This window comes from Leucoraja erinacea, chromosome 21 (genome assembly GCF_028641065.1).
Source record: "Leucoraja erinacea ecotype New England chromosome 21, Leri_hhj_1, whole genome shotgun sequence".
Lineage (NCBI taxonomy): Eukaryota > Metazoa > Chordata > Chondrichthyes > Rajiformes > Rajidae > Leucoraja > Leucoraja erinaceus.
The window spans coordinates 20,894,801-21,183,158 of NC_073397.1; the positions used below are offsets into that span (position 1 = coordinate 20,894,801).

The 288,358-nt window shown below is 42.4% G+C and overlaps 10 protein-coding genes across 12 annotated transcripts in view; 7 read left to right on the forward strand and 3 right to left on the reverse strand.

Moving 5' to 3' along the window:
• Window positions 1–10,369: 10,369 nt before the first annotated feature.
• ppp1r3da (protein phosphatase 1, regulatory subunit 3Da) lies at window positions 10,370–13,430 on the reverse strand. The gene has a single exon (XM_055652363.1). The coding sequence runs from the start codon at window positions 13,385–13,387 to the stop codon at window positions 10,925–10,927; it is 2,463 nt and encodes an 820-aa protein (XP_055508338.1). The 5' UTR covers window positions 13,388–13,430; the 3' UTR covers window positions 10,370–10,924.
• A 20,274-nt stretch (window positions 13,431–33,704) lies between these two features.
• adtrp1 (androgen dependent TFPI regulating protein 1) lies at window positions 33,705–41,416 on the reverse strand. The gene is made up of 6 exons (XM_055652364.1): window positions 41,220–41,416; window positions 40,612–40,761; window positions 40,202–40,303; window positions 38,951–39,066; window positions 37,992–38,143; window positions 33,705–34,566 (listed from the first exon to the last, which is right to left on the reverse strand). The coding sequence occupies exons 1-6, from the start codon at window positions 41,376–41,378 to the stop codon at window positions 34,535–34,537; spliced, it is 711 nt and encodes a 236-aa protein (XP_055508339.1). The 5' UTR covers window positions 41,379–41,416; the 3' UTR covers window positions 33,705–34,534.
• Window positions 41,417–52,239: 10,823 nt separating this feature from the next.
• znf831 (zinc finger protein 831) lies at window positions 52,240–63,610 on the forward strand. Its single transcript, XM_055652366.1, has 2 exons — window positions 52,240–53,056; window positions 57,136–63,610. The coding sequence occupies exon 2, from the start codon at window positions 57,508–57,510 to the stop codon at window positions 60,892–60,894; it is 3,387 nt and encodes a 1,128-aa protein (XP_055508341.1). The 5' UTR covers window positions 52,240–53,056; window positions 57,136–57,507; the 3' UTR covers window positions 60,895–63,610.
• A 1,698-nt stretch (window positions 63,611–65,308) lies between these two features.
• Window positions 65,309–82,532, forward strand: LOC129707380 (endothelin-3-like). The gene is made up of 3 exons (XM_055652367.1): window positions 65,309–66,292; window positions 73,274–73,481; window positions 75,743–82,532. Exons 1-3 carry the CDS (start codon window positions 66,061–66,063, stop codon window positions 75,915–75,917), a joined length of 615 nt encoding a protein of 204 aa, XP_055508342.1. The 5' UTR covers window positions 65,309–66,060; the 3' UTR covers window positions 75,918–82,532.
• A 10,197-nt stretch (window positions 82,533–92,729) lies between these two features.
• Window positions 92,730–108,906, forward strand: LOC129707381 (synaptonemal complex protein 2-like). 2 transcript variants are annotated; one of them, XM_055652368.1, is made up of 3 exons: window positions 92,730–93,283; window positions 105,539–105,676; window positions 107,085–108,906. In XM_055652368.1, exon 3 carries the CDS (start codon window positions 107,488–107,490, stop codon window positions 108,106–108,108), a length of 621 nt encoding a protein of 206 aa, XP_055508343.1. In that variant the 5' UTR covers window positions 92,730–93,283; window positions 105,539–105,676; window positions 107,085–107,487; the 3' UTR covers window positions 108,109–108,906. Both variants share the same exon structure in this region, with proteins under 2 accessions (XP_055508343.1, XP_055508344.1).
• Window positions 108,907–111,398: 2,492 nt separating this feature from the next.
• LOC129707588 (synaptonemal complex protein 2-like) lies at window positions 111,399–144,683 on the forward strand. The gene is made up of 14 exons (XM_055652735.1): window positions 111,399–111,865; window positions 115,583–115,607; window positions 116,639–116,724; window positions 120,680–120,768; window positions 123,667–123,701; window positions 128,332–128,474; window positions 128,953–129,000; window positions 133,090–133,142; window positions 135,694–135,739; window positions 137,339–137,440; window positions 138,114–138,174; window positions 142,209–142,357; window positions 143,598–143,672; window positions 144,488–144,683. The coding sequence occupies exons 1-14, from the start codon at window positions 111,761–111,763 to the stop codon at window positions 144,659–144,661; spliced, it is 1,191 nt and encodes a 396-aa protein (XP_055508710.1). The 5' UTR covers window positions 111,399–111,760; the 3' UTR covers window positions 144,662–144,683.
• Window positions 144,684–146,581: 1,898 nt separating this feature from the next.
• Window positions 146,582–156,166, forward strand: LOC129707382 (uncharacterized). Its single transcript, XM_055652370.1, has 5 exons — window positions 146,582–146,650; window positions 149,182–149,354; window positions 153,216–153,294; window positions 153,373–153,427; window positions 155,391–156,166. The coding sequence occupies exons 1-5, from the start codon at window positions 146,593–146,595 to the stop codon at window positions 155,833–155,835; spliced, it is 810 nt and encodes a 269-aa protein (XP_055508345.1). The 5' UTR covers window positions 146,582–146,592; the 3' UTR covers window positions 155,836–156,166.
• Window positions 156,167–166,311: 10,145 nt separating this feature from the next.
• Window positions 166,312–221,703, forward strand: LOC129707383 (synaptonemal complex protein 2-like). 2 transcript variants are annotated; one of them, XM_055652371.1, is made up of 20 exons: window positions 166,312–166,460; window positions 171,050–171,089; window positions 171,488–171,573; window positions 172,908–172,968; window positions 178,226–178,269; window positions 180,060–180,117; window positions 181,066–181,225; window positions 182,401–182,450; window positions 186,209–186,382; window positions 191,059–191,194; window positions 194,746–194,993; window positions 200,720–200,905; window positions 201,226–201,310; window positions 204,785–204,943; window positions 207,712–207,842; window positions 211,816–211,910; window positions 215,047–215,146; window positions 216,551–216,609; window positions 217,851–217,929; window positions 221,023–221,703. In XM_055652371.1, exons 1-20 carry the CDS (start codon window positions 166,381–166,383, stop codon window positions 221,128–221,130), a joined length of 2,139 nt encoding a protein of 712 aa, XP_055508346.1. In that variant the 5' UTR covers window positions 166,312–166,380; the 3' UTR covers window positions 221,131–221,703. The 2 variants fall into 2 exon arrangements, with proteins under 2 accessions (XP_055508346.1, XP_055508347.1); XM_055652372.1 differs by having other exon boundaries at window positions 207,715–207,842.
• Window positions 221,704–253,501: 31,798 nt separating this feature from the next.
• LOC129707384 (uncharacterized) lies at window positions 253,502–256,227 on the reverse strand. The gene is made up of 2 exons (XM_055652374.1): window positions 254,400–256,227; window positions 253,502–253,724 (listed from the first exon to the last, which is right to left on the reverse strand). The coding sequence occupies exons 1-2, from the start codon at window positions 255,703–255,705 to the stop codon at window positions 253,684–253,686; spliced, it is 1,347 nt and encodes a 448-aa protein (XP_055508349.1). The 5' UTR covers window positions 255,706–256,227; the 3' UTR covers window positions 253,502–253,683.
• Window positions 256,228–283,710: 27,483 nt separating this feature from the next.
• LOC129707385 (uncharacterized) overlaps window positions 283,711–288,358 on the forward strand; it is a 16,626-nt gene continuing 11,978 nt past the window's right edge. Inside the window, exon 1 of the mRNA XM_055652376.1 lies at window positions 283,711–283,911. The gene's annotated coding sequence lies outside the window, so the exon portion shown is untranslated. The remainder of the gene's footprint in view (window positions 283,912–288,358) is intronic.

A 288,358-nucleotide genomic window follows, 5' to 3' on the forward strand; every position in this document is an offset into this window, starting at 1 on the left:
TGTGAACAGCACTATAATGGCTTTGATAGCATGTCCCATGGTCCTGCCTCCACCACCTCCATTACACTGGGGATGGTGGCCAACTTGATTTTGAAAGCGGCTTCTGACCAGGTTTCCAAGTGAAATTTGTGTTATGCAATCAGTTGGTTTAAATGGGGATTGAGTGATTCAAGCTCTCACTGCCCACCATAAGTATTGTTGAGCTGCTGGTTAGAAGACTACAGCACAATGCCCAGGGTTCCTATGGAGCTGTTATACAGGGTATTATAGAAAGAACAGTACAGCACAGGAATGGGCCCTTCGGCCCATAATGTTTGTGCCGAATATGATATCAAGTTAAATCAATCTCATTTGCCTGTGCATGGTCCACAAATCTCTATTCCCTGCACTTCTATGTATTTATCTAAAAGCCTTTTAAATGCTACTGTAGTATCTGCCCCCCCCCCCCCCCACTCCCTAAGCAATACGTTCCTGGCCCCCACTACTCTCTATAAAAAACGTGCCCCACACATTTCCATTAAATCTTCCTCCTCTCACCTGATAACTGTGCCCTCTAATGTTGGACATTTCCACCCTGGGAAAAAGGTTCTAGCTGTCTACCTATTTATGGCACTCATCATTTTATATACTCCTGTCGTCTCCCCTAATCCTCTGACATTCCAGAGATAATATTGCAAGTTTCAACTCCCTGTAGTTGAAACCCTCTAATCCGGGAGTATAATGGTAAACCTTCACTGCACCCTCTACAAAGCCTCAACATCTTTCCTGTACTGGGGCGACCAGATTTGCACGCAATACTCCAAATTTCTTGTGGGGGCAGTTATCCAGAATAGCACACTAAGGTGACTGTTTTTACCTGTGATTATTATCCAGTTCTTTTATGTTGGATATATTGGAGATTGGTTGAGCTCTTAGGATATAGGAAAGGATTTTCTCTGAGCACAGAGGGAACTCCCAGAACAATGGGAAGTGCGATGTTCAGAACACTGCGTGAACTGTTAGGCAGTTCACTAGTAGAGTTGCTGCTAAAGATACATATGAGCAGTGGAAAGATATTGACTGGGTTGTTTAAGACAAGGAGACATTCAAAACTCTAGAAGATTTGCTACCCAGAACAGGTGTGTTTAGTGCACCACAAGAGGTTTGGGCAACAGTTTTTGTCCAGGTATTGAATGGCAATGGTCTGGACAGACAGGTAATAACCAGTTCACTGGTGGAATATCTAGTAATCTGTATTTGGTCAGGAAACCTCATGTAGTATTTAGCATGATTCTGAGCAAGGAACTGGAAAGGATTTCCCAGGCCCCTGAGAAGAGAGTTTGCCAGAGACTGGTAGCCAGCCAGGATGATGGGGTTATTATTATTGTTCAAGATGGGAGGATAGCATTTCCCCAGGACGCTGAGGGAGCTAAACTCTTGGGTACTTTTGTATGTGATTAATTTTTCAGGACGTAAAGATTGTTGGCAAGGTCAACATTGATCGTTCATCCATAATTGCCCTTGAAAAGATGACAGTAAGCTGTGTTCTGCAATCCCAAGGAAGATACTAACACAGCACTGTGGTTAGAGAGTTCCAGGATTTACACAAAGACTAGTGTGAATGACAAAGAAAGGGTAATGAATTTCCAAGTCAGGATGGTTTGCAATTTGGAAGTAGGTTGAGTTTCCACTTCTGCCTTGAGCAACCAAACAGTCTGAAGGTCTTGATTTCGAAAAGGCATTGTGGAGATAACTTCATCAGCTGCTGGATTCAGCATTTCAGAAACCATTAAGCATAATCAAATAGTTTCATCAACAATCCTCACGCGAAATGCTTTGTACAACTCGAACCTGATTGTCATAAACGCATTGTTATCTCTAATGGTCATTGCATAATAGCATTGAGTCTTTGACACTCTCTTCAGTCATAAGTTTCAGCAGATGAGTTATCTACTTATTTGCTGCAATTTGTCTGTTATCAAAGGTCCAGCAAGGTGAAACGTTTTTGTGCTAAACTTTGATCTTAATGTATCAATGTTGTTGCATCGAGCTTTATGTTATATAGAGCAAGTGTTAACATTGTTGATCATCACCATTTCTAAAGGTGGAGGTGATGAGGACTGCAGGGCACAGAGCAACATCGGGCATCCATGATGCTTTCTTTCCGAATGAAGGAATTACCCATGGTCATGTTATTGAATCTTGAAGGTTAAAAAATGGAGGTCCCAGTTGTGTTATCATTAATTTAACTAATTAGAACGCAATGAACACTTTACCGGAAAGACATTGCACAGCTCAGTATATTGCAAGCAAGTACTGTACCTAACCCATCCAATGGTTTCCTCTGTCTGCACACCAGAATGCTTTCATCTGGAATTCCATTAATATGTGAAAGCCTCACTGTTAGCTAAGGTCCACGAGAGGCTCCGCAGAATGTTTCCTCTGAGGACCACTGATATAACTGTTTTTAAAAGACTAAAGGACAAGAAAAATCTGTTGATATAGGATGGTACAATGTGATAAACCAGCAATTTTAAAACTCCTTTAAACACCTGTACAATTTCACATCTACTCACTAATAATTTTTTGTGGGAATACTGAAGTTCAACATATTGTATAGTAGAGTCAAACACTCATTTGCAGGAACGATGCAAAATCATGAAATAATAATAAATGATTTCCAAAGCCACCTTCATCACTCATATAAATAATTATGCTGGAATTAATTGGTGAAAATATTGTGAACAGCATAAACCTAAGCATAACCATAAACCCTTTAATTTATCACTTTTAGGTAATAAAAAGTGGTTTACTTGAATTTTACTTTGATTTTATTTTACCCTGAAAAAAAATCGTACAGGTGTGTTGTATTGTGTATCTTGTAAATAAATCAGAAATGTGTATTTACAATTTCATTCGTTTTGCTTTGACATTACATAATTTGCAGATAGAAGAAATCTGACCAACCCCATTTTGCTGTGTGATGCATCATTCTGTGGCAGTGAACTGTTGGCAGTAAATTTTAATAAATCAAATGACGTGAATATTGTAGTTTTAACTTGTAACATAGTTGTATTTTGTAGAGACTAAATGTTGGTACATCTCTAAACTGATATTTGTGGTAACTAAAATTACCCAACTTTCCCAAAAGTAAAAGACAAAATATTCAACCTACACAGAAAACTTCCAACGTATATAAAGATATCAACTATTATTCATGTAATCTTCCTCATTAACAGCTTGTTGGGTGTTCAAACTAATTCCTTGAGGTGCACCTCCTAGATCATCATGCAAATACACAGATTCATACACAGTGGCTGCAGCCAGGCTAGTGGAAGCCTCTTCCCAGTAGTGGCATTGAGTGCTGTTGTCATTCATGGCTGACTACAAGCAGCTCTACACCTAGATGGTGTGGCTGGTAAGCTTATGATTTTGAACTGAAAATGTAACAGTCTAGTTCTGATGATAGAATTTATGAGGCTGGTGTGGTGACCAATGCTAACATTCTGAGTGACGACAGAATTTACTGGGCCCTTGGTGCCAGTGGTACTCTCACAGGACTAGGCATCGTTCAGCGAAACAGTCGCTGAGACTGCACTTGGTCTCGCCAATGTACCGGAGACCAAACCGGGAACACCGGATGAGGTTAGCGGAGATGCACATAAAGCACTGTTTCACCTGGAAGGACTGTTGGGGTCTCTGGATGAATATGAGGGAGCAAGTACAGGGACAGGTGTTACATCTCTTGCAGTGCAGGGAAAAGTACCTGAGGAGGAGGTAGTTGGGGTGGGAAGATTTGAGTGAACCAAAGAGTTGCAGAGGGTGCTGTCTCTACGGAAGGCAGAAAGGAGTGGGGATGGGAAGATTGTGACCGGTGGTGGGATCACGTTGGAGATGAAGGAAATGCCGAAGAATGATGTGTTGGATGCGTTGGCTGGTGGGTGAAAGGTGAGGACCTATCCTTGATATCTCTTGTGGGAGGAGGAGCGAAAGAAGAACTACAGATAGGTTACAGGAAACTACATATTCCAGCTCTCACTCCCCCTCCTTACTGCTCACCCTCTTTCACTTGCAACACCTCACACTTGCTCAGAACAACATCTCCCATGGCTCAAGACCAGACACAGAACATGGAACAGTACAGCACAAGAACAAGCCTTTTGGCCCACAATGTCTGTGCCAAACATGATGCCAAGATCATTTCTTATCTACCTGCGCATAATCCATATCCCTCCATATCCATATACCTATCCAAAAGCCCCTTAAATGCCACTATCAAATCTGCCTCAAACTGTTACTTTCTCGGGTTGGACTACCCACATACTGTCTCAAGTAACCCTCTTGGATACACCTCACAAATTCTGTAGGCTTTGGCACCGAGCAATTCCTAGTCAATTTTGGGAAAGTTAAAGTTACCCACGTTGCCTTGGCATCTTTTGGAAATGTGCCTACATATCCGTTAGTCTATCTCTCACTTGCTATTGGGCGGCCTATATGAAAGAGTGCTTGTACCTTTCCTATTTCTAAGTTCCATCCATATCTCCTCAGCGAAGAACCCTCCAGTATGCCCTCTCTAAGTGCAGCCGTGATAAGTAGCACAATTCCTCCATCTATTTTGCCTCCCTCTCGATCACATCTGAAATAACGAATTCCCAAAATGTTGAGCTGCCATTCGTGACAATACCTAGATTTCCATCGAGGCTCCAGCCTTGCCTCTCTAAATAATCTGTGATAGATCTTATCAGGCTTTGGAGACTTATCCCCTTTAGGGCATTTGAGGAGACCAAACATCCTAAAAATGCCCTCACATATTAATATACCTCAATTATTTCACTATCGTCCATGCTCTTTGATGAATACCGATGCAAAAATATGATGTACAAAAAAAATATTACCCAAGACAAGAGTAGGCCTAGAGAGAACTGTTTGTCTAGGACATTGGCAGTTTTTATGTCATGCATCTGGACGAGCTGTTGGATAGATCATTGGATAAGGATTTTGTTGACCAGGCCACTGGGGGAGATGTTTTAAAGAGGTCTGAGAGTAATGTTCACCGGATGGTATACGAGTTGCTGGCTAGGATACATATGCTGGCTAAAACAATAAGAGACAAGAGAGTTTTATTGTCATGTGTCCCAGATAGGACAAATAAATTCTTACTTGCTGCAGCACAACAGAATTTGTAAACATAATACAGAATGGGAGATAAAAGTTCAGTGTGTCTATGCACCATAGACCATATATACACACAATAAATAACAGATAAAATGCAATCTATATTACTAAAAGTCTGATTTTGACCGCTTTTGGCTCGCTGTGGTGTGATTTCCGAGAGAACGCCGCCACCTACGGCCGTCATTTTTGGCCACCTCGCTCAGAGCCCCACTCCGCCTTCTGGGACCGGAGGATTTTTCCCATTGATGAAAAATCAGAGAGATATTAATGTTATTACAAAAATTGCCATTCTCTCTGCTGCCCCTGCTGGTGGGAGGGGGAGGGACTATAAAACCCGGAAGTGGTGTGCCTCACTCAGTCTCTGCAAGATGGAGGGTCAGAGGGTCACGTCTCTCTGAGCTCTGAATAACACTGAACACATGTCTACTCAACTGAGTCCTCTTAATGTGGTTTGAAAATGAAAATATGGTTGGTTTGAAGTAAAAAGGCACTGCCTGCAAATGGTTGTTTGGGTGCTTTGGGTTGAAGTTAAAAGCACTACTGCAAATGGTGGTTTGGGTGCTTTGGCTTGAAGCTAAAAGGCACTACTGCGAATGGTAGTTTGGGTGCTTTGGCTTGAAGTTAAAAGGCACTACTACAAATGGTGGTTTGAGTGCTTTGGCTTGAAGTTAAAAGGCACTACTACAAATGGTAGTTTGGGTGCTTTGGCTTGAAGTTAAAAGGCACTACTACAAATGGTGGTTTGGGTGCTTTGGGTAATTTCCTGTTTGCACTGTATATTGATTTTAGATAAAACGCTACCACTTACGGCTGTGATTTTTGGCCATCTTACTCAGTCCCCCGCCGCTCAGCAGGTGCAGAGGATTCTTCCCATCAATGAAAAATAAGAGTTATTAGTGTTTAAAAAATGTTGAGAATCTCTCTTCTGTCAATCACGCCATGAAGGCCACACCTTTTCCGGTGGGAGGGGGAGGGGTTATAAAGCCCGAAAGTGTGGGTGTGGCTCAGTCTCTGCATGATGGGGGAGGGAGAGCTATGCTTGCACAGTAAGTACCATTGTGTACAACAGGCAATCTCTGAGGATATTCAATGGATTATAAATAGCCAGGATTTTGCCATAAATGCCATGTGCCTTGTTTGATGATTTCACCGGGATAATGCCTTTTTCACGCGAGTGCCTAAATCAGCCTTTTTTCATTGTGTTACTAAAAGGTCGTGCTATTTTTTCTAGTTGTACCGTGATTACAATGACGTTTTCTATGTTAATACGTTAAGATTTAAAAGTTATTATTAACGTGTTAACATAGCATAACTTACAAGAAAATTTGGGGCGAAACCAGGGGCGCCACCATCGGTCATTCATTCGTTCATGCCGCTGCCTGCTAGTTCAGTCTTCTCCAAGATCCTTTTAAGAAAGGACTGCAGATGCTCGAAAAATCGAAGGTAGACAAAAATGCTGGAGAAACTCAGCGGGTGAGGCAGCATCTATGGAAAGAAGCAATAGGCGATGTTTCGGGTCGAGACCCTTCTTCAGACTGATATGGGGGGGGAAAGAAAGGAAGAGGCGGAGACAGTAGGACAAAAAGGAGAGCTGGGTAGGGGGGGGGGGGGGAGGGGGGAGAAGACAAGGGTTATCTAAAATTAAAGTCAATGTTGATACCACTGGGATGTAGACTACCCAAGGGAAATACCCAAGCTTGTCTCCTCACTACATTTACTGCTGGCTCCAGTCGCAAATCTGAGTGATCTGTGCAAGGCATTCATTGATGCTGGAATTCCACTGTGGAAATTGGAAAACAAATCTCTCAGAGGTTTTTTATAGAAATACACAGAGGAACATATACCAAGCAAGTAATCATTACTGAAAAATCATGTTGAGAGCAACTTCAACATTGTTCTGCAGAAAATTAGAGATGAGTTGAGTTTCCTTTATTGTCATTCAAAACGTAATAGTTTGAACGAAATTGCGTACCTTGCAGCCATGACAAAAAATAAAGTAACAGAACACACAATGAAGTTTAACATCCATCACAGTGAGGAGCTGCCTGGGGTCACTGTGATGGATGTTAAACTTAATTGTGTGTTCTGTTACTTTATTTTTTGTCATGGCTGCAAGGTACGCAATTTCATTCAAACTATTACGTTTTGAATGACAATAAAAAAGTTGTAAAGTATTCCCTGCTTGTTCTCCCTCTGCGTTGAGGCGATCCAGGCTTTCGATGTTGGGCCCCCCCGGCGGCTGATGGCAAGTCCTGCAACCAAATCCAAGCTTCACGAAAGGGCCGATTCAAACTCCGCGGCCCGGGGCGGACGAAATTGCCACCCTCCAGTCCAGCGGACGAAGCTGTTGTTGCGGGAGCTCTGGCGAATTGGTCACCAACCTGGGAACTGCGAGCTCCCGATGTTGTCGTCCACTGGGCCCACGGCCGAAGCCTCCGAGGCTCTGAAGTTGAGCTGCAGCGCCACCACAACCCCGAAGTCGGCCAACTTCACTATGGTGTCCACAGGCTCTGCCTCCGGAGCCTTGGGGTCGGTTCCAGTTGGAGACCACCAGCTCCACGATTAGGCCTGAGCGCAGACGGAGACAGAGATACGACAAAGAAAAGGTTGCATCCCCTTGAAGAGGTTAAAACAAGTTTCCCCCACCCCCCACTCATACGCAAATAAAAATAAACTAAAACATACATCTAACAAGACAAAAGAAAACAAAAAAAAAGGAAAAGATAGACAGATAGCACCGCCACTTCCGGATGAAGTTGCATGCAACAAAATATGGATCTCAATAGATGAGACAACCAATACTGGAGCCAGGTCAACCATCAAAGGTGTATTTGTTGACATCGGAAGTATTGGAGAAGTCAAACAACTCAACTATTGCCCAGCTGTTTACATCTTCACTTGCTGTTCTTTGGCCAGAAGGTATAAAACACGAGAATGTTATTCTGTTTGCGAGAGTTTTATTCCCCAAAATGTTGCATTTGACATGCTTAGCTCAAGGACTTCATACGTAGCTTGTTTCCAAATGTCGATTGCCTAGTTTCCAATGTCAAGAAAATCTTCCTCAAAACACTGTCATGTGTGGAGTTGTTCAAGGAAATGGCACCTGAGATTCTGCTACCTCCTCAGCCCGTTTTGACTATGTGGGGTAAACGGCTCTATGCTGCAAATTTTGAAAAGATAAAATAAATCGTCAACTGTTATGAAGAAGAATCCGCTGCAGTCAGGATCGTCAGTGAAATCATGCAGAAAAGGTCCCTCAGCCGTGATCTTGTGTTTACTGCTTTGAATTTTGTAAACTTCCCACAAGCTATCACTTCCCTTGAGAAACGTGACAAAACATTAGTGAATAACTTACAGGTTTTCAACAAAGTAACTGACGATATTCGTAAAGTTCCTGGCGATGTAGGTAAAGACATACAAGGAAAAACATACTCCAGAACCAGGGGCCACAGTTTAAGAATAAGGAGTAAGCCATTTAGGACAGAGACGATAAACACTTTTTCTCACATAGTGGTGAGTCTGTGGAATTCTCTGCCTCAGAGGGAGGTGGAGATGGATCCTCTCGATGCTTTCAAGAGAGAGCTTGATAGGGCTCTTAAATATAGCGGAGTCAGGGGATATGGGGAGATGGCAGGAACGGAGTATAGATTGGGGATGATCAGCCATGATCACATTGAATGGCGGTGCTAGCTCGAAGGGCTGAATGGCCTACTCCTACACCTATTGTCTATTGTCTAAAATGTGAGAGTGATTTTAGCTAACAAATATCTTGAAGAAATAGAAAATATAGCTAAAGTTCTCAAAGGTAGTTGTAATGCCACAAGATATCGACATGAATATTGAGTCTGTAACTTGCTTCGGGTATGCACCAGTGACCTCAGTTGAGGTAAAACTAATTTTTTCACAACTGAAGCAGATTCTGCCTGACAGATGACATCGTTTAACATCAGATAATTCGAAAAAAATTCTAGTAATTATGTGCAGCCAGGCAACTTTGCTCATTTAATGTAGTATACCTTTATATTATTTTTAACCATATTTTGGTGGTGGAGATAAATGTATTTTTATGCATATTTCTGCCATTTTATTATGCCTTTTTGCCTACCTAGCTTAGAGTTTTTTAGTGCCTAAAGATCCTGGCTCTAATTATAAGCGTGAATCAGTGAGAATATTTTCCCCAGTAGATTTTAAATATTATTCAAATAAAGTGATGTGTGGATGTTGCCCAGGGTTCCAGGAAGATTACTGAGCACAAAAGCAAGGATGCTGGTTCGAAAACAGGAGCAGCATTGACTCGGACACCAGTTGTATGCAGCCCTGGAAAAACTGTTGGCTAAGACATTATAAGACTTGCAAAGAACATTTTAGGCCACTAACCTGGGTGTTAGTCAAAATATTAAAATACATATCACCTAGGAAACTAGAAACTTTTGACAGGGCTCAAACATGGTCAGTGCATTAGACAAGTTGTTAGCTAGCCTCTAAGGGAGCTGTTACTGAGGAACTGTTATCAAAGACTTTGAGAGAGGGGCAGGTAGTGTTTTAGCCAGGACAATGGGAGCTATTGGCCAGTTGAGTGCCTTGGACAAGGTTTTCCTGTGCAAACAGTCCAATGATTTCTTAAGCTAAAAATAGATTATTTAAGTTCCTTAATGTTATTATAACAAAATAAATGGCTGCATTACCAAGCAGTACAGATTCTCAATATTCTGGTATTTGATGAGTAGTTTGTATTTGTGTGCCGCACAGATCCTGAAAAAATAGCAACGCTGATGGAACATACAGGGAATTCCTCTCCCAACCTCTGGGAGAAATCTGGCACAAGAAAACATTTTACAAAGATGGGCGGCACATTGGAGCTGCTGCCTTATGGTGCCAGAGACCCAAATTTGATCCTGGTCTCAGGTGCGGCCTGTGTGGAACTTGCATGTCATTAGCTGTGATGGTGTGAGTTTCCTCTGGGCACTCCAGTTTCCTCCCATATTCCAAGGATGTGAGGGGTTGTGTATTAAATGGCCTCTGTAAATTGCCACTAGCGTGCAGGGAGTGGATTCAAAAAGTGGGATAACATAGAACTAGTGTGAACAGGTCAGCTATATCTTTTAATCAAAAGGAGAAGATATGTTTGCATATCAGTCTGGATAAAAATCCTCATACTTTGCCTCATCTACTTTACACACTTTTACAGTACAACAATGATCGTGACAGGCCCAAATACCAATAACTGTTTAATCACCAGAATTTGTCCAAGATGGATATTCATGAGATGTTGCTCCAACATAAAACAGGATTTGGAAAATTCTACGTCAAATGCACCTTCCCCCACATTTGGAGTGTTACTTAGAGTGCACAAAGGAACATTTAATTTGTTCCAATACTGATGTTACTAGATGCAACTGTCTATTTTTCGTGTGGCCAAACATTACGGGACGTAAACTGAATTTTCATTATGCAATTAGTTGCTTGAATGGCTTCTTACTTCCTGTAGAAAGTTTGGACAGGTCGTTACTGCTGACTCACAATTCTAGTCAATATTTGCAGTGGATCCTGCTTTTGTCATTCTTGCATTCTTCAATTGAATCATATATTTATCCTCTTGAATTCCACCTGTGAGGAAATAACCCCACCTGATCTCAAGTTATCTTGTGCACTGCAGGTAGCTCCTGATAATCTTCTCTGCAGTTTCTTAGTTCCAGGGTGGTGTGTTTTGCCTGATCATTGCTGCAGCCTTGGTCAACTTGTCTTTGTTTTTGGTGCCAGTTGCTGAAGGTCAATTTAAACCGACCGTCTCATCCTTGTTGTCATCAGGGACAGAGACAGTGACTTGAAGAGACTGGTATGTCATCTTGTAATTGATACCATTGTTGTTGTCCCAGAACTCTACTCCATCAACACTGTACTTGATAGCAAACTGCAGGCAGGTGGCTGCCGGGAGCATGTGTGTAGTAGGATTCAGTGAGAATGTGAAGCGGTCCATTTTGCCATCAACATTGCTTTCAAATAGGGCTGAAACATCAGTGAAGAGACTCCAATCAGTGCAGGTATAACGGACTGTCACCTCCTTATGGTATGCCAGGTTAATGACCAGGATGGTGCCACTGATAACCAGTTCTGACTCTGTCAATGCTTCCAGGCACACCTTCTGGCTATTCAGTCGTTCACTGAAGTTCTCATCGTCCTTGGGATTGGTGAATTCCATTTTGAAACGCTGCACCCATATCACATGTTCTGTGGGATCAGTGGCACTGTAGCTGGCCAGGACATGTGATGGCACTGTTGGCTCTACTGATGAGTCAAAGTTTCGAACTTCTGTTAACTCTAAGCCTAATGAATCTGCAAATCTCACCCTACTACTGCCATCGCTTCTGTTGCTCCCTCGCCTCTCTTCTGGGGAGCCCGGACATGATTTTGCTCGTTTCCGCACTGTCGGCTGTAACAGCCAGTCCCTTTTACCTGGACCAAGATGGGAGCCATCTTGTGCGCTATGCAAGTCATTCTGTGAGCTAAGCCCATCAGCCAAGTGCACACTATCACATAGGCCTGAGATGTAACTCCGATTTTGCGTAAGGGTAATAAAGATCTGCTGTTCGAGTTCTGCTTTCTGAGTGGGGTCCAGGGACTCCACATCTTGGCATTTGAAAAACTTCATCTGTTGTTTGAAAGTCCTGCTGTCACTTGAGGGGACGTGAACACATTGCTCCAATCTCTTGCCCCAAGCTGATTTTGCATCCTGACACACGGTAGGCTTAATCTGCTCCATTGACTTTGTGGTTCTATACATAAATGATGATTTGGGTTGTACAGGTTGAAAACTCATCCCTTCTACATGCGCTTCTTCTTCTGATTCCAGCTTCAATTGCACAGCACTCTCAATACTTGGATCGAATGCCGGTTTCATTCCATTTGTCATGGGGTTGGTCAGCTCTGGCACTATGCCATTAACCTGAGCATGACCAATGTCTTTTTCCGATTCCTGATCGTTAACACTAAATTGGTTCTGCTTTTCTGGTCCTGAACTATCAACTGACTGGTTATCCTGGTTTAACTCACCCTTCTTACCTAGCGTACACTGGTTGACCTTCTCTGACCCACTTTTCTTACCATGTGCACACTGAGGTATCTGCTCTAACCCATTACTCTTACTCAATACCGGCTGCAAAACCTGGTTTAAATCATCAGGCAATGAAAACTGGGTGACTTGCTCCAAACTGCCTCTCTCACCCATTGTGAATTGGGTGAGGTGCTTTGAATTATCAATCTCACTCAGGGTATACTGGATAGATTGGGTGATACATTTTAAACCACCACTTTTACCCATTGCAGTTAGATTGGTGCCCTGCCCTAAACCAACACCCTCACCCTCAGTGGACTGGGTGACCTGCTGTAAACCTACACCCTCACCCTCAGTGGACTGGGTGGACCGTCCTAAACCAACACCCTTTCCCATAGTGGATTGGCTGATCTGTCCTACACCAACACCCTCACCCTTAGTGGACTGGGTGATCTGTCCTAAACCAGCACTCTCGCCCTTGGTGGACTGGGTGATCTGTCCTAAACCAACACCATTACCCATTGTGAACTGAGTGATGTGCCCCACATCAACACCCTCACGAGACTGGGTGTTCTGCCCTACACCAACACCCTTACCCACAACGTGCCTTAAACCAACACTCTCTCTCTTGGTGTACTGGGTGACCTGCCCTGAGCCTCCATCCTTACCCAGGGCGGACTGAGTGACCTGTGTTATTCTTTTGCCCAACTCAAGCACAGAACTGACCTTTTCTAAGGTGGAAACAACTATTTGCTCCTTGCTTGACGGTGAAATCAAATTCAGACCTGCTGGTTTGATTCTTTGTTCTAATTCAGAATTGCCAACAACTACCATCTGGCTCTTCCCAGGTCTCACCACCTTATCCAGGGCTAACTGAATGCCTGACTCCGACCCAACACATTTAACCGGGACAAACTGGGCGCCCTGCTCTAACCTGGTGTTACCTGAACCAGGTTGGGTGCCCAGCTCTGACCCGACGCCCCTGTCCTGCCCGGGCTGCCCAGGCCGTGATTCCCCGGCGGCTGACAGTTGTTTGACCCCCTTCTTCCAGCCCAGGACCTGCTGGATCTGGTTCCTGAATCCCATGCAGCGGTTTCCTGGGCCTGCCCGGGCTTCGGGCGCTTGCGGCGGGCGGCCCTGGACGGCGCCGGCTTCGCCCAGACTCTGGGAAGCTGCTGCCATCGACGGTGCGGGCGGGCGGCGGCCACGGGCGCCGAGGCGGCTCCATCACCGCGTGCTTTGTGACCAACGTCGACACGTCAGCCGCCCAGTGGTCAGCCCGTCCACAGGGGGCGGTAGCGACGCTGTGCCGCCTTGGCCCAGTGGTCAGCCCGTCCACAGGGGGCGGTAGCGACGCTGTGCCGCCTTGGCCCAGTGGTCAGCCCGTCCATAGGGGGCGGTAGCGACGCTGTCCACCAAAAAATCATATATATATGTATTAATATATTTAAAGATATGCATATATTTATATGTACATATTTATAAATATAATTGCCTTCATGGTTTATGTACATCATCTGAGAAATAAAATAAAGAGAGAAATAGAGCATAGCTTTAATCAAAAGTTGCTTCTGATCCATGAGAAGGAACTTTGAGATCTATTTATCTCTATCTTGCCTCTCACACATAGGCACACACACAAACACACATTCATATATATATATATACTAGGCTAAGTGGGACCCGTTGGGTCCCATGTTCACACTGGAGGGCTGGTTCCCCAATGCAATATTCCACCTCTCCATCAATTCCAATATTGGTGGCCAATGGGGTGGGGCTTTCTGGAGTGCTAGTATGGGTGACGTCGGCCGAAGGGACAGGTTTCCAGAGGGCTAGTATGGACATTGTGGGCCGAATGGATTCTTGGGCTGGCAGCTCAGTCACTCGGGCCTGGTGGGCTGGCAGCTCACTCACTCAGGCCTGGTGGGCTGGCAGCTCAGTTACTCAGGTCTGTTGGGCTGGCAGCTCAGTCACTTAGGCCTGGTAGGCTGGCAGCTCAGGGCTGGTGGGCTGGCAGCTCAGTCGTCAGGCCTGATGGGCTGGCAGCTCAGGCCTGGTGGGCTGGCAGCTTAGTCACTCTAGCCTGGTGGGCTGGCAGGTCAGTCACTCAGGCCTGGTGGACTGGCAGCTCAGTCACTCACAGCCTGGTGGGCTGGCAGCTCAGTCACTCACGGCTGGTGGACTGGCAGCAGTCACTCACAGTTGGTGGACTGGCAGCTCAGTCACTCACGGCTGGTGGACTGGCAGCTGATTCATTCATGGCTGGTGGACTGGCAGTTGACTCACTCACGGCTGGTGGGCTGGCACACAAACACACGGCTGGTGCACACACAACACACACTCCATCCCACACTCACACATAGACACACACACTCCATCCCACACACACATACACACACACACTCCATCTCACACACACACACCCTCCATATCTCTCTCTCTCTCACACACACACAAACACACACACACACACACCCTCCATCTCACACACACACACACTCCCTCACACACACGCCCACCATCTCACACACTAACATCCGGTAGGCGGCGCGACTCTGGTCAGCAGCGGCCTCTGCAGCCTGTCCGCGTTTTTATTATTTTTTGTCTGTGTTTTTATGTAGTTTTTGTTATTTTATGTTGGGGTGTGTGTGTGGGGGGGCGGTGGTGGGGTGGGAGAGGGGGGGAAACTTTTGAACCTCTCCCTGCACTGGAGACCCGACCTTTTCTCGTCGGGTCTCAGTTGTCGTTGGGGCCGCAACGAGGAGCGGCCTCCAACGGGAAGAAGCCGGGGACTCTGGTGCCGACTCACCGTCGCCGTCGTGGAGCTGGCCGAGACCGGAGCGGGTGGAGCGGTGGAGGAGCGCTGCCGCTGCCGCTGCCGCTGCTGCTGCTGCTGCTGCCGATGCCGCTGCTGCTGCTGATGCGAAGGCAGGCTGCTACTGCGGGTCTGCGGACGGCGGCACCGGGAGCCCGCGGATCCCTGGAGGGAGACCGCTTTTCGGGGCTCCTGCAACGGCGACTTCTCCCGCCCGAGTTGCGGGGTTGAAGAGCTCCTGGAGCGGGGCCTAACACCACTGCCCCGCGCGGCTGGAATGGCCGCGGGACTCTGCGAGCGCACACCGGGGGCTCCAACACCAAGACCCGGTGTGCGACCTCGCACCACCCGGCGTGGCTTTAATGGCCGCGGGACAATCGCCATCGCCAGCCGGGGGCTTTGACTTTGACTCTGACATCGGGGGGGGGGGGAGTGCAGTGGAGAGATAAGTTTTTTTTGGCCTTCCATCACAGCTATGTGATGGATGTTTATGTAAAATGTAATTATGTTGTGTCTGGGGTCTATTTGTGTGTAATGTATGGCTGCAGAAACGGCATTTCATTTGGACCTCCAGGGGTCCAAATGAAAATTAAATAGACTATTGACTATTGACTATTGACATCACACAAAATATATATGACAGTAAAACTCTTGAATCTACTCACGCGGTTGAGCGCGGCCTCTCTCCTGAGCGGGATTTCTGCAGTGAGCGGGACTTCCTCAGTGAGCGGGTCTTCCGCAGTGAGCGGGACTACCCCAGTGAGCGGACATTGAGTTCAAGCAGCATAGTGCAGACCAACCCTTCAATTGAGTTCAAGCAGGACAGTGCAGACCAACCCCAATTCAGTTCAAGCAGGACAGTGCAGACCAACCCTTCAATTCAGTTCAAGCAGCACAGTGCAGACCAACCCTTCAATTCAGTTCAAGCAGCGCAGTGCAGACCAACCCTTCACTTGAGTTCAAGCACAGTGCAGGCTAACAGGTCACTCACAGTGTGGACTCATAGTTCTGGACTCAACTCTCACTCACGGTCTTCTGGGGTGACTGACTCACGTCTGGCCTCCGGGGCTTTATTCTCCTGGCCCCCCCGGAAGGGGCGTTACCTTCATCATTCTGACTGTCAGGCGAGAAGACCAATCTGCTGATCTCACGATTTTTTAAACATTCATAACTTTTTTATTATTTCCGATCGGAAAAAACTTGGGGTGGTTGGAGGAGAGGAGGATGGTGAGTAAGATGGCGAAAAAGTCATAGCGCAGCGTTTATTTCATAAATTTATTAACAATGTAGACAGGAAGTGGTGAAGATGAGACTTTAAGTAAGAGTATAGATGTTAAATTTGTGCATAGTGTGTGTTAAAGCAATACAAGGGAAACTGCACAAGGGAAGGGGTGGGGGCTGGTGAGGAACGATGGGAGGGAATTGGATAGAAACAGATAGATTAAGCAGGGGGAAAACATGTAAAAAGAAAATTAACTAAAATATGTGAATTGACAGATGAGATATATCACACACATGCTGTTCCACTGCAACACTGATTACACCAAAGATACTAGGGATTACACTGCGAGGGGTATAAAGGAAGTCGTGTTTTGCATTTCAAGATGGCGGCCGTTACGCTCCGTTATGTACTACACCTCAGTGCATTGGATTACGCAGGAGTGGAGTATCTTGCTCCGCTCTATGATCTTTTGCTGTCCACTGCCTACAGGGGCAGCAGTGGAGTGGTGCCACCCTCCCACTGGGCGCCAGCTCTCGGTACCCCTTACACAGCCCCACTTCCTCAAGGCTCGCTCGTTGTGATACCAACTCTTTGCATTTCATTGCGCTTACACCTTCCACTAAATTTTGTTCACGTTCACGATTTTAAGTCTTGCCTTGATTCTCTTAACCAGGACTTATTGGCTCCATTATTATTTTTAAACATTGAGTGTAATGTGGAGGTACAGCGGTTTAGAGAAGATCCAGTGTTTTGTGTTGATGAGCACATCATTCTATCTTGTGTCACTCCTTTAGCACCATGTCATATTTGCAACATCATTCACTCTGCCAATCCTTTTTTACACCTCCAAGCCTTTTCCTAGCTTCTATGTCATCCACTAATGTGGAACCCTTGTAATTCATAAGTAATAGAAGAGGCAGTGATCCCAGTACTGATCCCTGGTAATGCCATTCAACAGATTTGTTCACCAGCATTCTCTGGTTTTTGTCTTCAAGCCAATTTCATTTTCGTGGTGTATTCATATTCATTCAATTACAAAGGAAGCTCACCAACAGCTTGTTTTCCTCAGACGTTTGTGGTGATTCAGCATGTCGTCAAATACTCTATCATACCTCTTCAGACGTATAGTGGAAAGCCTGCAGCTGGTTACATCACTGCCTGGTTCAGAATCCAAACATCCAAGAGTAGCGGAAGCTGAAGAAAATGATGGATATTGCCTGGTCCATCATGTGCACTGACCTTCCCCCTCGATGGGATCTACAAGAAGCACTATCACAGGAAGGCAGCGAATGTCATCAAACACCCACACCACCCTGGCCAAGCTCCCATCTCACTACTACCATCAGAAAGAAGCCTGACACATTACATCAGTTTAAAGAACAACATCTTCCCATCAACCATAAGGCCTTTGAACCACATTGAAAAACCCTAACCCCAACCCTACATCAGCACTGAACTATAATGGGCCTTATACTATTAAGGTTGCACTACATATGATAGCTTGAACTAGTCTAACTTAGTTGATGGGTTGTTGTTGGGTTGTGCCAGTAAAGATGCAGCAAGTAAGAATGTTGTTGTTTCGGTCCTGCTGCATACGGCGATTGAACAGGTATTTGACTCTTGGTGTATGATTCCATGTCACAACTTTACTCACCAACTTTTATTTGGGACTTTGTAATGAACACCTGAAAATTCATGTATATGGTCCCAATGGTATTTAATAATTTATTTTTATTTTACATGATCAAAAAGGAACTCAATCAGATCAATCAAACACTTCTCTCTACTGGCTCTGCTTTGGTGACTTGAAGCTATTCTTGTTTTATCCAGTTATTGTCTTTAAAATCCTTCCCCACAAACGGGGTAAACTGATGCCTTGCAGCTTCCTGGGCATGTGATAGGAGTTATATAGATATCAAGCATGGAAACAAATCCTACAACCCACACATCTATTCCAGCCATTATGTAATTGTCTCTATTAAATCACACTTTCCAGCACTCAGCTGGTGGCTTTCTATGCTTCATGAGCTCAATGGGGCTACAAAAGCTCAACCATGTATTACTAAAATGTTGTGAAACCACCGGCCTCCACGAGCCACTCAGGCAGTGCTTTCCAGATTTCAGCCTTTCTCTGCGAAAAACAAAATCCACATATATTCTTTAAATAACTATTTGCTTTTATATTCTGTCCCATACCCCATCTTAACCATCTCTGCTGCCACCATCAGGGATCCTTGGATATTCCTTTGTTCCTCAGTACTTCCCAAAGGCTGTATAAATGTACATATTGTACGCATCTTATTATGCCTCCCAAAATCAATCACTTTACATTTTCAAGATTAATTTCCAACTGGCATTGCTCTTCCCCTCTTACTAACTCATCCATATTGCTCTGCAGTCAATGTCCAGCCTGCTCATTCTTAATAATACCACCATTTTTATTGTAATCTTTACATATCAGATTTCCTGCTGACATGTCAACCCCAGTATTGATCTATGTGATACACCACTGGTGACAGTTTTCAACCATCAGCCTCTGTCTCTTACCACCAAGCCAATTTTAGTCCCAATTTACCAAATTACTCTGGATCATGTGAGCTTTTATATTCTAGGATTAATTAGAGGTAGTCAGCATGGCTTCATACATACTAACTTGATCGAGTTTTATGATGTGGTAATGAAGGTGATCGATGAGGGCAGGATAAATATATTGTCTACATGGATTTTAATAAGGCATTTTATAAAGTTTCCCCATGGTCGGCTGATGGAGAAGATTAAGATGCATTAAATTAATAGTGACTTGATTGTATAGATTTGGAACTGGCTTACTATAGAAGAGAGAGTTGTGGTGGAAAGACAATATTCAGGCTGGAGGTCTGTAACCAGTTTAGTTTCCATTCATTTCATTTCATGTTGTTTAGATATATAGAGTGGAAACAGGCCCTTCGGTTTACAGAGTCCACATGGACCACAATCACCCATGCACTAGTTCTATCCGACACAAGGGACAATTTACAGGAGCCCGTTAACCTACAAACCTGTATGTCCTAGGGATGTGGAAGGAAACCAAGCACCCGGAGAAAACCCACATGATCACAGCTACCCCCAGTTCTGCAGGGATCTGTGCTGGGACCTCTGCTGTTTGTGATAGATATAAATGACCTAGACATAAATGTAGAAGGGTTGGTGAGTAGGTTTGATGATGACACCAAAATTGGAGCAGATGAAGACAGCGAGGAATTCTGTTCAGAGGATATAGCGGGATAGATCAGTCCCACCTTGGTCACTCCATCTTCCTCCCTCTCCAGCACATTTTGCACAGACATTGTGGGCAGAAGGGCCTGTTTTAGTGCATTACTCTTCTATTTAAACTGGTCTCCCATGTGAACATCACCCATGTAGACTACATCAACCGCTCTACTCTCATTGACACACTTAGTGATATCCTCAAAAATGTAATCAAATTAATCAGACTGAATCTCTCAATAAGAAAGACATGCTTAAACTCCTTGGTTAATCCCGGCCTCTCCAAATGCAGATTAATTTAGTCCCTCAGATATTTTCTGACATTTAATTCACCAGCCTTGCCTGTCCCTGCTGCCCTTGAATAAACATACATTTGCAAATGCACATTCATTTGACACTTCTGTAACCAAAGAGGTTAAACATTCTCTCAGTTCCCCAGCAACCTTCATTTTTGTCTAACTGAGGATTTACATCCTGAGGATCTATCCACCTTTAAGCCTGCTGAGATATATGATACTCCATCATTTCCAATGGGAATTAAAATTCCACTATTCCACTCCCTAAATTCTCCAACTACAATATTGTTCCCCGTTCTGTCAATGGATGAGCGAGTGATATTAATGAAAAAAGATATTGGTAGTGGAATACATTTTATTGATGATTATAAAGATACTATTGATGATGGGTATAATGGGTTGATGGGTTGAAAGGCCTGGATAGAGTGAATGTGGAGAGGATGTTTCCACTAGTGGGAGAATCTAGGACCAGAGGTCATACTGTAGCCTTACAATAAATTGATGTACCGTTAGAAAGGAGATGAGAAGGAATTTCTTTAGTCAGAGGGTGGTTAATCTGTGGAATTCATTGCGCCGAGGGCCAAGTCAATGGATATTTTTAAGGCATAGATTGACAGTTCTTTGATTAGTAAGGGTGTCAGGGGTTATGAGGCGAAGGCAGGAGAATGGGGCTGAGAGGGAAAGATAGATCAGCCATGATTGAATGGTGGAGTAGACTTGATGGGCCGGCTGGCCTTATTCTGCTCCTAGAATTTATGAACTTAAGAACTTATGAAGTATTTCACAAAAATTGGATTTTGTGAATGTTTGGACAGATTGTTTAATTGACATAAATGGATTATGTAAAACATTTATTAGTGAATGGTAGGGTTATACCAATCCATAAAGTTTGTGTAAAAGATTATATCAAATGGTGTATATTAATGGAGATACAAGAAACCCCGGGTGCTGCACTCTTGAGCAAAACACAAAGTGCTAGAGGAACTCAGTGTGTCAGGCAGCAACTGTGAACGGAATCGACTGGCAATGTTTTGGACCAAGGCCCTCCTTCAGTGAGATTAATGATACATTATACAATTTATTATTTCTCTCCCATAAAAGAAAAAAGTAACCCTTTCTGCAACACCTGTTATATTAATGGTGATGCATTATTTTAATGGCTGTGGCCATTATATTGCTGCTGTTATATACAATATGTATGGAGTTATAGAATTCACTGCAATACCCTGGGGGTTTATTAACGAGACGTTATACAAACTGTTGCTTTGCTCCTATAAAAGAAAGAAAAAATTCCCTTGCTGTAAAAACAGTTCATGAGCCAAGTTCTAAAAGTTGGGCCAAATTAAATGTCTTGGCAAGACAGCCTCAGGAGAATGTAATGCTGTTTTCTCAGGAATGTCCTTAGAACCCGCAAATATGCAGATTAGGCACTGGCAGTGAGCCTCAGAGCATCTGCAAAATTTAAGGCTATAAACAATACAGTTCTGACAGACAAACAACAATAAATTGACAAGCTGATAGACATTACAGAGGTCTATACTTGAAGAATGCTACTGCCTGTGATAATGTCTTAGCTGTCCTCAAGCTTCAAACATTGATTCTTTTGGTGGGGAAAAGGGTATAAAGGAAACTGTGCTTGGTGAAGAGAGGAAATGATTAAATACAAATGGACAGCAAAAATTATATCCTTGCCCTAGGTTTCCTTTGGGAAGATAATGACATAGTAATAAACTGAAGAATGGAAAGATGATTATTATATTGAAAAAGTATGGAGGCAAAACAGACTGCAGCAGCTAGTGTGGCTGAGTTCAATGCAGTTATAGAGTCATAGAGTTCTGCAGCATGGAAACAGGCCCTTCTGCCCAACTTGCACATGCCAACCAAAATGCCCCATTTACCATTAGTCCCACCTGCCTACATTTGGCCCATATCTTTCTAAACCTTTTCTATCCATGTATCTGGCCAAATGCCTTTTAAATGCTGGTATAGTACATGCCTACCTACCTCAACTATCTCCTCTGGCAGCTCGATCCATGTACTCACCATTCTCTGTGTGAAAAAGTTGCCCCTCACATTCCTATTAAATCTTTCCCCTCTCACCTTAAACATGTGTTTTTTGGTTTGTGATTCCCCTACTCTGGATAAAAGATGATGTGCATCCACCCTGTATTCCCCTCATAATTGTAAACACTTGTATCAGATCACTCCACATCCTCTTACACTTCAATAAATAAAGTCCTTGCCTGCCCAACCTCTCCCTATAGTTCAGATCTTAAAGTCCTGGCAACATCCTTGTAAATTTTCTCTGGACTTTTTCAGCGTAACAACATCCTTCCTATAGCAGGGTTACCAAAACTGAACATTATACTCCAAATACGGCCTCACCAACATCTTGTACAACTGTAACATAACATTCAAACTTCTATACTCAATGCTCTGCCTGATGGAAGTCAATGTACAAAGAGCCTCCTTGACTACTTTGTGTACCTGTGATACCACTTTCAAGGAACTATGTACCTGCATTCCTAGATCCCTGTATTCTACAACACTCCCGAGGCCCCTGCCATTCACTGCGAAGGTGCTGCAACACCTCCAATTTATCTGCATTCAACTCCATTAATGAATCCTCAGATCATTTGCCTAACAGATCGAAATCCTTGCTACATCTTTGCTATAGTATCGATGATACCACCCACTTTAGTGTCATTTGCAAACTTACTAATTATGCCTTGTACATTATCATCCAAATCATTGATATAAACCACAAACAGCAATGGGCCCATACACCGATCCTCGAGGCACACCACTAGTCACAAGCCTCGTGCGAAAAAACACTTTCCACCATCACCTTGCCATGAAACCAATTCGGCTAGCTCTCTCTGGAGCCCATGTGATCTAACCTTCCAGACCAGCCTACCACGTGGAACCTTATCAAATGTCTTGCTGAAGTCCATATAGACAGCTTCTAGGGCTTTGACCTCATCAGCCTTTTCGATTACTGCTTCAAAAATTTCAAACAGATTCGTAAGACATGATCTCCCATGTACAAAACCATGCCGACTATCCCTAATTACCCTGTCTATCCAAATCTTATATTGTGCATAAATCTTATCCCTCAAAATCCAGGCTTTTCCTTGCATCTCTTCTTAAATAGAAGCACAATATTAGCCACTCTCCAATCTTCTGGCATGTCCCCTGTGTCTAACGGTGGTTCATACATCTCAGCCTAGGTGTCGGCCATTTCTTCTCTAGCTTCCCACTGTATCCTGAAATCTCCTGCTGCTGCTCCAACTGAAATACATTGACTCTAGCAATCTAACTGCTGCCTTTGGAAATCTCCCTGACATTGAAATACACTGACTCTAACAATCCCACTGCTGCCTTTTCATTTGGGAAGATGCCCCTTAAAAGACCCTTATTCCTTAGTCAGGACGTACCCCGAGAGAAGGTGTAGCTTTAGTGCAGTGTGTCCCAGAGTGATGTGATCTTTGCACTCAATAGCCTACAATAGAAAAGGGCAAAGAACATAACCCAGCCCATAAGGAAACTTTTATCAGCTGGAACGGCACTCATCTAATATAGGTTGGGCCATACAAAGTTCTCTCACCTTTTCCTATCTGATAAGAGCGCCTCATCAGAGTATATTCCTGCAACAGTATGAAGTAGAATTTCATCCTCATCTCCACAGGCAACTTTCTCTGTGTTCTCTAATATCAGGCAGTTTCAATGAAAAAACATTGCAATAGATTTTACAAAATGAAATGGACGAGGTTAACTGTGGTTGACAGGGAATCCAGGAATTATAATGGAGAATATGGAAGTGGCAGAAATATTAAATTGATATTTGTCTGCCAAAACAAATAAATAGTTAGGAAAAAATCTAATAAATCATAAACTAGTATTACTAAAGAAAATGTTTACAAAGTTAATGAGACTTAAAGACAAACAAACCTAATGGGCTGAATCCTAGGTGCTAAAAAATGGTGGTTATAGCTATAATCAAGCACTTGTTTGGCTGGGGGCTCGCAGTGAAAGAACTGTTCCATTGCTCTTTGGGAACCAACAGATAGAATATTGTGATTTTTCCAAAGGAGTTCCAAAGTTATAAATCTTGGAAATGGAGTGAGTGATTAGAATGGATTGAGGGTTGGTTAAATAACAGAGAATAAACTAGGAATAAACAGCTTGTTTAACAGGCAGAATGTAACTTGTAAAGTGCTGGAAGGAATGGTACTTTGACTTCAGCGTTTTGCAAATTATGTTGGTGTAATTTATCAACGTTTTAACATACGGCTACATGGGAAGGTAGGTTGTGAGGAAGATGTAAAGAACCTGCAAGAGATGATGGCTGGTTAAATGATCAGCCAGGAAGCTGCCAACTGGAGTATAATATGAAAATAAATCACTTTGGAGGAAGGATTGGAAAAAAGATTGGAAATGTTTTTTTAGAAAGTGAGAAGCAAATAAATATTAATAATCATAAGGATGCAGTATGTGTATGTGCAAGAAACATGGCCTTTTCACCACTGTTGCTTGGTGTTGAGGTCTAAGTATGGGGAGACCACATGTCTTATTCAAAACTGGTCTCATCATTCATGTGATATTCCTGCCATGAAGATGATGGGATTCAGGCTATTTTATTAAGACAGATCTAGTAGGATAGACCTATATTCTCTGAAATGATAGGAATCCTCTACTTCTGAAGGGCATGAATATATGTTAATATTTCCTCTTACATAGTCCCTTGTAATCTAGGATGACCTGCTTCTATTCCCATTCTATTGATTCAGAGGAGGCTGTTGAGGCCAATGTGGAGGCTACAGACTCTTCCGAGATTAGGCATCTGAGGAGGGTGCCTGCTATGACAGATTGTGAGATAGTGTACTCACGGAGTACATTCAAGAATCAGATCCAGAGTTTTGGGGGCAATAAGAACTAAAGGTTTAATGGGATTGCATGCTTACATGAAGGTGATGTGGTTCAGCCATGATGTTACTGGAGGGTAGAGCAGGCTTGGCCAGCCACGTGAGTAGCTCTGGTAAATGTTAGTATTCTTACATGCCATCAGAGGAAAGTACAGTTACAGTGCATTCAGAAAGTATGCAGACCCCTTTACACACAATATCTCAGAATGAAGAAGCGAAAACATGTTTAGAAATTTTTGCAAAGTAATTAAAAAGAAGTAACTGAAATATCACATTTACATACGTATTCAGACCCCTTGCTATGACACTCAAAATTGACCTCAGGTTCATCCTCTTTCCATTGATTATCCTTGAGATGTTTCTACAACTTGATTGGAGTTCACCAGTGGTAAATTAAATTGATTGGGCATGATTTGGAAAGGCACATACCTGTCTATATAAGGCCTCACAGTTGACAGTGCATGTCAGAGCAAAGTCTAATCCATGAAGATGAAGGAATTGTCCGCAGTCCTCCGAGACAGGATTGTGTCGAGGCACAGATCTGGGGACGGGTATAAAACAATGTCTGCAGCATTGCAGGTGTCCCGAAGAGTACAGTGGCTTCCTTCATTCTTAAATGGAAGAACTTTGCAACCACCAGTACTCTTCAGAGAGCTGGCCGCCCGGCCAAACTGAGCAATTAGGGGAGAAGGGCTTTGGTCAGGAAGGTGACCAAGAACCCAATGATCACTCTGACAGAGTTCCAGAGTTCCTCTGTGGAGATGGGAGAACCTTCCAGAAGGACAACTATATCAGCAGCACTCCACCAATCAGGCCTTTATGGTAGAATGACCAGACAAAAGCCGCTCCTCAGTAAAAAGCACATGACAGCCCGCTTGGAGTTTGCCAAAAGACAGCAGAAACAAGATTCTCTGGTCTGATGAAACCAAGATTGAACTCTTTGGCCTGAATGCCAAGCGTCACGTCTGGAGGAAACCAGGCACCGCTCATCACCTGGCCAATACCATGCCTACGGTGAAGCATGGTGGTGGCAGCATCATGCTGTGGGGATGTTTTTCAGCGGCTGGAACTGGGAGACTAGTCAGGATCGAGGGAAAGATGAACGGAGTAAAATACAATGATATCCTTGATGAAATCCTGCTCCAGAGCGTTCTGGACCTCAGACTGGGGTCCACGTTCTGCTTCCAACAGGACAACGACCCAAAGCACACAGCCAAGACAATGCAGGAGTGGCTTGAATGGCCCAGCCAGAGCTCGGACTTGAACTCGATCGAACGTCTCTAGAGGGCCCTGAAAATAGCTGTGCATTGATGCTCCCCATCCAACCTGACAGAGCTTGAGAGGATCTACAGTGAAGAATGGGAGAAATTACCCAAATACAGGTGTGCCGAGCTTGTAGCGTCATACCCAAGAAGACTTGAGGCTGTAATCGCTGCCAAAGGTGCCTCAACAAAGTACTGAGTAAAGCGTCTGAATACTTATGTAAATGTGATACTTCAGTTATTTCTTTTTAATTCCAGTGCAAAATTTTCTAAACACCTGCTTTTGTTTTTTTTATTTTGGGGTATTGTGTGTAGATTGATGATTAAAAAAAAAAAGAATTTAATCAATTTTAGAATAAGGCTGTAACGTAACAAAATGTGGAAAAAGTGAAGGGGTCTGAATAGTTTCTGAATGCACTGTATATTGTATGTCTCCCTCTCATGCGCACACATGCATATGAAGCCACCATCTGGCAGTGACGCTTCTATACTTTCATTTAAATTGTCTAGACAATAGTTGTGACAATTATCTTAAACTCGAGATATCACTGCAGCAGTTCCTCAGGCCTAGCCATGTTCAGGCACAGATAGTACTTATGTTGAACAATCTCACTTTCCTTTGGCCAGATACAATTCCAATTTGTGGAACATTTCCCACTCTCCCTACTTCAGCTGCACCAGGGCTCCTTGATACAGATTTGGCAAAATGCTGCCTTGATTCAAAGGTAGTCATTCTCACTTCAACTCAGTGCATTGTCCTGTTGCCACGTTTTCACATCAGTATAATGATAGTTCTCTGTATCAAACATAACGTGTGCTTATATGTGCTGTGCGATCAGCACCTTATTATATGCACCCACCATTTCAGAACCACAACTGATGCTGGGATAGGGTAAGGAGAAAGGTGCACCCTTTTTGTTCAATCTCATGAATCATTTAGAGCAATTTAATAATTAACAGATGTGCTCACCGTTCACATGTTGCCATGGGCAGTCTAATGTTCTGGGCCAAGTAACTTGAATAATCTTCATAGACCAGACAGAACAAGCTCAGATTTATTATTTTATTTAAAGTCATTAAACAAATGTCGGTGATGTTTCAGTTCCCACAGGGAAGATGATAAAATCTCTCTTCCGATTGGCAGGATGTGATCTGCGATTGGCTGAAGTCTATAAACTACAAGATTGGATAAAGGCAATGGGCAATAATTTAAATAAATACATGGCTTGCAAACATTTCTTTAAGGTATAAAGACGCAACAGGAAAAATGGACCAACTATGGATAACAGGGAAACTTAAAGATAGCATTAAATATAAGACAAGATTTATAAATTTGCCAGAATATCCAGTAAACCTGAGGATTGGGAGCATTTTTGGATCAAACAAACAATTACCAAGAAATTGATAAAGAAATGGAAAACAGAATGTGAGATTGAACTGGTGAGAAGCATAAAAATAGACTGTTGGGGCATCTGAAGGATAGGACCAATGAGGGCAAATGTAGGTTCCTTATTAAAAGAACAAGAATGGTAGAAAAATAATTAAACAAATGCTTTGTGTCTCTTTTCTAAACGCACAAAATCCTCCTGGAAAGGTTTCAATGCAAATGAGTAAATAAAATTAATTAGTATTAGTAAAGAAATACTATGAGAATAGTTAATGAAATGATGAAGTTTTGAAATAGATGGCTTCAGTGGCTTTTCATATCAAGAAATACTGTATTCATAAAAATATTCAGGAATATTTAAACAGAATACTCATTTTCAATAACATTATGTTATTCCACTGAGTTAACATCATTGTCATCATCAGTTGTCATTCATTTACAATGTTAAAACAAATATTCATGGAGTTTTAGATATTTGCTGTGCTCCCTTTCACTGGTACTCTGGTTCCCATGCTCCCTTTTAAACTTAATGAGTTCACTGGAAAATGTTACGTAACATCTAAAAAAGGTGAACCAATGCTGTTGGGATATTAATAGTAATATCATCCAAAGTTAAAAAAATCTGCCAGTTCAGCATCATCAATATCCCAAGCATGCCAGAACAATGGAGTTCACTGTAATGTGATTCTGGTGGGTCAACATATATTTATGAAAGAAGAATCTTATATGACTAATCTATTGGAGTTCCTTGAGTATTTAACGATAGATTGGAAGAAAGGAAAACCAGTGGAAGGAGGATATTTGAAATTTTAGAAGGCGCACCAATGTTGGAGCAAATGAAATTGGGATAATAAAATAGTGTGGACTGAGAGGGGGTTAACAGACAGAAGACAAAGAATATGACTAAAGAGATCCTCTCAAGGTTGCCAAACGGTGGCTTGTGCGATAAAGTGCTTGGATCGTAAGTACTGATGATTTGGCTGAGGGGACCAAATGATACTTTTCCCAAGAAGAACACGAGAATGCAGATGCTAGAATTTTGAATTAAAAACGATGTTCTGCAGGAATTCAGCACGTCGGGCAGCATCTGCGGCAACATAGTCTTAGCGTTCCGCTCCATTATCAGTCATTTAGATGGAGAAATGGGACACCAAAAACCCATGTTTTCAGAAGGGCAGCACAGTGATGCAGCAATAGGGTTGCTGCCTTACAGTGCCGGAGATCTGGTTTAATCCTGGCTCATGTAAATTGTTCCTAGTATTTAGGATAGGACTAGTGTACAGGTGATCGCTGATCGGCACAGACTCGGTGGGCCAAAGGCCTGTTTCCATCTATAAACTAAACTAAAGGCATGTGACACAGTAATATGTGTTGATGCAAGTGGAAAGTTTCAAAAGGGCATTGATAGTCCAAGTGGACAGACAGAGATTAGTGTGGGTAAAGGAACTTTGTTCTGAGGAAGACCTTTTTCTAAGTAGTGACAGGCCAGAAATAACAGAGTAACGTAATTTGCAGCTAAAAAGGGTTAAGAAGCCACACACACCCTACTAAAAACATGAACATTAATTGCTGAACTAATTAACCTATTTAAGATGATTAATGGTTCAATAGGAAAGATTCATAAGAGCCATTTTTTCTTGTGTGTTGGTTCAGTTCTGGGTCAGAGCTGGGATATTTAAATCTAAAAGGTCATGTCTTTAAGAAACCAAAATGCACCTGTTCTTTTTTTTGGCAGATAAAACTAAAAGGTGACTTGGTAAAAACATCGATAGGCAAGAGTCTTAATGGGCAAACCAGGAAGAGACAAGTGACAGACACAGAACAACCACAGTGAGATCACAGAGAAATATGTCAGAAGCAAACTTTTTGGATGAGTTATGACCAAATAAATCATATGACCACACTCCAGCATGGTGAGAGTAACCTTTGCTTTATTTTACGTATCTCATGACCTCACGATCATGATAAGCACTTTATAGTCATGCTTGTAACACAGAGGAAAGTGGCACCCAGTTTGTGTGCAGCAAACTCCACAAGCAGCAAGGTCATAACAATGATGTTACCCATGGTTGATACCTAAAGATGAAAGACAATAAACCATCTGGACACAATGGGAAGCTCCCCAGGATCCTGGGGATAAATTTGATGATAATATGAGTATTGAACGATGTAGTTTTTGTTGGAGAGCAAGAAGGATGTTAAAACAGGCCCATTCATATTAGGGGATTTGGGCATGCGTAATTACAGCTTTTTATAATTCACAATATTTGACGATAATGATAAAATAGTTGTAATTAGATAGCATAATTACAAAAATGCCGATTGTGATTGTATCAGATGGTAAACAAACTCAGTGAGAGTGATAGCCATTTTCCAAAAGCTGTATTGCCATCTGTAAGCTATAAGGAGCCAATATGAGGCAATATGAAACCAATGTGAAAGCAAGCCATGTTCACTGGAGAATATTAAACAACGCAAACCAACAGGAAGAGTTGGAGAGTTCAAAAGGAGTATTATGTCTGGTGCTGCAGTTCCTCAAGTGGGAATCAATGATCCTGTGGGAAAGAATATGACTTCCCACACTATTATCACACACAAGGATATGTCTGGAAACTAGAAGCAGACAGTAGCAGCAGGAAAGTGAACCGAGACTAAGGTCATCAAGTATCACCATCCCACATAGTACAATAATATCCACAAGCAAAACCTCTGCTTGAAGTAAAATGAAGGGGAAATTACAGATCCCTCATTTAAAGAACATTCATTGAAAATTTACCAATTACAGAAATGAGCATTCTAGTTCTGTAACAACAGTCAAAGAGAACGAGTAGATCACAAAGAGTACCCCCAATTATCCATACGATTGAGTTTAAGCAAATGTCCTTATGTTTTGCGCACTTACAATCAAGTAGGTGGCAGTATGATCTGCGAGGAGGATGCTATAAGGCTGCAGGGTGACTAGGATAGGTTGGGTGAGTGGGCATATGCATGGCAGATGCAGTATAATGTGGACAAATGTGAGGTTATCCACTTTGGTGGCAAGAACAGGAAGGCAGATTATTATCTGAATGGTGTCAGATTAGGAAAAGGGGAGGTTCAACGAGACTTGGGTGTGCTTGTACATCAGTCACTGAAAGTAAGCATGGAGGTACAGCATGCAGTGAAGAAAGCTAATACCATGTTGGCCTTCATTTGCAAGAGGATTTGAGTTTAGGAGCAAGGAGATCCCACTGCAGTTGTACAGGGCCCTGGTAAAACCACACTTGGGAGTATTGTGTGCAATTTTGGTCCCCTAATTTGAGGAAGGACAGTATTGCTATTGAGGGAGTGCAGTGTAGGTTCACCACGTTAATTCCCGGGATGGAGGGTCTGACATATGATGAAAGAATGGGTCGACTGGGCTTGTATTCACTTGAATTTAGAAGGATGAGTGGATATCTTTTAGAAACATATAACATTCCTAAAGGATTGGACAGGCTAGATGCAGGAAAAATGTTCCCAATGTTGGGGGAGTCCAGAACCAGGGGTCTCAGTTTAAGAATAAGAGGTAGGCCATTTAGGACTGAGATGCGGAAACACTTTTTCACCCAGAGATGTGAATCTGTGGAATTCTTTGCCACAGAAGGCAGTGGAGGCCAATTCACTGGATGTTTTCAAGAGAGTTCGATTTAGCTCATAGGGCTAAAGGAATCATGGGATACCAGGAAAAAGTATGATCGGGGTACTGATTTTAGATGATCAGCCATAATCATATTGAATGGCGGTGCTGGCTTGAAAGGCCGAATGGCACCTATTTTTCCATTTTCTATGATTTTGTCTTGCTAGAGGTGTCATGGCATTTCCATGACATGATTGTTATTTGCCACTTAGTAGTTCATGCCGGAATGTTGTTTGGTTTTTGGTTTAGTGCTTGGTTTAGTCTTCACTTCTGACTTTATGAAAGGAAAGTCATTGATGAAGCAGCTGAAGATGGCTGGACTAGCACATTGCCCCAAGGAACCCATGCAGTGATGTCCAGCGTCTTGCTACTTACTTTTAAACATTTCAAGAGTTTACCTTGTGATTCTCACCCCAGGGCAACAGAGCGGTGCAGCTGGCAGAGCAGTGCCTCACAGCACCCGAGACCTAGGTTCAAACCTGATCTTGGGTGCTGTCCATGTGGAGTTTGCACGTTCACCCTGTGACTGTGGGTTTCCTCCGGGTGGTGCCAAATCCCAAAGATGCCAGGTTTGTAGATTAATTACTCATAGGGTCATACAGCATGAAAACAGGCCCCTCTGCCCAAACTGACCAACATGCACCATCTACACTCGTCCCATCTACCTGCATTTGGGCCATATCCTTCTAAATCATTCCAATCCAAGTACCATCTAAAAGCCTTTTAAATATTGTGCCACTACCTGCTTCAACTACCTCCACTGGCAGCTTGTTCCATAAACCCACCACCATTTGAGTGGGAAATGCACCAGCACTGAGTGAGAAATATTGTCATCAATAGTCATGGCACCAATGAACACTGTGTACCAGGGTGGTTACACACTCTCAATATCCTGTCACATCATTATACAGTTAACAGAGTTGTGCCAATTTTGAGTGAGTTGGGTGTCACCATGTCTGAAGCTTCATTACCTACTTCAGCCTCAGCTTTCTCCTGTATTGCACAAACAGCTCTCCCCTGCTCTCAGACCAATGTCTTCCGGGAAGTACTGGTTAGGCATTAAAAAAGTAATATTAATCTATAGGTCTCAATATTCCTTCTAGGCACAAGGCAGCACAGAACTCTGGGGAAAGAAAACTGCATTTGCTGGAAATCTGAAATAAAAACTGAAAATGCTAGGAACACTCAGCAAGTGAGCCAGCACCTTTGGAGGCAGAACAAGTTAAAGTTTGAGGTTCTCAACAGTGTTTCTCTTTTCACAGATGCTACTTGACCTACTGAGTATTTCCTGCTTTTATTATATAGCTCTTTGACATTTCTACCCTGGGAAAAATATTCTAATCACCTACCCTATCTTTACAAATTTCTATCAGCCTCCGTGCTCCAGAAAAAAAACAACCCAAGTTTGGCCGACTTTTCTTTTTTAGCTAATACCTTCTAATCCAGGCAGCATTTTGGCTAACCTCTTCCTCATCCTCTCCAAAGCCACCACATCTTTTTTATAATGGGGCAGCCGGAACGGTACACAATATTCCAAATGTGTCCCAACCAAAGTCCTATAAAGCAGCAAAATTACTTCCTGACTCTAATATCAAATGCCAAGACCATTGAAAGCAAGCATACTATACGCCTTCCTTACCACTCTATCTACTTATGTTGCCACTTTTAGAGAGCTGCGGTCTTGAACCCCAAGATTCCTCTGTGCATCAAAATTGTTAAGGGTCTTGTCGTTAACTATATACTATCTCCTTACATTCGACCTCCCATTGAGCAACACCTCACACTCGCTTACATTAAACTGCCACCTGCCATTTCTCCACCCATTTCTGTAGCTGATCTACGTATATCCCACTGTATATTCTGACAACATTCCTCACTGTCACCTGCAAACTTACTAAACAACCCGTACATTTACGTTCAATTTGTGTATATATATAATATAAAACAAACAGCAGAGGTCTCTAACATAGGTTACTGCGGAACTCCACTGGTCATAGCCATCCAGCTGGAATAACACCCTTCCACAAAATCCTGTCTTCCGCGAGTAAACCAGTCCTTAATTAGTCCATATTCTTCCAAATGAGAATAAACCCTATCCCAAAGAACTCTCTCCAGTGGTTCCTAGCCACTAATGTGAAATTTACCGGCCTATAATTTCCTGCACCATCTCTACTTCCCTTTTTAAGCAAAGGAACAACATTGAGTACTCTCCATTTCTTCGGGGCCTCATCTGTGAAAGGGCACGAAGCAAAAAACCTGATTCACAATCCTGACCTCAATTTCAGCAGGATGCAAGATTACACAATCCACTTCCCCAAATGTAAGGAGTCTACTCAATCCTAATATGACTAATCCTCTCCAACGAACATTCTTCTTTCTCAACACGAGGTCAATCCAATCTGTTCAATACGAGGTCCCCTTCAGCACACACTCCTCCCTCAACATGAAAAGTCCCCTCCATCAAAAATTGCTCTCATTCAGTACAAGGAGGCCCCTCCACTCCAAACACACCTCTCACTTGAACATACTTCATGGGTGGATTTTCCAGAATTTAGCCCTCTGGCCCCCTTAAAGTGACTAATCTTGTGCATGATGTTGAACTTATTATGATGACAGAAACTGTATTATTCTCAGCTTTTCACCATCAGTCTGAGCACTTTTCTCATCCGGGTAAATGAGTTGAGCACGTTGTGGAGCAACTAATTACTGTTTATTAACAAAGACTGGGTCATACCCACTTTAAAATTACACGACAAAGATAAGCTGCAGTTTGATGTGGATACTTCATGGCGCATGAGGTCCCCATGTTGATTCAGTACGATATCAACAGGTCAGGAAGAAGCTGTTGAAGTATGCTATAAAGCGGCAACTTGTCCAGGCCTAGGATCAGTGTTCATTGTACAGATGAGTCACTGGGTTGTAAAAAGTACAGAACGCAGGAGTTGTTGGGAGCTCATACTTTAGTTTGATCACGGATACTTCACAAAGTGGATCAGCCTTTGTGAGAATTGGGTTACCTCATTCTCCCGTGGAGTGCAATATATTCTAACATGTCCTTCTCCCCAGAGGTTGGAGGAGTTGGGCTTATGGCATCACTAAACTCAGTGCTCAATTTTTGTGCCCTTTTCCTAATTCTAGTGCATCATGTATCTTTTTGTTTACCTCTAAGTGACTGATGTCGGGAATGAGTCAGTAGTTTGGAAGCCATCACACAGAAAGTTCAGTCTGATGAAGGATCTCAACCCGAAACATCACCCATTCCTTCTCTCCTGAAATGCTGCCTGTCCCGCTGAGTTACTCAGGCATTTTGTGTCTACCTTTGATTTAAACCAGCATCTGGGGTTCCTTCCTACACATAGAACGTTCTAATGGAATTCCATCTTCTCTAGATTAAATAGGAAATATGATAGGGAGAGAAATATCATTGTTATCAAGCCATATCGCAACTCGTCATAGAGATGGCAACAATCATCAAACATTGTACATCTGCCATCTTCATATAATGAATTTCTAGCTGCTCAATCAAGCTTTTTCATCAATTTCGCAGTGCCTGCAATAAAACAAAAAAAAACCCATCAAAGCAACAGAAAATGGTTCATCAAGTCAATAGATTTAATTGTCATGTACTGACAACGGAACAATTAAATTGTTACTTGCAGCAACAAAACAGTCCTAGAAACACATTGCAGTAAACCCTCATTTTAACCAAATCTGTTATAGTCCGAGTTTGTTGTTTCACAGAATGGAGCAAATGGTGTTTTTGAAGCATTTTATCGGTTTAGTTTAGAGATACAGCGTGGGAACATTGAGTCCGTGCTGTACATCGATCACCCAGACACCATGTGGGAGGAAAAATAGAACCACTGTAATAATTCCATCCTACACACCAGGGACAATTCACAGTGTGCAGGATAGAACTACCTCAGTGGTTCTATCTTTCCTCCCACATTGCAAAGACAAAGACTTTGTGACAGTGTGGGTTTCCCTCAGGCTTCTGGTTCGGGAACACTCATATGATTATTTCTGGAAACACACTACTCCACATATTTTTCCTTATAAAATCAGTAACAATTGTGGCGTATTCGTTCAGGCCCATTGCCAAGTCCTTGAACATCGCCCAGTCTACCGACTCCATGCAATCACGGAGTCATTTCTCTGCCTGCCCGATCAGCTCTGTGCAGTCCTCATCACTGGAGCTGCACTCTTCAGTCATTGTATATACGCAAGAAGGAGCACAGCCAGGTGGTCTTAATGCCCAAAGTGAGGGCAAGGGATGGAGCTATAGCAATCATTAATGGTGGAATAGTAGTGGCTTGTGGTGTTTGATCCTTTAGTGCTGCATAACCTGTGTTGGTGGTAGGTAGGAGGTGACTTCTTCAAATTGGCCTTATTGTGGTCCCCAGCTATGATGGGAAAGGCATTGGGGTACGTCGTTTGGTGTTTGTTGACCATGGTGTGCAGCTCCTCCAGTGCTAGATTAATAAATGCCTGGGGCGGGATGTAGACCGTCGTCTTAATGTGGAGGTAAATTCCCTTGGGAGGTAGAAGGGACAGCACTTCACTGCTATATATACAGGTGCGGAGAACAGGAGTGGGACATTACTGTTACATCTGAGCACCATGAAGTGTTTAAGAAGAAGCTGATGCCTCTAGCTCTCCCTTTCCCTAGTACCACCGTTCGGACCATATGATGAATGGAGAAACAGAATAGGCAGCATTCCCTCATCTCTCTTTGGTAAAGCAGCCTTTTCCTCAAGTTCCCAACCTTATTTTCCAGGGACTCATAGTATACTGACTGCAACAAAATCAAGAGCATTGGAAGACTAATATATATAATCTAAGAAATGCTTGTGGTAATTTATCAGTTATCTGTTTGAGGGTGCAAATCACTTTATGATATCCTAGAAATGTTCCTAAGTTAGGCATAATACAAGTCTGATACATATACAGCTTCCCTTAAATTTTAACCCTTCTCAGTCCAGTATCTTGGTCCAGTATCAGTGTCTAAGTATCTACTCTTTTTACTGAATATTACACAGAATCCTTACAGCATAAATCCAGGAATATAGCATGTGGTTGGAGCAGCGAGGGATAAATTGCATCTAAATCAGCTGCCAACAACGGTGAGAAAGTACTCTAGGAAGTGGGTGTAATGCAAATCGAATGAAAGAGTCATACAGCATGGAAATAGTCACTTCAACCCACCACGTCCACACCAACCATTGATCACCCATTCACACTAGTCCTATGATATCCCACTTTTTCATCCACTCTTACACATTAGCGTCAATATACAGAGGCCAATTAATCTACAAACCCGCACCCAGAGGAAGCCCATGTGATCACAGGGAGAACATGCAAACTCCAAATGGGCTGCATCCGAGGTCAGGATCAAACCAGGGTCTCTGGCACCGTGTGGCAGCAGCTCCAACAAGCAGTCAATAAGGACAACAGGCAAGTTGGTACTGTAATATGTGGTTCTAAACAAGGCTAAAGATATAGGACCTTGTTTGCTTTGGGTGATTACATCTGGTGAGCAGGTACTGAAGGACACAGTTGTCCTTCCCCTTCTTTGGCAGGGCAAGATGGGCCAATGAATCGAGTTCATAAGTCATAGGAGCAGCATGAGGCCATTCAGCCCATCAAGTCTAGTCCACCATCCATCATGGCTGATCTATCTTTCACTCTCAACCCCATTCTTCTGCCTTTCCCACATAGCCTTTGACACCATAACTAATCAAGAATCTTTCAATCTCCGCTGCAAAAAACTCAATGACTTGGCCTCCACAGTCATCTGGGGCAATGAAGTTGAGGCGGACTGAGGGGGACACGGGCTGAGGGAGAGGAATTATGGGTGAGGATGTGCCAGGGCGACACAGGCTGTAAAATGAAATTGGAGGTGGCAGGTGTGAGAGGATCAACTAGTCCATGTGACATTTAAGCTGCTTTCTTAGCTCCGCCATGACCCACCGTCCCAGTCTCCTAAAATGTTCCTCTTAAACGCATCTGTACTGTTTACCTCAACCATTTCCAAAGGAATGTTTAAAAGGCATTTCGACATAAAGTTGAATAGAAAAGTAATTGAGGGTTGAGGGCATTAGTGCAGATAGGTATCATGATTGGCTTGAACAGAGTGGGTAACAGAGTCTGTTCTGTGCAGTGTGTTTCTGATTCCATGCAGCACGCTCCACGTTTTCATTGCTCTCTGAGCAAAAACAATTATTCTGAATTTTCCTCAGGTTTTTCTATTAGTTACATCCTTCACTTCAGGTTGAATAATTTTCTCTGTAACGACTCTATCATCATGTTAAAGATGTCTAAGATAATTTCTCTGAGGAAAAAAAAGGCCTAAATCTGTTCATCATTTCTCTGCCTGTTCAAGGTTGTATGCAAGTCTCAACAATCTGACAATCTCAGGCAGTAACACCGTGGAATTGGCAGGGGTGAGCTGAGTGAGGAGAGCAGAGATCACCAAAAGTAGATTGAACAGTCAAGGATAACTGCTTGGGTAGATAGGGTGCTCCCTCCTACTGACGGAAATTTGACAAGGGGTGAGGTTCAGTGTTGGTGCCTGGCCAAGCTGAAGCATTGCAAACTGCACAACCACCAGCTTTTCTAGGGGTCCCATATAAAACATGTCCTTCAAGACATTTTATACAAGACCAAAACAAAGTGGAGTGGACAATCATTAACAATGTCAGTTAACATGGAGCTAAGTAGAAATGTAGAATGACCAATAATTGACTGAGCACACAACTGGATCTCATGAACAATATATGCTCAGAAATGTTATGAAGGGCGAGAGATAAATGAAAAATGAGCAACTACTGAGCATGGCATGGCCCACACACCCAGTTTGATTACAATAAATTAATATAATGTCCTTGTACTGGGATTCTAATGGGAGATCTACTGAATGGACCTCTTCCTAAATCTAAACCTATGCAGAATCGTCCTTTGGTCAGTGTGACTTACCCCATCTCCAGTGATGTAATTTCTCTCCCACAATATACAGTAAGACAGTTATAAGAACAGCTACTGCAAGAAAGATTCCCATGGCAAATGGGCTCAGCACCTCCAGAATGGGGTATACCCAGATGGCTGATATGTAGTGAATCCATAACACCCTGAAAAAGAAGGAAAGACAGGAGGATATACATGTCTAAAATCATTCCTTCGTCTCCTTCATGGTTTGCAGCTGGCAAATGTGCACAGACCGAATCTTGGCAAATACTTCCATAGGACCATCTAAATACACCCAACCTCATTCCCCACCTGTACATGCTCACAGCCTAATTGATCCAAAGGAAGATGACACTGTAGGAAGAGTATAAGACGGGGACAGGAACTGGATTGTGATGATGGGAAGAAAACATGCGGAAGATGGGGAAGGCCACCTAAGGCATGGGGGTCAGGAGGGGGTGACTGCAATGGAGAGTGAGAAGGTAAGTGAAATAAAATGGTGAGAGGGGTTGGGCAAGAACAGATTGAGAAAGAGATGAGCAAGCAAATGAGATGGAGTGATTGAGGGGGAAGCTTAGGGAGAGATGGTAAATGAGGCAGGACAGGATCATATAAAGACAAAGAATGAACAGAGAGGGCAAAGTGGCAAATAAGAGAGGATAAGGCAGTTATTCGAGCGAGAGGAAGGAGGAATAAGAGAGAAAGGTTATCAGAAGAGACACGGAGATAAAGAGAAAGATGAGTCCATTGAAGGAGGAGAGATAGGTGGGATGATTGAGAGAGCAGGAAATCATGATGGGGAGACAGTGTGTGTGATGTATAGAGGGAGAGAAGGGGATGGAGTGATGGTTGGACGGAAGCGGGAGAGTCAAAGGAAAGATTGGACAGTGTGAAACAGAGACAGACAGATACAGAGTATGAATTCAAAACAGTTGTATCATTATACATCATTAAAAATGATTACAACTCACCACAGTAAGTAGCAGCTGCAGAAAGTAACAAGAACTGCAATGCCTCCCTTACGATTGGAACATTGATGTGGCACAATGGTTAGTTCTACCATCAATAGCACCAGAACCAACGTGTGCTGCAAAGAAAAACAGGGACTGAGTGAATGGATCAAGGATGTATTTTCTCAGTTCAGTAAAATTGACATACCTTAATTTATAACCTATTAAATTTAAATTCCTGCTTCATTTTTGTGTTTTCCCATATCTATGGTAAATCTAATTGAATTCTGATAACTAATACCATCAAGTCAAGTCACTTTTATTTATATAGCACATTTAAAAAACAACTCTCGTTGGCCAAAGTGCTTTACATTGGTGGAGGTACTAACGTTACACAACATTGGTTCATAGATTAAGTATATACATAAATACATACATATAGCCCTCACTCAGAGGACGTCAAGAAAGGCGAGAGTAAAGATGAGTTTTAAGTCTCTCCTTTGAGTCGATGGAGGGGGCAGTTCTGATGGGAAGAGGGATGCTGTTCCACAGACTAGGAGCTGCAACCGCAAAGGCGCGGTCACCCCTGAGCTTATGCCTGGACCACGGGATGTTCAGTAACCCCAAGTCGGCTGATCTGAGGGACCTGGAGGTGGTGTGGTGGGTAAGCAGACTTTTGATGTAGGTGGGGGCAAGCCCGTTAAGGGCTTTGTAGACATAAAAGAGGATCTTGAAATTTATTCAGAACCGCACAGGGAGCCATTGGAGAGAGGCCAGGATCGGGGTGATGTGATCCCTTTTTCGGGTGCCCGTCAGGAGTCTCGCTGTGGCGTTTTGGACCAGTTGCAGGCGAGACAGGGAAGATTGGCTGATGCCAGTGTAGAGGGAGTTGCAGTAAATTAGGCGGGAGGCGATAAATGTGTGGATGATCTTTTCGAGATCATCAAACTGGAGGAATTGTTTTATTTTAGCTATTGTCCGAAGCTGGAAGAAGCTAGCTTTTACCACGGCATTGACTTGTTTGTCAAATTTCAATGCTGAGTCAAATATCACGCCAAGGTTTTTGACGTGAGGTTTGGGTAATGGGGTAAGGCTTCCAAGGCTGCCTGCTATCACTTTGATTGAGTCCGAGGGGCCGAGAAGGATGACCTCAGATTTACTCTCGTTTACCATCATATTGATTTTTCACTTGCTAAGCTTTATTTTCTAAAATCAACTTAGGAATTGCCCCCATATTTTTGTAACAAAGGGCTGCAACAGCACATTACTTACCATGGCATGATTCAGCCATGTTGGGATGATCTGGTCAAGAATCTTTGGGTAAACAAGCTCACGGTCATAGGCATAAATCAACCAGAAACTCACAACGACAAACTGAAAGAGAAATAAAAGACTCAGTTCCCCACCTCCTGTTGCAATGTCTTGCTTAGATTAACAGGGATAAGTGCTGATAGCATACAATGGAGTTTTCTACCACAGAAGGCAGTGGAGGCCAATTCACTAGATGTTTTCAAGAGGGAGTCAGTTATAGCACTTGGGGCTAACAGAATCAAGGGATATGGAGAGAAAGCAGGAATGGAATACTGATTTTGGATGATCAGACATGATCATATTGAATGGCGGTGCTGGCTAGAAGGGCCGAATGGCCTACTCCTGCACCTATTTTCTATGTTTCTACTTACAAAGCCCACAGGGAATGCCAGGGCTGTGAAGAACCAGTCCTGTAGAACACCGATACGATAGGTGAAGTGCTGCACTCTTTTATTGGGTTGAGGAAGGAGGTTCAGGAGATCCGTGAGGACACACAATCCAAAAAAGCTGGTCTGCAGAATCTGGAGGGAGAATCATACATATCAAAGAGAAAATCAGAAAACCAAAGGGAATCAAAAATATTCAGAATCAGATATCCTTCATTTTAACACACATTTCCAACAATGCCGTAGTTGCAGACACAACGGTTACAGAAGATGGGAAAGGTGGAAAGGTTGCTGAGAAAAACAGAGGTTTGGATGGACAGGGAATGGAATGCAGGGTGAATCGGTGCAGGCATGTGAGAAAGGACAGTGGGGATATGCAGTGATGGGAGTTGGGTCGAGGGGTGGAGGGAGGTAAGATGACGGAAGTCGTGGGAAACAGGCCAAGAACACTGATGGGAGGATGGGGAGATAGGACGAGTGGAAACAAAAGAGGTTGCGGAGTCAGGCGGAGTGGATGGCAAGAAACCGGCAGGGGGGGGGTTGAGGTGTCAGGGAAAGGTCAGCGGGGAAAGGAGAGTGAGGGACGGGCTCACCATGTTGATGAAGGTGAGGTATTTCCAGCGCCCGCCATAAGAGGCAGCGCCGACGTGCCGGCCGCCGGCGGTGACTGATAAATTTTGTTGCACAGCAACCAAGTACCAAACCAGCACGGCCAAGTGTAGGCCCAAACCGGCAGCGCGGCTGATCGCCATGATCTGGGTGCAACGATTGTCAGGGGATGGGGGCGGGGCTTGGCCGTGGGGGCGGGGCTTGGTCGTAGGGGCGGGGCGTGGTCGTAGGGGCGGGGCTGGACCTGATAGAAAGGGGACGGACTTAGATAAGAGGGCGGGACCTAGAAGAAGGGGCGGGGTCTGTTCGCGCCTGGGGGCGGGGTCTGTCCGCGCCTGGGGGCGGGGTCTGTTCGCGCCTGGGGGCGGGGTCTGTTCGCGCCTGGGGGCGGGGTCAACTCCGATCGCAGCTCCGGTAACTTTAACGTATTGGAACAAAACTTGTTCTTTGCAAACACACTAACACCGAACGACACTCTCACACCCATCGCCCCTTTATATTTATATTCGCCCTGATTGTACTTACACCCAGCACATTGCTGATTATTGAATGCTGGAGGGTATTCCACATGTTGCGGTGCTGGACTTCCTCTCCTTAACTGCTCACTCATGGTTGGAGGTGGCAGAGCCGCAGAGAGGCTTAACCTGAATCTGAATCTGAATCTGAAGAAGGGTTTCGGCCCGAAACGTCGCCTATTTCCTTCGCTCCATAGATGCTGCTGCACCCGCTGAGTTTCTCCAGCAATTTTGTGTACCTTCGATCTTCCAGCATTTGCAGTTCCTTCTTGAACACTTAATCTGCTTGGTAGGATTCTGCTCTGTGTAACAGACTCTTCCACACACTGTTTGTCATTTCGGCACTTGATATCGCCTTTACATTCTTCAAGTACCAAAAATAATCTGGACGATGTAGCAAAGTTTCTTGGTCTCTTCGATAGCCCGCAGCTCCGCTCTTGCTCCCCCTCCCCGCATTCGTAACAAAGACAGAGTCCCCCTTGTCCTCACCTTCCACCCAATTGGCCATCACACGCAGCACATAATCTAACAATTTTTGCCATCTCCAACGGGATCCCACTACTAGCCACATCTTCCCATCTCCACCCCTTTCTGCTTTCCATAGAGACCATTCCCTCCGCAACTCCCTGGTCAACTCGTCCCTTCCCATCCAAACCACCCCCTCCCCAGGTACTTTCCCCTGCAACTGCAGGAGATGCAACACCTGCCCCCCCCCCCCCCCCCCCCCCCCACTCTGTCCAAGGACCCTGACAGTCTGTTCAGGTGAGGCAGAGGTTCACTTGCACCTCCTCCAGCCTCATCTACTGTACCGCTGTTCCAGGTGTGGACTCCTGTATATCGGTGAGTCCAAGCACAGGCTCGGTGATCGTATCGCTGAACACCTCCGCTCACCTTCCTAAACCTACCCGATATCCCGGTTGCTGAACACTTTAACTCCCCCGCCCATTCCCACGCTGACCTTTCTGTCCTGGGCCTCCTCCATTGTCAGAGTGAGGCCCAGCGCAAATTGGAGGAACAGCACCTCATATTTCACTTGGGTAGCTTGCACCCCAGCATGACGAACATTGACTTCTCTAACTTCAAGTAGCCCTCGCTTTCCTTCTCTCTCCATCCCCTCCCCCTTCCCAGTTCTCCTACTAGTTTTACTGTCTCTGACTACATTTTATCTCTACCGCCCACTCCCCTGAAGAAGGGTCTCGACCCGAAACGTCACCCATTCCTTCTCTCCAGAGATGCTGCCTGTCTCGCTGAGTTACTCCAGCATTTTGTGTCCACCTTCGAAATAAATTTACAAGTGATATATGTGTTCTGTGCTGTAGATATCCTGGCATTTAGTTGTCCAATATACATTCAAACACCAGGATTAGAGGATTAGAACAAAATACATTCAGAATCTTGTGCTTTGTACCTCTGGACGGTGGTGGGGGAAAAGGTGAAACAGGTACCTTCATACTTCATCTCCTTGCATGGAAGGTGTCTTGGGAAGAGAGTGATCCAGAACAGAGATGCTAAAAGAAAAGGGAAGGGGAAGCTACTTTTGGTGGTTGTGGGTCATTTGTTGAGTGGGGAGGCTGGTAGTATAGAGTTAAGGGCAAAAGTGATCCTGGCTGTCTTCCCTCAATTCTAGCTACACACATGGGCTGGTGATCAGAAATACTGTATTAGATGGGATCCAGTGCATCTAATCCTGGAGCTCATTAGGAGCAGAAACCTTGACTAATGCCTTATCTCTCGAACCCAAACATTATCAGACAGTGATCAGAAGCAAGAATACGGGTTGATGAAGTATCTCACTCTAAGTTTCTTACCATTGGTCACGGGATGTAATCACTATCAGGACCCAATGGTGATGTAATCTTCTTCATGTTCAGGAATCTTTGGCTTGCAATCAGTTTCATAATTTTTGCCAGCTTTTCCCTTCCTCAAAAAATGAATAAAATTGGGCTTTTAACAGAAGCAGGAACCCTGACTGTGTGCTGTCTGCTTTAAACAGTAAATTTCATTGACCATATCTTTCGTTCCTGAACAAATAGGACAACGTTGTACTTACATGTTTTTTTTAAACTTTAATTATTAAAGTCCATACTTACTAGTAATAAATTACATTAAAAAAAAACAATGCACTGACAACAGAAAAACAAACATGATCTCAACAAACTGCACCTCTGATCTCTTCAATTTGTTGTTGTGAGAAATGTATAATGTGAACTATTATTGCCTTTCAACTGCCCTGAGCCAAAGTACTTGCCCAAAATCAACTGACAGATTAAAGTTTACAATTACTTGCTCACCCAATAGTTGCTTAATTCATGGTGTGAAGGTAGGCTTGGATGGGGGGAGAAGTGGGGAGGATGGGAGTGCGGGAGTTGATGGGAATGTGAGGAGAATAAAATGGGATTAATTATAAGATTAATGTAAATAGTATTTGATGGTTGGCTTTGGCTAGATGGCTGAAGTACCTGTTGCAGTGCAGTATGACTGTAGATCCTTAATTTACAGCAATCCGTGGAATAAATTATTGCTCGATCGGTTTCCCAGCTCTGTAATGCTGATGTCACAGTTTGGGGGAGTAAGTGCAAGGTCTCCGTTTTATTTTCAAAGAGTCATACCCATTCTGTTGCAAATATCACTGTTCAGTGAGTAGGAAGCCGTTGTAACTTGTTCCTCCTTTCACAACCCATGGATAATTGACAAATTGACTGAGAACTGGAAACTGCCAATTTTGGCAGCATTTTTGTAAATCCTTCTGCAGTAACATCTTCACTTCAACATGGATCGGGGGACGGTTTCACCTGTGGTCCAACGGGTCTATCATAACATTTTTCATAACGTATATTCTATGTATCAGCCAAGATAAAATCTATCTAGAATTTCTTACCCACCTTACCTATCTATCGTACCACCAAGGATCTGTAGACTATAGAGAGAAATAGGCCTCTTGGCCCACCAAGTCCACATTATTAAGATTCTACCACTTACCTACACATTAGGAGTAAATTATAGTCATCAATTAACACCCAAACCTGCATGTGGAAGCACCTGGGGAAACCCATGTAGTCAAGGGAGAACTTGCAAACTCTTCACAGACAGCACTGGATGTCAGGATGAATCTGGATTACTGGAACTGTGAGGCTGCGCCATTGTGCCACTTCATGTCGACTACACTTTGGCAAAAGTCTCACTAAAATCTACCTACTGACCTATTACAATTTGCCTATTCCCACAATAGATTAACAGAGAATACGATCTCGCTGGCTCTCCGCTAAGTACTGGATCACATGGACAATAAGAACACATATGTCAGGAAGCTGTTCACTGACCACAGCTGTGTTCAACATCATCATCTCCTCCAAACGTATTATCAGACTCAAAGAACTGTGTCTCTGCTCTTCGCATGTAATTGGGTTCTCGACTTTCTTATTGGCAGACCTCAATCAATACGAATTGGCAACAGCGCTCTCAAAAACCATCAGTACAAGGACACCTCAAAAATCTGTGCTCAGTCCCCTCCTCTATTTTACCAATGCCCATGACTGTGTAGTCAGACACAGTTCCAATGCCATCTTTAAATTCACCAACTATACTATCGTTGTTGGACAAATAATGAATAACGATTTGACAGAGTATATGAGGGATTTTGAAAATCTGATTGAATTGTGCCAGAACTATAATCGTGCTCTCAACGTTAGCAAGACCAAGAAGATGATTGTTGACAAGGATCCACAAACTGGTCTTCATGGACAGGATTGCGGTAGAGAGAGTCAATAGAGATTTTGGGCGTGCATATCTCTGAAGATCTATCCTGGACCCAGCACATTGTGGCAATCACAAAGAAAGTTAATCAATGGCTCTACTTCCTTAGAAGATTGAGATTGAGGAGATGTCAACTAATACTCTCTTGAACTTCTACAGGTGTACAGTAGAGAGCATACTGGTTACATCATGACCTGGTTCAGCAACTCAAATGCATGAGAATAAAATAAATTGTGTGCTTGTGGTAGATGCTGCCCGCTCCTCAGCATCGAAGGAATCTATATGCAATAGGAAGCAAATATCAGAAGGCAGACCCTGTCCATGCTCAAAATATGGTCCTACCATCAGGAGGAAGGTATGGGAGCCTGAAAACTTTGACCACCAGGTTCAAGAAAAGCTTCTTCCCAACAACCATTAGGCTCTTGAACACTAGACAACTAATCTTAATTATATACTTCTATAGACTCTCTTTGGTTGCATGAAGGACAATGGGTTTTTTGTACAAATATTGTGGTTATTCATTGCATTTTGTTTGTTATATATTGTCTGTTTGTATTGTGTTTATGGGCCTGTTAAACTGCTGCAAGTAAGAATTTCACTGTTCATTGTCGGTACATCTGACAATTAACCATTCTTGACTCTTGAGTCCTGTTTGTCTGTAGGGGGTGAGGGGTCTGGTGAAGATCCTCACCTTTTGGACTGTATTGTCAGCACAGTTCCCCAGTGCAGCCAGGGACCTGAGCCCACTGCAGCCTGAGTGATGCTGTGCTTTGTTACAGCCTGTGTCGTGTCGATTTCTTCACCAGGCCTATCATTGTAAACACCCACACAGTGCTGCTAGAGAACAACTCTCCTGTCTGCTCAGCTGGCTCTGAAAACACTTCCCACACGTGTGTGGGCAGCTGAGATGAGGGAATCAAAATAAATGCAGCCGTCAACAACATGAAGCGTGCGATGGAAGCATACCGAGAAGCGACGGTTCCTCACCGTGCCAGCCTCCATCAAAGCCGTCCCTAGCATCAGAAGGTTAGAGTTGTTGTTTCTCAATTTCCCTTCTCTCCTGGTTTAATCTGTTGCTTCCCATCAGCCTTCTTTGACTGATTGTGGGTGCAGCCTTGGTTGCAGAAGAGGAGATCAGTGGGGAGATAGGAGGGGAGGGAGGTCAGATGGGAGGAGAGGTCGGAGGGATGGGAAGGGATGTCAGAGTGGTGGTCAGTAGGGAAAGGGGAGAGAAGGCAGGGGGATGGGAGAGATTGAAGAGCCCAGAAATCCGTCAGAATTCATCAATAGAACTGATTGCAGAAACCTCACGTAGTTTCAAATTGCCACTTCACCAGATTATTTTTTCTCTTGTTCAACTGCCCTCAGACTCATCAATAAATAACCTACTATAAAACAGCTTATAGTTCCTAGATACTGAGAAAGCCGTTAATGTGATAGATCTGAAATAAAGGAGAAAATAAGCAGAGGTGGCGAGATCTACAGGGGGGGCAAAACTCTCAGGGAAAATAATGACAAGACATAAGAGAGAGGTGTATCCTGAAAGAAAAAGAGAGAGGTAGGCACTGAAAGAGATTATGAGTCAAAGGTTAAAGTGGTAAGAATGCAAAGAGAAAAAGGAAAACAAAGACAAATACACAAAGAATGGGCTACAGGAAGCGGGAGAGAGTAGAGACAAATCTGGAGGGGAAAGGGACAGACTATTTAAATATAGACTAATCAGTGTTATTGAATGCTGGCCTTTTTACCTGGAGGATAGTTTCGAAGGATCAAAGGTCATGCTGGCTTTACCTTTAGGCAAGAGGAGCAAGAGGGATTACTAATGTAATGTGGTGGTGGAAGGGGGAGGGAAATAAAGGAAAAGGTGTGAGAGTGTGAGAAAAATGTAAGGGTGTCAGGGGTTTTGAGGAAAAGGCAGGAGATTGCAGTTGAGAGGGAAAGATGGATCAGCCATGATTGAATGGCATAGATTGGATGGACCGAATGGCCTAATTCTGCTCCTAGAACTTATGAAGATAGCCAAGGAGGCAAAGACAAGGGAGAATTTAGCTTGATTACAAGTGTAAGGGATTGACAGAAAAAATGTCAAATTGTAATAAAGGGGCTCACAGTGAAAAACAAGAGTGGAGAGATATAGAGAAAGGGAGAGTGAGAGAAATTTCAAGGAGGTTTCAATGAGGATGAGATAAAAAGACAGCAAGAGAGAGAGATGCATAGATAGAACCAAATGGTACAAAAAGAGAGAGGGACAGAATGGAGAGGAAGAAAGGGGAGAGCACAGCAGAGACCAATGGCAGAGAGGGAGAATAGATGGAAATGCTGTGAGACAGGGAGATTCAGTGAAAAGGCAGAGAGTGTAGAATGCTAGAATGTGACAGAGTGAGTGGGATAATGAGGGGCTCATAAATGGAAATAAATACAGGGAGAGTGTGGGACAGAGAAGGACAGGAATGGATGGTTGGAAAGAAGACGTGACAGAGTGATTTTTCCAGAGGTGTATTACCGATGTATTTAAAAACTAAGGAAGTATTCTCTTAGCACTTGCCCTGTGATGCCAATGCCCCTGTTGATAATAATTAATAATGCTGCCCAACCTTTGCCAGGGATATTTCTTGATGTGTTTATTGCTTCACGGGTGCCAGGGCTAAGGATATCTCTGAGCAGTTGCAGAATATTTTCAATGGGAAGAGTGAGCAGCCAGAGACCATTGTGCACATTGCTACCAATGACATTGGTAGGAAAAGGGATGAGGACCTACAAAACGAATACGAGTTCAGAAAGTGGTAAAAAAAAAAAACAGGACGACAAGGGAAGCAATAAGTTCATGTTCAAAGTCTCTGATTACTCCCCTGTGCCATCTGTTAGTAAGCATAGAGATAGAAGGATAAGTGAAATGTCTATGTGGCTGAGGACCTGGTGCAGGAGGCAGGGATTCAGGTTCTTCGATCATTGGGGTCTCTTCTGGGGCAAAGGTGACCAGCATTTCCTTTCTACGCATTTTACATGCTCTTTTAGCCCTTCTCGTTATCCAGTAACCCAAACATTCCTTCCAGATGAAGAGTGAATTATTTGTGTCACTTCCAATTTGGTGTATTGCATTCAGCCCTCACGATGTGGTCTCCTCTAAATTAGAGAGAAACCAAAAATGGATTGGATGAGTGATTTGCAGAAAACCTCCCTTCAGTCCAAACTGGTGATCCCGAGCTTTCAGCTGCCTAGCACTTTAATTCTCCTTCTCACTTTCTCTCTCCCCTTTTCTGTTCTTATCATATTTTATTTCCATCCCCTTCAGACAGCACAGCTGTGATTAACATATCTTCCCCACCCTCCCTCAGCCAGCACCACCTTCCCTTTTATTACTCTAGCTCTCTTGGTCTCGGTCCTGTCACACACACTCCATTGTCCACCGCACTCCTATCTCTTTCTGCAACTTAAAACACTTTTCCAATTCAGATGAAGGATCATCAACCTGAAATATGAATTCATTTTTTTCCCTCCTCAAGAGCTACCCGACTGCCTGAGCACTTCCAGCATTCTCTGTTCTTACTTCACTGGATGAGTGTGGTTTCAACAACCACTGAGAAGCTCCATACCAACCAAGTGAAAGTGCCGCACTTAACTGGCATCTCACCCAGTATGCTACTTCTGTACACTACTGTTACATAGTGGTTACCATCTACAAAATACACCTACCCAAGACATTGTGAGTAATAATCAAGGATATTGGTGAGTAAATGATCCAGGTGACCAGTGAATGTATTAAGCAAGAGTATTGGGTGTTTTATCGAAGAGATCTGTGTGAATGGTTCTCAGCTATTAGGTTTCTTGCCAATATAAACACCTCAAGTGCACCTTAATGGCTATATAGCACGTTGGCATATCCTGACACTGTGAAAGAATCTAGAATTGGAATCTTCTATATCCCAGGAATAATTGACGAGGTCACTATGAAATCTCATGGTGTCAGGTAACACACAGATCGAGGAAAGCTCTTCCTGAAGCTACCCACTGATGAATTGGAAGTCCTTAATTTAGAGAAACACTTGGAAGAACAGAAAATAACAAGGCAACAGAATGGACTCTGGGTGTTGACCAATGTCTATCACGAAGGGTGGCTTGGAAATGCCAGCACTCACTGAGGTGGTCAGAGAAATAACTATCTGCATCAGGTAGAGAGTGAACTAACATGAGGGCTAAACTGGGGTGGGAGATTGCAACCTTCATGTAGTCCGCCCTGTTTCGACTAATGCAATCAACCCGGCGTGCACCATCAAATAAGACCAAAGAGAACAAGTTGTACTACAACTTTAGGCTGTGCACGCCAAATGCAAGAAGAAGAAGGGCTAAACGTACCTGTGGTAGGTACATCTACCCATTATAACTGGCAGAAGAGTCCACCAGAAGAGTCCACAGTCCTTGAAGAAGCAAAAAGCCCACCTTCATAGCGATGAGCCTTTTCAGGGTCCACAACTGGAACCTCAGAAGTGGGCTTCCATGAAGTAACAGGAAATTAGCAGCAGCAGAAATAGGCACTGCTACGACGTGGCATATCCTTCACTCTACCACTATTACCAGGAAGGGAGAATTGAAGGGAGTTAATGAGCATGCAAGAGTAAATAGGTTGCATGGAAATAAGTAGGGGAGTGGGGATGCTGGCGATTGCTCAGAAAGTCAGCATCAATGTGACTACTGCCTCCTTTTATTGCCACAAGAAATAATGAGAAAAAGTACAACTCACCGCACCTTCACAGTGCATGGCAGGACCCTGGGGAGTGTTGTAGAGTAGAAGAATCTAAGAGTACAGGTACACAGTTTCCTGAACGTGGTGTCGCACGTAGATAGGTTGGTAGAGAAGGCTTTTGGTACATTGGGCTTCATCAGCCAGGGTATTGAGTATAGTAATTGGGGTGTTAATCTTACAGTTTTACAAGATGTTGGCGAGGCTCCATTTGGAATATTGTGTTCAGTTTTGGTCACCCTACTACAGGAAGGATGTAATCAAGGTAGAAATAATGCAGAAAAAAATTACCATGACATTGCCAGGACTCAAAGGCCTGAGCTATAGGAGTGATTGGGCAAGCGCTAGGCAGGCGATTTTTCCTTGGAACACAGCTCTGGGCGGAGCTCCAACGCGGGCGGGTGATATTAGTCAAGATGTGCAGAGGGTCAGTCTCCACCCCCGGCGCGGCCTGGGGAAGCCGCCGAATAGGAGGGGTGAATGCGCAGAGTATTTTATCCGTCGGATAGCGGGACATCAAGCCGCCCCAGAGCAACTGCGGAGGGGTTTAAGGTGAGACGGGGAACAGTGGAGGAAGAGACTGACTTTTTAAGTGGGAAACCTGATGTGTGGGGAACTCTTTCACCCTCAGTGTGTTGTGTCCTGTTGATTTTTATTTATGGGTATGGAGCTGCCAGAGGACAAGTAAAATTGAGACATGTAGCATAATCAAGATGCATTTGAGGGGAAAATAAGGTGAATTAGTATTTTAATGGTACATGGATAGGTGAAAAGATTTAAAAGGAACCAGGGGATCATGGGGCAATTTAGGGAATGAGCTGCCAGAACTTGAGACATGTAGCATAACATCATTTTATTTGGCATGGAGTTTCGAAATGGGGCTGGGAGTTCCATGCTGTTTATGACTCTATGCTAATACAGTCCAAATATACTTCAACTACTCCAAAGTGTGTGTGGTAGAACACAGAACAATACAGTATGGGAACAGGCCCTTAGGCCCACAATATTTGTGCCAAATACGATGCCAAGTTAAACTGATTTCATCTGCTTTACATAATCCATATCTCTATTCCTCACACTTCCACGTGCCTATCCAAAAGCATCTTAAATTGCATTATCATATCTACCTCCACCACCACCCCTGGCAGAGCAATTGAAGCCCCCACCACTCCCTGTGTAATAAACTTGCCCCGCACATCTCCATTAAACCTTACCCCTCTCACCTTATAGTCAAGCCTTCAAGTGTTGGCCATTTCTATCCTGGGACAAATGTTCTGATTGTCTACCCTATCTATGCCTCTCATAATTTTATATACTTCTATCAAGTCTCCCTTAACTACCGATGTACCAGAGAAAACAATCCAAATCTATCCAACCTCTTCCTGTAGCTGAAACCCTCTAATCCTGGCAGCATTCTGGTAAGCCTCCCAATGTTGTGATATAAATGCAATAAAAATTGAATTCTCCCCTTTAAATTATTGATGACTGACAAATGTTGATGGCAATGATTGTTGAGGACATGAATGAGTGGATGAGTGAGTAGGTTCAAGGTTGAATGGTTTTCAGAAGTGACAATGAATGGCTGAGTGAGAACAGCCAGCATCAGTCATGACTCTCAGCAGCTGTCTTACTCTACCCTGAAGATTGGCTGAGAGTTCAAGTTGCTGGAACAAGCCCAAAAGTTTCAGTTGTCAGTTGACTCATAGTCAGGAACAGTCGCTCATTTGGAAATGCCACCTTTTGGATGAGACAATGAACTCAGATTGCTGTGAGCATGGGCAAAATGATCATAAGACAATGAAGATAATGGGAGAAGTGCGGTATGGTGTACCTTGGTGATTGCCAGTCACCCCCCCCCCCACCCCCCCCCCCCAGACACTCCTTCCCCCAGAAAAATTGCACTACTACGACTGTATGTACACATATATATATATTGCTCATTATTCTATGTTTGCTATTCTGGGGAGATGCTAACTGCATTTCGTTGTCTCTGTACTGTACACTGCACAATGACAATAAAGTTTGAATCTGAATCTGAATCTGAATGGCTGGTGGTGGGTAAATTTTGAATTTGTACACAGCTGGAGATCTGATGCAGCCTTCCAGCAGCATGAGGCAGCTGGTGTTTACACTAGACTGTATACAATCCAATGCTAGCAATGCCTCAACAGCATCTTGCATTTCTGGGCATCAAGGTTATTTGTGGTTTTATTTACTTGGCCGTTGTGTGTGTGGCTTACAGTTGTCCCATTGCTGTCGACTCTGTTGGTTTTGAGAAATTATAATAACTTTTTTAATGATGAGGATGGGATGTTGGCTGAATGGGTCATGTAGATATCCAGGATCTTTAAGTGTAAAACTTGGTTTGAGAAACATGCCTTCTGATACATCCGCAATTTTGGTAACAGCTTACATTCAACCAGGCTGAGGTTAGCTCACTTCCTCCATATCTCATGTCACTTCTGCTCACCGCCCACACAGTACTGTTTCACTGTTTTGCAGCAAACGCTTTTCAGAAATAATATTGCTGCTAAAATTTGCAAAGGACCTTTGGAGACTCTGCTTGCAGCTCAGCAGTCCCTCTGTACTTCCCCTTCACCATGTCTGTGAAAATACAAAAAGCAACCTTGCCGAAGATTACTCTTCCTGAGGCTGGGATTATTAGTATTTCACTATGTCAGGAATAGCAAGCAAAGGTTTGTGCTGCTCTGATATTACCTGGTTGCCTTATAGGGTAAACTCTCTCCCATGCTGGCTCGTTCTGTACAGGGGATAGGAGCTGGGAGTGCCAGATTCAGCAACACAACTTGTTAAGGTAAGTAACAATTAAAGATAACAAGGGAATATGGGGAAAAAATCATGGAGAACAATTTGTGTGGACTTGTATTGGGAATGTCACGTATCTATTATGATCAAGCTGTGTGTTTGATGTATAGCAGTTAATACGTTTCATGTCCTTTAGGAATCAGGCATATGTTTTGATATAACTCATTGGGTGGTTTATGGATTCATTAGATATTGGGTCCACACGGTGATTGTCAAAATAAATACTGAAGCTGCAAGGAGTGTATAATAATAACTGTAGAAAATCACCCCATTTTAGACGAGAAAATAAGTCAAAGCAGCCCTTCCTCCATTATTTATCATTCACACCTCAATTGGCATCCATTATACACAGGCCTCAAGATAAGATGAACACAGATGAGAAAAAGATGTATGACACCAAATAGACACTTATTGTACTACTGCATATAAGAACAATTAAAAACAAATACGCTCAGCTAATGATATCCATTACATACAAGAAATTGATTTTATTTTTCAGCTGAGGAAATGGCCACATACAGTATTTGACTGTTTGTCATGCATAAAATATATGTAAAAATTATTCTGTGTAAATTTTAAGGCATTTACACTGGCTGGAAGACATGCCCATCAGGGCCAGTGTTATTGATTCAGAACCATTCATACACGTGAAGACGTGATCAATGTGTGTAACATTCATTTCCCATTTAACATTTGAAATTGATACACATTTTGTAAGTTGCAGTATGATCTCTGTTTTGTGCAGATATAAACTAATAGTTCTCCCATTTGGTTCTGGAAAATCAATGCTTTGTACTGTCCTTGTGTCGGCCTGATTGTGCGATAGTACAGCTCTAGGTTTTGAGTGACTCAAACTGCGTTTCACTGCAGATGCACACCTGCAATATGATCACAATGATCACATTATACAAAAACACATGGGAATGATTGCAGAGGTGTAAGGAGCTAGGCAAAGGGGTGCAGCCAAACAGTGTAGATATGTCGCCCTCCTCCCACGAGCCTTTGTTCACTATCGCCATGTTTGCACGATTACAGTAGCTGCCATAGAGGGCCACTTCCCATGATTCTTAGTGGCAATAAACCACCACTGGAATCTCCGCAAGCAGCTGCCATTGGAAATTTAGATGGTCACAGATAAAGACACCAAAGTAGGAGAAAGCTACTCCAACAATTTCTTGAAGATAAACTATACGAGTTGAGAAAATTGTAGCAAGTTGCCAATTAATCACAGGAGTGTGTGTGTGTGTGTGTGTGTGTGTGTGTGTGTGTGTGTGTGTGTGTGTGTGTGTGTGTGTGTGTGTGTGTGTGTGTGTGTGTGTGTGTGTGTGTGTGTGTGTGTGTGTGTGTGTGTGTGTGTGTGTGTGTGTGTGTGTGTGTGGTTACCTAAAATTGGAGAATTCAATATCCATGCCATTGGCTTGTAAGCTATCCAAGTGGAATATGAGGTGCTATTCTCAAATGGAAGAGGAGGTGCTGTTTATGTATTCTGGTTTGTGGAATTTATTCTGGTCTTGCAGTGGGGTACCCCAACACATTGTGCTTACATCATCTATACATACAATGACATAATTGCTGCCATTATTGCCTTCTATGAATACTTTATTTAATTCTTAAACAAAAATGCACCACAGCACTACTTTTCAGCTCTTTCATTGTGGCTCGTAGTTCTGATTGATAAAGTGGCTAGATGTTGTTTCACTTCTATGTATACCTGTTCCTGCTACCCGATTGCTCTCCTATGCTTCTGTTGAACTAGAAAAGCAATAAACACCAGAGCACAAGGTTGTTAGATTATGGCAGTGTATAATTCTGCTTATATTGATGGTCCAGATGAATGCCCAGTTTTGTGCTTACATCTATTCTGAGCCTATAATTGTAGTGCAACCCAACACAACAGAGGGTGTCTCAGCAAGATGGGACCTTGTTATCTCTGAGAGGCGGCACAGTGGCACAACGGTAGAGCTGCTGCCTCACAGTGCCAGACACCCAGGTTCAATCCTGACCTTGCGTGCTGTCCAAGTGGAGTTTGTACATTCTCCCTGTGACCACGTGGGTTACCTACCGGTACTCCGGTCTCCTCCCACATCCCAAAGATGTGCATGTTTGAGTGATTCGGATGCGAAAGTGGGATGACATAGAACTAATGCCCAGGTGATTGATGGTTGGTGTGGACTCAGTGGGCCGAAGGGCCTGTTTCCACACTGTATCTCTAAACCAAATTAAACTAAGATGAATTGGTGTGGTCAAGGCCTGTAGCGTGTATCCAAGAGCAGCCACGGCAAATTGCTACCTTAAGGATAAGCTGCTGCTCTCCTGTCACTAAATCCTTTGATTTAGTTTCATATAGTCAACATCTGAAAGATTTTAGTTTGGCAAGACCGTTCGTTGTTCTACTACTCATATTTTGTGATTAAGCTCAACTTGCAATTTTTTTAACCAATGTTTCATGGTGTTATTTGTCTTGTTAATTGAACAAGCGAGGAGAGTGTGCATAATATCTTACCTTCCCTCATGGTAGATTTTACTGACAGAAATGCATTTCAATAAGGCTCGGGGATCCACAGGATTTTGGAGAAGAGGTGGCGGGGCAAGCCCTCCCTCCCCTGGGTGATTGCAGAATGTTAATCTTTACTACGCGGGTGAGGAAAATTAACAAGTTACATGGATAACTAAAAACATTTGCCCCTAGTGCACTTCTTCAGCAGCTCCGCAACGGTTCCTAGTAATTGCCAAAGGACAAGGAGGTCTTGCTGCTTCAGCACCAGTATGAGGTTGCAAACCTCCGTGATTATTTCAAGGAGGTCTGAGTTGATGAAGATCTGGGAGGGTTTGAAGCGGTCTCCCCCTATTAGAAAGGAGAACTCCTGAAGGGGAATGAAATCTATAGAATCTGAAGGAAGCAGTTATATCGCTGAAAGATGCAGGAGGACTTTCCACAAATGTAAGACTAAAGGAGAGATTATTAGAGGTATAAGATTTTTTTTTAAATGATAAAACAAAATGGGGTTGAGAGAAACAAGGTGCAGTTTTTATATACTGGCAGGATCGTGGAGGGTATATGAGTGGGTGTTTCCTCTCTTCTACTTCAGTGTCAGTGCATCACCCAGGGTATAATATGGTAAAGTTACTGAATATATCAGATAATTGATTTTTGTTGACACAGAAGGAAGCCAGTCAGCCCATTAGGACAATGCCACTCTCAGAAGAGCAATCCCATAAGAACCATTTCCCGTCTCCTGCATCATATTCTAGAAACATAGAAACCTAGAAAATAGGTGCAGGAGTAGGCCATTCGGTCCTTCGAGCCTGCACCGCCATTCAATATGATCATGGCTGATCACCCAACTCAGTATCCCTGCCTTCTCTCCATACCCCCTGATCCCTTTAGCCACAAGGGCCACATCTAACTCCCTCATAAATATAGCCAATGAACTGGCCTCAACTACCTTCTGTGGCAGAGAATTCCACAGATTCACCACTCTCTGTATAAAAAATGATTTTCTCATCTCGGTCCTAAAAGACTTCCCTCTTATCCTTAAACTGTGACCCCCTAGTTCTGGACTTCCCCAACATCGGGAATAATCTTCCTGCATCTAGCCTGTCCAACCCCTTAAGAATTTTGTAAGTTTCTATAAGAACCCCCCTCAATCTTCTGAATTCTAGCATGTACAAGCCAAGTCTATCCAGTCTTTCTTCATATGAAAGCCTGCCATCCCAGGAATCAGTCTGGTGAACCTTCTCTGTACTCCCTCTATGGCACTCCCTCCTTCTCACTTGCCTGTTAACACCTCCTTCAGTCATTTTTTCTACTTACCTACATTACAGGTTAATTTACTGTGGCCAGTTAACTTGGTGGTACATATTTGGGATGTGGGAGGAATCCCATGTGATAACAGGGAAATCATTCAAACTCCACACAAACAGCACCTGCGGTCAGGATTGAACTTGGGTCCCTGGGATTGTGAGGCTGAAAGGTAGAGACTATGGGGACTGTATCTGTGATATTGTCAGTTTCTCCGATGAAAGTACAGATTAACTACTAATGATTAATGTTTATATCCTACACAGAGACTCAGAATAATTCCAGAGATCGGAACGCCCACGAAGGAGACATCAAACATGACTGCTCCATCTGAGGACAATAAAGCAGACATGAATACTGAGAGATAACCAAGAATCAGCAACTCAGAGCTTCTTTCTACAGTCCCATAGACTTGGCCAGTCGGGTTTAAATGATACACCACCCACCTCTACGGTTATTGTTCAACTGAAGGTTTATCCCCTTCTCAACCGAGCTCCCCTCGGACAATTTGTTCTCTTTTATCTGTCCAACAAGGACTTCATCAGAACTCTTCAACCAGCCAGCAGGGATCTTCTAAGGCCTGTAATTTTTCTCTGCCTGACTCTACATTAGGTCTCCAAACATCGCAATCAAAGAGAATGGGCAAAGCTCAACTCCAGAATGTAAAGGATCCATCTCTACCACATCCATGTCAAACTGGATCCAGACTAAAACCTACCCATAAAACCACTGGAGACCACTCTCCTCTCTGTGCACCCGGGTTACAGCCTTTCCCCAATTCACCTGGACTTCACGTTACCTCTCCAGTCACTCGACCTCAAACTGCTCCTGAAACCACCAGTTCCCAATCTACCCCTTCAGTTCCCAAGCTGAAACCAACTCTCTGTACTACTGGACTTGAACTACCACTCCAAACCTCATCATTCCAACCTCTTTCCCATACCTTTGGGCTCTATCCTTTGCCTCAAACCGCCAGGATCCACCCTGCCTCAAAGTCTCTTGGTCTACAAACTTCTCTTCATGACCCCAGTCTCCAATCTTACCTCCATCCCTCAAAATTCGACCATCTCCCTCTAACCCCAGGGCTCCAAACTCCCTTCTTTACTCTCAGGCTCCAACTTCCCACCCAAACCTTAGAGCTCCAATGTCCCCCGCATATCCCAGAGCTCCAAACTTCCCCCTGTACCCCCAGATTCCAATCTTCCCCACAAACTGCTGGACTTCCAACAACCTGTATCTCTGGGGTCCAACATCCCTACCAGAGCCCAGAGCTCCAAATGCCATCGTTTACGAAAGAGCTCCATATAGTCCAGCTTCCAGAGAATGTTCAGCAAAACAAAGCAAATGGGCAGAGAAAATTTGTGTGCAATGAATGTGGGAGGGACTGTGCAAAGCGCAGTGCTCTTGAGAAGCATATCCGGTCTCACACTGGAGAGCGTCCCTTTCCATGTATAACCTGCGGGATTTCTTTCAAAACGCAGAGTAACCTGTATAAACATAATAGGACACAAAGTCATTTGCACAACTGCCAGCTTTCTGCTGAATTGGTGAGAAGCAACAGGCTAGAGTTGAGTCAGGTGAAGGACAATTTTCCTTGTGAAAATACAGATCAGGAAACAAAAGGAAATTGTCACATTGACCTGCTTGTGGCTAACTCCAGCAGTGTTGGTCATACAAAGAAGCAAGATTTCACAAATATTGTGCAACGGGATACGTGTTGGAGGAGGGTCCATGCTACTGACAAAAGGGAGGATGGCTCACTGGATGGAGAGAAACAGGGCAATGTCCAGCAGCAACTTGGCCAAATGGGAAACAGGCATTTGGTTCTACAGAGACAGCAGGCCACTTATTTTGCCAAACAGTGGGTACACAAGTCTTCGAATTCCAGTGTACAAACCAATGAAAGCACAGACTCAGGGTACTTTTCCCATTCAGACAGTCCTGACCAGCCACAACAGAGTCTACAACACCAGAGCACTGACACAGAGTCAGAGAGGTGCTCTCAGTCCAGTCAGCAGTGGTCAAGTGTCGGGCAAAGTGTACTGGAGTCAGCCGTGGATGACAAAGCCCTGCAAGGCATGCACCATCCTCCACGTGGTATACAAGAGCTGGAGGAGAGGATCTCAAAGCTCATCTCTGACAACAAGGCCGTGGTTGACGACAAACATTTGGAAACTGTGCGGCCAAGAAAGACACTTAATTCAAAGCAAGGGAGCATTGATTTACCAATGCCATACACGTTTAAGGACTCCTTTCACTTTGACATGAAACCTGTTCAAGTCAACAAGAAATCAAGAGTTCCCTCCAGTTTACCAGCATTCACTTACCAACTAACACACAAGTTCCCCTCCTTGCCGGATCAGGTTTCCTCTACTGTTGCTTGTTTGCCCATTATAAGGAGCAACTCTGCGCCAGTTAGTAAGAGATGTCTGATAAGTAATGAAACCGGCAATAGTTCAAGCTCTCACCATCAAGTGATACAAAGGAAATCCACCACCATGTCGCTTGTCACAGACTTGCAATCACACTCATTGGACTTCCATCCCCAACAGCATCGAACCCTGGTCAGGCAAACCGCTCTTGAGAGTTTGCCAGCAGGTGGTCTCACCACAGAAGGGCCCAACCCCATTGTTAAAAATAAGATGTGTAATTCCAAGGTTGAACAAGTTTCAAAGCACAAGTGCAGGTCTTTAGTTAAGAACAATGACCAGAAAAAGCTGAAGAGGTTTTCACATGAGAAGTGGTTGATATATGGAGAGGAAACCTTCCGAAAAAAATACCAGGAGCCAAAGGGAGCTACCCACTCTGCTGAGCCACCCGCCTCACACACAAAGCGCCCTCACAATGTCAAAATGCCAGACAAAGGCATTTCAGTACTCTCTGAGAATCCACACATCAACCCCCTGGCATCATCTTCTGCACAAAAAGTTCCCGTTCCAAAACACCTTTCAGATGCACTTCCCTTAGCGTCAGTGAAGGTCACAACTTTCAACACCCCAATGTGCCAGGTACAATTTTCACAAAAAAATGTGGACCAACATTCACCACAACATGAATATCCAGTTCCCTACCATAATGCTAAAGAGACAAAGGCTCCACTAATCCCAGACCGTTCATGGGAAGTACCTGCAATTAAATCAGCAGAGAAGCCCAATAGAGGTGAAGGAACGGGCAAGATAACTGCATCACACAATGCTCAAGAAACTGTTGGGGACATGGGGAAGGAACTTACTCTCCATCAACGATCACCTACAGTGAGTGGCCAAACATGGAATGATGCTACAAGACCAATGCAAACGCATTTAACACATCCAAAGTTGGTGAGGCAGCTCAGCATTCTTGTTCCAGAAGGCAAACAAGAAGGAAGAAGTCAAGAAGAGCATAAGCTTCATGAATTTAGGTTGCAGAAAGGTGAAGATGGTAAGTTAGAGTTTCCGTCAGGAATACCACCCAGGAAGAAGCAACGGCTGAAAGTAGCTGGCACTGGACAGTCAGCAAAGACGCTACAAACTGGTTGTGGTTTGCCAGTTGGGGCTGTTCTATGTGAGTCACCTCAGTCAAACTGTGACTTCATCCCAGACACCACCCATGAGTCATATCAAGTAATCAAGTGCATGAAGTGGAAGGAGGAAGGAAACTCTGTTGAACAGCCTTTGACATCAACAGTGTTCAGTAGTTTTACTGCCGCTGGCTCCTCTCCTTATGACTGTTCTAGTTCTTTGCCAGAGCAAGAGGCAACACTTTCTATATTCCCCTCCCTTCATTTACAGTCATTTTCAGTGGGCAAAAGTAAAAAGAAAGAAGCAATTAGTCAAGGGGGGTTTCCAACACTATTGCAAACAGCTGGAAATCATATAAACAATGTTGGCAAAAACTTACATGTGGGAGTAAGCATGGACCAATGGGAAGCTATTGCATCTCCCCAAGCTGTGGCTCACCCCTTGCTGAAGCAAGATTTTCTTCCAAAATATCAACTCAAATGGACAAAGAAAGAACCGACTTCACCAAGCCACTCACCGTCATGACTAGGGAATATGTTGGCAGTCCTCATTCCTGGAACTCGCTCCCTAACAGCACTGTGGAATTGCCTTCATTGGAAGGACTACAGCAGTTTAAGAAGTCAACTCACCAGTACACTAGGCAATTAGGGAAGGCAATGAATGCTGGCCCTGCTAGTGATGCCAGATCTCAACAATGAATAAATGAAAAATAATTGTTCTTCATTGACTGCACATGCTGCAGTCGATGAAGGGGCAACCAACTTCCTAAAGCCCAGTGTTCAAGATGTCCAGAATGATTAGCAACATCAAAACCAGTAACAGTATTGTTTGTTTCTCACATATCAATCAATAGGACGTGGTGAACTGAAGACTGTAGAATACTTCAATGTTAGTTACCATTAGGCAATCAAGCAACAACAATTTCCAACAAATAGTCAACCTCGGCAGCCTTTTGGAACCTAATCTGTATACAATCTTGACATCAGAGTGGCAGATTGGCTCCAGTTTGTAATATTATTAATTCAATGGTGCGGAAATGCCAACAAGGTGATGGAGTCTGAGTATGAGCAGAGAGTCCAAGCTCCTGTAGTGTTATCTAGTATAGACTATGCTCCTATATTCTTTGGAGAAAGGCGAGATCACTGCAATCCAGAATCTAATACATACACGACAAAACATCTGACCTATCACACCTGACACTGAGGGTTCTTTTGCTATATAGAGATTACAACAGAAGAGCTGTGGAACTTGTGCTCAATCAGTGAGTATACCTATGAACTATTCCTTGTACATTTGTGTTGCTAAACTTCCCTCCTTTTTGTCAGTCCCAAGCACCAATTAAAATGTGCATGCTGCTGATGCCTCTCAAGATTCCATGTGCTGACGGTCCCTAATTTTGCTCTGTTTCCCGGTTACTATGAATGGCAGAGAGAGAATGAGATGGCTCACACAGTCAATTGACAGCACTGGGCACTGCAAGGATCCAAGAGCATTGAAGTACATGTTCAACTTGTATGTGTACTTCCAACAAAGCAATGTGTCAATTAGTGAAGATAACAGTTCCATTGCTAGTTTAGTGGAAATAGAGTCAAGGGCACAGAACATGGATCTCATTAAATAAATGGGTTCTAGAGGGCACAAGAGATGATCGGAGAGGAGTGGGAAAGATGTGAACATGGTCTGGGGGCCTCACAAGTTTAGCCAAATGAATGAGTGAACAGAATGAAAGTGGCATGAAATACACACCAAATTATTTCAATCTGCAAAGATATTCATGAAACGGATCTTGATCATAGAGGTGGGGAGAGAGGTACCAGAACCCAGTGTACAGTAGGAGAAGAAGTACGGCAACTATGTCAATCAGAGAAGATAACAGTTCCATTGGTAGTGATCTCCACATCCTGTGAATGAATGAGGAATGGTGGCGACAGAGCCCAATGGAACTTTATATGGTTAAACCTGATCTGTCAACAAATGTCGAACAAATTCTGCACCAAATGCCTTCCATGTTGCATTAAGGGGACATAATGATGCAGAAATGAGGATTGTATTGTAAGAGTGCAATTCATTTAAGGGAACTAAAGGGGTCAATGGGAGTGTAGTTTAGTGGATCAATAATTGCAGAATTGTGCAGATCAGTGAAGGCTGTTCAACAGAGATTTTGAATTGGCGATGTAACTGAGTTTAGTGGGGCCTTTACCTCGAGGTGGCAGCAAAAGGATGGATCGTAAGATGTGAGAGGCAATTGATATAAGGAAGTTCACAGTTGGTCCTGTGACAATGACAATGGGATTAAGGAGGCTACATGAGATGGCTAGTGCAAGGAGTTGCCTGTGAATATAGACCGGATTTTTCACCTGGGAAGTCATGAAGGAAGGAAACGTAGAGGTGATGGAGAGCATAATGAATTAAGATGGTTGAATTCAACGAGCATGAGACATTGTTTGGTGCAGAGGCAGGAAAGCAGTGAAGGTTTTGTGGTTACACAGAACTATGAGTGAATGCTAAGGATGGGAGAGCCGAGGATCAATGAACTGGACATTGATGGGTTTGGTGGTGGAGAGAATCAACAACAGGAGTGTCCCTGCGTGTACACATCTCTGAATATCTGTCTTGGGCCCAGCACATGGATGCAATCACAAAGAAAACCCATCAATACCTCTACTTCCTTAGAAGATTGAAGTGTTTATGTAGATGAATACTCTCTTCAACCTCTACAGAAGTACGATGGTGTACACTGACCGGTTGCATCATGGCCTGTTTCGTCAACTTGAACGCCTAGAAATGAAGGAGGTTAGAGAGAGTCTAACGCACCTCTCCATCTATCACAGGTACTGAGCTCCCCACCATCGAAAGAAGGGATCTAAATAAGATAGCTGCAAAAAGGCACAAATATCATCAAAGACCCACATCATCCTGTCCACGCTGTCATTTCACCTGGAACAGGTTATCTCTGATTCTCATTCCATAGTATTTCCAGCATTTCCTAGTTCATAAACGTGGAATATTGCTTTCAAAAATCTCTGAATTTGTGACAGATCCTTCAAATTAATCTGTGGGCCAGTATTGTGGTGTTTCCTGTGGTCCACATGCCACAAGTGTGCACAAATTCACTCTGTTCAGAGCAGCAATTTATTTTTCCAGCCTTAAGAGGGTGCTATTGCAATTCTCTCTCTGTAATGAACAGCTGGAGTGAATAATAAAGAATGTTTATTTGTCATATACACTGACTGTGAATTGGAAAAATTGAAGTCTAATGGGCCTGTCCCACTTAGGGGATCTTTTAGGCGACTGCCGGCGACTGTCAAGTCATAGCAGGTCACTGAAAAACCAATGACTGGGACGGCGACTGTCAGAGTGGAAACACACACACTCACACACACACACACACACATTGCTTCCTTCACCAGCCAGTTATGCAGGCTGGGGACAGGGCAAGGGGGGGGGGGGGGGGGGGGGAGTGCAGTTTGAGTGAAATTCACACGGTGCAATGCCAATGTGATACAGACACCACCACGATGAACAGGAAGGTTGGCGTTGTAATTAAGACGGTGAAAGTACAGTGTACGGGAAGCGTCACTTAAGTCCGTTAAAAGGGGGGGGGGGGGATTTGGGGGGGGAGAAGGGGGAGACGGGGTGGGGAGAAGGAGTGGAGACAACTTTTAAGAAGCCAGAAATACACGGCTGTGAAGCTCGGTGGACATTAACATGGTTATCCTTGAAAACTGCTGTTTATGTTTTTTTTCCCCAATGAGCCAATGAAGTTCACCAGTCAGCAACAGCGACAACCTACGACAACCTACTTCCTCCTGGTGACCCACTACCACTGCACCTGCATCACGAGAATTCTCACTACTCTCCATGGCGTCAAAATTCTGGTCGCCGCTAATTTTTCAACACGTTGCAGACAGATAGGAACTGGGAAGGTGTGGGGGATCTTGGGTGTAGTTCTTTGAACAAGTTGAAAGAACAGTTCGCAAAGCTTCATAAATAGAGGAATTGAGTGCAAAATAATGGAAGATATGCTATTGATTGAATTGATTGAAAGAAAGCATGGAAACAGATCTTTCAGATGACTGAGTCCAAGCTGACCACCGGTTCACTCTCTTTCCATGTTCTCCCATTTAAAATCTGCTGCCTAAATGGCAAATTAAATAGGTCAATTAACCAACAAACCCACATGTCTTTGGGATGAGAGGAAACCAGACTATGCAGAGGAAACCCACATAGTCACATGGCAAATGTGCAAACTCCACACAGACAGCAGCCAACATCAGGATCGATCCTGACTCTAGCACTGTGGGGCAGCAGCTCTACTAGCTGCACCACTGTACAACACAATGTTGAACCATTATAAAGCTCTGGCTGGAACGGAAGATTTTGGATTCAACTCTAGTCACCACACTTTAGGCAGCATATGAAGAGGATTGAGAAGATAGAGGGGAGATGTCATTGAATCGTTCCATGGACAAAGGACTTCAGCTACAAGGTGAAGCTGGAATTGAGGTGAGACTTGATATATGACAGATAGAAAAAAGTTGCTCCCAATAGCAGATGGTTCAAGGACTGGGATAATATCTCTGCATTATTGTGTGTTTGCATATTAGGAGGATTTGGGGAGGGGGTGGAATGCAGTTGGAGTACAGACTTTGTTTTGGGCAAAAGATACACAGGGGTAAGGGGAGAATCTTTTCTTTATTCCACAGATTGTCGCCGGAAGCTTGCGTCCTTTTCAGGACGGACGATGACAATGAGGCCAACATTTGTAACAAGATGGACACGAAAATAAGAAGATAGGGTAAATAAAGAGGGTAAACATTTGGATCTCTCTGGCAATGATGGTGGAATCAGTAGGAATCAATAGATCATTAAATGAATTGTAATAGCATGAGGTAAATAATTAGCAGGGGCACAGGGAGAGCACAAGGGGATGGAACTGATTGCATACTTCATAGAGCTGGCAAACAGTTGTAGAAACAAAGAACTGCAGATGCTGACAAAGTCGATGGCATGATGGCAATAATGGTCATAATGACCTCATTACCTGTGAAATCCTAACAATCTCCTACTATGTCTCCACTGGATATATGGGGACTATTGTAAGGTGGGCTTATTCCTGGGGGTCAGGACAACCCACATGGTTCGACTTCTTTGCATCAGCGTTGAAAGGTGTCATCCCGAAAATACGGACTATCCAAAATGTTCTTCACATGGTTGCTCGGATGATAATTCCTGGGGGAAAGCTGCTATCACGACTCTTTCACCTACTTCAGCAGAGGGTGCCTCTCCCACAGGCTCGTCGTCTCCGTTCCCTTCGTCTTGCGTGGAGCGGATTTATCTGCAAACTTCGTCCATTTCTTCCTCGCTGTTCGAGGTCTCATCCGCCTCTCCCACCATTCTGCTTTGCCCGGGGTCTTGCCCCAGGCGTGTGGGCGGGTTCTCAGTTCTGGGAGGCGCATTCCCAGCCAAACACGGCATAGAGGGCAAGGAGCGGCCGTCCGCAAGGAAAGAAACTGGACGGCGAGATTGAGTTCGGGATATGTGTTCGGGAGTTCAGGAAGACAGACTCGGGGTACAGGCATCGCGATCTCGAAGGCAATTGCCGGGATAAAGTAACCGATAGAATCCGCGGTAAAAACTCCGGGTAATCTCACCGTACAGATACGGGGAGACTCCTGGTTCAGACAGTCCATGATACAGATTTCGGAACATAGTGTCCGGGTTGCATCTGGTTTAGTTAACCCTGAATACTCAGCGTTAGAAAGATCGGGATACAAGCGGGATAGTCCGTTGCAGACTGGGACATTCTGGGATAAAACGCGGGACAGTCCAGGAAAGAGACACCGTGGTACAGAGAAGCGAAACACTGGAACGATGTGGGTCCTGGCAACTGTGCTCCTAGTCGGGATTCTCCCGGGTGCAGGTAAGGACAACCCAGGGCGAGTGAGGCCGGGGCAGGCTGGGGGTGATTGGATGGGGCAGCGTGGTGGCAGCCCCACTGGCTGGCGGGCGAACACAAGGTCTTGAGAAGCGCTGTGCAAAGGTAGATTGAAAAAGATCTGAAAAATAATAGTGCTAGTGACAAATAGTAATGGAAAGTGGGTTAGAGCGGGAGACTGCGAGATAGAAAGGAAACTTAGATAGATAACGAAAGAGCAAAATTGATTAATTTTGAGATAAGTATACGGAGAGAACTTTGCGATAAGTATACGGGAATGTGAAATAAATATGATTTCGAGAGGAGCCAGAGGAAATGAGAGCGAATAAGGAATACAAGGAAAAGAGAAAAGGAAAACAAAATAAAGGAAAATCGGGGTGCGATTCTACGAGGAACCGATTGATGGTGAGAGGGAAAGTGGAGTGAAAGAGAAAGACATGGACCCCCCGCTCCCTGAGGTTCTAATGAATAAGGAGGACCCCACTGAGGTGTGTACAATATACAATAGGTGCAGAAGTAGGCCATTCGGCCCTTCGAGCCATTCAATGTGATCATGGTTGATCATCCCCAATCAGTACCCCGTTCCTGCCTTCTCCCCATATCCCCTGACTCCACTATCTTTAAGAGCCCTACCCAGCTCTCTCTTGAAATCAATCAATCAATCAGTTTTATTCGTCACATTGCACATAAAGTGCAAGTGAAATGAATTTGTCAGCAGCGGTACAATAATAAAGCATCCAGAGAACCTGCCTCCACCGTCCTCTGAGGCAGAGAATTCCACCCATTTATAAAGAGAGATTTATATAGAGAAGAAAGACATTTTTTTCTATAGCGGGGGCATATTTAGAGAAAGTAACGGGAGTTTTAGTGGATCTGATTTTCCTTTCACCGAGAGGGTGGTGGTAATTTGGAATGGATTGCCCGAGGGAAGTCGTAGTTACATTTAGAAACTGTCCTCATGAGCACTGGAAGGTAGACAAAAATGCTGGAGAAACTCAGCGGGTGAGGCAGCATTTACGGAGCGAAGGAAATAGGCGACGTTTCGGGTCGAGATCCTTCTTCAGACTGATGAGCATTGGAGTCATCAAATGAAAGAGTGGAAGTGAAACAGACAAGGGACAGCGAGTGAGCGCCAGACAGAAATGGAATTGCGAGGTTATGAAGCAGGGGAAGGTAATATAGCGTGAAGCAAGAAGTTTGAGAGGCTGTGATTAGAGGGGGATAAAGGAAAGTGACTGAGTTTAAACCGAAGATAGACACAAAAAGCTGGAGTAACTCAGCAGGTCAGACAACATCTCTGGAGAAAAGGAATAGGTGACATTTCGGGTAAAGACCCTTCTTCAGACTGAGATTCAGGGGAAAGGGAAACAAGAGATATAGATGGTGACGTGGAGAGATGTAGAACAAATGAATGAAAGATATGCAGAAAAGTAACAATGATAAGGGAAACAGGCCATTATTAGCTGTGTGTTAGGTGAAAACGAGTGCAATGAGACTCAACAAGATGGCCGAAGCTGGTATGACTTAGGCGGGGGAGTGATGGAGTGAGACGGGGATGCAAGGGTTACTTGGTTAGAAAAATCAGATTCATACCACTGGCATGTAAGGTGCCCAAGCGAAGTAAGAAATGCTGTTCGTCCAATATGCATTTGGCCTCACCCTGACAATGGAGATCAGTGTGGGAATGGGGAGGGGAATTAAAGTGTTTGGCAACCGGGAGATGCATAACAATTCAAAATATAGCGATTGCTGGGGATGCATGTTGTGAATCAATGTATAGGGTGGGTATCAATAGACAGGATGAAGTTGTACATAATGAATTGATGAAAAGATATGGGTGGGTTTGTGTATAGTGATTCAACGTAGAGGTCTGTGGTGGGATTGTATAAAGTGGATCAATGCGGAGAGATAGGGCGGGCTCTATACAGTGAAATGTATAGAGATGAGGAGGGCTATATGAATTGATATGTAGAGATGCTTTGCACCTTGCTATTTGGCCCACTTCTTCCCTCTTTGCATTGGGTATCCCTCACAATTTCCTTTTCTGGGTCTCTGCTCTCTCTCACCACACCTTCCAAAACCCTCAAAGCATCCAAGTGCAGGTGCAATCTCCAGAAGGCCATTAAAAATGCAACCAAACTGGAGGCTCACATGAATGCTGGCAACAGTGTTAGGGCTTGCATGCCATCACTCCAAATGCTTTCTATGCTCACTCCCAAAGGAGAATAATGGTATACCTTCAGTGGTCCCCCCAGCCCTTGATGAACCTGTGATCTCAGACTCCGAACCCTATATCAGAACAATCCTATATCTAGGGTGAACCCTCGGCAAGGTCCGGCTCCAATGGCCACATTCACAAAATCTATGCTGACCAATTGGCTGGAGATTTTGCAGACAACTTTACCTTTTACTTATGATCCAATGTGTTCCCACTTGCTGCAAGAGGACATCCATAACACTGGTACCCAGGAAGATCAGGATGACGTCCCTCAACCATTACTGACTGCTGGCTCTTACTGTACATCCATTACAATAAAATGCTGCTATAGGTTGGTTGACACACAACAACTCCTGCCTCAGCAATAACATGGAGCCACTTCAATTAGCTGACTGCCAGAACAGATTGACAATGGGTGTGATTTTGCTGGCTCTCCATACAGCGATGGACCACTTAGACATCAAGAACTAGAGCTGTGGTTTTTCAACTACAGCTTCGTGTTCAACACAAGCATAGACTCATGCAGCACAGACTTCAACCTAACTCGTCCAGGTTGACCAAGATGCCCCATCTAAGCTGGTGCCATTTGCTTGTATTTGGCCAATATCCCTCTATACCTTTGCTTTTCATGTACCTGTCCAAATATCTAAATGCTATCACCCCTTCCAAACTCATGGTCAAGTACAGGGAACTAAATCTCTGCTCCTCCCCATGTAGCTGGATCCTCAACTTCCTCATCAGCAGATATCAATCAGTATGTACTTGCACCAACACCTCCTCCTCACTGACCATCAGCACAGGGGCACCACAGAACTATGTGCGCAGTCTGTCTATACCCTATTCTCTCTACACCTATGACTGTGTACCCATACAGCTTCAGAACCATTGTTAAATATGCTGATAATATCAGCATCATTGGGCGAATAACGGGTAACAATGAATCAGAGTACAGAGGAAAATTTTTAATCTGGTTAAGTGGTGTCAAAACAACAATCTTGCTCTCAACATAAGCAAAATCAAGGAGATGATTGTTGACATCAGGAAGGTAAAGTTGATACACCTGTCTTCGCTGGCAGATCGGTGGTGGAGAGAATCAACGGTTTCAAGTTTTTGGGTGTGCATATCTTTGATGTTTGTCCTGGGCCCAGGATATTGATGCGATCACAAATAAAGCTCATCAAACCATCTACCTCCTCACAGGGGAAGAGGTTTGAGGAGATTGGTGAAGACACTCTGTCAAACTTCTACAAATGTGCAGTGGAGAGCATACTGACTGGTTGCATTCAGGTCTGGTTCAGCAGTTTACACACTGAAGAATGAGGGTGGCTGCAGATGTGGCGTTCAATAGCCAGACCATCACTGGTACTCAGCGCCCCACCATTGATGGGCTTTACAGGAAATGGTGTCACATGAAAGCCGCTAGAAGAGCACAACCACCCTGGGCAGGTTCCCATCTCACTGCTACCATCAGGAATAAGGCACTGGAACCTGAGAAATGTTGCTTCCAGGTTCAAGAACAGCTTCTTCCTATCAAAGATCAGGTTTTTGAACCACCTTGTCTTCAATCCTAACTGCAACCTTACCCGAATACACAAAACTGCGATGGACTTTGCACTACTATACTCTACGAGCATTGATTTTTGCATCTCTTGGCCTAGTCCACTTGGATTAACTGATAATTTATTGGGCATTTACTGTCGTTGCATCTAATGTGCCTATAAAACCGCACCAAGTAAGAATGTAATTGTTACAGTTCATATCCGGTGCATAGGAAAAATAAACACGCTTACTCTTGATCATATTGTGGTCAACGAGAACTTTTAATCTAACTTTGAAAAAACCTTGGCTTGCATTTTCAAAAAGGACAAATTCATTTATTTGGGAAATCTTAATTCAGGGTCAGAACAGACACAATTCTTTGGCAAGGCATAATTGGAAAGGAGGAAATGGGAAAGTTAACCAACTGAATCCTCCTCCTGACAAAATGTTTGAAGGACAGTCAGCAGCTTGTTTTTGCCTGAGAGAAAAGCACAAGACATCATAGCTGTGGCACCTATTGTACAAGTGCAAATTCACAAGTATATTTGTGTTGCCCACATCATGACAGGTATCAATGAATGTACCTGACCAGCACTTAATCTGTTCTGTAATCACCATCAATCTAACCCCATGACAATGCAAACAACGGAAATGTAGCTGTCAGAAAATCAATGTCGGCAGTTTCATGAACCATGCAATTGCAACTCTTCTTAGATAGCGCCTCAGACAACCTGTCAAGTCTCATTCACATCCAGCAAGTGTCCACAGTTCACAGGCAGTCCTGAAGATTATTGTGAATTAGTCCCTGTGAAGAAACACCTGGCTCTGCTGTTCAGAACCTGTTTAGTTTGATGAGAATGCCCAGCAGATCCTGGAGCTAATAAGCCACACATGCAAGGTGTTCTTCATTTGGAAACTCCATCATGCCTCAAGGGAAAAGAAACACCTGTTTAGGCACTTCAATGTTGAAAATCAAAAATCTAACAAACAGTTGGTGGGTGAAAAGGTGCAGAAGCTCCAGCAACCTGCCGATGACCTCCCCTTCCCCACCCTCCAGCACATGCAAGTCTGCTTCAGTTCTATGAAGATAATCTATGGAACAAACACTCAGGCCCCACCTTACTGACATCTAAGAATGGAGATGAACCAAGTTTGGATGGAGGGATGGGGCTTTAGGTGTATGTGTCCAGGCAGCATTGACGTAAATGAACGCACATGCTTGTCATGGGATCTGTAGGTTGCTGGAGCCCCTGTGCTTTTTCACCCATCGTCCATTTGACTTCATTCAAACCTGTCTTGCCAAGCTTTGTTACCACTCTTGTTCTAAGAAGTTGAATGGTCATATGTCAACAGAAATACTGTATAACAAGGCCTTGGGAACAGGTTATTTTTGCTGAGTTTTTTAAACTTGGCAGAGATGAACCTCGGTGAAAAATTCAAATATCTCCCACAGCTGGTAAGCCAGCATCTTCAAGAAAGGAGAAAAATCCTAATCCAGTAACGGCAATGGGGTCTTCCTGGAAGTTGCCGCAAGGAAAATAATCATCAGGGTCTTACTCAACTACCACCTCCCTGTGGCTAATGAGCTGCTACCTGAAATCTAGTGCAGAATCGCCTCACCAAGAGGCAGAGTGGACATTACTTTCACATGCATCATTGCCAAGAGAAATGCAGGAAGTAGCACCACCAGTATACATGATTTTTTACCTCTAAATACACCTTTGGCTTCAACAGTCGAGAAAGTCTGTGTAATATACTCTCAAATTGGCAGTTCACAGAAATCTTATGGAGTCACCAAAGACTACAGATACTGGAATCTGGAACAAAAAATAAACCACTGGGGAAACATAGCAGGTTGGACAACATTTAAGGAGGGAAATGGACAGTTAATGTTTTGGGTTGAGACCCTTCTTGTGGACTGAAAAAGTGCAAAGGAGATAGCTAAGAAACGGGTGAAAGGGCAAGGAAAGAGCAGACACATGATATGTAAATCTCGGTGAGGAGGAGTAAGTGGAGTCAGGTGGGGAAGAGATATAAACTGAGGCTGGGATGTGATGAGGGATTTGGACCAAATGCAAGGAAATAGGATAAGCCTAAATGGAGTATCTTAGGACGAATTGGACCAAAGGGTCTATTTCCAGGCTGCAAGCATATGACTAGGTAACTAGGGGTCGCAGATAGCATCTTATGGGCACCAAATAAGGGAGGTGGGCTGATGGAGTTAGTGGGCAGGTGCTGGGTAAGAGGGGAGTCATGATGTGGGATAGAAGGAGGCATCTCAATAGATCGAAGGACCATGGTGGAGGAGGTTACCTGATATTAAGAGAATTTATATTCATACAGTTGGGTTGTAGACTACTAATGGAGCACATGAGGTACTGTTCCTCCCATCTGCTTCTGTATTATGCAATACATGTAAGATGTATTATGTTTAGTTTAGAGATACAACGAGGAAACAGGTCCTTCGGCCCGCCGAGTCTGCACCGACCAGTGATCCCCGCACATTAACACTATCCTCCACATATAGTCATGTCGTTGTAATTCCCACAACATCATACTCGCCAATTTCTAACTGAGCCTCAAGCTCATCGACTTTATTTCTTATACTTCGCGCATTCATCTACAACACTTGAAATTCGGTATTCACCCCTCTCACACCAGTTCATGTCAGGCCTCGAACTAAGCGTTGCACCTGTTTCTTGCACAAGGACAAGGAGTGTGTGTACTACTGTCACCTGGATGTGATCTGGATGAATACTCCAGATACTATTGCCATTGACCTTACTCTCTTATCTCTTCTCAAACTTTTCTTTCCATTAATTCGGGAGTCTTTTGTAACTTTTCCTGTACACACTTCTCCTTTAACTCCATCTTTATATTCCCAATTTGTCAACCCCTCCCCCTGAGCTGTAGTAACAAGGAAATGTAGATGTGCTTTACACAAAAGGACATAAAGTGTTGTAGTAACTTGGCGGGTCAGGCAGCATCTCTGGAGAACATGGATAGGTAACGTTTCGGGTTCGGACCCTTCTTCAGACTACTAGAGCTCTATTGTCAGGGTGTACATACTAAATCAATATAGAGATGTAATGTCATGTACTAAATAAATGAGCAGGTATGTTGCTGTCTTAAACGCCGTTGCCTAGAAATCCAGGAACTGCTGCTGATTGCTTTTGTGATTGACACCATGCCCCGTGGTTTATCTCTAGGTGATCCTGGACCGCTGCCTTTGCCTGGTGCTGCGACCGGGGAGGTGGAGCTGTTAATTCCTGATGGTTTGGGGGTAACTGCAATGGAGGTGGCTCCTGTGGAGGTTCATTTCAGGCCTCGAACTAAGCGTTGCACCTGTTTCTCGTACAAGGACAAGGAGTGTGTGTACTACTGTCACCTGGATGTGATCTGGATGAATACTCCAGAGTAAGTGGCCTTCAGGCAAAGCTGAACTGGTTTACACTATGATTAACCACAGATTTTAAATTCATGTTTAGTGATTATACTTCAACCATGGAAGAGCTGGATTCTAAAAATCCATTTGAATGATAACGCCGTCCAGATTCCTTCCATATTCATCTATTATCTACTCATGTCTTTCCAACCATACACAGCATGAATCAATTCCACAATTCACAGATTCTTAGAGTGGAAGTGGCTATAGTGAAAGCACCTACATGCTTCATGCAGATGAAGCAGTAAAATCTTTCCATTTCCTGTGCTTTACACGAACCATGTGCAAACTACACTTGTCAATGGAAAACCCTTTTTGCTGGTTTTGGAATTATTTGCACCAATACAATATTGAGAATGTTAAACGTCATCATAAAGCTACCCTTTGATATATATGTGCCATTTAAATAAGCTGTCACTAACAAATTAACCAGTTTGTGCACTGCCTTAACTGTTTCTAAGTCAGACAGCAATACATTTATTTTTATTGAACAGTAATGTTTTTTTTATTTCAGAATTTATTAGGGTAGCTTTTCAGTGTCTTTACTTGGGAAAGAGGAGCAGCTTAACTATAAGAGCTTGTTTGAAGACCCATAAAAACTAAATACATAGTAAATCTCAAGGATCTTTCACTAGTAGCAGGGCCACCTTCCAGCACTTTATATCCAGTATATTGTAAAAATAATAGTGAAATGCCCAGCACCTAATTTGCACTTAACATTTTGGGATTGATTGTCCAAAACAACTGAAACATTATTCATTTCTAAAACCATTATTAGTATTCAGTAAAACCTCATGGAACCATCACCTAAATAGCACCAACACTTAATAATCCATATTATGTCCCAACCAATAACTTTTATTTAATTCAGACCACTGGCTTTTTTGAAGAGAAATGTTCTCTTTTAAGGCATCTGAAAAAAAATCTGTGGTGCCTATACAATAATTAGGGAATCCTACCCTAATAGTAAATACTCAGAGTGAATCTCTCACCTTTGCACCCAAAAGCCTTCTGCTTTTCTTTCCTCTCCCCCTATGTCTCCTTCTATTCCCCTAACCCTGATCAATTTACCGATTAATGCTGACCAGTACCTATTACTGTGCCTTGTCTACATCAGTGATTAACAAGTCTCAAACAAAGTAAGGGATCTGGGCAACATAAATATCATAACAGTCAGAAGAAGGGTCTCAACCCGAAACATCACCCACTCCTTCTATCCAGAGATGCTGCCAGTCCCGCTGAGTTACTCCAGCATTTTGTCTCTGTCTTCAATATCATAACAGATATCCATAATGACTTAAACATGGATGGGTAGCGCAAAATTTCCAGATTTGCAGGTGATTGCAGAATTTAGAAATGTAAAGAAAACAGAGGCTGTCAAAATGGGCCAGATGTGGCTGATAAAATAAATGAATCCTCGTTAATTTTAATTAGTCCATCATTGGGCATTGAGATATCAAATGTCAATGTCCAAACTCTGGAAATCCTTCTTTAATTTTGCTGCTTGCTAAAATGAATCCCTTAAAATATATATTTTCCTTCTATCCTCGCATGGTTGGCTCTTGATAACCATCAAATAACCATCAAATCTTGATTTGATAAATCTCTTATGCAATTTGAAAATCTTTATGGTGCTATTGTTCCACTGTGACAAAAATAAATTATAGAAGAGATTTCTCGGCTTTGTTTAAATAACTGATATCTGATGAGTTAAATGGGGAGTGGGAAAGGGAAGAAAAACATGAAGCGGGGGAAAAAGGAGGGGAAAGGAGGGGAGAAGTAAGATGGGGAAAAGAGTGGAGGAAGGGAGAGGAAGGACCAAAGTCAATTGCAAAGTATAAAGAAGGGAACAGGAGTAGGGAATAAAATGGGATAGGAACTCGGGGAGGTTAGGAGAAGTGATGGGAAGAATGAACAGGAAAGATGACTGGAGATATAGCTGGGTTAAATGAAGTTGTGAAGAGGTTGGGAAGAAGGAGCATAGGATAGCAGGGGAAGACACTGGATTGGAGCAAAGCAGGTGGGGAGAGTGGGGTAGAAAGGAATTGGGATGGGAGAGGAGGAGGAGTTCATAGTTTAATTGTGGGTCAGGAATCATAAAACATTTTCCTCTGTGGTATGTCCACATCTTCCAACAAACAATCTTTAGGATGGTACCTCATTGCATTTGGATGAACTTTAGTTTCCATACTATTTATATTCCTCAATATTAATATTGATTTCTTAATTCCAGGAGGACTGTGCCCTATGGACTATCCAATGTGCGACGACATAAACGCTCTGACAGGGATACGAGTTGGCTTGTGAGGTCTCAAAAACCTCGATGTTTCTGCACAGAGGATGATGATGAACTGTGTGGCCTGTTCTGCAGGCCGAAGCAAAGTGACAGTGAAATAGTAACCCATTGAGGTATCATTGGTTTGTGAGGGCAGAGGGGGGAAACAAGACAGCCAAAGATGTTGCTTGTTTGATCAAATGTTGGCCAGTTGCTAAACTGTATTGGCAAAGATCGATTCCTGATATTTCCGAGCAGTATATCAGTCCTAGGCAGATCAAAAGTAACGTGGGGACAACAATCTGCAGTAAATTCAATATCTAGGCTTATTGTCCATGTAATCCACCTCTCCCAGATGCATCACAATGGAGCTCCTCAGACTGCAGCTCAACAACGGACCAAATATCCTCAAGCTGCTTCCCTCTCTGCAGTCATAGTTCCTGGGGATCTGCAGGTTTCAGCGACTCCCACTTATTGTAGCCAGAGCACTTCACCTCTGCCATTTCCATCAAATCTTGTTTTATATATTCAATGAGGTGAGATTCTATTTGCATGCTATTTGGTTTGTTTTTAACCAGTTTATCCATCAAAAAAACATTTGTTACTTTTTGTTAAAGTGGAAGGAGATGGGCATTTGGCCCAATTATTTTTTGTACATTAGACCACATTGTCTATCATTCTTTCAGTCACATCACCTAACATTTCTCAGCTTTAAATTTTATTGGCCATTTATTTATCATTCTGCCAGACCTCTGTGGTCTATAAGCGTTCTTTCCATAGTTTACCACACTTCCCAGCTTTGCATCATCTCCAATTATGGACATTTTACACTGCACTGTAGTGCACAAGTTATGACTATACATATAAAACAAGCAGAACACTACTCTTTTTGCATCGTCAATTTCAACACTGTTCGATAGTTTTTGCCAGTTTCCAACCCATGCTGACCCTGAAATTGCTATTTGTTTATTATTTTTACGTGTACTGAGATATAGTGAAGAACTTCAGTAATATCCAGGCAAATCATGCCATACATGAGTACATTAGGTAATACAAAAGAAAAAATAAACAAAATTTAGTATTACAGCAAAAAAGAATGTCCAGATATTTCATGGGCCCTGAGTTTGCTAATTGGTCTTTTAAGCAGGATTTTTGATCATACATTTTCTGATCCCATAATATGACATTCAATGTATTCTCTTTATCAACCTTTGATTCAGATCAGCCAGTTCTTCGAGCCTCTTCTTCCCTGGTGACTTATTTACTTTAAACAAAGCCAGGCTTTGTTCTATATTCTCTGCCTCAGTTTTCACTCCACCCATTATCTCTCTGATTTCTTCTACTTAGATTTTGGCATCATCATCTTCCTTAGTAAACATCAATACCAAGTACTCTCTTTTTATTCCAGCTCTGCTTCTTGCCTCAAATACAAATATCACCTTCTTTATCCTCAATCGGCCCCATTACTCTGACTAACATGTATATATCCAGGGAAGACTTCTGAAATCCTTTTCATACTATATGCCATTCTCTTCTCATACTCCCTCTTTAATTATTTTATCTTTCTTTTTTATCTTCTTCCCAGCTATTTATATTCAGCCTGATTCTATTCATCAAGCATGTCATACACTTATTTTCTTATTTTGTCTACTCTATCTTCTTTGTGGTTCAGAAAGCTTTGATTTGGTTCCTCAACCACCTGAAAATGGACTGTCAGCACTTGAATAATTCCCTCAATCAAAGGTTTTATTTTAATTGATCTACTACAGATTGAACAACTGTTATGGGAGATATTTCACCCTCCAAGCCCATGTGTCAGTAAAGACAAGTTATATTGTTTAACAGTTTATTCCAGCATATGCAAGAAAGCCATCTTGAAACAGTGCCTGAAATTATTTAAATATTAAAACATATTAAAACATAGAGTGATCATAATACCCCAAGCATAGTTACACATGACTTGCATCATTCTGTACTATGGTTAAATATCACAGATGAGTATTTTCTTAACCAATGCAGTAATTTAGTTATCACTTATTGACTAACATGAGATGCAATTCATTCTGAATCATAACGAATTAATTAAGCCAATCAACGGCATAACCTTCGAAGAATTAAAGAGTTTCAATGTATATATAAACAGGAAGAAGACATCTAGGTTAGGTATAGGCTTCTAAAGAACAGGGCTGCTGCATTAATAACAGGAAATAAAGAATCAAGATCATTTTTTGTATCCATCTTCACCAGCGAGGATGCTACAAATATCGTTAAGATAACAGATGTGCTAATCTCAAATAACTGGAAGGAACTTGTACAAATCGCAATCAAGGGGATAAAGTATTTGAGAAACACCCATGGCAACAGGTGAACAAATCACCAGAACCCATTGCCCCGCACCCCTTGGTCTTCCTTTATTTTGAAAATGTTCAAATCACACTAAATTCCTAGAGTATCAGAAGACTGGAAAAAATCAAAAGTAACTCCTTTGGCCAGAAAGGAAGGAAATCAGAAGGTGGGAACTATTGGCCAGTTAATTTAACATTAATTGTTGGCAGGATGATAGAGTCAATAATCAAGATGAATATAATTAGACATAGTGAATATCATTTTATAAAAGATAATTTAAAATTTGCTTGAATTCATTGTGGATATTAAAGGCAGAGTTGAGAGAGAGGGGCACTGGTAGATGTAGTGTATTTATATCCAAAAAGTATTTGATAAGATATCACATAAGGGTCTAGTGCATAAATAAAGAACCCAAGGTTTTGGAGAAAGTGTGTTAGCGCAGATTGAAAAATAGAGTTGGAATAGATTGATCCTTTTTAGGCTGGAAGGGTGTAATGAGTGAAGTATCTCAGGGATCGTTTCTTGCCCCTCACTTGTTTGCATGTAGCGATGAGGACTTTATGAAAGTTAATGGGATATAGATACTGAGCAATTGGGTTAAAATCTGGCTAATTACATTTTTATGTGGTGAAGTGTGAAGTTTTGCACTTTAGCAAAAGGAATTAAAAGGTGGATGCAGAATGGAGAGAGATTGCAGATAAGAGAAGTTCACATGGATCTCTGTGTTCTAGAGCATGAGTTAGTAAAGGTTAGCTGGGTGGTCCAACAAGTAGTTTAAGGCAAACAGCATGTTGATCTTTATTGCAAAGAAGTTGGAGTTGAAGTGAAGGTTTTTGTATCATTCTATACGTAGTACATAGTGTATAGCAAATTTCTGGAATTTGATCTGGTGGTGGACACCAGATCATTAGATATATTTGGAGTGGAGACAGACACATATTTGAGAGATCAAAGAATTGAACATTATGGGAAACTTGCTCAGAACAAGAACCAACTGACAAAGCAACCAAGAAAGCCCTCTTATTATTTAATCACTTTAGTCTAACATTGTTTCAATTGCATTGGGGTAACTGAAATCCTCAATATTCCACAATTTGTGCATCACCTTATTATATCCCTGCAGATTTGGTTTTCTACCTCTGTCTCACTATTTGATGGCCTGTAAAGTAACTCTAGCAGCCTTAAACCAGATGGATTCCACTCTTGATCTTTAAACTTTGCAGATGACACTAAAGTAGGTGGTATCATAGAAACATAGAAAATAGGTCCGTTCGGCCTTCAAGCAGCACCACCATTCTATATGATCATGGCTGATCATCCAAAAACAGTACCCAATTTCAGCTTTCTCCCCTTTCCCTTGATTCGGTTAGCCCCAAGAGCTATATCTAAAAGTCCTGTCCCACGGTACGAGTTCATTCCGAGAGTTCTCCCGCATTTGCCCTGATTCGAACTCGGAGATTTATGGTAATGGCCACTCGTCGGTACTCGGGGCACTCGTGGACATTTTTCAACGTGTTGAAAAATCTTCATGAGTTTTCCCGTGCTTACCTGCCGTTAGCAAGTCTTCCTGAGTACCTACCGTTAGCGTTATGAGCCACTAAGAGACGTTCCCAAGCTCCAACGTACCCGCTACGTTCATTCTCCGTGCTTACCATGAGTTTGATTTATTTTAAACTCGGGAGAGCTCTTGGAATGAACTCGTACCGGGGGACAGGGCTTTTACTCTCTCTTGAAAACATCCAGTGAATTGGCCTCCAATGCTTTCTGTGGCAGAGAATTCCACAGATCCACAACTCTCTGGGTGAAAAAGTCTTTCCTCATCTCAGTCCTAAATGACCTACCCATTATTCTTAAACTGTGACCCCTGGTTCTGGACTACCCCAACATCGGGAACATTTTTCCTGTATCTAGCCTGTCCAATCCCTTAAGAATTTTATGTTTCTGTAAGATATCCTTTCATCCTAAATTCCAGTGAATATAAACCCAGTCGATCCATTCTTTCATCATATGTCAGTCCCGCCATCCCTGGAATTAACCTGGTGAACCTACACTGCACTCCTTCAATAGCAAGAATGTCCTTCCTCAAATTAGGAGACAAAAACTGCACACAATACTCCAGCTGCGGTCTCACCAGGACCCTGTACAACTGCAGTGGGACCTCCTTGCTCCTAAACGCAAGTCCTCTTGCTATGAAGGCCAACATGCCATTTGCTTTCTTCACTGCCTGCTGTACCTGCATGCTTACTTTTAGTAACTGATGTACAAGGACACCCAGGTCTCATTGCACCTCCCCTTTTCCTAATCTGACACAATTCAGATAATAATATGCCTTCCTGTTCTTGCGAACAAAGTGGATAACCTCCCATTTATCCACATAATACTGCATCTGCCCACTCACCCAACCTATCCAAGTCACCCTGCAGCCTCATAGCATCCTCGTCACAGCTCATACTGCCACCCAGCTTTGTGGTTAGGCAAGCTACGTCTTTATTGCTTGGAGCACAGAAGGGTGATCTTACAGAGGTGTATAAAATCAAGAGGGGAATAGATAGGGTGAATGCAGTCTTTTACCCAGGGTAGGGGAATCACGAACCAGCGAAGATTTGGTTATAGGGATAAAATTTAATTGGAACCCGAGGGGTAACCTTTTCACTCGGAGGGTGATGGACAGATGGGACAAGCTGCCAGAGGAGGTCGTTGATGCAGGTACTAGAGCAGCATTTAAAGGTCACTCATACAGATACATGGCTAGGAAAGGTTCAGAGGGATATGGGCCAAAAGCAGGCAATTGGGACAAGCTTAAATGTGACATCTTGGTCTGTGTTCAAGTTGGGCCGAAGCATCTGTTCAAATGCTCTATGACTATCCCCTTCCTCTAATACTGGGATATCTTCCCTAATCAGAACAGCTAATCCTTCTCCTTTTTACTTCCTAATACTTTTGATGTATTGTGTTAAACTTGGTGAGTGTTAGATACAAATAGGGGTGATAATGAAGTGGTATTAACTGAATGTCTCACAAGAGGACAGGACTAAGCATTGATACATCTGTGTACAAGATCCAAAGCATACCACCTCGTCTGTGAAACACTGTGGTGGGGGTGTTATGGCCTGGGTATGTATGGCTGCTGAAGATACTGGCTCACTTATCTTCATTGATGATACAACTGCTGATGGTAGTAGCACAATGAATTCTGAAGTGTATAGGCACATCCTATCTGCTCCAGTTCAAACAGATGCCTCAAAACCTATTGGCTGGCAGTTCATTCTACAGCAAGATAATGATCCCAAACATACTGCTAAAGCAAGTTTTTCAAAGCTAAAAATAGTCAATTCTTGAATGGCCACGTCAGTCACCCGATCTGAACCCAATTGAGCATGCCTTTTATATGCTGAAGAGAAAACTGAAGGGGACTAGCTCCCAAAACAAGCATAAGCTATATATGGCTGCAATACAGGCCTGGCAGAGCATCACCAGAGAAGACGCCCAGCAACTGGTGATATCCATGTATCGCAGACTTCAAGCAGTCATTGCATGCAAAGGATATGCAACAAAATACTAAACATGACTACTTTCATTTACATGGCATTGCTGTGTCCCAAACATTATGGTGCCTTGAAATGGGGGGACTCTCTATAATCACTGCTGTAATTTCTACATGGTGAAACCAAAATGTACAAAAATGGCCTTTATTAAAATTTGACAATGTGCACTTTAATCACATGTGACTTGTTTTTCTATTACAAATATCAAATTGTGGAGTACAGAGGCAAATAAATAAATAATGGGTCTTTGTCCCAAACATTATGGAGGGCACTGTATATAAAATCCTAGGGGCATACATAAGGTGAATGGTCAGTTGTTTTCCAAGAATAGGGGATTTTAAAACTAGAGTGCAAAGATTTAAGGTGAGCGAGGAAAGATTTAAAGGGGACATGAGGGGAAACGTTTTCACAGACGGTAGTGCATATGAGAAACAAACTGCCAGAGAAAGTGGTAAAGGCGATATGATTTCAATGTAAAAATACATTTGGACATGATAGTCATGAAGTGTGGAAACTGGCCCTTTGGCCCAACTGGCCCACGCTGACCAACATGCCCTGTCTACACTAGTCCCACCTGCTTGTGTCTGGTCTATATCCCTCTAAACCTACCCTAACCCTGTACTTGAACACATGTTGTTTACATGTGTGACAGTACCTGCCTCAACTACCTCCTCCGGCAGCTCAATCCATTTACCTCACACCATTTGCCTAGAAAAGCTGCCACTCAGATTCCTATTAAATCTTTCCTCCTCGCCTTAAACCTATATCCTCTGGTTCTTCATTCCCCTACTCTGGGCAAAAACTCTGCACATTTATCCTATCTATTCCTCTCATGATCATATACACATCTAGAAGATCAACCCACATCCTCCTGCGCTCCAAGGAATAAAGTCCTAGCGAGCTCAGCCTTTCCCATAAGCTCAGGCCTTCGAGTCCTGGCAACATCCTCGTACATCTGCTCTGTACCCTTTCCCGCTTAACAAGATCTTTCCTATACAGGGTGATCAAAACTGAACACAATAGTCTAAATATGGCCTCAGCAATTTCTTGTACAACAGTAACCTGGCCTCCCAACCTTTCTACTCAATACTCTTGACTGATCAAGGGCAATGTTCCGAAAGTCTTCTTGACCAATGCAGCACAGAGGAGCAGCCGTGGAGTTGCTTTTTTACAGCGCCAGAGACCCGGGTTCGATCCTGACTATGGGTGCTGTCTGTACGGAGTTTATACATTCTCCCTGGAACCATGTGGGTTTCCTCCGGGTGCTTGTTTCCTCCCACATTCTAAAGAGGTGCAGGATTGTAGGTTAATTGTCTTCTGCACTATCAAGGAATTAGATCCCTCTGCTCTATAACAGTCCCCAGGCCCCAACCATTCACTGTGTAGATCCTGCCCTGGCTGGACTTCCCAAAAGGCAACACCTTGCACTTCTCTGTATTAAACTGTATTAAACACCATCAACCATCCTCAGCACACCTGTCCAACCGATCAAGATCCTGCTGCAATTTTTGACAACCATCTTCACTATCTACAATACCACCCACATCTGCAAACTTACTAATTAGGCCTAGTACGTTCTCATCCCAATCAGTAACCGCAGAGTTACTCCAACACTTTGTGTCGATAGAATATCCGGACAAGCTGAATAGTGTGATAGCTGTCTTACTTAACTCTAACCAGATGGATTCTGCACTTGATCTCCTAAAGGCATTTTATGTTTATGTGTATGTGTGAGAAGGTTGATAGGTGAGAGATTTTGGCAGAGTATGTGGGCGTGCTATGTGGCTTCCTCAGATTGGAGTGTTTGTTATGCATGCCATAAACTCTCATTCCTGGATGACAGAGTGCGCCAAGGGCCACTGTTAGGACGTGTGTGTTTTTGTTGCTGTTATTGCACGCCTCGAGATATTGGCTTCAGAATGTGTGCATATCAGAAATCCTTTATTATGCGTGTGCTTGTCCATTTGCTTTTGTGTGTGCTGGTTCATGTTTGTATTCATGAATGTCCTTTTCTGTATGCCAAGTAACATAGGTGTGTGTGTGTGTGTGTGTGTGTGTGTGTGTGTGTGTGTGTGTGTGTGTACGTGCATGCATTTGTCGCTCTTAGTCGAGTATATGTTTTTCTTTGTTCGCTCGTGGGACATATAAGATGGAAAGGGTGCAAATAAGATTTACGAGGATGTTGCCAAGACTCAAGGCCCTGGATCATAAGGAGAGGTTGAGCAGCCTAGGACTTTATTCCTTGGAGCGCAGGAGGATGAGAGGTGATCTTAGTAGGTAGATTTCTGCTGTTGAGACTTTTTATTTCCAGATTTATTTAAGTAAATTTAAATTCCCCAGCTGCCATGGTGGACTCATGTTTCTGAATCCAGAACTCTGATTGTTAGTTCAGTTACTTATCCACTAAGGCGTGTGCACATGCATGAGCACGTGCATGTACATACTGTATATACGATACTACATATCAATGCCATTGAGATGAGAGACAGTAGAATAGAATAGAATGCCTTTTATTGTCATTCAAACAGCTTGGATTGAACGAAATTGCATTTTCTACAGTCTTAACAATTACAAAAAAAAACAAGACCCACACTTAACACAGACATCCATCACAGTGAATCTCCAACACCTCCTCACTGTGATGGAAGGCAAAAGTCTTATCTCTTCCCTTGTTCTTCCCCCGGGGTCCAGCAGTCCAACTGCAACGTCGCGACGAACTTTGGCTCCCGATGTTAAAGCCCCCGGCGGGCGATGGCAAGTTCCGGGCGATGTTAGGCCCCGTTCTGAGTCCTTTAAACCCCACGATTCCAGTGGGGGAAGTTGCCGTTGTGGGAGCTCCGAAAAGCGGTCTCCCACCAGGGACCTGCGAGCTCCCGATGTTACCGTCCACCGGGCCTGCGGTCAGAGCCACCGAAGCTCCAAAGTTGGGTCGTAGCCGCGCGCCACCACAGCTCCTCCCGCTCCGAAGACAGCCAGCTCCGCAGGCTCCACGACTGGAGCCCCTAGGTTAGTTCCGGCCGGAGGCAGCCGCCAGCTCCACGATGTTTGGCCCATCGACATCAGGGCCTAACATAAACAATCATGTCTTCTCCTGACAAAGCTGTATTCTCTGGAATCCATTCAATGTGATCATGACTGATCATCCACAATCAGTACCTTGTTTCTGCCCTCTCCCTATATCCCTTGATTACGCTAGCCCTAAGAGCTCTAACTCTCTTTTGAATGCATCCAGTGAATCGGCCTCCGCTGCCTTTGAGGCAGAGAATTCCACAAATTCACAACTCTCTGTGTGAAAAAGTTTACCCTCATCTTAGTTCTAAATGGCCTACCCCTTATTCTTAATTTGTAGCCCCTGGTTCTGGAGTCCCCCAACATCAGGAACATGTTGCCTGCATCTAGCTTGTCTAATCCCTTAATAATTTTATATGTTTCAGATGGGTTTCTGATGTTAGGATCAGAAGGCTAAGTTGGAAATGGATGTTTGGGGTTCAGGTGAACAGAAAGGCAATGAGAAAGGAGATGGCACGAGTGTCGAATAAGAGCAAGGTAATGATAACTAGAGTATCAGGAAAGGATAGAATATACAGGATAAGAGCGGACTAGTAAATTGAAACAGGGCAAGAGAAAAAATAGGTAAAATTAAAGACATTATCTATTCATAAAAAGATTGATGTTGATGACACAAACATAAATAAATAGATATGATTTGATAACCATTATGGAGATGTGGTTGCAAGGTGATTAAGGCTGGGAACGGAATATTTGAAAGAATTTTACATCTTGGAAGAAAAGAAAATAAATAAAGGAAAATAAGTAATGGAAAAGTAGTCTATTTCAGTGTTGGAGCAGCATTGGGGGAATTCAAAAGCTAGCTGTTGCATTGGTTGAATAATCAATTGGGACTGATTGAGCAGTCAATAAAATGAAAGCAATTGGGAGAGAGGCCGTGCGGTGGGTAAATGTGTGGAGCGTAATTGCTGTGTGAAGATAAATGTGAGGCTTTAGCAAGAAGGATAAGCAGAGAGGGACGAGATGTTTTTCTTGTGTGTGATTGTTTTTCTCATCTTTGACTTTAGTGCACCAGAGATGGCAAGTAGACTGGTGCAATGTTCCTCCTGCAGGATATAGGAAGTAAGGGAAACTGCTGGTATCCCTGATGACTACACCTGTGCGAATTGCGTCCAGCTGCAGCTCCTTGCAAACTGTGATCGGGAATTAATTGGGGCTGGATCATCTGGGGGAAATTAGAGCTTCATAGATATGAGTTATAGTGAAGTGACTGAATGCGTCCCGCCAGCAGCAGCAACCCGACAAATGTGCTGTTGCCAGAACTCTCAAGTTTGCCACAAATGGCATCTAAAAATACATTTGAAGAATCACTAGTTTTTTATGAGAATAACATGATCAGAAGTTAATTGATTGCAAACAATAAATGTTCATGGGTTGGAAGCTCCACCTGTCCTCAGGGAAAAGAAGCAATTTTATAAGAGCCTGAAGACAAGGATCCAGTAGAAAACCTAGGACCCAAAGAACAGGTGGTGGACAGAAGGAGTTCAGATAGTTCAACAATGCACAGACAGACATTATATACAAAGATTCTTCATTGCTGCAAGAGATTTTGATAGTGCCAACAATCAAGCCCCAATAATTAGTCCCAACACCTTATCTCCACTTTGGTAGCAAAAACAGGAAGGCAGATTACTATCTAAATGGCGTCAAGTTGGGAAAAGGGGAAGTACAACGGGATCTGGGGGTTCTTGTACATCAGTCTATGAAAGTAAGCATGCAGGTACAACAGGCAGTGAAGAAAGCGAATGGCATGTTGGCCTTTAGACCAAGAGGAATCGAATATAGGAGCAAAGAGGTCCTTCTGAAGTTGTACAGAGCCCTTGTGAGACCACACCTGGAGTATTGTGTGCAGTTTTGGTCCCCTAATTTGAGGAAGGACATTCTTGCTATTGAGGGAGTGCAGCGTAAGTTTACAAGGTTAATTCTCGGGATGGCAGGACTGTCATATGCTGAGAGAATGGAGCAGCTGGGCTTGTACACTTTGGAGTTTAGAAGGATGAGAGGGGATCTCATTGAAACATATAAGATTGTTAAGGGCTTGGACACACTAGAGGCAGGAAACATGTTCCCGATGTTGGGGGAGTCCAGAACCAGGGGCCACAGTTTAAGAATAAGGAGTAAGCCATTTAGAACGGAAACGCGGAAACACTTTTTCTAACAGAGAGTGGTGAGTCTGTGAAATTCTCTGCCTCAGAGGGCAGTGAAGGCAGGTTCTCTGGATGCTTTCAAGAGAGACCTAGATAGGGCTCTTAAAAATAGCGGAGTCAGGAGATATGGGGAGAAGGCAGGAACGGGGTACTGATTGGGGATGATCAGCCATGAACACATTGAATGGCAGTACTGGCTCGAAGGGCCAAATGTCCTGCTCCTGCACGTATTGTTTATCTCACTGAGAGCCAGGAATGGGGGTAAACTAATCAGGCAGTCATTACCCACTGAAAGGAACATTTTGAAGACCACCCCAACTGTGAATCTGTCCTTGAAGTGTGCACAGTTGACTTCATTCCACAGTAGCTTATTCAGGCCTGCTTTACCAGCATTCCTGACTGTACAAAGGTTGAGTAGGCCACTTCCTGACTTAAAACTAATGGTTTCATGAACAGACAGTATCCCCATTAAAATACTAAAATTTGGCAGCAAAGTACATCAATCACAAATCCATGGCCTCATTTTACATCTCTTGGGTAAAAGGATATTCTAGGGGATCGCAGAGATGCTGTAATCATCTTGAAAAAGGAGATGTCTGGCGGTAACTTGAGGAGTCTCCACACTGCCTGCCACAGAAAAAGTAATGGCCAAGCCCCTCCCCAATAACCTCGTTCCATTGCCAAAGTGTTGCTCACTCAAATCACAGTGTGGATTCTGTCCATCCCAAGATAAAGTGGACAATTCCAAAATGCAGGGACTGTCACCAATTATCATGTTTTTTTATGATCTGACTAAATCAGCCTTCTCAAATTTGGCTGTCTACAGAAATTCATTTCCACATTATACTTGCTTCACAATGGCATACAAACCATGATATTAACTAATAGGCCCACAACAGAATCATTCTCCTCTCCCACTTTCGCAACCCCTTTTTCTCACTTGTCATCATCCCACCTCCTCATACACATTTTCTTCCGCTGTACTTCCCGCTGTGTTACATTTCAACTCCCCTGCCCTCTTCTTTGCCATTCTACTGCCTCACATCACCCACTCCTTTTATCCCTTCCTGCACTCTCACCACACTCCTTCACTGTCTTCCTCTCCTGCACTGTATCTCACTGTCCATCTGTTCTCCCTCAAAGTCGGCATGGTGGCGGAGCAGTGAAGTTGCCTCACAGCGCCGGAGATCCCGACTATGGGTGCTTGTCTGTATGGAGTTTATACGTTCTCCCCATGACCTGTGTGGGTTTTCTCCGAGATCTTCGGTTTCCTCCCACATTCCAAAGACATACATGTTTGTAGATTAATTGGCTTGGTAAATGTAAATTGTCCCTAGTGTGCGTAGGATAGTGTTAATATGGGGGAATCGCCGTGCAGACTCGATGTGCTGAAGGGCCTGATTCCGTGCTGTATCTCTAAACTAAACTAAAGTCCCTTCCCCTTCTCTGTCTCTTACTTTTGTCCCTGCCCTCTTTCCCTCTACCAGCTCTCTTCCCATCATTTATTGCCCCCTCACCAGCCGCCCATTGCCTCTCTTCCTCAGAAACCTTTCTCTTTCCTCTCCCTTTAACACCCCCTCCCCAACATTCACTCTTCCCTCTTCTTTCTTCTCACTTCCATCTCTTAGTTGCCTTTGTTTCCTGAAACTCTCATCTCTGTCATCTCCTTTCATTGTCTTTGCTTACACAATACTAAATATCAGGGTGTAGCAGTATCCCTGACACCACACACACCTCCTTTTCATGGGCATGTTCACACGCTTATCGTGCTCTGCTTGTCTCTGTATATTTTCCAGATTCTTGTTTTGCCAATGCCAATGCAAAACAAGGTTGAGACGTGCGATCTGAACATTCCATTCTGCCCTCAAATAAAGCTGTCAGAAACTGCCTGCTGGCTGCTTCATCCATCATTACCAAACTTCTCCCTTTATCACTCCTGTAGCTTTCAGAATGTTTCTGCAGCAATCTGCTCTCATACTTAACATCTCTGGGGCAGGCTACACTGGTGCATGAGAGCTAACAGTGAACAGACATGTTCAAAGATATTGCATAATAAAGTTGCACCATTCAAAGTATATTACTCAATTAAACCATCAGATGTGCCTCAAACAGGTCCGAATTACTAAAGATTATATTTTTGTAAGTGGTTGATGTTGGACAATGATCAATGTGTCATTTAAAATAACCAGCTGCAGCTGAGAGAAGGCCTGAAGCCAATACATAGTAATGTCTCTGGAAATTTGACAGATGCTGATTGGCACTTCTTCAAAATATTTGCAATTCAATTGAAATGATTTTCAATCATGCAGGTTGAAACCAGTCAGATTTCTGATTGTTCTATTATCTGTTAAATCTATTCTGGTTCACTTATGTTTTCCATGTATTATTTCCTCATTTAATCCCGACTAATTAAATAATAATAATTAAGACACTTATGACCGTTGCGAGGAATAGGCTGGATTAAAAGGAGCGAATCCACAAAAGTGATATAATACCACGTTCCAAAAGAAGGTTCTCTGTAGTATTTTATTCTTGTTCCAGTCACTGTTCATCCAACTGAATGTGACTACTAACAAATACTAAATTATTAATTGCCTAATAAACCCTGGCATATTCATGAAAGAATGGAAGGACTCATCATTCCCACTGAATAGCTCTGAATTTAAATTAAGGTAGAAAGGTGGAAAAGGTCAATAAATTACTTACAAGGCTATTCCATTGGTTGATCCGCTCAAAGATCATTGCCTGATGTTGGCGCAGTTTCGTTGTTTGTCCAATAATGGCACCTTTTGAATGTACTCCCAGGTGAATTATTTAAGAACGAACTGCAGATGCTGGAAAAATCGAAGGTAGACAAAAATGCGTGAGCAACTCAGTGGGTGAGGCAGCATCTGTGGTGCGAAGGAATAGGTGACGTTTCGGGTCGAGATCCTTCTTCAGTTCCGACTGAGGTGGGGCTGGCGGAAAGAAAGGAAGAGGAAGAGACAGTGGGCTGTTGGAGAGCTGGGAAGGGGAGGGGAAGGAGGGAGAAAGCAAGGACTACCTGAAATTGGAGGTCAAAGTTCATACCGCTGGGGCATAAACTACCCAAACAAAATATGAGGTGCCGCTCCTCCAATTAGCGGTGGGACTCACTCTGGCCATGGAGGAGGCCCAGGACAGAAAGGTCGGATTCGGAATGGGAGGGGGCGTTGAAGTGCGGAGCCACTGAGAGATCAGGTTGGTTTATGCGAACTGAGCGAAGATGTTGGACGAAGTGATCGCCAAGGGTGGAAGGTATGTGACAGCTGGTAGGGTGGTAGGTTCCACCCTACCAGCCTTCACATTCAACAGATAATCCTCCAACATTTTTCGCCACCTCCAACAGGATCCCACCACTGGCCACATCTTCCCATCTCCTCCCCTTTCGGCTTTCTGCAGAGACCACTCATTCCGTAACTTCCTGGTCAATTAGTTCCTTCCCACCCAAATCACCCCCTCCCCTGGTACTTTCCCTTGCAACCGCAGGAAATGCTACACTTGTAGCTTTATCTCCCCCCCTTGACTCCATCCAAGGACCCAAGCAGCCTTTCCAGGTGAGGCAGAGGTTCACCTGCATCTCCTTCAACCTCATCTATTGTATCAGCTGTTCTAGGTGCCAACTACTCTACATCGGTGAGACCAAGCGCAGGCTTGGCAATCACTTCGCCCAACACCTCCACTCAGTTCGCATTAACCAACCTGACTCCTGGTGGCTCTGCACTTTAACTCCCCCTCCCATTCTGAATCCGACCTTTCTGTACTGGGCCTTCTCCATGGCCAGAGTGAGTCCCACCGCAAATTGGAGGAGCAGCACATCATATTTGCCTTGGGTAGTTTACACCCCAGCGGTATGAACATTGACTTCTCCAATTTCAGGTAGTCCTTGTTTCCTCCCTCCTTCCTCTCTCCTGTCCAGCTCTCTTACAGCCCACTGTCTCCGCCTCTTCCTTTCTTCTTCCCGCCCCTCACCCCACATCAGTCTGAAGAAGGGTCTCAACCTGAAACGTCACCTATTCCTTCGCTCCATAGATGCTGTCTCACCCGTTGAGTTTCTCCAGCATTTTTGTCTACCCCAGATGAATTACCTCTGTCACATCGGTGTGCAGATCCAAAATATGTCCTCTTTTAGAGAGCAGTACATACTGTTGGCCACAGATCCACATTCCTTTGACAGTTCAAGTGTTTACATTTTCTTTGAGGGTTTGTTTGCTTTGGGTGTATGTTCATTTTCATGCTTTCTGAAGTTACACAAATGGGCACCAGTGTGTAGTTCCTTGGGTCACATCCTACCTATTAGGTAGTATAGGCAGGAATATTGGGTACCATTCCCAGAGTCTGTTAACTCTTGGGACTGAGAATATCATCGGTTGAAACAAGAGGATTATTTGCTGACACAAAATCATTGGCAAGGGAGAGTGAGTCATGGAATGGCACTGAAAGAATCAACTTGATGTTAAGATGTCATGTGCTGGGGTGAAGAATTGTGGGCTAGGAGTGCTGAACGTGTAGGGGGTAGATTTAAGGAGGTCGATTTAAGGATTGGGTTTGATAGGGTCATGGAGTAAATCCGAAAGGACCCAGGGATGCAATGTTAAGTGAAATAGGTTAAAAAAAAAGGAGGAATTCGGCTGTCCAGGTAGCATCTATAGAGGGAAAAGGAAACGACATTTCTAGTAGATACCTTCTTCAAAGCGATAAACTAGTATTGGAGTCGAGGTGGTGAATGGATGTGTCGGCGTTGAAAGAGTCAAGAATTGAGACTGAGAGGGCGATCAGCTGGGGCGAACATTAACATGGGTTTAGGAAGGCATAACAGAATTAACAAGGGAACACAAACAAAGTATCTTTGATCAAAAGTGAGCTTCGCCGGAGCAGGTTAAAGACAAGTTGTAGACAACCGCGCAGCACGGCAGCCCTCACCGCGCCTGACTGGCTCGCCTTCGATGATTGGATAGAATCGGCACCCCAACGCGCAGCTGAATATCACGTGCGCTCGGAGGTCGTCAACGGTTGGAATGGCGGGAGGTGAGCGAGCATACGCACATACATACATACATACATACATACATACACACACACATACACACATACACACACACGGAAGAGGAGAGAGTGTGATATAAATACATAAATGATGGTAATAGAAGGCCGTGGCGGGGATGAAATAAGTGAGAGAACAAGATACGGAGATGAAATAGACGAGGGGAACGGGAGGGCGAGGGGAGAGAGATGGGCGGGGATCGGGAGGACAAAAAGAGAGGGAGATGTGGAGGCCTGGAACGGGAGGGTGAGTGGAGAGGTGGGGGTGGGGGGGGGTGAGGGTGAGGCTGAGAGTATGAATAGGTGAGGGGAAACAGGAAGGAGCCGCTGGGAGGATTAATCGGTGTTGGGAAAAGGATGGAGAGGGTACATAGTCGGAGTGCACGAGGGTTCAGCCAATAGAATAAGTGGGTATGGGGAACAGGAGAGTACGGGCAAGAGAATAAATGGGTATGGGGAACAGGAGGGAGCGACAGAGAGGAAGGAGCGGCTGAGAGAGTAAATAGGTGAGGGGTACAGGAGGGAGAGGATAAATAGATGATGAGCACAGGAGAGTGCGACCTAGATAATAAATATGTGAGGGGAACAGGGGGATGTGGCCGAGAGAATAAAGAGGTGTTGGGAGCGGAAGGGAGGGGAAAAAGAAGGAGAGGTGGAGAGAATAAATAGCTGGGGGGTGGTGGGAAGAAGATGGAGTAAAAGAGAATAAATGGGTAAGGGGAACTAGGGAGGCGGGGCGATTAATGGTGTGAGGGGAACAGGAGAGAGACAGATAATAAACAGGTGAAGGAAAATAGAAAATAAATAGATGAGGGAAAGTAGAAGGCAGGTAGAGAGAATAAATAGCTAATAGGGAGAGCGAATAAATGGGTGAAGGGGAATGGGTGGATCAAGGAAACAATGGCGGGAGACCAGATTGAGGCGGAGAGGATAAATAGGTGAAGGGGAATAGGATACATTGGTGAGGGGTAAGGGAGCAGGGTCAGAGAAGATAACTAGGTGAGGAGAAATAGGCAGAGAGAGTAAATGGGTGTGAGATGGGTGGGGCAGAGGCATGGAGGGTGAGTAGGGCAGAGGTGGAGACTGATGGCTTGGGAGATGAGGAGAAGGAAAGTGAATGAGTGTGCTGAAAGTTGGAGAGAGAAGGCAATATCTCCAATTTTGCTTTTCAAATTATGTGGTTTATGATTTTCCATGAGATCCAGTAGAACAAAATGTTGTCATTGTGGGCTTCAATACTTTTTAAACTAAAGATTCTCTTTAAATTTTCAGCGTTTATTCAAATCTGATGACGGGGGAATACAAGAATGAATTCTGGAAAAGAACTGCAGGTATCAAATGTTTTTATTTTGCAAAACCCGATGAGTACACTTTTTGAAATAATGTGAAGTTTTTTTTAAAGCAAACGGAAGCAACTTTTTACATGCAGCAATATTGCCTATTGATCTTATAGTCACACTAGTTTTCATGTCATAGAAACATTATGCCATTTGGCCCATCGAGTCTACTCTGCCATTCAATCATGGCTGATCTATCTTTCCCTCCCAACCCCATTCTCCTGCTTTTTCCCTGTAACCTTTGACACCCTTACTAATTAAGAACCTGTCAATCTCCACTTTAAAAATACTCTATGACTTGGTCTCCACAACCGTCTTTGTGAAAAACTGTAGTTATTTATTCGGAGGCTGTGAGGGAAAACAGCCTTGAATGTGGCATCTTATCAAAGGCCTTCTGAAAATACTAGTAAACACCATCCACTGTCTCTGCAGTATCCATCCTGCTATTTCCTGTTTCAAAGATTTCCAACAGATTCATTGGGCAAGATCTCCCCTTATTTTAGCAAGTGCTTCTAAGTACACAGAAATCTCATCTGCGCAACCGTTGAGGGGACGGGACCCAATGGGTCCCCCTTGGTCTGGTGGACTCTAAAATCTTACCAACCAGTGAAGAGAGGTTAACTGGCCTATAATAGACACAAAAAGCTGGAGTAACAGCGGGACATGCAGCATCTCTGGAGAGAAGGAAAGGGTGATGTTTTGGCTCGAGACCCTTCTTCAGACAACATCCACGCCGGAAGAAGAGTCTCGAACCGAAATGTCACTCTGTCCAACTGAGTTACTCCAGCTTTTTGTGTCTATCTTCGGTTTAAACCAACATCTGCAGTTCCTCCTTACACATAACTGGCCTATAGTTTCCCCTCTTTTGCCTTGCTCCCTTCTTGAAAAGTGGAGTAACATTTACACTTCTCTAGTCCTCTGGGACCACTCCTGACACTGGAATGATCAATACTAATGTCTCCACGATCTCTAAATCCACCTCTTTTTGAACCCTGTAGTGTAGACCATCTGGTGCAGGTGACCTATCCACCTTCAGACTTTTCAGCTTCCCAAGCACCTTCTCCTTAGTTAAAGCAACTCCACTAACCTCTGCACCCTGACTCCCTTGAATTTCAGGCACATTGTTAGTGCCTTCTGCGGTGAAGACTGTTGCAAAAAATGTTTTCAATTCAGCTGCTTTTTCTTTATTCCCCATTACTACTTCTCCAGTATAATTTTCCAGCAGTCCAACGTCCACTCTTGCCTTTCTTTTACTCTTATATATCTAAAGAAACTTTTGGTATCCTCTTTTATATTATTGGCTAGCTTGCCTTTATATTTCATCTTTTCTCCTCTTATTGTCTTTTTAGTTGTCCTCACTAGTCTCACCTACCCTCACTTGGCGCATAACCCTCTAAACCTATCCTATGTATGCACCTGTGCAAATGTCTCTTAATGTTATGCTGGGACCTGTCTCAACACTCCTCCTGCAGCTCGTTCCATATACCCACTACGCTGCCTAAAAATGTTACGCCTTGGGTTCCGATTAAATCTTTCCCCTCCCTCACCATGGAACTATGTCCTTTGGTTCTCTATTCCCCTACTCTGGGCAAAAAACTGCATTTACCCGATCTATTCCTCTCATGATCTTGTACACCTCTATAAGATCACCCCTCATCCTCTTGTGCTCCAAGGAATATAGCCTGCTCAACCGCTTCCTATTACTCAGGCTCTTGTGTCCTGGCAATATCCTCGTAAATCTCTGCACCCTTTCCAGGTTCACACCATCTTTCCTATAACATGGTGACCAAAACTGAACACTATACTCTAAACGTGACCTCACCAATGTCTTATACAACTGTAACATGACCTCCCAAATTCTATACTCAATACTCAGACTGAAGAAGGCCAATGTGCCTAAGTCCTTTTGACCATCCTGAACCATGTACCTTGTCTTATCGATCAATCTGCTCAACAACACTCTGTGGAGCACTGCCCTTCACCTTGCTCATCCCCTGCGGCTCCATACAGAGTTGACCACTTTGATTCCTGAGGGATCCTAGTCTCTGTCTGATTTCCCGTTTTCCCTTTATGTACTTTATCTAATATGTCTTTTATGTAAAATCTCTGGGGATTATCTACCAGAGCTCTCCTGTCCCCTTTTTGCCCACCTGATTTACCTTTTTTAGCTTGCTCCTCAGTGCCTGAAACTTCCAAAGATACACTTGATCCCATTTGCCTATACCTAACACACACCTCCTTATTCTTGATCAGAGCCTCGATTTCCTTCGTCATCCAATCTTTCTTATGGCCATCTGCCTTGTCCTTCACTCTTAACAGGAACATGCCTGTCCTGGACTCTTGTCGGCACACCTTTAAAAACAACCCACTTTCCTGACGTTATTTTTCCTTCAAACAACCTGTTCTAATCACCTTGAGCAAGTTCGTCTATAATATTCATTGTTTCAGATCTGGTAGAAATAGTGGTATCTTAGGCAAATTTAAAAAGTTGTTGTTATGTAAGTTATCGATGTGCAGAGAGTTGAGCAAGGGACACTGTGGAACACTGGTGTTGAAAGTCAGGTTGGAGAAAATGTTATGAATCTTTCTAACCTATTGAAATCTGCCGGTCAAGAAATCTAGACGGCAATTGTGGATTAAGGTCCAATGCCTAGGTCCAGAAGTTTAGGGATTAATTTATTCAGTATTATGGCTGAGCAGTCAATCAATAGCATCCTGATATGGACACCAAATACTGGAGTAACTCTGTGGGTGAGGCAGCATCTCTGGAGAAAATGGATAGATGATGTCAGATCGAAGGAGGGTCCTGACCCAAACTGTCACCTATCCATTTCCTTCAGAGATGCTGCCTCAGTTACTCCAGCATTTTGTGTTTATATTAGGTATAAACCTGCAGTTCCTTTTTATTACTTTATAGCATCCTGATATAATTGTTCTCATTGTCAAGGTGATCGCAAGCTGAATGTAATGCAAGACAGATGGCATTTTCCATAGACTTACTGTATATTCCTGTATGCAAATTGCAAGGGATCGCGATTGTCTGGAAGACTGGTGTGGATGTGGGTCATCTCTCAAAGCGCTTCATTATGGGTAATGTTAGAACTACAGCACGATAGTCATTGAGACATGACACTTTATTTTTCCTTGGGACTAGAATGGTGAAGGTTTCCTTGAAGCATATGGGGACAATCCAGGGATTTCATTTGGCCTGGCTGCTTTCTGAGAGTTTACGGTTGTGAAATCAAATCTGACCTACACCAAGAAGTATGGTACAAAGCCAGTGGGATGATGTATGCGCTTAGATGGAACTTTGTTCGCCTGTTCAAAATGGGTGAAAAGGGCATTCTGTTCATTTTTTTAGATATGCGTCATTGCCAGTGATTACCCCCTGATTTTGGCTTGTAGCCCGCGATGGACCTTGCTACAGTACCTGATAGCTTTGAATTCAGCTTCGAATTTGAACTAGATTTTTATTAGCATTCCAGGTAGCGTTGCAGAGATCATACTTGGTCTTCTTTTTCAGGGGGTTATCCTTCTTGAGAGCTTTGAATCTGGACTTCAACAGAGAATTAATTTCCCTGTTCATTCAAGATTTCTAGTTAAGGCAGATTCTGATTTTCTTTCTCAGAATGCAGTTGCCATTGGATTTCTTGATGAATCCAACATTTTGTGTCTACCTCCCATTTCTTGATGAAAAGGGTGCTAGAGCCATAGTCATACAGAAACCCTTTGACCCAATTTGTCTATGCTGATCAAGGTGCCAGATCTACACTAGTCCCATTTGCCTGCTGCCCATATCAGTCTAAATATTTACTGTCCATCTACTTGCCCAAATGACTATTGTACCTTCTTCAATTACTACTCGTGGCAGCTTGTTCCATGTCCCCAGCATATTTTGTGTGAAAAATGTTTTCACCTTAAACCCATGCCTTCTAGTTCTTGATTTTCCAACCCTGGGGAAAAAAAAAATGTGCATTCACCCTATCCATGTCCTTCATGATTGTATACACCTCTGAGGTCACCCCTCAGTCTCCTACACTTCAAAGAATAACATCCTAGCTTGCAGGTAGACAAAAATCCTGGAGGAATTCAGCGGGTGAGGTAGCATCTAAGGAGGTACACAAAAATGCTGGAGAAACTCAGCGGGTGCAGCAGCATCTATGGAGCGAAGGAAATAGGCAAAGTTTCGGGCTGAAGAAGGGTTTCGGCCTGAAACGTTGCCTATTTCCTTCGCTCCATAGATGCTGCTGCACCTGCTGAGTTTCTCCAGCATTTTTGTGTACCTTTGATTTTCCAGCATCTGCAGTTCCTTCTTAAACACTAGCATCTAAGGAGAGAAGGAATAGGCAACTTTTTGGGTCGAGACCCTTCTCCAGACCCGAAACATCGCCTACTCCTTCTCTCTATTCATTGATGCCAAGAGCAGTACTGACTGATGATCAGACTGACCAAATGAGTGTCAGGGATTAAGAAATAAGTGTACTTGATGGTGGTGTAGAATGGTCAGAGTGTTGGGGCAGAGAACATGCTAGTGGTATTTGAAGAGTATGTTCCTGAAGTGACTCAATGGTGTAATATCCTGAAATCAGATGATGGTGGATTCCGAGAAGTGCAATACTTTTAAAACTGCAGGAAAGAGATAAAAGAAAGGAAAAGGGAAACAAGTTCTGAACAGCAGAAAATGTGACAAAATGGTATTTTTCTCTGAACTACCTCAATTGAAACTGCCTGATCAGTGTATTTCTATTTTATTTTTCTTATTTCGGACCAGCATCTGGTTCATTTTCGTTTGGAACTGCTGGACAGCCTTGGGTTGATACAAATCTGTACAAAAGAATTGGCGGAGAAAATTCAATTTTGACCAAAATCCCAATTTCACACTGGAAACCTTCTGTTCCAGAAACATTTAATGTAATTGAACCACACCCAAATTGTCCGCTATGACTCAAATGTACTCTCCTCAGAAAACAGACATAACTGATTAGATGTTATCTCATTATTAACAATTTATGGGGGAATTGGGTAAATATTTGAAAGCAATGAACCCTGCAGATAAAAAGAGCTGGACGAGGCACAGTTGCTGAAGATCCTGTTGCAGAGTGTAAATGGACTAACTGGATTACAACCTGTACTACTTGCAAGTGAGCATAGAAGTGGGAGGTCAGGGTAAATGAAAGCCTGGCTATAGGGATGTGCAGGAGATATGGTTTTAGAAACTTGGATCTTTTGGACCACTTCTAGGAAAGGTGTGACTTGCACAACAGGATGGGTTGCACCTGAACTGGAAGGGGACCAATATTCTTGCAGGGAGAGACACAAAATTCTGGAGTAACTCCGCAGGTGAGGCTGCATCTCGAGAAAATGGATAGGTGACTTTTTGGGCCGGGACCCTTCTTCAGACTGATTGTAGTAGGGAGAGTGGGGGGAAAAACTGGGTGAAGAAAAAAACAGGACAAATCGGGACCGGCAACAGAAGATTTCAGGCAAGGAGATTCTCTGATAGGCTAGTGACAGATATGAGCCCAAGAGGGATATATAGTTGCGAACTAAGGAATTAGTTAACCACATTTTAGTGGATGAAAGGGGGGGGGGGGGGGGGGGGGGGGGGGGGGAGGGGGGGAAGGGGAGATGAAGAGAGAGAGAGAGGGAGGGGACGAGGGGAGAGAGGTACTTTGTAGAATTGCCTAAAATTGGTGAATTCAATGTTCATACCTTTGAGTTGTAAGCTCCCAAAGTGAAATATGAGGTTGTTCCTCCAATTTGCAAGCGGCCTCATTCTGGCAGTGGAGGAGGCCCAGGATACAAATGTCAGAATGGGAAGGGGACTTAAAGTGGTTAGCAATCGAGAGATGCAGTAGGCCATGGCAGACCAAGCGCAAGTGTTTAGGAAAAGGCCACCTAATATCCGCTTGGTCTTACTGGTGTTCAGGAGCCCACATTGGGAACACCAGGTGCATTAGATGAGGTTAGAGGGGGTGCATGTGAACCTGTCTCACCTGGAAGGTCTGCTGGGGTCCCTGGATGAAGATGACGGAGGAGGTATAAGGGCAGGTGTTGTGGTTGCTGGGATGGTACCTGGAGAGGGAGGGGATGAATGAATCAAGGAGTTGCGGAGGGAGCGGTCTCTGCAGAAGGCGGAAAGGGGTGGAGATTGGAAGATGTGATTAGTGGTGAGATCACCTTGGAGGTGACAGAAATGTTGGAGGATAATGTGTTGGATGAAAGATGGGGGTGAAAGATGAGGTCCAGAGGAACTCTGTCCTTGTTATGTCTAGGGGGAGCAAGAATAGAACTATGGGATACAGGAAATGTGTGTGAGGAACCACATTCACTAAAGAATGTGGACACCTTGGATGTCCTTGAACTGAAAACCTCATCTTGGGAGCAAATGTGGCTGAGATGGAGGAATTGCAAGTAGGGAAAAGTATCTTTGCAAGAGGCAGGATCGGAAGAAGTGCAGCCTAGAAATTGGTAGGTTTGTGGTAGACACGAGTCATAGAGTGATACAGTGCGGAAACATGACCTTCGGCCCAACTTGTCCACACTGGCCAACAATGTCCCAGCTACACTAGTCCCACTTGCCTGCCTGTACTTGCTGCCCTGTGATGGAGACTGAAAGATCAAGAAAGAGGTGCGAGGTGTACAGGTGCATTTGAGGGCAGGGTGAAAGTTAGTTCTTGCAGGGGGTTTGCTTATGTTCTTCGGGAGGGTTTAAACTAACTTGGCAGGAGATGGGATGAAAAACAGTAGTAGCTGGGGAGTTGGAGTCAAGGATAAATCGTCCAATAGAATGAGTAGATGGGGGCATGATGAGGTTGGATTAAACTGCAATTATTTTCAAGCAAGGAGCCTGGCAGGTAGGACTAATGAATTTAGAAACGTAATCAGCACATGGAATTATGATATTATTGTTACAAGAAAGGTAGAGCTGGCAGCTCGATGTTTCAGGATATAAAGGTTTCAGATGTGAAAGGTAGGGAGGTAAAGGATGAGAGGGCATTTAAGTATTGATTGGTGAAAACATCACTGCAATGTTTGGAGGAAGTCTTGAAAGACTTCCAATCAGGCTATAAGGGTAGCATGTAGAAATAAGCAGTGGTTTCACTGCTGTTTTTATTATCACAGGCCATCCACATGCTGTAGTAAATGGAAGAGCAAATATGTAGAAATCACAGGGTGTAAAAGTAATGGGGTTATAGTTATGGGATTTTTATTTTTCCCAATAACGACTTGGAGTCTTTTAGTGTGAGGAGCTGAAATGAGAAGGAATTTGTAAAAAGTGCAGTCCGGTCGCCACCTCGCCGCGACCATTGAAAACCAACGCAGAATCACTCCCTGGAGTAACGCCCTGAAGTAACTTGCTTCTTGATTTCCTGGTCCTCCAAAAATATTCCAAATTGAATTTAAACTGGAGTGGACCCTCCATCACAAACTCCAAACTCTGAAAAATAACAGCCTATTGCACTTGATCTGTTTAACTATGGTAGGGTGAAGACTATTCCATGCGTTAATTGTGCGGGGAACTCCATGGAGCATCCAGCATCTCTGGATAGAAGAAATTGGGTGACGTTTCGGCCACAGACCCTTTAGATTGCCTCTGGTTTTAGAGACACACACACACACACACACACACACACACACACACACACACACACACACACACACACACACACACACACACACACACACACACACACACACACACACACACACACACACACACACACACACACACACACACACACACACACACACACACACACACACACACACTATTGTATAGTATCGTGTGTGTAGGAAGGAACTGCAGATACTGGTTTAAACTGAAGATAGACACAAAAAGCTCGAGTAACTCAACAGGTCAGAGAGAATCTGGACAAAAGGAAAATATGATGTTTTGGGTTGGATCTGAAAAAGCTTCCTGCACACCTTTGGAATGTGGAAGGAAGCAAGAGCACCCGGAGAAAACCCATGCGATCAGAGGGAAAAGGAGCAAACTCCATTCTGACAGCACCCATATTCAGGAACAATTCCGGGTCTCTGGCACTTTTAGGCAGCAACTTTATGGCCAATGTACTGCCCCATAGTCTTGAACTGAATTAAAACAACATAGCGTCACTTAGAGATTTAAGACTGAAAATGGATAGTTTATTTTTTTTTTAGTAACCAAAGTTATCAACGTATATTGTTTTGTGTGTTGGAAAACAAAATATAGTGGCACAGCTGGTGGGCTTGCTGCCTCGTACGCCAGAGATCTGTGTTCGATCCTGTCCTTGGGCACTATCTGTGATGAATTTGCACATTCTCCCTGCAAGCGTGTGGGTTTCCTCCCACATCCCAAAGATGCATTGGCTTTGTAGGTTAACTTGTCTCTGTAAAATTGCCCCTAATGTGTATGGAGTGGGTGAGGAAAGTGGGATAACAGTACTTGTGCGAATGGGTAGACAAAAATTCTGGAGAAACTCAGCGGGTGAGGCAGCATCTATTGAGCGAAGGAAATAGGCGATGTTTCGGGTCGAGACCCTTCTTCAGACTGATGTGAGGGTGGGGGGGAGAAGAAAGGAAGAGGCGGAGACAGTGGGCTGAGGGAGAGCTGGGAAGGGGAGGAGAAAGCAGGGACTACCTGAAATTGGAGAAGTCAATGTTCATACCGCTGGGGTGTAAACTGCCCAAGCGAAATATGAGATGCTGCACCTACAATTTACAGTGGCCCTCACTCTGGCCATGGAGGAGGCCCAGGACAGAAAGGTCGGATCTGGAATGGGAGGGGGAGTTGAAGTGCTGAACCACCGGGAGATCAGGTTGGTTATTGCGAACTGATGTAGAGCAGCTGACAAGTAGAACAGCGGATGCAATAGATGACGTTGGAGGAGGTTCAGGTGAACCTCTGCCGCACCTGGAAAGACTGCGTGGGTCCTTGAATGGAGTCAAGGGGGGAGGTAAAGCTACAAGTGTAGCATTTCCTGCGGTTGCAAGGGAAAGTGCCAGGAGAGGGGATGGTTTCCGTGGGAAGGGCCGAATTGACCAGAGAATTACGGAGGGAGCGGTCTCAGCGGAAAACCGACAGGGAAGGAGATGGGAAGATGTGGCCAGTTGTGGAATCCCGTTGGTAGACAAAAAAGCTGGAGAAAATCAGCGGGTGTGGTAGCATCTATGGAGCGAAGGAAAAGGCAACGTTTCAGGTCGAGACCCTTCTTCAGACTGATGTTGGGGGGGTGGGGGGGGGGCTTTGTGCGGGAAAAAGAAAGGAAGAGGCGGGGACAGTAGGCTGTGGGAGAGCTGGGAATGGGAGGGGAAGGAGGGGGAGAAAGCAAGGACTACATGAAATTGGAGAAGCCAATGTTCATACCGCTGGGGTGTAAACTAACCAAGGCCCAGGACAGAAAGGTCGGATTTGGAATGGGAGGGAGAGATGAAGTGCTGAGCCACCGGGAGATCAGGTTGGTTATTGCTAACTGAGTGGAGGTGTTGTGCGAAGCGATCGCCAAGCTTGCGCTTAGTCTCACCGAGGTTGATCATACGCTGAGTAATCCAACCACAGTTTTGTTTGAAAGTGGAAGAAATAATAGAAATTGCATTCATTGCAACGTGTAAAAAGAGTTGAGATACTGTATTTACTGTATTATTTTGCTGCATGCCATTGTGGTATATATCATGTCTTGATTGGTGAATATGTTTAGTTTGTGACTTTATTTGAAGCAGAAATAATATGTGAATGCTTCATTGAGCATAATTCCAACTGGTACCTACGCACTTCGTCCGAGCACATTATCGCACGCGTCATGCAAGCTGTCTTAAATGACCACCTAAACTGTCATTTGGCAACCTAAAAAGCTGTCTAGGTTGTCCAGCTGGAAACAGAGAAAATTTTTTATGTGAGAGCCCTGATTAGTCAGGAAAATATTGGAAAACATTTTAAGTGACAAGATTTATTGGCAGTGATCAGTCAGGGAGTAGTCAGCATAGATTTGTTTGAGAAAACGTGCCTCGTAAATTTCATTGTTTTTGTTTAAGGTAATAAATGCATATTAATGAGGGATATGTGAGAGAAGTTGGCTACAGGCTTTTGACCTAATCTCGGTAGGCTGGTCCAAACATTAGCACTTGTGGATCCCAGGGCTGATCAGCAAATTCAATCAAAAATTGTCTTGGTAATAGGAGGCAAGGGGTGGTGAGAAAAGTTTGCTTTTGCATTAAGGAGTCAATTTGTTCCCAACATTGGGGAAGTCCAGTTTAAGGATAAGGTCACAGTTTAATGATAAGGGGAAGTCTTTTAGGACCGGGATGAGAATTTTTTTTTTCACACAGAGTGGTGAGTCTGTGGAATTCTCTGCCACAGAAAGTAGTTGAGGCCAGTTCATTGACTATATTTAAGAGGGAGTTGGATGTGGCCCTTGTGGCTAAAGGGATCAGGGGGTATGGAGAGAAGGCAGGTACAGGATACCGAGTTGGATGATCAGCCATGATCATATTGAATGGCGATGCAGGCTCGAAGGGCCGAATGGCCTACTCCTGCACCTATTTTCTATTTTTCTATTATCAGCGGAGTACCACAAGGATCTATTCAGGGATCCATGATATTTGTGACATGTTGATGATTTGGATGCGAATGTACAAGGTGTGACAAGCAAGTTTGCAGAATGTTTGAGGCGTTGCAGATTGTGAGGAATTTTATTTAAACTACAGCATGATATAAATCATCTGGAAAGTTGTGCGGAGCAATGGGAAATTGAATTTTATCCTGACTAATGTAAGGTAGTGCAATTTGGTATGCAAACTAGGTTAGGGCATTCAATAAATGAATAGGGCCTCGAGAGTGTTGATGAATCAGGGGACCTTGAATAGTTCTAAAGTGACAGCATAGTTTAAGGTGATGAATAAGACACATGGCATGAGAAAGCGACAGCACGTGGATAAGGTGATGAACGAGACAAATGGCATGCCTGCATAGAATTACCCCCACCCTCTTGCTCCTGCCTCCTTTCACCTATATCTCTTCCTCTGGCTTTACACTTACTGCTCTTTACTTATCTGACACAATTTTGTCTCTATTTCATCTCTTGTTGTCACTTACTCCAGTATCTGCCAATCAAACCCTATCCACCTATCACTCGCCAGCCTTTGTACTGCCCCTCTTCTCTTTTCCAGCTTATTCCCCGACAATAATCAGCCTGAAGGAGAGTCCTGAACTGAAACATTGTCGATCCATACCCTCCACAGATGCTGCCTGACCTACTGAGTTACTCCAGTACTTTGTCTTTGGATAGAATATAATAGCTGGGATGTCATGTTACAGTTTTATAAAACATTGGGTAGACCTTACCTGGAGTATTATATGCTGTTAAGATCATCATATTATAAGCAGGAAATGATTGTGCTTTAGAAGGTGCAGGTCAGGTCAGGCCGTGCCGTCAGTGTAGGCAAGGTAGGCAGTGCCTACTCTGACTAAAATTATAAAATATAAATATTAAAGATTTCCAATTCATTTCCTAAATTCAGTATTTATTATTAAATGGATATTATTTTAATAATCGATCTTAGGTAGGCGTAATTCTCCCATGCCTTTAATCCGCAGTATGTGTAATACGCATAAATATATTAAACTCGTATGTCATGGATGCTGCTTCAAACCTTCACTTGCAATGGGCAATAATGGCAGCTGAAATCCTGCCTTAGCACAGTGGACTGCGCGCAAGGTGCTACGCATGCCCACAGGAGAGGAGACCAATCTGCGCATGCATGTTTTTTAAAGATTTTTTTTAAGTCAACTGACTGCCTACAGGACCGATGTGCGCATGCGCGGTTTTACGATTTTCTGCGGGGTTTATAAGATTTTTAAAGGTTGACTGACTGCCCAGTGCCTACCATGAGTAATTACTCACGGCACGTGCCTTGTGCAGGTATATTCGCCAGGATATTGCATTGGCTGAACCTTTATAAAGAGATTCTGTATAGTTTGGGTGGAGGAGTTTGTAGGGTGATTGTAGTCTGGAATGCACTGCCTGAGGTGGAAGCAGATGCATTCACCATTTAAGAAGCAACGAGGCAAGTACTTGAATGGCCAGTGTATGGACCTCACGCAGATAAATGGGATCGTTAAAGACAGATACTATGGGTGCCAAGATCGTGATGTCAAGGGCCAGATTCTGTGCTGTACCACCATGATATACAACTAAATATTATTGTTTTAAATCTCTAATTGAATTAAATGAAATTATTAATCTTGTATTTTAAATCTTTATTTTTCAGTTGGAAAAATTAATAGATGATGCCATTAAAGGAAATATTTTTAAGGGACTGGAAGAATTACAAGAAGAAAATGATGAGAATATATCTTGCAAATGTAGCAGACAGATTACAAACAAACTGAACAGACTAATACTGAGGGTGAGGAATACTTCATAATTCATCAACACTCCTGAGGGCCCATTCATTTACTTCTTAATTCTTGTATTAGTATTCTGAATTTGGAGTTTTTGATTGAAATGTTTTGGGGATTAATCGTGTTCTCTTTCATCTGTAAATTTAACTCCCATTGGTGTATCTCAGTATGGATATTTACATCAGTAGCTTGAGTAATAATGGATTTTGTGTTCTGACATAAAAACCCTGTTTATCCATGTAAATACCATACGAGATCTTAATAACATTTTTCAATCATCTGGAATCTACATCTTTTGTAATCTTAAATGCTGATGTAAGTAATGCATTACAACACAAGAATACCATTTTGGTTGGTTCTTTGTTAAGTTGTCTCTTGGTATAGATGATGATTGGCTTTGAATCCAATTCCTTAGAATTTGACATGTTTGAAGAGGTTTATGTTGGAACAACAAACTATTCCACAGATGGAGCAGGAGCTACATGATTGGATGGGCAGTTTGTGAAGAGGGATGCTCATAGAGTCATAGACATACAGCGTGTAAACAGGCCCTTAGGCACAACTTACCCACACCAGGCAACATGGCCTATCTACATCTGACAGCTTATTCCATATATCCCTCCCCCACCCTTTGTGTAAAAAAAGTTGCCCCTTAGGTTCCTATGAAACTTTGCCCCTCACCTTAAACCTGTGTCCTCTGGTTCCTAATTCCCCTACTCTGGGTAAAAGATTCTGTGCATTTACCCTATCTATTTGTCTCATGCTCATATGCTCCTTTCAACATTTATGATGCTGACAGGAGCCCCGCCGACTCGCGTTTTGACGCATCTGTGGAACATGTGGTAGACTATGGGAACATATTTGGCAGCTTGGGCTGAGTTGGAGTTCCAGAGACCCGGCCGCAGGGGGCAAATTTGACATGCTGATCGGCCGTGGAAGTCTAGATGAGGTCAAGTTCCGCCATCTCACCCAGCCTAAGTGCCACATTTTCGGGGGGAGTTTCGGGGGATATTTCATTTGCGTTCTCGTAATGTCTCGTAATTAAAGAAGGTGCCAGAACACCAGTGGGAAAATAAGTTGCTCCCTGTTGGAATAAAATTCAGATTGAAGCTGGTTTTAATGTCAGAAGCTTGACCTTGTTACAAATAAGCCCTGGAAATGAGAAGTGGACCAAACATCTTGTTGGATAGCATCAGCATTCCAGGGAGGAACTGTATCCAGCTAGAACATCTGGGTATTTTTTTTTTACAATTTTCAGACAATTGTATTCTATGTGAAAAAGAATAAGTGGGGGGAGGGAAAGGGAAATTAATAACTTGGTGTGCATAGTTCCTTTTTTTTCATTTGTCAGTCATCATCTGCAAATATTCCTTGTTTCTATCAGTTACTGTAACATTTATTTTTCTCTTTCAGGAACTAAATAAAAGGGAAGTTAAAAATGTTACTTTGCTGTTAGGTTGCATTCACAAATATGGTAAGCATATGACCATACAAGGTGAGGATGGCTTGGCAGCAATGATAAAGGATGGACTTATTCAGAAGATAAGTAATAGTTATTCATATTTCCATTTAATTCCGAGTACATTTAATGACATTGAGTTTGGGCTATTGCAAATATTTGCTGTGATTCAAATAACAAACAGCATTTAGAAATGTATGCGTAGAATGTGTTTTATTTCTTAAAAGTTAAAAAATTTATTTTCTGTTGGGACACATATTTCAATTATGTATCTGAATGGTGAAATGATTTTAAGCATAATTTTAATGATTTTTAACGTTTATATCGTTGATAGAGCTGCTTTAAAAATTTGTTAAAATGTTAAGAGCGTTTCCTAATCAGAAGCCTTGGATGAACCATGAGATCTGCATTTTTCTGAAGACCAGATCCCGGGCATTCAGGTCTGGAGATGCAGAAGTCTACAAGAAGTCCAGATACGACCTTGGCAAGGCCATTAAAAAGGCCAAAAGGGACTTCTGCTCCAAGCTGGAGGACGTGACGGATGTTCGGCAACTGTGGCGGGGCTTGAATGCCATCACCTCCTACAAGGCAAAATCAGGATGCAGCTTAAATGTCAGCGAAGCATCATTCCCTGACGAGCTCAATGCGTTCTACGCACGCTTTGATAGGGAGAACACAGATGTGCCTTCCCGAGCCCCCATTTGCCGTGATGGTATTTCAGTCACAGTCACAGAGGCCGACGTCAGAAGATCCTTCAGAGGGCTGAACCCTCGGAAAGCGCCTGGACCTGATGGTATACCTGGTCGTGTGTTCTCAAAATCTGTGCAGACCAACTGGCTGAAGTTTTTAACGGACATTTTCAACCTCTCACTTCTGAGGTCTGAGGTTCCCACCTGCTTTAAAAGGACATCAATAATACCGGTGCCCAAGAAGAGCAAGGTGACGTGGCTCAATGACTTATCAACGAGGATTGGGTAATGTTTAAAGAGCAACAGAAGATAACTAAAAAGACAATACGGGGAGAAAAGATGAGGTACGAAGGTAAGCTAGCCAAGAATATAAAGGAGGATAGTAAAAGCTTCTTTAGGTATGTGAAGGGGAAAAAATTAGTTAAGACCAAAGTTGGACCCTTGAAGACCGAAAAAGGTGAATTTATTATGGGGAACAAGGAAATGGCAGATGAGTTGAACAGGTACTTTGGATCCGTCTTCACTAAGGAGGACACAAACAATCTTCCTGATATAGTAGTGGCCAGAGGATCTGGGGTGACGGAGGAACTGAAGGAAATCCATGTTAGGCAGGAAATGGTGTTGGGTAGACTGATGGGCCTGAAGGTTGATAAATCCCCAGGGCCTGATGGTCTGCATCCCAGGGTACTTAAGGAATTGGCTCTAGAAATCGTGGATGCATTGGTGATAATTTTCCAATGTTCTATAGCCTCAGGATCAGTTCCTGTGGATTGGAGGGTAGCTAATGTTATCCCACTTTTTATGAAAGGCAGGAGAGAGAAAACGGAATTATAGACCAATTCGCCTGACATCGGTGGTGGGTGCAGATCAGTGTCACTCATGTTATGAGTCATGCTTTTGTAGTTACGCCCACTTGTTTTTACAGTAATCCTTCCTGCCTGTTTCCCTTAGAATTAGAGACACGTGCAAGTATGAAGTTATCTATGCTATTGTCGTTAATAAAGTCTTTGGACCTTTATCATGGTGTAGGCTTCAGTTATTAACACAGCCCTAACACAACGTGGTGTCAGAAGTGGGAAACAAACCCACGCCTCCAGTTGGAGGCCACGTTGTGTTAGGGCTGTGATAATAACTGAAGCCTTACACCATGATAAAGGTCCAAGCTATGATCACATTGAATGGCGGTGCTGGCTCGAAGGGCCGAATGGCCTACGCCTACACCCTATTGACCAGTGGCACTAACGTATGTGGTGATGAAGTGCTTTGAGAGGTTGATTATGGCGCATATCAACTCCTACCTCGACCCACTGCAGTTCGCTTACCGCCACAACAGGTCAACGGTGGATGCGATCTCACTGGCTCTCCACTCCGCTCTGGACCACTTGGAGAACAAAACCTCATATGTCAGGCTGTTGTTCATAGACTACAGCTCGGCATTTAATACCATCATCACCTCCAAGCTGGTTACCAAGCTCATGGATCTGGGTCTCTGCACATCCCTCTGCAATTGAATCCTCGACTTCCTCATCCACAGACCACAGTCTGTCTGTACTGGTGGAAATGTGTCATCATCGATAACAATCAGCATGGGAGCACCTCAAGGCTGCGTGCTCAGCCCCCTGCTGTACTCACTCTATACTCTTGACTGTGTAGCCAGACATAATGCAAACTCCATCATCAAGTTCGCCGAAGACACCACTGTTGTGGGACGAATGACTGATGGTGATGAGTCACAGTATAGAAGTGAGAGATCGACCAAATGGTGCCAGCACAACAACCTGGCACTCAACACCGGCAAAAGCAAGGAACTGATTGTGGACTTTGTAAGGGGTAGGATAGGGACCTACAATCCCATTTATATCAATGGTGGAAATGGTCAAAAACGTCAAATTTCTGGGCATGCATTTTTCTGAAAATCTTTCCTTGTCCCAGCACACTGATGCAATTATAAAGAAGGCACATCAGTGCCTCTACTTCTTGAGAAGATTACGGAGAGTCGTTGTGTCAAGGAGGACTCTCTCAAACTTCTACAGGTGCACAGTAGAGAGCAGTCTGAAGAAGGGGTTCGGCCCGAAACGTTGCCTATTTCCTTCGCTCCATAGATGCTGCTGCACCCGCTGAGTTTCTCCAGCTTTTTTGTGTACCTTCGATTCTCCAGCATCTGCAGTTCCTTCTTAAACACAGTAGAGAGCATACTGACTGGCTGCATTGTGGCTTGGTTCGGCAACTTGAACGCCCAGGAGCGGAAAAGAATGCAGAAAGCTGTGACCACTGCCCACTTCATCATTGGCTCTGACCTCCCCACCATCTGAAATGGGAAGAAGGTACAGATGCTTGAAATCTGGAACATCCAGGTACATGAACAGCTACTTCCACACAGCCATCAAGCTATTAAACATGACCAAACAAGCTCTGAACAATAACAGCCTATTGCATTGTATCTGTTTATTTATTGTGTATGTATATGGTCTATGGTATAGAGACACACTGAACTTTTATCTCCTGTTCTGTATTATGTATACATATTCTGTTGTGCTGCAGCTAGCAAGAATTTCATTGTCCTACCTGGGACACATGACAATAAAACTCTGACTAAAAAATTGTTACAAGCAGACCCGATATCAATAGAATTTTGAGATGTATTAGCTTTTATTGTACTAAATCCTGGTTATAATATCTCACCGTATAATACCTCATCGTATAATACCTCATCATAGTCTCAAAGTTTTCAAAACTTCAAAAGAAAAATGGTTTCATTGATTTGGTTTGTAGATTCATTGGCCTCTTTAAACTTACTAGTTCGTAGTGAGTGGATGAGAAAGTTGGGTAACAGAACTAGTGTGATCAATGGTAAACGTGGACAAAGGGCCTGTTTCCATTATCTATTTCCAAACTCAATTAAAATTACATGGTGTTGTTAAAATAAATGATCTGTGGTAGTTCTTATGTACTAAATTATAAAATTGTATTAGTAATATGACTAAGTGGAATTGGTATTTTGCACAAGCAAAATGCTTCCATGAATTGTAATGTATTCTTTGCACCATGTTCGGAGGACACCAGAGAAACGTCTGTCCATGTCAATCAGTATGCAATGCACAATTTACATAAATTACAGGATTTTCTTCACTGATATTTTCACTGTTTAGAAAGTGCAGTAGAAATAAGTTTTAGCTGGAGAATTAGGGTGTGGTCCTGCATTACGTAAAGGGATTAATGCAGGGACCTGCATTACATAAAGGAATATCTGCACATGACACCTGGTGAGCCCAACAGTAAGTAATCTTCCAGGATATGTCATTTTTCTTTGGTAAATTCTTTATTTAAGATCCTTCATGATAACCCCTCTCCAACTTAACCGTGATCAGACTCTATCCACTTCCAATGTCTTGCATGGCCTCTTGGAACTCGGCCTGTGACCCCCACCAAAATCCATGTAATGCATTGATTACCTCTCCAGTGCTTACAATCTTTTTGCTGAACCCTGAATGATTTTTCTTGTTTGTTCCCCATTTCTGTTTAATGCCTTCAACTAAAAATAGGTTTTTATAATTTACTTTGTTGCACACATTGGCAGCATCCATGGGATAGCCAACCAGAATATTTAGTGCCTTCTAAATGTACTGTTGCTGTACTTTGATGATGTGTGCACCAAAGCACAGGTTTTCAGTGGCCATATCGTTTGAAACGTTATGTCCTGGTCTTTTGGAGCTTGCAATATGTGACATGCTCATAATGATCACACACAGTATGAAAACACATAGAAGGTCTCGGTGGTTAAAGGAAATGAGCATGCATAAGGTTATGGTAATATTTGAAGAAAGCTTTTTGAAAAATAGATGGAATTTTGATGTGAATTATTTAAAATATCAATACAGAACAATCAATAGAAACGTAACGTTTTAAATAAATAATTTATTTGTCTTCTGCATTTTCTTTACATGGTTCCATGGTTTGAAAAGGCCAAAAAGATCTGGGCAGATAGTGGAAGAGGAAAGAATGATACACTGACAAACTTTGCTGAAGACTTTTATGATGCTTTAATGGTACAGTCATACAATCATTTTTGATTATTCTGTTTCAAATATAATTTAAAACAAAGTCTAGGAACAAAATATTAATGAGGCCACACTAGCTATTTGGGTAATTCTAGCGGCTTGTCAGAAACTCCACGTAGTAGAGTTAAATGGCTTGGGTCACATCTATCTATATTACTAAATCTCTGATCTTGACCGCTTTTGGCCTACTGTGCTGCGATTTCCGACAGAACGCCGCCACCTACAGCCGTCATTTTTGGCCACCTCGCCCAGAGCCCCCCTCCGCCTTACGGGTGCGGAGGATTTTTCCCATCGATGACATCAGAGAGATATTAATGTTTTAAAAAAAATTCACCATTCTCTCTGCTGCCCCTGCTGGAGGGAGGGGGAGGGACTATAAAACCAGGAAGTGGTGTGCCTCACTCAGTCTCTGCAAGATAGATGAAGCCAAGGGTCACGCCTCTCTGAGCTCTGAATAACACTGAACAAATGTCTACACAACTGTGAGTACCCTTAATGTGGTTTGAAAATGAAAATATGGTTTGTTTGAAGTAAAAAGGCACTGCCTGCAAATAGTTGTTTGGATGCTTTGGCTTGAAGTTGGAAGGCACTACTTACTGCAAATGGTGGCATGAAATTGAAAGGCACTACTTACTGCAAATGGTGGCTTGGGTGCTTTGGCTTGAAGTTGAAATGCACTATTTACTGCAAATAGTGGCTTGGGAGCTTTGGTTTAAAGTTCAAAATGCACTACTTACTGCAAATGGTGGCTTGGGAGCTTTGGCTTGAAGTTTTAAAAAAAAATCACCATTCTCTCTGCTGCACCTGCTGGAGGTAGGGGGAGGGACTATAAACCAGGAAGTGGTGTGCCTCACTCAATCACACTCTGCACGATGGATGAAGCCAAGGGTCACGTCTCTCTGAGCTGAATGACACTGAACAAATGTCTACACAACTGTGAGTACCCTTAATGTGGTTTGAAAATGAAAATATGGTTTGTTTGAAGTAAAAAGGCACTGCCTGCAAATGTTTGTTTGGGTGCTTTGGCTTGAAGTTGAAAGACATTACTTACTGCAAATGGTGGCTTGGGTGCTTTGCTTGAAGTTGAAAGGCACTACCTACTGCACATGGTGGCTTGGGTGCTTTGGCTTGGAGTTGAAAGGCACTACTTGCTGCAAATGATGGCTTGGGTGCTTTGCTTGAAGTTGAAAGGCACTACTTACTGCAAATGGTGGCTTGGGTGCTTTGGCTTGAGGTTGAAAGGCACTACTTGTTGCAAATGGCATGAGGTTGAAAGACACTACTTACTGCAAATGGTGGCTTGGGTGATTTGCTTGAAGTTGAAATGCACTATTTACTGCAAATGGTGGCTTGGGAGCTTTGGTTTAAAGTTGAAAGGAACTACTTACTGCAAATTACGGCTTGGGTGCTTTGGCTTGAGGTTGAAAGGCACTACTGCAAATGCACTTACTTCCTGTTTGCACTGTATATTGATTTTAGATAAAACGCTACACTTACGGCTGTGATTTTTGGCCATCTTACTCAGTCCCCCCCCCCCTCCGCTGAGCAGGTGCAGAGAATTCTTCCATTCAATGAAAAATAAAAGTGTTATTAGTGTTTAAAAAATGTTGAAAATCTCTCTCCCGTCAATCACGCCCTGAAAGCCACACCTTTTCCGGTGGGAGGGGGAGAGGTTATAAAACCCGGAAGTGTGGGTGTGGCTCAGTCTCTGCATGATGGGGGAGGGAGAGGTCATGACTCTGTCTGAGCTGTGAATCAACTGAACACACTGAATGGCTACTGAACTGTGAGTTTGGTGTTTCATGTGGTTTTATGGTGGTTTCACCCTGCATGAAATGGTATGAAGCTACATTTGAATTTGGTGGCCTTGGACCTTGCTTGAAGTGAAATATAACTGCACTGAATTTGGTGGCCTTGCACCCTGCTGAAAGTGGTATGAAACTGTACGTATTTGGTGGCCTTGGATCCAGCTTGAAGTGGTATGAAACTGCACTTGAATTCGGTGGCGTTGCACCCTGCTTGAAGTGATTGGAAACTGCACTTGAATTCGGTGGCCTTGCACCCTGCTCATAGTGGTAAGAAACTGTACTTGAATTTGGTGGTCTTGAACCCTGCTTGAAATGGTAGGAACATGGATTTGAATTTGGTGGACTTGCACCCTGCTTGAAATGGTAAGAACATCGATTTGAATTTGGTGGACTTGCACCCTGCTTGAAATGGAATTTCAAGGAATAGTCATGAGTCAACTGCCAGCCCACCAGCCGTGAGTGAGCTGCCAGCAGATCAGGCTTGAGGGACTGAGCTGCCACCCCAAGAACCCATACCAGCATTCCAGAAAGCCCCCCCCCCCCCACTGGCCACCAATATTGGAATTGGTGGAGATGTGGAATATTGCGTCGGGGGACCAGCCCTCCCGTGTGAACATGGGACCCAACGGGTCCCACTTAGTCTAGTAGATACTAACAGCAAGGAATGATATGTGTATAGGCACCTTTTTGTCTAAAAAGAAACCCATTGAGGTTGGGTATTCTGTGATGAGTGAATAGGTGATTGATGGTCAGTGTGGGCCAAAGGGCCTGTTTCCATTGCAGTTTGCAGCAGGTCAACATTGCAATGGGACACTCTTCAATGGATGGGTGCTGTTGGGGCAATGCTCTTGACAAGATGGTGGATGTAATCCAGGGCATCATGGTCCATGCACCAGTTTAAGTATCTAAGTAACTGTTTACTCTGTGCCCATTAACAGAATGCTGCTGTGTTGAAACGAAGTGCCAGGTTGGCCTTCATTGTCATTTGGAAATACATATCAACATTATATTCTGAAAAGTTTTCTTCTAAATTTTCTTGCCTTTTTAGGCTGTGATACATGCAGTGAACGACACAAGAAGGGCCGGGCCGGGGGTTGGAGCAACGTTTACAAACCTTGGCCTCGGCTCATACCCGTCCACCCGGACCCCGGCATCCGCTCCCGCCGCAGGCCCTCTCCCTCCCTTCTCTCCTTCCCTTCCCTCCCTCCTTCCTCTCTCACTTTTCCCTTTGCTCCATCCCTTCTTTCTCTCCTTCTCTCCCTCTTTTCTCTACTTCCCTCCCTCCCTCCCTTCTCTCCTTCGCATGCGCGCGCACACACACACACACACACACACACACACACACACACACACACACACACACACACACACACACACACACACACACTTCACCAATGGTTATTGGTTTTTCTGCATCTATTTAATTAAATGAATTTTTTATTCTTCACAGTCACTAAAACAAGTAGTATTGTAAATGTGTACTTTTCAGAGGTGGTCTACACATTTTGTTTGCTACTTGTAGGCTTACATGTATGCAATTTTATATTAAAATGGTGCTTAGATCTGTTTGGTCCATTAACTCGCAGGCACTTTTTAAGCGCACATTCTACCATAGAGATATAAAGTCTATAATAGACTTTAATTACACAGACCTTGGCTGGGAACCTGGAGCTCACCAAAATGATTCCCAATTGGGCCCCGCACCTCCTAAGGCCGGCCCTGTGCAGAGCTGAAGTTTCAAATTACCTAACTTTATTATTTTAGATTTGTGCAGATTGATGGGCAATTGTTTGTAATAGTGGATAGTATTCTAACAAATGAAGTATGTTTGTCTGATGCAGTCATGTTACAGAATTTTAATGGAAAGAAATATTGATCAATGTTCCTCTTTTTTTAGGTTGTTTTCAACAAGAACAGAGAAGGTATGAAAATAGAATAGGATTTCTCAAAATGAACAACCATATATTGGAAGGTCAATTTATTTTTGTTAAAGTGAAAAATTAACATAACTGCAAGTTGATAAGCCAGCTTTTTTTGAGATGTGATTTCAAAATTTTTTTTTTCAGCGACTACCGGCGTCATATCGGGGTCGCCAAAAGATTTTGAACATTTCAAAATCCAGCGGCGACAAAAATGTTGCTACACTTGAAAAAATTCTGCGTGTCAATACGTCATCATGCCACATCATACCGCCGCATCATGCCACAAATTTTTCAGTGACCTGATATGTCAGTCAACGAAAAAATCACCAATAGGGACAGGCCATTTACTGTGCCCTATATCCTATGTAATCAGCTTTTCATCCCCTTCAAATGCCATCTTCTCACTCGTTCAGGCGAAGCAGCTTCTGCAATTTACCTCCTTCCCTATTCATCATTCCTGACACTCTCATTTTTTAGCCTTGCACACAGTTGTAAATAACCTCCATAGAACCTCAGCAAGCAACATTTATCTTTCAGTTATGCACTTTACAAATCTCTGGACTTAAATTCTAGAATTTCAAGCCATAATCACTACTTTTATTTTCTTTATACACCAGTTATCAAAAATGAATATTTGATTTTCATTTACACGTTGTTTCTTTACTTGTCCCATCAATGTCGCAGTCATTTCATTACTATAAAAGCATATTTATTGTGATAATATAGGATAAACATCAATTAAATTGTGCACAATAATTCACTCACAAACTGCTATGTAAAAATGATGTAATCCTTTTCAGAAATGTTGGTTGAGAGATAAATATTGGCCTGGACACTGGGGATAACTCCCCTGATCTATGAATAGTAATTTGGAGAGCTGACTGCAACTCGCTTTACTCGCAAACTCGTTTTTTGTAAAACACTGCCTGTAACAGCCCATACACAGTAAAACATCAAGAGTATCACATTTGCTTTTATGTTCAAATCTTTGGAGATGACAGGATGTGGATCTAATATAATTTTTCCAATAGGGAGATGTCAGGTGCTTGATTTGTTCCTCCATCGCATGGGCTCTGTAGTCACTGATGACCGTGTTAATGTTTACATTCAAGAAGAGGTAAGACAATATACACACATGGTTACATCAATAGTTTACTAGCTAAAGGTTCTCCTGCAATAAAAACAATGCATTGATAGGACTGCGTGCTACTGTGGTGATCGGGGGACAGCACATTTGAGCTCCTCAACAGGAATATTGGGCAAAGGCCCACCTTTGGGTGGAATGCAGTGAGCTGGAACCCGCTGCATTGAGAGTCATAAGACTTTCAAAAGAGCCATTGGCAGAATAAAGTACCCAGTGAAGGTAGCTATGGGACTAACTATGGAATTCGACAAAGGAGAGGAATGGTTAAGAAAGGTCAAATGATCTTCTGTGCACTAACAATTTCACATTTCCCTAACTGTCTGGTTTAAGTCCTGTTTCAGTGCAAATATGGAGATGCAAGGAACTTCAGATGCTGGTATCTTGAGCACAACACCATGTGCTGGAGTGTGGGTCAGAAGCATCTATGGAGGAAATAGATAGGCAATGTTTGTGTTTGGTCGCTTCTTCGGACTGATTGTAGTCAAGGGGAGAAAGCTGAAAAAGAGGTGGGGACGGGGCATTACTTAACAAGTCAGGTGGAAATAGACACAAAATGCTGGAGTAACTTAGCGGGACAGGCAGCATCTCCGGATAGAAGGAATGGGTGACGTTTCAGGTCGAGATCTTTCTTCATATTGAATCGGAAAGTGGGAGATACAGAGATAAGGAAATGTAAAAATAAGGCGATGGAGATCAAAGAAAATGTAGAATGGATCATTATTAGCTTGAGAAGGTAACAACAAAGCAAACAGATAAAATGGAAACGAGGACAGTCAGACTAAAGAGAGAACTGGAAAGGGAGGAGGGATGGAGCGAGAGAGGCAAGGCAAAGATTATTTGAAGTTAGAGAAGTCAATATACTGCTGAGATGTAAGCTGAGGTGTTCTTGCTCCGATTTGTGCTGGACCTCACTCTGACAATGGAGGATGTGGGTGAAGGGGGCTGATTGCCAGATGGGGGGAAGTAAGTGACAAATGTGTATATGAAAAGTAGACAAAAAGCTGTCATAATGAGGGGAGTGAGGGGAATGGTATGTTAGCATTCATAGCAAAAGGATTTGAGTATAGGAGCAGGGAGGTTCTACTGCAGTTGTACAGGGTCTTAGTGAGACCACACCTGGAGTATTGCGTACAGTTTTGGTCTCCTAATCTGAGGAAAGACATTCTTGCCATAGAGGGAGTACAGAGAACCAGACTGATTCCTGGGGTGTCAGGACTTTCATATGAAGAAAGACTGGATAGACTCGGTTTGTACTCGCTAGAATTTAGAAGATTAAGGGGGGATCTTATAGAAACTTACAAAATTCTTAAGGTGTTGGACAGGCTCGATGCAGGAAGATTGTTCCCGATGTTGGGGAAGTCCAGAACAAAGGGGTTATAATTTAAGGATAAGGGGGAAATCTTTTAGGACCGAGATGAGGAAAACTTTTTTCACACAGAGAGTGGTGAATCTCTGGAAATCTCTGCCGCAGAAGGTAGTTGAGGCACAGTTCATTGGCTATATTTAAGAGGGAGTTAGATGTGGCCCTTGTGGCTAAGGGGATCAGGGGGTATGGAGAGAAGGCAGGGACGGGATACCGAGTTGGGTGATCAGCCATGATCATATTGAATGGCGGTGCAGGCTCGAAGGGCCGAATGGCATACTCCTGCACCTATTTTCTATGTTTCTATAAAAGCAGAGGGAGGGATATTGGTGGAAGGGGACGAGGTGAGGGAGTTGGGAATGAACCGGCGGGATAGTGGGAGAAATGTAGACATGTTGCTGTGCCAATGTAGGGGCCCAGAACAGAATGGTTGGTACGGCAATGGGAAGCAGAGTTAAAAATGGTGAGCATCCAAGAAATCCAGCAGACCATGGTGGACTGAGTGCAAGTGTTTAGCGAAACAGTGGCCTAGTCTACGCTTGGTCTTGCCGATGTAAAGTCCACATCGGGAGCACCGAATGTAGGGGCCAAAATTTGAAGAGGTGCATATGAACCTCTGTCTCACCTGGAAAGCGCTGCTGGAGTCCATGGATGGAGACGAGAGAAGAGATATAGGGGCCAGTGTATCTACTGTGGTTGCAAGGGAAAGTATCTGAGGAGGGGATGGTTTAGGTGGGAAGGGATGACTGAACTAAGGTGATGCTGATGGAGTGGCTTCTGCGGAAAGCTAAAAATGGTGGAGATGAGAAGGTATGAAGAGTGGTGGGATCTTATTGAAGGTGGCGGAAATAGAGGAAAATTATGTTTTGAATGTGGAAGCTGATGGGATGTGAGGGTGCGACTTGGAGAACTGTTCTTGTTCCATCTCGGGGAGGGGGGTGGGGGGAGGAGGAATGAAAGCATAACTGCGGGACACAGAGGACACTCGAATGAGGGATCTATCCATAACTGCAAGGGGAGTGCCATGTTTACTTAAAGAGGACATCTTTAATGTTCTAGAATGGAAAGTCCCATTTTAGGAGCAGGTGCAGTGGAGAAATTGAGAGTAAGGGATGATGCCCTTTCAAGAGGCCAGCTGTGTAGTTACAGTCACTGTGGGAGTCGGTGAGTTTGTTGCAGCGGTCAGTCGATTATTCCCTGTGATGGAGACAGATAAATCGAAAAAGGTGGAAGGTGTCAGAGACAATCCACATTAATTTGAGGGCAGAGTGGAAGTTAGTAAAGTTGATGAAATTAATGAGTTTTCCACGAATGCATTAGGCAGTGCCGATGCAGTCACCCATGTAGCAGAGAAAGATTTCGGAAAGGTACTGGGGTGCACTTGGAACAAGGACTGTTCCAAGTACACATAACTACCAATAAGGCAGGCAAGCTTGGGACCCATGGCTACTCTTTTGACTTGAAGAAAATCAGTGGAGTCAAAAAAGAAATTCGTTGAGGGTGAGGACAAGATCCACCAAGTGGAGGAGAATGTTAGTTGAGGGGAACTGATTGGGTCTCTGTTCAACGAAGACCTTCCAGTAGGGGAAGTGAGGTGCAAAGGCACTGGACTTCCTTGGTAAAGATGAGGAGCCAAGAAATTGAAAGTGTTGAAGAGTGTGTGAAGTGTCCTGGATGTAGGTAGGAACGGACTTGACAAGGGGGGACAAGATGGAATCAAGGTATTTAGATAAACTCTGTGGGGAAAAACAGCAGGACAGCCCTGCCTACGGTTTTTGTGAAGGAGATAAAAATTGACAGTACAGGGTTGGGAAACTGTAAGGTTGAAGCTTGTGGAGAGGAAATCGCCAAAGGTGATGAAATTGATAACGGTCTGGGGGATGGTGGCCAGATGTTTGGCCTTAGCGTTATGGCCAAAGGGTAGGTCTGAGGAGGTGGCCGAGAGCTGACATCTAGCCTTGGCATGATAGAGGACAGCCTACAATGGGGCTTGAAGACTGAATTTCAAAATTCTGTGGTATTGCTGGACCAGAACCTGATTACCAAGCATGGAGGCACATGAATGAATGAATTGATGTTCATTAGGGTACAGGTTGCATAGATTTGTATTATAGAACGTCGTCGATGGTAGGCTGCTCAGGAGGATGTTACAATATTCTAGATGACTTAAAATGCATGGATGTGAGTTCTAGAAGCAGGTTCATTGAGCTAGATGAGGAGATACATGATTATACTGAAGAGGTGATTTGTAGTTTTGTGATTGAAGATATGGGGTGGATGTGTATTTCCTGAAATACAACTCCAAGGTCGCAAACTTTCTGGGTTTAGCTGCCGGAAAGGCTAGGTGTAAGGCAGGAGAATTGAATTTATTTTGGGATCGATAATGATTGTTTCAGTCTTCCAATACATAATTTAAAAAAAAATTCACATCTAAGTGAAATATCTTAAAAGTAAGCATTCCCACAGAAAGACTAAATTGCCCTTTACATCTTTAATTTAACCAAAGGAGCTTCTGAAGTTAACAAATGTCCCTGCTGTTAAATCTGAGTTTGTTTCTAAAAACAGGCCATTAGGAAGATGAACACGGTGCTTAATCAAATGTCACGTGATGACAGAAAAAGAGTCTTATTATCTTCAGAAATGCAGCTTCTAATGTAAGTAATTAAGCATGCTGTGCTTTCTAATTTATCAATTTCTGGTTAGCACTACCTTGTTTGCATGAAATGTAAATCATTTGTTTTTGAAAACGCTGATTGTATACTTCACGTGCCACGGAACTGCAAATTTAACTTTTGTACCATTTAATTTCAGTTGTATTTTATTCCTTGTTAAATCATTTGAAATTATACCGTCTGTATTGTAGTCCGAATCCTTATAAACATGCACAAATCCTTATAAATGTGCATCACACGCAATGGAATGTTTTGGACACAGAGCACATCTTCTTAAGTTTTAAGATCATTTTGAATTGGGATAAGGCTGGACCTTGTGGGAAGGTACTGAATTAGAGTAAGGCAAATTACAATGTTAATAGGCAGGAGTTCAGTAGAGTGCACAGGTAACAGTTGTTGCTGGGTTAGTCCATATCTGACATGGCAATCATTTAAAGGCCAGTCAATCACAGTTGGCATGTTCCAGCGGGGGGGGAGGGGGGTAAAAAAGACAAAGTAAGGGAACCTTGAATGATCAAGAGGTTGTAAATTTGGTCTCAAAGAAAAAGAAAGCACATGCAAGGTTGAAAGGGATAAAATCAAACCGGGCCATTGAGGAATATAACATGAGGAGGAAAGAAATCAAGCAAACAATTAGAAGGGTCAAAAGGGGCCATAAAATGGGTTGGCAAGTCGGATTAAAGAAAATCCCAAGACATTTATGCCTACATTAAACCAAGAGGCTAACCAGGGAGAAGGTAGGACCACACGAGGATAAAGGACAAAATTATGTTTGGAGTCAGACGATATAAGCGAGGTACTAAATGAGTACTTTGCATCTGTTTTCGCCAAGGTGGAGGGAAAGGAGGAGAGTGAGATGAGTGCAGAGAATACTAATATCCAAGGTTTTGTGGTAGACATCAGACGATAGTCCCTCTCCTGTGATGGAGATGAAGAGATCAAGAAAAGGGAGAGAAGTGATGGAGATAATCCAGGTAAATCTGAGGGCAGGTGGAAGTTAGTAATGAAGTTAATAAAGTCCACGAGTTCTGCATGGGTGCAGGTGGTAGCCTTGATGCAGTCGTCGATGTAGTGGAGAAAGAGTTGGGAGATAGGGTCATTGTATGCCTGGAACAAGAACTGTTCAACATAACCAACAAAAAAGCAGGCATAGCTGGGACCCATGACGTTTAAAAGGAGATGCGAGTGGCAAGTATTTTTACAGAGGGTGGTGGGTGCCTGGAATGTGCTGCTGATGATGGTGGTGGTGGAGGCAGGTACAATATTGGCATTTAAGAGAGTTTTGATAGGCACACGGATGTACAGGGAATGGAGGGGTATAGATTATTTGTAGGCAGATAAAGCCTTGTTAGTATGTTCACACAGACATTGTGGGCCGAAGGGCCTGTTCCTGTGCTGTATTGTTCTATGTTCATATGGTGAGTGGTTTTGTACCTTTTAAGCTGCTTGCCGTATTTTAGATGAATGTTATTCCTGTGTTCAGATAACAGTCCACAATAAAGATGTGAGTGTTCAGCAGGTGAGGATAAGGCCAAAAATTAATCTGCTTATAATTAGCAGTACTAAATCTGATATGCAGGGAACCCATGGCCATTTGTGCTGGTGCATGTGATCAATCCATTTAATCATGTACCTAGCATACAAAAAATTGCATTTTGGGTGTGCAATGCTTCATTTAAAAAACGCATAGTTACATGCACATTCCATCTAATATTTTGGAAAATTATTTTAGGGCTCCACCCATTAAAGGACCAGTAAGCCCACATCATTGCAGAAATTGTCTGGGGAAATTGCTCTGTGGATTCACAATCTAAGAAGGAAACAGACACCCTGCTTCATAGATCGAAATATCCCGATATTTCGATCTATGAAGCAGGGTGTCTGATAAATATTTATCAGACACTGGTGCATTGATAAATATTTAGTATTTCATACGATGCTATGAAGGCCCTGCACAGGGGATAGGTTGGGGAGGTCGTGGTGATGCATAAAACAAAAGGAATGTCTCAGATAGGAAATAGAAATGGCTTAATGGCTTAATGGAAACTAAACGACTTAGTCCATTTGATGTGTTGTAAGTGGCCGGTTGGTGGGACCAACAAGCAAACTAGACTTGTACAAGTTGGGTAAAAAATACTAAGCCAACCTAATATAAAAAATCAAATGAAAAATGCTGTAGGCATTGAGAGAAAATGAAACAAACTTGTCAAGGTAGCAGTGAAAGGTGGTGGGAAAAAAAAGGGATTTCTCTGCTACATGTGGTTGGTGGGATCCAATAAACTACTAGGGACGTGTTGCAAATATAGTTCAAGCATATTCGGACAGTTCAGATAATACGTAGAGAAGAAAGGATGAAAGGATGGCAGGTAGAAATGTTTTTTATGAAAATCAGAAGAAAAAGCATGTTATCCAACGTTAGAGAATTGGATGAAGGCTTCAGAAGGCTGTAGTGTGCCCAGAAGATGAGGTGTTGTTACTTGAGCTGGCGTTGGGTTTCATGGTAACAGTGCAACTGGCCACAGACATAGAGATCAGAATCAAAGTGGGATGATGGGTATTAATGTGGAAAACATACGCTGCCTTGAAGAGTACATATTTTGTCTGCAAGTTTTAACCCATGAAAAATCACAGCGTACAATGGAAGCTGGCACAAGTCCCTTAGACATTATCACAAGTCCACTTCCTAACATGCATTCCCTAGATTCTCACCACTTGGGAGGACTGCACATCCTCACTGCAACACAATTTGACCTGAAGTTTTCTGTTTGTTTATTCAACAAGGTTTCTGGTGCTTTTTAACCTGTCACGTTAAGACAGCCAATGAAGGAAATTTGGTTTTGAGATTTCAATATATACTAAATAAATGTAATTATTTTACAGGAGTGATTTTGGGAAAAGGATATTAGATGCTGGTGGTAAGACAAATTTTTTACTTTAACCAGCAATTGAAATATAGTGATGGAGAAATAATACAGTACTTATGGATCTAGTATCCTCTACATATTGTTGAAATTGAATGGTTTCCAGGAATCTTTTTTTCTTATATATACTAATGTGCTGTTTGATGACTTTTACAGATGGTTATTAGATTCATAAATCAGATCAAGAGCTAAATAAGTGTTTACATCCTATCATTTGAAATTTTAAGTTCACATAATTAGATAAATCAGGGGAAAAGCTAATGGTTTAGACATTCAAAAATAAAGTTTGTTTTCATCTTGAGAAAATAAAAATAGATTTTTGCTGGTAATTTTAGATCGGTCTGTAAGTATGGCTGTGCACTCTCGAGATGGACTCTAATTGAGGACACATTCCTAGCTCTGGATACATACATGTGGATTTGTCCTATAATATTGATGACCTAACTGCCAAATGCTCATGAAAAGTTATCTGGCTCGCATTTGCTTTCATTTCCTGCTCGTGGCCTTTATGTGAATCCAAGCCCACAGTAAATTGGTTGACTCTTAAATGTCCTCTGAAATAGCCTGCCTAACCATTCAATTATATAGACAATAGGTGCAGGTGTAGGCCATCCGGCCCTTCGAGCCATCACCGCCATTCAACGTGATCATGGCTGATCATCCCCAATCAGTACCCCGTTCTACCTTCTCCCCATATCCCCTGTCTCCGCTATCTTTAAGAATTCCATATACTAACTGCAGCATCAGTACAAAAGTGGAGTCAACAAGCTGAACTACTGAATTACATGTGACATCATAGGTGCTCAATTCTTACATGGCAACCTTCCAGCAAATTTCACAAAAACTAAGGAGCTGATTGTGGACTTTAGAAGGGCACAACAACCAAGGATGTATACGCCACTGTGGGTTAATGGGACTGCTGTGGATAGGGTGAGCAGCTTTAAATACCTGGGAGTCCACATCACAAAGGATCTGACATGGACAACACACATTGACACACTGGTGAGAAAGGCAAGGCAGTGCCTTTACCACCTCAGGCAGCTGAGGAAATTCAGAGTCTCCCTGAGGATCCTTCTGAGCTGTATAGAGCATCCTGACAGGAAACATCACTGCCAGGTTTGGCAACAGCTCTGCCCAGGACAGGAGGGCTCTGCAGAGAGTAGTGCGTTCGGCCCCTGCAGGACCTATACACCAGGAGGTGCAGAGCCAGAGTCTGTAGGATCATGAAGGACCCCCAACAACGGACTGTTCCAGCTGCTGCGGTCAAGCAAACGCCTCCGCAGTCACGCAGCAAAACGAGAAAGACTGAGACTGAGGACCCGGCGTGGGATGACCGCCGTGAGGAGTGGGTTGGGGGGGAGAACAAAGGGGGACCTGGCGTGGATACTTGTAACTTTGTAAGTGTCCTTTATGGGTGACTATTTGTTTACCTTGGGCACGCAAGCAATGAATGTCACTGTGACTCATCCATTCATTCATTGCTCTTGCCAGAGTCCTTCTCACAAACATTTCGGGACTAATGTCCAGTTTTGGAGACCAGTCTTAAGTGAATAAAATAAACCAATGCTATCATGCATAATGGATCACTGAAGAATAGGTAAAGTAGGATGTTTCTTGTATTGGCTCGCAAATCCATCAAGAAAACAGCCTTACATAGTTGTGGTCAGAACAGGTCAGACCTCTCCATCATAATCCCTGGATGCATCCTATTTCACCAGTTGGGTACACCCACGAGAAGTGATAGTACGGCCAGGAAGGATTTGCCCTGTGCGCCCCAACATTTACTCCAGACTCTATGAAGATGCATGCATTTGTTCAAAAATGCACAAGGAATTAAACACCTGAGAACTTTTCTCCCTCTTAGCTGCTGGATCTCATCTTCTCCATGTTGAAAAATACTTGGAAGAAGTACTGAAAGTCGGTGTGTAGGACATAGCAGTCAAATCAGTTCCCATTGAACATCTGACAAGCTAACACACAGAATAACTGACCTGACCTAGTTTTCAGTGATGAGCCAACATTTAGTTGCCCATGTGTAGGAAAGATCTGCAGATGCTGGTTTAAATCAAAGGTAGCCACAAAATGCTAGAGTAACTCAGCGGGACAGGCAGCATCTCTGGAGAGAAGGAATGGGTGATGTTTCGGGTCGAGACCCTTCTTCAGACTGTTGTTATCCCCAAGTTGCCCATCCCTAATTGCCCTTAAGAAGGTGGGGTGATTTAGCTTTTATGACTGTTGCTGTCCGTGAGGTGTAGATATATCCACAATACTGTCGGGGAGGGTGTCCTCGGAGTTTGACCCAATGACAGTGAAATAATACGTTTCCAAGTTAGGACGATGTGTGACATGGAGGGAAACTTCCAGACAATGGTGTTCAATGCTGCAATGCATCCTGTAGATAGTACAAACTGCTACAACTGGTTGTTGGTGGTGGAGTGAGTGGATGGCAGTGGGCTGCTATGCCCTGTGCATTGTTGAGCACCTTAAATGTAGTTGAAGCTGCACAGGCAAATGGAGAATATTCCATTACACTCCTATCATGAACCTTGTAGATTGTGGACAGGCCCTGGAGAGTTAGGAGATGAATTACTTACCATATGCCTCTAACCGGTTTCATTCCATGGTAACCCAGCTTATTGATAATGGGAGATTTGATGATGATAATGCCATTATATGTCATGGGGTGATAGCTGGATTTTCTCCTGTTGGATATTAACATTGTTTGGTAGTTATGTGGCATGAATGTCACTGGCCACCTATCAGCCAAGGCCTGGATTTTGTCCAAGTCTTGCGGCATTCGGAAGAGGGCTGCTTCATTATCCAAGGAGTCATGAATGGTGCTGAACGTTATCCAATCATCTGTGAGCATCTCTACTTCTGGCCTTATGATTGAAAGAAGATTATTGATAAAGCAGCTGATGATAGTTGGACCTGGGGCACGACCCTGAGGAGATGATTGATTTCTCACCACCACATTCATCAGTTGTGTTCACTACACAGTTCATGTAAAGTCAAAGATCTTCATTTGCTTTGAGAACACCTTACATTGTTGAATGGCACTGAGACTGTTAAATATTCTGTGCTCTGTAGCATGTCAATGTTCTCTCATGCCTCCTGTAATCTGCCTACCAATGCTTGTAACAATATGAACTACACGCTCTGGATGTGCAACTAGGAAGCAACATAACATTTAGGAATCATATTTTTGCTGCAAAAACACCTCACTGTTCCTTAAGTATTATTCATTTGTCTCATAACCTTAGCCTAGCAAATGCATGGTCATGACTTCAGAAATTTCTGGTTGAGGGTATTTCCTGCATATATGATTGTCCAGTGTCAGATGCATCCTGGTTTTTGCACTTGCAACAGTATATGCATTTTATGGGACAAACTCCGAACCTGTTGACCAGTTTAATGAATTAACTACATTTTCAAAAATGAAAGTAGCATCTCCCGGTTTGATTTACTGAATTTGCTTGCTCATCAAGTTTCTGTTCACATGAAACTACCAATACTAGTTGACAGAAAACAGGATGAGCGTCACCAATTCTAAGAAAGTTTTTTTTAAAAATCATGTAAATTGTGTTGGAATATATATTTAGCTGGTCTATAAGTTTCAGATGATGAATTAGAAAAATATTGACTTGCTACCCTATCAAGCTTTAAATATTTTACTTGTTATGGACAGGTTCATGGATAGGAAAGGTTTAGAGGGATATGGGTCAGACGTGGGTAGATGAACACGTCTAGATGGAGCATCTTGGTCGGCCTGAGGAAGTTTTGCCGAAAGGCCCGTTTCCATACTGCATTACTTTTATGACTGAAAATAGTGTAGCATTTATGAAGCATCTGTAATGTTTCATATCAGATTAACCTCTGTGTGATTTATAACTATCTTTGCTTAGTTTTTTATTTACCTAGTTGCACAATGTTGGTTCCACAAGCAAGGCCACCATTTATTATTAATACTTGCTAGCCTCTCAGAAGCCTGCAGCCTCAGTAGTCCTGCTGAAGTGATTCCCACAACATGGCTGAGTGGCAAGATTTTGATCGAGTGACAATCAATATAGAACAATATATTTCCAGATCAGAATCTGGAGGGGAAAATCCAAGTAAAGCATATCAGCTGTCAGAGATTCTGTCTGGTAGCCATATCTTTCCGCAGTTTACTGGCTGTTAATCAGTGGTGGTTTCTTCTTGGTGCTTTTCGACATGAAGTACTGATTAATGAGCTAGTGGAAGATGATAAGTTGGAGTTCAGAGGAGGGATACCTTACCCAAGTTTGATCAAATATGGAAAACATTTTTCAACAATTAATATACTCCATTTGATATGATACAGTGATGCATTATTTAATGATGTCCTCTCACAATTGAGTGACCTCAGTTTCTTCTTGACCTTGAATACTGTTAGTGTCGAGTTTGCATGTTCTCACTATAATTAGCTGAGGTATACATATTGTCCAGTTATGACCTGTTCATGGAAAAGCAGGATAAATTCGGTCCCACTGATTACTGCCAAAGTGATTGAAGGCGCATAAAAAGTAAACTAGGCATTTTGGAATCTTGTATTCTGTATTACTGTGACTTAATCAGTATTAATGGGTTTAATTCTGTATTATAGATTATAATTTGCAGGTGGCTATAACAGAAAGTCTGTGTAGAATGACATCTGAGACTCGGAGACGAGAATTGGCTTCTGATTGGTTTCCATTGGAATTCGTTGTTGATGCATTTAAGAGAATTAAGGATTCAGAATTTGAAACGGTACGAACATATATTTGATTTAAATCTATTGTCATAAACTGCAACCTGAGAACAATTAAACAAGAATATATAGAATCTCTGATGTCAGAATATGGTTAGCTTGTATATGAACCCTGCTGGGCATTCAACTCCAGTCTTTCCATTGAATGTTGATCTAATGGCTCATTTAAGCCACAGGAAATGATGTTAGCATGGCTGGTCTTATAACTACCACTTTCTTACAATTTATCTGCACCAATGATGTTATTATACTGATTTTAAACATAACAGTTGATTCTCCAATAACTTGTTTCTCAGACCAGTACATTGCATGTCATAACCGCATATAAATTAAACTGGCCTTGACTACAATAGAAAAGAAAATCCAGTAAACCTGGCTCACTTGATGAAAATTATATCAGTTTTCCAGCATTCTTGTTTTTTTGTCTCAATTTTTCTATCCACTAGTTAACACATATACTCCATTTGATATGATAAGAGAAATAAGAGAATTGATAAGAGAATTAAGGATTCAGAATTTGAAACGGTACGAACATATATTTGATTTAAATCTATTGTCATAAACTGCAACCTGAGAACAATTAAACAAGAATATATAGAATCTCTGATGTCAGAATATGGTTAGCTTGTATATGAACCCTGCTGGGCATTCAACTCCAGTCTTTCCATTGAATGTTGATCTAATGGCGGCGCTGTTAACAGCTGCGGCTCGCCTGCAGTCCGTCTGTCTTTACTTTTTTCTGTTGTTTTTTTTGTCTTGTTTTGGTTAAGTTTTGGTTTGTTGGGTTGTGTTAGAGGGGGTGGAACATGTTCTCTGTCTCTTCCTTCGGGGGAATGCGACTTTTTCATGTCGTATCCCCCTTCTCTGCCTCCGTCTGCGCTGAGGCCTAATGGCGGAGCTGGCGGCCTCCAGCCTGCGACTGACCCCGAGGCTCCGGAGGCAGAGCCAGCCAGGACTTACCAACGAGAGGCTGGCCATCTTCGGGGCTGAGCAGCGGTGGCCCGACTTGCTGGTGCGGCGTTCTGGCTTTCGGCGGCGGCCTGGGGCTGATGCAGCGGGGCTCGGAGCTGAGACTGCGGGGCCTGGAGCTGGGGCAGCGGCCTGGAGCTGGGGCAGCGGCCCGGAGCGGAGACGGCGGGACCTGGAGCAGCGACTGCGGGACCAGAAGCTGGGGCGGCGGCCTGGAGCTGGGGCAGCGGCCCAGAGCGGAGACTGCAGGACCCGGAGCTGGGGCGGCGACCAGCGACCCTGGAGCTGGGGCAGCGGCCTGGAGCTGGGGCATCGGCCTGGAGCTGGGGCAGCGGCCCGGAGCGGAGACTGCAGGACCTGGAGCTGGGGCGGCGACCTGGAGCTGGGGCAGCGGCCCGGTGCGGAGACTGCAGGACCCGGAGCTGGGGCGGCGACCTGGAGCTGGGGCATCGGCCTGGAGCTGGGGCAGCGGCCCGGTGCGGAGACTGCGGGACCTGGAGCTGGGGCGGCGACCTGGAGCTGGGGCGGCAGCCCGGAGCTGATGCTGTGGCGGGCCGTCTCGGAGCGGGGATGGCGTTCCGGCTATCGGCAGCGGCGACATCACCACGGAGGTCCGCTGGACTGGAGAGCGGCATCTCCGGCCTGGATCGACCGCCTCAGCGCAGAGGGAGAACAAGGAGGGAAGAGATGGAAACTAAGACTTTGCCTCCATCACAGTGAGGATGTGCTTGGTGAACTCACTGTGGTGGATGTTTAATTGGTGTTTATTGTATGTTTTGTTATTATTGATTCTGTGTATGACTGCAGGCAACATAGTTTCGTTCAGACCGTAAGGTCTGAATGACAATAAAGGATCTATCTATCTATCTATCTAAGTTTACCCAGCATTTTTTTTGTCAGGGGTATTGCTTTTCATCCTGCTGTCTAGCATGTTGCACTTAAATTAATTAAAAAATCAAATGCGATGAGATTGGGGGAGTGAATTGAAAAATCTCTAATTCTCTCTCTCTGTTTCTCTGCCTGTCTGTCTGTCTCTTTTCTCTTTCTCTGTCTGTCTCTTTTCTCTTTCTCTCTTACTCCCTCCTCTCTCTTTTTCTCTCTCTTTCTCGCTCTCTCTCTTTCTCTCATTCTCATTGAATTTTGTAGTCCAAATTCACATGTTTTAAAAATCATGTGGGACTTTTAGGTTTTGTTGAGAAAATGGGTTTCTGTTATCTCAGCTTACCGGAAATCACAACTTAGGTGTTATGGTGTTAATGTCAGAAAAGGCATACGTGTGAAATCGGGTCTTTATTATAGCATTACAGTAAACCCTCACTACAACGGACCACGGGGTGGGGGGGTGGATATTGTTCGTTATTGCCGATTATCTGTTGTAACAGTGAGGGGGTAAAGTTTAACCCAAGGCCCGGAGAGAAGAAATGTGACTGCGGAGATTGACAGGCTGGGGAGGCACAGAGTCTCCAGTCCCACACGCGATGCACCAAGGACGGGTTTGGTACTTATGCTGTCTTCATGCTGCTCGCTCTCTCAGTTCCTGCAACCAGAAGCATACCATGTGGCACCAGCTCCTTGGGTAACTGGCAGTGCAACAGGAGCTTGGGTTGGCTCTAATCCAAATCTGCTATATCGAGTGCCATTATTGAGAGGGTTCACTGTATTCTCATGATTCCCATTGATAAAATAGGGACTCAATAACCTTTTTAGTTTTTGCAACATTCCATGTGTGAAAGATATATTCTAGGGACATAAAGATACAGGTGTAATATATTTAAATGACAGCACAGTAATGGACTATGTTGTGCACATAGCCTTGCATGCAGATGTTGTCTTGTTACTCTTATAACGTTGACATTTTATACATTTTCATACCATCAATGCAAGTAAAGGGTTTGATATATTCCAGGCCTATTGTGACTTGACTGAGGAACCTTCTCAAGTTGCACCAGCATTTATATCTATTCTAATATTTTAGCTTTAAATTTCAATTATCGAGTAATTGGTTTCAATCCCGTGCTCAACAGCAAGCTTTGTAATCAATGTGCACTGATTTCAGTGCCATAAGGCTTTGAGATACAGATACAGTGGCTTGCAAAAGTATTCATACCCCTTGAACTTTTCCACATTTTGTCATGTTACAACCACAAACGTAAATGTATTTTATTGGGATTTTATGTGATAGACCAACACAAAGTGGCGCATAATTGTGAAGTGGAAGGAAAATGATACATGGTTTTCAATTTTTTTTACAAATAAAAAACTGAAAAGTGTGGTGTGCAAAAGTATTCAGCCCCCTTTACTCTGATACCCCTAAATAAAATCCAGTGCAACCAATTGCTTTCAGAAGTCACCTAATTAGTAAATATATTCCACTTGTGTGTAATCTAATCTCAGTGTAAATACAGCTGTTCTGTGAAGGCCTCGGAGGTTTGTTAGAGAACATTAGTGAACAAACAGCATCATGAAGCCCAAGGAACACACCAGACAGGTCAGGGATAAGGTTGTGGAGAAGTTTAAAGCAGGGTTCGGTTATAAACAAATATCCCAAGCTTTGAACATCTCACGGAGCACTGTTCAATCCATCATCCAAAAATGGAAAGAGTACGGCACAACAGCAAACCTACCAAGACATGGCCATCCACATAAACTGACAGGCCAGGCAAGGAGAGCATTGATCAGAGAAGCAGCCAAGAGGCCCATGGTAACTCTAGAGGAGCTGCAGAAATCCACAGCTCGGGTGGGAGAATCTGTCCACAGGACAACTATTAGTCGTGCACTCCACAAATCGGGCCTTTATGGCAGAGTGGCAAGAAGAAAGCCATTGTTGAAAAAAAGCCATAAGAAGTCCCGTTTGCAGTTTGCCATAAGGCATGTGGGGGACACAGCAAACATGTGGAGGAAGGTGCTCTGGTCAGATGAGACCAAAATTGAAGTTTTTGGCCTAAATGCAAAACGCTATGTGTGGCGGAAAACTAACACTGCACATCACCCTGAACACACCAACCCCACTGTGAAACGTGGTGGCAGCATCATGCTGTGGGGATGCTTTTCTTCAGCAGGGACAGGGAAGCTGGTCAGAGTTGATGGGAAGATGAATGGAGCCAAATACAGGGCAATCTTGGAAGAAAACCTGTTAGAGTCTGCAAAAGACTTGAGACTGGGGCGGAGGTTCACCTTCCAGCAGGACAACGACCCTAAACATACAGCCAGAGCCACAATGGAATGGTTTAGATCAAAGCATATTCATGTGTTAGAATGGCCCAGTCAAAGTCCAGACCTAAATCCAATTGAGAATCTCTGGCAAGACTTGGGGGGGGGGGGGGGGGCTGAATACTTTTGCATGCCACACTTTTCAGTTTTTTAATTGTAAAAAAATTTGAAAACCATGTATCATTTTCCTTCCGCTTCACAATTATGCGCCACTTTGTGTTGGTCTATCACATACAATCCCAATAAAAAACATTTACGTTTGTGGTTGTAACGTGACAAAATGTGGAAAAGTTCAAAGGGTATGAATACTTTTGCAAGCCACTGTATCCCATCTCTGCAATGCTTTATGAATATCTGGTTCTGGATGGGGAAAGTCTTTCAGCTGTATCCTTTTTGGATGAGGGAAGTAACACCAATTTAATAATTTTTTTCCAGGATTGTAGAAGATTCCTCAATCAGGTGAATGGAATGCTTGGAGAAAAAACAAGGTGAAATATTTACTTTGTATTCTTTTGAAATTGTTTGTAAAACCTGTATATGTTTGGTTATACCTGACATATGTATCTTTTTTTCCTGACCAGAGCCTCAATATCATTTGCCATCCAGGATTTCCTACTCTTGCTAGACTTGTCCTTCACTCTAACAGGAACAATGTGGCCCTGAATTCTTCCTATCTCATGTTTAAAAGCCTCCTACTTATCAGATGTCCCTAATCCTATAAACAGCCTCCCAATCAACTTCTGAAAGTTCCTGCCCAAAACCATCAAAATTGTCTGTGTCCCAATATAGGACTTCAATATTTGGACCTGTTATGTCCTTTTGCATAACAAATAGAATGATGGGTTCTAAAGTGCCCATCCACCAACATTCCAGACTTCCACCCTGTCTTAATTCCCAAGAGGATGTTGAATTTTGTCCCTTTAGTAGGATCATCTGCATATTAATTTGGAATTTTTTTCACAACAGACTAAAATTCCACCTAATCCAAGTTCTTGAAACCATGACAGACCCAGTCTGGAATGTTAAAACCCCCCATTATTACAACCCTATTATTCTGGCAGCTACCTGTCATCTCCCTATATATTTCCTCCTCTGACTCCTGCTGACTATTGGCATACCTCTATTGGCCAGCCTCTTCTCGTAGGAGTATTGCCAAAATATTCACCCTAATCAAAAACGCAATTTTGTCTCCTCTCTTACCTCCACCTCTTATTCCTCCTGTAGCAATGGTACAAAGGAATATTTGAGCCATGATTCCCACAGCCATGTCTCTGTAATAGATATAATATTCCAGTTTATTGTACCAATCCGTGCCTTGACTTCATCCTGCCATGCCTCTTGCATGTAAATGCGATTTAATCAGTCTTCCTTTGCACCCTGGCATTGAATTTGTTCTCTTAACCTGCATTTGCCCAAACCTCATTCGCCTAGAGCTGCTTTAGGTTCCATTCTCCTGCAAACCACTTTACATTTCCCACAATAGCTCTGGTAATTCACTCTGCCAGTTTACAACTCCCGCTCCCCAACCCTCCCCTCTCCAGTTCAGGAGCATCTCATCCCTCTTGTACAGATCATCTCTGCCCACAAAAGATCCCAACAATCCAAAAACCTGAGCTCTCCCTGTGCCAGCTCCTCCGCTGTGCATTCATCTGCCATAACCCCCTATTCTTATTCTCACCAGCAGGTGGCACCAGAGATAATCCAGAGATTACTGTACGAGGTTCTGCTTTTTAATCTCGAGCCTACCTCCCTTAATTCACTATGCAAGGCTTCATCCTTTTTTGTACTCTTTTGTTGGCGTGAATATATAACGCGACCTCCAGTTGCTCACACTCCTCAAATTTTTCATGACTCATAGACATTGTTGACCCTGGTATTTGAAAGGCTAATATACCATTCTCATTCTTATTTTGCAGTCACAGAATCTCCTGTCTGTCCCTCTAATTATCAACTCTCATATCACTATCACTTTCCCTGTTTCCACCCTTCCCTGTTGGGCATTGAAGCCAATCATGGTACCACAGACCTAGCTGCTGCTCTCCTCTGGGAGGCCACCATCTCTCAATCCCCAACAGTATCCGGGATGGTTTACTTGTTAGTGAGGGAATTGGCCACACCTTCAGCCTGTTCCCTTTGTCTTTCCTGATGGCCTCCCAACTGCTGGCCTACCACCTGTGATCACCTCGCTGAAACTCCTATCTATGATGCTCTCAGCATTACAGATGTTCCTGAGTGAGTCCAACTTCAGATCCAGCTGCTCAATGCGGTCATTTAGCAGCTACAGCTGGATGCTCTTCCCATAAGTATAGTCATCAAAGACACTGGAAGTTTCCCTGATCTACATCTGATGACTGCCCTAACTATTGTCTTGACTACAATAAGAGGAAAGTTAGAAATATATTTTATTTTCTAACCTTTCCACTGCTTAGCTCCTCTTCAAAACCTCTTGCGACAATGTCTCATCACTTATCAGTTAAGCACTGCACTTCGAACTCAAATACTCCCACTCAAAATGGCTGCTCCAATGTGGCTACTTTGCTAAAGCCAATCTCCCTTTTTACTCAATTCTATTTGTGTCTTAATGGATGTAAATCCCCCATATACAGTTCCGCAATCAGATGTGAAACTAACAAGCACTTCCCTTATCAGCTACTGTGTAAATCTCCTGTGCTTCTCCTCCTTTTACTGTTTAACAGTAATTTGTGAAGAAATTGCCTGAAAATATCAAATTTTTCATGTTGTGCTGTTATTACTTCTTTATGATTTAGTTCATCTTACTTTTGTGAAGTCAAACCATTCTAGAGTGGAATACTAGATGAAACTAATGTTTAGATGAATTACTCATGAAATACTTTTAATGTTAGTTTCAAAAAATAATTGAAAAAAGTTTAAGTGGTGGAAATAGATGATAAAGCTGGTGGAATTTCTCATTCAGAGTGTCAGAAGAGAAAGTATAGAATCACCTCATCCGCCAGAGGAAACTGAACTTAGTAAATCTGTCATAATTTCTAACTTGAACATTCTCATTTTCATCTGCAGTGTTTCTACTTTCCCATGTTTGGAAGTGTTTCTTGATAATTGTGAGGTAAGCTGTGCAAATTGCATAGTGTAATATTTTTATTCATAGAATGTGAAAGAGGCTAAATGAAGTCCGTGGTCCTTGCCTGCTTCAAAAGATCCATCATTGTACCTGTACCAAGAAATGCCTCCCCAGCTTGTCTGAATGACTACCATCCTCACCTCAGTAGTCATGAAATGCTTTGATTTGAGAGGCTGGTCAAGAAACACATCTGCGCCTTCTTCCCTTACAACATGGATCCACTACAATTCGCATATCATCCGAGCAGATCCACGGACAATGCAGCTTCCCAGGTTCTGTACACCGCTCTCTCTCATCTTGACATCCAGAAGGGGGGCTATGTGAGGATGCTGTTCATAGACTTCAGTTCAGCCGTTCCCCATAATAAATTTGCCCTTTTCAGTCTTCAAGGGTCCAATTTTGATCTTAACTGATTTTTTCCTCTTCACATACCTAAAAAAGCTTTTACTATCCTCCTTTATATTCTTGTCTAGCCCCGTCTTTTTAGTTATCTTCTGTTGCTCTTTAAAAGTTACCCAATCCTCTGGCTTCCCGCTCATATTTGCTATGTTATACTTCTCTTTTATTTTTATCCTGTCCCTGACTTCCCTTTCAGCCATGGTCACCCCTTACTCCTCTTGGAATCTTTCTTCCTCGTTGTAATGAACTGATCCTGCACCTTCTGTATTATTCCTAGAAATACGTGCCATTGTTTTTCCATTCCTCCTAGGGTATCTTTCCAGTCAACTTTGGCCAGCTCCTCCCTCATGGCTCCATATTTCCCTTTGTTCAACTGTAATACTGACACCTCCGATTTACCCTTCTCCCTCAAATTTTAGATGAAAACTTATCATATTATGGTCACTGCCTCCTAATGGCTACTTTACCTCGAGCTCCCTCATCAAATCCGGTTCATTACACAACACTAAATCCAAAATTTGCCTTCTCCCTGGTAGGCTACAGTACAAGCTGCTCTAAGAATTAATCACAGAGGCACACCACAAACCCCCGCGGCCTCTCCAAGGCGTTCAGCGCCCAGCTCGCCTATTTCACCACCTCCACCCGGCAGGTCTCCGGTGCCGTCCCTGGTCACAGCCCCGGTCCCCTCTCCAGCCACTTCACCGGTGAAAGGAGGAGATGCAGGTTCATACCGCACACGCGCCGGACGGGTCAGCAGGCCACCCATTAGACACGCGATTTTGTGTAACCATCTATACTTCCCCATATGCGTTATTAACGTTTCGGCTACTGTATTGTTTAGCCACTATGTATCCACATATCTATGCTTTATTTTGTTTCTACAAGGAAAGATGTAGATTGGTAATTTCCTACTAACCAATTGTGCTTGTTAGTAGTAGTTCTGCCTAATATGCGATTTATATTACCAAGAGTTTGCTTACGTAATTCAGTCTGAGTAGCTGCTAGTTACTGTAACGTCCTGCAGACCTATGCTGTAAGTGGACTTCAATGTATGTACGATTCGACTCATTACACATATGTAATTGAAATGTTGAAGTTTATTTTGCATATTTTTAACAAAGGTGCAATGGCATTTGTTAAATAATTACATGTGTTGTTCAGTTTTGTCAATGTTTTAATTTTTAGCTGCAGATGCCATCTGATGATAAACTGGAAGATTCCTGGATTGATTTCAATGTTGGCAGTCAAAGCATCTCTTTTTATGTCATAACTGAGGAAGATGAAAATGTGAGGAGGAATAGTTCAAGTATTCCATTTCGAGTACAATAATTTATCTGTATCAAGAGAATGAAAAGTGTCCTCTTAAAATATAAAGACATAAAGTGCTGGAGTAACTCAGCGGGCTAGGCAGATTTTCGGGAGAACATGGAGAGGTGACATTGCTGAGTTACTCCAGTACTTTTTTTTTTTTTTTTGTAAACCAGCATCTGCAATTCCCTGTTTCTAAAAAATATCCTCTAAATCTAGCATCCTGTTTTATTAAGTAAATGAGGTACACAGGGCTACATTATAATGTTTGTGACATCTGAGCTGTAGGTAAAGAAAAAACCTTGTACATAATTGGTTGTTAATGGTTGTTTCAGAGTGCTCAGTACATGTACGTGGCCAAGTCTCCACCATTTTCTGTTTTTAATTTAAATTTTCTGTTGTTTGAGCTATTTTGCTATTGATGTTGGACAACAAAAGTACTGATGTGTTTGATGGAGATGAGTTTTATACAATTTGATCTAACCCAGCAGATTAGAAATTGGGTTTTTAAGGCCCGCTTAGATTTTATAGGGCTACATAAATGTTTTAAACAAATAGTGTGGTTTGGGGGTGTCATTGTTTGTTTATATTCCAGTGAATTTTGAATGTGTTTGAAAGGGACATGAATGGAGAATTTTCTCCCTTAATTCAGGAACCAATGTGGGAGACAATCTGTTTGCCTGAAGAAGATGTGGAGAGTTATACTGTTGAAGGTAAAACTAATCAAAGATTGGTAAATCATTTGGATGGATTCCTATGGTATTCACAATATTGATGGTTACAATAACCACATTGTACCCTTGAACCACTTTAGGTTTGCCATTAACTTGATAACTTAATTCCCAATTGAATGGTATTCTATTATACAGACTTTAGAGATACGGTGTTGAAATGCCCTTCGGTCCACCGAGTCCGCGCCGACAGGTGACCGTACTCGTACTATCCTTTGCACTGGGGACAATTTATTATTTTATAGGAGTCAATTCTCATCGTATAATTGTGAGGAACCAAGATACAATTGTTGGAGAATAAATGCGAGATAGATGAAATGAATACAATCCTCCAGTGTTTTAGCTGATAGAACCATGTCTTGAGCCACTTTAATTTCATCATCTTCATTCTTTAAAATGTCGTCTTCTCCAACTTTCAACAAAAATTGAGAATAGTCGCCATCTCCCTCTCTCAATCGCATATTTGTGTGCAATTGAAACTTGGTGAAAAGTGTCCACAAGTAGAATTTCTTGATGCAGGATTTTTCAACCTCAGCATCATTTCCCCTTTTCACTACAGGAAGTTGTCGAAAATCGCCACAACAAATGGTAAGAATGCCGCCAAAAGGCTTAGTGTTGCTGCGTACATCTTGAAGAGTTCTGTCCACCGGAATCAAATTGGTGATAAATGTTTTTCCCGTTCCTCCTGGTGAATCAATGAAAAACATTGAAGGAAGCTTCCTTTTCAAGCAGTTGCACACCTGGTCATACATTGCTCTCTGCTCAGCATTCAGAGAGGCTTCATTCTCCTCAACAAATTGCTGTTGTTCAGTTCTATCCTATTGCAATTCCTGCAGCTATTGTGGATTGTCATCATCAAGGTGCATCCTTCCATTTCTTGATCATGGCAAATGAAAGCATTCCATTGTTTTGTTGTAATTCTCAAGCTTGTCTTGAATATACAAGCGAGCCTGATCATGATGCTTCTTTTCAATCATGATATTCAGACCACTCATTGTCCACCCTTCTTTTTCAAGGTAATAGACAATAGACAACAGGTGCAGAAGTAGGCCATTCGGCCCTTCGAGCCAGCACCGCCATTCAATGTGATCATGGCTGATCATCCCCAATCCCCTAACTCCGCTATCTTTATGATTCCTATCCAGCTCTCTCTTGAGAGTATCCAGAGAACTGGCCTCCACCGCCCTCTCAGGCAGAGAATTCCACAGACACACAACTCTCTGTGTTGAAAAGTGTTTCCTCATCTCCGTTCGAATGACTTGCCCCTTATTCTTAAACAGTGGCCCCTGGTTCTGGACTCCCCCAACATCGGGAACATGTTTCCTGCCTCTAGTGTGTCCAAACCCTTAATAATCTTATATGTTTCAATAAGGTTGCCTCTCATCCTTCTGAACTCCAGAGTACACAAGCCCAGCCGCCCCATTCTCTCAGCATATGACAGTCCCGCCATAACGGGAATTAACCTCGTAAACCTGCACTACATTCCCTCAATAGCAAAAATGTCCTTCCTCAAATTTGGAGACCAAAACCGCACACAATACTCCGGGTGTGGTCACTGCAGAAGGACCTCTTTGCTCCTATACTCAACTCTTCTTGTTATAAAGGCCAACATGCCATTCGCTTTCTTCACTGCCTGCTGAACCTGCATGCTTACTTTCATTGACTGATGAACAAGGACCCCCAGGTCCTGTTGTACTTCCCCTTTTCCCAACTTGACACAATTTAGAGAGTAATCTGCCTTCCTGTTTTTGCTTCCACTGAGCATCTGGCCATTATGAGACAGACACTGACCTAATTTCCTTGGGAAAACTTCTCTCTGTGGCTTCTAGCTTATTCATTTCCAGCCTTGCTCATTCCACTTACACCTATCAAAGATCTATACTGTCTGAACCAATTATTTTTGTGCCATAGATTTTATTTCTTCCTACTTTCATTCTGTTCTTTCTCCATTTGCCCAGTATTTTCCCACTTGCATCCATAACACCTCTACCCTCCATCACTTTCACTGTTTGCGTACCAAATTCCTTTTTCCTTTCCTCAATCTCTCTGACTCCATATTATAGTTTATATATCCTTAAAATATGTGAGAATATCTTTCAATCCATTGAGCATGCCAGCTGACAGATCAATTGTAACCCCGCCCCCTACCCTTTTATTTTCCGGTTACACACTTTCTCGCTCACATGGCAAGAAGCTTCCCTACTGATTCTCTTTCTACTTACCAGCATTAAGGATAATCTATCTTGGTAACCAGTCAACTTACCAATTGGGCTCTTGGAGGAAATTAGTGCAGTGAATTGAAACCTAGATAGTCACAATGAGAACCTGCAAACTGCATACAGACTTCAGTGGAGGTCAGAATCAAATCTAGACTGCTGGAGCTACATTAGCTGCTGCACCATTTTTAGTTTAGAGATACAGCACGGAAGCAGGCCCTTCGACCCACTGTGTCCGCGCTGACCAGCGATCCCTGCACATTCGCACTATATTACACCCACTTGGGACAATTTTTACATTTACCTAGCCAATTAACCTACAAACCTGTACGTCTTTGGAATGTGGGAGGAAACCAAAGATCTTGGAGAAAACCCACCCAGGTCACCGGGAGAACGTACAAACTCTGTAGAGACAGCATCCGTAATCAGGATCGAACCCGGGTCTCTGGCACTGCATTCGCTGTAAGGCAACAACTCTACCGCTGCACCATTGTGATTGCCCTGTTGAAGGTTGCATACCCACAGCTAAATTGACTGTACCTCCTCTTGAAGGATTCCATTCTAGTCTCCAATTTTTTTCTGGGCCTGTTATATCTGTTCTGGTGTTGAGACTTTCCACAACATTGCTCTGATACTTTATTTTTTGCTCTATTGTGTCATCATTTATATCCTGACACTGTGTCTCAGTTTTCTACAATTTGCTTTAACCTCCTTTCTCCTCTCCTTCCATGGAAACTAAATGCAGGATGAGTTCCTCCATACCAACTGCAAGTGTGATCCTTTCTTGACAGCTCAATTCTTTATTTAACCGTCACTCTGACCTCTTTGGCTGTGTACATTGCAATGAAGCCCAAAATAAACTTAAGGAACTTTTATTTATGCACGTTATAGCCCTTAGGATATTATATTCAACAATTTCAGATAGTCGGATTCCTTGTGTCAGAACTAGCTAGTCTTTATGCAAAATCATCCAGCTGTGATATAAACTGTCCACAGACGCTACCTATTCTGCTAAGATCTTCCAGAATTCTGCTTTCTTTCAGATTTCTAGCAACTGCAGTCATTTGCAATCCACTGTTCAATTACTTTTTTCTCTCTCTTCCCTTATTAATTTCCCTCTATTTTCAGTTACTCCAGTTAAATCAATAATGATTAACAGGTATTTACTACCCTAACCATTTACCACCCCTCTTAAGCAGTATAACATCTGCGTTCTCTTGGTGAGACATACTAAGGGACTGTGGTACACTGTGAAATCGACAGAAGGATGGAGGGTTGGGTGTTTATGCGTGCTATTTTCGTGATATTTATTTTAGTTGTTTATCTTTTAATATTTTACCTTGTATGTATCGTTAGCTTTTAGAAATGTTTGAATGGTGCACTGACTGGCTGACATTTTTTAATTTTGTTGTACATGGTTCATGTTACAATGACAATAAAGAAACTATTCTATTCTTCATCCCAATACAAACATTTCCTTTTGTTTTCTTTGCCTCTCTCCTTCTGTCACTTGAAATACAATTGTTATTTTCACTTTTCCAATTCCAATGAACAACCACCAACCTGAAAGGTGAACAGTTTATCTCCATAGATATTGCCTGACCTGCTATTTCCAGCCTTTTGTGTATTACTTCATATTTACACTTTGTGCATTTTTTTTTTTTTTCCGATTACATTTGGAGAGAGCTATCTGTTAATAATATACTATTCTGAAATGAGGGTAAGATTAAAATATATGACTGAATGTTCTATACCCTCACACTTCTTTTTTTTTTTCTCTTTTTTGTTTAATGTAACCAGTAAAGAATGAGAAGAAGTTGCTTGCCGTTGACATGAATATCCAAATTAGAATTGGAAATAGTGAAGGGAACCAAATACAGATATATTTTGATTTGACTTTGGACATCTTCAACATTGTCAAGAAAGTTTATCGTTCCACTAAATGTAAGGTATGTCCACTCTGATCAACATCAATTTTAAAAGTAAGAAATATTTTAGCTGGATATGTTCTCCAACATTTGCAAAGAGATTTTTATACCTGCTCATTGAAGTACCTATCCTCTTAAATTATGTTACTGTTCCTGCCTCCACCAATCCCACTTAGCTCAAATTTTTTTTTGTTTGACCAATTTATCTCTCCAATCGCCTTTAAACCTTCTACCTCTCAGTTTAAATCTGTCCTTTAGCTTTAGACTCCTTTGGCATGGGCAACAGATATTGGCAATCTATCCCATCCCTGGCTCTCAATATTTTTTATGCATCTAACATGTTACCTCTCAAGATCTCCCATCCATTTATCCTCCCATGTCTTTGCTTCTCAAATCTTATGATGAAGCCCAACACACCTTTTGGCTCTCTATGCCTGTGCCCTACAGTCATAGAGCATTGAAACAGGCCAACTCACCCATGCAGATCAAGTTGCCCCATATAAGATAGTCCAGTTTCCCTATAAACCTTTCCTTTCCATGTACTTGTCCAAGTTACTTTCAAATGTTATTATTGTACCTGCCTCAGCTTCTCTTCTGACAGCTCATTCCATATATGCACCACCCTCTGTGTGTCTAGCAGAAATATGTGTGGGAACAGAAGTATAATCAAACATGTGTATGGGAGGGATTGGGGAAGTATTAATGTTTGTGTATGGGTGTGGAAGAGTATTTGTGTGCAGGACTTGTGATAAATGCATGTGTGATGTGATGGCACTGTGGCGAAGTGGTGGAGTTGCTGCCTCACAGCTTCAGAGACCTGGGTTTGATCCTGACTACGGGTGCTGACGATGGAGTTTGTACATTCTCCCTGTGACCGCGTGGGTTTTCTATGAGTGCTCTGGATTCCACCCACTCCAAGGATGTGTAAGTTTGTAGGTTAATTGGATTTGGTAAAAATTGTAAATTGTCCCAAGTGTGTAGGACAGTGCTAGTGTATGGGGGTGATCGCTGGTTGGTGTGGCTGAAGGGCCTGTTTCCATGCTGTATCTCTAAAGAAAGTACAGTAAAGAGTGGAAACGGGTGGAGTGCATGTCGAGGCGACTAGGAGCAGGAAGTGAAGTCTGTGGGCGGAGAAGATTGGTGTGTGTGCATATATATTAAAATTGGAAAGGTCTAAATTAAAATCGTATTATTAATGAGTTGAATGCAGATAGTAAATAGGAATGGTAAGTGATTGGTTTTGTCCTTTGTTCTTTTTCAGAAACCATCAGTGAGAGATAGGATTTCTGAGGTGAAAACAGCGGTTCATGTGATCTTTGATGGGAGTAGTTCACAGGTAGGCATCATTCACATGAATTTTCAGTGTAGGGATAATAAACAGAATGTCATTTTTAAAATTATGCATGTAAGATTTAAGAAGAAAATTATCTTTTAATGGTTGTACGTATAAACCACAGGAGAGTCTGTGGCAGCCTGGATTCTCTTTTGAAACTGAATTCTATTATCTATCCTATCTATCTATTTCTATTTCTACTATTATATAAAAGTCTGTGGCTTCCGTCTGTCGGGCTGCCGGTTGCCTTTCTTCCTTTTGATTCGCTGCTCCTTCCTATCAGCTTCCAACACACTTCAAAACAAAGTTGCAAGACAGGAACACTCTGAACTTTTCACCTCAATGGGATATCACAGCAAGTGCTTCAACAGGAGGGGGAGGGCCAATTGGTATTGCAATTGCAACTGCTGCAGCAGGCAGGGGAGGTGAAATTGGATTTTTTTTTAAATCCACTGCTGAGGGAGGCAGGGGAGTGCTGGAATCTTACATTTGGGAACGGGTTCAGTTCCGTTGGAGGAGACGGGTGCATGGTGGAATATTGGGTTGGGGGATCACACCATTGGGGGAGCACTTGGTCTAGTTTATACTAAAAACAAAGAAAATAGTTCTTCCTGCAATAAGAAATTATTTTTTTTAAATAAATGTGTTTTATTTACATTTATTTTATTTGTTATTTTATTTGCAATAATATCTATTTGAAATGCCTTTGATTGTCGATCTGCTTTTAAACATCCATCATGGCATTCTGAGGGTAGAGCCAAAAGTTGTTTATATATGTGTGTGTGTGTGTGTAATTTTATTCATTCTGAAAATGATAGGTATTGGTTGCTGAGAGCCAACTTTCATCACCAATTAATAAAGAAGCAGGAAGTGAAAAAAAATCCCCCAGGAAAACAGCATGGAAAGACAACGAACTTGAGCAGGTCACTGTGCATCCACCAAAGGCAGGCTTTGCTTATTTTGTTAATAGTTTATTCCTGCATACTCATTAACATTTTGTGAAGTGGAGGTGTTGTATATCATATATAGTATATTTTTAAAACTTAATAGGGATACACCACAAAATAAATGTTTGCTTGATTTTGACTTCACCACTTGCTGAATTGTCTGCATGTTTGTGTTATTAATTCAATGATTTTGTTGTGAATGTTACATACATTTAGGTGCATGAAACATTAAAACGCCAATAAACTACTGTCAAATTGTTCATTATAGAAAATAGGTGCTGGAGGGGACCATTCGGCCCTTCGAGCTAGCACCGCCATTCATTGCGATCATGGCTGATCATCTACAATCAGTAACCCGTGCCTGCCTCGTCCCTTGATTCCGCCAGCCCCAAGATAGAGTTCACAAGAGTTAGATAAACTCTTTTAAATGCATCCAGTGAATTGGCCTTCACTGCCTTCTGTAGCAGTGAATTCCACAAATTCACAACTCTCTGGGTGAAAATGTTTTTTCTCATTTCAGTTTTCAATGGCCTCCCCTTTATTCTTAGACTGTGGCCCTGGTTCTGCACTCCCTCAACATTGGAAAAAATGTTCCTGCATCTAGCATGTCCAGTCCTTTTATATGTTTCTATAAGATCCCCTCTCAACCTTCTAAATTTCAGTGAATACAAGCCCAGTCTTTCCAATCTTTCTTCATATGGCAGTCCTGCCATCCCGGGGATTAACCTTGTGAACCTGCGCTGTACTGCCTCAATAGCAAGGATGTCCTTCCTCAAATTAGGAGACCAAAACTGCACACAATACTCCAGATGTGGTCTCACCAGGGCCCTGTACAACTGCAGAAAGACCTATACTCAAATCTGGCTCACCAAATGTATGTTCCTATACTTCCATTAACATACTGAAGCCCTGATTCCTGAGTACTCTTAAAATCCACTGGGGCTCTAGTCTCCACATTCCTTTAGCCGGTCCCACTCCTCACACTCCCTTTAAACTTGCTTGGAACTGTTGGCCTCTCATCTTTTAAACTCTCCAGGGTCCCAGTATACAACATGCTTTTAAGCTCTTCAGGTTTACTGGAAAATGTATACTACATTACTGTGCAACAGTAACGAAAAGTGAATTAAAAATATGTTCAATATTAACTGGAATAACATCCTATAAAATCTGTGAGTCTGGTGGAACCAAAGTCCTGGCGATGTGCAGGATTTAAGAGTTTTTTCTATATCTGTAGTGACATTTTCGCTATAGGCATTGCATTTCAGCCTGAGACCATAATTGTGATAGGACCTCGGGCAAAGGCAGTAGGAACACAAGGAATAAGATCATGAGTGAACCTTACTGCTCCTTGATTTTGCTCCACTAGTCATTAAAATCTTTTACTTTGATGTTTATTATCCCTCTGATCTCCATTAAATTAAACTATTTAAGTTTTGTTGTCTCAGCTTGCAACTGTTATCTGGTGTAATGAAGTCCAAAAACCTTTGACCCTCTCATGATATTTCCTGCTCCTATATTTTAAATCGCCAGACCTTCATCCCGAGGTTGCACCCCCTAGTTCCTCATAACGTTTATCACAAGTTCATAAGTATTAGGAACAGGAATAGGCCAATCAGCCCATCGAGGTTACTCCGCCATTCAATCATGGCTGATCTATCTTTCCTTCACAACCTCTTTTCCTGCCTTCTCCCCATAATCTCTTGACATCATTACTAATCAAGAATCTGTTAATCTCGGCCTTAAAAATTAACATTGACTTGGTCTCTACAGCCGTCTCTGACAATGATATCCACAGATTCACTAACCTTTCCGCATCCACTCTATCTAGGCCTTTACATTATTCAATAAGTTTCAATGAGGTCCCTCCCTCATCCTCCTAAACTCAAGCATTTGTGCCACCTCTCTAGCTTTTATAAATTAAATATTTGGAAATTAATTTGACTAAACTTTCTTTATTTTAGCCATTTGCTGCACGCATGCAGAAGACATCAGAGGTATCAATGGTAGTGACAAATATGACATCTGCAGTAACTTGTAAGTTCATAGCAGCATTTACATTACGGAAATATATCTGCAAATATATCTTAGACATGTAATCAAATCGCAACAGTGCAGCAAAGGATTTTAAAGTTGATTAATTACGTCCAGAATTTTAGGAAATGGATCAATTTACTCCAATGGGCTCCATGAATTATCTTTTTTTTTTTAAAATAAACTAATCTAGTTAACTAAGATCTTTCATCAGTAAAATCTGTAATTCATACCTGCTCTGGCCCATATGTGCTTTGATATCTGCAGTAACGTAGAAAATTGAAAAGGGACTTTCTTACATTGAAACAGGAGTCTCGTAGAAACAAGGAGCTGCAGATGCTCATTTACAAAAAACAGACGCAAAGTGTTGGAGCAACACAGCAGTTATTCTAACATTCTAACAAGAGTCCCAGTCTGAGAAATCGCCAATCCATGTTCTCCAGAGATACTGCCTGACCCGCTGAGTTACTCTAGCACTTAGTGTCTTTTGTTGAGGAGTCTTAATAGGGTGGATGTGGAGAGGTAATTTCCTCTTATGGGAGAATCTAGAATGAGTGGCTATTTTTATTTTAAACGAGTCAACCATTTAAGGCAGATGTAAGGTGAAATATTTTCTCTCAGGAAATTGTGAGTCTCTGGAATACTCGTCATTAAAGGATGGTAGAAGCAGACCTTTTAAGGAAGAGGTTCTTGAAAAATAAGAGGATATTGTAGATAGACATGCATATGGAATTGAGGTTATAATCATGTCAGCTTGAACATTTTAAATGCCTCTGAAATGGCAGTTGGGTCAAGGAATGCTTAAAATTGACCATTGACTTAAATACAATTTGGCTCACAATAAAGCCAATAAAACCTTGTCAAAGTTATAGAATTGTCTTAGAATCATACAGTACTGAACCTGACCGTTTGGCCTGACGTCCATGCTCACCACAATGCCCTATGTAAACTAGTCCAATTTGCCTGCATTTGGCCTTTGTCCCTCTAAATCTTGCCCCTGCCCAAATGTCTTTTAAATGTTGTTATTATACTTTAGACTTTACTTTAGAGATACAGCATGGAAACGGGCCCTTCAGCCCACCGAGTCCATGCCAACCAACGATCAGCCCAAACACTCGTACTGTGATGCGCCTTAGGGATAGTTTACATAAGCCGTATGGAGAGAAGGCAGGTACAGGATACTGAGTTGGATGATCAGCCATGATCATATTTAATGGCGGTGCAGGTTCGAAGGGTCGAATGGCCTACTCCTGCACCTATTAGAACGTAAGAGTCGTCACATTTTAGGTGCCAGCTTGTACACTTCAAGTCCAATTTTTTAAAAAGTTGTTAGACTCTTAACGTGGCCATAAAGGACTGATGACCTGGAAGCGGCACTGAGTTGGAGTTTCAGGGGTTGTCCTAGCCAGGCAACATGTCCTCTACCTCTGCTCCGCCGCTCCATGCCGCAGGCCCCGTCCGTGCCGCGTGCCTGACCACTTAGAGCGGTGCCTGATCTAATTGAGCCCCAAGCTGCTTCAGGGCCTCCAGCAACCCACTCAAAAATTCCAATGCCTCTTCGACATCGGTCGGCGAACACACCAACCTAAGCCTCACATTGCCATGCTCAGCCTCTGTGCCCCTGGGTGCTTCCTGCAGCCAACCCACCAAGATTGTGCGAGGTAAGCCCCATGCTCGCTCGCTCGCTGGCAGTGTTCTTTTCCTCTGTCCGCTGCCGCCATCTTGAAGGGAAAAACATAGAAACATAGAAAATAGGTGCAGGAGTAGGCCATTCGACCCTTCGAACCTGCACCGCCATTAAATATGGTCATGGCTGATCATCTGACTCAGTATCCTGTACCTGCCTTCTCTCCATACCCCCTGATACCTTTAACCACAAGGGCCACATCTAACTCCCTCTTAGATATAGCCAATGAACTGGCCTCAACTACCTTCTGTGGCAGAGAATTCCAGAGATTCACCACTCTGGGTGAAAAGACTGCATTGACCCTGGCTTAGGATGGTGTGTTCGCTGACCCTATCTATTCCTCTCATGATTACAGACACACTAATTTCAGCCTCCTGCGCTCAAAGAATTAAAGCCGTAGCCTGCCCAATCTCTTCCTATAGAACAGCACTCGAGTCCTGGCAAAATCCTTGCGAATCTTCTCTGCACTCTTTCCAACAATGGCATCTTTCCTCAAGCAGGGTGACCAAAAATAATCACAATATCCCTAGGGTGGTAGTTTAGGTAGGTATTAACGCAACGTTTAAGAAACATTTGGACAGGACAGGTTAAGAGGGATATGGGCCAAATGCAGGCAGGTTGGACTAGTGTAGATGGGATAAATTGGCCTGTGTGGGCAAGTTGGGTCGAAGGGCCTGTTTCCACGCTGTAAGACTCTGGCAGTTAGTATTCGTATCACCACACAGCTGCATTTGAAGTGTTTTTTCTTTATACTCTAGGACTTAAATGCTCAATTTTAATGTACAACAATGACATTTGTACGTTATTTGTACATTGCATGATGCAGACCAACTTTTCTGTTAATTAGCAACACCAGCGAGGAAAAGCAGAATTAAACCACCTTTAGAAATGAAGAATTCATCAGGGCAAAATAATGAATTAAAAGTTGGATTGGATGTAGCGGAACCAGGAAACTCCGTTTACCTAGACCTCCTTGAAGAGCGGGCAGCTCACAAGCCTGTAGAAGAAAAGAACATTAAGGTGCACGAAGAAAGTAGAACAAATATTCACTTCCATTATAACAAGCGGGATTGAATTGTGGCATGTGGGGCAAATAAGTGGCAATGCCTGCTCTATCTTTTGTAAAGAAATCAGTGTGGACGGGTACACCTGACTGTTTATGAGTACTAAATGCATTTTTCCTTATTATCTCAATCCCTATATTTTTGAATATTGTCTATCAGGTGAACTTGTACAAAACAATGATTTTAGTCCAGCTAAAATATCACGAATTCCAAGTTATCTAAATTTAAAACTTTTCTTGACAAGGTGCAGAAAATAGATACTAGTTTGATTCCAGACTTGAAGGAGTTTAGTTATATGGAGCGGCTGGGATTATTTTATCCAGCACAAAACATGACAATACGAGATTAATTCAAAAGTGTATTGAAAGTAAATTAATTGACAACATTAAAAAAGAATTGGGCAAATACCAGAAGGAGAAACAGTTGTTGGGCTGCAAGGTAAAGCTTCGGGAATGGGAGTAATTGTATTGACCCTACTTAATGATGGCACAGTATTTTTTTTTTTTTCTGAATAGCCTCTTGCGCTGCAGTGCTACCAGTCATTGCAGGAAATATGATTGCAGCTTGTGAAACTGCCCAACACAAGAGAGAACAAAACACAGAAGCAGAGTCCTGCTGTTTATTTAGCCTCATTATCTGAAAATCTCTGGAAGTATGGCCATCAATTTAGCGAGTGACAATAATTGACTGCGAAAAGAAATGTTTTAGAGGAGGAATCCCAGGAGAAAAGACATGACATTTTATGAGCTTCACAAAAGATGGGATCATCCACCTTTTATGTCATGAAGGACTTGGGTGTTATCCACTGTAGGGTAATCAATAAGCCAAAGACATACACTTTGAGATCCTTAGGATATTGTCAGGACTGACAGTAAAATTGCACGAAATGGCCAGAAACATGGGGGAACCCATGAGGATGGCAAAGTAAGGCAAGTTGGATCAAAAGGGTTGAAGATAAGAAAAAGGAAGCACATATACAGTTTAAGAGGATGAAATCAGACAGGGTATTTGAGGAATATAAAGCAAGGAGAAAAGAACAAGTAGCCAATTAAAAGGGCAAACATTTTTATATTTAAATTATAAACAAGAGTGTAATCAAGGAGAAGGTAAGACCGCTCAGAAAAAAGGTTTGAATTTGTGGTTGGAGTCGGGGGATGTGGGCAAGGTACTAAATAAGTGCTTTGTATCTGTATTCACCAATGAGAAAGACATGGAGGACAGTGAGATCAGTGTGGAGAATAATAATATGCAAGATCGGAGGAGGAGGTGTTGGGGTTCTTGAAGAGCATTAAGGTGGATATATCCCCAGGGTGTGGTGGGATCTATCCCAGGTTATTAAGAGAGGCAAGGGAGGAGATAGCGGAAGTTTTGACGAGGATCTGTGCATCTTCTCTAACCGCAGATTGGTTCCAGGAGGACTGGGGAGTAGCTCCAATGTTGTTCCTTTGTTTAAGAAGGGAAGTAAAGGGAATCCAAGGTATTATTGGCCGGCGAGCCACACGTCAGTGGAAGGGAAGCTATTGGAGAGGATTCTTTAGAATATAATTTACTCCCATTTGGAATTTAATGGGTTAATTAATGATAGTCAACATGGTTGTTTACGTGGCAGGTCACATCTTACTAACTTGATTAAAATTTTCAATGAAGATGATCATTGAGGGTAGGGCAGTGGATGTTGTTTGTATGGATTTTGGTACGGCATTTGATAAAAGTCACCCACAGCAGGCTGATCCAGAAGACTAAAATGCACAGGATTAACAGTGACTTGATCGTATGTATTCAGAACTTGCTTACTGATGAAGACAGAGTTGTGGTGAAATAACAATATTCAGGCTGGAGTTCTATGACCAGTGGTGTTACACAGGGATCAGTGCTGGGTCCTTTATTATTTGTGATATATCGAAATGTCTTAATTGTAAATGTAGTCAGGTTGATTATTACATTTACAGATTACTGGGGTCACGGACTGTGAGGAAAGCAGTCAATGTATACAGCAGGATATACATCAGCTGCAGAAATTGGTGGAGAAATGGCAGATGGTGTTGAATCCGAGCAAGAGTGAGGTATTGCATTTTGGGAGGTCGAATGCAAGGCGAAAATACGCAATTAATGGCATGACCTTTAACATCTTGGGGTGCGTTCATAATTCCCAGAAATTGGCAATACAAATAGATAGTAGAGTGGTAAAGAATGCATATGGTATGCTTGCTTTCATTGTTCGGAGCGTTGTATAAGACTCAAGAAGTCTTGATGCAGCTTTTTAGGCTTTGGTTAGGCACCATTTGTGGCAGTTTTGTGGCAGTTCTGGGCTCCCCATTAAAGGAAAGGAATGGAGGCTTTGGAAAGGGTGCAGAGGAGGTTTACCAGAATGATGCCTGGATTAGGTGGTGTTAGCTTTGTGTTATCTGCAAATTTGCCTGGAGAGAACACAAAAGGATTTTTACTGTATCTTGGTACCCATGACAATAATAAATCAATATCTATTCAACCAGCCTGCTGCATTTCAAATTGCAGGCTATAAGCTTACTCTGTACGCTGCTTCCTCTGAAGATGAGCTTTCCTTGAATCTTCAGCCACTTTCCTGCAAAACTGACTTAGTCATAACTGACTTAGTTGCTTCAGCCCAACTTGCCCATGCCGACCAACATGTCCCATCTACTCTTGTCCCACCTGCCTGTGTTTGGCCCATATCCATGTAAATCTTTCCTATCCTGTACCTGTCCAAATGTTTCTGAAACGTTGCGATAGCACCTGCCTCAACTACCTCCTCGGGCAGATCATTCCATACACCCACCACCATTTATGCGAAAAAGGTTACAACTCAGTTTCCTATTAAATCTTTCTCCCCTCACCTTAAACCTCTGGTTCTTGATTCCCCTACTCTGGGCAAGAGACTCTATGCATCTACCCAATCTATTCCTCTCATGATTTTGTGCATTTCTATAAGATCATCCCTCATCCTCCTGCGCCCCTAGCCTTCTCAACCTCTCCCTCTAGCTTAGGCCCTCGAGTCCTGGCAACATCCTCGTAAATTTTCTCTGCACCCTTGCTAGCTTGACAACATCTTTCCTGTAACATGGTCCCCAGAACTGAACACAATACTATAAATGCGGCCTCACCAATGTCTTGTATAACTGCAACATGACCTACCATCTTCTCTACTTAATACTCTGACTGATAGCTAAAGTGCCAATAGTCTTTTTGACCACCCTATCTACACCACTTCAACGAACTATGTACCTGCATTCATAGATCCCTCTGCTCTACAACAGAGCCCTACCATTCACCATGTCGGTTTTGCCCATATTAGATCTCCCAAAATGCAACATCTCTATTAAATTCTATCAACCATTCCACTGTCCAAATGATCAAGGTTCTGCTGCAATTGTTGACAATCATCTTCACTATCTATAATACCATTTTAGTGTCAAACCTGGTAATCATGCCATGTACGTTCTTATCAAATCAGTGATATTGATGATAAACAGTAATGTGCCCAACACCGAACCCTGAGGCACACCACCAGTCACAGGCCTCCAGTCTGAAAAGCAATCTTCCACCATCACCCTCTGCTTCCTTCCATGAAGTCAATTTTCTATCCATTCAGCTATCTCTCTGTGGATCCCATGGGATTGAACCTTCCAGTGCAGCCTACCTGGCCTGAATGTTTTTGTAAATGCATGATTTGGCAGTATATTCTATTAATATCCCACTGATTCACATAGCGTCAACAGAAGTGTTCCTCATTTCCTAAAATGAATAATAACATTTTTTTTCTTAAGACAATGATGTTCTATTAGCATCTTATCTGTTGCAGAAGATAACTGCCAGCAAAGTTGTTGAAATACTGCAGCAGGAAGATGAAAAAAATGAAATTTCACAAACAACACTGCAAGGTAAAGAGGTTTTCTTTATTTATGTCACTAGACATGATCCTGATGACTTGTCCTTAATTGTAATTTTTTTTATTTTAGGAAGATTGGATGATATTATTCCAGACTCTCAGCCTGTGATGAAACAAAAACCATTGTAAGTTATTTTCTTTAAGCTGAGTTCTTTATATTCGTCTTTAATGCGTATGTTGTAAAATGTATAGTGATACTGAGATTTACAGTATATTCTCCACATGGTGCTCTTGTACGTAATGAAAATATGAAACAGAAGTAGCCATTGGCGATTTGGTCCTGCTTGCCTGCCCTGCTTGATGTAGTGAATTAGTTGCTCTGCTCACAATCAGATAAGAAACATGAGTTGCACTTTCTGTCTATCTTCGTTATAATCAGTTCAGTTCCGTTTTTGTCAAAGCAAGGAATTTGTCATGGAATTAAGTTTGTGGTGGGATGAAGATCAGTGCCACACCTGTGTGTAATTTAAAACATTTTCCTATACATCCAGTGGCAGTATCCAGTACTTAATTCCCAACATTACTTTGACAAACTTGAGCCAGTAGATGATTTACAGAGAGGCTGAGTGTTTATGTGGAATCAGTTTTGTTTTGGAAGAGCATTGCCCAGACGGCACCATGTAGATGGAAGACAGATGAATGCAGATTAATGAAGCAGGTTAATGCTAAGCACTGAAAGGTTGCTTCCCTACACACAGTGCTTTCAACGCACTATTGTAAATAGTTAAAAGATTTGTATGGAATTACAAGGTTATTGGACAAGGCAAAATAATCGACAAAAAAGTAGTATTTTTGCAATAGATTGAGAGGTTATTAAGTACAATCAATTACAACGTCAGTTTTAAGTCCGTTTCCAGCCCAGAAGAAGAGCAGAGCAGCTGCGGGACAGTTAAAAAAGAACCATTCAATTGGCTCATTGAATAATAAAATACGAAGGTAGAGCTGAGCAACCAATTGGGAGCAGCCTGTGTTGTGGTGAATTGCAATGTATGTGGGTAGCTGCTGAGGCTTAGGCTTGGGCTTGGGAGGCTTCACAACAAGGCTGAGGGTTAAATAAGGTGCGGTCTTCTTTCACAAGTTCCTCTCCTAGAAAACCTCTGCAGTGAAAATGGCAGTAAGGTGATGTATGCTCTTCCTGCAGGATGTGGGAAGTCAGGGAGAATTCCACTGTCCCTGAGGACTACACCTGTGGGAAGTGCATCCAGATGCAGCTCCTGACTGACCACATGAGGGAACTGGAGCTGCGCCTGGACAACCTAAGGATCATCCGGCATGAGAGCATAATAGATAGTTATAGTGATGTGTCCACACCTAAGGGATCAGAAAGTGTAGGTAGTGAGTGCAGAGTACCCTGTTGCCGTTGTGCTCCAAAACAAGTAAGTATTGGATAATATTGGGTGGAATGACTGTTCAGAGGAGAGTATGAGCAGCAGTCGGGTCTGTGGCACCAGGCCAAGCTCTGAAGCACAGCAGGGAAGGCTGAAGATAGACAGGGCAATTGTGACAGGGCAACAGTTAGTTGGTGGGACAGACCAGAAATGCTGTAGCCACAAATAGATCTCCAGGCTGGTTTGATGCAGCTGAAGGGCATTCTCAAGCAGGAGAGTGAGCAGCCAGAAGTCATTGTCAAATGTTGGCACAAATGACATGGGTAGGAAAAGGGAAGAGGTCCTTCAGGGTGAATAGGGAATTAGGCAAATGTTTAAAAAAACAGGACCTTGAGGATAGTACTATCCTCGGATTACTCCGGTGCCATGTGTTTGAGGGTAGGAATAGACAGATGAATGCGTGGCTTACAGTTGGTACAGGTGGCGGTGTTTCACAATTTTGGACCATTGGGATATCTTCTGGGGTAGAGGTGATTTGTATAAAAGGGATATGTTGCATCTGCACTAGAGATGAACCAATATTCTTGCAGGAGGTTTACTGTTGCTATTCACGGTTTAAACCCGAGTGTCAGGGGGTGCAATCCAGAGCAGAAGGCTGGCAAAAGGAAGGTTTGCTCAGGTCATGTTGATACATTGTCTGATCGCTAAATAAGATAATGCCTTGTTTAACAAGGGAAATCTATGTTTTTAATATTTCTAGATTACCTGGTCTTTTAGACAATATTCACAAGAATGGGAAGTGTTTCCCCAAGAAGAGATGCTGGGTTTCTGATAGTCCTGCATCAAGTTGTAGTACTGTGGAAAGACAAACTACATGTACAAAATATATATTTCAGCAAGGTAATCCAATTTGGCTGCTAAATTACGTTGTGGGTATCTCACATTCTCATCTTGTATTTCTCACATTTATTTATGACATGGAAGGAGGCATAGAGTCATTGAGCTATACAGCACAGAAACGGGCCTTTAGTCTGTGCAGACCATGTTGCCTAAATGAGCTAGTCCCACTTATCTGCAGCTGGTCCACATTTCTCCAAACCTTTCCTATTCAAGTACCTGTCCAATTGTCTTTTAAAGGTCGCAGTTGTACCCAGATCTACCACTTCCTCTGGCAGCTTGTTCCACATATACACCATCCACTGTGAAAAAGCCATTTTGTCCAACTGTGTATACCTTCACATCAATCCCCGGCCCCCAATTATTTCACTATGCATAATATACAATAGCCAAATAGCCTACCAAACAGTTTGACTTTGGTGCATGGGGGGGGCGGACAGGAGTAGAGGAAACCCACCCAGTCACAAGGAGAACATACAAACTCCAGCATCAGAGGTCAGGGTAGAACTAGGTCGCTGGAGCTATGATGAAGCGACACCTACCTACTGTGTCGCTCAGCCATCCATATCTAATTTGTAACTTATTTTACTATGACTAACCTCTTGCTCAGCAAATGTAGATTTTTTCCTTAGACAGTTGAAGTAAAAACAGGAATTTAGTTTGTTCCCAGTATCACATATCAACTTTCATTTGAATTTGCTGAGTTGAAAATGTTACTATATTTAAAGTGTCTAAATAAATAATGCTCTTTGGTTAGATCAATGACACTTGGAATTCTTAATAGCTTCACGATGAAAGTAATTGTGAGAAATAGTAAAGTTATATACAAATTGTCAAGGCCTGATCTGCTGTCTAGGTGAACATAAAATATTGCATGTTGGTTTTAAAGAAGACTAGACTAAGTGGGACCCGTTGGGTCCCAGTCACACGGGAGGCCTGGTCCCCCCCCAATGCAACCCATTCCCCCAACGGAATATTCCACCACTCACCTGTCTCCCCAACGCAACCCGTTCCCCCAAAGCAATATTCCGCCACTCAGGGGGGTGTGGGGGAAGGAGGGTGTGTGGGGGAAGGAGGGGTTGGGGGAGGGGGTGTGGGGGAGAGGGTGTGTGTGGGGGAGGGGGGGGTTTGGGAGGGGGGTGGTGAGGAGGTGTGTGTGTGAGGGAGGGGGGATGGAGGAGAAGGGGGTGTGTGGGGAAACATAGAAATTAGGTGCAGGAGTAAGCCATTCGGCCCTTCGAGCCTGCACCGCCATTCAATATGATCATGGCTGATCATCCAACTCAGTATCCCGTACCTGCCTTCTCTCCATACCCCCTGATCCCCTTAGCCACAAGAGCCACATCTAACTCCCTCTTAAATATAGCCAATGAACTGGCCTCAACTACCCTCTGTGGCAGAGAGTTCCAGAGATTCACCACTCTCTGCGTGAAAAAAGTTCTTCTCATCTCGGTTTTAAAGGATTTCCCCTTTATCCTTAAGCTGTGACCCCTTGTCCTGGACTTCCCTAACATCGGGAACAATCTTCCTGCATCTAGCCTGTCCAACCCCTTAAGAATTTTGTAAGTTTCTATAAGATCCCCTCTCAATCTTCTAAATTCTAGAGAGTATAAACCAAGTCTATCCAGTCTTTCTTCATAAGACAGTCCTGACATCCCAGGAATCAGTCTGGAGAACCGTCTCCGCACTCCCTCTATGGCAATAATGTCCTTCCTCAGATTTGGAGACCAAAACTGTACGCAATACTCCAGGTGTGGTCTCACCAAGACCCTGTACAACTGCAGTAGAACCTCCCTGCTCCTATACTCAAATCCTTTTGCAATGAAAGCTAACATACCATTCGAAAGGGAAGGGGGGGGGTCGCACTCTATTCCTCCCGCACCTTCAGCTTTCAGCCTCTTGCAGCAGATCCCGGTCTCTCTCCGGCTTCCAGTTCAACTTTGCAGCTTCCGGCTGGTCGTGCTGGTCGCCGCAGAAGCAGTAGGCAGGCTGCTCACTCTGTGCATGCTCCCTGCAGGCTGCGCTGACTCCCCGTGGGCTGTGCTTCCCATAGATAGACACAAAATGCTGAGTAACTCAGCGGGTCAGGGTGCATCACTGGAGAAAATGGATGTTGTCTTATCATATGTTTGGACAAATTTTATCACATGATAAGAAACTAGAGTGGCAGGGGAATGGGAACCAGAGTAGAAGGTTAGCAAATGGAAGGACTAATGGGAAGGTAGAGATTAATACTTATAATTCTTAAAGGAATAACAGGAGGGAACGGTTAAGGAATATAGTGAAGCTGATGAGTGTTTATTTCAATGCAAAAAGTATAATGGGTGAAGCAGATGAACTTACAGCCTGGATTGGTGCGTGGGACTATCATGTTGTGGCCATCATGGAGACAAGGTTGCGAGAGGAATACGACTGGCAGCTCCCAGGGATTCCAGGGTTTTAATATTTCAGATGTGATAGAGAGGGAGGTAAGAAAGGTGGAGAATGTCACGGTGACACTCGGAGCACATCTTGAGGGTATGTCTGCTATGGTTAGCAAGCGATATGATTCAGAGCTCAAAAATCAAAAAGGTCCGATCACTCCATAGGCCCCACAATAGCCAGAGGGAGAGGTAGAATAATATACGAAGGAAGAAATGTATGACCAAAACTTCACGATAGTATAGGGTAGTGTGCTGGATAAGCTCAGCATGTCGGGCAACATTTCAGTTTAGAGATACAGCGTGGGAACAGGCCCTTCGGCTCATGGCATCTACACCGACTATTGATCACCCATACACTAGTTCAATATTATCCTACTTTCACATCCTACACACTAGGGGGAATTTACAGAAGTCAATTAACCTACAAACCTTCACATCTTTGGAATGCGAGGGGAAACTGGAGCACCTGGAGAAAACCAATGTGGTCACAGGGAGGATGTACAAACTCAGCACAGATAACACCTGCAGTCAGTATCAAACCGGGTCTCTGGCGCTGTGAGGCAGCAGCTCGACTGCTGCACCACTTGCCAGGCCATATTTTATGTAGACTTCATAACATTAACAACACATTACATAGACAAAAGCACTTAACTGTGAACTTACTGGGTACATTATTTCATCATATCATAGAAACATTCTGTTTGTTCCTTCCTTTGCTCTCCCATCCTTCCTCCGCTACCTTCCTCATGGCAGCCTCGCCCCTTTCTTATTTTGTTGTTTTTAGTCTGTTTTTACTTGTATGTTTTAGTGTATCTTTAGTTTTTGTATTACTTTGGGGGGAAGGGGGTTGGGGGGAACTTTTTTATCTTTTCCCTCGACGGAGGTACGACTTGCATCGTGGAGCTGGCAGTCCCTTGCTTAGGGATTGACTTCGGTAGCTCCAACCGCAGGTGCTCCGACCGCCCCGATCGCGGGAGCCTTGATCGCCCCGATGCGGGAGCTTCGATCGCCGACTGGGAGCTTCGAGCATCCCGACTGGATATTTCGATTGCCCCGACCATGCGAGAAAAGGAAGAAAGAAGGTATACGTTATTTGCCTTCCATCACAGTGGGTAATGTGAGGCTGCCGAAAATAAGATGGACGTGCTGCCTGCATTGGTAAGGATTCGGAGGGAGTGCATTGATCTCGGTGTTTGCGGGGACATCGCTCCATGAGGACATCCCGGAGTCTTGTGCGAGTGTGGACGGCTTTCTGACTTTTCGGGCGGACAGGAACTGCAGAGTGACAGTGGTCAGTACAACTCTGGTCACATTACAGTGAAGAAACGTGTGTGTGGCCCGGACATTGAATTGATGGCTGTGGGTCTCCGCGTATGCAGTGTGCCTTGGGGATTCTCACATGCTGCTGTGGTGGCTGTTTAAGTCTATGTTTAATCTTTATAGAGTTATGCATCTTGTTGCTTTTTTTGTATGACTGGTAAATCAAATTTCACTGTACCTCAAGGTAGACGTGACAATAAAGGACCATTGAACCATACCAAGACTGACTTGTTTCTACTCTGCTCAGTTCTGTTGAAAGGTCTTTGACCTGAAACATTAGCCCTTTAAAAATTTAATTTGGATATTTTGGATTTTTTTTTTGATGTAGCTGGTTTATTTGAAATGATTTTCTCCTTCTTATAAAACAGATGATCGTATTAATAAGCATCAAACATTTTGCTCAATATTTGATGGAAAATCACTAAGAGATGATCATCAGAATAAATTTCAAAACCCAAAAGATGAAGCAGTGGGCATGCAATTGGAAGACAAGTTGGAGAAAGTGACTTCCGCAAATAAATATGAAAGAAGTGGAACGTACATAAAGGACAACCACATAAAAGTACAACATACTGTGTATAGAAAATTTACTCCATCAAGTTCAACGAAGGAAGTCTCTGAAACTGAAGGCTTTGTTTGCATTCTGTTTGTCAGGAAAAATTCACAGAAAATATGGCTTCCGAAATGGATAACTTTAAATTGGATGAGATCAACCACAACATTGAATGTGAAGAGCAGAATAATCCAAAGAACAGCAATAATTCCAAAAGACACAAAACAGACTTGACATGTAGGAGTCAACCGGGAAAGGTAATGTGTGAATGAAACAATACAGGATCATTATTATTATTAGCATGAGTCCATTTTCCCTCACCTCTTTATCTAATTGTTTGCACTCAAAATTCTCAGAGCCGAAGTTGGAGCCGCAACAGGATGGCATTTTATGCAAAAGTGTTATCAGGTCCAGGCTCATTTAGAAATCCTGGATTATGTGAATGATTTTGTTTAAATATGGTGCTTTCCCAACACCAATTGATCTCTGGCAGTTGTGATTTATCACTCAATAAATCGGGATTTCTGGATTTTGCACTTCATTGAAAAACTTTTGAAAATTGAAAAACCAAAAAGGAAGAAAGATTCTAAGGGGAGTAGGAGGCAACTGTGGCTGACAAGAGAAGTTAGGGATAGAATAAAATTTAAAGAAAAGATGTATAACAGGGGCATTAGAATAAAGGGGAGGCCATTTAAGACAGAGGTGAGAAAACTCTTTTTCACCCAGAGAGTTGTGAATTTGTGGAATTCCCTGCCACAGAGGGCAGCGGAGGCCAAATCATTGGATGGATTTAAGAGAGAGTTAGATAGAGCTCTAGGGGCTGGTGGAATCAAGGAATATGGGGAGAAGGCAGGCACGGGTTAATGATTAGGGACGATCAGCCATGATCACAATTAATGGCGGTGCTGGCTCGAAGGGCCGAATGGCCTCCTCCTGCACCTATTTTCTATGTTTCTATCTTGTTCGGGATTTATTCAGTCTCCATAGGCCTGGGAGTAACTAAATGAAAACCGATATGATTTCTGACAGATCACGTATTTCTTCAATGACATCTACACTGATAGGATGGAAGCATGCAAAATAAGTCCTGTCCTTTCAGTAAAACTTCAATAATTCTGTTTCGGTATCTGTGTCATTCATTAGTATACTACGTCCTAATAATATACAGACCTATTCACAGAAGATCTGCACTCTCACAGGGTCAGCTATGTATTACCGGGAATTCATGTTAGGTGACCGGAGTGAGTGCCATTTAGAGTCATAAAGCATGGAAACGAGCCCTACAGCTTAATTTGTCCATGCCAACCAAGATGTCCTATCTACTCTAGACCCATTTGCCCGCATTTGGCTCATATCCCGCTTAACCTTTCCTTTCCAGGTATCTGCCCGTGACTAAGTGCTGTTGTAATACCTGCTTCAGCTACATCATCAGGCAGTTTGTCCAATGTACTCACTATCAGTCTGGAAAGCAGGTTGTTTGTGTGGCAGAAGTTGGGAGGTTCAAAAAGTAGGCTGAATGTGCGCAGGAGTTTAGGTCTGAAGAGTGGGTGGAGTATGTAACTCGGGCTGGGGTTGGGAATCGGGACCTGGGTCTGAAATGCCTATATTTAAGCTTGCTTGATAAACTGAAGTAAGTAAGCTGAAACTCACCAATTCAATTTCACGTGTTCCCCTTAACACGTTCTGTTTTTCACTACTTTTAAACTCCCCGGGCACACCGAGAAAACAAACAAGAAATAAAAGTATGTTCAATTAATATAACTAGCATCCAAAATCTACTCCAGAATATTTATTAATCTATCACCACTAGTTTCCCAAGCGTGACAATTATTGGAGTTATACTGTACATGCCAAAATTAAATGGCAAGTTTTCTGGACCTAGTTCACTGTCTGTGGTCCTCAAAAAAATTTCTCACACCTGCTCTAGATGTGGAGGGCTATTTTCACTGGGCCTCCATACCTTTGAAAGCAAGGTCTCGACGGTAACCAACTTTAAGGTAAACATAAAAGAGTAAATCACAGGAAAGAGCCCTTTGGCCCATAATGTTTATGCTGAATATGATGCAATGTTAAACTGATCACATCTGCCTGTACATGATCCATATCCCTCTATTCCCTGCACTTCCATGTACCTATCTAAAAGCCTCAAAAACGCCACTATCGAATCTGCCTCCACCACCAATCCTAGTAATGCGTTCTAAGTCCCCACTACTATTGGTGTAAAAAAATACCCGCTCCCACATATCCAATAAAATTTTCCCCCCCACCTTACAGCCATGTCCTCTAGTGTTGGACATTTCCACCCTGGGATAAGGTTCTGACTGTCTACACTATCTATGCCTCCCATAATTGTATATACATGTATCATGTCTCCCCTCAACTTCTGACATTCCAGATAAAACAATCCAAGTCTATCCAACCTCTCCCCATAGCTTAAACCCTCTAATTCATGCAGGATTCCGGTAAACCACCTGCACTCTCTCCAAAGACTTCACATCTCTCTTGTAATGGGGAGGATCAGAACTGCTCGCAAAACTCCAAATAATGCCTAACCAAAATCCTTTAGAGCTGCATCATGACTTCCTGACACTTATATTCAATGCTATAGCCATGACGGCAAGCATACCTTTTTTACCACCCTATCTACTTGGACTCCAAAATCCCTCTCCCTCAAAATACTGTTAAGGGTCTTGTCCTTAACTATATACATTCCCCTTACATTCAACCTGCCAAACTGCAACAATCCGCACTTGCTCAGGTTAAATTCCAGCTGCTATTTGTGGAATAATAATGCCATTACTAAACTTTTCATAGAGCAATACAGCATGGAAAACAAGCCCTTTGGTCCAACTTTTCCACGCTGTACATGATGCCAATCTAAGCTAGTCCCATTTGCCATGCTTGGCCCATATTTCTCTTAATATTTCCTATCCTGGTACCACACCAAATGTCTACTTTGTTATTGTAGCTGCCCCATCTGGCAGCTTCTTCCATATACCCCAAAATCCACTGAAATCTGTTAAATCTTTCTCCCTCATTTTAAACCACTGCCCTGTAGTTCTTGATTTCTCCGGCAAAAAGACTGTTCATTCACCGTATCTATTCCTCTCGTGATTACAGACACATCCAAATTGTCCTTCAACCTCCTACTCTTCAAGGAATAAAGCTATAGCCTGCCCAACCTCTTCCCACAGTTCCCTCTTCCCAGTCCCTCAAGTCCTGCCAACATCTTCGTTAATTTTACTTGCACACTTTCCCACTTAATGGCAATTTTACTACAACAGGATGTCCAAAACTAAATAATACTCCAACTGAGTCTCACCACCATTGTGCATACTGTAACATAATGTTCCAGCTTCTATCTTGACTGATGTATGCCAAAGGCCTTCTTCACCACCCAATTTGATGCTACTTTCAGGGAACGATGCACTTGTACCAAATACTAATGAAAAACTTGGATGATTGTGCAAGAGTATGCAAAAGTATGGTAATGTTGTTGAGTGTGGGAGGTCATCTGCTTTAGAACCAAGAAAATATATTCAAGTATTTGCGAAATGCTGAGAAAATTATTTAAAGAACATGGAACAATACAGCAAAGGAACCGGCCCATCGGCCCGCGATTGCTCTGCTGAACATGATGCCAGGTTAAACTATTCACCCCTGCCTGCACGTGATGCATACCTCTCTAATCCCTGCATTTCCATCATTTTATGAGAAAGCCAGTGTCTGTTTCCCATGGTAGGGATGTCTAAAACTAGAGAGCATAGATTTAAGGTGAAAGAGAGGAGGTTTAAAGAGGATCTGAGGGACAGCCTTTTCACACAAAGAGTAGTTTGTTTCTGGAATGAGATGCGAAAGAAGATCTTTGAAGCACAACATTTAAGAGGCATTTGGACAGGTGCTTGAATTACAGAGTGCTATAAATAATTAGAGTAGGTAAGCACAGATTTGATAATAGACAATAGGTGCAGAAGTAGGCCATTTGGCCCTTTGAGCCAGCACCGCCATTCAATGTGATCATGGCAGATCATCCCCAATCAGTCCCCCGTTCCTGCCTTCTCACCATATCCCCTGACTATCTTTAAGAGCCCTATCACCTTAAACAGTGGCCCCTGGTTCTGGATTCCCCCAACATCGGGAACAGGTTTCCTGCCTCTGGCGTGTCCAAACCTCTTATATGTTTCAATAAGATATCCTCTCATCCTTCTAAACTCCAGAATATCCAAGCCCAGCCGCTTCATTATCTCAGCATATGACAATCCCGCCATCCCGGGAATTAACCTTGTAAATCTACGCCGCACTCCCTCAATTTGATGGACTGAAGGGCGTGTTTCCACACTGTACAATTTGATGATTATAAAATAGCTAATGGCGAAAAATACACTTGGTTATACTTGGATATATTATAAAAGCCAGTTGAAAGGTATAAAAATAATCAAATAAATTTGTTCCTTTATTTTGGGTGGAGAAATGCAAAAGGGAAAGTGACAGGTGAATGCCTAATGGCCTATGGAGACTTTTCAGTCCATTATTAAGATCATGATTGATTGTCTATTTCACTTTCCAGCAATTATACTAAAATCCCTCGATTCCCTTAATGTCAAAACTCCTAATTGAAGTCAAAGATGGAAAAGCCAGGTGCACTCAGTAGGATATGCAACACTAGAGAAAGAAACATGGTTCAGGTCAGTGATCCTTCATTGACTGTTGAACTCGGCCATGAATATACTCAATTGTTGATCAACCATAACTTTCTGGTATAAATAATTATAAATCAGAATACCCTCTTTTGTCCAAACTTAATTTTCTCTTAGGTTTTCCTGCAGCATTCTACTTTTCCCAATTGGTTTCCTTCAGAGAACTTTACCTAATCACACTCAACAACTATCATAACGAGTAGTGAAAAGGTGATCTCAGATAATTTTGCTTTGTTCTGTACCTGCATTCGTTTTGGCATGCAAATCACCTTTCATCATTTGCTGTTTGAAAAAGTTTATTTCAAATCCCTTACTAAGCTGCTTTCGAATCTCCACATAGCTAACTTTTGCATTTAAATCATGTACAGTGCATTCAAAAGAGAGTTAGATAGAGCTCTTAGAGCTAGCGGAATCAAGGGGTATGGGGAGAAGGCAGGAACAGGGTGCTGATTGTGAATCGGCCATGATCACATTGAATGGCGGTGTTGGCTCGAAGGGCCGAATGGCCTATTCCTGCACCTATTGTCTATGTATCAGTCCAATACTTTAATGCCCTTGTTCCTGTTAAAAAATATACTCCATGTCATCCAAGTCACTCTTCATTGAGAGATGATCAGAGAAGTCTTGCACTGATCCCCTTCCCCCCCATGGCTGACTTCTTAATTGTGGTCCTGATCCACCCCCACTCCCCTCATCAAATAGGAATGATCTCTCGCTAGCCACCACTACCAACATCAACAGCATCTCAGAACCCACAAAATTAGACAGGCAGCAAGTCATCCTCAATCTGAGGGATTGTTTATTAAGGTCAGTAGAAATAGGAATGATAGAAAAGGAAATTGGTCTTTTCATAAAATATTATCTCTATCAAATCAAGAAAACTGCACACATTGGAAATGTAAAACAAATTCAAAAAAAGAATAGTACTGAGCAGGTCAGGGCACATCTGAGGGATGAGAAAGAGTCAGCGTTTCAGGACAAAGACACCATCTGAACTGGAAAGGAGACAAATAAGCTTTGTAAGCTCTAGTGAAAGAGAATGGTTCTGATAGGAAAAGCCAGGATGACTATGGGATTAGGCTATGAACAAGAATATATAGTCAATGAGTGAACACGAGCAATTAGAAGTGAGAACACAGTGAGAATGTAAAAGTTGTGAAATTGTGGGCAGGATAACATGCTCAGCAGGTCAGGCTGGGCATGTCTTCCACTTTGACGGGGGAAAAAAAATCAGTTATACAGCATGGAAACGGCCTTCAGACCAATATGCCCATGCTAAGATGCCCATCAAATATGAATTAAATTGTCTTCACTGTGATATATAAATGTTGCTCTATGTGCCTCGCCGCCTGACAGATCACTGCATTGCTAGTGCTGCGAGAGTGTGTTATGGCCATAAACAGTGTAGATATGCTCCTCCTTCTCCCTGTGGCCATCTTTTACACAGTTACTGAGTTTGCCATGAAGAATGTACTTTAAGGTGGAGACTATTCCTAGAAATTTTAAGTAATGTGGCAGCTGCAATCTTAGCCACCAGCTGCCAATAGAAATTGTGCAGGTTGTGGTTTTGCACACTTAATTGGGAGTAAATTGCCCTTATAGTTTTTTAAAGGTAAATGTTACCAATTCATTGATTTTAGTTGGTCTCCCAATGAGGCATTAGAAATAAATGCAGCTCATATTTAGCACATCAATAATGAAATCTAATTTCCATGCAGCTGTATATGCAATATTATTCTGTTTGTAATCATATTCATATTTTCTTGCTACTCTTAACATAAATGTATTAATAGGTAAATAACATACACTGTGCTTTTACAGAGGGAATATTGCCTTAAGGTGAATACAGTTACTGAAACAATGTTCAGTGCAATTGCTGCAAATTATACAGATGAGACAAAAGGGAAATACTTGAATAAAGACAAACCTCTTTCCATTAGGTAAGGTCTATAAGAAATGTTGACAAATAAATAATTTGAGGTTGTTGAGAGAGGCATGAGAGGACTGGTTCTGTAAAATCCCAAATTGGCCACTGGTGAGCAAATCATTAGTAGGTCAATGACAGCTGTTATCACTGTAGTGACACAGTCTATTCGTTTACTGATGATTAAATTGCTGTTGGCAATGGCTGAACCTGCATTCACGCCAGTTATATTGAGTGACATTATCCATTGCAAAATCAGAGAACCTCTTAATATTTTTATCATGAGCATCTCTGGTTCTGTACAAGGCATAGAATTACTGGTTCTGGTCACCATTGCAAGCTGACTGGAGATTTATGTTGCCATGGCTCATGTTTTATGCCCTCAGCTGCTGTTCTGTGAGGATGGAGGGATGTTATTAGCTTTATCACTAACAAGATATTCATGTGTTCCAGCAGCTGGATCTTCTGGGTTAGCTTAGTAAGAAATTAAGTGAGAATTAGGGGATGCAAAAGAGTGAACAAGGAAGATGCAGAAAGATTAGTTGAAAGAAGGGAACAAGTCTGGTGGTGGCATCACACTAGATTTTCGAAATTTACTGAGGAAGATATATTCAATGTGGAAGCTGATGTGAAATATGAAGACCAAAGTAACCCAATCCCTGAATTGTGGGAGGAGAGGAATTGAAAGCTGAAGTTTGGGAAATGAGGATCCTGCCAATTATGACTGAGGAAAAACATGATTGAAGAAAACTGTAAATATCTCTGAAGCACTGATATAAAAAATTGTATTATCAGAGCCAATGGCTTACAGCAGGCATAGCTGCAGCTATCTAGACTGCACTTGACTCAACTTTATGTTAGGACCTCACTCCATTCCCCTACTCGATTACTCTCAAATTTAAAACATCCTCGGATATCTTCTGTGCATTCTTTCCAGCTTAACAATATCCTTCCTATAGTAGGGTGATTAAAACTGAACACAGTACTCCAAATGCGGCCTTGACAACATCTTGCACAGCAGTAACGTAACATCCCAACTTCTAAACTCAGTACCCTGACTGATGAAGGGCACAGTACCAAAAGCCTTCTTGACTACCCTAATTACGTGTGACACCACTTTCAGGGAACCAGGCACCTGCACTCCCACTGCTCTGCAACACTCCCCAGGACCCTGCCATTCACATTGAAGGTCCTGTGCTGGTTAGACTTCCCAAAATGCAACATCTTGCACTTACCTTGTGCAAACTCCATTGACCATCTGATCAAGATCCTGTTAGAATTTTTGATAACCATCTTCACTGTCTACATTACCAACTTTAGTGTCATATGCAAACTTATTAATCATGACTTGTACATTCTCATTCAAATTGTTGATATAAACCACAAACACAATGGGCCCCATCATTGATCCCTGTGGCACCACTGGTCACTGTCCTCCAATCCAAACAACAACCTTTTACTATCATCCTCTGCTTCCATCTATGAAGCCAATTATCTGTCCAGTTGGCCAGCTCTCTCTGGATACCAGGGAATCTAACCTTCCAGAGCAGCCTAAATGTGGAACTTATCAAATACATTGCTTGAAGTCCATATAGATGATGTTGTCAATCTTTTTGGTTACTTCTTCAAAAAAAGTAATCAGTTCGTCAGACACAATCTCCCATGTACAAAGCATGCTGATCATCCCTAATCAGCCCTTATGTAGACACAAGAAACTGCAGATGCTGGTTTACAATAAAAGACACAGACTGATCTTTCCCCAGGTATTTCCTTGAAACTCTTGCGGTTCCACACGGAGATGATCGCTTTGGTTTATAAGGGGGGAGTATTATCTCTCGGGTTACCCTCCTTACCTTAATGTAATTACAAAATCTCTTTGGATTTTCCTTAATAGGAGCTATCTCCTGGACCCTTTTTTACCTTCCCGATTTCCTTCTTAAGTATGCTCATCACTTGCCTAAACTCCTCCATGGATACATTTGATCCCAGATGTCCATACCTATCCCATGCTTCCTTTTGCTTGACCAAACCCTCAATCTCTTGTCAACCAGGTTTCCTTACTCCCATCGCCCTTGCCCTTCACTCTTAATAGGAATATGTATGCCCTGAACTTCCTTCATCACACTTTTAAAAGCATTCCACTTTTTCGGATGTTCCTTTGCCTGCAAACAACCCACTTTAATCAACAATATTAAGTTTTGGTCTAACACCATCAAAGCTTGCTTGCCCCAATTCAGAATGTTAACTTGTGGGCCCACTGTCTTTCAATGCAAAGAAAACTGAGGTCACTGGTCCCAAAGGGCTCACCCACGGGCAGTTCAGAATAGAATAGAATAGTTTCTTTATTGTCATTGTAACATGGACCATGTACAACGAAATTTAAAATGTCAGCCAGTCAGTGCAGCATTCAAACATTTCTAAAAGCTAACGATACATACACGGTAAAATAATAAAGATAAACAACTAAATAAATATCACGAACACAGCACGCATACACACCCAACCCTCCATCCTTCTGTCGATTTCACAGTTACCACAGTCCCTTAGTCTGTACTGGCGGCTACATTTAGTGCTTTTATAGTGGGGTAAAAACTGTTTTTTAGTCTGTTACTTGTCCTTGTAGAGATTTAGAACAGTTCAAACAGGAGTGTCCGGGGTGGGAAATGTCCTTTATGATATTCTGGGTTTTTTTTGGTGCAGCGGGAAAACTTACAAGGTAAGGAGAGGGCAGCCGACAATCCTCTGGGCGTTGTCAATGGCCCTCTGGAGCGCTTTCCTCTGAGCCGCTGTGCAGCTGGTGTACCACACGCATACACAGTATGTTAGTATGCTCTCAATGGAGCACCGATAAAAGGACAGCAGCAGTCTCTGAGTGATGTTGTTCTTCCTGAGCACCCTCAGGAAGTGCAGTCTCTGCTGGACCTTTTTCAGCAGCGCAGTGGTGGCTCGTCAGGTCCTCCTAATGGATTCCCAGGAAGCGGGGCCACCCTCTCTACACAGTCCCCTCTGATAGTCAATGGTACCATGTCCGTTTTGTTCTTCCGAGATGAGGAGCAGGTTATTTTCTTCGCACCACACTGAGAGCTGGTCCACCTCATCTCGGTAGGCGTAACTTTCCCCCCCGGAGATGTCCCACACTGTAGGTCATCCGCAAATTTTGATGGTGTTGCTGTGGTGGGCGGGGGTGCAGTTCATGTGGCTATAGAGCATTTCAGTACGCAAGGGGGAGTTGGCTGTGGCCCTTGATGGGCTACAGGAAGCTATTTATCCACGTCAGGGGAGTGTGGAGAGTCCCAAGGCAGGTACAGTTTGTGGGGGGATGGTACTGAGTTGGATGATCAGCCATCCGCACGTAGCTCCCCTGCTGCTCCATGAGACAGTGAATGGGAGCTGTGGCTACAGCGCTCGAAGCTCTGTACGCGAATGGGGTCAAAGCTCCTGACCCCGGCACCAGTTTTAATTTCTCACCACTGGTGTGAGTGCGACTGGCCGGTAGTCGTTGAGGCTGGAGATGTTGGTTTTTTTGGGCAAGGGGACTATGGTGGAGGACTTCAGACAGGGTGGGACAGTGGACTGGGCCAGAGACTGGTTAAAAATCCTTGTAAAGACTCCAGCCAGCTGGTCTGCGCAGTCCTTCAACACGCGTCCAGAGACGCCGTCAGGACCAGTAGCCTTCCTTGGATTGATGGCCCGCAGAGTGCGCCTCACCTCATGCTCCTCAGTCACCTGATATTCCCAATTTCCAAAGAGTAGATGAAGCTTTGCCTTCTCCCTTGTAGGTTCCTTCACATATTGCCTGAGGAAACTTTCCTGAATACATTTGACAAATGTCTGCAATATTAAGATCTCTCGGGCATAAGTTTCCCTTTTTGGCATTAAACTACAATCGTAGAGCAGAGGGATCTAGGACTATATAGTTCCCTGAAAGTGGTGTCAAAGGTGGATAGGGTAGTAAAGAAGGCTGTACAGGCCTTCATCCGTTAGGGTATTGATTAGAGAAAAGGAACATTCTTATTGAATGTTGGAGCAGGCTCAAAGGATTGGTTGCCCATTCCAGCTCCTTTTTCTTATGCTTTTACCTATTTTTGTAAAATATCCCACAAAGAGTTCAAGACTTCTACAAGTTCACCTTGTAATAGTTCTGGCAGAGCGTCCATTACTTTCTCAGCCATTAATAGGATGTTCAACAAGGTTATATTCAAATCAGTATGGTGAATAGGGTTGTTTGACAAAGATATTATCTAACCTTCACTTGGAGAGAAAGCTATAAATATATGTAATGAAAATATGAGGGCTGGTGAATAACCAAATATTATATCCAAGCAATCGAGTAACCATGACTGTATCCTTCTTGGTCTTCTGTCTAATTATTAATGCGTCACAACAATGAATGGCATCAAATTTGTGTGCTCTATTTTGCCAGCAATGTCATTTCATATTCCTTCTGGAAATTGTTAATTTAATCTGATATAGCCTTTACATGTTGACATTCATTGATTAGCTCATATCTTTGCTTGCTATTGACTGTAGGAGATCTGGATTTTTGAATTGGCTCTTTATGTAGTCTAAACTGAGTGGTTATATTGTTTCCTTTTGATGTTCTAGGTATCAACTGGATCAATTACATCACCAAAAGCAGCAAAAGGTTAGTGTATTAAAAAAATATATATACATTTTACAAATATTTTGCTACTTTCAAGATTTTCGCAGTTTTTGTTTTCATTTTGAAGAGGCCTTTCCATGGAAAGTGGAACAATCAAAACAAAGCTTTTTCAAGAGAAAATTGCCTTTTCTTTAAAGTATTATTTAATTTTAATGTGTAAAGAAAATAATGTGTGTGTGTAGACAACTTGTAATCATTAAGAATTTTTTTAATATGGCAGTACATTCCAGGGCATTTAATAGGACCTTTACCAAATAAAATATAACTGGTATTAAGCAAATACTAGTTTTACTGATGCTTAAACAAACCTTACAAGCTATTAGTCACATGACATCAGATTTAAATGTTTAAATTCTTCTTATATAAATCGTGTTTTTAAGCAAAAATTGGAAAACGAAAAACGAACATGGATAGGGCAAAAGGGAGTAGCCTGCACTGCGAATTTGAAGAACAAAATGGAAGATAGGTATGTATTAAAATAACTGGTGATCTGTTACCAGTTACAACTGTTACCCATCCACCCACCACCTATTTCAGACTCCTATACGTTTTTCCCAGTGGCAGGAGTGAAATGAGAGCATTGCCAGGGTGGTGTGGGTCATTGATGATGTTGGCTGCCTTTTTACGACAGCGCCTCTAATAGATCTCTTCAATGGTGGGGAGGTCAGTACCTGCTATAGACTTTGTTCTTCATTCCTGAGCATTTGAGTTGCTGAACCATACTGTGATGCAACCAATCAATATCCCCTCTACCATACACTTGTGGAAGATCAAGGAACACACCAAATCTCAATTTTTTAAGGAAGTAGCAGTGTTGATGGACTTCCTTTATGATTGCATCAAAGTGCTGGGTCCAAGACAGATCTTTTGTACTAGTGGTTTGTTGCTGAGGTAGGGTTGTGCAGTGTGGTTTAACAGCCTGATTGTTAATGGAAAGAAGCTGTTCTTGAACCTAGAGGATCCTTTACCACCTTCCCGATGATAACAATGAGATAAGAACATGGCCAAGGGTCTTCGATTATATTAGCTGTCGCCTTCGCTAAGGATCTTGGTGACTTTTACTAGTCATGATCATTTATGTTTGCAGTATGTGATAAAGTTTACTTACAACCTCATTGGTGAAATAAACAAATCTCAAATCGTTTTTAATGAACAGTAGCAGAAATTGAAGTGTGCTCTGTTGCATGCCTCAGTTCTCCAGCATGTTACCTCCTCCCCCACATCCTTAAAAGTGTCAACCATGGTATTATTGAATGGTGAAACAGGCATACAGGGCTGAATAGCCTTTGTTTCAATGTCTTATGGTACCATAACAAAACGGCTAAATGATTATCTTAGGATATGAGTGAATTTAATTTAAAGATATTAAATAAATCTGGAATAACATAGATGGTATCAGGGATGGTAACCACAAAACTGCCGAAGTGCAGTTTAAAAACACAGCCAATTAAGGGAAATAAATATCTGATTTATCCTTTCTGGCCTATCTATGCCTCCAGACCTATCAACAGAATTGTCTCTGCTAGAATGACCCAGCAAGCCATTTATTTCAAGGCCAATTAGTGATGGACATGAATGTTATTTTCTCCAGCAACATCCACATCGTATTGATAATTGAATTTCCATTGCCATTCACATGATATAAAATAAACTAAATTTAGTAGGTCTGTGACAGATCATTGGCATTCTTTTTAAGAGGTGCAACAAAAGTAAAGTGATTTTTTTTTTAAGGGTATGTATAATTTGAATATAGCTTCTATAATGTAACTGCCCAATAAATCAGTTGTTTTCTGCCATCAGCACACATGATGTCTACAGTTTTGATGGCAGCTCAACAACTGAACCCACTATATCACTGGGGGTAAGTCTGCATATTTCTATTTCACTGAGTAGTTTACATAGTCACATGTTTCTGACATTCTTTAATCAAGAATTCTGGTTAATTGACGATTTCATTATAATGGATAATAATATGGAGCAAACCAAAAATGATAACTGCTTCACACCAGAGTAAATATTGCTTTCATCACCTGTTTTCCATTACATCATTAATTCCTCAGAATGTGGGATATTTGTTATACTGATTGTATTGGGAAGGGTGATGGGTTGTATATATGATTAAGAGATACTAGGTGTTTATAGCTGCTAAATTTGTATAAGATAATTATAAGCAGTTGAATAAGGGGTGGGAATTAATAAGCTTTGGCTTCTTCCTGTTCCTTTTCGGACGCATACGATTCATTTATTTATAAATATTGTTTATGACACTTTATAAATATTCTTGTTTTGTTTTTTTGTATGCTGTTTCATACTTGCTTTTTATTTTTTATTCTGTTTAAAATAAAGAATTAAATAAAAATAAAAAATAAAATAAAACCACATCTTTGCATGGCTTGAACAGAACATGTTTCTGAGTTGCTTATCTGTATAAATATAATACATTTATTTGTGCCTCCACATGGATTCAACAGAATCATTGAAACAGTTTCAGTTAAAATTCTGAAACAAGATAACTTAAAAAGAATAAGTTAAAAGAGTGTCGGTGATTAACATAGGTTATATAGGCTATTCCCATGTTCTGAGGACATGACATGTATGAAACAGCTCTCAAAATACTATAAAATTCAGGTGCAATATACAACAAAATGTCCTTTCCTATGAGTGGAAGAACTAGTTTCCTCTCTCTCCGCATTGAGTATGTTCTTTCTTATCAGGATCGTACGCTTTTGTACAAATTTTTGGTAATCTTCCCTACATCTTGCTAGAGACCAGTGGGTGCAGAAAACACATTACTTTACTCGGCTTTTACTCTTCCCCATTGTGCAAGGTATAATGCTATCCATATGGCTTCATGCATCTTCTCAGATCCTAGTGAGATTACATCTGTTTTAATGTCTGTCTGGGATCATGCAGGCTGATGGCCTATTATGATACCTTCAGTCTGAAGCTGCTTGCAATGACAGGTGGATTTGAGCCATCAGGCCAAGCAAAAGGGGCATCAAGAATTATCAATTGTGCAGGAAAGAACGGCAGATGCTGGTTTAAATCGAAGATAAACACAAAATGCTGGAGTAACTCAGCCGTGGAGGTAAATGGACATTTGATGTTCTGTCAAAACACTTAATTTAGATTTCATGAAGAGTCTCGACCTGAAAAGTCAGCTATCGATTTCCCTCTACAGATTCTACCTGGCCCGTTGATCCAGTTAATCCAGTAGTTCTTTTTTACAGCTGGTGGGCCATGTTGCACCCTCCTATTAGTGAGATTGTCATGGATCTTCACTGTTGGGTACTACATGACTCTGCCAGTGATTCATGCAGTGAAAACATTGCTGCAGTATCCCAATCGTCTACTTTACCATAAAAAGACACAAAATGCTGGAATAAATCAGCCGGCCAGGCAGCATCTCTGGAGAACATGGATAGGTGACTATTCAGGTCGGGCCCCGAAGGACATCAGTCCGAAAGAAGGGTCTCGACCTGAAACGCCACCCATTCCTTCTCTACAGAGACGCTGTCTGTCCCACTGAGTTACTCCAGCATTTTGTGTCTATCAAGAATTATCTATTGATGGCTGTGACTCTATTATGCATCTAACTCGCATGTGGACTACAATGTACCATGAAAGCTATTCTGCCACGCAAAATATGGCAATGTAGGTTTGAAAATATGTTCTGTAGCGGCCCGACCTGAATAGTCACCTGTCCATGTTCTCCAGAGATGCTGCCTGACCCGCTAGTTTATTCCAGCACTTTGTGTCTTTTACGGTAAAATAGATGATTGGTATACTGCCCTACTTTGACAAATGGAAGCGACTGACAATTTTGTCAAAATTGAGTTATTGCTTGTTTTAGGGTATTTGAGATATGCTCTACACAATGGTGAACAAAATAAGTTACATGACCCTCCATTTCTGCGATATTAACATGTCAAAAGGAAGCAACTGCACAAATATACCAATTTGACGAAAGGAAGCAACTGACCATGTTTATAATGTACTGTTACACATATTCATTTTTTCGTAATATCACCTTTATGTCTTTATCATACAAATTGATTTGCGTAATTGCAATTCAGAAAGTTATTTATTATACATACATGGTTTATGACAGTGCAATAACAGTATTCTCACCACTCTGGTATTTAACTATGTTAGGTATTATGTTTTGTACTGTCATAGTTATTATATATATTAAGGGACGACAGATGGCACAATGAGCTAAGTGTTCGGCTGGTGACTGGAAGGTAGCCGGTTCGAATCCTGCTTGGAGTGCATACTGTCGTTGACACGGGCAAGACACTTCACCCACCTTTGCCTGTATGTAAATGTAATGTAATTATGTGAAGCACTTTGGGGTCAATGCAAGTTGACTAAAAATGTGCTATATAAATAAGATTATTATTATTATTATATTATAATAACAGTGTAATTGTGTTGAAGGAAGTTCTTAGAAAAGTCATTGATTAGATTTTTCATTGCTTAAGAAATTTTACCCAATGCTCTCTCCTTTCTCTTATCTATAATCTTTTAGCATGTAAACTTAATTTTCATAATAAGATTGTAGAAATGTTTGATGTATGTCCCTGGATTTTAGCTTTTGAATTATAGACATGTATGATTTCATGGTATGTCATGATTATCACATTATCCAATTTTGATTTCATTAAGCAGCAATACTTTATTTTTAATCATCACAGTTATCTCAAATTACTGTTACGAATTATTAATGTGTGCCATTTCACTGTAAACATGTACAATCCGCCATTGGCTGGCATACATGATTTTAATAAAACATGAATTGATTTTTTATTGGGGAATGATAAATTGTGTTATTTTGTATTCTGATAAATTATTTCAAATCAGTAGCATTGCAGTTTAACAATTATTAGTGGTGCTTTCCAGTTGGTAGTTAGTGCACATTTAAGCAGTAAATTTGAAACTCCCTGAAAACCAGTTTCAGTTGGTGTACATGGTCACAGTTATTACAATTACCATGTACAGTGTACTATCCTAATTTGGCTTGAATAGTAATTTAGCACTTCATTTAACATTAATCTCCTGCATGTATGTATTTTGACATGATTAATTATAAATCAATGTGGAGGCTTCCAAATGAAAAATAGGACTGTCATATGTATAATTTATTTTTTGTGTACCATTTTTGTGTAAAGCTAACAATTGCAGCCATACTATTTACATGTAAATGAATAATAATAATAATGATTATTATTACTATCATCACCATCATAATAATTTTTCTCATTGTTATAGAAATCATAATCAGAGACACAAAGAAGAAAAAAGTGAATGAAATATCTGGTAAAATGGGAACATGCCCATGCAAGAGATATTGTGTATGTGTGAACTGTGAGTATATGTGTGTGTGTGTGCATATGTGTCTGGTTGTGTGCATATGTGTTTGTGTAAGTTTGTTGTGCTTCTTTTTGCTTTTGTGTGTTTGTGGGTGTTTGCAAGTGTTTGTGCTTGTACACTAGTTTGTGTGTGATTGATTGTGCGTGTGTGTGCGCGTGTGAAAGGATAATAACTATGACAGTACAAAACATAATACCTAACATAGTTAAATACCAGAGTGGTGAGAACATAGAACAGTTGCTTCCTTTTGTCAAAATATTAGGCAGGAAACCATTCCAATAATCAGATTCAGATTCAGATTCAATTTTAATTGTCATTGTCAGTGTACAGTACAGAGACAACGAAATGCATTTAGCATCTCCCTTGAAGAGCGACATAGCAAACGATTTGAATAAAAAATAAATAATAAGTGTCCGGGGGGGGGGGGGGGGTGATTGGCAGTCACCGAGGTACGTTGTTTAGTAGAGTGACAGCCGCCGGAAAGAAGCTGTTCCTCGACCTGCTGGTTCGGCAACGGAGAGACCTGTAGCGCCTCCCGGATGGTAGGAGGGTAAATAGTCCATGGTTGGGGTGAGAGCAGTCCTTGGCGATGCTGAGCGCCCTCCGCTGACAGCGCTTGCTTTGGACAGACTCAATGGAGGGGAGCGTGGAGCCGGTGATGCGTTGGGCAATTTTCACCACCCTCTGCAGTGCCAATAATACTATGACAAAAGGAAGCAAATGACATAATCCTCATAAAAAAATATGAATTCATATCTTCAAACACATATGCCTAAAATGTCTTCTCTGAGTACGATTATTTGAAAATATTCATACCAGAAGTAAGAAATTCCTTCACAGAGAGCTGAAAGAAAAACACGTTTTCCTCATTTACAAGAAAACTCCTTTCAGTCAGTTGCTTCCTTTTATCAAAGTACGGCAGTATACTGCAGCAATGTTTTCACTGCATGAATCACTGGCAGAGCCATGTAGTACGCAACAGTGAAGGTTCATGATGATCTCACCAGTAGGAGGGTATAACATGTCCCACCATCTGCAAAAAAGAAGAACTACTGGACTAACTGGATCAGCAGGTCAGGTAGCATCTGTAAAGGGAAATGGATAGCTGATTTTTGGGTCTAGACACTTCATGAAATCTAGATTAATTGTTTTGACTCCAAACATCAAATGCCCATTTACCTCCACAGATGATGCCTGACCCAGAGTTTCCCCAGCGGATCCCTTTTTTTAATACTGGTTCCAGCATCTGCTGTTCGTAAGTCTCTGAAATCCCAACAGCTACCTGGTAAACAGCTGTGGATGGGAGGAATATGTGAAGAAGAAATGAATACGCATCTTATTTTCTTGAAAGGCTGTAGAGAGGAAGATATCCAAGTGCTTTTACAGTAATTTATAAATTAAATCTTGCCAGATTCAATGCAAATGTCAATTGACAATTTTAATGCTTTCCTATAGTCCCCGTTTTCCATATCCCCGTGCCGGTCCTCATGCTCCAATGTCATACCCGTTTGGTGGCTGCATCATGGCTATTGATGCTAATTTCTCACTGGAGGAAACTTTGCTTGACTTTGGATCTAATCCTAGGCTTTGTGCCTTGAAGCCTAGGCATGAATTGCACCACCTTAGTAGGTGTGGAAAATGTCTGGGTTGGCACAGTTATATGATGCATAATAAGAGTGAGCAGGCAGAAGGAAAAAGCCACAGGTAATCTTTTAATGTGTGATTGTGTACTTTGCTTTTCGCAGGTGAAGTATAAGACGATTCTTCAGCAAACCTGGTCAAATAAAAGGTGTGTATTCTTTAGAGACCTTGTAAAACATACAAAGTAATCTTTGTGCTGAACATGATAATTAATGTCTAATTATGTATCTTCAATGAAAAAGATAATGAAATGAAAAAGACAATGAAAAATACTGAGTGTCTGAGAAGAAAATATTATTTAATTGGACTTACATAAGGTCCTTGGAGGTGGGAAAACCAGGGTAAGGTTACAATGTTGTGAGATGATGAAATTCTCATATGTCGGCAATCCATAGAAACACCAATTTTACCAATTCACCAAAGTAGTTTTATAACCTGGAAGTTGAGGATGCAGGGATCCATTATGGAGTTATTAACTTAGAACTTGGGTCACATCGAATGAAGTACAAACATTAAAATACATCTGAAAAATGGAATGTACTTGAGAAAAGGATATAATATTTTTGTGCATAGAGAAATTTCAAATTTGCAACAAAATCCTAATAAAAGAGGGTTAATGGTAGCCCTACAAAAGGAAAGAAGGTACGCGAGGAAATATCAGGAGAATCATACAAAATGGAATTGTGGACAGTCACTAAACATTGTTAAAAAATGTAGGATGAGAAGCAGTCAGTTTTGAATTATTAATAGTAGAAAGTAGGTAAAGCAAGCAAGTGATTTGTGATAAATCTTTTCATTATCTACTGTAATATCATAATTTTTTTTCCTCCCTTACAAAGGAGTGATCAACAAATTCAGTCATGGTAAATTGGACTAGAGAACTACTGACTAGAAATTATGGACATTTTATAATAAAGAAAAGAAGATATTTATAAAGCGTTTGGTCAAACCATATAGACAGCACCCGTGGCCAGGATCAAACCCGGATCACTGGCACTGTAAGGCAGCAACTCTACTGCTGCGCCACTGTGCCGCCCTTTAGATATACAGTGCGAAAACGGGCCCTTTGGCCCACCAAGTCCACGCAGACCATCGAGTAAAGTTGTGAGACATAGAAGTTTTTTTTTAAATAAGTTATAATTAAATTAAAGTAAAAACATTTTAATTTGGAGCACAAAGTTAAGAATAGAGAAGAACTTGAGTAGACAAATATATGATTCATATGCCTTGACAAGAATCTCCCAATCTCCCACCGTACTTGAAATCTGATTTTTTTTTTTTGTCCAAATAGTGAAACCTTTCAAGTAGGTTAGGTCAATAAGCAATGATGAAGACTATTATTGTGACTCAATTTCCCTCTTCTCCTCCCCAAACTAGAGCAGTTGCCCCAAGAATTGGCGCAGTGCCCATTGCTGTTTGTGGATTATATCAACGATTTGGATGTTGCCAGGGGTTGAGGGCCTGAGCTATAGTGAGAGGTTGGGCAGGCTAGGATTAAATTTGTTAGAGTGCAGGAGGATAGGAGGTGATCTTATTTTGGTGTATAATATCATGAGAGGACTAGATAAGGAGAATGCAGTCTTTTATCCAGAGTAGGTAATCGAGAACGAGAGTGTTTAGGTCAGAGGGGAAAGATTTAATCTTTGCACGCAGAAGATGATGGGTATATGGAACGAGTTGCCCGAGGAGGTAGTTGACGCAGGTACAATAATATAATTTAAAATACATATGACAGATACTGTACGTGGATAGGAAAGGTTTAGAGTGATATGGGCCAAATGCAGGCAGGTTGGACTAGTGTAGATGGGGCACCTTTGTTTGCATGGACACGTTGGGCCGAAGGGCCTGTTTCCATGTTGTATAATTCTAATCCTTGTTGGACAAGTTATTCCGACAATGGCTATTATTAACAAAAATATTAAAATCATGGTCTTCCAGAAAACCTGAGAAAAAGAATATGAAACGTGGACAAAAAAATAAAGAGGAAATGCACAAGGTAAGCTTACTTCCTCTCAATTCACAAGGTGGTAGTTTGGCAGTGTAGCAATGTTACATAATCTCTATCCCGCAGGCTGAGATCTGACCATTTTCTAGCTAATCATGTTTCTGCCAAATTTCAGACTCTCAATCTGAAGAAGGGTCTCGAGCTGTAGCATCACCAATTCCTTTTCTTCAGAGATGCTGTATGGCCCGCTGATTTACTCAAGCTTTTTGTGTCTATCTTCTACAATGGATTGGTTTTACCTTCTCTTGGTCTACATACTTCTCATTTATTGTCCTAAATCCTACGATATTATGATTGCATTTTTCAAAATATTCCTTCATTTATGCGTGCTCCAATTGACATGGTTCATTTCCAGAACCATATGCAGCATGGTTACCTTTCCTTTTCAGTAAGTAACACTGAAAAGTGTTACCTACCTTTCTTTCCTTTTGTCACCTACTTTTCCGTTTCAGCAAGTAATTCTGGTGCCCTGAAATGGGGGGACTAGAGTATGTATAAACACTGCTGTAATTTCTACATGGTGAAACCAAAATGTATAAAAATGGCCTTTAATAAAATCTGACAATATGCACTTTAATCACATGTGATATTTTCTATTACAAATCTCAAATTATGGAGTACAGAGGCAAATAAATAAATGATGGGCCTTTGTCCCAAACGTTATGGAGGCCACTGTAGCACCTTAGTGCGTATAAATGGAGAAAGGCAAACAAAGGGACAAAGGAAACACCATCAAGTGAACCTGATGCCAAACCATTGGGATTTTTAATAGTAGGACAGTAGATTATTGTTAAATTACTAATATGATTTTTATACTTTCAAATTCTACTTCTTTGTCTACCTTGGTGAAGCAAAGCAACTGAATTTTACTGGTTGGATGAGCTTGCTGATATTGAAAGAAAGTAAATTAATTTCACTCCTTTATGTGTTCTTTTATAGTCTATGGGTAATGTAAATAAAAAACACTTCTTCACTGACACCGACACAGATGGGAAAACGGAAGTCAGTTGGATAAAAGAATCTAATAAAAAGACCAAGCCCAAACTAGTGGCCTACAGCAGACAAAGGAAGCAAAGCATGGCTGATAACTTGAGCAAAGGTAATGTAAAAGTTTCAGTCACTAAGATGTCTCTTCCTTTCATGTTCTCTTTTTCCCTCTCTGGCTCTCACGTGTATTTCCTCACACAATTATTGGCAGCCAGAAAATGTGTTATAATCAAGGCAACGGTACCGGGGCACAACAAAAATAATTAAATCTAGTGTTTGATAAATTTGTTAATTTTTGAGGTTGTAAATAAAGTAGAATCAGTAGCTGGTGTGCATTTAGACTATTAGGAGGTCTTTAATAAGACAAAGTCACTAAAACAAGAGTTTATAGAATTGTGGGTAATGGGAATTTGTAAAGGGCAGAAAGCAGAGAATAGGAATAAACTAGTTTTACAGAAGTAGGGCTAGTAACTATTGAAGTGTACATAACTTTAAAAAGTGTATTTTAAAAAGTCATAAACACTCTTACAGGGTGGCACAACTGGTTGAGCTGCTGCCTCACAGCGCCAAAAACGTGGGTTTGATCTTTACCTCGGGTGCTGTCCGTGCGAAGATTGTATGTTCTCCCTGTGACCGCATGGGTTCCCTCTGAGTCATCTAGCTTCCACCCACAAGGCCCTCTAGTTTCGAACACGCAGCCTCCAGTATATACTACATTTGGCCCACAAGATCTTTCATTCTAGCCCACCTGGAAGCTTTCATCAAGATTGTGAAGACTCAGTAGCTGGGAGGTTCAATTGGTTCACTCTGTTCCTTTCCATATGAATTCCAAACTTATAATATTCCAAGCTAACTACTTAAACACTGTACTTTTATTTGATTTATTCATCATCCATAATAAAGACACATCTTGTAATTCAGATGCCAGATTTAGATAATTGCATGATCAATGCTAGTTGGCAGCACAGTATTTAAGACCATTCCAATTTTTGATCTTTCAAGAATTTTGTAGGTATACAACAAAGTACACTTGAATTAGATTTAAAGTAACTGTAGTTTTGGCTCAGTTGGCATTTTGACCTATTGCTGTTACAATTTTATATGTTGCAAGACCAAAACTCTTTACCAGAACTTTATTCTTTGTGTTGAATGGAGAGATTCTCCTTTTTGGATTCTGTAAGTTAATGCAGGTATTAATTTTAATTTTGTGATATGCTGGGAATTATGCAACAGTATAAAAGTAACCTAATTTTATTTCTAAATTATATTACATATTTTTTCGAAAAGTTATCACATCGGTCGGGGGCCACTGTGGGAAGAAGTCAAAAGATAAAAAGGTAGGTAATTGCATTGCTGAAATTCAAAATGAAGAAATATTAGTCTAAACATTGCCTTGCATAGTGTCACAATTTGGTATGACTTCAATTTTATATGCAAGGTCTATTTATTGTAGTAAATTATGGTTTATTGTGATTTTCATTCAGAATCCCCCTCACCTGATCCTTTCACATATTGCAGAATAAAGTATTGATGTGCAATGCATACTTGGATGATACCTCCAGGACTTGTGATTCTGCATACTTGGTCCATGGACCTAATTTGGAACTGTGTCACTCTAGGCACAGTCAGTGATGTTAAAACCAAGCCACTCTTGATAATAAACACTGAACTCCTCACCCAAAATATATTCAATGTCCTTGCTAATTCTAGCGCACCTGTATATTGTTCAACCTATTCATCAGCTGAGAAAAGACAGTAGGTCTTCTTCCTCGTGTCCAGCCATCTTCTACATCGCGTCTTTCCAGTGGTTGGCACAGGCGAACGCAGCGGCATTTGGTTCGGCCAGGTCATCTTCGGTACATTGTGGAGCTTGGCTACATCTCATGATGTGTTCCATGGTTTGGGATTTGCCACACACATGCATCGGAAGTTGTTATTTTCCATTTCTTCATGGACACCTTGCAGCGTCCTTCACCGACCCGCAGGTGGTTCAGTGTTTTCCAGACAGCCCAAGGTTGATCGTGGCCGGTAGCGAGGCATTCGTCTGGGGTGATGCCTCTCTCCATCCATTGGGTTGTCTGGCTGCCAAGGCTGTTCCACTGGTTCTGCCATTCAGTAATACTGGCATCAGTTGGGGTAGTCTCCAGTACTTCAGTGGTGTCTAGGAAGCTGCTCTGGGAGCTGAGCCGTTTCTGGGCAGCAGAGTGCTCATGGAGTGCGTGCCGGTTGTCATTGGCCTGCTTTGTGCGCTCGGCTTTTGTGATGACTGCTCTGCGGATGTCAGGGGGAACGATGCCAGAGAGGGCATAAAGGCAGTATACGGGGGTTGTTTTGATGCATCCAGTCACTATCCTGCAGGTCTCGTTGAGGATAGGGTCTATTTTACGTGCATGGCATGATCTGCTCCATGCTGGGCAGGCATATTCAGCGGGTGGAGAAGCACAAGGCTAGTGCCGATGTACGCAGTGTACTTGGATGAGTCCCCCACTTTGAGTTTGTTAGTTGTCGTAGAAGGCTGTTCCTGGTGGAGACCTTGGCTCTCGTCTTTGGGTGTGTGCCTTGTAACTGAGGGTACGATCTAAAGTTACTCCCAGATAGACTGGGTGCTGGTGGTTTTCAAGCTTAATACCGTCCCAGGTTATGTCGAGCTCCCGTTTAACCTCTACGTTTTTTAAATGGAAGCTGCAGATTTGGGTTTTCCCAGGGTTTGAGCAGTAGGTAATAATCAGACGGTAGGTAATAATCAGAAGAATGTTTTTGGGTGCTTTTATGGACATAATGCCATAAGATTTCAATGGGCCTGGTATCAAAGTATGATTCTTGAGAATATTTTTTGTCTTGCTGTTACCTGTTGGACAGTTGCTCCAAACAATAATTTTGGGATGTTTATTTGGAAGACTTTACAAGGTTAAGTGGGTTGGGGTAGTTTTGCCAGATTGAAATAAAATTGGGGTGTCTATTTGAACAAAAGAACATATGAAAATAGAATTAGGAGGAGGCTACTAGGGCATCTCAAACCTACCCTGCCATTCACTACGATCATGGCCGATCTATGTTGGCCTCAACCCATCTTCTCTGCCATTTCCCCATAACCACCAATTCCTCGAAATTTCAAATATTTATCTATTTCAATCTTAAATATATCTACTGAACTGGCCTCCACAGCTGCCAATGGCAGTATCATTTCAGAGTTACTGCCCTCTGAACATTAGGGCAGTAACCATATATTAACCTCAATTTTAATTTACCTCAGTTATCATACATTATATTATATCATATCTATCTATCTATCTATCTATTAATATATAAAACTCTCGTGCCATCCGACCGGCTGCCTTTCTGCCTTTTGATTCGTTGACGGCTGCTCCTTCCTAATATCAGCTTCCAACACACTTCGAAACAAAGTTGCAAGACAGGAACACTCTGAACTTTTCACTGCTGCAGCAGGCAGGGGAGGTGCAATTGGATTTTTTTTTTAAATCCACTGCTGAGGGAGGCAGGGGAGTGCTGGAATCTTACATTTGGGAACGGCTTCAGTTCCATTGGAGGAGACGGGTGCATGGTGGAATATTGGGTTGGGGGATCACACCATTGGGGGAGCAGACCCAACGGGTCTGCACTTGGTCTAGTATACTTTTAAAACTGTGGATGTGCGTGTGTGTTATTTTGCATGTGAAACTTATCTCTCGAAAACCAGACGCAAAAACACGGAGATTTTTACAATTTCGGTAGGGATTTAACTTATGAGTTCGGTAATCCACTCCTTTGTCAATTATTTCCCCAGATTTTCAATAAAATTTATTACAAAACTCAATTTTTTAAATATAAACATCGCTTGCCAGCTGCTGACGTCACAATGCCCACATGCCCACCAATCTAGGCCCCGCCCCCCCGCCACTGTGAATTAAAGGCGCAGAAAGATTGAGAAAGTTCTGCCGAACAAACATTCTACAGCTCCGTTCCGCTATAGCTGCTTTGTTCTACAGATCTCGGGGCAGCGACTCCTCACGCACTGAATCTACTCCTCATTAGTTCTGCAGAATAAACTTTCTACAGCTCCGTTCCGCTATAGGATCACGTGCTGAACCTTCTCATCATTGTTGGCGCAGCTCGTGAAGCCCTGCGTGCTCATTCCAGCTGTGGGTTTCCAGAGTCAGAAGCCGCTTCTCTCTCTCTCTCTTCATTTCGCAGACCGGTTTTCCTCCACCCCCATCCCCACTCCTCTTCTAACGTCCTCCCCTCTCCTCTCTACCAAAGATTCTATACACGATCATCTGTATACACTTGTGTAGCGCTAACGAACCTGCCTGCCAGGATATTGATACCCCTCTAGTTAAGGTGCAACCCATCCGTTTTATGTAGGTCACCGCTGCCGCAGAAGAGATCCCACTGATCTAGAAATCTGTATTCGTACACCCTCCTCAAACCCTTCAGCCACCCATTCATCTCGCCTAGCTTCCTGTTGTTACCCTCACCAGCAGGTGGCACTGGAAGTAATCACTACCCTGTGCTTTTCCGTCTTTTACCTAACCCCCTATACTCATTCTGCTTAACTTCCTTCCTATTTCTACCTATATGGTTTGTGCCAGCATGCGCAACAACTTCTGGCTGCTCTACCCCACCATCATCTTGAGGATATCATGCAGCCGCTCGTATATCCTGGACCCTGGCACCAGGGAGGCAGCACACCATCCTAGAGTCTCGACTGCTGCCGCAGATTCTCATGTCTGCACCCTGTGAACTTGATTGACCATCATTTATGTGCCTTTACAGCAACAAATACATTCCATAAATTTTGGGGGAAATTATAGCCTTAAATTTGAACAAAATATTATCAGCATGGTTTGGTAATTATATTGATCACACAAATCAAGATTATAGATGCATTTAAGGTACTGTGAAAAGGAGTACAGTACAAAGATTGAACAGCAGAATCTTGCTGCATTTTGCCCACGTGATAACTGAGCTTCACTAAATGGGAAATAACTTAATTGAAGAGTTTGAAATACCTGAGTAGGTCTGAAGTTTTTGTCTTTCTGCAATTTGATATATTTTTTAAGATAAACTATAAATGATATTTTGTTTATATTGACAGAAGCCCATTGAAAATATCAATTCAATCGAAGTGCCAGTTGAAAAGAGGCAGAGAAATTGTCCACGAAGGACAGCTGCAGCACAGCCACGTTACAAAGAAGTTTCGGAGTCTGAATCTGATACCTGTGAAGAATCCTTAAGTTCACCTCATCAGAGAGACTGGGATGTAATCATGGTGAAAAATATAATTTATTTTGTTAATCTACAGAATAATTAACTCTACATGTTATTAATGATAATTTGCAGTATGGATAGAGATTGACTTGAATACAGAATGTGGTGCTAAATTCTTTTTCAAATGAGACATTCCCCAGGGATCAGTTTAGAGATACAGCATAGAAACATGCCCTTTGGCCCACCGAGTCTGTGGCGACCAATGATCACCCATAATCTCAGTGTTGAGACCACATTGGTTACATATGTTCCTAACGTAGACATGGTTTGTAGGATAAATTTTCCAGATTTGCAGATGGTACAGGGCTGGAAAGTGGTAAGAATTAGGAGAATAGTTTAGACTGTAGATGATCATGTATAGCCTTGCAGAGACAAATTGAAATCTAACACAGAATCACGATGATACACTGGCAGAAATAATAAGAAACAATCTTGACAGAATAGCAGAGCACCAAAAGGACTGCAGGGGCACAAGGACACAACAAATAGGAGTTAGACCATTTGACCCCTTGTGCTTGCTCTGCCATTCCATAAAGTTAGTGGTGACCTTCTTCCTCAGCCTCATTTCTTTCCTCCATATCTTGTAATAATTAAAACGTATGTCTTGAAAACATGTGTCTTGAGTAATTGAAATTCTACACTCTTCCAGAGTAGAGAATTCCAGTAATTTACTCCCTTCTGAATGAAGTTTTTTTTTTCTCAACTCAATCCCATAGCTGGCTCTTGATGGCACCTATTTCTAGATTCTGTAGGTTGATCAGCCTTTACTCAATATTATAGTTGTCTGCAACTTAATTCCAGTAAGATACCTGTAAATTAGTACTCAAATATTCTTTCAATAAAAGGCAACCATAACATTTGCTTTTCAATTGCTTGCTGTTTCTGCACATGAAACTTTGGTGATCTGACTACAAGGACACCTACTGTATGTCTTCCTTCACACAGGTAACTTCAACTCTCACTAGTTAAAAAAATAATACATTATAATATTCATTTTTTTTACTAAAGTGGATAACCTTGCCATTTTCCACAATATATTCCATCTACCGTTCTTCTCCATTCACTTAGCCCATTTATACCCCCCAGAAGTCCCTCTACATCTTCTTCACAATTCTCCTCTGACCCAGCTTCAGGAGCATAAGAAATCTAACCAGGAGTAGGGTATTGAGCCCCACAAACCTACTTTGCCATTTGTCAAGGGCATAGGTGAGCTTCTTTCTCACACCATTTTCCCGCTCCATCCATGTATCTCTTGATTCCTGAAGTATCTAGAAATTAATCTATCTCTGTTTAAAATCAACATAATGACTATACCTCTGCAGCTGTCCAAGGTACAGAATTCCAATGATCGCGTATCATGTGTGAGGAAATAAAATTTCACCTTTGTTCTAAAGAGCTGACCCCAAAGCCAGGGCAAACATTCTCCCTGGATCCAGCTTGCCAAATCGGAAAGAATTCTGTATATTTCAATGAGAATTCTGTGAATTCTTATCAACACTACACATTACAAGGCTAACCTGCTCAATCCTCATTTGAAATCCTGCCATCCCAAGAAAATGTCTGGTGAATCGTTTATATTGGATGGGTCGATTGTAATCATGTATTCTTTCCGCTGCCTGGTTAACACGCAAAAAAAGCTTTTCACTGTACCTCAGTACACATAACCAAACTAAGCATTGTGATAAACCTCTTTGTCACAGTCTCCAAAGCCTCCACATCCTTCCTGTAATAGGTTGACTAGAACAGCCCATAATACTTCAAATGTGGCCTAACTAAAACTGCTATATGACATCCTTACTCAAGGACCCAAATGAATACAAACATACCATACACCTTCTTTATGACTCCATCTACTAGTATTGCACTTTCACGGACCTGGATCCCAGGATTACCTCTATATATTAATGGTATTAATATTCATGTCAATTACTATACTTTCCCATTACATTTGACCTCCCAGAGTGCAACACCTCACACTTCCTTGGATTAAACTATGTCTACCATTTGTATACCCATTTCTGGAGCTGATCTATATCCCGGTGTATACTTTGACAATTTTTTTGTACCTACAGTACAACCTCCCCTACCACTTCTTCACCTACTCTGCTTTCTTCCCCCATCTCATTTCCCCTGTCCCCCACCTGAACCTGGTCTATTTTTCCCCACCCCCCTGCTCCTCTCCTTCCTCCTACGTTCCTTCCTCTAGCTTCATAATTCGCAACTCATCAATTCTTTTGTCTCACATCCTCTGTCTTTTCATCTCTGGCTTTTGTCCAACCATCGGCCTATCAAAAATCTCCCTTGCCTGCATCCACCTATTTACCTACCAGGCTTTGTCCCACCCCTCTCTTACACATTTTCCGTTGCACCTCCCACCCCACAATCAGTCTGAAGAAGGGAGATGTCACCTATTCATGTTCTCCAGAGATGCTGCCTGATCTGCTCGTTTACTCCAGCACTTTGTCCTTTTAATAAACCAGCAACTGCAGTTCCTTCTTTCTACCACTGGTAGAATCTCATTAAATTCTCTGCAGGGTCGGGTGTAAATCTTTTACTTTTGTGCAGTGGTAGTCACCTAATTGTCAGTTGGCATTGCTCTCTAGGCACAAAAGTTAACGAAACAGATTCCTTCATCCAACTCAAGTACACAAGCCATTACAATCAGAGTCCCGTTTGCTGTTATTTAATCTGTGTTGATTATGTATGAAGGTGTAGATCTAGAGGCGCTGACGAAGGCTGTACGATCTGGTCACTCAATATGCACATCACATTGAATTTCTGGTACTCGGATGAGTGCCATGAGGTGTATAGGAAGTACAGTAGAGGACTGAGAATGCATCCATGCAGTGGACAGGTACCGAGAATTATTGTGGAAGATGTGTTGTCACTGATCCTCACTGACTGGTTTATGGGTCAAAGTCGAGGATCCAAAAGCAAGGGCGGACCGTTTCTGTCTCCTCGGTCCAGAAGTTTGGGGATAGGTTTGGATGAGATTATGGTGTTGAGGGCAAAGCTACAGTCAATAAATCTGTCTAATAAATGAGTCTGACATAAATGTCCGGTTGTCTAGGTGGTCCAGAGCTTAGTGTAGGGCCAAAGAGATGGTTCTGCTCTGAACCTGTTGAGAAGGTAGGTTAAAAACTGTCTCTCAAAGCAATTTGTGATGGTGAATGTCAGAGTCTCTGGACAGTAGTCATTAAGGCACGCTGCTTTACTTGGCTTTGGCATTGGGATGATACTGGTTTTCGTAAAGCAGTTGGGAACCTCAGAATGGAACATTGAGAGATTAAAATTGTCTGCGAATACCTGTCAGCTGGTCCGTAGAGGTCCTGAGGACATGGCCGGGGACCATCCAGGCCAGTTGCTTTCTGCGGATTCACACTCAGAAAGGTCTATCTTGAATATATATAACTACTTAAAGGAAAAAGGTAGTAAAGGAAGAATGCGCTGATCAGCGACCAGAAAGGCGATCTACTCATGAAGGTAGAGGGTATGGTTGAAGTACGAATTGAATTATTTACTTCAATAGAATCCAGCTATCCAAGAGGAATGTGAGGTGCTGTTCCTCCAGTTTGCGTGTGGCCTTGACTGTATCGCCAAACGCTTACGCTTGATTCACAAGGCCTGCTGGATTTCCCGGCTGCTAATCATTTTAACTCCTCATATTGACCTCCTTGTCCTGGGCCTCTTGCATGCCAGTGAGGGCACTATCAACCTGGAACAGCACCTCGTATTCCTCTTGGATAGTTTACAGTATGAAAAGTGAATTCTCCAATTTTCATGTAATTTTACCTACCAATAAACCTTCCTTCCTCCCCCCTCCCCCGCCTCCTCCTCTTTTTCCCTGTGCCCCACCTTGACTTTCACCCATTTCTCCTCTATCTATATTCCTTCCTCTCACAGTTTACACCTCTCCCATCCTTCTCATGATTTTGTCTGTTCATCTCTGGCCTTTGACCAACCATCTGCCTAACAAAAGCCACTTTCAGCTTTATCCACCTATCACTCACAAGGTTTTGTCCTACTCCTCCCCCTTGCCAGCTTTCTCCCCGCTCCTCCACCACAATCAGTCTGAAGAAATGTTACTTATCCATGTTCTCCAGAAATGCAACCTGACCTGCTGAGTTACTCCAGCACTTTGTGTTTTATTTTGACAGAATTAAGTATTTGTACAGGGACAGCTGAAGCTGCCATTACCCAAAGAGCAATTTTATTAGTGCTCAAAATGATCTGATGGTGAGATATGTGAATTAGGAGCATCTTTCTATTGACATATATTGAAATAATTGGCAGAAGAATCAGAAGTGGGATGAGGAGAAATATATTTACATACGCCTCACATTTTCCCAAATGCACAGCTGGGATGGTGACAAAGCAATTACAATAACATTTTTCATTGGGAATTTCATAAATAATTTAGAAAAATCACATTGGAGCACAGTGAAGAAAGGCCATGTGAGTAGTGTGAACTAAATAGCTCTTAAAATAGATAGACCTTTTCAGACACAATGATAGATTTCTTCTGAACTATAGCATTTAATAATTCTCCAATTGTCTGACTGAATGTGCAAAAATCTAAAGGGTCAGTGAGTCTCAGGGTGAGAATCCTGATTGTTCTGTGAACTATTATCCACAGTAAAAATAGCACTTAATTTTGATTGCTTTCTTTTGTTTCAGCCAGTGCCCACAAAGAAGATTTGTAGGAACTCAAAGAAGAAAGCAAACATGTCAGCTGATTATGAGCAAGAAAATCAAATATTAGAAGTTTCAACAGTACAATCATATGAAAATACATCAGTTGAGAAGATCAGATGTAAGAGTTTTGCTCTTAAGTATAGAGGATGGGCATGTATATCAGAAAATGTTTCCTGCGAAATATCACTGTAAAATATTCAGAGTCCTTGCACAGATTAACTCAATTTAAAAACAAATTCCCTCCTTGTGCTCAGTTCTAAGTCTTCTACTCCCTATGTTTGTACATTACCTATCTACCATTATAATCCAGAAGATTAAGATGTACAGCATACATAGAAGACAGAGGGATGTAGTGGAAGGTAGATATTCTGACTGGAGGTCTGGAGGTCTGTAAGGATCTGTGTGGGACCTCTGTTGTTTGTGATTTATATATCAATGACCTAGATGTAAATATAGATGGGTTGGTGAGTAGGTTTTCTGACGGCACCAAAATTAGAGGAGTTCCAGAGAGGGAGGAAGGCTGTTTGAAGATACAGCGGAATATAGATCAGCTGCAGAAATGGCAGATGAATTTTAACCAGAGCAAGTGCGAGGTGTTGCACTCGGGGAGGGTGTTGAGTGATGACCATACAATAACAGAAGCCTTACACCAAGATAAAGATCCAAAGACTTTATTAACCACATTACAAGCACGATTGCACACTTGCACGACTTCACACTCATGACATGTGACACTAATCTACAGAGGGTGAATGCAAAGAGAGAGTATACATTTAATGGCACGAGCTTTAACAGATTTGAAGTACAGAGGAATTTTGGAGTCCAAGTTCATAGCTCACTAAACATAGCAACACAAGTAGATAGGGTGGTAAAGAAGGCACAGAAACATAGAAATTAGGTGCAGGAGTAGGCCATTCGGCCCTTCGAGCCTGCACCGCCATTCAATATGATCATGGCTGATCATCCGACTCAGTATCCCGTACCTGCCTTCTCTCCATACCCTCTGATCCCCTTGGCCACAAGGGCCACATCTAACTCCCTCTTAAATATAGCCAATGAACTGGCCTCCACTACCCTCTGTGGCAGAGAGTTCCAGAGATTCACCACTCTCTGTGTGAAAAAAGTTCTTCTCATCTCGGTTTTAAAGGATTTCCCCCTTATCCCTTAAGCTGTGACCCCTTGTCCTGGACTTCCCTAACATCGGGAACAATCTTCCTGCATCTAGCCTGTCCAACCCCTTAAGAATTTTGTAAGTTTCTATAAGATCCCCTCTCAATCTCCTAAATTCTAGAGAGTATAAACCAAGTCTATCCAGTCTTTCTTCATTAGACAGTCCTGACATCACAGGAATCAGTCAGGTGAACCGTCTCTGCACTCCCTCTATGGCAATAATGTCCTTCCTCAGATTTGGAGACCAAAACTGTACGCAATACTCCAGGTGTGGTCTCACCAAGACCCTGTACAACTGCAGTAGAACCTCCCTGCTCCTATACTCAAATCCTTTTGCAATAAAAGCTAACATACCATTCGCAAACATACCATATGCTTGCCTTCATTGCTCAGGGCATTGAGTGCCAGTCAGGAAATCATGATGCAGCTCCACAGGATTTTGGTTGAGCTATATTTGGAATATTACGTGTAGTTCTGGTCTCTCCATTGCAGGAGAGATTTGGAAGCTGCGGTGAGGGTGCAGAGGTTTACCAGCATGCTGGCTGGATTAGATAGTTTCAGCTACAAGGAGAGGTTAGATAGACTCAAATTGTTTTTTTCTGGAATATCGAAGGTTATGGGGAGATTTGATCAAATATATAAAATTCTGAGAGGCATGCATACATTGGGTAGACCGTCAGAAGCTTTTTGCCAGGGTGGAAATGTCCTACACTGGAGGGCATAGCTGTAAGGTGAGAGGGGGAATGTTTAATGGAGATGTGCGAGGCAAGTTTTTTTACACAGAGGGTGGTGGATACCCGGAATGCTTTGCCTGGGGTGGCGGTGGAGGCAAATACGATAGTGGCGTTTAAGAGGCTTTTGGATAGGAATATGGAAATGCAGGGAATAGAAGGATATGGTTCACGTGCAGGCAGATAAGATCAAGCATCATGTTTAGCACAAACATTGTGGACAAAGGGCCCGCTCCTATGCTAGACTGTTCTATGCTGTATTTTCCATTTAGTTCACAAGAGTGATTCTGAGCTTCTAATTGCCTGTCACTGTAATTATTTGACCTACTCCCACATTAGTCTTTGTCCACCCGCACTGTTCCAATGAATCGGAGCCCAAAGTAAGCTTTCAGAATAGGGTATCATTTTTTTGGAAACTCCAAGGACCACATATTTGGGATCAGGAGCAACAAACAATCTGGCACTTTACTTCCATTGGGACTTAACAATGAATTCATCAATTTCAAGCAACCATCTTTTCTAGTTAGTATCAGAACTGGACGGTCATATTGAAAGATTATTATCAGCCTGAAACTTTAAATTGTTTCTCTCTCTCTCTATAGATTCTGTCCAAGTGTGGAAATCTAAAATAAAGAGTGAATGTCAGAAGTGTAGAACATACACTTCTGACATTCACTCTTTATTTTAGATTTCCAATATCAGCCGTTTTTACTTCTGACACTTTCAGGTGTGCCTGAAAGGAATGGAGGTATTAATTTGTGGCAAAACCATGTCTTGGTCATGGTCACATCACAAGAAAATTCAGTTTGGCTCTAGGCATACTACTCTGTAAGGTCTGTGGCAAGGGGGTGGGATTGTGAGAGTGAAGATATAAGGGTCAGGGGCTATATTAGCACAATTCTTGAGAAGGGATATGTGCCATTGATGAGAGCAGTAGTGTCATAGTTGTACTAGTGAGGTGCGGAGTGGATGTTAACCCAAGAATATCCACCATGAGTGCTGCCACAACCATGAGAGGAGCCTTGCTCAGGGAATTACATCATCCTATGTATTTCTCACACAAAAATCCAGCAGGATCATGGAGTTATTCATATCAGGAAGTATGAATTGCCTTCCTAGACGAATGGTCTGGATGTTGCAAATCAACCTGGAAATGTTTCACTCTTGGGAAAACTGGATTTCCAAGTGCATTAAGGTGAAAGAAAAAGAGTAATGCAATTAAATCCCCAGGCATTAGTGACTGTAGATTTTAAATATTGATTAATTTGCCAGTAAATGTCCCAGTAGCAAGTTTGTAATCAGAACATGAAAGGGGAAGAGTGGAATGTGAGGGTTTCAACTAGTTTCTGACTTTGCACATTTTTCGAAGGTCTCAGAAATAACTGTCACTATAACAGCAAGGGCTGACCATGCATACAATCATTTTGTGTGCCATGTAGGATTAAAGCATATGTATCTGCCCTCTGATAATGTGAATCTGTTTTACCTTAAGGTGATGTTTAGTTCAATCTGTTCAATAAAACATTTAAAGGATTTTATGTCATTTTCAACAGTTATGAGACAAGATAGTCTTTAAAAGTGCTTAACACTCCTTAATTTTAATGTATAAACATAGAACTTGTTCATGGAAAGGAAATATATCTGAACCTAAATGCAACTGCTTTTAGCTGGCTCAAGCTGTTTAGAAGTAGTTGATATTTCATGCTTTTCATTTCACACAATTATAAATTGTGATTTTGTATTTTTATCTTAATATACTTGATAATAGATGAAAGAATGTGCAAATCGGCAGCTTTAACTAGATTTTCATCTCCACTGGAATCTGAGGGATCCATTCGGTCTGAGAATTCATCAGAATCATTACAATCTCCCAATCTTTCAACGATCGTCACAAAATCCTGTAAATCTACCAGAAGCATTCTGAAAACAGCAACTCCGCTATCATCACCAGTCTATTCAGCAGCAAAGGCAACGTTCACCTCTGATTTCTCACCTGTTGTGAGCCCAATCTCTCTGGTAAGAAAATATTTCAATTTTTTAATAATGGGTTTCAATTTGAAATATGTGATGCATATCTGTATGTTCTCACGGGATACAATTATGGCTCATTGAAAGAGAGGAATGTTAAGTGTGAAAATGCAGTTTTGGTAAAACAGTAATAAATATTGTTTTACATGGAAAAAATCAAAATTTTGTCAGCAAATTCCACCGTCAGAATCAGAATTTGTTCTATAAATGATTGCAATATTGCAATGATTGTTTTCAAAGATACAATTTATATAATGATGTAGATAAAAGCTTATCAGTGCCAGGAGGCAGGTGGATCCTGCAGGGTTTGGAGAAACTGATTGGATGGGCAAGAATGAGGTTTAAGCCAGCAAAATCAAGGTCACTGGTCCTGAAGAAGGGCAAAGTCATGGACAGGTTTCACTTCAGCATCGAAGGGACACCAATCCCAACTGTCTCTGAAAGGCCAGTGAAGAGTCTTGGCAAGGTGTATACATAGAAACATAGAAATTAGGTGCAGGAGTAGGCCATTCGGCCCTTCGAGCCTGCACCGCCATTCAATATGATCATGGCTGATCATCCAACTCAGTATCCCGTACCTGCCTTCTCTCCATACCCCCTGATCCCCTTAGCCACAAGGGCCACATCTAACTCCCTCTTAAATATAGCCAATGAACTGGCCTCAACTACCCTCTGTGGCAGAGAGTTCCAGAGATTCACCACTCTCTGTGTGAAAAAAGTTCTTCTCATCTCGGTTTTAAAGGATTTCCCCCTTATCCTTCCTTGAGCTGTGACCCCTTGTCCTGGACTTCCCTAACATCGGGAACAATCTTCCTCCATCTAGCCTGTCCAACCCCTTAAGAATTTTGTAAGTTTCTATAAGATCCCCTCTCAATCTCCTAAATTCTAGAGAGTATAAACCAAGTCTATCCAGTCTTTCTTCATAAGACAGTCCTGACATCCCAGGAATCAGTCTGGTGAACCGTCTCTGCACTCCCTCTATGGCAATAATGTCCTTCCTCAGATTTGGAGACCAAAACTGTACGCAATACTCCAGGTGTGGTCTCACCAAGACCCTGTACAACTGCAGTAGAACCTCCCTGCTCCTATACTCAAATCCTTTTGCAATGAAAGCTAACATACCATTCGCTTTCTTTACTGCCTGCTGCACCTGCATGCCTACCTTCAATGACTGGTGTACCATGACACCCAGGTCTCGCTGCATCTCCCCCTTTCCCAATCGGCCACCATTTAGATAATAGTCTGCTTTCCCGTTTTTGCCACCAAAATGGATAACCTCACATTTATCCACATTATACTGCATCTGCCAAACATTTGCCCACTCACCCAGCCTATCCAAGTCACCTTGCAGTCTCCTAGCATCCTCCTCACAGCTAACACTACCCCCCAGCTTAGTGTCATCCGCAAACTTGGAGATAATGCCTTCAATTCCCTCATCAGATCATTAATATATATTGTAAATAGCTGGGGTTCCAGCACTGAGCCTTGCGGTACCCCACTAGTCACTGCCTGCCATTGTGAAAAGGACCCGTTTACTCCTACTCTTTGCTTCCTGTTTGCCAGCCAGTTCTCTATCCACATCAATACTGAACCCCCAATGCCGTGTGCTTTAAGTTTGTATACTAATCTCTTATGTGGGACCTTGTTGAAAGCCTTCTGGAAGTCCAGATACACCACATCCACTGGTTCTCCCCTATCCACGCTACTAGTTACATCCTCGAAAAATTCTATAAGATTCGTCAGACATGATTTACCTTTCGTAAATCCATGCTGACTTTGTCCAATGATTTCACCACTTTCCAAATGTGCTGCTATTCCATCTTTAATAACTGACTCTAGCAGTTTCCCCACTACCGATGTTAGACTAACTGGTCTGTAATTCCCCAGTTTCTCTCTCCCTGCCTTCTTAAAAAGTGGGGTTACGTTTGCTACCCGCCAATCTTCAGGAACTACTCCAGAATCTAAATTAGAGGAACTGCAGATGCTGGTTTACATTGAATATAGACACAAAATGTACCAAAACTGTACGCAATACTCCAGGTGTGGTCTCACCAAGACCCTGTACAACTGCAGTAGAACCTCTCTGCTCCTATACTCAAATCCTTTTGCAAGTATAACAGCAGTCTGAAGGATACAGCATCAGTCCAGGCAACCTGTCCGGAGCTGGAGAGCTGGTAGAGAGCGATGGACTGGTCGGAGCTTCCCGGCAAGTTCAAGGCATGGATTTACCAGCATGGTATCCTGCCAAGGATATTCCATGACACTGGATTCTGACACAGATCTGTCGAAGACCGTGTGGTGGCTGTCTCTGCACCAGTCTCCCCACATTAAAAAAAAAAGTCATGCACAGGCGTCCTCCATGAGCGGACAGTCGTACTCGTTTCATGTGACCGCCGATGATGATGAAGTACTGGAAAGAGATTGAGAACCATGTTTCCTGGAGTCTAGCCTTTAACATCAGCAAGATGAAAGAGTTGGTTGTTGACCTGTGGAACCCGGGAGGTGAACATAAAGGGCCTGCCCCACTTTCACAACAATTCTTTCATCCCAACCATTTTTTTTACTCGTGGACATTTTCTATCGGGCTGGAAAAAACGTCCCGACTTACCTGATGCCACGAGTACCTACGGCTAGCATAACGAGCCGCTACGATATATCTATGAACTCCTACGACCTCCTACGGACTTGTTACGAACATTCTACGAGTTTGAATCCGGGGGGGGGGGGGGGGAACTCGGGAGAATTTGTGAATTACTTCGTGAAAGTGGGACAGACCCTCAACCCTGCCCTCATCTATGGAATTGCTCCAGAGATTTAGGACAACTTCAAGTTTCTTGGCATGCATATCACCAGCAACCTAACTTGTTCTTGTCATGCTAATGTGATGACCAAGGAAGGGCATCAGCTATTTAGTTTATTCGGCATCTGAGATGCAACATGTTCATCAGGATTTCCTCAAACTTCCACAGATGCACTGTGGAAAGTCTTTTGATAGGATTCATCTCAGCCTGTACATAGCATCGGCTCAGTTTATGACCGCCTGACAGTGGTGAACACAGCTCAGTCCATCATAGGCTTGTCATTTCCCTGCATGTGGTCCATCTTGATGGTGCGTTGCATCAGGAAGGCTAGAAATATCTTCAAGGATGCCTGCCACCCTTACCATTCCCTTTCCTCTCTGCTACCTTCTGAGGGAAGATATAGGACCTTGAAAACCAGGACGTACTGACGTAAGACCAGCTTCTTCCCCTATTAGACACCTGAACCAATCATGCAAACTAGGAATTTCATTGGACCCTTGTGTATATGGCAATACACTAATCTGAATCTAAATCTGAATCATCTATGTTTGGCTCTGAGTTAGGTAGTTATGTATGTGGATTATTTAAAGTAGATTTAGGCTGCTCAGTTACAGTCATAAAGACATACAGCATGGAAACAGTATCTTCGGCCCAGACTAAGATGCCCCATCTACATTAGCTCCACCTGCTCATATTTGGCCTATATCCCTCCAAACCTTTGCTATCCATGTATTTGTCCAAGTATCTTTTCAATGTTGTTATAGTACCTGCCTCAACCACCTCCTCTGGCAGAGCGTTACATATACCCATCACCCACTGTGTGAAAAAGTTGCCCATCAGGTTCCTATTAAATCTTTCCCCTCTCACCTTAAACCTATGTCCTTTGGTTCATGATTCCTTTACTCTGGATAAAAGACCTATGAGAAAGTACCAATCCTATCTAATCCCCTTGTGATTTTATATACCTCTATAAGATGTCCACAGCCTAGTGCACTTCAAGGAATAAAGTCCTCGATTAACCAACCTCTCTCTATAGCTCAGGGCCTCTAGACCTGGCAAAATAAATCTCATAGCTGGGTGATCAGAATTGTACTCCAAATGTGACCATCAATGTTTTGTATTAATGTATATTACCATACAATTGTATTAATGTATATTAACATAACATTCCAACTTCTATACTCAATATGATGAAGTTTGTGGCCAATATTTCAATATCTCAAACTGTTGTCCTGCTAAACCTATTACATCATATGGGTAAGACAACAACCTGCTTATTGAACCTATTTCCTGCGTGTTCCATTGGTAACAAACCATCCTTTGTTGATGCATGTTATTAGAGTCATATACAGTGGCATGGAAACGGGTCATAGGACCATCATATATACGCCGACCAAAATGCCCTATCTTTAAATGTTGTTATAGTATCTGCCTCAACTACAATGATGCCCCTTATGTCTTCTGGTAATATGTCCTCTGGTTCTTGAATTCCCCTACTCTGGGTAAAAGAGTCTGTGCCTATTCCCCTCATGATGTTATACACGTGTATAAGATCACCCTCAGCCTTATATGCTCCAAGGAATAAAATCATAGCCTCCCCAACCTCTTCCTATAGCTCGGGCCCTTAAGTCCTGGCAACATCCTCGTAAATCTTCTATGCACTCTTTTCAACTCAATGACATCATTCCTACAACAGGGTAACCACAACTGAACATACTATTCCAAATGCGGCCTCACAAACATGTTGTACAACTGTACTATAGCATCCTGACTGATGAAGGCCAATATACAGAGAGTCTTCTTGACTGCCCTATCTATGCCACTTTCAGGGGACAATGTACTTGCACTCCTAGATCCCTCTTCTCTAAAACTCTCCTCGGAGCCCTGCCATTTACCGTGAAGATCCTGCCTTGATTTGACTTCCCAAAATGCAACACCTCGCACTATCTGCATTAAACTCCATTAACTATTCCTCAGCCCACTTGCCCAGCTGATCAAAATCCTGTCTCAATTTTTGTTAACCATTTTCACTATCTACAATCCCACCCACTTTAATGTCATCTGCAAACTTACTAATGTCAATGTGATTATTAATTGGCTTCACAGTGCCAGAGACCCTGTTTGATCCTGATCTCGGGTGCTGTCTGTGTGAAGTTTGCACATATTGGCCTCTGTAAATTGTCCCTCATGTGCAGCGAGTGGATAAGAAAGTGGGATGAAGTTGAACTAGTTAAATGGGTGATGGATGGTCGGCATGGACACAGGTGGTTGAAGCAACTTTCCATGCTGTATCTTTATACATAAACTAATCATGCCTTGTATATTCTCATCCAAATCATTGATGTAAATCCCAAACACCAATGGGCTCAGCACCGATCCTTGAAGCACACCACTAGTCACAGGCTTCCAGTCTGAAAAACCATCTTCCATGACCCTCTGCTTCCTTCCTTGAAGCCAATTCTCTGGCCAGTTGGCTAGCTCTCCCTGAATCCCATGTGACCCAACCTTCCAGGTAGCATACCATGTGGAACCTTATCAAAACCACACACAAATCGACAACCTCCATGGCTTTGTCCTCAACCCTTTTGGTTACTTCAAAATACTCTATCATATTCGTAAGACTCAATCTCCCATGTACAAAACCATACTGACGATCCCTAATCAGCCCCTGTCTATCCAAAAGTTTATATATCTTATCCCTCAGAATCCTATCCAGTAACTTGCCTACCACAGATGTTAGATTCACTGGTCTATAGTTCACAAGCTTTTCCTTGCAGTCCTTCTTGAATAGAGGCAGAACATTAGCCACCCTCCAGTCTTCCGGCACCTAACAAATGTTTTCGTTCCGAAGATACTCATGGTTCTTAATTATTTGACTTCTTTCTTCACTTCTTCACCTCTATCTGTCCACAGGTGACTCCATTGTGTCTGGAAATTAATGAAAAGGATGTTGTTCATCAAGAATCTGTCAAACTGAAGAATGCAGATGAAGAAATCATTGCAAATAAGAGTATCTCTTCTGAAAACTCAATTGTCACTACTAGGTCATCAAATAACTTCACGCTAAGTTCTATATCTGGCAAGAAGACGACTGCTGAGGTGTGCACAATAATATATTCTCTTGAGCAAAAAACAAAATGCTGGAGGAACTCAGTCAGTCATGCAGAATCTGTGGACGGGATGAACATATGATGTTTTGGTCCCAGACCCTTACACAGACCCAACCCGAAACGTTGTCTGTTCATTCCCTCTACAGATACTGCCTGACTCTCTGAATTTTTCCAGCACTTTTTTTTCCATTTTGTGTTTACTAATTTCTTTGGATATTTCATTGGATAAGTAGCTCCGACATTCAGTTATTCAAGTTGTGTTTTTATTTATTCAATTTGTGTTATTATTGATTGTTTTGTTGTTATCAGGAAACTCATTCAAGATCAGTTATACTTGAAAAGAGTAGAAGAGTAGAGAAGGATAGAGTTCCTTCATCTGAAGTATACTCGTCAGGTTAGTAATTTAACAATGTGGATCAACTGTGACCAGGAAATTTTATAAATTAATTCTCTGGTTCATATTGACTAACTTCCTTCAGACAAGTTGCTGTACTTACTTTGTCCAACTACGTGGGTGCAAATAAATGTTTTTTATTGTTTATTTTTAATCATTTTGTGGGGAGTTTTGGGTGCTGCTGGCAAGTCTAGCATTTATTGCCCATTACTAATTGGCTTTGAAAAGGTGGTGATGAACTGCCCTTTTGAACTGTTGCAGAAGTCCCACAGTGCTGATGGATAGGGAGTTCCAGAATTTAAATTCAGTGAAGATGATGGACCTGCAATATATTGACAGAGGAAAGAAGATGAGACTTTATTGCCTTCCATCACAGTGCGGAATGTGGAGGAGCCGCTGCGGTGGATGTTTATGTCAGATTTTTATGTAGTTGTGTGTTGTTGGTTTTTTTGGTATGACTGTATGGCAAACCAAATTCCTGGTATGTTGCAAAACATACTTGGCTAATAAATTATGATTATTATTATGATTATGATCAGTATGATGTGTGACTTGGGGTGACCTCATAAAGGTATTGTTTCCATGCACCTGCTGGCCTTCTTGGTGCCTGAAGTCGCATGTTTGGAAGCCACTGTCAAAGTGGTCTAGGCATACATCTATGGTATAATTTATAGATGTTATTACTACATATTCTATATGCCAAGGGTGCAGGGAATTAATGCTCAGGGTTGTGAATGGAATGCCATTTAAGCAGGTGGTTTTGTCCTGAATAGTGTGTTGAGCATCAGTTGGTGGAAGTCCAATCATCAAGACAAGGGAAGAGAGTATTCTATCATAGTTTTGATTTGTATTTTGTGGATGATGGAAGACCTTGGGTGTGAGAAGGATGCTGTCGTAGTTAATTTTGGGGAGTCTTCAGTACGACAGCAGGGATGCTTTCATCCTGTAGCCTTTGTGGTCTGTCATTTCTTAATATAATGCAGAGTGAATCAAATTAGCTTAAGTGACTAACGGAAGGATCTCAGGAAGAAACCAAGATGGCACTATGTTTGACACTTCTGTCTGAACAAGTTATCAATGCTTCAGTTTTACATTTAACACACACAACATAGAAAAGTACAGCACAAGATCAGGGGCTTCGGCCCACAATGTGCATGCTGAACATGATACCAGATTAAAGTAATCTCCTCTATCTGAACATGATCCACAACCCTCCATTTCCTGCATATCTGTGTGCCTAAAAGAAATCTCTTAAATGCCACTTGTATCTGCCTCCACCACCACCAACACGTTCCAGGTACCTACCATTGTCTGTGCAAAAAACGTGCTGCGCACATCTTCTTTAAATCTCTACCTTTGCAAAAACATCCTGAATGTTTATCTCACAATTTTATTTACTTCTATCAGGCCTTCCCTTACCTCTGATACTCCAGAGAAAACAATCCAAGTTTGTCCAACCTCTCTTTATATCTAATACCCTCTAATCCAGGCAGCATTCTGGTAAACCTCTTCTGAACCCTCAAGAAAGCCTCCATCCCCTTCCTGTATTGGGACAACCAGAACTGCACACAGTACTCCTAATGCACTATCTGGCTAACAATAAACAAATTCCTCATCTCTATAGTAGAGGTACATCCCTTTATTCTGAGGCTGTGCCTTCTGGTTCTAGACTTTCCCGCTACTAAAAACATCCTCTCCACATCCACTCTATCTAGGCATTTCAATATTCGGTAGGTTTAAATAAGATCCCCTCCTCATCCTTCTAAACTTTAGTGAATACAGGCCCAGTGCCATCAAACAGTCTACATATATTAACTCAATCAGCCCCTGGAACATTCTTGAAATCCTTTTTTCATCCTCTCCAATGCCAGCACATCCTTCCTCAAATATGGGGCCCATATTCCAAATGTGGCCTGACCAGCACTTTATTAAGCACTACGTTCTTGCTTTTTTATTCTAGTCCCCACAAAATGAATCTTAACATTGCATTTGCCTTCCTCACTACCAATTCAACCTGCAAATTAACCTTTTGGGAATCCTGCACCAGCACTCCCAAATCCCTTGCACTTCTGATTTCTGAAAATAACCTATGCCTTTATTCTTTCTACTGAGGTGCATGACCGTACACTTTGCTACGCTGTATTCTATATGGCACTTCTTTACCCACTCACCCATCTTGTCCTGGTCCTTCTGCAGACTCCCTGCTACCACAACACTACCTTCCCCTCTATCTATCTTCATATAATTTGCAAACTTGGTCACATAGCCATCAATTCCATCATCCAGATCATTAACATATAACATGAAAAGTAGCGGACCCAACACCGACAGCTGCGGAACACCACTTGTCACCGGCAGCCAAACAGAAAAAGTCCCCTTTATTCCCACTCTTTGCCTTCTGCCAGTCACCTAATCAATTATCCATGCTAGTACCTTGCTTCTAATACCATGGGGTCTTATCTTAATTTAGCAACCTCATGTGGCACCTCATCAAAGGTCAAGTAAACAACCTCCTATGCACCAGAAAAAGGGTTGCTTTATAGAGCCTGTGGACTTGAAGAAGTATCCCACAGAAAGACAAGTAGCTTGGCCCATGCAAGCTCCCATCCTATATCTTTGACCTACAGAAAGTGAGTGGTAGGTGAAGTTGGTAAATGCAGGGACAATTTTTGCTGGGCGAATGCCTGGTGATGGGGGGAAGCTGATTAAGACTCTGTTCAGGGAAAAGGTAGGGGACTCTAGGACCCTGTGTGATGCAGGCGTTGAGGGATTATACATCTATGTTAAAGATGAGCCAGTTGGCACAGGGAATTGGAAACTGTCGAAGTGATGGAGGTTATCTGAGTTTTAAAAAAGGATTGCCCATCTAAAACCAAAATGAGGTAAAGTGTTTTCTCTGATTATTGAAAATCAAATAACTGCAAAGGTTGTAAATCTGAAATAACAACAAACTGCTGGAAATACTCAGGAAGTCATGCAGCATATCTGGAGTGAAGCACTTGATTTTTTTTTAAATCAATGGTTTCCTGAATCTCTTTTCTATAAGCTATTTTAACTATTGCCTAGTTTAAAGTGAAGAGATAAAAAAATAGGAAAATATTTGCCTTTTTTATTTTGAGGAGGTTCAACCCCTATATTCCAGGACAAGGGGTCACAGCTTAAGGATAAGGGGGAAATCCTTTAAAACCGAGATGCGAAGAACTTTTTTCACACAGAGAGTGGTGAATCTCTGGAACTCTCTGCCACAGAGGGTAGTTGAGGCCAGTTCATTGGCTATATTTAAGAGGGTGTTAGATGTGGCCCTTGTGGCTAAGGGGATCAGGGGGTATGGAGAGAAGGCAGGTACGGGATACTGAGTTGGATGATCAGCCATGATCATATTGAATGGCGGTGCAGGCTCGAAGGGCCGAATGGCCTACTCCTGCACCTAATTTCTATGTTTCTATTCAAATGCTTTCCTTGTTAAATGTCTAGGTCCAACTCATTCCTCTGTACTCAAAAGCATCTATGGGAAGAATCTTCAAAGCAATTTTGATGATGATGAGGAAGAAGAGGGAACAACAGAGCAAAGAACAAGACTAAAACCCAGAAAACTGTTCACTTGTGATTTTGGAAACCAGAACTGTAACAGAGGTATTTGACATAATTACCGTTACTTTCAGTCATTCCCAGGTACCTTAAGTAGTACACGCTGATCATCTCCAACCAGTCCTGCAACAGTTCACAATCTTTTCCTCAACATTTTCTTTCTTATCTTACCTGCTCATTCTTCATCTCGATAAATAGATCATTCAGGAAAGTCTGAACGTGCAATTTTGCCATACTTGCACAAAATAATGCAATTACAATTTTACTACGCATAATGCTTTGGTGTCAGTTAGGACAGAGTATTGAATATTCATGGCCTTTTATTAAATTATCATGGGTCCTTTTGCAGAATAAGCCTTCATTTTTGTTAAATAACTGCTAAACCTCCAATCTCTGCATGACATATTTCACACTTCTCATAAAGTGTATTTGTAATATGTTGCTCCATTTATAAAATCACTGATTGGTTTTTTTTTCTGAAAGCATCAACAGGTGTGACCAGTTTAAAAGATTTATGTACCTGTATCCCTAAATCTCTGTACCTCCTTGAAATTCCTCATTGGATCATTTTAACTTCCCTACAAAATAGAGTGCATGTCCAGGAATTGTTAGTGTTGGAGAGTAGAGAAAAGATTGGAGATATCACAGGTATTGTAGAAGGAGAAATGATTTGAAATTACTGCTGACCTTCAGGACGAAGAAGTGACCAGATAGATCGTGTAGATGCACAAAGTCTCTTGATCAGAGTTGGGGAATCGAGGACCAGAGGACATAGGTTCAAGGTGAAGGGGAAAAGATTTAATAGGAATCCAAGGGGTAATTTTTTTTAGGGTGATAGGTGTATGGAACAAGCTGCTAGAGGTAGTTGAGGCCGCGACTATCCCATCGTTTAAGAAACGGTTACACAGGTACATGGATAGGACAGGTTTGGTGGGATATAGACCAAGCGCTGGCAGAGGGACTAGTGTAGCTGGGACATTGTTGGCCGGTGTGGGCGTTGGGCCGAGAGCCCTGTTTCCACACTATATCACTCTATGACTCTTGCTTTATGCATTGCTGCATAAGGAAGGGAGTAGGTTGGTGTTGGAGATGGCAAAGATATAGGAGTCACTATTAACTTTGTAGATTTGAGATCTTTTGGATTGGAAAATGGAGATCAGATGGCAGTTTTTTGTGGTGTTTGGAATAAGCAAAGGATTAGATACACTGCTACTTGAGGAAGGGAGAAGGGATCCCTGACGTTGTGGTAAGGGAGGAGAGATTATTGACCTGGAGACTAAAAGTTGTGACCCAAAACATTGCGTATCCAGTCCCTCCACAGATGCTGCCTAATCCGGTATAGTATATTGACCCGTTTGGACAAGTGATGCAGAATTGGGTTACTGCTGCTAATGGATTGGGAAAAGTGATCAATAACCCTGTGGCTTGTATATTGAAAAGGGTGGAATTCCAGAGTGTCGCGGCACATGCGCCCTGATGATGAGGGGCAGTGCCCTCATGCGATTCTGGACTTTTTGTTACTGTAAATAAAGCATATCATGCAAGTTTACCCTAATGCGAGAGTCAGTGTGGTCGCTGCCCAACCCGGCGTCATCCGGGTTGGGCATTATTATCTGAATGGTGGCCGATTAGGAAAAGGGGAGATGCAACGAGACCTGGGTGTCATGGTACACCAGTCATTGAAAGTAGACATGCAGGTGCAGCAGGCAGTGAAGAAAGCGAATGGTATGTTAGCATTCAAGGATTTGAGTATAGGAGCAGAGAGGTTCTACTGCAGTTGTACAGGGTCTTGGTGGGACCACACCTGGAGTATTGTGTACAGTTTTGGTCTCCTAATCTGAGGAAGGACATTCTTGCCATAGAGGGAGTACAGAGAAGGTTCACCAGACTGATTCCTGGGATGTCAGGACTTTCATACGAAGAAAGACTGGATAGACTCGGCTTGTACTCGCTAGAATTTAGAAGATTGAGAGGGGATCATAGAAACTTACAAAATTCTTAAGGGGTTGGAGAGGCTAGATGCAGGAAGATTGTTCCCGATGTTGGGGAAGTCCAGGACAAGGGGTCACAGCTTAAGGATAAGGGGGAAATCCTTTAAAACCGAGATGAGAAAAACTTTTTTCACACAGAGAGTGGTGAATCTCTGGAACTCTCTGCCACAGAGGGTAGTTGAGGCCAGTTCATTGGCTATATTTAAAAGGGAGTTAAATATGTGGCCCTTGTGGCTAAAGGAATCAGGGAGTATGCAGAGAAGGCAGGTACAGGATACTCAGCCATGATCATATTGAATGGTGGTGCAGGCTCGAAGGGCCGAATGGCCTACACCTGCACCTATTTTCTATGTTTCTATCCCTGTTGCCACAGTACGAGAAGAGTTTGAAGGCTCTGGGCCTGTACTTGCTGTTTAGGAGTTTAGAAGGATTAGGGGAGGATCTCATTGAAACCTACTGATTAATGAAATCTAGTGGATGTGGAGAGGATGTTTCCAGTAGTTGGAGAGTCAAGGACCAGAGGGTACTGCCTCGGAATAAAAGGACATACCTTTAGTATGGAGATGAGGAGGAATTTTTTTAGACAGTGAGTGGTGAATCTGTGGAATTCATTGCCGCAAATGGCAGTGGAAGCCAAGTCATTGGGTGTTTTTAAAGTGGAGATTGGTAGCTTCTTGGTTAGTAAGGGCATTAAAGGCTAATGGGAGAAGGCAAGAAAATGAGATTGAAAAATAGATCAGCTATGATCAAATGGCCTAATTCTGTTCCTTTGTCTTATGGATGCCCCCATTTATAATTGTTTGATTATTTGTGTTCTTTAAGCAGATTCAGAGCTTCTGTCTACTGTTAATAGAGGTTCTTCAATCAAACAAATGGACTACTGGGGACAGAGTGAGCCAAATATGGGAGAAATTTGTCAGCAGTTTAGTAAAGAACTCAAAGTTAAATTCCAGGTAAAATTTCACAATTCTCCAGTGAAAATAATTCACTTCAAGAAATAATCAGATTGCCGAAGCTTAATATGAAAACTTTGTTAACAAAGCTTCTCCTAGAATGTTTATTTGTAAAATTTATTATAATTTTCTCTAAAGTGGACGTCACATAATGGAATAAGAAGTAGGAATTTGTTCATGTAAGATCAAAACGAGACTTCTCTTCCATTCTTCTTCCTCTTCCTCCTTCACCTTCTCTTGAACAAGCGTTATGCCCAATAGCGGGTGAATTGTAGAAGACACCGTGGCAACAAAGCCTTCTCCGGTCAGAAGCCTTCTTCAGTCTGAAGAAGGGTCTCGACCCGAAACGTTGCCTATTTCCTTTGCTCCATAGATGCTCCCTCACCCGCTGTGTTTTTCCAGCATTGTCTGCCGTGGCAACAAAGATACAAGAGGCCTCCTTTTGTGTAGTGGAATGCAAAACATTCACTCAAGTTTTCACATCCTGTACTTTCAATCTCCACTCACTGCCAATTTGATCTCTAATAACCACTCTTTTCTTATTACTTATTTTTACCTATACAAATTCATAGAACACATTATGGTTTTCCTTGACTTTGTTTGTCAATATTTTTTCATTCACCCATGAAAAAATGTTGGCAAACTAAGTATTAGTTTGTCAAGGAAAGGTCATACCTGATTGGGGTAAAGGAATGTTTTGAAGCAGCAATAGAATGGTCAAAGAGGGCAAAGCATTTATATTTCAATTTATGTGTTCATATTTGATGTAGTTTACATGGAATTTAGCAAGGAGCTTGACAAAACCCAATGTTACAGATTGATGAAGAAAACAAAAGGGTATGAGATTCAAATTTGATTTAAAAATTAGTTTAGTGCATAAAAGGAATAGATAATGGTTGATATGAATTTTAATGATTGGGAGCTGAATACTGTGGAATTCCACAAGGCTCAGTACTAGGTCCGGTGCTTTTTGAAATATACATAAAGTGTAAGAGCCACAATAGGTCTGCAGATGATTCCAGAAAATCTAGACCTCGTGAAGATATCAATAGATTATTGAAATAGATACATGTTGCAAGTAGAATTCAATCCAGAGTAGTTTTATGGGCCTGTCCCACTTACGCGACTTTTTAGGCGAGTGCAGGAGACTATGCAGTCGCCACATGTTTGTGGGTGGTTGCCGGGGAGTCTCCTTCATCGTTGTGAGGAGTTCCCGCATTCTGGGAACTAATTGCGGCCTCATTATGGTCGCCGCAAATTTTTCAACATGTTGAAAAATTAGTGGTGACTGGAATGAAGCCGCCATGGAGAGTAGCGACAATTCTCGTGCCGTAGGTGGGTCGCCAGGAGGTCCTAGTGGGTTGCCAGGAGGTCGATGGTTCTCTTAGGATCTCGTAGGTTGTAGCCAGTGCTGACCGGTGAATTTCATTAGCTCATTGGGGGAAAAAAACGTAAGCAGTAGTTGTCAGATCGAAGGATAATGACCGGTAATGTTAATGTCTGCCGAGCTTCACAGCAGTGCATCTCTGGCTTCTTAAAAGTTGTCTCCACTCCATCTCTCCCCCCCCCCCCCCTCCATGGACACATACACTTCATCCGTTTTGGACTATATAAAATTCTACACTGACAACGTCACTACCCATAAACAAATAAAGACCTTCCCTAATCAGAAGCCGTGGATGAGCAGAGAAGTCTTGCTGAAGGCTCGCGATGCCGCTTTTAGATCTGGCGCCGCTGAGGGATACAGCTCATCCAGGGTCAACCTGAAAAAGGTAATCGGGAGCGCTAAACTTAAACACAAACGGCAGATCGAGGAGCATTTTCAAAACAACTCCGACCCCAGACGCATGCGGTAAGTCCATTGCCGACTACCATAAAGTTAACACCCCCCCCCAGACAACGCCTCCCTTCCTGACGAGCTAAACTACTTCTATGCTCGTTTTGACCGGGACAACAAAACACCAGCCATCAAAGCTGCCCCACCCCCGAACGAACAACCCCTCAGTCTCTCCACCTCTGCTGTACAAGGCGCACTGAGCAAGGTGAATGAACACAAAGCCGCCGGCCCCGATGGCATCCCCGGGCGTGTGCTCAGGGCATGTGCTGGACAACTATCCCTGGTCTTCACCGACATTTTCAATCTGTCACTGGCCCAGGGTGTCCTCCCTACTTGCCTCAAGACCTCAACCATTGTGCCAGTGCCCAAACAGTCAGCTTCAGGGAGTATCAATGACTTCCGCCCAGTGGCACACACTCCTGCCATCGCAAAGTGCTTTGAGCGTCTGATCTTGGCTCACCTCAAAGCCAGCCTCCCCCCCCACACTGGACCCCCATCAGTTTGCCTACCGGACCAACAGGTCTACAGAGGACGCCATATCTGCGGCCCTACACTCTGCCCTGACCCACCTGGACAACAACAACTCCTACATCAGGTTGTTGTTCATCGACTTCAGCTCCGCCTTTAACACTGTCATCCCCGCCAGCTTGATCACCAAACTCAGCGGACTTGGCATCACCACCTCCCTCTGCAATTGGACACTGGATTTCCTCACCAACAGACCACAGTCTGTTAGGATCAACAACTTCACTTCCTCCACTCTAACACTGAACACCGGCGTGCCACAGGGCTGTGTGCTCAGCCCTCTCCTCTACTCCCTCTTCACCCATGACTGCGTCCCTAAGTATGGCTCCAACGCCATCATAAAATTTGCTGATGACACCACGGTGGTAGGACTGATCAGCGACAACAACGAATCAGCCTATTGGGAGGAGGTCCAGAACCTGGCAGCCTGGTGTGCGAACAATAACCTCATCCTCAACTCCAAGAAGACGAAGGAAATCATTGTTGACTTCAGGAAGACCAGAGGTGGCAGACATACCCCCATCCACATAAACGGGACTGAGGTGGAGCGCGTCCCCAACTACAAATTCCTCGGGGTACACATCTCAGAGGATCTGTCCTGGCCCCTCAATACCACCAAATTGATCAAAAAGGCGCAGTAGCGCCTTTACTTTCTGAGGAGGCTCAAGAAAGCTCACCTGTCCCCCCAGATCCTGACCAACTTCTACCGCTGTACCATCGAAAGCATCCTGACCACCTGCTTCACGGTATAGTACAGCAGCTGCACCGCAGCTGACAGGAAGGCACTGCAACGGGTGGTGAAAACCGCTCAGCACATCATCGGTGCCCCGCTCCCTGCCATGGATGCCCTCCACCGAAAACGGTGTCTGAGACGGGCCGGGAAAATCATCAAGGACCCCTCTCACCCTAACCATGGACTGTTTGCCCTCCTCCCATCAGGGAGGCGGTACAGGAGCCTCAGGTCTCGCACAAGCAGGCTGAGGAACAGCTTTTTCAACAACACCATTACACTGCTGAGTTCAGATTTCTGTCGCTAGCTATCTTGAGACTGTCCCATTTGTATACAGTTAATTGCCAATGTACCAGTTTTAATTCACCCACAATCCACACATTGTTAACCAGTATTTTTTATTTTTATTGTATGCTTATTTTGTATTTTTATTTTTACTTCTACTATCTTGCACTATGACTATGACCAGATGCTAAACTGCATTTTGTTGTACCTATACTCGTATTTGTGCAATGACAATAAAGTTGAGTTGAATTGAATAAATAAAGGGCCTTATTTACTTACGCAATTTTTCCGGCGACTTGCCGGCAGTCACAGCAGGTCGCCGAAAATTTTCAAAATGTTGAAAATCCAGCGGTAACTACAAAAAGGTACTACTCTTTGGGCGACTACTCACGACCATACAGGCATCACCCAAGAAGTCGTTGATTAGTCGCCCAAAGAGTCGTTCGTACCTTTTTCTGGTCGCCGCTAGATTTTCAACATTTTGAACATTTTCGGTGACCTGCTGCGACTGCGACGGGTGCCGGCAAGTTGCTGAAACAATTGCAAAAATATGTGTTAGAATTGCAATGGTGACATAATATTTATTTTCTTTTTAGAAACACTCTCAAAGGATTGACAGTTACACCAAGTTTTCTCTCAAATCTGCTCAGCAAAGGATGTCATCAACGAACATTCAAATCAACTGCTACAGGTGTGCACATGTCCTCGGAGTGAAATGAGTGGTTTGGTGCAAAATCAGATTTTTGGATTGCTATTGGAATTGGCATTGTACCATGTGTCCTGTGTCAAAGTTGTGCAATCTTTGTAGTTTATTCTTATTAGTTTGCAAATTGTCTGCCATTCTTACAGCCAGCTATTTCAGAATCATAGTGCCCTACAACATAGAAATAGTCCCTTCAGCCCAACTTACTCATGCTGACTAAGCTACTCCCACATGCCCACATTTTACCTAGTTTGCTCTAAACCTTTCCTATTCGTGTACCTGTCTAAATGTTTTTCAAATGTTATTTTGGTACCCGCATCACCTCCTCTGGCAGCTCATTACATACACCCACCACCCTCTGTGTGAAAAGGTTGCCCCTCAGTTCCTATTAAATCTTTCCCCTCTTACCTTAAACCTATGTCCTTTGGTTCATAATCCCCCTACTTTAGGTAAAAACTCTGTGCATTTACCTTATCTTTTTCTCTCAGAATCTTGTATCCTTTATATGATCAGCCTCCCGCACCATGGAATAAAATCCTTGCCTGCCCACTGCTCTCTATAGCGTAGGCCCTCATGTCCTGGCACCATCCTTGTGAAAATCTTTGCACTGTTTTCACCTGAACGACATGCTTCCTATAGCAGGGTGGTCAAAACTGAACATAGTACTCCAAATGCGGCCTCTTCAACATCTTGTACGACTATAACGTGACATCGCAACTTCTCTACTCAATACCCTGATTAATGAAGATCAATGTACCGATATGACGTCTTGATCACCCGATCTACCTGTGATGCCACTTACAGCGAATTTTGCACCTGCACTCTTATATCCCTCTGCTCTATAACATTCCCCAGGTACCTGCCATTGACTATGAGGATACTTCCCTGGTTTGACTTCCCAAAATGCAACACGTTACAGCTATCTGCATTAAACACCATTAACCATTCCTCATTCCACTTGCCCTGTTTATCAAGCTGGGCAAGTGGACTTTTCATTAATCTTTCATCACTTAAATTGCATCCTCCCATGTTACAGCCAAAATAGCTTGTTGAAATCTAGTTTCCACAAAAAAATTGAATAAAATTCACAGGCAGGTTTTATGCAGCCAGAAAATATATATTTGCAAATGATGTCAAGTAGGACCGTGTAGAAACCAAGGAAAGGACCAAGGATAGATCTGTAGAGACATTTGAAAATCATGGTGTAAGAATCCACCAGGGAAAATGCTCCAGGTTTAATGAAATAGACAACAGTAGAATCAATTTTACCAGCAACAAAGAGCTATGTGGGCTAATCGCACTTTCCTGCCCGGTTAGCCCTACAGGTTTTGACACTTAAAGTGCCCATCCAATTACTACTTAAATATGATGAATGTTCCTACCTCCAGTGCCCTTTCAGGCAATGATTCCAAACCTTGGTCAGGGGATGTGTAGAGGAAAGGAAATTGTAAATGTAATATTGCTATTCAGTAAGGACATGTCAGGCAACTACAAAACCTGCCATTCTAACTTCATTTGTGAGCAAACATTTAGAAATTATAATCAGCAAGCATTAATAGGATCTAGCAAACGCCTAAATTAATAAAGGAGGAGCTAACATCCAAGAGGTAGCATGGATGTCAATAAAAGGCAATGTAAAGATGTAATCTGTTTGGATTTTCACACGGCGTTTCAAAAAATCCTTTACAAACACTGATTAGCAGAATTGAGGCCATTCGGGTTAAAAGTTCATTAACAATACAGGTTCGAAATAGGCTTAACCTGTTCAGTGTCACCGTATACAAGTGAAAACAATCTTGGCAGTGAACAGGTTAAAGGTCAAAAGGAGTGGGAAAGGATTGTATTTCTTTGTTTTGGAGAACTGTAGATAGTAACATTGTTAGGTTTTGTGCTGAGTATTCAGCATTTTTTGTTATATCACTTAGAAATGGGTTGCTGGATTAAATTTCCAATTACAGTCAATTTTGATAATCAGCTACTGGACTGTTAGGAATCTCAAATCTGGGATCAAGGACACAGAAACAGGCTCTTTGAACATGATGCCAAATTACACCAAATCTCTTCTGCCTGCACATGATTACTACTCCTCCATTGCCAGCATATTCATATCCATTGTATCTGCTTCCACCGCCATCCCTGTGTTCCAGGTTCCTACCACTCTCTGGAAAAAGAACTAGCCTAGACACATATCATTTAAACTTTTTCCCCACTATTCATCTTAAATCTTGGCCCTCTAGTTTGTGACATTTCTATTTTGGGGGTTCATAAAAGGAGACAAAGGGGAAAATTTTACTTTTCCAAATCATGTCACTTTCTTTTCATTATTTACTTGTTTTACGTGGTTAGGCTAACTTAATTTTTTTAATTATTAATTATTTTTCATTTCTGGTGATTTTAATAGCTCTTAGCTGTCCCTGAAATGCAGAAACATTTAAAAAACTAAAATGCCTCGCAACTTCAGGTGGTACAGTGGTACAGCTGGTAGAGCTGCTGCCTCACAGCGCCTAAGACCCAGCACGATCTTGACCATGGCTGCTGTCAATGTGGAGTTTGTATGTTCTTCCTGTGTCCAAGAGTTTTCTCTGGGTGCTCCAGTTTCCTCCCACAACCCAGAGATGTGCAGGTTTGTAGGCTAATTGGCCTCTATTTTTAAAAATGCCCTTAATGTGCAGGGAAAGGATGAGAAAGTGAAATAACACAGAACTAGTGTTTACAGGTGACTGATAGTCTATGTGGACTCTGTGGGCCGAAGAACAACTAAACTAAAAACGTTTACAGCCAGCAAAGCTTAAAAAAAAGGTGATCTGCTGACTTTCAAAGTATGCAGCAATTTTGGGAGTGCGGGTGGGGGGCTACAAGAGGCCATGCTTCTGCTTCAGCCATATTTCTGGATTAAGAAATAATGACATCCGCCATGATGCAGGCCGGTAATCTCTTACATTTGACTGGTTACCAAAGCAAATTGTTCATGTGTTTTATCCATTACAGAATGCTGTTTTGTTTAAATAAGATTGTCTCATAATAGATGTTTGCAAAATACAGAAATTGTTGATGTTAACATAAAATTAAAACTAAAAACTAATCTTTAATGCAAGATTTTAATATATTATCTTGTTTATGCAAGGTTAAAGAGGCTGGACAAGTTTCAAGCGATTGTCATGCAGGAACTGCAGCATTTTGAAAAGGACTCTCAGTCTCTAAAGTGTATGGAAAAAGAACTATCAGTACGTACATTGAAAGAGCCTTATATAGCCAATCATAATCACAACCAATTTAAGTCCCTTTATCACCGAGGTACAGTGTTGAGTAATGTAACAGCCGCAGGGAAGAAGCTGTTCCTGGACCTGCTGGTCCGGCAACAGAGAGACCTGTAGCGCCTCCCGGATGGAGGTGGTTTTAAGGCACGTGGGGACAACTGCTTGGGCAAGTGACAGGTTGAAGTTGTCAGTCCAGACGTCTGTCAGCTGCGCAGCACAGGCCCTGAGGACGCGCCGGGGAATGCTGTCAGGGCCAGCAGCCTTACGTGCATTAATCCTACTCAGTACCACGTACACGTCGTGTGGGGTGAGTGTGAGGGGCTGGTGATTGGCAGGGAGCACAGCCTTGATGGCCATCTCTAGATTGTCCCTGTCAAAGCCGCCATAGAAGTGGTTAAGCTCCTCAAGGAAGGAGGCGTTGCTGGATGTGGGGGTGGTGTTGGCAGTGTTGGTGTTGGTGTTTTCACACAGAGAGTGGTGAGTCTCTGGAACTCTCTGCCGCAGAGGGTAGTCGAGGCCAGTTCATTGGCTATATTTAAGAGGGAGTTAGATGTGGCCCTTGTGGCTAAGGGGATCAGAGGGTATGGAGAGAAGGCAGGTACGGGATACTGAGTTGGATGATCAGCCATGATCATATTGAATGGCGGTGCAGGCTCGAAGGGCCGAATGGCCTACGCCTGCACCTAATTTCTATGTTTCTATGTTGGTGGGTCTATAGTCTGTGATGGCCTGGATGCCTTGCCACATGCATCGGGGGTCAGAGTTGTTGTTGAAGTGCTCCTCAATCCTGAGTGGCAGTGCTTGGCCTTCTTGATGCCCCTCTTCAGGTTAGCCTGAATGAACTGTAGGCTCGGGCATTGCCTGACCTGAAAGCGGTGTCCCGTGCTTTCAGCAGTAGCCTGACCTCGCTGTTCATCCATGGCTTCTGATTCGGGAATATGGTCACCCGTTTGAGGGAGGTGACACTGTTGATGGTGGAGTTTATAAAGTCCAGAACAAAGGATGTATAGGAATCAATGTCCGTGTGGGAGTCAAGGATGGCCTGGGCTGCAAACCACTGCTGAAGTGTTGAAATTATGACATAATCCAATATGGTAGAATAAACAGAAAGAGAGCATATTATAAATGGTAACTTATTCAAGGATAGTGTCCTATACACAAATCACTGGAAGCAAAGATGAGAGTATAGCAAGTAACCAGGAAGGCAATTGATATATCGCCCATGTTGGAAATCATAAGACTTGCTCCAATTAAATAGTCTTAGTTGGACTATATTGAGAAAATTGTGTCATATCTTCCATGCATGTCTGCCTCTTTCTTCCATGCATGTATTCTACAACTAAAGTATTTTAATATTTTTCTTTCTTGCAGAATTTATGGAAGCAACATTCAAAAACATTCAGTGAACTGAAAGAAAACGAAGAGGATAGGTTAGTAAGTCAATGGTTTTTTTGTTTGAGATAAAATTAAATACAAATTATTTTACTAAACAGTAATTCATGAAAAGTACCTTTGTGTCAATGAATTCCATGAACTATTTTAATATTTAAAAATCCCAACGAGTTTTAATGAAGTAAAAGAAAATTAAATGACATTATGAATTAGTAAAAGGGATTGACTATAACATTTTACATCATGGATGAGATTTTTGAATGGGGGCACAGGGTTCAACTAGAGACGATCTGAGAGTTACGACACATGATCAGTATCTGGTGAATTAAAGCAAAATTCAACAGTTGACTGTCACAATAACTTACAGATGTGGACATTGTTTGCAATTCAAGCATTTGTAGACCATCCTTAATTGCTCTTCAGAAGTAAATAGTGAGGGTTTTTTTGATCAACTGCATTCCTACATGTGAAGGAATGAACTTTCCTTGGAGCAGATGAGGCTGAGGAGTGACCTGATCAAGAGATATATAAAATTATGATATGAATGGATAGGGTAGAGGGTACAATTATTTTTCCAATGGTGGGGGTGTCACAAGATTTAAAAATAGTAATTTCCATCAAATCTGAATGGAACAAAATCGCTCCCAGTTAGAAATTGGAAAAGCCATGACAGATTAATTAAGCAACAATTCTGACATAGTCAACCTCACAGCTCAAATTTCACAATCTCTTTGAGCATCTTAATCCACTGACAGGACACACTTACCAGAGGGGAAAGACATACTGTTGTACTGGCAGAAGAGGAGCCCTGGAAGTCTTCAACGCTGAACGCAAACTCCACAATATCTCACTGCAACAGGTCAAACGTGGAAAAGGGAACTTCCATCTGACTAACATCTAGTTTCCTCTCTAAACTGATGAATGAATACCATTCCAAGTTGAATAACCACTTGCAAGAAGGATTGAAAGTGCCAAGAGTATAGAATATATTTTGGGTAGAGACTCCTAACTCAATCACCAAGAATGGCTCAGTTAGCAATATGACTGTGTCAAAAGGCACATGAATGCCAGACTGGGTCCCAGGGGATTTATTATTCTCCCTTTCTTCATATTTTGCCAGTGAAATTAGCTCTTTATGGAACTTTCACAAATGGCATTAAGGTGACATATGATGCTGTTTTCTGTCAAAAAGTTGGGTCTAGCCAATGTGCTTAACATTGAAATAACCATTGAAATAACTATTAATTTATCTTTACAGTGTAATAATTTATAATTTCAGAATTCAACACCTGAGATCATCCTTTGAAAATAATGTGTGTCACAGTGTGGAATTTGAAGAGAGGATATTTAACACTGAGGTTGGTACGAGTTTGATATTTTCAGTTAATGTAGCAGCAATTGATAATTACATAAAGCCTCACAATTCCTGTTCAGGGGCATATGTTTTTCCTTTAAGGTTGTTCATTTGGCCATGTCATGGGAGACCTGAACAGCAAGAGTTGTCAGTTTTAAAGGAGAGATATTAATTTACCACATCTGTTTGACTCGATTATGTAATTCTTTCCAATCTTCTACCTCCCTAATTCATAGAAACAGGAAAATAGGAGTAGAGAACGACCATTTGACTCTTAGAGCCAATCACAAGCTGATCATCTATTGTAATACCATTCCCACTCTCATCCCCAAAGCTCTCCATGCATAGAAGAGTACATTCACTTCAATATGCTGGTACTGACTCTGATTCACCATCTCATTGACTGATTCACCATCCAACACAGATCCACATTGCTATTTTCTTTAACCATACCCATGTAAATTCCCAGAAAGATCAGGCCAACTCTCTTTTAAAACTAAATATGGAATCAATTTCATCATTGCTTCAGGTAGAATTCCCACTATTACTCCTCCCAAGATGTCTCCCTCATCCCTTGTCTGTAATCAGTTCTCTTGAACCTGCTGCTGCCCATTTTAACATCCTAGCATTGTTGTCCTGAAGCATTGAACTCTATTTAGTTTTATTTACTAATATTTCAAATTCCACATTTCTATACACATTTTTGATCTGTTGAATGTGGAGGCTGGTGGGGTGGAAGGTGAAGACCAGGGAACTCTATCCTTGTTTGGCTCTGCAGAAGAGGGAATAAGAGCAGATACAGGAAATGTATGAAACGCATTAAAGGGCTTTGTTAACAATGGTAGACGGAAGCCATAGTTCAGGAAGAAGGAAGATATTTAATTTGAGGGACCAGGCCGAGGTAGAACTGAAAGAAAATTTGTTTCACATATCTTACAAAAATTAGACATACCTTGGCTACACCATGGAGCAGGAGAAAGTGAGTTGAGTTCAAGGATAAGGTGTTCAGTGTGAGAACAAGTTCAGTGAATGTGTATGATGAGTGAGAGTAAATGGTGAGGGGCCGGCCCTTAAACCATCCTGATATGTGATGGTGATTACAAGTCCATGGTAAGTATGAGTCTTTCGGGACATTGGAAATGGTTAAAATGGAAGAGGACATCAGAAGTGTCATGGATATAGGTAGAGGGGACTGGACCAGTGGAGAAAGGATAGAGTTAAGGTTTGAAGAAGTAACTTTGATTGGACAAGAACAGGTTAACAAAGTGAGCTTCCTCGGGCAATCCTATTTGTCTATTTTGGGCAGAAGACAGAGTGGGTTAAGCCACCTTCATGCTGCTTGCTCTCTCCACTCCCGCATCTGGAAACACGCCATGTGGCGGAGCAGGGGGCAGTGTAACGGGAGCCTCAGGCCGTTACTAAACAATCAAGGCACGCACTGCCCGGGTGATGCAGGTGCAGTGCTGCAAAGGTGTGTGCATCCAACACACCGGGACCTTGCTCTGTGACACCCACTGTAAATCTGTGCCCAATGCAACGCCCTTTGAGTGTTTTATCGCCCGCCCTCTTTCCGCTGAGCGCCACCAGCCATCTTCCAGCATGAACGAATACCTCGATCCACTGTCACCAAAATCCACTATTTACATGTAGAGGTCCGTAATTGCGAGGGTTTACTATACATAAATTGAAGGTAAATAATAATATGGAAAAGTCTAGATAAAATACGTCCATATTATTGATAGCTTAATAGGACTGTGGTTAGGGTGCATTTGCAGTATTGCGTACAATTCTGGTCGCCCTATTACAGGAAGGTTGTGGAGACTTTGAGGAGGTGCACAAGAGGTTTACCGAAAGCTGCCAGGATTAGAGGGTATTAGGTATAAAAAGGCCGAACAAACTTGGATTGTTTTCTCTGGAGCGTTGGATGCTGAGGGAAGACCTAATTCACACCTACCCACGTACCGCTCTCCAATCGCCACTTGACACCCACTTACAGCCGGGTTTCGCCCCGGTGGTGTAAATTTTCTTGTAGGTTACGTTAAAACGGCAAAAAAAGGCTGATTTAGGCACTCAATCGTGAAAAAGCCATTCTTCCTGAAATCATCAAAAAAAGGCCAATGCCATTTATGGCAAAATCCTGGCTCTAGTCATTAGAAATAGTAGAATGAGGCTATTCGGCCCATCAAGTCTATTCCGCCATTCAATCATGGCTGATCTATCTCTCCCTCCTAACCCTATTCTCCTGCCTTCTCCCCATAACCTCTGACACCTGAACTCATCAAGAATCTATCTATCTCTGCCTTAAACATATCCACTGACTTGGCCTATACAGCTTTCTGTGGCAAAGAATTCCACCGATTTACATACACCCTTTGACCAAATACATTTCTCCTTGTCTTCCTAAAAGAGCGTCCTTTAATTCTGAGGCTTTGATCTCTAGACTCTCCCAATAATGGAAACATCCACTCCACATCCACTCTATCCAAGCCTTTCACTATTCTGTATGTTTCAATGAGGTCCTCCCTCATTCTTCTGAACTCCAGCGAGTACAGGCCCAGTGCCGACAAACACTCATCATAGGTTAACCTACACATTCCTGGTATAAACTGGTTGCAGAATGAATAAGGATGTTTTTGAGCCAAATTATGTTCTGATGTTCAAATGATTAGTCGGGAGAAATAACTGTTTTTGTATATACCACTATTTTTATTATATACCACTTAGTTGAGAGCAATTTGACGAGAATGAAAGCAATTAGTCAACAGAATAGGTTCACACAAGGTGCTGCATGTGCATGAATCTTGAGTAAAACATAAAATGCTAGGTCCAGCACTATCTGTGGAGGAAATGGATGGGCGACGTTTTGGGTCTGTGAAGAAGGGATTCTGATCCAAGTGTCACCTATCCAATTCCTCCACCGATGCTAGCTTACCCGCCAAGTTACCCAGCACTTTGTTTTTTTACCAGTGAATGAGGTTATTGGATGATGGATCCACAGAATCTATAGCGACTGCAATTTAATTGGTCATTGATTAAATTGCTTGCTGATTATGATGAGCATTGATTAATAGGAAAACTTCATATTATATTTCCATAGATGCATTTGATGAGGAAAGACATGAAAATAGTCCAAGACAGGCTTCTAAAGGAAATGGCAAGTATAGTTTTATCTGTATATCCTGTGTTCCTGCAGACGTTTGAATAATACCACTGGTGCTATTTCACTTATTTAATTCTAACACTGCTCGTTGATCAAATTATGTGACAAATGAGCAGGAATAAACATTTTGTCATTGTGCCCACATGTTAACAAATGAATGTTTATTTATCGTGGAAAAGACCCAGGTTCCAAGATAATTATTGCCTCCTAGGTTTGTGAGTTGAGAAAATATTTGACATTACTGAAGTATTTGATTGTTTGGTAAGTGTAACAACAGCGGTCAGATGGAGGGAGAGAGGGAGAGAGAGATAAAGACCTCAGAACAAGATTGCACATAGGCCGCATCTTCCCAATTAACAACAACTTTCTGGCCTGACTCCGAGGCGCTGACGAGGCAACTGAGGCTGGATTTATAAACTTAGGAGATTCTTATTTTCTCAGCAGCATATTTTGATAACTAGCAGATGATGGTGTTGTCATTGTGATCAGATAGCCAAAGGGTTCAAAATAAACAAAAGGAAACAAATACCATGTGCACGGTTGTGGGGGACACCAGTTGATAAGAGTCATAGTGGTATTCAGCATAGTGAGTCACTTAAGCTCAACTCGTGCAGATCGACCAAACTGCTTCAACATTTTAGTCCCATTTACCTGTGTTTGGCCCATATCCCTCTAAGCCTTTCCTATCCACGTACCTGTCCAAATGTATTTTAAACCATAATTGTACCCACCTCTACCATTGCCACTGGCAGCTCATTCTGCATACCCACCTTTCTTGAAAAACAGATCCTCTTTAAATGTTTCTCCTCTAGATTTACACTCCTTCCTTGGGGAATAAGATTGTGACCATTCACCTTATATCCCTCATGATCTTATATACTTCTTCAAAGTCACCCTTCAGCTTCCTCCATTGGAGGAAAATTGCCCCAGTATATCCAGTCTTGCCTTGTAACTCAAGCCATCCCGTAATGGTGACTTCCTTGAGAATCTTTTCTGCACTATTCAGTTTAATCACATTCTTCTGATTGGCAAGAAACAATGAACGGTGTTTCAAAGGGATTGTGCTGGAGCCTGTACTATTATGTAAATTACTTGGATGAACACACCAAAGGTATTGTTGATAAATTTGCTAATGATATAGTTAAGTTGGAAAGTAAGTTGTGAAGGGATATTGATAAGTGAAGTGAATGGACAAAGATCTGGCAAATGGGGTATGTTGTGGGAAAACTGTCCTTTGTGGAAGGAAGAATAAAATAGCATAATATCGCAACTGCTAGAGATTGTAGAGCTCTGAGATACTGCTACATAATTCACAAAAGACTCGTTAATGGGTACAATTAATAATTAGGAAAGCTTACAAAATGTTTTTTTAATGGCCAAAGGAGTTTTATGCATAAATATGAAGTTAGAATTCAATAATACAGGACTTTAGTGAGACTACCTCTGGAGTAATGTGAACAGCATTAGTCTCCTTATTTATGATAGAATGTAAATGATTCAGAATAAATTCAGAGAAAGATAACCAGATTAATACTTGGAATGAATAGGTTGCCTAATGTGGAAAGGTGGGCTGGCGAGGCTTGTATCTGTAGGAATTCCAAACAGAGAAACGTGAATTGACTAAAACATACAAAATCCCACAGGGTCTTGATCTAGAGCAGTGGTTCTTAACCTGGGGTGGTGACCCCCTTGGGGGTCGTTTGTTTTTTTTCTGGGGGCCATGAAGGGGTTGTAAATAACATCAATTTGATGACCCCATTTTTAGGAACCTAACAAAGGTACATACCACACACAGTATTTTGTTTGCGTATTTGTGTACTTATACACAGGGCCTATGAGAGGGGGGTGCAGGGGGGTACATCGTTACCCGGCCCAGAGTCCAAAAGGGGGCCTGGAGCCGAAGGAGGGGGGGCAGGAATTTCCTATATGGGTCTTCCCTGTAGGAGGGGGGGCACTAGGGCCCAGCAAAGTTGGGCCACGTGTTGTCTGCATGGTGGATCTCTGTTGAGGTGATGGCTCTGGCCCGCTGGTGGCCGGTGGAGAGGTGAGGGTCGGTGGAGGCCCGCGGGGAGCTGGAATAGAGATATGGGCAGCTGTATCGGTGGCTTTCTGAAGACAGTGCAGTTCTGCAACAGTGGCTGCCGTGGCCCCTCCTGGGGAGGAGGTGAGAGTCGGCAGTGGCGGCAGTTTCAGTGGTCGGGGCCTGGGTTTAGGTGTGGGTGGTGGGTATGAGTGTGAGTGTGTGGGTGTGAGTGTGTGGGTGTGGATGAGTGGGTGTGTGGTGGGTGTATGTGAGTGGGTGTATGTGAGTGGGTGAGTGAGTGTGTGTCTGAGTGAGTGTGTTAGTGGGAGGGTGAATTTTGTAAATGCAGTTAAAACTATTTGATCTGTTGAACGTTAACAGAGTGTAGACTTGTTGGTGACCTGTTTCCAAATGTTTGTGTTAGCTTAAGAATACTATTAACAATTCTAGCAACAGTAGCTTCTGTAGAAAGGCCATTTAGCAAACTCAATCTGATTAAGAATTATTTAAGGTCTACAATGTCTCAGGACGTCTTGTGGATTTGGCCAGGTTAAGTATTCAAAGTCAAAGTCAATTTTATTCGTCACATGCACCCGAAGGTGCAGTGAAATGAATTTGCCAGCAGCAATGCACTTAAAAAGAACACACAATACACAATAAAATGTAACACAAACATCCAACACAGCATTCGTCACTGTGGTGGAAGGCAACAAGGTTCAGCCAGTCCTCCTCCTTTAAAAAAAATGCGCAGCTCAAGAGTGATTTCATGGAACAAGAAAGAGCTCACCACGCTGAAAGTGAAGGACTGTCCTGTTCTTTCGAAGAGGGCCCTGACCCTATTGGTCCAGTCCCCCTCAACTTATCGCTGTGAGGCTGGATTCTCAGCCATGGTAACTCTGAAAACGAAGGTAGGCAATAGGCTTGTGATCGAAGCTGACATGAGGTGTCGATCATTCGTCCTCGTTTTGATTGCTTGATGGCTGCAATGCAATTTCAGCCATCCCATTGATTGAGCATTGGCAGACATGTTTTAATAAATCGGGCTGGGTTTTTTTTTTCAAGTTTTGTTTCGGGGGTCACAGTACTGACCAAGAATTTCTGAAGGAGTTTCTTTGGACCAAAAAGGTTAAGAACCACTGATCTAGAAGGTATGGAGAGGATCTGTCTTTTGTGGGAAAACATAGAATGAGAAGTGACTGTTTACAATTAAGGTTTAAGAAAGAACTGCAGATGCTGGAAAGTCGAAGGAAGACAAAAATGCGGGAGAAACTCAGCGGATGAGGCAGCATCTATGGAGCGTAGGAATAGGCGACGTTTCGGGTCGAGACCCTTCAGATTGATGTTGGGCGGTTGGGAAAAAGAAAGGAAGAGTACCCTACAAAGAGGCAGGCATAGCTGGGGCCCATGTGCAGTAGTCTACTAATACTCTCCTCCGCCTAGCAGAGCTGGTCCTTACCCTCAACAACTGTTCCTTTGACTCCTCCCATTTCCTCCAAATCCAATGCGTAGCTATGGGCACGCACATGGGCCCCAGTTATGCCTGGTTCTTTGTAGGGTACGTCGAACAATCCTTGTTCGAGGTGTACCGTGGCCCTATCCCCGAACTCTACCTCTGTTACATTGACGACTGCATTGGTGCTACCTGCACCCATGCAGAACTCACTGACTTCATCCATTTCACCACTAACTTCCATCCGGCATTCAAATTCACCTGGACCACTTCCAACATCTCCCTACCATTTCTAGACCTCACCGTCTCTATCGCAGGTAACTGACTACTGACCGACATCTACTACAAAACCACTGACTCCCATGGCTATCTGGACTACACTTCTTCCCACTCTGCTTCCTGTAAGGACTCTATGTCCTACTCCCAATTCCTCCGTCTATGCCCAGGATGAGGTGTTCCAAACCTAGGCATCGGAGATGTCCTCATGCTTTCGGGAACAGGGGTTCCCCTCTTTGACTATAGATGAGGCTCTCACCAGGATCTCCTCTATATCCCGTAGCTCCACTCTCACTCCTCATCCCCCCCACTCGTAACAGGGGCAGAGTCCCCCTTGTCCTCACCTTCCACCCTATCAGCCATCACATACAACAGATAATCCTCCGACATTTTCACCACCTCCAACGGGATCCTACCACTGGCCACATCTTCCCATCTCCCCTTTCGGCTTTTTGTGGAGACCATTCTCTCCGTAATTCCCTGGTCAATTCATCCCTTCCCATCCAAACCACCCCCTCCCCTGGTACGTTCCCTTGCAACCGCAGGAAATGTTACACTTGTCGCTTTACCTTCCCCCTCGACTCCATCCAAGGACCCAAGCAGTTTTTCTAGATGAGGCAGAGGTAAACCTGCACCTCCAACCTCATCCATTGCATCCGCTGTTCCAGGTGCCAACTGCTCTACATTGTTGAGACCAAGCACAGGCTTGGCGATCGCTTCGCCAACACCTCTGCTCAGTTTGCAATAACCAACCTGATCGCCCGGTGGCTCAGCACTTCAACTCCCCCTCCCATTCCGAATCTGACCATGGGCCTCCTCCATGGCCAGAGTGAGTCCCACCCCAGCCAAAGTGAGTCCCACCACAAATTGGAGGAGCAGCACCTCATATTTCGCTTGGATAGTTTACACCCCAGCGGTATGAACATTGACCTCAAATTTCAGGTAGTCCTTGCTTTCTCCCTCTTTCCCCGTCTCTTCCCAGCTCTCCCACTGCCTACTGTCTCAGCCTCTTCCTTTCTTTTTCCCGCCCACCCCCACCCACATCAATCTGAAGAAGGGTCGCGACCCGAAACGTCGCCTATTCCTTCGCTCCATAGATGCTACCTCACCCGCTGAGTTTCTCCAGCATTTTTGTTTACAATTAAGGGGTAGATTTCAAATAGCTTAAGTGATTTTTTTCCCCCTCCCAGTAGGCAAGTCTTTGAAACACTTGTACTCCACTATTGGTGAAAATGTGGTCTGAATATTTCTGAGGCAGAGATGGATCTGTTCTTGTCTGGGAACATTACCATCTGGTTCGGGAATTGCTCTGCCAAGGACAAGAAGGCTCTGCAGAGAGTAGTGCGTTCGGCCGAACGCACTATGGGAACTTCACTCACCCCCCTGCAGGAACTATACAACAGGAGGTGCAACTCCAGAGCAAACAAAATCATGAGAGACCTCTTCCACCCCTGCAACAGACTGTTCCAGCCGCTACGGTCAGGCAAACGCCTCCGTTGCCATGCAGTGAGAACGGAGAGGTTGAGAAGGAGTTTCTTCCCAGAGGCAATTAGGACTGTAAACGGCTTTCTCACCAGGGACTAACTGTACAGAACGTTTTTCCTTCTATTATTTATTATGTAAAATAATATGTGTGTTATGATTGTGTTTATAATTTGTTTGGTTATTTTGTTGTTCCGCGAGCATTGCCACTTTCATTTCACTGCACATCTCGTATGTGTATGTGACAAATAAACTTGACTTGACTTGACTTGACTTGGATAGATTGTTGACAGGCAGGCAAGAGGTGAAAGGTCTGCGATGGTGGAGGTGCTAAGTTTAGATTACAGGCAGATCAGTCGTGATCTTACTGAATGGCCAAAAAGGCTTTAATAAGCAGGTGTTCTCCAACTCCTAATTCGTATGTTGCTATTCAGGTTCACCATTCAATGATTCCATTACAACCAATGCAAACAGAAACAATCTTCAATTTCTTTGGCACTCAGAGAAAATAATCAATGGTTTCACTTTCAGCAAGAAGAGGAGCTGGTGACAGTGCGCAGGGGACTACAGTCCTTCTTTCTATCTGAAGCAACACCTTTCTGAAGAAGATAAATCTGTATCACAAGCACAGTTTTTAATATGTTTTGAAATTTATGTGGTTATTATGTTCAATGTTCCTGTTTGTTCAAGTTTTAATTAAATGATCATAGATTATTGCCCCCATTCAGGCATTCCTGTCAGTGTTTGGGCTGGGCTGTTAAATCATTTTGGGGTCTACCCTTTCTGGAGTTTTTACATCCTTATTTACAGATGTTTACTATTGAAAAAAGTGTTCTTTCTTATATGGAAGTCTTATTACCTCTTTCAATGTATAGCACAGGGTTCTATCTATATGCTTTTTTTTAAATTTACACTTATTTCAGGAAAAACAGACAAAGAAAGTTAAATATTATTACATGCCCAGTGGGAGTTGAATATAGTTATTGGGAGTAGGTTTACACAATTTCACCATTTCCATGAACAAGTCAAATATGTGTAGGTTATATAACCGGTGCTTGGTATTGTGTTCACTAATGTTCTTCATTGGGCAACGTCAATGAACTGTTCACTTTACCATCCAAAAATTATCACTCAATTTTTTGCTAACTGTCAGAAATAATTCCAGTACTGTTGTTCTAATCTTTGCTTGCATTGCTGTTCACTTTTGAAATTAAAATTTTGATGGTACAATTTACTGATTGAAAATACTACTTTGAACTGATTTAGGTCGTGAACATTTTCTGTTGCGTCAGATGTCTTGATTGCTCCAAGTAAATCTTGTCCTTATATTAATATTTGAAGGAAAGGAAACAAAGCTGGGGGGGAGGGGGGAATATTGGACTATATCCTCTCTGCCCAATAAATGTATTGGCTTTCTATATGAAAAAAAACTCGTGGCTTTCTGTATGGAAAAAAACTCGTGGCCCACAAAATGGGGTCCTTGGCCTTTTGTTTCAACGTTATGCATGCCAATTTGATTCTAATTTGGTGTGTGAATCTCAAGTGCATTGTTTGCGCATTATAACACAATGCACTCTACTCAGCACATTGTGCAGTGCAACAGAATGTGACAAATCATCCTCTATGATAATCTTCATCACTGGTGCCCCACAGGGGTGCCTTCTCAGCCCCCTTCTATACTCATTATACACTCATGACTGCAGACAAATACCAATCCAACTCAATTTACAAATTCACAGACGACAACACCACAGTGGGCCGGATATAAAATAATAACAATTCAATTCAATTCAACTTTAATGTCATCGCACAAATACAAGTATGAGTACAACGAAATGCAGTTTTGCGTCAGTCCGTAGTAGTTGTACATAAGGAAAAAAAAATAGAAAGAGAGAAGATACAGAATAATCAAGAAATACAGAATAATTAAACAATGGGGACGGAGGGACCAGAGAAATCTATCGGCGGGACTCCGAGTTCAGCAATGTGATTGTGTTGTAGAAGCTGTTCCTCATCCTACTAGTACGTGACCTGGTACAAAGACGGAGTACAGGAAGGAGAAAGAACCTGGTAACCTGATACCATGATAACAACCTCTTCCTCAATGTCAGCAAGACAAAGGAGATTGTGATTGACTTCAGAGTTGTGGATGCAGCCCTGTCCATCCAGTCAGCAAATCAACCTCTCTTTCATTGACTCCATCTACACTTCACACTGCCTCGATAAGGGAGCATAATCAAGGTCCAGCCTCATCCTGGCCATTCTCTTCTCCCCAATCTTATCAGGTAAGAGGTACAGAAGTTTGAAAACACATACCTCCAGATTCAGGGACAGTTTCTTCAAAGGCTGTTATCGGGCAACTGAACCGTTGTCTCACCAACTAGAGAGCGGTCCTGACCTCCTGTCTATCTCATTGGAGACCTTCGAACTATTCTTAATTGGACTTTACTGGACTTTATCTTACGTTAAATGTTATAGCCTTTATTTGTGCACTGGGCGGCTTGATTGTAATCATGTATAGTCTTCACTGACTGGATATCATACAACCAAAAATCTTTTCACTGTACCTTGATACATGTGACAATAATAAACTAAACTAACAAAAATCTATGTTACCCCAAGCATGGAGATGATGGGTTCATTCATTATGCAGTGATGCTCTGATACACATCCCACCAAATTAAGCTGAGCTGGTGCACCAAATGCTACAAGCTTAAAAACCTTTGGGAAACTTACCAGTTAGCTTGTGCTATTTAACGGGATTCTCAATGCCTTATAGGTTTGTCGTAAGCTTGTTAGGAATAGAGTTGGCAGCACATATTTATTTGGTATTGGAAATTACTGTAGTTTCAAAAAATCATGACTGTGCTGAGGCTTAAATTCGTACTTTGTTTGTACCTAAACCAATTTGTTCACTGCGCCATTTTAGTGGCCAAAACATGAGGCCTTCAAGGATGAATGGGGCCAAAGCCAGACCGACATGCCAGATGTCGGCAGGAGGCAGGCTCGGGTTATTGATTGGGGACGATTAGCCATGATCACAATGAATGGCGGTGCTGGCTCGAATGGCCTCCTCCTGCACCTATTTTCTATGTTTCTCGGTGATAGGATGGACAGGGATTGAAAGGTGTTTAGCAGAAGGGGCCTATCACACAAGTTTTGAAGCTGAACCCTCAAAATCTAAGCACATTGACAGATACAAGATACATTTATTTGTTACATGTGCCAGATGGCACAGTGAAATGAGATTACCATACAGCCATACAATAAAAATAAAGAACACAACACACGATAGAATTCAACATAAAACATCCCCACACAGCAGAGTCAAATTTTCCCATTGTGACGGAAGGCACCAAAGTCAGTCTCTTCCTCTAATGTTCCCCAATGTTCACCCGTGGTCGGGGCCTCCCCGAGCCCCCCGCAGTCGCCGCTTTGGTCGGCCCGATGTTCAAGCCTGCTCGATGGGGTGATGTAAGTCCGACGTCGGGGCTGGGGGACATCCTCAGGGGCCTGGACATCAGAATTGCTCTTGAGTGTTCTGGCAGCTCCACCATGATTTGATAATTTGTGGACCCAAGTGTATGGTTTGCTGAGAGTTTCAGATGGCACGGAACCTGCTCTATCTGGGGAAAGTCAACATTTCTCTGGCCTGATAAAATTGATGGGACTTGGGTGTGGGCACCCATGTGACAGACAAGTAGAAGCAGATTGGGAAGATGCCATCATATTGGTTGGGTAGATTATCAAGGAAAATGGCAAGGAGAGGTGTTAAGGGCCTACACTGCCCTGTCAAAGCACGGTGAAGTGAAACTTTCCTTGTCATAATTAGAGATATGGTGTGATGTCAATTCACAGAACTATTCCAGAACCCTTTACGCTAAAGCATGCTTGTAAATCTCTGCTTTCCCTCTTTCCAAATTCTACCCCCAAGATTACACTATCTTTTGGAGGAAAGCTAGCAGTTTGTGTAGATTGACTATAGCATGTGAGCCAATTAGAATGCTTTGTAATTATAAACCCACCTAATTGTAACATTCATAGTGTAAGATCCTACCCACTGTCTACCAGTTAGAGTAGCAGTGTGAACGTGTGATGACCTGCTTAGTAGTTAATGACCTGAACAATAAAGATGCTTGTGTTTCAACCTGTGTGAGTGAGCTCTTTACAGTTTGTTTTTTGCTCAAGATTCCAGCATCTGCAATCTTTTGTATATTAACTAATCTTTTGTTGTTGTGTAGCTCCCAACTATCTCTGCTCATTCTTAGAGCAGCCGTCAAGTGAAATGCGGCATGAGTGACTTGGCCTCCTGAAGCCCACTCCAGCAATGCTAAATTGCCTTTGACTGGGTGCTTTGTAATTATTTTAAATGTCTCTGTTATCTCCGATAATCAATGAAAATGACAAATTATTTAAATATAAGAAATTAACAAATTATATTTATTTAAAAACCATAAATACATTTCTATTCATTTATATCAACTTTCCGCAGCCCATTAAGTTGGGTTGATAGCACAAGTTGTTAACAATTTCAGTTACTATTGATGATCAATTTCTAAAAATTAAAAGTGAGAATCACAAAATTCAAAAACTCATTTTTATTTGTCGAGCGTGGGGGCCAAACTTAGTCGTCCACTCCATTTTCTATCATATACATAAAACCAAACATTGTAAGACCAAACATTTCAAAACCTAAGAAATTGGTAATCTATGTTTCAACTTCTTTGTAATATAGTGATTTCCTGTTGTCACAAGCGTGTTGGAAACAAAATTCTAATTTTGTGTAGAGTGTAACATTTCTATTGTCTTCTGTGATGTCACATGAAAATTCTTTAACATTGTTGTCATCAACTTCCAACAAAATTGCAGGCATGAAACAATTTTGTATTATTGTATGTCATTTTACCTTCCCATTCCCACACAGATTGAGTCGTTGAAAATGGGATGTACGAAAAATAAAAGTGAGTTTGCTAATTTTTTTATTCACAGTTTTAATGTTTTGAAATTGATAATGTGGTTCTATTCATCCTTTCTTATCAGTAATCCTTTGTTGTTTCCACTTATCGCCTTGGTTTCTTCTATCCAACCTGGCTCCATCTGCCCATCAACCACTCCTTCCCCCTCACCTTGTAATATAGTCTATCTTCATTTTCTGACATCTTAGGCCTTATCTATTGCTCTGGAAAGACATTTGTAAAATAGGGAACTTTCATCTGAGTTAAAGGATATCAGTAGGATGTCAATTCTTGAATAAATTATTTAATACCGTATGACTGTCATCCAGATTTGAGTGTCTGCGGATAAACCTTCCCCGCAAAGTTATTTGTTGTTGAGATTATGTTGCCGTTTAAAGCAAAAAAATAAACTGTTGCTGGGACTAAAGTTGTGGACATCAACTTTCTCCACAAAATCATCTATTGTTGAAGCTATGCTTGGGTTGACTTAAACTGTATTGATACAGAAAGTGAAAAATGACTTCTCCAGTCCCAGTTATTTTTGTGCTGTTTGTTTTTATTGTTAGTATCCCATTCTGCATTCTTGCATTCCTCCGAGAAGCATTCAGCACTTTTTGCCCAACCATTCATAGTACACATCGCACCTCTTCTATTCTTATCTCACACTTACTGGCACTGTGCTGCCCATTAATAAATAGATTGACTAATATCCGCCACCACCAAAGTACACCAGAGCTTTTATGGTCTAGACTCTGCTGAACCATTTGTCTCTGGCATTTGTCCAACCCACTTGCCTTTCAAAAATTCCCCTCACCTGTATCCACCAACCACAACCAGAAATGGCTTCGACCCAAAGCATCACTATCCACGTTCCCCAGAGATGCTGCATGATCCGCTGAATTATTCCAGCACTTTGTGTCTTTGTTTGTAAAAAGATATCTGCAGTTCCTTGCGTCTACATTATGTGTATTCTGTGATGTCACATGGAAATTCTTTATCATTGTTGTCATCAATGTGTATTATGTTTCACATCAAATTCAGTTTGTGTCTCTGTATTATTTCTTCATTGAAGGCCTTCGTTGGTTGCCAGTTTCCAGTTTGATGTGAAAAGCGATATTTATCACGATTAGGCACTTATGTTCCATATTTTCAGTCCATCTTGTTATGACCACTGCGACAACAACAATCAAAACACATGCTTCTAAACCAAAGGGGCATTCAAAGAAATATTAAATGCTAAAGATGTTGCAATAGGTGGGTTATTCTAAATGGAGCATAGGCAGGAGAAAAGATTGCCATGTTAATATTGAGTTAGCTAGGTGCAAATTACGGACTAAGAGTAGGTATGTTACAAAACCTACCTGAATCGTCATTGGGAATCTGCCCTCAGCCATGGCCGCGATTTTGGCGCTGTTTGGAGGGGGCGGGTTTAAAACGCGATTTTTACTAGGCTGTACTAATCGCACATGTTCAGCCTAGTAAATCATTAACGAAAAATCGCTGCAAGACCCGGTCGCAAAAGGTATTATTAGTTTTATAGGCCTCGATAATATAGTTATAATAGTTTTAAAATTACTCTCTGATTTCGCAACCTCTCGCAGCCCCAGGGTTTTATAAAGCAAACAATTAAAGGTATGTACCTTATTTTTACATTAAATGGGGCATATATATAACCCTGTATATCAAGTTATCTATAGCGAGTGGTTCATTTTGGGCTTTTTATATCCCGCAGTATTTTTCTCGGCATTTGAGGGCACTAATCCAGCGCTATGTCAACGTTCTAAACCAGCGCGTTCCACATGAACCCACTAGAAAGCCGATTTAAATGGGCATTTATTTACAGCAATTGAACACTAAATTCCTTCCATTTGGCCTATAAATTAATGTAAATTAGATATAAAAATCATGTTATATTGTGAATTATTTGTGAATAATCTTTGGACACTTAGGCTATTTAAAAATGTTAATCTTTCCTTAAGAAATGGGCGTTTGACTATCCAAGATCACAGCTTTTTTGTAATGTCCATTGAAAATCAATAGGGAACAAGATGCTAATTTCCGAGTATGAAAATGGTCATAACTTTTTTAATACTTGAGATATGAAAGTGAATTTGGTGTCAAATTAAACTTATTGTTATGCTTTATCTGATGGGATAAATTGCAGACTTGATTTTTTAAATCTCAAAATTTTGTAACATTGCTACTAAGAGAGCAATGGATCTGACTTCATCTTGTGGAAAACAAAGGTTGGATGTTGACTTATTTGAGGTTGAAATAAATGAGAAGTAGTGAATGTTTTTGGAATATAAAATATAACAGTGGAACTGTAGAATAGAAATTAATGTTTAATAAAGTTGAGTAACCCAATTTAAATAAATGTTAAATGTATCAGCTTTGGCTGGAGTAAAGTTGAGGGGCCTGTCCATAATGTTTACAAACTCAAGGATCGAGAGGCAAAATGAGAGGTCAGATAAATCTGCATCTCCAGCAGATTCTAGACCATAAAAGCTCTGGTGTTCCTTGGTGGTGGCAGATATTGGTCAATATATTTATTAATGGGCAGCACAGTGGCATAGCGGTAGAGTTGTTGCTGCCTTACAGCAACCTCGGGTGCTGTCTGTATGGAGTTTGCACGTTCTCCCTGTGACTGCGTGGATTTTCTCGGGATATCCGGTTTCCTCCCACATTCCAAAGACGTGCGGGTTCGTAGGTTTATTAGCCTCTGTAAATTGTTTCCAGTGTGCAGGATAGAGCTAGTGCATGGGTGATCACTGGTGGGCCGAAGGGTCTGTTTCCACGTTGTATCTCCAAACTGAACTAATCCCTCAACACACTTTTAATAAGTTTCTTACCAAATCACACTTTTATAATAAATTCTCTCTTGAACTTTGACACGCTTCAGGAGAGTGCAGGAACGGGGTATCTGATGAATCTTAGAGAACCGTGACCCGTTGTCTTCGTGGAATAGTCCAAGGGAACTAAGGATGCATTGACTCCTAGGGAATTGGGGGGAATTGGCGAGACTCGGTGCAGTGGGGACCAGTGAGATTTGTGGAGGAAGGGAGGATGTAGAGACCAGTGAGAATCCAGGGAGGTGGGTCGGTGCGGAGACTTGTGAGACTCAGCGGAGCAGAGACGAGTAAATCTTGGGAGTGTGGCGACCATCAAGCACCAGGGAATTGCAAGGATAGGTGACACTCAGGAAGCCGTGGAGATTGGTAAGTTTAATGTGAATGCAGAAACAATTTCTGGTGTACCAGTTGCCAAATCATTAGGGATTTACAAATGATCGAATCGTTGATCATCAGAATTTTTTTATTATATTTCCAGGCTACATCGAAGTCGGGAAATTTTCAATGCATGCACTGCTGCTTGCCAATAGTTATCTATTAGCCATCTGGGCAACCTGGCCTATTAGGTAGTACAAAATTTGCCATATTGTGCATTCTTATTCCATTTTTGGAATTAAAGGCCAAACACACACAAAGCACCATTGTACTTCCTTGGTACCTTTAGAACATTTGAAAGATCGATCCTCTTCCCACTTTCTCAAAAATATTTCTTAATACACAGTTAACCCAACCCAATTAACATGATGTCTGTTATTCATGACATCATAATCATATATAATTAATTTATGCCACCAACTCATCAACCTTGCACTGTAAGCAAATTTATTCTGTTGTTTTCTCTCTCCAATCCTTTTTGGACCTTCTTTCTGCTATGTATGCCCAGCACTCTACCAGATTAATTTAACCTCTCCCCCGAGCACCTAAAAAACGTTGGTCTCAGCTCTAATGAGATTCAATCCATCCAGTTTGTAAAAGTACCTTTTTTTTCAAAATCTGTTTTCAATAGGATACTAAGACCCCCCCCCCCCAAATAATGATACAATCAGGACCCATGAGTTAGACATTTTACTGTGACTAAAATGGGTAATCAACAGAGAAGGCATTTGCTGTACATTAGCTTCTTGTGGATTTTCTTAGCACCTTCTTCCTTCCCTCCTTGGGGCAACAGCTCCTGCTATGTGCTACCTTTACTGCTGCACCTATGTCCTCCCTCCTGTGCCTGCATTGAAACTGATTAGAGGGCCACCAAAATCAGTTTTCCAGTTATATAACAAATCAATGTGCAATGCAACTAGCAAGATGAGGCCTAGTGCAAATTGGAGGAACAGCACCTCATATTTCGCTTAGGTAGTTTACACCCTAGCAGTATGAACATTGATTTCTCTAATTTTAGATAGCCCTTGCTTTTCCCTCCTTCCCTCTTCCTTCCCAACTATCCCACAAAGCCTACTGTCTCCGTCTCTTCCTTTCTTTTTCCCGCCCCCACACCCCCTCCCGACATCAGTCTGAAGAAGGGTCTCGACCCGAAATGTCGCCTATTCCTCCTCTCCATGGATGCTGCCTCCCACTGAGTTTTGCCAACATATTTTGTCTACCTTTGATTTTTCCAGCATCTGCAGTTCTTTCTTAAACAGATGAAATAAAAAATCAGCATTTAACTTGTAGGAAATGCATAATTCTTTTTAAAGGGTTGGTAAAGAGTCATTCATGTCTATTAGTGTTATTAGTTGCTCGACGAGTTTGAAACAGCGACGTACCAGTATCAGGTCAAAGCCTGTCAACCAGTGCAGGACCATAATTTGAATGAATTTTTCACGGTTTTCCAAACTCTGGCCTGAACCTGAGACATCTACAGAAATGTCCAATCCATTATGCTTCATGTGGCACGTCTGGCTTGTAATCCATATGTTTAGCATCTGTAAAATGAGCATCATGTGATCAGATTTCTAAGCTATTAGTTTTACAGTTCTGCACAAATATAACTTGTCTCCCTTATAAGCTACTGTATGTTTATCTCCAAAACTGTCCTCACATTTATGTGTGCATTACGCATTCACATTTCATCATTTGAGAAAAGTAACATTTATATTTTTTTCTCCTTTAACTGGTTATTCATTGCTTTCATGGTTTTTCCCTTTCCAACAATTCCTGTAGATTCTATTTTATTTCCTGCTGCCTTAGGTCTTTTCCTGTTTCCATTGTATTCACAGCATGTTACAAGTATATTATTCCCAACCCTGTTGAATTGAAACTCGTCTATCCTGTACATTCTTGTCCCAGAACCAAACTCATAGTGTCACTAAGAACCAATCCCTCCCCCACCCAAGTCGTACTAGCTTCTCATTTTCACCCTAATAGCTTACAAGGGGCTGTTTTGTTTATCATTGTTACTTTTTTGCATATCTTTCATTCATTGTTCTTTAACTCTTCACAGCACTGTCTATATCTCTCATTTCCCTTATCCCTAACCAGTCTAAAGAAGGGTTTTGAAACGTCACCCATTCCTTCTCTCCAGAGATGCTGCCTGTCCTGCTGAGTTACTCCAGCTTTTTGTGTCTATCTTCGGTTTAAACCAGCATCTGCAGTTCCTTCTTACACAAATCCCAAAGTGTCACTGCCCTAACATTTCTTTCCAGCATTATCCATACGCCATGTGTTTACTTTCCTATCTTGGCTATTCTAATGCTTTATATGCCTCTATGCATTTCATGTAATCTTGACATATTACTCAAGAAGAAATTGCTTGACTCTTTATATGCCGTTTTCCTCTTTAATTGAATAAATCTACATCTTAATACTAAATCAAAAATTCTGGCTATTCTTCTAATTCTTAGATCTTTTACAGCCACTTTTAAAATTATTTTAACTGATAATAAACCATTTTGGCTCTGTTCATGGCTGGAACCCCAAAAAGCTGAACTCCACTCTTCTGACTAATTCCAGATATAACAAATTTGAGTTTACCAGAAATAAAAGAGGTTACTAACACAACAATTATTACGTGGTCTTTTTTTAACAAATTTTGATATTAAGCTGCACAGAGAATTTAAGATTGGCAAGTCACCTGGACATGGATCTTATTAAAGAGTAAGAAAGATTCAGGTAATTTCGGAGAGAAGGATATTGGGAACTGGAATAGGATCATCTGATTAGAAGCCTGCTTCACTATTCAATACAAATGTGGCTGATTCAGTCTTGACCTAAACTCTTCATTCCTGTTCGTTCCTCATACCCCTTGACTTCTTTTTTTGTATGAATGTCTCCACTATATACTCAATTACTCCACCTCCACAACTGCCTGAGGTTGAAAATTTCGCAACCCCCTAAAAGAAGAAATTCTTCATCATTACTATCTTAAAAAAGCAAATCATTATTCTGAACACATTCCCTTGTTTCAGGTACCTTTACCAAGAGGATATTCTTTTAGCATTCACCCTGTCAATCCTCCTCAGAATCTTACATGTTCCAGTAAGATCATGTCTTATTTTGTTAAACTCCAATGATTTTATTTAACCTTTCTTCGTACCTCAACATCTTCATATCTGGAATCAACCTAATGAACCTTCTCTTTAATATCTCCAATGAAAGTATATCATTTAAGTTTGGAGACCAAAATTACACAAAGTGTTCCTGCTGTGGTCTCACCAGTAGTTCTAAAAGTCTTTTCTACATCTATACTCAATACTCCTTGCAATATAAACATTACTAACTTTTTGTGCTTTACATACTAGGGCCCTATTCCCTTTGTACTGCGACATTTTGCAGTCTTCCTTTATTTAATTACTTTATTTCCATCCTTCCAAAATTAATAATCTTACATTTTCCCATACTGGTAAATCCACCTGGTAATTTATTGTCCAATTAACCTATCCACGTCCTTTTGCTGACTATTTGCTTCCACCTTACAAAGTGGTTTTGTTTTGCTACTATATGAATGCAAATTTAATAAATGTGAATTTGAAAAACATAAAGCACTGGAAATACACATCAGTCTCAGCAGACATAATCCTTCCTGCTCATTATTTCCAACTTTTCCATTTTTATGTGATTTTAAATGCAGAAATAGAGAATGGGACATCCTGTAAAAGTTAAATCTTAGTGCCAAGCGATTGTTTGAAAGTAGTGAGGACGTAAAAAGATGCTTAGTTAAAATGGGCAAAATTTCTGGAGAGTCAACATGTTTTGCACCAATGAGACAGCATCTCTTGCTAATCCATCAGTTTTCAATGCCAAATGCCTGGGCCAGACTGTATTCCAAGTCTCTAGGGGATCAGACTACTGGTGAGATTCTGAAGTTTTTAAAGTTAGTGAGCTCTTTACATAGTCATAGAGATAAACAGCACAGACTTGTTCACGTCACCCAAGTTGCTTAACCGAGTTAGCCCCACAAGGTCCATATCTCTCCAAACCATTCCTATGCATGTACCGATGCAAGTGCCTTTTGAATGTCATAATTGTACCAGAAAATCCTGCACTTCTCCCTTGATCAGGCGCATCAATCTACCCAAATTGCTTTCTCCAAAGTATTCTCTTGCAGCTCATTCCATATTCGTAACATCCTCTGTGTGAAAAGGTTGTCCCTCAGGTCCCTTTTAAATCTTTCTACTCTGACCTTAAACCTATATCATCTGGCTTTAGACTTCCTTGCATAAAGAAAAGATTGTAGCTATACACCTTCTCTGGGTGCCTCTTGATTTTCTATACCTAGATTAGGCCACCCCTCAGGGTCCTACACTACATTGAAAAAAGACCCAGTCCATCTAGCCTCTCCTTACAACTCAGACCATCCAGATCTGGTAACATCCGTGTAAATCAGTTTGCACTCTTTCTAATATAGTGTCATCTTCCAATAGCAGGTCAACAAGAATTGTAGACAGTACTCCAAATTGGTCTTACCAACATCTTGTACAGCTGTAATCTGTACTCAGTACCCTGACTGATGAAGGCAAGTGTGCCTGATGTCTTCCTCAGCAACCTGCCCATCCGTGTTGCCACCTTCATGGAACTACCTTCATGGAAATACTGTTTGTATCTTCACCGCCAGGTCTCTCTGTTCTATAATACTCATCAGGGTCCAACTGTTTACTGTGTAAATCCTGCCATGCTGTCCTACCAAAATGCAACGCCTCCCATTTATCTTTAAACATCACGATTATTTCCACAAGACCAAAGGGCCCAAGATCCCTGGTTTCAAACTCAATGAACAGCAATAATTATCTTTAAAATATTTTGAAACTTGCTTTAAAATATACCTCTCAACATTGAAGTCCTTCAAAAGCTGGCCGAAGAAAACATTTATTCCAACGGATATCCAAAACCAAATAGTTTAATCGTTTAGTAAAGCGTGCATCTTCAGATAAATCTATGCGTGAGATGTAAATGGATTTGAACAACTGCAACAAATGTCCAGGCTTAATTTTATTGAACAGTTGTTTCTTCTAGGCAATCGTTTCCAGTCCAAAAGAATGAAAATCCTGCACTTCTCCCTTGATCAGGCGCATCAATCTACCAAAATTGCTTTCTCCGAAGCCAGTTAAAAACATGGCACTTGGTTGGCTCCTTAGCTAAAAGACTGAAACTTTCAGAAACTTATATTTTCTTGGACGCATTTAAATTGCATCGGGAAACAACGTTTCATACCTGCAAAGATGATTTGGGCTCTGCTGGGCTCGGTTTTGTTTTACACAACGTTTCATAGTCACTATTCCAGAGAGGGGACAATATCCCTGCTGTATGATGAATTATGACTTTTGTGCTACTTCGGCTATGTGATCGGACAGAAATCCTATTCTAAGTCGTGCGAGCCAGTCTACGGGTCTTGATTACTCGAATGACATTGAACATGATTCATTTCTATAAAAGAAGACGGCCGGTTCATCTTGTGTGGGTGGAACATGACGAACGGGTGTCACGGATGCCACTGGGATGGAGGATACTTTTCTGTGGTTTGCTGACTCTGATATGTTGTGTACTTTTTTAGTTTTAGCTTCCCTGTTAGTTTTGCCGGTTGACTGGTGTGCAATCCTTGATGCTCCGGGTTTTAAATCAGCTTCAGGCCAGTTCAAAGGGAGTGTTTCTTGGGAAACTTCAGCCCAAGTGGAAATAAATACATTCCTATCATCACAAGTATCTTCCGACCTGGGAAGGGGAATGCCGCGGTAGGCAACTTCTACAGCCAGAGTATACCCATCGACTGTAGAGAGTTTCAGAGTGTTTGGATCTGCTCCTTCAGGAAGGCTAACTGGCTTAGTGAATCCATGATAGTTGCATCTTATCATGCCGTCGCATTCTTCAGTAATCTCAGCCCTATTTCCGGTGATTGTGATAACATTGTCCTTCACACGAGCTTTCACACTTTCCAATGAAACGTCGCCCAAGTCTACGTATAAGGTAAGCTTTCCCAATGCTTTTCCATGGCAGCTCATGCCGCTTTTTTCACAAATGCGGCCAGAAATGTAGCCGGCCACATAACCTTCCGGAAACGGCAGCGTGGGCACGGGTGAACAAACGTCTTTCCTTACGCCACTGTTTGTAAGCATGAGATCATACACGCTAGTACACCTTTGTGCTGGAAACTATAGTGCAGCAAACTGCGTCAAATAAAATATATTTTCTAGCATTTGTATTTTGTGTAAAGTAATAGAAAAAAAAGAGGTTCGTCAGATTTCTGACTTTAAAATATTTTGAAAATTATACCAATTATATTATTTGAAGGTGCATCTTTTTGTATCACCTGACATGTTCAAAAGAAGATGGAACAGACCAGGCTGGCTGGTGGAGTTACCACAACTGCGCAAATGCCTTAACGGAACAGCTCTGTTTTAAATTCAGGATGCTGCATACACCTTATTGGAAACTTGACGATGGTGGGGAGCATAATGTGGAGATGATCAGGCATTTCTTTAGCCAAAGGGTGGTGAATTTATGTAATTCATTGCCGCAGACAGCAGTGGAGGCTAAGTCATTGGGTATTTTTAAAGCAGAGATTGGCAGGTTCTTGATTAGCAATGGCATCAAAGGTTATGTAGAGAAGGCACGAGAGTAGGGTTGAGAAGGAAAGATAGACCAGCCATGGGTCGAATGGCCTAATTCTGCTCCTAGAACTTATGAACTATGAAGACAGAACAATAGGGTCAAAGGGAAAAAATAGATCAACCATGATCGAATAGCGGAGCAGATTTAATGGGCTGAATGGCCTAATTCTGCTCCAATGTTTTGTGGTCTTATCCTTATGGATTATTGGGATTATATGATGGAAAATGACTGATCGCTGAAGTAGCCTTGGTTGTGGATACATCCTGGTTTTGTATGACCGGGAATGAAAGAGTGACTATCTAGAATGGGTTGTTTGGAGAGGAGGATGCTACTTTGTCTTGAATCGTATGGAATTTTGTAAAATATGTTGAAGCTGCATTTATCCAGATAAATGGGCTGTACTACAATATTATTTTATTTAACTTTCAGATGGTAGAATATTTTGGGAAGTTGTGAGTTTGGACGCTTTCCAGAAAAAGCACAGTGACTAAACTGCCTTTGTAACCTGTTTATGTGACTGGTCCAGTTAGGTTTCTGGTCAGTGATAAATAACTAACACTTCCCCGCTACCCAGCCTGGGTGACTCAACAATAGAACGTTAAAGGTAGACACAGACAGCATACAAGGTCAGCATCGAACTAGGGTCTCTGGTGCTGTGAGGCAGCAGCTCTACCAATATTCACACCACAGTGTGCTATGCAATGTTCATCTCCTCTACCTTTGACTTTCCATTATTGAGTCCAACAACCCCTCTCAAACCCATGACCTCAACTACCAAGAAGAATAGGGACAGCAGGTGCAAGGGAATCTGGAGGGGTAGGACTTTAATTAGCCAATTTGTATTTCCCATGGGTTTTTTTGTGGTCAAGACAAAGCTGAACATTTGTTCACATTGCCATGTAGATACCAATGTTATAGCTTGACAAGGTGTAGCTAATTCTGGAGCACATTTTCTATTCTACAGCTAGGATGTTTATGTTTATTATCATCATGTGTACCAAGGTACAGTGAAAAGCTTTGTTTACATGCTATCCAAACAGATCAAATATACCATACATAAGTACAATCAAATCAAATTCAAGTACAATAGATAGAGCAAAGGGGAAGATACAGAGTGCAGAATATAGTTCTCAGTATTGTCGCACGTCACTCCCATAGACAAAGTCCAATGTCCACAAAGGGGTAGAGGTGGAACAGCTTAAGACAGAGGTGAATTGGATGTTACCCTAACATGGTAGGACCGTTCAGAAATCTGATAGTTTCTGATCTTCAAGATATCACCAGAGCTAGGTGATACTTTGCATGCTGGTCCAAGAAGAGTATCTGCTATCATTCATTACAATTTACAAGGGGGGGGGGAGAGAGAAGGGGGGGGGGGGGGAGGGGGGGGGGGGGGGGGGGGAGGAGGGGGGGGGGGGGGGGGGGGGGGGGGGGGGGGGGGGGGGGGGGGGGGGGAAGGGGGGGGGGGGGGGGGGGGGGGGGGGGGGGGGGGGGGGGGGGGGGGGAGAAGGGGGTGTTTGTATAAGTTAACTAAAATTGGAGAATTCAATATTCATCGTGTAAGCAACCCAAGCGGAATATGAAGTGCTGTTCCTCCATTTTGCAAGGGAAGGGGAGTTAAAATGGTTAACAACCAGAAGATCCAGTAGGCCTTGGCGAATCAAGCTTAAATGTTTAGCAAAGCAGTCGTTGAGCCTTTGCTTAAAGTTTGAGAAAGACAACTACATTAGACTCCTATTCATAATCTACAGCTCTGCCTATAACACCCTTATACCATCAAAGCTCATCACCAAACTCTCGGGACTTGAAGTCAGTACTCGCCTCTACAACTGGATCCTCGACTTCCTGACGAACAGACCCTAATCAGTGAAGATAGGGAGAGATCATCCTCTACGACAATTCTCGATGGTGTTGCTCCACAAGGATGCGTTCCCAGCCCCCTTCTTTACTTCTTGTACACCCATGATTATGCAGCCATGTATAAATTTAATTCAAATTTGCAGATGACACCAGAATTGTGGGCCAGATATCAAATAAAGATGAGATGGAGTGCAGAAAGGAGATTGGGCTGCTTGTGACCTCGTGTCGAGACAGGAACCTTGCCCTCAATGTCAGCAAGACAAAGGAGATAGTGTTTGGCTTCAGGAAATGAAGCGATACATATACCCCGGTTTGCATTGATGGAGTCAAAGTAAAGATGGTTGAAAGCTTCAAATTCCAAGGAGTAAATATCACCAATAACTTCTGGACCACCAATATTGAAGCAATGGCCAAGAAATCACACCAATGACTCTACTTCCTTCAAAGGCTTAGATCATTTAGCATGTCCCCAACAACTCTCACTAATTTCTACAGATGCGCCATAAAAAGCATTTCATCGGGATGTATCATAGCATAGTTTGGGAACCGCTCCATCCAAGGCTGCAAGAAATTGCAGAGAATTGTGGTCGCAGCCCAGACCATCACACAAACCAACCTCCCTTCCATTGACTCCATTTATACCTCCCATTATCTGGACAAGGCTACCAGTATAACCAAGGACACACCCTGGCCACTTCCCCTTCTCCCCTCTCCCATTGAGCAAAAGGTATTGAAGTGTGAAAACGCACACCTCACGATTCAGGGAGTAAACCACCCTACCACAGCTAGAGAGAAGTCCTGAACTACTATCTACCTCATTGGAGACCCTCGGTCTATCTTTGATCAGACTGAACTAGCTTTATCTTGCACTAAACATTATTCACATTATTCCCTTTATCATGTATCCATACACTGTGAACGGCTTGATTGTAATCATGTATTGTCTTTCTGCTAACTGGTTAACACACAACAAAAGCTTTTCACACTGCCTCGGCACACGTGACAATAAACTAAACTCAACCTCAACCTTGTCTAATCTTATTATTTTCTAAGGTATCCAGGTAGCACTTGCTGTAGTAGTACACAATGGTTGAAGAGGCAGAGAAATATTCACATATTGTTAATGAATGTTGAAAAACACATTATTACCTCTAAAAACCTTAAAGCCAGTGAATTTAGCTTCATGCTTGAGCAACAGAAGAACAAAACATTCTTTGTCAGTAAAAACTAGGAAGAAATCATTATTTTCTTACCTCAGATAGGATTCTCTTCTTGAGGCAGTTTGTCAGTCCAGATGGTTCATCAATAATGGAAGAGTCATAGTGATAGCTTCAGCACCAGAGCACTATATGTGTAGAGCGCTCAGCATACCTAGAGAATACCAGTTTAGTCAAGATGTTTCATCGATTTGTCAAGAAATACAGAGCGATCCTTAAACATTGCTTACCTCTCTTGGCAGTTTATGCTGAAGGTGGTAGTGCAAGGGCAGTAGAGTTGCATTGCTGAGAATGGTGGATGCCTATTCCTGCCAATTGTGATAGTTCAAAGTTAATAAAAGTCACCACAGGTAGCTTCATAAGCAGAATCAGTGCACATGCTGTGTTCTCAGCAGACCCAGAGGAATTCAGTTCAATCAGACTGATGTGAGGGGGGCGGGTGCGGGAAGAAGAAAGGAAGAGGCGGAGAAAGTGGGCTGAGGGAGAGCTGGGAAGGGGAGGAGAAAGCAGGGACTACCTAAAATTGGAGAAGTCAATGTTCATTCCACTGGTGTGTAAACTACCCAAGTGAAATATGAGATGCTGCTCCTCCAATTTACGGTGGGCCTCACTCTGGCCATGGAGGAGGCCCAGGGCAGAAAGGTCAGATTCGGAATGGGACGGGGAGAGTTTAAGTGCTGAGCCACCGGGAGATCAGGTTCGTTATTGCGAACGGAGCAGAGGTGTTGGGCGAAGCGATCGCCAAGCCTACTCTTGGTCTCATCGACTGCAGAACCAAACCCCGTCTACTGATACTCGCCTCCCCCTAGTGGAGCTGGTCCTTACCCTTAAGAACTTTTTGTTTGACTCTTCCCATTTCCTCCAAATACAAGGCGTAGCTATGGGCATGCGCATGGGCCCAAGCTATGCCTGCTTCTTTGTAGGGTACGTTGAACAATCTTTGTTCGAGACGTACCATGACCCTATCCCCGAACTCTACCTCTACTACACCGACAACTGCATTGGTGCTACCTCCTGCACCCACACACAACTCACTCACTTCATCCATTTCACCACAAACTTCCATCTGGCACTGAAATACACCTGGACCATTTCCGACATTTCCCTACCATTTCTAGACCTCACTATCTCCATCGCAGGTGATAGACTACTGACCGACATCTACTATAAACCCACTAACTCCCATGGCTATCTGGACTACACTTCTTCCCACCCCGCTTCTTGTAAGGACTCCATCCTCTACTCCCAATTCCACCGTCTGCGCCGCATCTGCACCCAGGATGAGGTGTTCCAAACCAGGGCATCGGAGATGTCCTCATTCTTCAAGGAATGGGAATTCCCCTCTTCTACTATAGATGAGGCTCTCACCAGGGTCTGTGCTATACCCTGTAATTCTGCTCTCACTCCCCCCCCCCCCCCCCCCCCCGACTCGCAACAAGGGCAGAGTCCCCCTTGTCCTCACCATCCACCCTACCAGCCATCACATACAACAAATAATCCTCCGACATTTTCGCCACCTCCAACAGGATCCCATCACTGGCCACATCTTCCCATCTCTTCCCCTGTCTGCTTTCCGCAGAGATCGCTCCCTCCGTACGTAACTCCCTGGTCCATTCATCCCCTCCTACCCAAACCACCCCCTCTCCTGGCACTTTCCCTTCCATCCACAGGAAATGCTACACTTGTCGCTTGACCACCCCTCTTGACATTCCTTGCTCCATAGATGCTGCCTCACCTGCTGAGTTTCGCCAGCATTTTTGTCTACCTTTGATTTTCCAGCATCTGCAGTTCTTTCTTAAACATTCAGTTCAATCAGATAGTTTCCTTACGGATTTTTTAAGAGAATCTCACTGGGACAGAAATACTAATTTTCTAATTAATAATTACATTAATTATGAATTTAGTGGATAAGCATGTATTTTGCAGTGGATACAATGTTGAGGTGGTTCATGTGAAGTTCCCCTCTACAGAAACATGAAACAACAATGCCAAAGGGATGCCACTGAGAGAATCTGCTGTGTTTTTTTCAAGATTTTGGCTGAAGGATACCAGGAGGTAGGCAATTTATACCTGCACAGTCAAAACCAGTGAAGAATTCCTGAAACTTATGCTATTAAAAAGAAAACAAAATATTTTGCTTTATGCTTCATTCCATGAGTACATTTTTATCTCAATATAATTCAAAATTCCTGATACTTTCAGCAAGAAAAAAGTTGATAACAAAAATTCAATTCCATTTGCATTTGTGCTGGTTGAAGATTTATGACACAGCAAAATAGATGATATGTCTATTGCAAAATAAAAGATTAGGCGAGAGTGTGGAAACAATCAGTATATGGAAGGGGGGGGGGGGCTGAATTTTGGAAAGACATGTTTAATAAGAATATATTAAATATATGCCTTCACTTAATTATATTTAACATGTGAAAGACGTTATGTAATAAAAGTGCTGCAATCTGAACTATAAATTGCTTTTATCAGCATTCAACCATCACCACTTTAAAATATATATAATTTATCAATAGAAGTAGATATTTTATAATATATATAATTTATCAATAGAAGTAGAAAGAGGAGCAAGACAGACACACTTAAATCAAGTTGAAATTTCTTCACATAGAATGTAGAACAAATTATGAATTCAGGCAAATAACATTAGTGCATTTAAAGGGAAGCTTGGATGCATTTTAGGGTAATGAACACAAACAAAAGAAAACAATTTAATATATTGATGGAGTTAGATAAGAGTTGAGAAGATTTTGAACTGAAGTAGATTGTGGGGCCAATTGGTCTGTTACAGTACAGTAAGTACTTGGCTATGTGGTCTGAATATTTACTTTTATGAAGGACCAACCCCACATTAAATAATACTAGACCAAGTGCAGACCCGTTGGGTCTGCTCCCCCAACGCAGCTGTTCCCTACGCGTAGCCCCCACGGGAGACGTGGTCCTCCAACTCAAGCGGCTCAGGAATCAGCAGTGCGGCTGCTTTTAAATGGCGTCTTTGAGGCGAGATGTGGGCGCCAGCAGCCGTTATGGTCGCTGGCCAGCAGGAGGCGACAAAATGAGTGAGTGTGGGAGAAGGATTTGATTTAAAATGTGTACATAAACACGACAAAATTTAATGAGATACTTGGAATGAAAAGTGAAATCTCTACCAAAATGGAAAAAATCAGGGCGTTTGTGGGTCGGGTGTTGTCGTGGCAACGAATCAAAAGCTGGCAGCCACGTCAGAAACATACACAGCCACACAGCCAGACACACACAGTTTTAATATTATATAGAGATAGATAGATAGATAGATAGATAGATAGATAGATAGATAGATAGATAGATAGATAGATAGATAGATAGATAGATAGATGTAGCGGCGGCACCTTGGCACAGTGGTAGAGTTGCTGCCTTACAGCGCCAGAGACTTGGGTTCCAACTATGGGTACTGTCTGTACGGAGTTTGTATGTTCTCCCTGTGACCGCCTGGGTTTTCTCTGGGTGCTCCGCTTTCCTCCCACATTCCAGAGGCATACAAATTTGTAGACTAATTGGCTTCGGTAAAATTGTAAATTATCCCTAGTGTATAGGATAGTAGTAGTGTACGAGGATCGCTAGTCAGTGTGGACCCGGTGAGCAGAAGGGCCTATTTTCATGCTGTATCTCTAAACTAAACTAATAATAAGAAATAGCAGATGTTGGTTTATGTCAAAGATAGACAAAAAATGCTAGAGTAACTCAACGGATTAGACAGCACCTCTGGATAAAATGACCCAACCCGAAACATCACCTATCCGCGTTCTCCAGAGATGCTGCCTGACCCGCCAGCATTGTGCGTCCATCTCTCACATTTAATGATTTGTGTTCTATTGATCTAATTGTGCAACAAAATGTTTAGATTCTAACTTTTTTCTCCCTCTCATATTATTTTCTAAGTTTTCTATCCTTTAATCATAATGTAAACCATTTACTTAAATATTAGATTATATAGTGTAACTATGGTGTATAGCGATTCTCTTTAAAATAAAGTCTCTATGTACTGATTTTCTTTACTCCGCTGTTACAACCAGTTTGTTCCTCATCTTCATAAAACCTGATCTGTATGAGACTGAAACTTTGAAATGGGTCTGAAACTTTGAAATGGTGTAGCTAACCTATGTTACAGCTATGGATTTATTCTACACATCCTGGATATGACTGACCAAAGGTGTGGCTATACCACAGAGAATTATCAAAATGGGAGAATTAGTATGTTTTCGTTATAAGAGAAGACAAGAGAATCAAACTGAAGAAAGGAGGAATGGTTGAGCAAAGCAAGTGAAACACGATGGAAATGCGAAGACCATAAGCTAAGGTTTAGAGTTTGGTGCTTTACTTATGCAACTTGGAGAAGAGTTTGTTTCCAAGACCAGGTGAAGAAGGAAGTGGAGGTAAAAAAGAAACCCTTAAGAGGAAGGTACTAGAGAATGCCAATTGTTTTCTTGTTGACCACCAAGGCATTAACGTAGAGTCCTTGAAAGGTAGGAATCCTGGTGGCACTAAACAACATAAGTAATCAGCATAGGTGTCAGTTGTTTTCAAATATACCAGATGTACCAAACTCTACGTCGAGTAAATTTGAACTGTACCAGATGTAAGATAAAATCTTATTGTTGCCTGATTGTTACTTTGATGTCAGAGAAAGTATTGTTTCACGTTTGTGTATAAAGAGCTTGGAATAATTGCGGATTGGTGAAACAAGATCTCTAGAGGGGGTATCATGGACAAGAACTGCAGAACAGTAATTGGCCTTCCAGTAATTATATCATATAGGGACCTTGGAAACTAGTAGAAACTACAGATGAAAAATATTATTCAAAAATCAGGGAAAAAATATACCCAGGTACAGCAAGAATTATGAATATGTATGTATATAAATTTGGACTGAAGCAAGTAGTTCTAGCAAATCTTACAATTTATTGCTCACACAGCTGGCATTTCTGCTTGGAAACCCCATGCTCCAGATGAAATTTATACCAAAACTGAAGTGCCAATCTTTAATACTCCTTTAATACTTTAATGGAGTTCCTCCACTATGATGCTGAATACTTCATAGAGTTTAGAATTACAGCACTAACCTCTTCTTTGCACCATAATCTGCCCTGTGAATGCACTATTCTTAATATTTGGCTTAAAACAAGAATACTTATGCCCTAGTCCTTGGCGTGGCTGCACTTTCCATGGGGGATCTCTGGTGAACATTCTGTCAGAAACATTGTGGATCTTCTTTTCAAATTTTTGGAGCTTTGAGATTATTTGAATAGAACCTCTGGAGGGGCATGAAAATGTTTTGGGTTAATTACAGTAGGAGGGGAAAGTCCAGCAAGTGATAGATGGATTTAGGTGAGTGTAGTTTTGTTTGGCAGATGGGTGGACAAAGACTAGAGATGGAAAGGAGACAAAAGAGTAACAAAAGGAGACAGAGGTAAGGGGAGGGATATAGGTGGAAGGGGGGGGGGGGGGGGGGGGGGGGGATTGGGGTGAAATGGCCAGGATAATGTGAGAAATGGGTGCACACTGGGATGGAGGAGCACAGGAGAGAGGGGAGAGAAAAGCGGGTGGGGGTGTTACCTAAAATTGGAGAATTCAATGTTTATATTGTTGCATTATAAGCTAAAGTGGAATATGTGGTGCTGTTCCTCTAGTTTACATTTTTCCTCACTTTGGCAATGGAGAAGTCCCAGGACAGAAATGTTGGTATGGCAAATTTAACACCCTTCCCATTTCCACAATAACCTTTCTGTCCTGGGCCTCCACCTTTACCAGAGTGAGGCCACACCCAAATCTCTAAAAAAACAATGCTATGAACTCTCCAATATTAGGTAACACCCTTCCCTCTTTTCTTGTGCCCTCAACCACCATAGTGCGCACCTCTTTCTCCTACTATCCTGCCCAACTTCTCCCACCACCTGTCCACTTACACATATCCCTCCCTCTGGCTTTACAGTTCACTCCTCTTCTCTCCTTATCTGACAGCTATTGTCTCTTTTTCATCCTTAGCCTTTGTTCACACATTTGCCAATGTTGATTGGGAGCACAAAGCAATATTTTGTCTTCGGGAAGTACGCCATGCAGACAAGGCTCAAAGCTACCTTTTCTGGATCATTTCTTCATGGATAAATACAATCCAGTTAGCTGTTCCTTCTGGTGTTGAAAGACATTGTGTTTATTTGGATGCAATCCTGGTAAATAAACTTCAAATATCATTGATATCCCATCGTGCACCTTTATAAAGGTGTCATAATGTGAATATTAAGATCCACAATCATCTGAAGAATCATAACGAGCACTTCAATAATCTGGTGTAGGGCTTAGCTTGAACATAGGGAGGATGACAAAACCATAATACTGTAAAACAAAATTATTCAAATATTTCTTCTCCATATATTGGAAGTGTTCCTGGAGTATTCAGTCTTCTGTGCAATTTTCTTATCTTTCTCCTTCTGCATTGCAAGTGATTCTGTTGCCACATATCTTCTGTTTCACTTGAACATCACAATGACGTGTAAAGGCTACCTTTAAAAGAAGGCACAATAAACATAGAGGTCTGTGTGAGAAATAACTGCAGATGCTGGATAAAATTGAAGGTAGACCCAAAATTGGGGCTGAGACGCTCCCGTGAGGGCGGCCCAGCTCGAGGGTAACGGCGCTCCTGTCGGGGTGGCCCAGCTCGAGGGTGGAACGGCGGTGGCCCAGCTCGAGGGTAACGGCGCTCCTGTGAGGGTGGCCTGGCGCAGGGCTGAGACGCTCACATGAGGGCGACCCGGCTCGGGGCTGGAACGGTGCTCCGGTGGCTGAGACGGCGTTCTGGCGGCGGCGGCCTGAGTCCGGGGTTCGGCCGCGGGCCAGTGGACGACGTCGTCAACAGCTGTGTCCGCTGGACTGAAGGGCGGCAGCTTCGACCACCCCGGGCCGCGGTGTTTGAACCGGCCCGTTCGCGGAGCTCGGTGAGCCGCGGGACTGATTTACCATCGCCCGGTGGGGTATTGCCTCAGCGCAGAGGGAGAAGAGGAGGGAAGAGACTGCAGCCCTAAGATTTTTGCCTCCATCACAGTGAGGAGGTGCTTGGTGGACTCACTGTGGTGGATGTTAATTTGTGTTTACTGTCTGTTCTGTTGTCTATCATTGTATTATTGTATGTATGACTGCAGGCACAAAATTTCGTTCAGACTGAAAGGTCTGAATGATAAAGGAAATTCAATTCAAGTCAATTCAAATGCTGGAGTAACTCAGTGGGTGAGGCAGCACCTATGGAGAGAAGGAATGGGTGACGTTTTTTGGTCGAGACCCTTCTTCAGACTGATGTCGTGGGGGGGTGGGGGTGGGGAGACAGTGGGACGTAGGAGTACTGGGAGGGGGAAGGGGGCGAGGAAGGAGAAGAAGGGAGAAAAAGGGAGAAAACAAGGGCTATCTGAAATTAGAGAAGTCAATGTTCATACCGTTGGGGTGTAAACTACCCAAGGGAAATATGAGGTGCTGTTCCTCCAATTTGCGCTGGGCCTCACTCTGACAATGGAGGAGGTCCAGGACAGAAATGTCAGATTGGGAATGGGAGGGGGAGTTGAGGTGCTGAGCAACCGGGAGATCAGATTTGTTACGACGGACTGAGCGGAGGTGTTCAGCCAGTTAGAGGTCTGCCACGTAACTAGCGACAAATCTGTTAAAAGGAGCTTTATCTTAAGCAGCACCATTGAAATAACCTAATAGAATGTAAAAGAAGGGTTACACAATGTTAAAGAAGGCTATAGATGAGGCTCTCACCAGGGTATCCTCAATATCCCGCAGCTACGCATTCACTCCTCATCCCCTACTCCCCTACTCCCCTACTCGTAACAAGGACAGAGTCCCCCTTGTCCTCACCTTCCACCCCATCAAGGACAAAGGACATTTATTGCCACATACACCAATTGGTGCAGTGCAATTTGAGTTACCATGCAGCATACAAATAAGATAAACATCTTGTTCATCTGTGGTCGGGGCCTATTGAGGTCACCGCAGTCGCCGCTACGGATGGGCCGATGTTTCAGGCCCTCTCGCTGGATGATGGTACTCCGGCGTCTGAAGAACACTCTCAGTTTCCGAATCGGCCGCTTCCTCCCGAAGTCCACAGGCTGAGCTGGGCAATCCTCGGCGAAAGGTCCCAGGACTCCGCAATGTTAAAGTCAGCGCCGCCCGCGCCTGGAAGCTCCACAAACCACAGCTCCACAGTGTTAAAGTTGGCAGTCCCAGCACTCTGGAACTTCCAACACGGCGACCCTAGTAAGACATCGGTCGCTCCGCCATGCTGCGCTGCCGCTGAAGCTGAAGTTCTGGCAGGTCTCCGGCAAGAAAGGCCGCGAGGAGGGGGGCGAAGATGCGTCTCGGAGGAAAGAAGCATCCTCGACCCGGACAGTGACTGTGAAAAACAGTTTCCTCCTCCCCCCACATAAAAAAACTAAAAGACCTCCAAAACAAAACTTTTTGACGGACTAAAAATTTAAAAAAGGATGAAAGTGCGAACAGCTGCAGGCTAGGCTGCCACACTCAATGGCGCCACCACATACGAACCGTCGCTTACAACATCCTCCAACATTTTTGCCACCACTGGCCACATCTTCCCATCTCCTCCCCTTTCTGCTTTCTGCAGAGACCGTTCCTTCCGTAACTCCCTGGTCAATTCGTCCCTTTCCACCCAAACCACCCCCTCCACTGGTACTTTCCGTTGCAAAAGCAGGAAATGCTACACTTGTCACTTTACCTCCCCCCTCGACTCCATCCAAGGACCAAAGCAGTCTTTCCAGGTGAGGCAGAGGTTCACCTGCACCTCCTCCAACCTCATGAACTGTATTCGCTGTTCCAGGTGTCAACTGCTCTACATCGGTGAGACCAAGTGTAGGCTTGGCGTTCGCTTCACCTAACACCTCCGCTCAGTTTGCAATAATCAACCTGATCTCCCGGTGGCTCTGCACTTCAACTCCCCCTCCCATTCCAAATCTGACCTTTCTGTCCTTGGACTCCTCCATGGCCAGAGTGAGGACCACCGCAAATTAGAGGAACAACACCTCATATTTTGCTTGGGTAGTTTACACCCCTGCGGTATGAACATTGACTTCTCCAATTTCAGGTAGTCCTTGCTTTCTCCCTCCTTCCCCTACCCGTCCCAGCCTCGCCCGCTGAGTTTCTCCAGCTTTTTTGTCTACCTTATGGAATGTTAATTTTACAGGTTACTCAGCAAATTTGTCACGGTGAATCAGGTATTAGGATCGCCAAATGATAGTTGGTGGTGAAAATTGATGTTTTATTGAATCTGAATTTTACACACTGGCCCCCTAGATGCCTCCAGAGAAGTTTCATCCTAAATGCTGTCTTTCTGGTTCATGATGAGCATACTCTTTCTCGCATATTTTGCTTGAAAAAGATGCACGCTGCCTTTGAGTTCCTAGGCCTGTATGTGTCCATTGAAGTCGGAGAGGTGAAAAGCTATAGGTATAAGTAGAAAGACATATGTAAAACACTTTTATTTTACTTTACATTGTTCTATGCTTGGTGGCTCAATTAAAAAAAAATCTATTAAGTCTATTAATTGCAATGCTATATCACTGATTTTATGAGAAGAGCACGTGTAAATTCCAACTAAATTTATGAAAATAACATGTATAATTGTAAAGCTGCTTATGTATCCTATATAAGCAATTTCAATTTTTATGTGAATATAAACAGCTAAATAAATTGGACAATGAAAAAATGTGAAGCCTGAACTTTATTCAGCAGCTGAAGATTTGGAAATTTGTTTCCAGTTCCAAGTTAACATAAGGACAGATCTCCAATCTGATAATGCCAAAAGACCGGTCTAGGAAACATTTGACATAAATGGTTGGAGAATGTGGGAATGGTTGTCACCTTTAGAAGGGATGGGGAGTGAAGTAGCAAATTGATCCAGATATTTAAAGAATTCCTTCTGCCAGTATGTTTTCGTTCCCAACTCTGATCATAGAAGTTTTAGTTGGTGTTGATTTAGTCGTTGGTTTTATGATGGCTTATTTACGTACGCATGAGTGCTTGCATTCTTAGAGACGCTTACATTGTGAAAGGATTGTGACCTGCTTTCCAGTTTAGCTTCATTTCGGTTCTGGGAGAAATTAGGACGGCGTGTACCTGGTATCTTGTAGTCATGTTTTGAAGAGCCACCGGAAGGATATGTCTCGCAGCGTGTCCCAGGTTTCAGGTAAGAACGATTTGCCAGGCAGGGCACGTCTAATGTTTTGTGGACATTGTTTGAAGGTATTTCCATGCTGCTACGTTTTCCTATGTAGTTCGATGTAGGCATGATGACAGGAGCAGTCTCTTCCCTATAACAATTCTCGACGACACTTGGTTGGGTGCTTCGTTGTGTCTTTTTCTGAGAAGGACTGGCGGAACCATTTCGTCGGTGGAATGCCCCGTTATTGCTTTCTACCGGGGCGTTTTGGGCGTTTTGAAAGGCTTTTAGTTGACTTGGGGTGAGTTGGGAGAACACAGAATTCCTATCTGGGGTGGTACTGATAGGTGTTTGTCTAGCCTGATTTGGTGGAACTGAATAATTAAATCTACATGCCATGTCAGCGCTGGCATCTTCAACGGACTGCGCACTGCTTTGTAGATTCTGTCTCATTGTGTAAGAAGTATTGAATTGGGGAAAATTCCCACCGTTGTTTTCAGGGAAAGGTGGAACTGTATTTCGCAGAAGCTTCATCTCACTAGTACTGAATTGGGGAGGCTGCGCGAATAAATTATTCTCAGTGTACAAGGTATTAGGCAGGTTGTTCGCCTGACTTTGATTGAATGAGTTAATTGGTTCATTAAACGAGGGAGGCGCTTGGGATGCCATAATTGGGCAGGGCAGTTGAGATTGCATCGGACCTGGGGCGAATGCAGGAGGCACATTGAAGGTACTGGGAACAAGAGAGGGGCGCCTAGGAGAGCTTGGAGGGGTGAGAGGAAGACTGTTAGAGGGAGAGGTAAAAAGGGGGATATCATGGTGACTTATAATCTGGTCCCGCTGTGAATGGGCAGATGGTGCCGACGATGGTCTCCCCGTTATAGGGCAAACGATTTCTTCCTCTTGACGATCATACGAAACGTAATAGTCGGCTTCGATCGTTATACTTTGATCATGATTATCGTTGACTCTTACGGTGGCCGGGTCCAAACCTTCTGGGAGACCGAATTCGTTGGAAAATCCGTGGAAGGTTTCTCTAATCATTCCATCATCGTCTTCAACAATTTCTTTGAGATATCCGGAGACGGTTATCACTCTGTCTGTAATGGACAACTTTACATTTTCTGGTGGGATATCCCCCAGGTTTAAACACAGGGAAAATTTCGACATGTCACGCCCTTCCAATTGTGCTTGTAATCTCCGTGCTTTATCCCAATTGTCAAAATCTCGGCCGTAAAATACCTTGGGTTCATCATTGCTCATTATTGATCTGCTTTGTATAGGTCACGAGTTCATGGTTTTTTTGGTTCAAAGAGGGCGGAGGTGAGCCAGTGCACTTCCTTACGCCACGGATTTGTAAGCATGAGATCACACAAGCTTACACACCTCTGTGATGAAACTAACCCCCGTGTAATGATTATATTAACTATCACTTTTTATGAATGTAAAAATGAGTGAAAGGCTAAAAGGCAATACGCATGTGAAAAATCTTAACCAGTTTATGATAGAAATTACCATGCCACTTTTAACTGGTTCTGGTTGATATTAAAACTAAAATTAAAACCACTTTTGTTGGCTAAATAGTATTAAAAGTGACAATAAATTAAACGTCATTCAAAGGCCTAAATGTGAGATTAATATCTGAGATGCTGGAAATCTTAAACAGAAAATATTTCCACAGACGCTGCCTGACCCGCTGCAATATGCCAGCGATTTCTGTTTTCATTCTGTTTTGGACACCACTGAATTTTAACCCGACGTTAGAGGTACTTTCCTAATGCTCGTCGTTCGTTGTGGTGGGACAACGAAGAGCAGCAGCAGCAGTTCTTCATCATCTCCTGGCGCTTGCAGCCCACACATTGCACAGTTGTCAAGCAACAGCTTCACGGCTTCATCGGCCTTTGTCGAGACACTTGATGGCCGTTTGTGCGCGGCAGAGCCCCTGGTCCCGGCCCGGACCCCGGTCCCGGCGCAGTCCCTGGTCCCGGCGCTGACCCCGGTCCCGGCGCTGTCGCGGCGGCCCGTTAGGTTTGACAGTGGGAAACGTTGATTCCGCAGTGTGGGGATGCTCATGCTAAATTATATCGCGTGTTGTGTTTTTATTTGTATGGCAACCCAAATCTCGCTGTACCAATTGGTACAGTGACAATAAATGTGAACTTGAACTTGAACTGTGGATGGCTCAATTGTAATGGATGAATGAATAGGTTTATTGGTCAAGTATTCACATACAAATAATTAGCCATGGTGCTCCGCATGCAAGTGACATGACATAGTGACAAGTTAGGAATGACACATAAAACATCAAACATGCGTTGTCTTTCCGCTGCCTGGTTTGCTCGCAACAAAAGCTTTTCACTGTACCTCGGTACTCTAGACAATAGACATTAGACAATAGGCGCAGGAGTAGGCCATTCAGCCCTTCAAGCCAGCACCTCCGTTCAATGTGATCCTGGCTGATCATCCCCAATCAGTACCTCGTTCCTGCCTTCTCCCCATATCCCCTGACTCTTTAAGAAGCGTCAGAGGATATCTTGAAAGTACTCTCTCTTGAAAGTATCCAGAGAACCGGCCTCCACTGCCCTCTGAGGCAGAGAATTCCACAGACTCACAACTCTTCTGTGTGAAAAAGTGTGTTTCCTCATCTCTGTTCTAAATGGCTTGCCCTTATTCTTAAAGTGTGGCCCCTGGTTCTGGACTCCCCCAACATCAAGAAACACGTTTCCTACCTCTAGCGTGCAAACCCTTAGTAATCTTATAAGTTTCAATAAGATATCCTCTCATCCTTCTAAACGCCAGAGTGTACAAGTCCAGCCGCTCCATTCTCTCAGCATATGACAGTTCTGCCATCCAGGGAATTAACCTTGTAAACCTCAGTTAAATTAGTTAAATTTCATCTGCCAATCCTTGGACCACTTCCACAGTTGATCTTTTTCTAACCTTAGTGTTCTTCACTTTACCACCAATTTTAATGTCCTCCACCACGATAACAAAATGTTTGTACAAATTATTAATATAGATGAAAAAACAGTAATGGACTCAGCAAAGGTTCAAGCAGAGGTAACAGCTCAAAAATTCATCAATTTTATGAGACATGATTTGCTTTATGCAAAACCATGCTATCTTTACCTAACCAGTCCTTGCTTATCCAAATGTTGGTAGATCCTATTCCCTCAGAATCCTCTTCAGTAACTTATCCACTAATGTCAGGCTCAATAGCTTGAAATTCCCTGGCATCTCCCTGCAGCCCTTAATTAAAGGTATAACATTAGTCAACCACCTACCTTCCAGTACACCTCTGCTTTGGCTAATGATACCAATATCAATTTTAGGGCCCCATCAATTCCTACCTATAATATTCGAGGCTATACTTGGTCTGTCAGTGGAGATATTCCACTTCAATATTCTTTCAGACTGCTAGCATCTTCTCGTAGACCAATGCAGCACAGGAACAGGCTCTTCGGCCCACAGTGTGTGCTCCGAATGAGCTTAGTTCCGCCCCCACTTTTTCAATTTTCACCCCACATTACAATCAATCTGAAGAAGAGTCCAGACCCAAAATCTTTGCAAATCCATGTTTTCTAGATATGATACCTGACCCACTGAGTTACTCCAGCACTTTGTGTTATTTTAAGAAGAAATATGTGTTCTACACTCCCTGGAATATCTTTGTAAAATTATTTATAACAATGTTAAGCTTTGGTAGATACTTGGGCATGACTTATAAACAACAACATTATTTTAGTGTTTAAGAAGGAACTGCAGATGCTGGAAAATCGAAGGTAGACAAAAGTGCTGGAGAAACTCAGCGAATGCAGCAGCATCTATGGAGCGAAGGAAATAGGCAACGTTTCGGGCCGAAACCCTTCTTCTATTTCCTTTGCTCCATAGATGCTGCTGCATCCGCTGAATTTCTCCAACATTTTTGTCAACATTATTTTAGTGCATGTTTAGAATATGACCAGGGAGAATATTTCATTTTTCATTAACCAAAAATATGGAAATAAGTTTACAAATAACCAGAAATAAAATCAGATGTAATAGCCGCCAGCAATGCAACTAAGATGCAATCATGAATGGAAGATTTGCCATTTATAGCCGATATAATTCAATTGTTTATTTTACGTTTTCTATTACTGAATTTTAAGCTATGAAAATGTTTTTTCAATATGCGTTTAAAGAAAAAGATGATAAATTTGCACAAATAAAACTTCAATGACTGCACAAAGCTTCAATTTACTACAAGGAATTGATTCATTGTATTTCAGTTCCAAATTAATGTTGTCATTTTATTCTGTATTGTGAAACACCAGAAATTTGACACTATTTGCTTGACTACATTTCAAGGACATTTCTCAGTTAAAATCACACAAAATATCACATTTTTGTGGGTTGGATTTTGCTTTAGCTTGAGCTTCTGAAGTCCAAGTGCAGCCCTGTCTGGGAAATATGTCTGATCAAAATTCTCTGGGTTTTTCCGCCCATTTATCTTTACCACTGGTACAAGATGTTGAGGGGCAGTCCTGTGTACCAGTGAAGGTTAACTGTTTAACCCTCCATTTCTCAGAGGTCTGATTTAGAAAATTGTCCGTGATAGAATTTGGAAAGATGCAGACTGTTTCTGCAACTGGCTTTGGTAACGTGACGGACGAACCTATTGTGGATTTCAATAAATGAAAGAATGTTGTTCTCATACCATTGGGTGAGATGAAGAATGCTTTTCCAATGGGTTTTGCTGAAGTGAAAAGGGTCTTGGGGATAATTTTTTGGAAAGTACGTGATATCTTTGCAGTGGATTTTGGAGAGGTACCAAATATTTTCGGAATGGATTTTGTTGATGTGAAGCACTTCTCAGTGGCAAAATTCATGGAATTGTATCTTATATCATGAAGACATGAGGGTATACTGTATTTTACAGTGCTGGGTCTTGGAGTTATACTGCATGTCACCATACATGGCCACAATGATATGTGGTGTGTTATTTGACATAGACTTGGAGATGTCCTGCATATCGTTGTACATGGCCTCGAAGAGATATGGTACGGAATCTGGTAAAGACTTGAATGTTGGCTCTGTGTCACTAAATCGGTAACTGGAGCCATATAGGGTGTGTCTGCTATCAACTTTGTATCTTTGCAGTAGACTTCAGAATTGCTCCATTTGGTGGGGGGATGTTTTGAGGTAGGATTTGGATTTACCACAAAGAATTTTGCATAAGAATTATTTTTTCCTTCAAAAGTGTTGCTTGTTGAAGGGGTGTAGTGTTTCTTGTGAATGGGATTTGTGATGGTGAAACATGGCTCTAGAGGCAATGTTGGAGAAAAGTAACTTGGACTTTGGATTGAGTTTGGAGGATTGGAAAATTCCTGCAAGGCACCATTTATATATGTGCATAATTCCAAAGCAGGATTCAGAGATAGGTGACTGATATCAGGAAGAGAATTTCTGGAAATATAACATAACTCGAGCGCACGATTTAGACACACATAGTATGTTTCTGAAACGGAGGTCATGAATAGACAGTAGAATTCTGAGGCAGAATTCATAGAGTTATAACAAGAACTAAAATAAGTACAGCTTTTGTCCTCGGTAGGCTCTGGAGAGAAGTAGCACGGCAGCAGTGTAGAGTTTGGAGAAAGGCAACGTCCGCCTTTGGGACGATTTAAAGTTAAGGAAGTTAGTTCTGGGCCATGGACTAGAGAGCGGTAGCTTGGTTCCGGGGTTATACCATGAGAGAAGCAGCGTGACCCAGGTGAGGGATCCAGAGAGAAGCAGTATGGATCAAGGGCAGGGTTTGGAGACGGGCAGCAAGATCCCCGGTCATGATCTGGAAAGTGGCAGCGAGGCTGCACGGTAAGATCAGGAAGGAAACAACACAGTTCCAGGGTAGGGACTGTCGGAGCACGTAATGTTTTCCCACAGGCTTTCGGGTTTCTTTTATAATGCCTTCGAATTGACTTCACTGATAGGATTGTCTCTGGCCTTCTAGTATTACGTTGAAACTCGGTGATGTGTTCGGCGAGTTGCTTCCGCTTTTTTGAATTGTAAGATGCTGAGGCTCGAGTCCTTCCAAAGTTACACCATGTCTCCATCATGGGTTTGGGGGTTCTTTTCCGTTTCCTTGGAGTGGATTTCAGGGAGCTGATAACTGGCTCTGTGAATGAGTCCATGTTGGTACAATGTACATCCGTTGCCGGTTTTACCGAGCTGTTGTATCTTCTTAGTTTAGATTTCGCAAATAAATCGCAAGTCCCTTGTGTAGCGTTTACTTTAACATGGTCTTTCATAGCGACGGGTTTTAGTGCTTCCTCATCTTCGCTGGCAACAGGTGTAGAGTTGAAAGGTAAGACAGACATTTTAGCATTGAAATTCGCAGATGTTAATGAGTAGTATTTCCTCGGCGTGTCTTTGTACCTCGGCAGGTCTACGTGTGTTACAAGGTTTGTAGCAACACGGCATATCTCCGTTACTGGTTTCGAGGACCTTTTGCGTTTCCTTGAATTCGATTTTTCGTCCTCGGATGCGGAGTTAGGCAAACAGTATGTTTTCGACGTGGATTTTGCAGCTGTTGTTTTGGAATGGCTGCCCGTCTCAAATGGATTTGTGGTTATGCAACATGTTTCCATGCTGACGTCTTGGTCACTTTCTTCTAACGTGGAACAAGTAGTGGGCTCCGAGCGCGATTTCCGGCTTCTTTTCCGATTCATTGAGGTCCATTTCTTGGAGGAATTGTGCGACTCCATGGAGTTGGGGGAGATTTTTCGATGGCAGATATCGGGGAAGTGTGGGTTCTCTGCGAGTATTATGCGAAATAAGTTTAGTGCAAGAAGGTGTTGAACGGCTGATGTCACAGCGATTTCCGCTGGCGTCTGATCTGGTTCATCTAACCGATGAAGTTCGATATGTATTTACTCCTTAAGACGTACAGATGTTATACGAAGCGTACCGCAGTTAGTTTCAAATGTAACACTTTGACAATTCCAATAATGACGACCATCGTAGCGTCTGCACTTGTTTATAAGCAGAAGCCGATTACTTAGCCTGTTCATGAATTATTCCATCCTAAACCAATTCCCCGAGATATTCAAAGTCGTTCTCGTTTCCAGTCTTCACTGCCACTTCGAGAAATTGAGAAAGGAAAATAGAAGATCAGATAACTCTCCACAAATGTCGCGGGTTGCCTTCGGGTTCTTTATGTTTTTCCCAGAAATGCAAATATTGTTAACAGCACTGGCTTCAACGCCGGACCGGGGCAAAGCTGTGGGAGAATCAGTCACAATACTGAACAAAACTTCCCACAATTCACGCTCATTATTTAATCAAAATGACATCACGTGAAATCAGTGTATTTGTTACGTCAATATTTGTAAGCATGAGATCATGCGTATTATAAATCTCCGATGAAAGTCATTGAATAAAATCAAAGTATTTTACCCTCAAAATCGATCATGTGAAAGTGGTGTCAAATCTAATCCCTTCACTTGCCGTCATTTTTTATACGTTTTTAGATTGCCAACCTTAAGAAAGAAATTGAGATTGTTTAACTTTTTGTTTATTAAATATTAAAATATTGAGTTACTATTGACGTTACATTGACATAAATTATTCACAAAGTGCTGAAGTAACTCAATAGGTCATGCAGCGTATCTGGAGAACATGGATAGGTGACTTTTGGGTCGGGATCCTTCTTCAGACTGGTTGTTGTGGTGGGGGAAGGGGGGGGGGGAGTGGATACAGATGAGGGAGTTTTGATCAGCAGGTGGTTGAACAAGGCCACCTGAAAAGACAAAAGGTGTGAGATAAGGATAGGTGAGGTAGGAAATCAGAGGAAGGAATAGAGGAAGAAGGGGGAAAATGAGTGCAAATCAAGGTGGGTCACATGAGAGAGGAGGGTGAATAAATTGGGGTTCTTCGTGGGTTAGCTACCTAAAGTTGCAGAGTTGAATGTTCCTACTGTTAGGGCATAAGGTCATAAGTGATAAGAGCAGAATGAGGCCATTCAGCCCATCAAGTCTACTCCATCATTCAATCGTGGCTGATCTATCCCTCCAAACCTCATTATCCTACCTTCTCCCCATAACCCCTGCCCCCCATACTAATCAAGAATGTATCTATCTCTGCTTTAAAAATATCCACTGACATGGCCTCCACAGCCTTCTGTGGCAAATAATTCCACAGATTCACCACCCTCTGACTAAAGAAGTCCCTTCTCATTCCCTTCCTAAATGAACATACTTTAATTCTGAGGCTATGACATCTGTTCATAGACTCCTACTGGTGGTAACATCCTCTCTACATCCACTCTATCCAAGCTTTTCACTATTTGGTACATTTCAATGAGGTCTCCACTCATTCTAAATTCCAGCAAGTACAGGCCCAGTGCCGTAAAAACACTCATCATATGTTAACCCACTCATTCCTGAGATAGTTCTTGTAAACCTCTGGACCCTCTCCAGGGCCAGCACATCCTTCCTCGGATATGGTACCCAAAACTTCTCACAATATTCCAAATGCAGCCTGACTACCACCTTATAAAGCCTCAGCATTACATCCCTGTGTTTGTATTCTAGCCCTCTTGAAATAAATGCTAGCATTGCATTTGTCTTCTTTACTACTGCTTAGACTGTTTCCGTGCTGTAATTGTTATATGGTTATATGATTATATGGTTAGACATGCAGATTTACTTTTTGGGAATCCTGTTTCAACACAACCAAATTCCACTGCATCTTTAATTTCTGGATTCTCTCACCATTTAGAAAATAGTGTACACCTTTATTCCTATTACCAAAATGCATGACTCCACACTGCTACATTATATTCCATTTGCCGCTTCTCTGCCCACTCTCCCAACCTGTCCAAGTCCTTCTGCGAAGTCCGTGCTTTTTTTGTATCTATTTTCGTATTTGCGCCTATTTTTGTATCATCTGCAAACTTGCCCACAAAGCCTTCAATCCCTACATCCAAATCATTCTTATGACGTGAAGAGTAGCGACACCAGCACTGACCCCTGCGGAACTCCGCTAGTCAGTGACAGCCAACCAGAAAATGCCCCCTTTATTGCCACTCTTTGCTTTCTGCCATCCAGCCAACCTGCTATCCATGCTAGTACCTGCCCTTTGATACCTCTCACCTTCCTAAGCAGCCTCATGTGTGGGACCTTATCAAAGACATTCTGAAAATCTTGGGTAAACAATGTACACTGACTCCTTTGTCTGTCCTACCATTTACTTCAAAGAATTCCAGCTGATTCATCAGGCAAGATCTCCCCTTCACAAAACCATGCTGACTTTGGCCCATTTTATCATTAACCTGTAAGTATTGCATAACCTCATCCTTTATAAAGGGCTCTAAAATCTTACTAATCACTGAAGTCAGGCAAACCAGCCTATAGTTCCCACCATTCTGCTTTGCTCCCTTCTTGTACAGTGGGGTAATATTGTCAATTTTTCAATCATTTAGAACCACTCCTGACTCTAGTGATTCTTGAAATATCACATTAATGGTTCCACAATCTCTTAATCCACCTCTTTCAGACCCAAGAGTGCAGCCCATCGGGTCCAGGTGACTTATCCAACTTCAGCCCTCTCAGATTCCCAAGCACCTTCTCCTTGGTAATAGCCACTCCACTAACTTCCGCTCCCTGGCTCCCTTGAATTTCAAGCACATTGCTGGTGCCTTCAACTGTGAAGATTGTTGCAAAAAAGTAATTAAACTCCTCTGCCATTTCATTATTCCCCATTATCACTTAGTTTAATTTAGAGATATAGCGAGGAAATAGGCCCTTCGGCCCACCGAGTCAGCGCTGACCAGCGATTCCCACACATTAACACTATCCTACACACTAGGGACAATTTACACTTATACCAAGCCAATTAACCTACAAACTTGTACGTCTTTATAGTGTGGGAGGAAACCGAATATCTCAGAGAAAACCCACGTAGGTCATGGGGAGAATGTACAAACTCCGTACAGACAGCACCCATAGTCCGGATCCAACCCGGGTCTCTGGCACTGCCCCATTATCCCCCTTCTCCTGCATCATTTTCCAGCAGTCCAACGTCCACTCTTGCTTCTTTCTGACATAAAAATTGGATAATTCAATGTTCATTCTGTTAGGTTGACATTGCCTATCAACCCGCAGTTCTGCTCTTGCTCCCCCTCCTTCCAGTTGCAACAGGGACAGAGTCCCCCTGGTTCTCCGACATTTTCCTCATAACCCTCCGACATTTTCGCCACCTCCAACGGGATCCCACCACATCTTCCCATCTCCACCCCTTTCTGCTTTCCACAAAGACCGTTCCCTCTGAAACTCCCTGGTCAACTCGTCCCTTCCCACCTAAACCACCCCCTCCCCTAGTACCAAAGGGCCTGTTTACGTGCTGTGTGATTATGACTCTGCCCCCCCCCCCCCCCCCCTCCCCCCACCTCCTATAGTTTCATTTCTCTCCATCTCAGTTCTGACTTCTTCTTCTTTCATGTGGCGTGCACAGCCTAAGGTTGTTGGACAACTTGTTCTATTTCATCTTCCGTTTGTGCACGTCGAGTTGATTGCATTAGTCGAAACAGGGCAGACCACGTGAAGGTTGCAATCTTCCACCCCTCAGTTCTGACAAAGGGTCTTCATCTGAAACAGTAACTGTTTCTCTTAAGTATTTACAACACTTTCTGTTTTTATTTTTAACCTAACATGTATAATAATAATAATAATAATAATAATAATAATAATATGGGATTTCATTTCAGCCCTTCAGCATTCTTTAATGATAATACATTATTTTGTTTTTCTAGCGCACAACTCAGTAACATGCTTCAGTGCTTAGTTCGTAAACAGGTCGCAATTTGTAGTGTTGAACCAATCTACAATGCTTCCTTAAAATTTTAACAGTAACATGAATTTGAGTAATCTTGTTGCAAGCATTTGTCTTCATATTGTATACTTAGTTTGCTAGTTTGTAAAATAATGGCTCAGGAATTGCCAGAGTAACACATCTTGCAGTACTATGAATTGGATTTTTTCCCCTTTAGACTAGCAAATTAGCAGCAATATTAATGGCATCATTTGGATATTGTATATTTAAAAATTCCAGACAGGTGCATCACTGATTTGCTGGCAACTGATGGTCTGGTGCCCTTTAATCTCGACAAAATCACGAAAGCAAACTTGAACAACTGGAAGTCCCCCCCAAAATGTGGCATCTACGTCTGCTAAGGCGGCCGATCTAGACCTAATCGGGACTTCCACGGCGATTGGCAGGTCGAATTGGCCCCCTCCGATCAGGGCTCTGGAGCTCTGGCCTGGCTGGAGCTGGCAGATCTGTTCCTATCGCCTACTTCCGAGGCCAACTTTGCAGGCTGGTATCTCAGCCCTTCGATGGCCTAGGCAGACCATTCCTATACCATTGTACTCCTCTTGGAGGCCATGACCCCTGTTGGTCTGACAAAACGGATAATCCAGAAAGGCTGAAAGAAAACGAAGAAAAATTGATGCCGGAAAATCAGTAGTGGAGCTGTATATGTTGAAATTTGGCAGCAGGAACTTAGCATAGAGAGTTCCTAATCATACTCAGAATAATTTAGAATGTTTGCAATAACGTAAAAATGACCGTAAAAAGTAATTTATAATGTATAGAAACCACAAAAAAAATAATTCACGAAGTTGCAAGAAAAAAGATGCTGGAACTCTGCCAATGATGAATTACATGTCCTGAAATATGAGATTAGAATGAGATGTTGCAAATTAGTGGAGACTGAGACTTAAGCCCCTGTCCCACTTTCACAACCTAATTGGCAACCTCTGCAGCATGGTCGCCACGAGGTCGTGGGAGGTCGTAGGTCACTCATCGACATGCTTGTGAGTGGTCTCCGCGTACTCGTGGCCTCAAGTAGGTCACGACGATTTTTCCAGCCTGATAAGAAATGTCCACGAGTAAAAAAAAAGTCGGCGTGAAAAAGATCAATACTTTTTATTCGTGGGTAGGTCATAGGTACATCATAGTAGGCTGTGATGGTAAAGTTTACAGTCCCACCCTATCTTAATACCATTTGAAATGTTATATGGCCATCCCTTTATCAATGTCATTTGTATTAGGTTTTTTATCCGTATAAATTATGCATGCCTTAAATTCTTTAATCTAATTTTTGTTATTGAAACAATCCATGGATAGAACTTTATTTTGCAGTTAATTGATTTATCAGAAAATTCAAGTAGGTTCACCTGATGTGATTTATAATCTATCTATATTACTAAAACTCTGTTCTTGACCGGTTTTGGCTTTCTGTGCTGCGGTTTCCGAGAGTACGCCGCCACCTATGGCCGTCATTTTTGGCCACCTCGCTCAGAGCCCCCCTCCGCCGCATGTGTGCCGAGGATTTTTCCTGTCGATGAAAATTGACAGAGATATTAATGTTTTTACAACATTCCCCATTCTCTCTGCTGGAGGGAGGGGGAGGGAATATAAAACCAGGAAGTGGTGTGCCTCAATCAGTCTCTGCAAGTGGTGTTCCTCAATCAGTCTCTGCAAGTGGTGTGCCTCAATCAGAGCTTTGAATGACACTGACAAATGTCTACAGCACTGTGAGTACCCTTAATTTGGTTTGAAAATGAAAATATGGTTAGAGGTAAAAAAGCACTGCCTGCAAATGGTTGTTTGGGTTTGGGTTGAAGTAAAAAGGCACTCTCTCTCCCCCCCCCCCCCCCCTCTTCTCTCCCCCCTCTCCTCCCCTCTCCTCTCCCCTCCTCTCCCCCCCCCCCCCCTCCCCCCCCCCCTCCTCCCCCCCTCCCCCCTCCCCCTCCTCTCCCCCCCTCCCTCCCCCCCCCCCCCTCCCCTCCCCTCCCATTTCTGCCCCTCACCTCATTGCACTCCTCCCTCCGTCCTCTCTTCTCCTCCCCTCCTCTCCCCCCCCCCCCTCTCCCTCCTCTCCTCCCCCCCCTCCTCTCCCCCCCCCCTCCTCTCCTCCCCCCCTCCTCTCCTCCCCCCCTCCCTCTCTCCTCCCCCCCTCTCTGACCCTCCCCCCTCTCCTCCCCCCCCCCCTGGCCTCTCCCCCCCCCTCTCCTCCTCCCCCCCCTCCTCTCCCCCCTCTCCTCTCCTCCAATCCCCCCCCCTCTCCTCCAATCCCCCCCCTCATCTCCCATCGATGTAAATAAAAGAGTTATTAGTGTTTAAAAAATGTTTGAGATTCTCTCTTCTGAAGGCCATGCCCCTTTCAGAGGGATTATAAAACCCGGAAGTGTTGACTGCCTCAGTCAGTCTCTGCAAGATGGGGGAGTGAGAGGGTCACGTCTCTCAGTCTGAGCTGTGAATAACAATGAACACATGTCTACTAAACTGTGAGTGTGGTTTTACTGACCTTGAGTGCCCTGAATGTGCTTTGAAAATGAAAAGGTTTTTGGCTTGATATGAAGCACTGCAAATGGCTGTTGGTGGCGGTTGGCTTGAAGTGAAGCACTGCAAATGGCTGTTGGTAGTGGTTGGCTTGAAGTGAAGCACTGCACTGTTGCTGGTGGAAACTTGACAACTTCCTATTTGCACTGTATATCGATTTTAGCTAAAACACTCCCACTTACGGCTGTGATTTTTGGCCATCTTACTCGGTCCCCCTCCGCCCATCAGGTGCAGAGGATTCTTCCCATGAATTAAAAATAAAAGTGTTATTAGTGTTTAAAAATGTTGAGACTCTCTCTCCTGTCAATCGCGCCATGAAGGCCACGCCTCTTCTGGTGCGAGGGGGAGGGATTATAAAACCCGGAAATGTGGTGTGACTCAGTCTCTGCAAGATCAGGGAGGGAGAGGTCACAACTAAACACACTGAATGTCTACTGAAATGAGTGTGGTGTTTTTGTGTGGTTTTATGGTGGTTTCACCCTGCTTGAAATGGTATTAAACTGCATTTGAATGTGGTGGCCTTGCACCCTGCATGAAATGGTAGGAAACTGCACCTGAATTTGGTGGCCTTCCACCCTGCTTGAAATGGAATTTCAAGGAATAGCCGTGAGTCAACTGCCAGCCCACCAGCCGTGAGTTAGCTGCCAGCACATCAGGCTTGAGTGACTGAGCTGCCACTCCAATAATCCATTTGGCCTACAATGTCCATACTAGCCCTCTGGAAACCAGTTCCTTCAGCTCACAACACCCATATTAGCGCTCCAGAACACCCCCCCCCCACTGGCCACCAATATTGGAATTGGGGGAGAGGTGGAATATTGCGTTCGGGGGCCAGCCCTCCCATGTGAACATGTGTCCCAATGGGTCCCACTTAGTATAGTAAATTATTTGACATAATTTAATTAGGGTAAGAAAGATTATACATAATTATATATGATTACACATATATATCGCAAGTCATACATATATAGATATGATATAATAATATGGTTTAAATAGACTGCAACAATAGGCTCCCCATGGTGTAATATGGACATTGAACACTAGAGGGCGCTTACTTTTTTGATCTAATTTTCTAATTAGTTTAATTAATTAATGTGCAACTTTTGGCACTGACGAGTTATGACTTCCTTCTCAATTATATTTTATCTAAATCTGTGCAAAAGTTCATGGATCACGAAAGTTGATTTCTAGACACATTTTTGATGCTCGACCTAAATTTTAAAAAAATGACAAAATTTGATTCCGATGCTTATACTCACAACACGTTCCTTTATGCCTGTTCTGCTTTCCAATCGGTTTATGTCTTGGGACAGAACTATAAATCTATCCCTTAATAGATCTATTGTCACATGAACTTCCAATCCTAAAGTGGCGCAATGAGATGGGCATGTACAAATCTAACAATTCTGGGCAAATCAATGGGGAACTAGTACTTGGGCCACAATTTATTTCGGTTTTTTACATAATCAGATGCAGAACAACGGAAACTGTCCAGTAATTTGTGGTGAACTGAGACCCACGCAAAATCTCTTCCACCATAAATTGCCGGGATTTTATTTTACACATCTGCAATAATGGGCACTGTAAACTCACCCTTATCTCTAGCAAAACTGCTTCAATGCAAAGAACTTCGTTTTTCCCCCACAATAAATAACAATTGAACCCTATCTTGAAGTTAAGGTAGAATTTAGACAATACAACTGAGTGTCACCTGGGTTTTATTCAATTGGAATGGTTGCAAGTCGGTAATCCGTGGTCAAAATAAGGGCAAAGATTTTTGTTTGCATTCTCAACTCGGAGACCGTAGAATCTGCTATGTTCTTTACACCCAAACCATCGTCAGGAATAGTATATCTAATGCAAGTTAGATTGCCGCCTTGATATCATCCAGTACGCGGGTTAAAGTTTTTGGATGTCATGAGAAATCGCATTTTCCAGGCGGGATTAGCAGCAAGGAAAATACTTCAATTTGGCCGCAGGGATATGGTGTTGCGTGGAGATGCTGGCTGGGCTATCGGTGCGTATTTTGCATGGCGATTTTTTTGTGTGATGGTATCAGTATCATTGAGGAGGGGATGGCTTACTGATATTGCTTGTTGAGGTAGGTGTAAATGGCTCAAAGTCACTTTTTGCCCATGAAGACCAAGAGATTGGCATGAAGGATCTTTCGCCTGATCTATCGATTGGTGTTGGTGACACAACTGAATGCTTTGCCCGAGCAGGGGGTGGCGTGGATCTATTGACGTGCGGCGGGGGAGTGAGCGACCTGTTCGTTTTTGATTTGACACCGGTTGTCGAAGATCCGCACGATGCGGTAAGTGGCATCTTGCCCGTTTTTCGCTTTTTAGACGGTGTCGGGCCATCTGTGTGTTCATCCGAGCTTGGTTTGGTTACGTTGCAGTGTGTTTTGGAGTTACTTAGGACTGGAAAACCCTGGCAGCGGCAGATAGTCGAACTGCAACATTTGTCTTTTGCACAATCGCGAGTACAGGTGCTGCTTTTCCTGGAGCCGGGACTTGGGAAAGTAGTCACATCATGGCAACTGTTGAACGAGCTGCGCTCGGATATCGGGAAACTACGCTTCCTAGATTGTTGCGTCTTCTTTGCATCTGCTACACCCTCACTCGAATTTATTTGACAAGTGTTATCTGGTAGGATTGCACGGCGATATCCTTCGATTTTCATCGTTTTTCCGTCCAAGATAGTAGCAACCAACGTTTTTGAATCTATGGACGGAGGGATGGCATATTCCTCGGTGAAACCGTGGAAACTGAAACCCTTACCTTTATTCTCCATGTGTTGACCAGAAATTGATAACGTTCCTTTCTTGACTTTCACGGTCACTTCTTCGGGAGAAACATCGCCTACGTCAATAGAAATTGAAAATGTATTCGACGCTGCCCCATCTCGGTCGGTGTTTTCATTTTCGCTTTCCTGCAATTCCTCGTTATCCTCCAATTTAGTTGTTTTATGAGTTTTATGAGTTTCATTGTTGGTTTGGAAGGCGGATCCCGAGGGACCGGTTGCAGATTCACTTTGCATAATTTACAGGTTCATAACTTTCTGGAAATTGTATTGAATGAAACGATAAATGCACCTGCCTACGCCATATATGCGAGATGACACACGTCTGAATGCATCTTTGTGATGAAAGGGTATAAAGTTTTTGTTTTGTTACTTTTTTAATCTTTTTCAAAAAATAAAAAAAATCCTTTGCAATTTTTGAATATGCGCCGGAGACAATGCAAACGAAGTTTAAATATTTGCCAAAATCAACGTTAGTTAAAGTAAATTATAAATATAAATTAGATGCGGTATTTTTTGTTAAACATGGGCGTGATCCTGTCGATAATTCATTTTTTGAATAAATATCAAGAATCGGATATTAAGATACCATTTATACTCGTTGAATATTGAGGTTGTATACATTTTGGTTTTAAGTGAATATCGAATTCATGATGATGGAAGATAGATGGCAGAGAATTATGAATCAAGACGAGATTTCAGTTTAATATTTTCTTTATTAACTGAACTATGATGTGAAAGTACTACCTTAAATACTTTGTTAAACAGCCAATTGTTTTTGTGTTTGTTCATAAGACATAGGTGCAGAATTAGGCCATTTGGCCCATCGAGTCTTCTCCACCATTCAATCATAGCTGATCTATCCCTCTCAACCCCATTCTCCTGCCTTCTCCCCATAACCAGGTGGTGGGCCTGATCTCAGACAACGACGAGAAGGCCTACCGTGGAGGAGGTGGCTGATCTAGCACTCTGGTGCCAGGATAACAGCCTCCTCTTGAACATCAAAAAAACGAAGGAGCTGATCATGGACTTTAGGAGGGCACATCATCCGAGGACGTACACTCCATTGAGGATAAATGGGGATCCTGTGGATAGGGTGAACTGTTTTATATATCTGGGAGTCCACATCTCCGAGGATATGACATGGGCATCACACGCCCCAGCACTCGTGAGTAAGGCAAGGCAGCGCCTTTACCACCTCAGGCAATTGAGGAAATTCAGAGTGTCTCCGAGGATTGCTTCTAGAGCCTTGTCCGGGAACATTACCATCTGGTTTGGGAATTGCTCTGCCAATAGGCTCTGCAGAGAGTAGTGCGTTCGGCCGAGATGGGAACTTCTTGCCCCCCCTGCAGGAACTATACATCGGACTGTTCCCAGCCTGCTATCATCAGAGACCCCTTCCACCCCTCAACGACTGTTCCAGCTGCTACGGTTAGGCAAACGCCTCAGTTGCCATGCGGTGAGAACGGAGAGGTTGAGAAGGAGTTTCTTCCCAGAGGCCATTCGGACTGTAAACGCCTATCTCACCAGGGACTAACTCTACTGGGCGTTTTTCCTTCCATTATTTATTATGTAAAAGAATATGTGTGTTTATGATTGTGTTTATAGTTTGTTTGGTTGTTTGTCTTTTTGCACAAAAGTCTGCGAGCATTGCCACTTTCATTTCACTGCACATCTCGTATGTGTATGTGACAAATAAACTTGACTTGACTTGTAACCTTTGACTCCCTTACTAATCAAGATTCTATCATCTCCGATTTAAAAATGCCTGAAGACTTTGCCTCCACTGCAGACTGCGCCATTGAATTGCCACGTCTGGCTAAGGAAATTCACCCTCATCTCCTTTCTGTAGGTACATCCTTTTATTCTGGGGCTGTGGTCCTATAGTGGAAACATCCTCTCCACATTCACTCTCTCTAGGCCTTTCATTATTCTGTAATTTTCAATCAAATCCCTCCTCATCCTTCCAGACTCCAGCAGGTACAGGCCCAGAGTCATCAAAAGCTCATCATAGATTAACCTAATCATCCCCATGATCATTCTTGTAAACCTCCTCTGGACCTTCTCCAATGCCAGTATATCCTTCCTCAGATATGTGACTGAAACTGCTCACAATACTCCAAATGTCGTCCTATAAAACCTCAGCATCACATCCCTGGTTTTATACTCCAGTCCTCTTGAAATTAATGCTTACATTGCATTTACCTTCCTTCTACTAATTCAACCTGTAAATTAACTTTTGGGGATATTCTTCCCCACTGCCATCAGGCTATTAAACACGGCATTAAACAGGCGCTGAACAATAACTGTCTATTGCACTTTATCTGTTTGTTCATCATCAACTTCCATTTTGACTTGGAAGGTCACTGACGTGAAATAATTTACTCTTTTTTTCACTTATGCCCTGATCTGAGTATTTACAGAATTTTCTGTAAGTTCAGATGTCCACAATTTGTTGTAAGGTGTGGTTCATTTAAATTTTATTCCTGACCTTAGCCCAGCCAGCAATCTTGATTTATGATCATATTTCCAGGATCGTCCAACTGTTGGCTTCTTCTCTTAAATTCACTATTTGGCTTCCAGGCTGGAAAATACAAAGCCATGCAAGTATTCCGAGGACACTTGTACTGTTGGATTCAAGGATATTCATTCATGGATTTGCTGGTGACCCTAAACATGTGAAAAGGGAGATTAGAAATAGGGCAATTGAATGTCGGAATACAAGAAGTAAGAAGAAATGAAGGAAGGAGAATCAACCTTTTTGTTAATCACTATCATGCCAAATATTTAGGTGTGGATAACTACAAATATTAATAGCATACAAGAACGATATCTAGGCCTAACTGAACTGTTAGAAAATTACGTTTACTGACATGTTATCCATCCGTATGCTCTTTCAAATATATCTCGATTTATCATCATTTGCCCTCTATTGAAAGACACTCGTTTCATTCAATTCCCGTAACGTTTGTATTAGGGGTATATAATCGATGTCCTTTTCACATATGCCAGTTTTGGACTTCTATATATACAAATCTGAATTTAGAAAATATCTGTAAAGAGTAAGATGGGCGATGTTTACCGATAGATTGATTGCAATGTCCGTGGATGGAAACGCAAGTGTTAAATCTCTCTTAAAATAGCGATATTTGAAAGGATTACATTGTGTCGATTTTATGTCCGTGTATTTAAAAAAATACTTTCTTATTTTAAAACTTGAATCTTCCGGCCTACAGATTTTGATTCAGGGCCAGCTATATTTATACTTTATGCTGTCATTTTCATCATAAACGTGATGTAAACATAAACGCATTGAACGTGAGGATGCAACCAGTAGCGTCAGGATGCATATATGAAATTGCACGCTCACCGGTTTTCAAAATGTTATACTCCGTAAATTATTCAGTGTAAATTGCGAATGGATTCTCCTGCTCCAAAATCCGTCCATGAAAATGGTGAGATCGACACTAATGCAAACAAACCATTCTCTGTTTCTATAAACTTGGGAAAGATTTCCCCAGAAAAAGTAATGGTGAAGATCGAGGATAGGAAGATGACGCTCTCAGGAGAACATGTGGAGAAGCTTGAGGATGAAAATGGGATTATCCGCTTTAACTTCCACGGGTTTTGCAAAGATTTCGATCTTCCACCGGGGGTTGAATTCGATTCCCTGACCTTCACTATATTGGACAATCAAACCATGAAAATCGAAGTTGATGATGAACAAACAAAAAATGGCATCATTTTTACTGACACCGTATCTGCAACGCCTCAATTCACCGTCAATAGGGCAACAACCGTTCGTAGTCTTCCACTTCAAAACCTGTCAACCAAAAGTTTACATCCAAGCAATCGCATTCCAGGCCCCGGGTACAAACGTCCAAGGCAAAGTCGGTCTCCCCGAGTTTTTGAAACAGAAACTGATAGTCAAATCTGATATGCTGAAGGCACCGATCTTTGAAATTTTGGTCGTTGTCAAGCCGATAAAATTAAAAAAAACGACGCATTAATATTCAACTAGAAACATCTGATTATATTGCGTTTCAATAAAACTAGGGCCTGATGTTTGGTTTGTTTGATTATTTACCGTTATTTACCTTGATGGATATAATTTTGAGTATACGTGTCTTTTTATATAATATCTTTATTGTGTTACATTAATTGGGTGTTCTTGTCTTGAAGATCCAGAGATAAAGTGGTCTCTGAGATGCCGTGGCATGTTCTCCATGACCAGAGGCCAGTGCTAAAGTAGTACATTTGTATTCCTCTGGGTCAAAATTTAACACTTAAGAAATTATTACGAAATCTCTGCTTCAGAAGCCTTGTTTTCAGTTGTCTAAGGGCTATTTGATTTCTTGTCGTCAGAAGTGGCTGTAAGGCTGGAACAAATAGTTCGCTGTGTGAAAGTCCATACATTAAGAACAGAGTGATAGCAGTGGAATTCTTCAAAGTCCTGGGCCATGGAGTTATTTACTGCTTCAGTGTCATTAATAATGAGTTTACTTCACTTTTTGGTTCAGAGTGGAGTGAGCTCTTGAGTGTTTGGTGGTTTATCATGGTTATCAGTTAGTTGCAGGATATCCTGCATTCCTTTATCGAGTCATTCTCATACAGCATGTAAATTGGCCCATCAATCCAACTTGTTCATGCCAATCAAGATACAAGTTCAATTTCACATTTATTGTCACATGCACCAATTCGTACAGTGAAATTTGAGTTACCATACAGCCATATGAATAAAAAGAACACAATGCACAATTGAATTTAACATAAACAGCTACCACAGTGGAATCAACGTTTCTCACTGTGATGGAAGGCAATAAAGTTCAGTCATCTCCTCTTTGTACACCCATGGTCAGGGCCTAGATCACACCGCAGTCGCCACAATGGACGTTCCGATGCACAGGCCCTCTTGCCGGGATGATCGAAACTCCAGCGTCGGAATGGATCGAAACACACTCTGCACCTTGGAGTTTTCGAACTGGCCGCTTCTTACCAACTTGTTACCAACTGCGGCTTCCGAAGTCCACAGGCCAAGCTGGACGGAGCTCCAACGCTGGCGATTCTCGGCAAAAGATCCCAGGCTTCTGTGATGTTAAAGTGAGCGCCGCACCCGCGGCTAGAAGCTCCATAGACCACAGCTCCACGATGTTAAACCCAGCAGGCCCCGCTGGACGGAATTAGAACATTGGCGCTCCGCGATAGTAATTCCGCGTTGCACCCACTGCTGAAGCTCTGGGCCGGTCTCCGGTAGGAAAGGCTGTGCCAATCCAGTTGGTAGATTGGTACCGCATTGATGCAAGTCCCATTTGCTCATGCTTGGCCTATATCTCTCTAAACCTTCCCTATCCATGCATCTGTCCAATTGTCTTTAAAACATTGTTATTATACCTGCCTCGTCTACTTCTTCTGGCAGCTCGCCCTATATACACACCACTCTCTGTGTGAGAAAGCTGTCACTCAGGACCAAATATATGTTCCCCTCTCACTGTAAACCTATAGCCTGTAGTTCTTGAATCCCCTACCTTGGGAAAAAGACTTTGGATTCATCCTATCTATTCCCCTCTTTTTATACACATCTATAAGATCATCCCTCAGCCTCCTAGGGAGTAGGGAGTTTGGGAATAGCATCAAGCAGGAAATTAGGCATGCGTGTAGCAAAAGTACAGCAGTTATCATGGGCGACTAATCTACATATAGATTGGGCTAACCAAATTGGTAACAGCGCTGAGGAGGAGGATTTCCTGGAATGTATATAGAATGGTATTTTAAAGCCAATATGTAGAGGAATCAACTAGAGGGCAGGCCATCCTAGACTGGGTATTGTGTAATGAGGAAGGATTAGTTAGCGATCTTGTTGTGCAAAGCCCTTGGGCAACAGTGACAATAAGATGATGGAATTCTGCATTAGGATGGAGGGTGACATGGTTAATTCAGAGACTAGGGTCCTGGACTTAAAGAATGGAGACTTTGAAGGTATGAGACGGCAATTGACTGAGATAGACTGGCAAAGTATACTTAATGGCTTGACGGTGGAGATGGAATGGCAAAGATTTGAAGATCGCATGGATGTACTCCAAAAATTGTTCACCCCTGTCTTGTGCAAAATAAAACGGGGAAGCGTGGCTAACGAGGGAAATTAAGGATAGTGTTAAATCCAAGGAAGAGGCGTATAAATTGGCCACAGGACGCAGCAAACCGGAGGACTGGGAGAAACTTAGAATTCAACAGAGTTGGACAAAGGGGTTTATTAAGAGTGGGGGGAAAAAGGATCATGAGAGAAAGCTTGCGAGGAATATAAAAACTGACTTTAAAAGCTTCTTTAGATATAAAAAAAGGAAAAGATTAGTGAAGCCAAATGTAGGTCCCTTACAATCAGAGACAGGTGAATTTATAATGGGAAACAAGGAAATGGCAGAACAGTTGGTTCTGTCTTCACTGAGAAAGGCACAAACAATCGCCCCAAAATAATCGTGGACCGAGGATCTAGTGGGAGGGAGGAACTGAAGGGAATCCACGTTAGTCAGGAAATTGTTTTCGGTAAACTGTTAGGACTGAAGGCAGATAAATCCTCAGTGCCTCATGGGCTGCATCCCAGAGTACTCAAGGAGGTGGCCCTAGAAATCGTGGATGCATTGGTGATTATTTTCTAATGTTCTATAGACTCTAGATCCGTTTCTGTGGACTGATGGGTAGCTAATGTAACTCCACTTTTTAAGAAAGGAGGGGGAGAGAAAACTGAATTATTGACCAGTTAGCCAGTAGTGGGGCAGATGCTCGAGTCAATTATTAAAGATGTAAAGGGGCTGTCCCACTTGGGCGACCTAATTGGCGAGTTTAGAAGAGTTTGAAAAAATGTCATGTTGAAGACCTCCTTCGACTATGTTGAAGACTAGCTTCGACTAGCTACGACTAACTTCAGGAAAATTGGACACCGAATAGTGGAGAGTGAAGACAACCTCCTTCGATCTCTTTCGACCTCCCTTCAACCATGATGAAAAGTATCTTCGACTACCCTCGACTACCTACAACTAACTGTCGACCTACTATGACCTACTACGACTAAACCTGTGTAAAAAAAGTATAGATTTTTTCCATGGCGACTTTTTTTTTACTCGTGGGCATTTTTTAGTCAAAGTAGCCTTTATTGTCATTTAGACCTTTTGGTCTGAACAAAATTTCGTTGCCTTACAGTCATACATATAATAAAAATGCCAAAAACACACAATAAACACAAATTTAACATTCACCACAGTGAGTTCACCAGGCACCTCCTCACTGTGATGGAAGGCAAAAATACTAAAGTCCTTGTCTCTTCCCTCCTTGTTCTCCCTCTGCTCTGAGGCAACCTTTGAAAAAAACGCCACGACCTAGCTGAGGCCTCGAGTAAGCGGAAACCACTTTCGAGCATGAAGGAGGATTATGAAGATGAAGACCTCCTACAACCTCGTGTCGACCATGCTGCGAGTATAAGTCGAGGGCAAACTCGCCAGAACTCGCAGATTATGTCGCCCAAGTGGTCCTTTATAGCAGTGCATTTGGAAAGCAGGGACAGGATCGGTGAAAGTCAGCATGGATTTATGAAGGGGAAATCAAGCTTGACTAATCTTCTGGAATTTTTTGAGGATGTATCAAGTAGAATGGATAAGGGAGAGTCAGTGGATGTGGTGTATCTGGACTAACACGAATCCTTTGTCAAGGTCCCATACAATAGATTAGTGTGCAAAATTAGAGCACACTATGGTATTGGGGGTAGGGTATTGATGTATAGAAAACTGGTTGGCAGATAGGAAGCAAAGAGTAGGAATTAACGGGTCCTGTTCAGAATGGCAGGCACTGACTAGATGATTTAGACGAGGGAATTAAATGTAACATCTTGAAGTTTGCAGGACACGAAGTTGGGTGGCAAGTGTGAACTGTGAGGAGGATACTATGAAGCTGCAGGGTGTCTTGGATAGGTTGGGTGTTAGGGCAGTTGCATGGCAGATGTAGTATAATGTGGATAAATGTGAGGTTATTCACTTTGGTGGCAAGAACAGAAAGGCAGATTATTATCTGAATGGTTAAAATGTGTCTCGACCTGAAACACCACCCATTCCTTCGCTCCAGAGATGCTGCCTGTCTTGCTGAGTTACTCCAACATTTAGTGATTATCTGAATGGTGTCAGTTTAGGAAAAGGGGAGGTGCAACGAGACCTGGGTGTGCTTGTACATCAGTCACTGAAAGTAAGCATACAGGTACAGCACACAGTGAAGAAAGCTAATGGTATGTTGGCCTTCATTGCGAGAGGATTTGAGTTTAGGAGCAAGGAGGTCCTACCTGGAGAGACTGCACAGAGTATTGTGTGTAATTTTGGTCTCAATTTAAGGAAGGACATTATTGCTATTAAGGGAGTGCAGCATAGATTCATCAGGTTAATTCCTGGGATGGCGGGACTGACATATGATGAAAGAATGGGTCGACTGGGCTTGTATTCACTGGAATTTAGAAGGATAAGAGGGGATCATATAGAAACATATAAAACTTAAAAGATTGGACAGGGTAGATGCAGGAAAAATGTTCTCGATGTTAGGGGAGTCCAGAACCAGGGGTCACAATTTAAGAATAAAGACTGAGGACATTTAGGACTGAGATGAGGAAAGACTTTTTCACCCACAGAGTTGTGAATCTGTGGAATTCTCTGCCACTGAAGGCAATGGAGGCTAATTCACTGGATGTTTTCACGAGGGAGTAGATTTAGCGCTTGGGGCTCAAGGAATCAAGGGATATGGGGAAAAAGCAGGAACGAGGTACTGATTTTAAAAGATCAGCCATGATCATATTGAATAGTGGTGCTGGCTCAAAGGGCCGAATGGCCTACTCCTGCACCTATTTTTCTATGTTTTCTATGTTTCCTGTGATCCAAAGAATCAAGTTCTAGCCTGCCCACCTACTCACTATAGCTCAGGCCCATGAGACCTGGCTCATGAGACCTGATCCTTGTAAATATCTGCACTTTTCAGCTAAATAGCATTTTTGCCATAGCAGTATGAACAGAACTGAGCGCTGCCTCATCATCACCTTGTACAAATTGTAACATAATGTCTCAATTAATGATTACTTGGTCCACTTCCCGCTTTATTCTTAATAACCATCTGCACTAGATCCACTTGAGTCAGCATTTCATGGTGGTTCAGCCATTGTTTACTATCTCATTCACATTGATGATTCAAAATCATTATTTTCACATTATTTTTGCTTAGGCATTCCATCAGATATCCAATGGCTCAGACAAATTGTCTCTGCTGGCTTGAGTTTCTTTGTTTATTTTATTTTTATTTTATTATTTATTTCGAACAGAATAAAAGAATAAAACACAAGTGTGAAACAGCATACAAATAACAAAACAAGAATATTTATAGTGTCATAAATAATATCTATAAATAAATGAAATCGTATGTGTCCGAAAAGGAGCAGGAAGAAGCCAAAGCTTATTAATTCCCACCCCTTATTCAACTGCTTGTAATTATACAAATTTAGCAGCTATATGTACACCATATGTACACCAGCCACTATATGTACACCAAATTATTTACATTTATACACTAATCAAATATTTACAAAGCCATACAAAAAAGAAAAAGAAAAGAAAAAACCCTCATATACTATACAGTATCTTAGTCATATATATACAACCCATCACTCTATATCACCCTTCCCAATACAATCAGTATAACAAATATCCCACTCACAATCACCTATCCTCATCCCAATATCCTTTTAAACAAGTGTTTTTGTACATCTTTTTAAACTGAATTATGCTTGTGCTAAGTTTTATCTCCTGTTCCAGACCATTCCACAAATTAACACCACAGATTGCTATGTACATACTTTTATGAGTTGTTCTGACATTGAGTTTTTTTTAATTATGTTCCCCTCTCAAATTATACCCACCCTGTCTTTCCCATAAACAGTTTTGGTATATTTCTTGGAAGTAAATTATTTCTTGCTTTGTACATGATTTGCACAGTCTTAAATTTAACCAGATCGGTGAACTTCAGTGTATATGACTTTAAGAATAATAAATTGGTATGTTCAAGATATCCAACGTTATTGATAATTCTTATTGCTCTTTTTTGTAATGTACATAACGGCTGTAGGTTGGTTTTGTAGGTGTTACCACATATCTCCACACAGTAACTCAGATATGACAATATGAGTGTATTATACAGAGTATGTAATGATTTGTGGTCCAGAATGTGTCTTGATTTTCCCAATATTGCTATAGATGTTTCCCAATATTGCTATAGATAATCACAATGGAAATTGTTTCTGTGCCAATTCACATTCTTTCGTTCTGCAATATTTCGCCCAACAAAACATTCACTGTGGTAAAATTCATCGATAAAAAAAGGTTGGATTGGGACACTGAAAATGATATCTGCCTGTCTTGAGAGTTGGCTCCCAAGATATGGCGAGTGATCCATATTTTCAAGGGTTATGAACTTTTATTGTCAGGGGGCATAGAATTAAATACCGGACGCAGGTTGGCCAAATAACTTTGCAGATGTGGGGTGTAAGGACCATTCTCTCATACATTGTAATGAATGAATCAATGATGAATTGGTACTTGGCCTTCAAATGTGTGTAAATGTGAGCATTATCAGTACACTGCAGTTCAGTGACTGAAGTTTAATTCTGGGGAAGTGATGAGGGAGGTTGAACCATGTCACATTTGTCCTGGAGATAACTGCATTCCAGTGGCAAACCTGTGATAGCTGAGGTACAACATTGCACCAAAAATGAATCAGAAACGTGTTAAGGTAATATTGCAGCCTTGCTTGACTTGGTTCTTATGGTAACTATTATGTGACCAAGATATAATGGAGATGAACTGCTGCAGGGAGCCAAATTTGAGACATATTCCAGACTCTGCTGCACTCACTGATCTGTTTCACACAGATGTTGCAGCCCACTTCCAGGCTGGGCCCACTGACATTGCAGGTTACACCTGACTTTGCACCTGCACCCCGGTGGCCGGGGCCACTGACTCCATCAATCCTCACCACTCCCCCAGCCGCTGGCAGAACGAGGTCGTCAATTCAATTGGGATATAGGCCCACTTCCAGGCCAGCGACATCACGCTGCTGGCTTCAACTGCTTTTTGATTGATTCTCCTGGATCCTACTGTTCCTCCTTCCAACTGAAGACCTCAATATTGACACCATTGGGGACTGCTGCCCTTCCGTCCATGCTAACCATGACACTTCTCCTCCCCCCACCCCTATACCACCCCTCACGCCTCTCTACCAAGCAACCGATCATCCACCTACAGTAGCTTCCCCCAAGACCATTCTGCCCTCTTGTCGGATTTTCTACAGCATATGGAGATTGTGTTGGCAAACAATAATGACTTCAATGTTATATAAAACTGAGAAGTATTGATCACAATGAGATATAAAATAGGAATAAAATGAAGATTAATTCAATTTGCTATTTTGCTCTGGATGTTTTTAATTTGAGGCACCAGAAGCAATGTTATAGAATATAATCTACATCTTGGCTGAGATTGAATAGCACTTTTGGACAAAACCAGTAGCTTTGAACCAAAAGTGCTTTACAGACTGATTGATTAAATTAATTGAATAGTATGTGTAGGAAGGAAATACATACAAATCAAAACCAAAGAAAAAGACAAAAAGTTGGAAAAGACTCAGCAGGATAGGCAGCACTATTGAAGAGAACATGAAACGTCCCCCCACAGGTCGATTCAATGTGAAGGGAAGGCACCAAAAACATCACCCATTCCTTCTCACCCGAGATGGGGCCTGTTCTGGCCTCCTCAGCCAGCCCGGTATCTTCAACTTTTGCCGTGAAGCTGGACTGTGATAGTATGTCGGTGAACGTCCATCAATGGCCAAGACTGAAAACGGCCGCTTAGAAATCCAGAGAGCATGCAATGAAGGAAGTTCACACCGCGCCTTTGAAGAGAGGAAAACCTCTTTAAAGTGAGTAGACTTTGAGGAGATTTTGTAGTGGAGCAGTAAAATTAAGTCACAGAGACTATAGATGCTGAGACTTTGAGCAAACTACTGGAAGAACTCAATGGGTTAGGGAGTACCCGTGCAGGAAAACAGACAGATGACATTTCAGGTCTGGACTCTTCTTTGGACATGAATTTAGTTATAAGAAATTTATTCTACAGCATATGGAGATTGTGTTGGCAAACAATAATGACTTCAATGTTACCCACCACATAAAAGAAGTCCTCCAATAAACATTTCATACGAACAGGACTAAAAATAAAAATAAAAAAGGGTGAAAGGACGGACAGCAGGAGGAGCGGCCATACACAACGGCGCATCACCCCCGCTGTCCGCCATCTTAAAATGTGTACTATAAGCGCTTCATTTCACATTGCTTGCCTACTGCTTGATTGCCACTGGTGGAATATGCTTTACCACCCACAACATTCAGAAATACCTACAAGAAATATGATTTCATAAGGATCTAACATTTCATGTTAGATCAGTCAAGACTATTAAATAATGGAGTAGCAGTGAGGATCCACGCTGCCTTCCTTAGCTCTTATTTACTATGTTCTTATCCTCTAACTGGGGTGGGAGATTGCATCCTTCACATGGTCCGCCATGTTTCGATGAATGCAATCAATCTGGTGTGCACAATGAAATAAGATCAAATCAAATAGAACAAATTGTCCTACAAGTTTAGGCTGTGCTCGCCAATACGCAAGAAGAAGAAGATCCTCTAACTGGGTCAATCCTTTTTCTGCTCTGACCTCTCTTCAGGTACAGTACATGGGCCTTTTCGCTATCATTTGAGAAATCCCTGGAAATCTTAATTATGAAATTGCAATGAAAACGTTTACAATCTCACCCTGCACATACTGACTGAATGTTATTGTCTTTCTGAAATAACAATGTCTGATTTCATGATATGCATTCATAGAACATTTTGGAAATACCTGTACACACAAACCACCAGGAGTCATAAAAATAAAATTTAGAATAATTCTAAGATAAATTCTGCAATCAAAATGTTGGCTCTATAGGCTTGTATAGAATATTGTATATTCTATAAACAAAAATCCAATCTTTTCAACAGTGAATGTTTTTGCAGTTTTTTACACGAGAGGCAATTGCCTTGTGAAATCACTTTGCTATTATGATGTCACAACTTTTGAGGTATGTATCAAATGACTGATATCTCTACAAGGTATGGGTGAAAGGCAGAGGGTATGATGTTGGCTGCCCATTAGAAGGCTCTTGTGTGGATTGGTAAGATATCTTTGTTTCATTTCGGTCTGAGGATGCAAGGTCTCTAGAACCAGATGGTCACAGTATCAAAATTTGGAGCTTTCCATTAGAGATGGGATGAAAGAACATTTCTTCATCAAATGAGTGTGTCTTGAAATCTCTACTCAAAAGAGCTGTGGAGTCTGATTAGCGTCCAAGCCTCCACTTTTGAATGTTTTGATTATGCCTTGAGAAATATGCTGATATTTTTATTTATTTAAATCGTTTAAAAAAATAAGCAAACCATGGCCATTCAACCATTAGTAGGCTGGTGAGCTTGAGCATATTAGACAGGTATCAACAAAATCATACACAAAATGTTTTATCTATATCCCTGAAAATGTTTCATTAAGTAAAATATCATAATTTGAAAAGGCTAAGTGAAATTCATTATGGGACAGTGTACTCCAGTGCATGAAGAGCGGTGCCACATTTTATAGCAAAAATAACATCCAAACATTGTAAATCTCAAAAATCCAACATTGTAAATCGCAAAAGAATCCATGATGTTTTGAGAAATATGTGTTAATGTTCTTTAATCATTTCTGTATATAAAGAGAATCAAGAAATATAAGAGTGCATGAAAGGGGTGTCTTAATCAAACATAGTTTTATTGAATTATTATGAAGCACAAGAGGCTGAGTATCCTACTCCATTTTTTGCATATTATGTGCTTACTGTATGTTATGAAGGGGCCAACAGTTATTTGAATAAGATAAGGGAAAGCTTTCTTCCTGAAGAACGTAGCTTACAAATCAAGTCATTAGATTCAATTTTTCTCGCTCCATGCTAAGGAAAATTTATTATTTCTGGAATTAATATCTTCGTTCTGGACTGTGACCATTACCCGTTTAAATTGCTGCACTCCAAAAATTCAACTGAATGCTCTGACCATGATTTGGCAAAAAGCATCTACAAGCAAAGTATGATGTTATTATTGCCTATGAGATTCCAAACAGCAACTCCATCCCCAAACAGCAACCAGATCCCACTCAAGCCCCTAACTATCAGGTCTTCACAATGTGCTCCCATGTCCCCTTGCTTTGGGCTCAATTACAAGCACTATATCATGAACAGTATGTATCAAACACCCAGATATTAAGAAAATCAAATTCCTGATTATTATCAGATTCCTTCTGGTACTGGCTGTGTGCAAATTAGCCATTGCATTTTCTATTTTATAGTCACCCTATTTAAGTGAATAGTAAATCATTATTTTATGGCCAAAGGTCAGTGGTTTGCAACCATTAGATATTTAGAGTTCAATTTTGCGATACAGCATGGAAACAGTCTTCGGCTCACTGAATGATGCCGACCATCGATCACACGTTCACACTAGTTCCATTATCCCAATTTCTCATCTATTCCTTACACACTAGGGGCAATTTACAGAGACATTTAACCTACACACCCACACATCTTTGGGATGTGTGAGGAAACCACAGCACCCAAAGGAAACCCACGTGTTCACCTGCTCCACACAGATTTAAGGTAGCTCTTTCTTCCCAAAAACCCTTTCTGGCTTAAGTCCTCCCTCCACCACCAGTTTAAATTCCATTTGGAATATTTTGGAGGACTAAGAAACCAAGAACCAAGATAGTATCTATGGTCAGGATCGAACCCGTGTCTCTAGTGCTGCAAGACAACAGCTGTGCCACCGTGCCGCAGATGTATTTTTTTGTGATCATAATAATTATGTTATTGACAAACTAATAACATCCTGTTCATTAAACATAGGTTTATCTTCCACCAACCTATATGTTTCTTATTCCTGTACGTTTATCAGGGAAATTTTGTTCAATGTGGTCTTGGAATCTGATATTAACCAGTGATATATTTTACTATTTTTAATTATGTCAAGATCAATGTTAGAAGGAAAAAAATGATATTTATATGATTAAATCAAATATGAGATAAGCAAGCCATTGCCATTCAATGTCATATAATTATCTAAAACACAGGAAAACAAAGGATTTTGAGAACGGGTAAGAACATAGAATCAAGAAGTTTGATGATGAAGATTGTTGTAGACAAATTTAATCAAATGGTTTGCTTTCAGTTTCTAATTTTCTTGCTGTTAAACATGGATCAAACTTAATGGGACATGCCCATTAACCTATGATTAAAATATAAATTAGATTATTTAATTGTAATGCTTCCCTGCACAGTGATAAATATAATTTATAGTTGACATTGCCATTAAAGGTGATCGTGGACTTTGCAGCAATTTCGCACGGTGCATTTTGATTTGTGTACTTGGAAATCTGGGTTATACTGTGGAAGGTCCTGCTGTAATGGCCATAGGTGTACATAATATTCGGGTCTACTATTATAACAAGCTGAAGACACAAGAGACCACAGATGGTGTAAGGATGAGCATAAAACAAACTGCATGAGGAACTCAGCAGGTCAGGCAGCATTTGTGGAGGGAAATGGATAGATGGTGTTTCAGATCTGGACCCTTCTTCAGACTGACACGCTGTTTCTTTCAATCATGTTTCTGTTGTTGTTTAGCCTGTTTGTTGTTAAGACTTCCCAAATGTTCAAGTTGATTCCTGAATTTTGTTTTCTTTCTTGCAGATGTCTATGAAATAGAATTGTTGGTAGCCCACCTCAAGAAATTATTTGGATTGGGCTCACCTTTCTTCTTGTAAAGTTGGCCAGGTCCTTGTAAGCACTTGCAGAATGTTTGGCAGGCTGGCTTTGGTGATGATTTTTGTGTTGGTGTTTATTCTGTTACTAGTTACAAAGGATGTGCCATCAACAGTGTATCTGGAGGCTGTTCTTTCTCCTTGGACAAACAAATATTGACTACATTTCAGTGTGGTACATAAGGACAAAGGCTTTGCACAAGTAGCTTAGTTTTGATTGTGTAGCTTTGCATTGTTCCAGGCTCATTTGGAGACTTTGCAGACCATGATTATTGTCTTTCCAATCCATCCATTGTAAGTAAATAGGTTTGTTGCTCAGAATTTCCCAGAAAAACTAAGTGGGCAGGCAGCATCTCTGGAGAACATGGATAGATGATCTTTTAGGTTAGAACCCTATCTTCAGCGTGAAGATGGGCCCCGACCCAAAACATCACCCGTCCATGTTCTCGAGAGATGCTGTCTAACCTACTGAGTTTCTTCAGCACTTTGTGTCTTTTTATGAAGCTTCATTCTCCAGGCTGAGTGGTAATATGGCCATTTTCATATACCCTGAAATAGGCACCTTGTTCCCTTATTTGCAGTTTCATTGACTTAACACAAAAGCTGTGATCGAGAACGTCAAAAGCCATAAAAAAGAGAACTGAAAGAAAAGATTGAAGCATCTGAACAAATATGAGACAATTGTTAGAGTGCCCGTGAAATGAAAGCATCCCATCTTGACCTCATCTGAATTCCATGACCAAGATATCATGGGGCAAATATTTTATATTTCACTTGAAATATCACCTTAAAGTGATAAGGCCAACATGCTTTCTTGTTTACCCAAGTTTTGAGAATTTACATTTTGAATGGAAACTGACAGAGAGCAGGTATAACAAATGAAGCATAAATACATTTGTCAATTATGGATTTTTTAAAATGCAATGGTAATGCTATCACTTTCATTTAGAACATAGAACAATACGGCACAGGAACATGATCTTTGGCCCACAATGTTTGTGCTGAAAATGAATCTGTTAAACTGACCTCATCTGGACATGATCCATATCCCTCTATTCCCTGCACCCCAATGTGCCTATCTAAAAGCCTCTTAAATGCCACTATTGTATCTCCCTCCTAGCAATGCGTTCCAGGTTCCCATTACACTCTGTGTAAAAAATAAATGCTCATCACATCTCTATTATTCTGACATCCATACGAAACAGTCCACTGCCCCTATACATCATACTCTTCTTCTCTCTCTAGCCTTATACCAAGCCCTAATCCACCCACGCCCTATATATACACGCTGCATATATACTCTTAATATATAAATAAAGACTTAAGTCCTCTGTTGTTTGATATTTCTACCCTGGGAAAAAGGTTATGACTATCTACCTTATCATTGCTTCTCATAATTTTATATACTTCCATCGTCTCCTCTCAACTACTGATAATCCCGAGAAAACACTCCATCTATCCAACCTCTCTGTACAGTTGAAACCCCCTAATCTAGTAGCAATGTTACAAAATTTTGAGATTTTAAAAACCAAGTCTGTACTTTATCCCATCAGATAAAGCATAAAAAGAAGTTTAATTTGACACCTAATTCACTTTCATATCTTCAGTATTAAAAAGGTTATGGCCATTTTCATACTCTGAAATTAGCACCTTGTTCCCTATTGCTTTTTCATTGACTTAACACAAAAGCTGTGATTGAGAACAGTCAAAAGCCCATAACTTTCTTAAAAATTAAGAGAACTGAAAGAAATGTTCAGTTATTGTAGATTGAAGCATTC

Bases quoted from the DNA above. Each gene is read 5' to 3' on its own strand.
- ppp1r3da (XM_055652363.1), bottom strand. From the start codon at position 13,387: ATGGCAGCAGCTTCCCAGAGTCTGGGCGAAGCCGGCGCCGTCCAGGGC.
- adtrp1 (XM_055652364.1), bottom strand. From the start codon at position 41,378: ATGGCGATCAGCCGCGCTGCCGGTTTGGGCCTACACTTGGCCGTGCTG. The intron at 40,304-40,611 runs GTAAGTAGAAAC...TTTCTCTTTCAG, and splicing joins TGGCATTCCCTGTGGGCTTT to TTTGTCGTTGTGAGTTTCTG. The intron at 38,144-38,950 runs GTGAGTTGTAAT...CTTCTTTTTCAG, and splicing joins TGCAGCTGCTACTTACTGTG to GGTGTTATGGATTCACTACA.
- znf831 (XM_055652366.1), top strand. From the start codon at position 57,508: ATGGGCAAAGCTCAACTCCAGAATGTAAAGGATCCATCTCTACCACAT.
- LOC129707380 (XM_055652367.1), top strand. From the start codon at position 66,061: ATGATACAGATTTCGGAACATAGTGTCCGGGTTGCATCTGGTTTAGTT. The intron at 66,293-73,273 runs GTAAGGACAACC...GTTTATCTCTAG, and splicing joins CGGGATTCTCCCGGGTGCAG to GTGATCCTGGACCGCTGCCT. The intron at 73,482-75,742 runs GTAAGTGGCCTT...TCTTAATTCCAG, and splicing joins ATCTGGATGAATACTCCAGA to GAGGACTGTGCCCTATGGAC.
- LOC129707381 (XM_055652368.1), top strand. From the start codon at position 107,488: ATGTTAAGAGCGTTTCCTAATCAGAAGCCTTGGATGAACCATGAGATC.
- LOC129707588 (XM_055652735.1), top strand. From the start codon at position 111,761: ATGGTTCCATGGTTTGAAAAGGCCAAAAAGATCTGGGCAGATAGTGGA. The intron at 120,769-123,666 runs GTAAGTAATTAA...ATTATTTTACAG, and splicing joins TCAGAAATGCAGCTTCTAAT to GAGTGATTTTGGGAAAAGGA. The intron at 143,673-144,487 runs GTAGGCATCATT...TGAAAATGATAG, and splicing joins TTGATGGGAGTAGTTCACAG to GTATTGGTTGCTGAGAGCCA.
- LOC129707382 (XM_055652370.1), top strand. From the start codon at position 146,593: ATGCAGAAGACATCAGAGGTATCAATGGTAGTGACAAATATGACATCT. The intron at 146,651-149,181 runs GTAAGTTCATAG...TCTGTTAATTAG, and splicing joins TATGACATCTGCAGTAACTT to CAACACCAGCGAGGAAAAGC. The intron at 153,295-153,372 runs GTAAAGAGGTTT...TTTTTATTTTAG, and splicing joins TTCACAAACAACACTGCAAG to GAAGATTGGATGATATTATT.
- LOC129707383 (XM_055652371.1), top strand. From the start codon at position 166,381: ATGTTCAGTGCAATTGCTGCAAATTATACAGATGAGACAAAAGGGAAA. The intron at 182,451-186,208 runs GTAGGTAATTGC...TTATATTGACAG, and splicing joins AGAAGTCAAAAGATAAAAAG to AAGCCCATTGAAAATATCAA. The intron at 216,610-217,850 runs GTTAGTAAGTCA...TTATAATTTCAG, and splicing joins AAAGAAAACGAAGAGGATAG to AATTCAACACCTGAGATCAT.
- LOC129707384 (XM_055652374.1), bottom strand. From the start codon at position 255,705: ATGAGCAATGATGAACCCAAGGTATTTTACGGCCGAGATTTTGACAAT. The intron at 253,725-254,399 runs GTACACGCCGTC...TTATACCTATAG, and splicing joins ACATGACTACAAGATACCAG to CTTTTCACCTCTCCGACTTC.